The sequence below is a fragment of the Pinus tabuliformis genome, chromosome 3_2 (genome assembly GCF_031772625.1).
Source record: "Pinus tabuliformis cultivar Carrire ecotype Pingquan chromosome 3_2, CPIR1, whole genome shotgun sequence".
Lineage (NCBI taxonomy): Eukaryota > Viridiplantae > Streptophyta > Pinopsida > Pinales > Pinaceae > Pinus > Pinus tabuliformis.
Window position 1 is genome coordinate 79206637 of NC_142302.1, and position 288358 is coordinate 79494994.

Here is a 288358-nt window from a genome sequence, read left to right on the forward strand (position 1 = left end):
CTCCTCATGAAAATTTGCAGAGATTAAAACTAGAACTAGTTCTGTACGGAGTGACTGAGCCCTTTTCTAGTCACGTTGATCCTCTTTTGGCAAGTTTTTAAATATCGAGTCGAAGCTTCCAGGTCTAGAAGCTTCGTAACGGAAGTCTGGTAGATGGTTGGGCTAGATGGATCCGAAGAAGTCAGTTTGGGATCCTTTACCCTATTAGGATAGAACAAACCCAAGAGATAATACCTTCTCCCATGATGAGAGGAACCATCTCCCCTCCATCCAAGCTATATAGACCTCTCTTTTCCCAAGCTAAACTAGTTTTGGAGTGAGATTGAATGATCAGCAAGACATCTAGAGCTTGTAGCTTTCTAGTGTATGTTTTAGGGAGAATAGTGTGTTTTGGTTTGGTTTGAGACTGAAGGGAAGAGGCCTTAAAACTTCCATTGTTGGGACTATCCATGATATGCTAGCAGAAGTGTGGGAATCTAGATACATCGAAGGAGACTAGCAACATCAAGGCATTGGTTGTAATCTCTTTCTGAATTTATATGAATACAACTATTGATTGATTTACTACATGAAGTGTTATCTTACATCTTTATAGCTTAATTTTCCTTGACCTGTTAAGTAGGTTGAATACAATATGGTATGCTATCATGTTTGTTGTTGTTGTTTGTTTGCTTGTTTTAGGTATTCGAAGGAAGGAAATGAAATATAGCTGGAGTAAGGAAGCAGGATCATCACCAAGCGGAATAGCATTCTAAGAGGTAGGCCCTCTTATTTGATTCTAGCTTAGGGAAATTTTCCATAGATTGTTTGTTTGTGGCTACACCCACTCTCTCGGGCTAGAGGAATTGTTTGTGCTCGCACTAAGAATTTACCTGCACCACAATGCTACCTTTTATGCCTTCATGGTGTACACTTTTTTTCCATAAATACTTCTAAGTCACTATCGGCGTTGTCCACTCAATTCATGTGCTCTTGAATTGAGTTTAAACCAAACAATTGTAGATATATTATCTCAACTTTTATATTTTCAATTTGTACTTCTGTAACATGTTCTTATAGGTAGCCAAATCATATCTCAAACAAATCAACAATATCAGAGTTACCAAGTCATGATACTAGATAGCCTTTTTTCAAGATGTAAAGTTCTACTTCTTTCTCTTTCTAAGGACAACATCCCTTTGTATGGCCCATATTCATACTCAAATCCTTTTTCATGTTATTTTCCTTTCAATAATTAATTAATGTGTTCATGAAATGAACCAATCAACAAGCTTCAATATCATAGCCATTAGAGTCTTTACAACTTCCTTTGAAGTTATTTATCTTTTGTTCTTCAAGAGACCATATAAGATGTTGATCAATATCATAATCTTCATATATCATGATTCTTTACAGTGAGAACCAAATGGAAGAGTTTTGTCTTATCCAATTTTATCCAAGACATATCATCCTTATTCTACCAAGCACATTTCTACAACCAGCTCTTTCTACAAAATTTCTTAAGACATGAATTCTACATTTCTAATGAAGGGTCGTTTTCTAAAGATATGCATACCTCTTCCTTTCATATAGCCATCTAGTTGAGTTTCTTTTGAATGAGTTTCTTCTTTCCTTCAAGGCTCCTTCGATGAGAAATGATTCAACTATACCTTCTTCATTCTGCAAGATTCTTTGATGCCTTCTTACATATTATTCTAGTAGAATATATTCTTACCATATTACAGTGATTCTTACACATAGTGAAGAACCTTTTCATAATTTTCTTACTATTATGGATCTTTGTGATCCTTTCCTGCTAGAAGATGTTTTTTATAACAACTTGATGCCAAAAAGTAGTGATATGAACTGTGAAGTGCTAGATGGTCCAAATCCTTATATGTTTTCTTTGCTAGATGACTGCTTTCAATGAAACTGTCTATGTAGACTCTAATCCTTTTAGTGTTATATTCTTATTTTTCATGATGCCATGATTTGCAAAATCCAAAAACTCTTCAAGGATGTAACTGCATATGCTACTCTAACTACCAATTTCAAAAGAAAACAAGTTGTTAGTAAACCTGGTGGAGTTCTTAAATAATAGAGATCTTTGGGATCTTCATTCTTTGGCTTATTTTCAAGTTCTTCATTTTATTTAGCTATGTGAGCTCCACTCCTTTCCTTCCTCTTATCGTTCTTCCTATCTTGAGCATCTTTGCGACAGTCTCTTTTAAAGTGTCCATATTCATTGAAGCATTGTACTTTTAACATATCTTGTCTTCCTCATGGTTGGTTGTTGTTCCTTTGATGAGGTTCAAACCTTCCAAGCTTCCCTTTCTTCTTCTTCAGTCTAGAAGAAAAATCATAATACTTTTCATTGGGTTTAGTGTCATACTTTGACATGAATCTTGTCTCTTCTAGAATACAAAAAGACCACATCTCATCGAAGTTCAAATTGTCCTATATTGAATAGATGCTTGTCACAAAACTAATCCATTCTGAAGGTAAAGCATTGAGTATACAAATATTTAATTCAGAATCAGAAACAACTTCTCCAAACCCTTGTAGTTCATCATTCAATTGTGAGACCTTTATAAGGTATGATGCTAAGTCTTCATCCCTTGATAATATTGTCTAGTAAAGTCGATTCCTCAAAGATATTTTCTGACTTGTTGTACTGATTGAATACAGTTTCACTAAGTCATATATTTCTTTAGATGCACTCAAATCTACAATAAATGGAATAAGATGATATTTGATGTATTCAATGAGAATCCTTTGAGCCCTAAATTCTCCTTTAGTGTACTTGGCCCATTCTTCAGTCTTATCCTTCTCTGGTTATACAAATTTTCCTAGAACGTAGTCCATGACTTCATTTTCTATGAGTACCAAATCTATTCTCTTCTTAAATGCTTGAAATTTTGCTGACCCGTCAAGCTTATTGCATTCCTTAAAAAAATGAAGTCATTTGATTTGAAGATTGAGACATAGAGAATAATAGAGTACTTACTTGTCAAAAGGTTGACCTGCTAGATGATGATATCTTCTTGATGCTTCGAAAGATTTTGATGATTCCAAGAGTATAGATGATAATCCAAGAATCATGATGCTTATTCAAATATGTCTTTCAATATCAAAGAGCTTCCAAGAGATATTGATGCCCTTCTTCAAGATGATGATGTGTAATCAATAGCCTTCAATGATAGAGAGAGAGATAGATATGATAGCTTGATGTAGTATCCTTACTTCAAGATGAATGATGAACTTTGAGTTTTCTTCCTTATGCCCTTCCTTGTGCCCTTCCTTATAACCTCTGTAAATAATGCCCTCCAAAGTAACTTGTATGAGTGTCTTCCCTTATGCCAACAAGTGTAATCTTCAATTTTCCTTGTCCTTCTCCTTAGCTCTAATATCATGTTAAGAAAACAATAAGGTAGCAATTAGGGAGATATCTCTTTACTTGATAATTTCTTGTGAAGTTATGCTGACTTCTTATTACTTTTAGTATGTTTTTTTCATCAAACAATTACCAAAATCATAAACCATGAAGATCACAAAAGATAATGAACATGAGATGTAGGCTCCAATACAGGGAAAAACCCCTCCAAGGGGAAAACCCAATAAATTGTTCTCTTCTTATAGAATCAAATCAAAGTGAGAAATCCAAGACCCAATTTCTTTTTCTTTTTATTATTTTGTTTTTTACATGAAATATACAATAACATAAGTAGAATGATAATTATGAAGACTGAACCTTGTTACATTTTCCAACAGGTTATGGAAATGCAAATGTGGGACATGTACAAGCTCACCTTCTCACCCAAGAGTGAAATCCCCCCCCCATGAAACCTTAATCCATAAATGAGGGATTTATAGCCCATTCCCTTCAGCAACACGAATACGTTGCGGAACTAATTCTATGTTTTCAATCTTGAACAATGATATTTTCTTGCTTCCAGCAACAAGTCCTATGTTTTATATGTAGTCCTAAATGCACTAGTCTATGACACTATTGAGTATTGGTAAGATGAAATGTGCTTTGATGTAACTTGCACGGAAAACATGCTTATAATGTAATTGGAGTTAGGGCTCTCAGTTGAAGTACCTTTGTCTTATGTAGCAAAAAAACATTCAAGAAATGACTATGCCTTCATCCAACAACAGGCCAACAAGAGTGATTTAGTTTGAGAATGGCCCACTGCTATGGTTTGTTACTTGTAATTATATTTATGACAACATTGTTTGCTAACTGGGAGGAAAGGATTTGATGCCAGTCAACCATTGCACTAAGGTTTAACCTTATCATTGTAATTACTTCTATGCTTGAAATGTGCATCCACTTGCCACATCTAAGCAAGGTGTTGCTTCTTTGTTCCCATATTCTTAAGGGAATTCAAATTTAGTATGTCAGTGGTATGGATGTCGGTGTACAACCATGAACACAACCCCTTCTTAAATCACTCTAGGATAAATTTCTCAAGTCTCGATTATGTGGGTACAATTGATTCATAGAGCATATTTAAGCAATATTTCACCTTTAATGTGAAACGTATCTAACATAAATTGTACCAAAAATTCCTAAGACAATCACATTAAGTAGATTCCAATTACGAAGTAGGTCAACCATTAAGTGTGCTAGTCATCACATGAGGCTAATCCTCAATAATAATCATATCAACAACCTCCACGAACCATGGAACACCATCATCAATCTATGCATGTGTAATCCCAAAGAATCATATCACCCAAACATTATCAAGGAAATCCACCAAAGAGATTAGTCAAGAACGTCAAAAGCCATCAGAAATTTCAACATCATAAGAAGACATGTCTCATGCAGTCAAGTTTCATACTAAAAATTTTAGGAATTTAACATAAGGCCCATTACTCATAGAAATAGGGATAGATACTTATCTCAAAACGAGACTAGGCAATTGAGTCAGGAACTACAATTCTTTGCCTAACCATAGATTGGGTTGCACTGTGGCCTTTCTTGCAACCCAATCACCCCCGAGCTAGACTCCAGAGCATGAGGAGGTTTGGGTAAAGGATGAAACCAACATTATGTATAAAATGTTTTTTGGAAGAAATCACATTGAAGATTTTGGTCGACGCGTTTTGAACCAACAAGTGTGGTTCATCTTCAGGGCACAATGAAGAAGCAGATCTAGGAAGAGGGTTAAATAGGGAGCCAGGTCAACCTAACAACTAGAAAAACGGCTATATTTGACTAGGGGAGGTAAAGGGAAAATATTTTTATTATTTAAATAGATTTAATTATTTAATTAAAAGTTTGTTTAATCAATATATATTAAAGTGAACGTATTAACCTAATGGTTATATTTGACTAGGTTTTTGATAATACTAATAAATTTATAAAAGGTTTTATTTATCTTATTAATATATTGTCTTATTATCTAAATGTTTATATTAATAATATTTTATTATTATTATTTTGTTACTGTTTCTCATATTTATTTATTTTTTATTTTTTTTTTTATTTTTTATTTTTTTTTTTATTTTTTATTTTTTATTTTTTTTAATGTAACTTAATGTTAATACTAATATTACTAATAGATATCAACTTTCATATTACTAAATATTAATGATATTAATATGATAATAAGTATTATAATTAGTATTATTAATATTCAAATTAGTATTATTAGTATAATTAATACTAATATTAGTATTTGGTATTAATATTAATATTAATATTAATATAATTATCAAATCTATGACTTATTATTATTAAACTAATATTTACTATTAATATTAATCGTATTATTAATGATACTAATAGTATTAATTATTTATATTAATACTAACAGAAAGCTTGACAAGAATCCCTTGAAAAAGATTTCTAAGACGGTCGCTCTTGCTATTAAATCCAACAGCACTGTCGGCTCCTTTAGCCATAAGTTGATTGAGAGTAGCCCTATCACTCCTAGGATCTATGGGCTTCCCAAAATCCATAAAGAAGGAGTCCCCCTTAGACCCATTGTCAACACCATCGGTGGGCCAACCTTCCTTTTAGCTAAATATTTAGTCATGAAGCTAAAGCCCCTGGTGGGGCGGACGGAGTCCTTTGTCAAAGACTCCTCTTCTTTTGTTAGAGAGTTAAAGGACACGAAATTTGAACCAGATGACATTCTTGTCAGTTTTGATGTTGTTTCCCTGTACACTAGCATCCCCATTAAGGAAGCCCTAGATGTCATCTTTCGTCTTACTGATCCCGACACAGCAAAATTGGTTGAGATCTGCCTCACTTCTACTTTTTTCTATTTCGAAGGTGTGTTCTATGAACAAACCTGTGGGGTGGCCATGGGTTCCCCCCTGTCCCCTATCGTTGCTAACCTATTCATGGAAGATTTTGAATCCAAAGCTTTATCCTCAGCTTTATTTAAACCTAAGCTCTGGAAAAGATTTGTTGATGACACCTGCACCATATGGCAGCACGGGCCTGATAATTTAGATCTCTTTTTCCAACATCTCAATAATCAGTCTAATTCCATTAAGTTTACGATGGAGCATGAAGTCAATGGTTGCCTTCTTTTTCTTGATGTCCTCATTTCTAGAAAAGCTGATGGATCTTTCTCCCATGAGGTGTATCGAAAAAGACTCATACTGAGCAGTATCTTCATGCCAATTCCCACCATTTCCCTGCTCAGGAGATAGGTGTTCTCAGCACATTAGCCACTCGTGCTCTTAAAATTTCTAATGACGACCACTTTTCTAAAGAAAAGTCCCATCTCCTTAATGTTTTTGTCTAGAATGGTTATAGTAGGCAGCAGGGTGTCAAAGCTTTCCTCAAAGAGAGTAGGGGTTCCAAGGTCAAGAAAGTACCCATCGATCGTAGTTCAGGAGTCCACCTCCCCTTCATCCAAGGGATGATAGACAAAATTGTAAGAATCCTGAAAAAAACATAATAGTCCCTCGACCTTTAGACCCCTCAACACCATTAGAAGCTCCCTAAAGTCTGTCAAAGATAAGGTGAACCCTATGGATATGAAAGGTGTTTATATCATCCCATGTTCATGTGGAACCTCATACATCGGTGAAACTGGTCATTCTATTAACCAAAGGATTAAGGAACACGCGGCTGATATCAAGCATAGGAGGACCAAATCTTTGGCTTTGGCCGAACATGCTGAGAAGACCAAGCATCATATATGCATTGAGGAGGCTAAGGTTATCGCTAAGATTCCTCACTTTCATCATCGTAAATTTAGGGAAGCCATTGAAATTGAGAGGTCTTCTAGTAATATTAATAGGGATGACGGCTAGAAAATCAATAGCTGCTAGATTCCCGCCCTCTCTTCTTAGTTGTGCTCTATCTTTGTCCTCTCTCTTTTTTTCAGTATTTTTATTATTAATATAAATAATTACTACTATTAGTAGCATTAATATTAATAAGATGATTAATATTAATAATAAATAATAGTTTAATATTATTAGTATTAATATAAATAATTAATACTATTAGTATCATTAATAATACGATTAATATTAATAGTAAATACTAGTTTAATAATAATAAGTTGTAGATTTGATAATTCTATTAATATTAATATTAATACTAAATACTAATATTAGTATTATACTAATAATACTAATTTGAATATTAATAATACTAATTATAATACTTATTATCATATTAATATCATTAATATTTAGTAATATGAAAGTTGATATCTATTAGTAATATTAGTATTAACATTTAGTAACATTAAAAAAATAATAATAATAATAAATAAATATGAGAAATAGTAACAAAATAATAATAATAAAATATTATTAATATAAACGTTTAGATAATAAGACAATATATTAATAAGATAAATAAAACCCTTTTATAAATTTATTAGTATTATCAAAACCCTAGTCAAATATAACCGTTAGGTTAATAAGTTGACTTTAATATATATTGATTAAATAAACAATTAATTAAATAATTAAATCTATTTAAATAATAAAAATATTTTCCCTTTACCTCCCCTGGTCAAATATAGCCGTTTTTCTAGCTATTAGGTTGACCTGGCTCCTTATTTAACCATCTTCCTAGATCTACTTCTTCATCTTGTCGTGAACATGAACCACACTTGTTGGTTCAAAACGCGTCGACCAAAATCTTCAATGTGATTTCTTCTGGAAAAACATTTTATACATTAGGATATGGATCACAGAAGCTTGAATTCGGAAACCAACATTGTTAGCTGAATTAGGGACTCTAGAAAACCAATCTCCTCCACCCACCAACTTATTTTTAATGTAGTTAATCATCGAGCATGGATTCTAGAGGTTCGCCACCTCCACCCTCAATGAATCCAAGGGGATTCAGAGACCTATGTATCCACCTTTAGCCAACACAATGCATGGTTATAACACCTAACTTTGGGAGTCCATAACTCACTGTAAAACCCAAAATACTAAGCATAGGAGACCTTAGACTTCTCTTACCACGAATCCAAGGAAACAAGCTTCCACCCCACATATCAAGGGAACCTGGAAATCGTCATCTCCACCCAACAACCAATAGGGAATATAGAGCTCCTTATTCCTCACTTGAGATAATATCTTATATTCAGCCTTTTGCTCATATTCAAGAGTTACCAAAAATATAAAGGAGTGAACCCTAAAATACATGGTTTGCTTTAAAAAGTTGTTTACCTCTTACTTCACAGTTCCAAGATAACATATTAAATCAATTGTAGAAATGGAAATAAACTTCGTGTTCCATTTTTTTTGTTATAGTCTCATCCAATTTTTACATCAAATATTTATCTTATCTATTTTATTAATATAAATAAGCTTAATTAGCCAAGGCAAAAAGCTCTAAACAAGCCTGGGAATTTTCCCAAGTATTATTATTCAAAATAGGCAGTAGGAATTTAATAATTGCGTACCACCCTAAAGGCTTGTTTCCATCCTAAGGTATAATGTTGGAAAACTTTCTATGATACCACATGTAACACACCCACTTATTTTTTTCCCAATAAGGAGAGGTGGTTACTATGCTAAACTAATTCCTAATGTATAGTTATTAGAATGGGATCTAAGAGCCTCGATATTTTTTCATTAATTTTTTTTAAACTAGAATTTAACAACTTACTGCAGTTCATCTCTTCTCCTTGAAATGACACATGGAACCCATGTGGTCCCCTTATGGTTCCCACATGGCAAGCTGCTCAAATTCCACTTCACTGTGTTGGTATCTGTAGCAACCCTTTGTGTGTATAGAATAGGTTAGATGTTTGGATTATGAGCCTTAAAACACAGGAGGAATTGTTGATTATCTCTCCTTTATTGAGAATGTTAAGGAAAGTTTTTGAAGACTCTTTGGGCATACCAATTGACTTCCCTTAACTTGTTACCATCCAATAATACCGTATATTACAGCCTCATGTTGCCTACTATATATGATGATACCTATCTAACTGGTTTTTGGTAAGGTTGAGAGTAATATTTACAAGCCCTCAAACCTACACACATTGTGTGTTCTACAAGGGATGTCCTAGGCGCTAAATCTCATCATCATTATATGGGAATTCTCTCCCTTCTTAAGTATAAATATATGATTGTACTTGTAGGCCTTGAATGAGGACACTTCCATACATACCATGGCCAATATGTCCCATTTTCTCATGGTCTATTGACCACAAATACAAGACTAATTATGTGCAATTACATACATTCAACCCCATGCCCCGGAGTTGGATTTTCCTCTTTATCAAGCTTGATTTGGCATCCTAGATAGACATTGTCAAGTTCTTCCAAAACTAGGGTTATGAATGCAGATTTTAAACCACCCAAGGTCCACCTTGCTCAAACTCAAATGACCAAGAAGTGGGATTAATGAAATATTTTTCATCCTGAAATTGCCCTTCACCCATTATGTAACTCGTTTAGAGTCCCCCAAAAAAATTATTTTCAATGGCCAATTTCAATTGAGATTTGAGGGTATCAACTCTGCCCAATTATTATGTTCCCTTCTCAAACCAATCTTGAATACAACTCTATTGTCAATCAAAAACACCCCTAGCACCACAAGGCTCATTATTGATTTGTCCTGCACCATGTAAAGATATTCAGGCTAAAGATTTATCAACAAGGTTTCAGAAGCAAACTAGGCACAATATTCTAGGTAGAGGTTGATCTTGATGCAATCAAGGTGCCTTAAATGGAAATTTACATGCATTGTAAACCCTAGATATTTCCTATTCCATAAAGGAGAGATGGAGCAAACATTTAAATGTTACATTGGGGTTGTGAGTTAAGTTTCTTTTTGTAATTTTTTCCTTTGAGTTAATAAACATATATATGATTTAGTGTTGCAAGTTTTCTTATTTTCCACTATCTCTAGAACTTAGTTTATGGAGGTTAGTACATAATAGCATGTTGATCTAAAACTCCCCATAGCTTGTTATCCATATCTTTAGTATGTCCTTGTATGCAAATCTAGCATTCAGTATTTGTTGTTTTGAGAGGTGTTGACAGTTTCACTTTCCAAATCACTTTGAGGGTCGAATTTGAATATCGAGTTATGTATCATATGCTGAAAAATCAACAGTAGCCTCATGAAGGCTTAATCTTAAATTATTTCTTTATAGGTTAAAATAAATAGGTACACTTATTTCCCTGCTTTGCTCATGATTAATTCCCAAATATTGTTTCTGTATGGTTGTCTCCAGTACTTGCTCAAGAGAAAGTGATGAGAGCATACCTACTATAGATAAATCAAAGCTCTACCTAACATGATCACTTGGTATCTGGATTATAGAATAGTATGTGGTACTAATATGGCTAAGGTAATAAAGTAAAGGGTTTCTTTAATATCTCATTTCTTTCACTTCCCTATTCATTTTATAAATGGATGCCATTTGGTAGATATCCAAGCTATGGAAATGTAAATGTGGGACATGTACAAGCTCACCTTCTCACCAAAGGGTGAAATCCCCCTCCCCCATGAAACCTTGATCCATAAATGAGGGACTTATATCTCATTCCCTTTACAAATGTGAATACTTTGGGGGACTAATTATATGTTTTCAATCTTGTACAATGGTCTTCGCCCACTTCTTTAAAAAAACCCTATGTTTTCTATGTATTTCTAAATCAACTACTCTATGACACTACTGCAGATCTATAATATGACCTGTGCAAAACATGTTTGCAATGCAATAGTAATGAGGGCTCTCAATTGAAGGACCTTTGTCTTATGTACTAGACAAGAATTTAGGAAATAACCGTGCCTTCATCCAACAACAAGCCAAAAAGAGTGATTTAGTTTGAGAATGACCCACATTTAGGGTTTGTTACTTGTAATTGGATTTATAACAACATTTTTTGCTAGCTAGGAGAAATGGATTTGATGTCAGTCAACCATTGCACTAAGGTTTAACAATATCACCATAATTACTTATAGGCTTGAAATGTGCATCCACATTCCACATCTAAGCAAGGTGTTGCTACTTTGTTCCCATATTCTTAAGGGAATTCAGATTTAGTATGTTGGTATTATGGATGTTGGTGTACAACCATGAATACAACCCCTTCTTAAAGTGCTCTAGGATAAATTTCTTAGGTCTTGATTATGTGGGTATAGTATATTCATAGAGTAGAGTTAAGAAATATTTCACCTTTAATGTGAAAGGGATCCAACATAAATTGTATGAAATTTTCCTAGGACAATCACATTAAGAAGCTTCCAATTATAAAGTGTGTTAACCATCAAGTGTGTTAATCATCACATGAGGCTAATCCTCAATAATAATCATAACAACATCCTATAGGAACCATGTAGCACCATCTTCAATCTATACACATGTAATACCAAGAAATCATATCACCCAAACATCATCAAGGAAATCACCAAAGATATTAGTCAAGACCATAAAAAATAATCATCAATTTCAACATCATAACAAGACATGTCTTGCACAATCAATTCGCATACTAAGAATTTTAGGAAGATAACATGAGGTCAATTACTCATAGCAATGGGGATAGATACTTATCTCAAAATGAGACTTGAAAAATGATTCGGGGATTGCAATTCTCTACCCAACCATATATTGGGTTGCACTATGGCCTCTCTTGCCACCCAATCACCCTTGATCCAGACTCTAGAGCATGAGGAGGTTGTGCAAAGGATGATACCAACACTACCAGCAAAATTAGCAACTCCAGAAGACCAATCACCTCCACCCACCAGCTAGTTTTTACTGCAATTAATCCTCAATCAAGGATTCTAGAGGTCTACCACCTCCATCCTCAATGAACCCAAGGGGATCCAAAGACATATGTCTCCACCCTCATCCAACACAATGCATAGTGATACCACCCAAATTTGGGGGTCCAAAATTCACTGTAAAAGCCAGAATACAAATCACAGGAGACCTCAGATTTCTCTTACCAGGGATCCAAGGAAATGAGCCTCCACCTCAATTGTCATGGGAATCTAGAGATGATTATCTCCACCCTCCAGCAAACAAGGAATCTAGAGCTCCTTGTTCTTCACTTGAGAGAAAATAGTATAGTCATCCCTATGCTCATATTCAATAGTTGCCAAAGATATAAAAGAGTGAACCCTAAAATAGTGGCCTACTTTATAAATTTGTCTTCCTCTTACTTCACAATTTGAAGCTTTCTCCCACTTAGGGACCTTTACAACCTCGTAAGTGAAATCAAGATCCTCCCGACCAAAATGGTCATATGCTACTATTTTTTGGAACCTCTTATTGCCTCCCCATTTTAGGTCAAGGTTGATAGAAATCATGCCAAGGTGGAATTCAAAGTTTCCTTTGATCAACTTCATGATTTCAACATCTAGAATTTTTTCCAGTTCCATATGTGTCAACAACATATAAAGTGTCTCAAACACACCAATGGAATATGAAACTTGCACAAGGTAGTGGTGTGCCAGCCCAGTAGCAACAACACTCTTGGAAGCTTGTCTAACGATGTAGGCACCACTATGATCCACTTTAGTGGGATCATTTCTAGAAAAGGATCCTCCACCATGAGCACCCCAACCACCAGATTTATCAATAATAATTTTACTCCCAGTCAGACCAACATCTCCATGAGGCCCTCCAATAAAAAAATGCCCAAATGGATTTAAATGGAATATTATATTTTCATCTAGATATTGATAAGGAACAACCGGCTTAATGACATGTTCCTTGAGATAAACTACAATCTGATCATTAGGAACAGTTTCACCATGTTGAGTAGATATGAGCACAGTGTGAACTCTTAAAGGGACCATTGCCCCTCCCTCATTTTTATCCTCAACAGTAACATGGGTCAGTGAACCTTGATCTAATCTTTGTCGCTATATGAGTAAGAAGCATTAACTCTAGAGTTTCATCTATAGCATACCAAACATGTGGTCCTGATCTCCTCCACCAATCCCTTTAGACTTCTTAGTAAGGTGGTCATGGACACCCTATGTAATTTCGGGGCTTTGTTGTTCAATCTTTATCAAGACCTTGCAATTTTCATGTTTCTCTTCGCAAGTTTCTCATGCAACCTTGATTTTAGGATTTTGCTCCAAGAAAGCATCCAAGGTGGCATCTAAAATATAATTGAAAAGTTTGTCAGGATGTCCCTCATTTATAGACTTGGATGTCTAGATAAAGCTATCCATCTTAATACTAATAATATGAGCCAAGTAGGATTCCCCTGTTTTCCTCTCATCTGAAGCTAATAACTTAATAAAACAAAGTAGATTGTCTATTTAGCTAGCTTCTTGCAAGATAGGCATAAAATACTAGGAGAGAGTCAGATTGGATTCCTATCCCTTCCTAACATGGAAATAAATCAACTGAAAACATAATTAACTAGAACAAAATTAAATAACTAATGTAATTGTAATAACACAAGGAAAAATATGCAACTAATATAGCAAGTAGATAAATAACGTCACTCACACAAGAAAATTCCAGCTCTTCACCAAAATTCCCCTAGATGAGGCCATCCAAGTAGTAAAAGATGTAGCAGATCCCCAGACCGCTAAATTAGCCGAAATCTGTCTCCGCTCAACCTTCTTCTCCTTCCAGGGCGAAATATTTGAACAAACTTCGGGTGTTGCTATGGGCTCACCTCTCTCACCTATCGTGGCAAACCTTTTCATGGAAAAATTTGAGAAAAAGGCACTAGACTCATATCCACTAAAACCCAAATCCTGGGTTAGGTTTGTGGATGACACCAGTGTCAATTGGCCTCATGGCGAGAAAGAGCTAAGCAAGTTCCTGGATCACCTCAATAGCTTGTCTGAAGACATCAAATTCACCATGGAAGTTGAAGAAAATAATTGCATTCCTTTCTTAGACATGCTCCTGATTAGAAGAGAGGATGGTTCCATTGGTCACAAAGTTTTTAGAAAAAAAGCCCATACAGATAACTACCTTCATGCCGACTCTCATCACCACCCCGCCCAAAAAATGGGGGTGCTACAAACCCTCTTCACTAGAGCTTATAGAATCTCTGATATAAACCATACCGATGAAGAAATTTCCTACCTTAAAAGAACCTTTGCCAACCTAGGGTACAGCAATGAAAACATATACAAAGCCATCCAAAAAGCTAAAACTGTTAACAATAAAAACAAATCAAAAGACGACCCAACCTCCAATACCTGCCTTCCTTACATCCAGGGGGTCACTGACAAAATAGCCAAAATCCTCAATAAGAAAAATATAAAAACTGCTTTCAAACCCTTGTCTACCATTAAACAAAGAATGAGATCTGTTAAGGATAACCAAGAGCTATTTCAGCAAAAAGGAGTTTATATCATCAAATGTTCATGTGGGGATCAATACATAGGAGAAACTGGTAGATCGGTTAGGATTAGACTCAAAGAGCATAGTGCAGACATTCGTAACGAAAGAACCAAGTCCTCAGCCCTAGCTGAGCATGTAGGTAAAACTAATCATCACATTTGCTTAGAAGACACCAAAGTCATTGCTAATGTAGAACACCAATTCAAACGTAAAGTTAGGGAAGCTATTGAAATCATTAAGCATCCTAAAAACCTTAATAGGGATGGTGGCATGGAAATTAGCAAAAATTGGAACCCCGTGCTAACCCCCGCTAATAATCTTAATAACAATGTCAGAAATTCCTAACCTGCCATCAGAATAATAATATTAACCTGCTGCTCCTAAGAATCCGAGACAAGATGAAACCTAAAAAAATTTACTATAATATAATTAAAATTAATCATCTAATAAAGGGTATAAAAAGCATTAATGGATGCATATAATAGAAGCATTAATAACTTTAATATCAATTAAATAATAAGGCTAACATTAACCTCATCAAATATAAAAACAATTATAACCTTTAATAGATATAATAAGCATGTATAGAAGAACATTAATAAATATCTTAGTAAATAACATATATAATAATATAGATTAACAACCATAAGTAAAGCATCTATTATAATAGATAATTAATAAATATATTAACAAGTATACATAGTAGAGCATTAATAAATATCATAATAAATAACTATTATAGTAGATAACAATAGGTATATATAGAAGAACTTTAGCTAATTTCATAGTATATAGCATTAATGATAATATAGATTATTAGAGCAAAATAATAACATAGAATTAGAATAACATTAACAATATAAATAATAAATATAATCAAAAAAGCATTAAATATTAAAATACTAATAAGAATAATACTAAAGAATCTAAGGATTACAAAAAGAGATTTTAATAACAAATAAATTAATTTATAAGAAGACATAATAAATAAACTTACATAACAATAATATTAAAATCTCATTTTAATCAATTAAAAAAAGCATCATAAATATACCATAATTAATAAAGCATAAATTTAATTATGAAGCATAATGATAAAATAAAAAAATATAATATGGTAATATTAATATAAAAATTAAAAATAATTACAAGGAGTTATTATATTATTAATTATGAAATCAAAAAACTTAAAAGATAATAATAAATTAATCATCAATGAGGTAAAGAGTCGGCCATTGGTCTTCACAACCTAGGTTTTTCATATTTATACCTTGCATTTCCTTCTTTTCTCCTCACATTTTGTCCTGATGATGAGTCTAGTTTCAGACTCGAAACGTCGACTAAAAAACATGAACACTGTGGAAAATCCAAACTCCATTCAAAAATCACACCACAGTAATCTGCAAACGAAAATTGTGAACTATGTTAGAAAGGAAATTGCATGGAATAAACAACTAAACTAATCTAATGCTCATGTTAAACAATGTAATCATCCTATCCTACTCTAATCAAAATAAATGAAATATGATAGGTAAAATCATATAGCTAATGTGACCAACCAAAAACAATTATCATTACCCTAGGTTTTACCTTTGTGCTTTGTTGTAAGTAAAATAGTCAAACATAGAACCTATGATAAGTGTACTGCATAACTTGCTTCATAGGTCGAAACAAATATGCAACAAGATGATCTTTAAATGAAAAAGGATCAAAGAAATGCCATTGTTCATCCATACTACTACATGCTTCTTCGATCCACAGATTAATTAGGATAATAATTTTCTTTCCAATTGAAAGGGTAAGGCCACTCATCGATGTAATTCACTCTGTTGGTAATCAAGAGAGGTTTTGAGGGAAAATCCTATTGGAGCCTACATAAATAATGTTGTCATCCCTAGCTGCCACTAATCACATGCACACACAAATGAAACTTATAGTTGGTTGTTTTAGAGAAGGATGTTGGAATTTTATGAAGTATGTTTGAATATGAGGATGTTGTGGCTTTCCCACTAATGAAAGGTTTGCATTCATCATGACAAATGGATTTGCACACTTAAGACCCATATATAAAGTATGCCCATTGCCGAAGAGTTTTTGTTGGATCTAGATTGTAGAAGTCCTCTTTATGTACTTGACTCAATATGAGTTGATATGGATACTCCTAATCCATGGAAAAACTTGGTTACTCGTGAGACCAAAACTCTACAATTTCATGTCCCTTAGTATCTATGTCATATGTAGGGTCACCAATGGAGAAAGAATATTTCAAATCACATCTACATCTATTAAACTTGTTGAGTGCATCAATATTTTCCATCCCTCTATGGTCATCATCCTCTTCAAGAGCACTCTTAATTACTTAGTCCTCCTCTTCCAAATTAGTAGGATATGTGTCATTTAGATCATTTTCTTGGACAAGAATGAATGATTTTGAACATGTGCTTTGATATGAAGGAGGGAGGGTGGTTCTTGAATAATACTAATATCAAAACTCTCCACATATTCTTGTTTTTCAATTATTTGTTGAGTAGAAGTATCTCCTGCCAATACCACCATTTTGTCCCCCTTGGTGAGGTGGTATTCTTCAATATTGTTCTCCTCTTGAGTTGATGCACTCAATTTTGTTGTAAGGTCTTCTTCCTTCTTGAGATGTATGCTCACAGTCTCTTGATTTTCTTCCCCAATAAAATCTCATTTACCACTATTTTCAACGTCATACAATAGTGGCTTGGGGAAAGGAGATGAAGGTTGAGCCTCTTTATGGAAATATTATTCTTTGTCATTGATTTCCCCAACTAAAGGTAAAGGGCAAGGGCCTTCTTCTAGAATTTTCTATGCCAAATATAGCCTTTCAATTTCTTGAACGAAGGGAAGCCTCATTTCTAAATGATTATCCCGTTTTGCACAAAATGCTTCTAGAAATTTTGCAAAGGATGCAAACATATCGTCACTAAGGATTTTGTACTAAATCATTCCAGATCCTTCCAAACTTACCATTATTTGACATGTCATGATATCCTCAGGGAGAAAGAAATTTTTATCACAATATTTGATAAACATGTAAAAGTGATTTATGATTGATTCCTCATATCCATAGAAGAAAGATCGGTTAGGTGAACCAATTTTATAAACATGTGTAAAACCCCTCATACCTGAAAAATCATTTGGATCATACCATGGTGCTCTCCAAGGAGGTAGCTCCACCTTTTTATTAGTTGTAAAAATTTGGTAGAAGGCTAGAAGGAAAATATAAGATGAAAAATATAAATGAAGATAACATAATGGAGTCACCAATATATTCCTCACTTACCTTTTTCCTTACCTTGGAAAGTGATTTATTATGTTGTACCTCTTTATTTTTTTTTGAAGTGGATTCACCATGTGAGATCCTGCAAGTTAGTCATTAAACAGTGATCTTGTCAAAGTATAAATACAAATTGCAAATCTTACCAATAATGATGTTGTGTGCAACCGAGTTGATTGACCTTCTCCCCTACAACAATGAAAAAAATGTTAAAGGTCAATATTTAGTAGCATTACTAAGGTATTCTCAACCTACTATGATTAGCACACGCATGATGAGGGCCCAATATCACCTCGGCCAAAATCCCTACTCTTTAAGCCCAACTACTTCCTTAAAGGCTATGGGAGGATTTCGTTTGAATACTTCACCCAAATATATGAGGATCAATGCCTTAAATGATGTTTGTGGATGAAGTGGTGGAGTTAATTGTTTGCTATCCTATTAATAGTGTCAAAAATCTAGAGAAAATACTTGTAACCAGCAATATATGACACTCATATTCAAGAAATATATTAATGTATATAGTCAAAATGAGTGTACTAAAAATTCAAAATCAAACATATAGTTATTTCTACGAATGGAGATTTATTTGGAGGGTTTCTTTCATTATTTTATTTGCTTTCCTATGACTACAAACTATAAAATTTGTAGAAAAACACATGCGAAATAGCAAATCCCCTTGAAAATGACCACACAAATAGTTCCCTAGCACTTTAGATCAAATATTTAGGGGTGGCGAGGCTACGAGATGTTAGATAGGTCCTTTAGAAGCATTTTAAATCCTATCACCAACAACACTGTGCAATTTCCATCAAGTTGGAAATTGATCTGTTAAGGTTAAGGGATTAAATCCCATTGGGTACACTACCTAGAAGATTTCCAACAGAGAAATTATACTTATAACAACTGAAGAACAATATTTTTGGACTCTAAAATATGAGATATAAACAACCATAATTAATATGGAGCCTATCTATGAAGTCCCAATGTAAAATACTTACTTGAAGAGTGCTTGGAACCTTGACAACTCATTAGATCTAATATGTTACAACAAGAAAATAACCCAAATCTACCGTGGAAAAATCAATATACCACGAAATATATATGGAAAGAAAACTCAAAATATGTTATATTAACCCTTGGCTAAAATATAACTTTATTTCTCAAAACGCCAGTGTAGAAAACTAGTTATTAATGTTATAAACTTGAAGTGCAAGCTAGTAAATAAAATTGATCTAAAATATAAAAATAAATGTTTGGGATTTTTATATAAAAGTGATTGTTGAATAATGACTTATCGCTACCACAATACTTTACCTCAAGTTGTCATTTTGTGAACCACACCTCCTCTTAAGTTCATTACATAATTTTGATAGTGAGGTAGGCTTGGTACTGAAAAGAGAATATCACCCTCAACTATGTCTAAAGTATCCACACCTTTATGATTTGGCTATGAGTGACTTCAAGCTGAGAATTTCCAATCTTCGAGTCAATGGTTTGATGAATTCTACTCATCTCCCTATTGAAGTTGCCTCCCCAAAAGATTAGTTCAACCTTCAACCAAGCAATCCACCGAGTAGGCTAGCATCTAGTCGACCCTTTCCATATGGCTATGTAGCTTCTCAATGGATTATCGCTCCAATTGTTGTATAATCTTACATATTATCGAAATATTTTATGTTAAGCCTTGTAGCAACATAAATCAAGAAATAAAATCATAGGAAAAAACAACCCACACAATGTTTTTTCCACAAAGGTTTGCAAAATGAGTTCTTTATCGTGGCATAAATGATCTCGCAAAGAAACAACAACTTCAAAGAGAGAAAAAATTGTTGATTTTTTTAGCTTGGGAGGTAATCCAAGCCTTGAGGATCGAGGATTTGGAGGAAAGAACTCCACAAGTAGCCTTGTGGGCTTGAAACCCAAGCTTATGGCCTCGCACCCATCGATATTTGGGGAAAATACAAGTGCATATTTATATATTTGATGGGTTGAGATGATAAAGGACATCAAGACAAGAAAGATGCAAGTGGAATCACTCAATTCCGAGTTGTAGAACTAGAGTTATGAATTTTTGAAGTTATAAGGGTAATATTGCATGGGCGTAAATGTCAAAGTTGTAGGTTTGCTAGCCTAAAGGTGCCCCCAAAAATGGCTTGAGATTTTACCCATAGAAGTGTATATAAAGGATGATGAGGAGCCTCATTGTATGATCGTAGGAGAGCTTTCTTTCTCTTAACAGAAGTCTGAAATTGAGGCCAAAGTCTACCTCAGAGAGCCGCATCCCCATGAGACCCAGTGAAGAGGAGAATGAGGTCATTTTTGTGACTGTTTGGGATGGTTTTGGGCAGATGCATCCAGTGAGAGAGAGAGAGTCTGAAGGAGACTAGGTCGAGTAGGTGAAGGGTTGTCTTGGGCATAAAATTAGCAAGTATTTTCTATGTTACAGGCAATATTTCTCTGTTGCAAGTGTAGGTGGGTAGAAGGCATGTTTAGTGAGGTCGAGTAAGTATCTGTAAACAAGGTCACAGACATATTCAACAAGAACACGTGGAAAGGAGGCTTTTAGGGTGGATAAAATCTGAGTTTTATGCAGAAATTTTATGCCCTAACCAGGCCAAGACTTGAGGGACAAGTTGAGGATTGTTTATGCATGGATTTGAGAGTAGAATCCTTATTTTGAGGAGTCGATTTCTCCATGTGAAAATTGAAAGAGATATGGGTAATATTGATGGTGTTTCAAGTGTAGAACATACCTCAAAAAGGAAGGTCGCATTTCTAGTTTTCTTGAGCAAAAGGACGACAGTCCTATACCTCCCTAGATCAGGGAACCGTGAGGGCTATTAGGGTGTGGTATAGCTCTAGATGGCAGCAAAGGAAGGTAGGATTATGATTGAGGGAAGCTACAGCTGAGATAAGGGTCTTGAAGATTGGAGGAAGGGTTAACGTAGACTGTTAGATGCCCTAACAAGAAGCAAGAACCTACAACAATTTCATACAAGCCCTAGAGGGATCTATTAATGATGAGTTTGATGTTAGGGATGTAGTGTCAAGGTTGGACACTTGTTGGATGATTGTGGCAGCTAGAAGAAATGGTTTCTTAATGGGTAGATGTTATAGTATGAAACAAAAATCCTTAGGCAAGAGGGTAGCAACAGAAGGAGTTGCAGATAGCCTCTTGGATGATGGTTTGATGGGTTTCCTAGTAGAGGATAATTTGAGGAGTTTGTTGGCAACCAAGAGGAGGGGTTTCCTAGATGTTTGGATGCCTTAACTAGGAGCAGATGCTACAACAGACTTGGTCGCTAGTGGACTGTTGGAGGGCACTATGAGAGTGGACCAAGTGTGGATAGGTATTTGGAATTTATGGTCTATTGGAGGATAGCGTGATAGTGCTCAAGTTGGAGCCCGGTGTGCACCATCTTCATGGACTTAGATGGTTGCTATAGTGCTAGTTGTTGAGATCAAGGGTTGATGATCTAGAGGAGCAGTTGAGAAACCCTGGACATATATGTGGAGAAGGAATTCTATAACAGATGATGGGCAGTCCTCCTAGCCCATGTTCATTGTGGGATATGGACATCTTGTAGTGATAGGTGGCAACCCTTCTTGCCCTATGGTGGTCATCATTGAAGCAACATAGGAAGACCATAGTGGGTTGAAGTCCCTGAGTAGATGAGGAGCAGGAATGGGCAGATTGAGAGTTGTTCACAAATAGAGTGTGAACAAATCGACAAGAATCTCGATGTGTTGAGCCCTTGATGGACTAAGGCACAACTAGTGATCAGATTGATAATCGAGGTTCAGTGGCTAGATGGACTTGTAGCATTGATAGAGGAAGAGTTGTAGATCAGGAGCCGAAGGACCGAGCAGGTATAGGGCACGACCGAGAGGAGTTGAGATAGCATGCGACAACCAGATGGTTCGAGTATCTTATTGACGGTAGATTAGTTGTCGATAGATTGACACCAAGCCCCAATTTTTTATTCTTGTACTAGTAGATGTATGATGTCCATTATCCTTGGTACAGGAGCCCTGGATTGTTGTATTATTCAGTTTTATTAACATAACGAAGTTGTGTTGAAAATTGTAAAAAGTTGTCTATATTTTGTGCACTAGTAGATTTACTATTGTTTATATTCCGCTGTGAAAAGTAGTATCGTTTTGATTCTTGGTTTGGTAGCGTCAGAGATTCTAAGATTCTATCCTAGACCCAAGATCATGGAAAAACAACAGAGACTATCCTTTTATAGTTTTCTTTGTAACGACAAGATAATGGCTAGTTCACCCTCTCTCTCACAAAATAAGTTTTACTTGTTATCCACATATCAATGAATAAGTAAATTCAACAAAATATTTTTTATTACCATGAATTTGTCGACTGAAGGATTTTGAATTACTAAAATGTTCCTTGGTTGTCCAACATTCCACTTGCATTGACCTTGGAAAGGAAAAAGGCTGAAAATAATATTCAAAATATGCTCAAAATTCTAGTTAGATGACCCAACAACAAAGTTGAAGAGCTTGACTTGCTTGATTTTCTCAACTTGGTCCATGAATAACTAGACTTGGCCCTTTGGTGGTTTTCTCTACTCCTTGGATAAACGATTTGACGTTTTAACGGCTACTTTCTTGACCATAATAGATGCAATGGCTAGCTTCACCTTGGAATGACTACTTTTGACTACCAACATTCCTTTTGAATTGACTTTAATGGCTAGTAAGAGGGTTGACTTGGCCACCTTGGCTAGATCTTTAACGACCTTGAGATTTTGAGGGTTTAGACACATGGGTTTTGTCCAAAAAATTTCTTACGTAACTTTTGACATATTGCAAGCCCCTTTACATTGAGTCTTATGACCCATAAGTGGCATATCATTATGCATAGAGAGGAATCTCCAACACCTAGAGAATATGCAGAATCTACCATCTAAGTATTATCCGACCAATTTTGTAGACCACTTTTGACATACTTCATGTCATATTTTGTCAAGATATTTCCTTGTTATGCCATATAAAAGCCCCACATATTGTTGGACCTCATTTATCTGCCATTTTCTTGATGATTCCTTCACATTTTGAAAAAATTTCATTGCCGCATGTCGTCTAAATTTTTTGTTGATCATTATGAGTCTAAGTTGACATTTTTACTTTTCAGTCCACATGTATCGGGAAACATGAACTGCCTTAGGAAATGTGAAAATGTTGATTTTGTGAGACTACCATTTTCAAAACTAGCTGAGAATATTATAGTAAGGTTAAGGCCACATACTGACTATATTACTCATAACCATGTGGTGGGACATAGGTGCATCTTGATGTAGGTTGGACTAGCCCATGCATTGGTGATAACCCCCTACATAAGTAAGGCTCCTATAAACCATGAGTCCTCTCAACATCCATCCAACCCCTCTTAATGCTATCTAGGAAAAAGAGATCAAGGACTTAACCCAAAAGGATAAGCCATGGCTGACCATTATAAGGCTAATGACAACTAAATACAAAGACTCACATGGTTTTTACAAGGCTTTTAAATTGTATTCTTGGGCCTACAATGATGATAAATGAAAGTGAAAATAGGAGGTTTAGACCTGTCGATGATGGCTCGAGGTGGTAGAGTATCTCATGGTAGCAATGGCTCTTGCTATTCCATTGTGACTCTACAAACAACGCAACCTTGCCGCAAATAGTGACAATAAAAATGAGAAATGGGTGGCTAAGGTGTGTAAGGTAGAAATGGTGACAGTTACAACTGATACATTTGGCAGTGATTCTCCCCACAATGATATGGTTTGGACAAATGGTGACTCTCCTCAATGATCTCTTCAAAACCTGATGCTTTGATATGCTTAGTTCATGTGGCTTTGATACCAAACTAATGGAGAAACGAGGAAAAGTACAAATTGGTACAATAACTAAACACGCATAAACCTCACAAGAAGCTCATAAAATATTATACAATAGAGTCATAGATCAGGAATTCAAATTGATTGAATTGCCTGAGAAGAGGAATAAATAGACACAAAATATTATGGAGATGTCCTTTAGAAGGATATTTAGTATGCTAATAATAACCATGTTGATTTTAGCTCTTACATGCACACATAACTCTTTCCTAAATTTAAACTCTACAAGTAAATGAAAACTACATGAAAATTGTGAGTAATTGACACATCCAAACACATTGGGTTGTCCCAAGAAAGTGAAAACTTGAGCATATTTATGAAATATGCTTCCATAATTGGTTATAAAACTTTATAGTGGAGTTTCCTTCATTGAACTTGCTTCTTACCAAACAACAATACAAAGAGGGTCAACTGAGAGTGAACTATGAAAGGAACCTCTACAAATTGAACTTTTAAAGAGAAACCATACAAAGTAAAACTTGAAAATGAAATATGATGCAAGCCCTGGAAAAAATAGATAGGATGATTGTGAGTCAACTAGGAGGCCAAAGACTTTAGGGGAAACCCTAATTACCAACACCTAGACAGGATGACCAACAATTACCAAAGTGCTAGCGGAATTAAGAAGACTTGACTATAGATAATTTCGAGTCACCACCTAGTTAGTTAGAAATGAGGAATACTAGAAGGGAAAATGGTTGGAAAAATAAATAGATTAAGAGACTAATCTTGTTTTAATGCACCTAGGGATGTAGGTAAGAAATTTTAATTGATCGATCATATGTGTAACAACAAAAAAATAAACTAAATAGAGTTTATATAAAGTAAACAAAAGTGTTGTAAGTGAACTAGGGTGTCTTACCATTTGTTCCTTTATGTGATCTACTTAACTTATTAAATGATGAGTAAATTTGAAAGAAAAATGAAAATGAATAGAATTAAGTCTCCTCCTTTTCCCTTTTAACCTAGTGACAATCAACAAAGAATAGCATTTAAATCAATCACCCTTTTACTCTTGATTGCCAAGCAAAAGGTGGAATAGAGAATTGATTTTCCTACTAGGTGGGAGAAAAGCCTTATTCAAGTTTTTTATAATTTAAGTTAGAATACTTTTATTTGGAAGATTAACAACCATGAAGCAAACAAAAAGGGGAATGAACTCCTTTCATATTCATAGTCATAAGCCTCTTTTAGTTGCAAATAAAGCTTTCTCAATCTCTTTGTGAACATGTGAAGTCAAAAGAAAACAAGGCAACCAAATGAATCTAGGTTAAAATTAAATGCAATTAAATATGAAGTGATATTATGTTGCCTTAGTAAGAAGGTATATCTTCTACTCACAAGTTGTATTGAAGACTCTTTTGAGATAACGAAGGATGAATATTCCATTGAAGTGGGAAATGAATAGATTGAAGCCATTGAGACATTAATCCATTCATTCCAAAAGCAAAGAAAAAGACCAAAGTCAATAAAGAGAGAGATACTAGTAGTAGGAGAGATTTCTATAAATTAATCAACGTTGGAGAGAAAGAATGAGAGTAAATTCAAGAGTGCTTTGATAATTCACAAGAGCTAAGAAGTCAATCTAAAAGCACATAGATAGATAGAATTATTTTCTAAATGTGAGGATATGTGCAACCGATATATATGCTTGAAAGGATTGGAGGGGTAAATAGCCATAATACAAAAATAAGGGAACATAATTGTTGGAAATATTGAGAGGGGGGGTGAATCAGTATTTCTTTTTCCCACTATTGTTTTACCAGTTAAAACATATATATTCAGAACTCAAGATGAACAGCAAGAATAAATACTTTTATTAATATAAACTGTGCAGTAAAATAGATACAATATATAGATGGTCACAATCAGTTGCCAAGCTCCAACTTGGACTTTGGTGAGGCTCCAACCTCCAGAGAACCAACTCTATTTTACCAAGACACTAATCTTGGACTTAGGAGCACCAACTCCCAAGGACTTCAATCCTTCCTGCTTCTGAGGCATCAACCCCAAGGACTTCAATCCTTCCTGCTTCTAAGGCATCAACCCTAAGGACTCCAATCCTTCTTTCTTCTGAGGCACCAGCCCAAAGGACTCCTATCCTTCTTGCTTTCAAGATTCACCAGCAACTTCATACAATGTTGAACCACCTCTGTTGCTTCTACTACCTCATATTCTGATTTTTTCGCAACAACAACAGCTCCAACAGTTCTCTGTTTTTACTTTTTTATACATTCTCATGCCATTGTCCATTCGTTTCCGCTTACTCACTGGCTCTTTGGCTTCCTCAACGCTCACTGTTATTTCCTCTGTGCTCACTTGCTTCTTCAACTTCCCGTCTTGTTTCCTCTGTCTATTCATGCTCACAGGACATGTTGAATCAATGGCAAGAACTGAGTCATAAGCAGAGGACACATATAGCACAATTGTAACAACGCTCATGTTTTTCTCATGATTGTAGGCATACACAGGGGCCACTTCATTTAACAGATAGCCACATCCTTTCGACAATGATAGCAGGCATACACGAAGCTTTACGGTGTAACGGACATGCCACGTCCTATCGCAATTGCAACCGGCGTAGTTCAGCCTCCTGAACTATTGGGGCCATTCCTTAATGTATTTTTGCCTTAGAACCCAGCGCACAACAAATATCAAATACATAGGGAAGTATATGAAAAACAGGCGAGAGACACTAACGGCGGATTTCAAATTTAGTTTACCCACTTCTATTCCTGTATCGGGTCCATAGCTCCATCGCAATCGGTGAGATGAGGCTTCCGGGGGCCCTTTATAAATCAAACTCATGATATCGCCGATGGCTGATGGTCGATCCTTCACTGCTCCAATGAACCGGATGCAACGTAGCATTTAACCATGTTATAATGTCACATCAGGTCCACAACGTTCATCGCAATCGGTGCTTGGGTGTGGCAAGGCTTCATAACATATGCGATTGTGACGGATGCGATAGCATATTAAATTATATTGCACTGGTGTAGTCGGGTCCGTATGCATATCGCTATCGACGCTTCTAGTTGGACAACCCTCTGTGTAGCATTGCGATGGGCGGATGTGATATGGTATTAACCATGGTTTATATTCCTGTCACATCTGACAAAGCCGCACGGTTTAAGCCCTGCCGTCCGATCATCCACCAAGCGATCCAACGACATTCGCATCTCCCACGCCCACAAGCTACCCGTGCATTAACGCGCGATCAAAGCGGTTTCTGCCCTGTCCCATCTGCCACGCGTCGCCTGGTGATTGTGATCGCTCGCCCGTGTACGATTACCGCGCACCCTCCAAAGGCGGTGCGATCAATACCGTTTACCACCGTCCCCGCTCGCTATCTCTTGTGCATCTTTATCGCCCGTTAGCCGTCGGATCTATTCGCAGGAAATCTGACGGCTCATGTTTGTTTACTGTTAAACGCATCCATTGCTCCTCCGATGGCTCCTGATAACTCCGTCTACTCCATTTCTCCTCTTCTTTGGCATATATGTATGGTCTATAAATATGGCTCCAATAGCTCTATTTTGGCATATATTACAAGCAGCGTTCCTCTTGCTCTGATATGGCTCTATGATGACTCTGATGGCTCTGTTTGCATCCTCCACGGCTCTATTTGCTTTGTTTCCACATATATAAGCTTTGCCTTTCCGCTCCCGATAGGCTCCCGACAGTTATGTATGCTCCTTTCAGCTCTGTCTGCTCCTCTGGCCTCTCGTCTCCATCTGCTCCTCTAGTGGTGCTTCGTACTCTGTTAGCTCCTCTCGTCTCCATCTGCTCCTCTGGTGGTGCTTCGTGCTCTGTTAGCTCCTCTCGTCTCCATCTGCTCCTTGCATATATGTCTATTTCCGCATATATATATGATATATATATATATATAGCTCCTCCTGTAGCTCCTCTTAGACCAATGTGGCTCCTCTGGCTTGGCAGTGTCTTTCAAAGACCTCCTTGCATATACGAATGCCTCTCTTGCTCTGATATCCTGTAATATGCTTTGATATGCCTCCTTAGGTAGCTCCTCTTTGCTTATGGCTTGGCTATCCTGATGGCCTTGCTCCTGTCTCTTCATGAATCTGCTCTACATCCCCTTGGCTTCATGTCATCCTCTAGTATCCAAAATATTGCCACATTGACATTAATGACAACCTAGGTCAACAATCTCCCCCTTTGTTATTGATGGAAATATTCTTCTTCTCTCCCCCTTTGACATCAATGGCAAAGGAGTGCTCTGGGACTCCCCCTGTCATAGTGTTCTTCTTCTTTTTACTCAAGATAGAAGGATTGATGCTTTATCATCAATTTGCACATTATTCCCTCTTCATGTCTCAGAACTGCTTTATCATGGCTTCAACAATGCTTAAGGATACTCTACTTCAATGCTTACAGTCAGATTTCAAATAGCTATACACCAAGTGTCCAAGTCCAGGCTTTTATGCTTCAATTCATATTGTTGTCTCCACAGGCAGAATTGAGAGACCTTGATAGTCCGAATCTAGAGAGACTGCCACTGAGATTGTCTTTCTTGTTGTCTTTCTTCAAATCTGAGTTTCTTGTGTCATTGTGCTTCTCCTTAAGTTACTACCATCTAGTATTCAATCATCCTTGCATTTGGAAAAAAATGTGAGGGGTTGTGCCTTACTATTGCTATATTTCTTAAGTGATCTGTATCAGCTTAACTTATGCTTGACTGCACAACATTCTCCTTCCTATGAGCCATCTTTTCCTTGTGTTCTTGTACATATCTCTGCAGATTCAGATATCCAATTTGTGACTGTCCTTTAAATTTATTCTGCTGATCTGCATCTTCATGCAATGCTTTAGTTTTGTTATATGCTGCCAGCTACTCTTACTTCAAATTCCATTCCAGATGTATCTGTTTGTTTGAAGACTGCCTCTATTAGTGTCTAGAATTTATCTGTTCTCACATTAAATTCCTGAGTTAAGACATAACCTTCTGTGGTAATAGCACCATGGTTGTTTGCCATATTTCTTTAACAACAGTCCAAAGAATGGTTACAGGATCATATGCCTCAATGGAGTGCTCTTGAGACATGATAGGCTCCCCCTAACTGTATGCATCATCTCTTTTGGGCAGAGTCTGCCCATCTAATGCTTAGATTGTCAAAAATTCAGGCCAATGACATATGTTGTTGGCTGAAAAACTCAAGGGACTTTCAGACTATATTTCCTTCCTTCTCCATACTTGTGTAACTTTCTTCTTTTGCATGGTTCTAGCTTGTGTAAGAGCCCATGTTAAGTTACAATCATGTGCCATATGACCAATGTTATGACACTTGAAGCATTCTACATTGTTCATGAATAAGAATTCATGATTTCTTCATGCAAAATTGTTTCTTGGAGGTTGTCGGAGACTATAACATCTATCTCTATGAGATGGTTGGGGACCATAACATCTATCTTTATGATATGCTTTACAATCTTTTGCCATGTGACCAAAGTTTGTACAAGAATAACAATAACCAAAAAATGAACTTTGGTACCTGGGAAATGTAGATTTCCTTGATGTACTTTTGAATCCTTTCTGCCTTGAGATCCTTTGATAATAACCATTGCCTCTCGCATCTTTGACATCATCTACCTTTCTTCTTGGAGCCGGTTTTCTTCTTGGAGCAGGATTTCTTCTTGGAATAGGATTTGTTCTATTGTAGCCTTGATTTTTCTCCTTGCCTTTGCTGGAGCTGGGAGCACCACCATTTCTTTCTGGCTTCTTCACATCCCTTTTGTTTAAATCATTTTCATTCTTGTTTGAGGGTTCACCTGCATACCCAAGACCTGATTTATCAGATGGACATCTGTGATAGCTAAGCACGTCATCCAAGGCTTGAGAGCTCTTCAATATTTTGTTCATCCCTTCAACCTTTTTTCTGAGGAGGACAATCTCTTCTTCCAATATTTCACACTCACTATTCTTCTTTGCAAGTTGTTCCTCAGTTTCTTCCCTGCTACGAGTAGCTTCAGCTGCTACTATTTTAAGGGAGATGATATCTGACTTCATTTTGAAGATTTCTTCATTCTTTGCTTGACTGCTCTCCATTCTCTTCTCAGCTCCTTGTGCCTATTTCCTGGCATCTTGTAATTGAGACTTAAGGGAGGATACCTCTACCTTGTACTGACCAATCTCTTCTTCAAGTTTGTTCAAGCTCTTTTGCCTTTGTTCAAGTTGGCTTGACAAGATATCTTCCTGCTTCTTTGCTTTATCTAATTGATTTGTCATGAATATGACTTCTTCATGATGCTTTCTTTTGCTTTGATGATATTCCTTCTTAAGCTTGGCAAGCTCTTCATCCCTTTCTTGTACTTGAAGCTTCATGAGGTCAACTTTCTTTCTTGTTTGATCTTGGTCACCAACTGGAGCTATCTTCTTAAGTGCCTCATTTTCCTTTTTCAAATTGTTAATCTCTTCCATGGCAGTCATAAGTTGAGTGAGGAGTTCTTCTACGAAATCATTTTCATTCTCTTCATCTTCTAAGTTTGCTTTAACCTTGACATCATCATTCTTATGTTCAGTTTCTATGGTGGGTTCTGGATTTCCATCATCTTCTTGACTGATGGTCATGGTCAATGCTCCTTTTGAGTGAAGGTCATGAAGTTTGTCCCATATACCCTTTGCTGATGAATCTTTTCCTAGACTTTCTTTACAGAATTAGGGAGCCCATTCAAGATTGCCTTTATTTCTTTTGCATTGTACTCCTTGGATTCCTCATCCATCCTGCTATCAGCAATCATTGATTTCCATATTTCAATGCCTTGAGTCTGTAGGAAATTCCTCATTGTTGCTTCCCATATATTAAATTTCCCATTGAGCCTTGGAGCCTCCTTAAATTGGTTGTCTTCTATTTTAGTAGTAGAGGGAGACACATCCTTAGGAGGATTAGGGACTTTCTTCCTTGACTTCGCCATTTGTGTTCTAAGGTTCAACCTTCAAGCTGTTAATATTTGAATGAAAATACCTGCTCTGATACCAATTGTTGGAAATACTGAGGGGGGGGGTGAATCAGTATTTCTTTTTCCCACTATTGTTTTACCAGTTAAAACATATATATTCAGAACACAAGATGAACAACAAGAATAAATACTTTTATTAATATAAATTGTGCAGTAAAATAGATACAATATATAGATGGTCACAGTCAGTTGCCAAGCTCCAACTTGGACTTTGGTGAGGCTCCAACCTCCAGAGCACCAACTCTATTTTGCCAAGACACCAATCTTGGACTTAGGAGCACCAACTCCCAAGGACTTCAATCCTTCCTGCTTCTGAGGCATCAACCCCAAGGACTTCAATCCTTCCTGCTTCTGAGGCATCAACCCCAAGGACTCCAATCCTTCTTGCTTCTGAGGCACTAGCCCCAAGGACTCTTATCCTTCTTACTTTTCAAGATTCACCAGCAACTTCATACAATGCTTAACCACCTATGTTGCTTCTGCTACCTCATATTCTGATTTTTTCGCAACAACAACAGCTCCAACAGTTCTTTGTTTTTACTGTTTTATACATTCTCATGCCATTTTCCATTCATTTCCGCTTACTTGCTGGCTCTTTGGCTTCCTCGACGCTCGTTGTTATTTCCTCTGTGCTCGCTTGCTTCTTCAACTTCCCGTCTTTCGGTTTCCTCTATCTATTCATGCTCATAGGACACGTTGAATCAATGGCAAGAACTAAGTCATAAGCAAAGGACACATATAGCACAATTGTAACAACGCTCCTGTTTTTCTCATGATCACAGGCATACACAGGGGCCACTTCATTTAACGGACAGCCACATCCTTTCGACAATGATAGCAGGCATACACGGAGCTTTATAGTGTAACGGACATGCCACGTCCTATTGCAATTGCAACCGGCGTAGTTCAGCCTCCTGAACTATCGAGACCGTTCCTTAATGTATTTTTGCCTCAAAACCCAGCGCACGACAAATATCAAATACACAGGGAAATATATGAAAAACAGGCGAGAGACACTAATGGGCGGATTCAAATTTAGTTTACCCACTTCTATTCCTGTATCAGCTCCATAATCCATTGCAATCGGCAGTCACAATCGCAATCGGTGAGATGAGGCTTCCGAGGGCCCTTTATACATCAACCCATGACTTCGTCGATGGTCGATGGCCGATCCTCCACTGCTCCGATGAACCGGATGCGACGTAGCATTTAACCATGTTATAATGTCACATCGGGTCTGCAACGTTCATCGCAATCGGCGCTTGGGTGTGGCAAGGCTTCATAACATATGCGATTGTGACGGATGCGATAGCATATTAAATTATATTGCACTAGTGTAGTCGGGTCCATATGTATATCGCTATCGGCGCTTCTAGTTGGACAACCCTCTGTGTAGCATTGTGATGGGCAAATGCGATATGGTATTAACCATGGTTTATATTCCTGTCACATTCGATGAAGCTGCACGGTTTAAGCCCTGTCGTTCGATCATCCACCAAGCAATCCAACGGCATTCGCATCTCCCGCGCTCACAAGCTGCCTGTGCATTAACGTGCGATCAAAGCGGTTTCTGCCCTGTCCCACTGCCACGTGTCGCCCGGTTGTGATCGCTCACCTGCGTACGATTACCGTGCACCCTCCAAAGGCAGAGAGATCAATATCGTTTACCGCCTTCCACGCTCACTATCTCCCGTGCATCTTTATCGCTCGGTAGCCGTCGGATCTGTTCGCTGGAAATCTAACGATTCATGTTTGTCTGCTGTTAAACGCATCCATTGCTCCTCCGATGGCTCCTGATAACTCTGTCTGCTCCATTGTTCCTCTTCTTTGGCATATATGTATGGTCTATAAATATGGCTCCGATAGCTCTGTTTTGGCATATATTACAAGTAGCGTTCCTCTTGCTCTGATATGGCTCTTCGATGACTCTGATGGCTCTGTTTGCATCCTCCATGGCTCTATTTGCTTTGTTTCCACATATATAAGCTTTGCCTTTCCGCTCCCGATAGACTCCAGCTATAGGCTCCCGATAGCTGTGTATGCTCCTTTCGGCTCCGTCTGCTCCTTTGGCCTCTCATCTCCATCTGCTCCTCTGGTGGTGCTTCGTGCTCTGTTAGCTCCTCTCGTCTCCATCTGCTCCTTGCATATATGTCTGTTTCTGCATATATATATGATATATATATATATATATAGCTCCTCCTGCAACTCCTCTTAGTCCAATGTGGCTCCTCTGGCTTGGCAGTGTCTTTCAAAGACCTCCTTGCATATACGAATGCCTTTCTTGCTCTGATATCCTGTAATATGCTTTGATATGCCTCCTTAGGTAGCTCCTCTTTGCTTATGGCTTGGATATCCTGATGGCCTTGCTCTTGTCTCTTCATGAATCTGCTCTGCATCCCCTTGGCTTCATGTCATCCTCTAGTATCCAGAATATTGCCACATTGACATCAATGACAACCTAGGTCAACAATAATCAATTGTTTTTGTCCAACTGTGGGATTTGACTTCCCAATTGCAAGTCTTGGGAGAGAACCACATGTAAAAACTAAAAAGAGGGTCCACTATACCAAATATATATACGGGAAATGTGTTAAAGGGTGTGGTTCAATTGGGGAAAATTGTAGTTTGCAAGGTTTGCCCAAATTAATCGAACTTAAGGATATATTGATTAAGTACACATATAAATAAACATGCCACATGAGTTTGGGGAGTACTCATGTACCCAAAAGGAGCTTCTCTCATAAAGGGTTTTATTTGGTATATGATGCCAAAAATTGATTTTGGTCAGAGAAAAGTCCAATGAGGGTGGATAAGTGTTATTCCATAACTAATAAAGCAGCTAATGGGTAAAGAGTTGAAAGTGTAGGTGAGGGAATCCTTTGTTGAAAATGCAGCAAGAAAGTCTCAATTTTGATTTTGCCTTGATCAATTTGAGGAAATTTGAAATTCCATATCAGTAAACAACTTGGGGGAAGTTAATTGAGGTGACATGGCTCTTGTCACTCAGATAAGAACACTCAATTAGAGTTAATGAGTTGAAGTTCATTTTACTTGTGTTAATTCCTAAAAATTAGGAGTCTAGCTCAGTTAATTTGAGTTATGGGCTTGAATTTCAGTTGTGTGTAGTGATTCCTAAATTTTAGGATCCTAAGTTGAGTTAATTTCAGTTGTAGCAATTTAATTCAGTTAAATTGAGTTATGGTCAATTAAACTAGTTCTAACTGTTGGAGGAACTTGCGGAAGGTCAAGTTGTGGAAGTGTAACTTCAACCACATTCAGCGATCATCCAGATAACTAATCAATCAACCTAAATTAGCTCATGCATGCAGATAATTATAGTTACCCAGTTGAGATGGCATTTCCAAGGCAGTGTATTATCAGTTGTAGGCTATTCCAATGTGTACAAGCGGTGCATGCAGTCAGAGGAAGGACCTAAAGGAATTGTGCAATCCAGATGAGGAAATTTCCTAATTAATAGCGGCCTAATTCTTCAAGGAACAACACAAGGAAATAAGAGCTTAGAGGGCTTGAAAATTGGCCAAGTTTTGGCTAGAGTCAGTCAGGCAGGCAGAGGAAAAGACTATACACTTCAGGGTGTGCTCAGGCTTAAGCAAGCATGTGTATTTCATCTCTATTCTCTTATTAATGCAATACAAATAGGAAGGGGTTTTGAGTAGTTGCTTTCCTCTAGATAAATATTTGTGCATGTGTGATGTTTCCTTTTGTGTTTCTATGATTTATGTTCTAGATGGTGAATTAACTTCCGCAGTTCAGTAGAGTCATAATCATCTACTGGAAACTTGAAAGGGGCACTCAAAAGAGGGGACTTCAACACATGTTATTTCACAATGTAGGTGGAATTCATCGTGTCTTCTTAGGGCAAGCCTCATGCCTGGATATTGAAGAGATGTAAAAATATATGTTGTATCATTATGTAGGTAAGTGTATGGCAGTAAGAAATGCAAAATCCATACACTATAATTTTATGTTGGAGATGCCTTATGCAATTCCTTTTAATGCATTTGATATGAACAACTTAAAGGTTATTTTATGACGAATGTCTCTTATAAAGGCTATACATAATTGTTATATACCTATTAAGCCTTATTGGCCACTTTATTAACTCGTGGACATAATACACTTGTATTTAATTCTTATGCTCATTTATTCTTAAATGGTCTTTTTTTGTTTCATGCTTGCATTTTGTTTTCAAGGTTTCCTACCATCTAGAAGATTGTTATTTGTATGTTATTACTTCTTTTGTTCCAAAGTTTTGGTTTGATATTGCTTTCATCTCATTTACCTCATTGTTGGCCCATTGTGTTATATTCTTTCCACGTAGTTAACAGGGGGTTTGAGGGGCACCCGTAACCCCACTTTAGAAAATTTTGGTTTTGGACCCTATGTTAGGTTGGGCGGACCCACCTATGGTTTTGTGCATGATTTTCGCACATGTTTTTTGGATGCGATGGTTTTCAGTCCATGGTATTGGACGCGATGGTTTTTCGGTCCATGGTATTGGATGCTTCGGCATGTATAAATATGTATTATAACATTGAAAGGGACATAATGAAAAATCAAGCTGGTAGTCCCAGTTTTGGGATCCAGGGGAAATCTTTGTGTATATGTGTTTTATGTGTTATGCTCTCGCATTGTTTATTTTCAGTGTTTTAGAATTCGTATGCAAGTAATTTCTGTATGGGGTTAAAACCTACATTTGGTATCAAAGCAGATTTGGCTTCAAGGGGACGCCTTTGTTGCTGAGGGGTTTCGCTCAGGCTTGTGGTAGACCCTGTTCAGTGGGAGATCTGCGAGATCGATTATGGTGGTGAAAGAAGATGGTGAGCAGTGGAAAGATAGAGATCGATAAATTTAATGGTCAGATTTTTGAGTTGTGGAAACTCAAGATGGAGGATCTATTGGTGGATAAAGATCAGTGGATCACGGTAGATCCGGGTACTAAACCAACGGGAGTGTCCGATGAAGAATGGAAGAAGTTGGATCGAAAGGCAAAGAGCACAATACGATTGTGTGTCTCAGATTCAGTATTGCTGAATGTATCAAGGGAAGCAACAACAAAGGCTTTGTGGACAAGTTAGGGACTTTGTACCAATCTAAGTCTCTGGTGAATAAACTGTTCCTGCGGAAAAAGCTGTATATCCTAAGGATGAAAGATGGAGACCCGGTGACAGAGCATCTGAACGCATTTAATACTGTGGTAAGTCAGTTAGCATCTGTTGATATTAAAATTTCAGATGAAGATAAGTGCATCAGTTTGTTGTGTTCTCTACCAGTTTCGTGGGATAGTCTGGTTATTGCAATAGGTAGCAATGCAACTACCTTGCAGTTTGATGAAATAGTCTCAGCCTTGCTGACAGAGGAGATGAAACGAAAAAATATGGAGAGCCAAAATGGTGATGCCTTGTCTGTACGAGGACGGTCCCAGAACATAAACAAAAATAAGTCATCGAGTGGGAGATCTAAATCTCCAGGAAAACCTGTAAAGGTGGTGTGATGGAAATGCGGAAAGGAAGGCCACTTCAAAAGGGACTGTAAATCTAAAGCTCCTTTTGTAGAGGTAAAAACCACCTCAGATGAAGGTGGGGATGTGTACTAAGCTTCTTCAAGTACACATGTAGATCATGAGGCATGGTTGATTGACTCAGGTGCATCCTTTCACTTCACTCCCCATAGGGAGTGGTTCTGTGAGTATGAGAAATATGATGGTGGTGATGTATTCTTGGGGGATGACAGGAAGGCTAGAATCATTGGTCGTGGAAAAGTAAAGTTGAAGCTGCAAGGTGGAAGGCTTAGAACACTTCTGGGTGTTTCGCATATTCCTGCATTAGCCAGAAATCTGATTTTTGTTAGTAAGCTGGATGATGCAGGTGTAAAAACAGTGTTCGAGAAGGATACCTGCAAGATGGTTGGGGGAGCATTGGTATTGATGCGGGGAGTTCAAATTGGAACTCTGTACAAGCTGCAAGGTAGCACTATTGTTGATGGGTGGAACAATTTCGTGGTTCCTGAAAGTGGAGCAGAAAATCTAGTGGTCTCTAGAGAAAAGACCATGTTGTGGCATCAAAGGCTTGGACATATTGGAGAGAAGGGTCTTCGAATACTTCATGGTAAAGGTATGGTAGAAGGTATGAGTAATATCTCTCTGGATTTTGATTTCTGTGAAAATTGTGTATACGGGAAGCAGAATCGGGTGAGTTTCCCCTTTGGTGGTAAGAGGGCGAAACATATATTAGAGCTAGTGTACGATGATGTGTTTGGACCTGTGAAGGTTCCATCACTGGGTAAGTCTATGTACTATGTATCATTTATAGATGACTGCTCAAGGAATACATGGATATATTTCCTTAAGAAGAAATCTGAAGTCTTTGATAGGTTTAAAGAATTTAAGGCTCTAGTGGAAAACTAGATAGAGAAGAAGATAAAGGTGCTGAAGATAGATAATGGTGGAGAGTTTTGCAGTAAGGAATTTGAAGAATTCTGCAAGAAGTGTGGTATAGCATGGCAGAAGACTACTCCATATACACCTCAGCAAAATGGAGTTGCAAAAAGAATGAACAAGACGTTGATGGAAAGGGCAAGAAGCATGCTCAGTGGTGCCGAGTTAGGACAGGAATTCTGGGCAGAGGCGGTGGATACTGCATGTTACCTAGTCAACAAGTCACCTTCATCAGCGTTGGAGGATAAGACTCCACAAGAGGTATGGACTGGTAAGAAACCCTCTCTTTCACATCTGAGGGTATTTGGATGTGATGAATATGTACATGTTCCAAAGGAGAAAAGAACAAAGTTGGATAGTAAATCTGAAAAGTGCATCTTTATTGGGTATAAGGATGGTTTAAATGGTTATAAGCTTTGGAACCCAGTAACAAGAAGGTTATGTACAGCCGAGATGTGATGTTCAGAGAGGTGAAAGATTTTATTAAACATGAAGTCCAACCAAAGGAACTTGAGAAGACAGAGTTTGAGCTAAAGGAGGAAGAATCAGACTCTACAGCAGAGGAGGAATCAGAAGATGAAGAGCCACAAACTCCGGCTGTGAGAAGATCAATTCGAGAAAGAAGGCAGCTAGAAAGGTATAGTCCATCTGCTTTTTGTTCAAATTTTGCTTTGTCTATTACTGATGATGATCCCAGAACTGTGAAGGAAGCAGTGGATTCAAAGGATGGAAAACTCTGGAAAGAGGAGATGGTTGATGAAATGACATCTTTGCACAAAAATGAGGCTTGGGATCTGGTGGAGTTGCCGGCTGGAAGGAATCCCATTGGCAGCAAATGGGTGTTCAGAAAGAAGACAAATGCAGAAGGAAAAGTGGAGAAAAACAAAGCTCGGTTGGTAGCAAAGGGTTATTCCAGGTGCCAGGAATTGATTTGGGTGATATTTTTTCTCCTGTTGCCAAGGTAACTTCTACTAGATTACTTTTATGTGTTGTTGCTGCTTTTGATTTTGAGGTAGAACAGATGGATGTGAAGACAACATTTCTTCACGGGGATCTGGAAGAGGAGATCTACATGAAGCAACCTGAAGGCTTTGTGATGAAGGGTAAGAAAGAACTGGTATGTAAGTTAAAGAAGTCTCTATATGGGTTAAAACAGTCACCAAGGATGTGGTATCAATAATTTGATACATTTATATGGGGACTTGGCTTCACCAGAAACAAAGCAGATCATTGTGTGTATTTTAAATTAATTGGTGACTGTGTTATTTATCTGGTCTTGTATGTGGATGATATGTTGTTAGTTGGAAATGACAAAGAAGTTATCTAGGATTTGAAGACCCAATTGTCCTCCAAATTCGACATGAAAGATCTTGGTGCTGCAAACTATATTTTGGGCATGGAAATTAAAAGAGATCGGGCAAATAGGAAGCTCTGGTTAAACCAAAGGAAGTATGTCGAGACAATATTGCAGAGGTTTAATATGCAGGATAGTAAACCGGTGAAGGTTCCTATTCCTGTAGGTGTGAGGTTATCTGCTGAACAGCGTCCCAAGACACAAGAAGAGGAAGAGGACATGTCCCGTGTTCCATATGCAAGTGCAGTGGGTAGCCTGATGTATGCAATGGTCTTTACTAGACCAGACATTGCGCATGCAGTGGGAGTATTGAGCAGGTTTATGTCAAAACCAGGGAAGGAGCACTGGACAACAGTGAAGCGGGTTTTCAGGTATTTGCGTGGCACTAGTGATTATGGTTTGTGCTACCAAGGAAGACCAGGATTGGACAGAGTGTTGGATATTCATGGCTTTGTTGATGCATACTGGGCTGGAGATCTGGATCAGAGAAGATCTACAAGTGGGTATGTGTTTAACCTATTTGGAGGTGCAGTCAGTTGGATGAGTAAGAAACAATCTGTAGTGGCATTGTCAACTACAGAGGCAGAATACATGGCAGCTACTCATGCAAGCAAGGGAGCAGTTTGGTTACAGATATTGTGTTCAAGTATGGGGTTAGTACAGGAAGCTATAAGGATAGACTGTGACAGCCAAAGTGCAATTTTCTTGGCAAAGAACCCCGCATATCATTCAAGGACAAAGCACATTGATGTTCAGTATCACTTTGTGAGGGATATGATAGAAGACAAAAAGGTGTTGCTGGTAAAGGTGGACACTTTGAAGAATACTGCAGATGCATTAACAAAATCTGTGAGCTATGAGAAGTTCTCTTGGTGTAGAGAGACAATGGGCATTTCAGGGCTGGAAAAATGACTAAGCTCTCTTGTGGCCCCCTATGGAAAGAAAAAAACAAGTGGGAGAATGTTGGGTTGTGTTATATTCTTTCCACGTAGTTAACAGGGGTTTTGAGGGGCACTCATAACCCCACTTTATGGGGTCCGGGGCAGCGCCCCGAAAAATTTTGGTTTTGGATCTTATGTTAGGTTGGGAAAACCTACTTATGGTTTTGTGCATGATTTTCGCACATGTTTGTTTGGACGCGATGGTTTTCGGTCCATGCTATTGGACGCGATGGTTTTTCAGTCCATGGTATTAGATGCTTCGGCATGTATAAATATGTATTATAACATTGAAAGGAACATAATGAAAAATCAAGTTGGTAGTCCTGGTTTTGGGATCCAGTGGAAAATCTCTGTGTATATGTGTTTTATGTGTTATGCTCTCGCGTTGTTTATTTTCGGTGTTTTAGAATTTGTATGCAGGTAATTTCTGTGCGGGGTTAAAACCTACACTCATGTCAATTGTAAGGTGTGGATGGAAATTTCATAATTTCTTTTATTCTTTTTATCCTCTACGATAATCAAATTTTCATTCAAGCAACATAAAATTAAGTGGGAAGCTTAAGAGACGATTTGGACTAATTTGGTCATGACACATAATGTGCCATTGATTTTTTACATGCCAAAACTCAGCTAGTCAAGGTTTAGCAACCAATCATGGAGATGGTACTAGCATTACTTTCTTGTTAATAGAGGGGACTTGCACAATTTCACCCATACCTGAAGGTATGAATGCAACTTTGGATATTTTTTCCTTTTATTCTTTGTGAGGCACACATTTTTACTCTAGCAATGGATAATCAAGTGGGAAAGAAAGGTGAAGATTTGAACTATTTTGGTTAGCTACATAAGAGATACTCTTGCCTCTCACTATGATTTTGATTTGTAAATGTTTGCTACCACTTATATTGCATGGAGATTTCACATGTGATTTGGATTTTTACAAGCTTGTATGATGATTTTAACCTTAAAAATGGTTTGAATATTTGTAGGAGGTTCCTTAACTTGTGTATCATGGAGACTATTTTGTCATGTTCTTGGCACTTTCACTTTGTATTGCATGGTTTTTTCATGTCCTCTAACATGGTGGTGTACTTAGATAGTGTTTATCTAGTTTCATTTCCATTTCATCAAATCTGATGTTTTCACCTAGGTAATTCATATATCACATCATATTTCCACCTTTTTCTTAGGTAATTTCAACATCACCTTTCATTTACATCATATTCCATTTCCTAGAAGGCACATGGCACACTTTTACCTAAGTCTTGCATTTCAATAACCCCTCATTTATCATAGATTTACCTTTTCATCTTTTCCTTGTGTGAACACACCTAATTGGTCTATGATACTTTAATTAAATTCTAAGACATTGGGCTGAGCATTGAATTATTAGCCTGGAGATACTCCAAATGTTATAATTCTTTGTTGAGGCTAATTCCCTAGGTTTTATTACTAATTAATCACCAGGGAACACAATTTATGTATACATGGCGCACAAATTATTTTAGCACTCACTCTTTAGCACACATGTTGAGGTAGCTCACTTAAAAACCCAGTTCACCCTAACCTCAATTTATCCTTATTCACACATTCTAGCTCATTGATGTCACATCTTCATTTATTTGCCTGTATAATGAGGAAGTCGTTTGATCCTTGGGTTGACTAGGGGCTAGCTATGCATGTTCCCAAGGGTTTCTCAGCGCATCAATGCACAATTTACAAATGTATACTTGCCTCCCTATGACACTAGTTGTTATGCTCCATTGTGGGGATTCCCATGCAATTTTCATGACCCTTTTTAGACCTTGCATACAACTTGAAGTGACTTGCAACTTATTTGTCCATTTTTGAGGTCCATTGGCACAAGTTTTGAGTAGGTCAAGTTTTGATTTGACCGAGGGACTTAGCTATGCATGAGCCCTAGGTTTTTGACCATCCAACTTATCAATTCACCTTATCCACTCGTCCATTCACTTATGAGCACCAATTAGGCAGCTATATGGTACACTCTTCCAGAAGGTTCTATTTGCACTGTACATGAGGTTGTTCATGCCTTTTATAAATTTTGAAGTGACATGTAACTATCTTGACTTAGTGAAAGGAGGTTCACTAGCAAACACTTTAAAGAGATAAGATGATTTTGACATGGACCATGTGCACCAATATCTAGGGCACACTTTCTATGACGATTTCTTTGTGGTTGACTTGGTCAAAGGTGATTGAACATGCATAGATATCAAGGGGGCATCATTATTTCTCTTCAAGGACATATGCATGAAATGTTTATGTGTACACAAGGCTCTCATTCATAGGCACACTTGTTGAAGGGTTAGTTTATCATTATTATTTGGTCAATTTGGTAAGGCGCAAGTACTAAGGGTGCACTTGATGGAGAATATTTCATGGATTATCTTCTAGTAAAAGGGATCAAAGAAGCATATGTTCCAAGGGTGCACTTGTTAAGGAAAACACATTTTCTCTGTTATTCGTTAAAAGGATTTTTGAAGCACTCTAACCATGATACTTGGCACTTGCATGCAATATTAGAGAGTGTCCTCATCATGGGATTTTTACACATGGAAATTGGTCACTTATTTTGGAAATTCACCCTACCTCTTTGACTTGGAATTTTATTTATATATATTATTTTGAGCTTGTTATTTCTTGATGGGTGCCTTTTCTCGTGAGTAGCATAGGTGGCTCTTTATATGCACTTTTCATGATAGAGGAGGTCGAGGAAGATGACATGTGGCATCACATTCATCTACAAGTTCTTATTTAGCATTTTTCATGGGAAATTTAATCCCAATTTTCCCGCTTAGGCATTATTATAAATATTTTATAGTATTTTTTCCCTTGGAACTAAAACCAGGAAAATACCATTTTATTGTAAAAGAAAGTGTACCTAAATCTATATAAAGATTTTGTCTTCCGTATATTTGGTAATTGTTGGATTTGGGAGAACTATTTTGGATGTGCTTGGAGTATCTAGATATTTATGTTATGGGTGAGACTAGCTTCTATGTTCTTATTGCTATTTTCTTTCCCACTAAAATTGCCTTTGACATATATTCATAGATTGGGAACTTGGTATCCATATTCCATTTCTTTTATTGATAATCAATAGAATATTGTATATGTATCACATCACTCTCTACTTTAGGATAATTGTATCTATACACTACTCTTAATAACAATAATCTTCGTGGATTTTAGATGTTATTTGTATATGTGAAATCCTTAGGTTTATTTCTACAATTTGGGACAACAAAGAGAGAGGCAACAGAACTTATGCTTTTTAGCCATAGTGTTCTCTTTCCAACATGAGGATTCCCTCCCACTTGAGTCTTGTTGTGACTCCATCACCCAATGGATAAAATACTAATATTAAATCCACCAGCTACTTCATTTTCTTAAGTTTTCACAAACCTATTTTGCTCGAAATTACTCTTCACATCACTTTGCACTCCATAGCTTAAAAATCTAGCAATCTTATCCTAAGGAAGCTCCATTTGAGATAGAGAGGAGCCAACCTAAAGTGAATAAGAACATTGACGAGGTGATAGTACCCCCTATTAGTTACACAAATCTTACATCTTAGTGCTTTGAACTTTAAACTATGACGGGTGACATATTTTGTGGTAACAATGCCAAAACTTAGTTTGTTAAGGCTTCATTAGTTGCTAGCCAATAATGAATCTAGGACTAGCATGAACTAATTTATTGCAATAAAGGAGACCCACATAATTTTCTAAACTCGTTTATGCCACAACATTGACACACAATGGTCTTATTAGGTGGAATGACACAAGAAGATGTGCCTCTTTTTAGACTACTTAGCATAAGCATTCAACGAGCATATAATTGGAAGCTTGGGAGAGTTAAGTGTTTCCACTTAAACGGAAAATCAACCTGGGAATGTTACAAAGGTTACACAAGACAACTTGGAATGACTTGGATGATTGGTGTGTTTCAAGGAAAATGTGATCTCAAGTGGGTTGGAGTTTCCTTGGTTCATGTGTGGAAAGTGCCATGATAGACATAGTAGATAGGAGTAGCAAATTTTTGTTGGCATAGTTGTCATTGATAGTAAAGGGTGTCAGTTAATGTATGCATCCCACAGTTGTAGTTGATGTTATGCTTGTTATGCTATGGTTAGTATGCTTGTTATTCTTGTTATGTATGAGTAAGTATGAATTTGTTGATTACTTGTTGATGATGTTTTGATGTTATGGTTGTTGATGTGTTGAGAAACAAGGTATGTTGCAATGTGAATGTAGAAGAAGAGCGATATGATCCAATGAAGAAGTGACAATAACTTGATAGAAAAACAAAGGTGGCATGAAGAATTTATGATGCAAGGCAATGGAAAATGTTGTTGACAATACTATGTTGCAGCCACAGAGGTAAAGTTGAAGAACAAATTTATCTTGTTGATCATAAGGCATGTTGCAAAGTTCACTCATGTATGTTGAAAATGTTAATTTTTCATAGGGCTACATTGTTTTGTGCTTTGATAATTGCATTAAGTTCACCCCATAACATTATAACATTATTCAGATTTACATTAGTATTCATCAGCATATGCAACTATGTAGAAACAAAAATATCATCATCATCTATGCAACGAAATATAAAGGAACAATAGAAGAAAATCATGCACACATAGAGAAACCAAGATTGGTCGGAGACCGGGAAAAAACCCACTACAAGGAAAACCCTTACAAATTATTCTTCTTCTTAGATCGTCATCAAATGATTCAGCAAAAGAGAGTCCACTGATCCATATATTTATCTATGCAACAAAACAACTAGAACATCCATAACATCACCTTAAACATGCTTGTACTCAAAGACCCTGATTCTAAGGACTGTAATCCATTGTCACTTACTGTAGTCAACTGTTAGATATTGTTGTCACTATGTTGAACACTATTTCATAATAAAAACTCATCTTTTGGTCGTGGACGCATGCAAAGATATTATGTTCAATCATCTAAGACATATATGGACGCTCTCTTGAGAACTAGATGAGATTGTTTGGGATTAAACTGGATGCTCCTAGGAGAACTACATGCAGGCATCTGAGGTCCAACTACACTGCGAAAACCCTAGCCTCCCAGATGTTGCCTTAGACACCCTAGGTGAGCGTCTGAGACTTCCCAAATGCTCCCTTAACCATACTGTGCCAGCGTCTAGGGACAAAAAACCTGCGAGCTTTGACCCTGTATTTTCAGACCCTTTACACAAGCTTTCCTCCGTCAGACTTGTGCGAACCAAATAATAGAAGAGAGAAGAGAGTGCTTGATGCTTGTGTCCAAATGAGCCTGAGTTATATTCTATATATATATAATTCCATGAGGGTCCACTTGATGTTGAGGCCGACCTGTTCAATTGTACATGTGCTTAGGGCCAACCTAATTCAATATACATGAGTAAATAAATAAATTCAAAAACTAACTTTTGCTTGTCCAAATAAGGTGATATTTAGGTCGATTTTGGTTCTCTTGAAAACAGGAATCTACTGAAATTATTATCTTCATCATATGAGTTTTCCATAGTGGAATTTGATCACATTTGCATAATTTTAACAACAGAGGTCGTTAAGGTGTATGTTGCACAATAGAGAGGTGTGGTCTTCCAAGCAGAAAGAGGTGTTGATGGCAAAACAAAGGTTTGGCCTAGATGTGTTGCTAGGAAAATAGGGATTGAATATTGGCTAATGGTGATGTTTGAAGAATTTGTGATGCAAAGGTGTTATTTTATATGGATAAATAAAACTTTGGAGTTTGGCTTTTGTAACCATTAATATTGGCCTATGTTACTTCAGTCTCTCAAATAATTTAATCTCAATTTATTTTTGTTTTAACATTCAAATGTTGAAAGAATTTGGAAACGAATGAGTGGAATGTAAAGAGACAAGACTGTTCACTTCATATTCTTGTGGGGAATATTGGCAACCAACAAATTTTGTTTATAAAATGTGTTTGTGGAAGGCAAAAGAGGTTAGAAAGTATGTGGGAGAGTTGAGTTGTTATGAGTCCTTGTTTGTGAGTTACCTGGCACAAAGAGATAGAGATGGAAGAGCACGTGTGAATCATATTTGAATAGTAGGAGAGGTAGAGATAGAGATGAAGGTATGCAGAACTAAAGATCAAGTAAACCAACACATTGTTTCTTTTATGTGTCAGTGGATTGTAGTCTCCTTTCAAGTTATAGCTTGAAATAGAGCAAGTTGAAGTATGTTGAAGTGGAAGTAGGAGCTTCTAAGAAAGTTGTAGCTTGCGAAAAAAACTGAGGTAGGAGCCTCCTATTGGTTATAGCCTGCAGAAAATTTATGTAGGTGGGAGTAGGAGCTTCCCAATAAGTTGTATCTTACAAAATAACAAAGAGATTAGAGCCTCTAAAATCTGATGTAATAGAGGAAATAAGAGCTCACATTTGTATCAGAACAACAACAAAATTCATGGTTTTCTCACTTTATGGGTTTCCACTTATATCTGGTGTCCACATGTGTTGATTTTGTGTGTCGGTTTTTATTCTTTGGTTTACATGTTACATTTTGTTTATACATTAAATAGGTTATTCATATGATGTGCTATTGGTCATTTAATAGTTTTGTTAACCATTAAAAAGTAAAGTAAAAAAATTCCACAAATGCACTAAATTGATTCACCCCCCTCCCCCCCCCCACCCCCCGCCCCCTCTCAATTTAGTTAAGTTTCCAACAATTTTAAGGGTTAGTTGGATGCAAACCACAAAGCAATAAAGGATATTTGGAGTGGCATGATCATTGAAGAGGAAGTCACAAGCTAGAGCACCTTGGGAATTGTTCAAAGAGTTGGTTTCCATTCCTAATAGTTGATTGGGTAGCATTAGGGCCGCAAGTCTACTTTCCCTTGGAGATGGTGGTAAGACATCTTTATTTGGGGAAAATAATTGAAAACCTCTCCTATATAAAGTGGAGTCTATGAAATTCTAGGGTATTCATTAGATTCGTTGTTGGATGGGTTGTTCATAATTTGGGAGTATGTTAGAAAATAAAATCATTATGTGAAGAAGGTAGAGTGGAGGGTTTTTAAACTGGATTGGTATGACTTGAGTCTGGTAGAGTTATTGGGTACTTTACAAGGTGGCCTTAGAAGAGTCAAGGGTATGGAAGATTTCACAAATCTATAAGGTGTAGTAGAATTGTTTCGAGAATGTTGTTGAAGAATGAGATTTATAGGAGACATACATCCAGGTACTTTAGATGTTGGTTGGTGTAAGTAGGGTGACACTAATTTAGGAGTGTCTTAGTCTATTTGTGCTTTCACAAAGGGTTGTAGTTTCTAGTCAAACACCCATGTGTGTTCTTGTTTCTATAGCATTCTTCATTATAAAGGTTTTGGCCCTTACCTTAGGCGGTGTGCTAAAATTGCAGTGTTGTGGTGTCTTTATATGGGATGTTTCTATTCTTCTAAAAAAATTATTTTTCCAGGTGTTGTATTTCTTAGGATTTTTTAAGGCTATGGTTAGATGCTAGATATTTCTCTCAATGAACTTGTTGAAGTGCTAACAATTGTAGCTTAGAAAGAAGGTATGAACTTTGTTTAAGTGAAGAGACATACTTTGCATTCAAGTCAGCTTAGTGTTTGAGCCACTAAGTTTAAATCAAGGTAGCACTATGTACCTTAGAGCCCATAAAGTGAAAAATTGGGTGGAAATCTCTAGGGTTGACAGAGACCCTCTCCACTTCCAAGCTTGGATACCATGAGTATCCCAAACTTAACAATGACTCCAAATGTATAACCTCATCATCTTAGTGTTTTTAATGTTAAAATTTCAAAATGATCTTTGTTTATTTATAAAAAATGGTTTAAAACTTATAACAATTATATATATATATATATATATATATATATATATATATATATATATATATATATATATATATATATATATATAACACTTATCCCCAATAAAAGAGAACAACAACAATATGAAATAATTATTATTTTTATCTTGAATATATTAATACTAGTATAGATCCATCTAAACTTCGGGTCTACTAAGCTCTTAGAGGGATCAAATCTCTCAAGATGCAATCATCTTTCTCAGTGCAAAATTTTGAGGAAAGGTTTGCACCTTAAGAGATTGGATTCCTCTCACTGCTATTAAATTTGAAGTTAAAATGCATCTAAGTTGGTTACTAGTAATATTATTTATATTTATATAAATTTCTTGCCTCTATGTATAGAAATATTCTTATTTTTAATTTTATTAGAACCTAATCATATGTATAGTTTCATATAGATTTTTTATTTTGATGTGTGTGTAAACATTAAAATTTTATATGCTTATTAATGAAATTTAAATATAAAGTTTTGAAATATGATAATTACATTAATCATTATTTTAATTTATATGGTCAAATGGATCTTGATTTATAACTAATACACATATATATTTTATATTCTATATTTAAAAATATTTTTTATTTTAATTGCATGTTTAATAATTAAATTTTATAAGTTTTGATTGAGCCAAGAGGTGCTCTCTAGCTCAGTACGGAAGAGATGTTGCGATGTCATGTACTCTTATTTAAACATTTTGACTTGGTCAAATTACATTATATATATATATATATATATATATATATATAACAATTAAATAAAACTAAGGTAAAATAGTCAATTTATTGTTTGTAGTTTTTGGACTCCATGTTTTGACAACCCATGGTTTTTTCGATGGTATTATGTTGTCGCTACGACAATGACCCTCAAATTTTTTTCCTAAGTTAATTTCGGAGCCTACATCAATTGTTTTTTTAATCCCCTTATTGGCGTCATGTTGTTTGATTTGTTACTTATGTGTTTTCTCCTAGTGTCACATCCTTCTAAGTCAATGTTTCCTATGTGTCGCCACTTAACCATTAGAAGCGTTTGAGTTATTTAGTATATGGTTAGGTGATCTCGTGACCTATCTTAGCTTAGAAACATTCCTTTTTTCCATGCACACACTCAAAAAAGCACTCAAAATCATAGAAAAAGCAAACAAAAGCAAGAAAACCACTCACAAAGGCAAAAGTGTACTCCAAGTTGATGAAGACATGCACTAGAGTTGAGTGCACTCCTTCAAGCTGAAGAAGTGTGCCCTAGTTGAGTTCACTCCTTCATGCTGATCAAGTTCGCCTAACTTGAGTGCACTCCTTCGTGTTGAAGACATGCGCTCTTCCTGGTTGCATGCATGAGATTCTCGGTTGTATGTGGGTGCATTCCTAGAAAATAGGAGCCCACTTAACTTCCCTTAACTAATCCTTTCAGTTGTCAACAAGTTGTGATCATGCATGAAACAATTTTGCATGTAAACTATTTAAATTAACCTAGTTTAATCATTCATTTGCATAATCATTCTCATCTAGGTTGGGTGCACAACTGTGGATCAAGAAACTCTTCATTAACCTGCATCACAAGTAATTTTTGTATGTCGAATCTATTCATTGCCTTTCATGATTTCATTGTCGAACTTGCTTTATTTTTTAATTTATTTGTTGTCATTTCTGTTTAATCTTCATTCTACAAGTGTTAATTTGTTGTCGCATGCAGAAACTATTCACATTATCCAACCTTCCATATTCCACTGTGATTATGACAGGGTCCATATAAGCTTGCATATCCTTCTTCTTCTCATTCTTACCATAAAATCCTACTGGTATACTTGTTCTTGAGCTTTCAATCAGCAAAACATACTTCTAGAACCCAAAGCCGGATTAGCCTTGAAAATTATGCCCATAATCATCAAGATTCCCTCTTGAATTCACTTCTTTGCCACAAAGAACTATGCCCTCCCTTAAACACATGAGTGCACCACAAAGACTCAAAGCACTTTCCTTTGTCCCTTTGGCATTCGCTAGTGCGCCCTCCTCGCCTTTGAGCACATGAGCTCACCCTAAATGCCTAAAGACCTGGAAACATGTTCCTTCGTCCCTTCAAAATGCGCCAGAGCACCCTCTTTCTCTCCTTGATCGCATGAGCACACTGTGAAGGCCTTAAGGCCCAACAAATCACCTTTTTAGCCCTTCGGAGTGCACCAGTGCACCCTTAATGGTTTTCTTTGTTGAAAAATGCAACAAGAAATTCTCAATTTGATTTTGCCTTGATTAAATTGAGAAATTTTGAATTTCCACAACAATAGATAACTTGGATGCAGTTAACTTGTGTGATATGGCTTGCATCACCCAGTTTACTCAGTAAATTCGAGTTGGAGGAGTTAGAGTTTAGTTAAGCATGTGTGATTGCTAATTTGTTGCAATCAAAGTCAGTTATTTCAAGTTGTTTTTAGTTAAACTAGTTCCAACTATTGGAGGAACTAACGTAAGGTCGGTTGTGCAATGAGACTTCAATATAACTCAATGATCATCTAGTTAACTGATCAATCAACGAAAAATAGCTAGTGCATGCAGAGAATTCAAGTTCCCCAACTATGGTGGAGATTCCAAGGCAGTGAGACATCAATTGTAAACTCGTCTTGAGTGTACAGGTGTTGCATGCAGTCAGATGATCAACCTTTGGAATTGTGCTATCAATTTGAGAAACTTCCTAAATAATAGGGGCTTAATTTCTCAAAGAATTGCACAAGGAAATAGGGGCTCAAGAAGAGGCAGAAATTGGCCAACTTTGAGTCATAGCTTCTCAGTGAGTAGAGAGATAGGTTATTCACTTGCAGGTTGTGCTTAGTTGAGTAAAGCAATTGTAATACATCTCTATTCATCAGATTAATGCAAGAAGGCAAAGTGGTTTTTAGCAAATTACTTTCCCCTGGAAAAATATTGTGTGCATGTGTGTTATTTCTAATTGAATGTTTGTGATTGATGTTGTAAATTACGAATTAATTTCCGTAGAGCAGTAGAGTAGGTTTGTGTCTTGTGATTTTTATTAAAATTTCATGAGCAGTTGCAAATCTAGATCATAATTCCTACATAATATCAGAGCAGGATTCACATTAGAGTAGAAATTTTGAAGTTGTTTATCAAGAGGTTCGAATTTTCACTTCAATGTAGTGGGATCTCTTTAGAGTTGGTAAAATGACCTTCAATTAGTCGATATTAGAGTATGCCTTGGAAGGCAGCTCAAATTTCATTGAATGGAAGGATCACATGGAGGAAATGTTGGATTACAACGGATTGCTAGAATACATCAAGAGAGATGTTGCAAAACCATCAGAATCTGATGCCTAGAACCTAGCCCAATGGAAGAAAGACGTAGCTAAGGCGAGGAGAATAATATTGGAGGGAGTGTGAGACCACATTGCCACAAATATCCATGGGAAAGAAAATCCTTATGCAATGTGGTAGGCACTAAAAGGTTTGTTCCAGAATAGTAGTGACCATAGGAAACTGACGCTCAAGGAAAAATTTTGAAATATCAAGATAAAGAAGAACGACGCCATTCAACAGTATATGAGCATGTTCACACAAGTTCATGATGAGCTTGCGGAATTTGGTGTTACTTTTTCAGATGATGACTTTATAAGCCTAACCCTTCTAGGCCTTCCCAAGCGCTGGCATAACTACCAAGATTCGGTGAACAAGAGGGAGAAACTACTGAATTGGGAATGCTTATGGTCTGATTTGGTACGGGAGGAAATAAAGCGAAATACCAGAGATGGAACTTCATCCAAGGGCGAGGATGAAGAAAATATTGCATTGGTTGGAAAGGGAAGGAAGGGAAAATAGAAGAAATCTCAAACCAAACTAGAATCCATCCAATTCCAGGCATGAATGTGGGACTCATATAACACATCATAAACACCAATAAATATGGATGCCACTGGAGTTCTCCGCCTACAACGGGAGGAATTTGAGTGCCTCCTAGTCTCTCAGGCTTTACCGCGCATCTGCAGTCTGATCCAGGGATCACTAGGCCCTACACCGAGACATACTCTCTAGGATTTACCATGCATTCCATCCCGGAATCACTAGGCCCAATGGAGAGAAAATCCACCTCTTGGCTTTATCATATATCCCACCATTCATCGGTAAGGATTCCTAGGCCCACTGAGGCAAACAATCTGGCTTTACCGTAACCCACAATCTGGTTCAAGGGCTACTAGGCCAATGGCTTCATGCATCCTTAGTCTGGTTCAAGGACCACTACCACCATGTGTTTGTCAATTCAGAAATCCACCCCACTCAACTTCGAATCCAATTCGGCCATCCCCCATAAACCGCATGAGAGAACCCATCTCATCAAAGCTATCAGGAAATGGCAAGGCTAAGCTGAAAATACTGTCACACCTGGAAAAACCCATGCCATGGTAGAAAACAAACACATGCGATCCCATGCATGCCAAATCTAGCAAGGAAAACACACATGCAAGTTGATACCTACAATGAAACTTGTTGTAGCTGCTTGATCCTGCCTTTCCATGCTTGATCTTTGCTTCCTCTTGCCATATTTTCCTTTCTTGCTCCAATGCCAAAGTTCTCCAAGAAAGCTCTAAGTGTCCAAGAGTATGAGAGAGAGAGAATAATGAGAGAGCTCCAAAAATGAACTGACCAAGTCTTTCCAACTGATCCTCAGAAACCTTTTTATTAATGAGGCCCCTATTTTCTTCATTTTCTTTCAATTTCCTCCTCACATGCAACCTGTGACATTTCACCTTCCTTTTCTCCCAATTTCCATTATTTTGATAAATAAATGTGCCAAAATACCTTTTTGCCTCTTTAATGCCTTAGCCATTACCTTTGCCAATTTCTTTAGCCATAAACAACCAAATGAACACCCCCTAGGATGTCTTGCCCACCATTCAGCTTGGAATACGTGTCCCATCATCCATGGTATTTATATATTTTTACATGGAATTTTCACCACGATCATTACATTGCTAAGAGGGAACATTGAAAAATGCAACAAAAAATTCTCAATTTGATTTTGCTTTGATTAAATTGAGAAAATTCGAATTTCCACATCAGCGGACAACTTGGATGCAGTTAACTTGTGTGACATGGCTTGTGTCACACAATTTACTCAGTAAATTCAAGTTGGAGGAGTTAGAGTTCAATTAAGTATGTGTGATTGCTAATTTGTAGTAATCAAGGTCATTTATTTCAAGTTGTTTTCAGTTAAACTATTTCCAACTATTGGAGGAACTAGTGTAAGTTCAGTTGTGCAATAAGATGTCGGTCTAACTCAGTGATCATCTAATTAACTGATCAATCAACCCAAAATAACTAGTGCATGCAGAGAATTCAAGTTCCCCAACTGTGGTGGAGATTCCAAGGCAGGGTAACATCACTTGTATACTAGTATTGAGTGTACAGGGGTTGCATGCAGTCAGATGATCAACCTTGGGAATTGCGCAATCAATTTGAGGAATTTCTTAAATAATATGGGCCTAATTTCTCAAGGAATTACGCAAGGAAATAAGGGCTCAAGCAGAGGCAGAAATTGACTAAGTCTGGGTTAGAGCTTCTTAGTGAGAAGAGAGATAGGTTATTCACTTGAAAGTTGTGCTCAGTTGAGCAAAGAAATTACAATACATATTTATTCATCAAATTATCGCAAGCAGACAACGGGGTTTTTAGTAGATTTATTTTCCGTCGAAAATACTATGTGCATGTGTGTTTTTTCTCATTGCATGTTTGTGATTGATGTTATAAGTTGTGAACTAATTTTCATAGAGTAGTAGAGCTGGTTTGTGTCTTGTGATTTTGGTTAAAATTTCATGAGCAATTGCAAATCTACATCATAATTTCTACATTCTTCTCTTTCTTGAGCGCACTGCAAAGCCCCAAATGACCCTTGACCTTCCTTCATGCTTTGAAAGTGCACCCTCCTAGTTTTCATGCTTACTTTCTTATGCGTGCAAGTGATTTTGTGTCGTCGTCAATAGATTTGCATGATCAATTGCATTTGATGACTCTTTGTACATGATTTATGAATTATTGTTGCGTAGTTAGGTTTCATTAAGTTAATTTTGTCATTAGGAGTGTGTTGCCACAAATAGGTGCTCAAGCTACAAGTTTTGTCTCCCTTTCATCATCTGTTGGAGCCATGCCTCCCCGTAAAGTAGCCTCTAAAGAAGTCTCATAAGAAAACATTGAGGAACTTGTTGAAGTTACCAAGCCAACCATTCCCATTTATGCAAACAGATGGTGCTTCATTGAAATTCTACTAAGGTCACATGGAGTGGTATATACAACACATTCATGCAGAAAAGTTTTGTTGAGGACTTGGAAGATGTGCAAGCATACATCAACATCAAGCGGTCTAGCATGCATAAGCTTGCATGTAGATTCCCAACCATCCCCTGTGCAGAAGTAATTGAGTTGATCATTACACATATGGATGACTCTCATATTGTGCTTCATAGTGAGATTGGAAGTTATTTCATCACTTATTATGGAGAAGACATGAACATATGCTACAATATTTTTACGACCACGGAATATGCAAATGATGACTTTTACATTAGATGGGCCAACCTCTACATGAGTGACATTATCAAATCATGGTGTTGAGAGCCTACTAAGTTTTACTATCTCCCATCTGTAGTCTATCTGACTAATATCCTCAGAGAATTACATTAGTATATGGTAACCATGTCTTGTCGGTTGCAGGGGTGCAAGAATGTTGAGGTGTTTGAGGATAACTAGATATATATGCTCAATATCGTGGTAACTCGTGGAAGAGTTTTCAATTGGGCAGATATATTGTCATTCAAGTTGCAGTGTCATGTGGGGCAGGAAAAAGCATCTTTGAGGGCAAGCCAGGCCCCAAAATTCTACATGTCTACATTTATTTTAGATGGAATCTATGCACAATATGCATTCCTAGGAATGTACTAGAACTGGACCCCTAAGAACAAGTTCCTAGTTTACTTTTCACTGCAGAGTGTTACCAAAATTAATATTTAGAGTCACATATGATAGATTGGTCGAGCACGTATTTGCAGTTATCTTCCATATGATATTCAAGATTGATCCTCCTTGTATGACCGATCAGGTGAAGGATTCACTACCAGATATCACAAATTGGTTTGCAGCTCCCGAGGTTACATACATTAAATGATTTGGTTGTCAAATATCTCCTCATCTCATGCCGTGATATGTGATCAATAAGGTGGTCATGCAAGAAGTAGAAAATTAGTTGGACAAGGGATTATCAAGAGTTCTTCACAGGAGGAAGAAAACCCCTTGGCTCACCTTCCCATTGAGGATTGGATTATATGAGTTGAAGAGCTACAATGCAGCAACAACATAAATACAAGAGCTAGATCACTTGCACTTCACCACTAAAGACTTTCATGGATATGATCCCAAGAGAGCATGTCGGCAACATTGTGAAAGTATCAGTTATAGTATGGGGTACTCATCAATGTCCACAACAAAAGATGAGAAAGTGAAGAACTGGTATAATGCAATTAGAAATACAAATCAAGCAGCAGAGACCATTCCACCCCAATATCCACTAGCTCAAGACTTGTAGGTGCAGGAGGCATAACATATAACCCCTCATGCAAGGAGAGTAGCTCCTAAGAAGAGGATTAGACATGATTAGATAGGCAAGAGCATCAGGAAGTGGAAAGTTGATCCTCTAAACATAGGAGCTATTTAAGTAGAACAAGAGAGGAGAGAAGCAAAAGAAGAAGAGGAGAAGAGGAAGCAGGATGAGTTGCTTCAAAAGAAACAAACAGAAGAGGAGGAGAGGAGAAGGATGGAAGAGGAACAACAAAGACAGTCCCGGGAGGAAGAAGGAACACAAATATTAGAATAAGGACTATTGACTCAAGAGAACAAAGCAAACGAGTTGGAGGAAGAAGTTACTATTAAACCAATGGATGATGAGCCAGGTTCTCCAGAGGAACCTCTCCTAATAGGTGGTTATCATCCATTTGGAGAGATGGGGATCACACCTCCACAGACAGACAGAGTCCACACAGAGTCATGGATGTATGCAGTCTAATATTCGATCATCTTAAGAAGAGGATCGTGTAGTAGAGGCATAGATATTTTCCTAAGGATCCTCAGAATCCAATCTCAGTTGCTACAAAGAAGGTGATAATTACCAACACCAAAAGGAATCATAGGGCAATCGTGGTGAAAAATGTTTCTTTTTCAACAACAATTCATGACAACTCTGAATATCTATTGAGTGAGAATGCTAGATTAAGGAAAGAACTTGCTAAAGTGAAGCAATAAGTGGAACATATTGCGGCGAAGAATCAACAATTATCATCACAGAGTTTCAACACTGTAGAATAGTAGTCAGCCATGCAGGAAGAAATGGGGCCAATGGAGGACACCATGGCATGGTTATATGATGAGATGATACTTATACAATAAGTGGTGGCTCCTCTTGTTGGCATTCAGAAGAAAGCATAGGAAGTGGTAAAACTCCTGAAAGTAGCAAATAAAGTGGTTGATCATCTTCAAGAGTGGGTTGCCAAGTATCTAGATGCTCCGTAACATTTGGAAAAGAAAGACAAGATTGCCGCAGAGATAGAAAAAGTTTAGTTGAGACTCCACCATCAGAACTACATGCATCTTGGAGAACAGTCAATTAGTACTATTTCTGCCTATAATCAACTGCATAATGGTTTCAAGTCTCTAACACAGAAACATAGGATGCCCATGATAGGAAGGCTTGAAGCAATAGGAGGCAGAGAGTCATCTTCCAGGAGATCAGGAAATACATCAAGAAGATCAAGCAAGCAAAATAACATGAAGGCTTGGAGGTCACTAAGGACATTATTCTACACCACTCAAAGCTCATATGAATCTTTCATGGCTATGAAATAATGTACAGTCAAGCTCCAAGACCATATGGACGGAGCCACTGGAGGTGAAGATGCAGTGTGTAGGGGACTTGCCAGTGCAGGTCAAAGGCATCTCAACGGAGTTCAGAGCATGGCACACTTACATTACAAATGAGCTCCATGATGAAGCAAATGATTTATCAGTTTGATGAGCATTTGTCCCATTAATAGTTTTGTCTTATATAGACATTGTCTCATATGTAATTTGTCTTATGTAATAAATGGTATGTAATTAAGTCCATTGTCGAATGTGAATAATCACATATGGAATGTAATAAGTCATGAATATAATATGAATAGTCATAGGAGTTGAAGAGTCATGAGTAATCTTAAAGGTCATTGTCATTTTCTATAAATAGCTCCTCATAACTCAAGCTAAGGGCTTGGATTCTTGGAGTCTTGCCTTGGATTATCTTGTAGTGCATAAAAGATAGATCATTCCTTGGAGAAGTAAGTTGTGGCCTCATGTTCCACTACTGGATATAGTGTTTCATTCATGTAGCAATGTACTTGGGACCTTTCACTCTTAATCAGAAGCTCTATGAAATGACACTTCTTCATACATGTATCATAGATATAGTAGGACTATTTTTGTTATGTTTATGATATATGTTGCTTTGATTACATACTAAGTGAATGAACTAATTCGTTGTAATCAGAAGCTCTATGAGCTTACACTTCTTCATACATGCATCGTAGATATAGTAGGACTATTATTGTTATGTTTATTATATATGTTGCTTTAATTACATACTAAGTGAATGAACTAATTCATTTCATAGCTATGATTGTCATTGAATAAGTGTTGTTATGCTTTAATGATTGTTGCTTATTATGTGGACTAATATGTAGGTAACCAAAAAGTAGTTCTCTTCCTTCCCAGGTCCCCCTTTAATATAGTACTATTACTTTTCTAACCAGAGGTTCATTTTCCTTTACCAGTCGTGGATGTTCTACTTGTTGCCCCAAAGAGGTGTTGCGTTCTCTTGTGCATAACCATAACCAAGGCATATCTTTGAAACCTTTCCAACGGTGGTCGAACCATATGATTGGATGTGACTCCTACATCAAACAGTGTGAGGTCTAATTGGGGTTTCACATCGAGGAGATCCCCTTACAATGCTGGCGACATCCAACACCATCAACATATTCTTATGTCAGAACAAATAATATATTATTTTAAACCAACCTATATCCATCTTAACTATGGATCTACCAAGCCGGGAGAGATCAAATTACACCTCAATATATTTGATCCCTCTCCATGCTTCGTAGACCTTGAGTTAACATGGATCTAGGTTGGTATTGTAGATAGACTTTCAGAGCTGAACTGTGTAAATAGGTTGAAACAACCTAAGTTATAGACACTATGCTCATCCTAAGGGACAAAAAAAGATTTTTGAACAATGATGTGAGAGTGCTAAGGAAAATATAAAGAAAAGGGACAAAAAAAGATTTTTGAACAATGATGTGAGAGTGCTAAGGAAAATATAAAGAAAAGGGACAAAATTAAGGAGAGAGAAAAAATCTTGAATTAAAGTCAAAATTAGCCGTAGGTGATAATAATAATAATATTTGTTAAAATTAACCATTAGTATTATTGAAATATTTTAAAGTTTTGACAATGTAATATGAAGGGAATAAAGGGGGGGAACACAAATAATAATACCAAAAAAATAAAATCAATAAAATGGTTTAAATGAAAAGAAAAATATTTATAGGGTATTGATCCCTTCTTTCATGTTTGACTTCGCTCTTTTTGACGTTGAAATTTTTTTGATTAGCTTGTTCCTAATAATTATTTTTAATAATTTACACATACCTATCCTGGAAACTGGTCCGCGCTACGCTGAGCCGACTCTGCGCCGAGCATTGACTCTCAGCCCTACGGCCGCCTGAGGATTTCCGAGCAGCGATCCTCAGCTCTCTCGTTGGACTGGCAGGCTAACGATCTGCAAGCTGATCCAAGCGAATATGCCCGGTGAGACCTGGAGGAGCTCGATCCGTCCGAGCTGAGTCTTCCTTCATGGAGTCCTCTTCTCCCTCTCCCACCGAAGCAGAGGCCTTCTCAAATCTTCTGAAATCTCTGCCAAAAAAGAAAGCCCCTGAGGTTTCGAAATTCGTGAAACTTCTTGATGACATCCCGGAGATCTCACTCCCGCCTAAGAAACTAATCCAAGTTGCCCTTTCTTTGTATGAACGTGCCTTGGTGGGACAGTTCACTGGTCTCTGGCCCTCGCCCAGATCCACTGAAAGCTGGGTCTCAAGGAACTGGGCGCCCCTTATATCGGGCAAAGTCTCTTCTTACTTTCTGGGGAAGGGTTTCTTCCTATTCGAATTCTCAGAAAAGGAAGACAAGGATCTGATCTTCCGAAATGGACCCTATTTCATGGGCCCCCAAGGACTGTATCTCAATAAGTGGATGCCAGACTTCGATCCAGCAGTCGACATGCCCACTGCCGTGCCTATATGGGTTAGATTGACTAATCTGCCAATGCATTGTTGGAACTGGGAATCCCTCAAGCATATCGGAAATACCCTGGGTAAATTCATAGATCGAGCTAACAGCAAAGATCAATATGACTGCGTGATAATTTGTGTTGAAGTCGATCTTGAGGTTGGGCTCCCTGAGGCAATAAAGATCAGAGTTGGCAGTTGGACGCATCTCCAAAAGCTGGATTATGAGCAGTTGCCGTTCAAATGTAGGAAGTGCCAGGTCTATGGCCACTTCGCCAGAGGATGTCCAAAAAACGCAGAACCAGAGAAAGGCAAAGAGGACGGGTGGATGCAGGTCAAAAGGACAAAAAACAAAGCCCCAAAAACAGGAAATGCCAACGGGAAATCTCTTCAAATGGGATCTCAAAACCCACACAAGGAAGAGCAAGGAAACAGATTTATTCAACTCAGCTCAGCATCAGAGGAAGTCCACGAACTAGAGACACAAAAGAAGGAATCGGCCCAAAAAGAACCCCCTCAGGAACCAGAGAGAACAGATAGCAAAACAGACAGAATGGAGGACTCACCCTCAGAAGAGGCTGAGGAAGTACAAACCTCAGAAGATTCAGAAGAAGAAGGTGAGATAGGAGAAACACAAACTTCGGCCAGAAGATCTTTAAGGGGCCGAAAATCAACCCGTGAAAAAAGAGAGCAGGAGACATACAAAGACAAACTGCAAGGAAGTCAACCCACTATTGAGAAACTCCTAGTTAAGACTCCAAAGATGAATAGAAACCTGCCCCAGAGCTCTAAAGGAGCTCCCCACTCCAAAAATAAGTAATGAGAATCATCTCCTGGAATTGTAGGGGTATGGGGAGCAAAATCAAGGAAGAAGCAGTAAAAAAATTGATACGATCGGAATATCCTGACATACTCCTCATCCAGGAGACTAAAATGGAGGACAAGGTCTTCCTCCAAATAGGCAAAAATCTCTGGAAAAAAAGTGAAGGGCAAGTTGTCTCAGCAAGAGGTGCCTCAGGAGGCCTGGGTACCCTTTGGAATCCAAGCAAGATCACAAAGGTGAAAGAGATCGCCAACACCCATTGGTTATTCACAAAACTAAAGCACGTTGATACAGATGAGATCCTTTGTCTCTTTAATGTGTACATCCCGGTCAGCGCAGGAGAAAAAAAGAATTGTTGGGATTCTATCAGAGAGCTGGCAGACTCTGAAGATCTAGCAAATATTATCATCGCTGGAGATCTTAACCTCACGCTATCTGCGGCTGAAAAACGTGGTGGAAGCATAGTAAGGGATCCAGCGAGAGAGTGGGTTGAAGACCTACTCCAGGATTGGGACATGATCGACATCAAACCCTCGTCGGGCAAATATACCTGGTCCAGTAAAAGGCTTGGCCCAGGCCACATCGCTGCAAGGTTAGATCGATTTCTTGTTCAACGTTCTTTTTTACTTCTTGGTCTAGATACTAGAATGCATATTCTTCCATGCAGTGTCTCTGATCACAGGCCCATTAAGCTAGAACTCTCGGCTCACTGGGATAAAGGCCCCACTCCTTTCAAATTCAATTCTCTCTGGATCAAGGAGCAATCCTTCTTGCAACTAGTAAAGGACATGTGGAAGCAACCTGTTAATGGCTCTCCGTTCTTTGTGTGGGAGGAAAAACTCAGGAAAGTGAAGGCAACCCTTAAAGTCTGGGCAAAATCTCTCCCAAATCCTACAATGGAAAGAAAGAAGTTACAAGAGCAGCTAGAGATCCACCAGCATAATTCAGAAAATGAGGAGATCACAAAAGAAATTCTCGAAAAAGAAGCAGATCTCCAGCAAAAGCTGCTCAAAGCAAGCCTGGCCGAGGAAGAATATTGGAGGACCAAATCTCGCAGACTCTGGCTCAAGGCAGGTGACAGAAACACATCCTTCTTCCATAAACAAGCCCAAGCTCGGAAAAACTCCAACAGCATCATCGAAATCAGGGAAGAGAACGCTATTCACAGAGACACTCAAAGCATAAAAAATGTGGCCTTTCAGCATTTTAAAAAGCTGTATAATGAAAAAGAGGGACAGGCTCAAATTCCATTGACTGTAAATGAGGTTCCCAAGCGGATTTCTAATAGAAAGAATCAGTTCTTGGAAGCAGAAGTCACAAATAACGAGATCAAAACAGCTCTCTTCTCTATGGAGCCGGACAAGGCTCCAGGGCCTGATGGCTTTACAGCAAGATTCTTACAGCACTGTTGGCAGATTATCGAAAAAGATTTGTGCAGGATGGTCCGGAAGTCTCAAAATTGTCAGAAGATAGGGGGAAGCACTAACTCGGCTTTCTTGGCCCTCATCCCCAAGGAAAGAGGTGCAAACTCCTTCTCCAGATTCCGCCCTATCTCCCTCTGTAATATAGGCTATAAGCTGATAACAAAAGTGATAGCGAACAGGTTGAAAACAATCCTCCCGGACATTATCCCTGAGAATCAGGGGGGTTTCATTCAGGGAAGGCAAATAGCAGACAACTACACACTGGTTCAAGAAGCAATCCACTCAAGTTTAGCCCGGAAGGAGCAAGGAATGGTTATCAAACTTGATCTTGAAAGTGCCTTTGATAGGGTTAGACACAGATTCTTGCTGGAGGTCCTTCATAAATTTGGATTCGGGCATAAGTTCATCAATTGGATCAAGGCTTGCATTAGTGAGCCATGGATTGCCCCACTGGTGAATGGGAGAGCCACGGACTTCTTCAAAGCCTCAAGAGGGCTGAGGCAAGGGTGTCCCCTCTCCCCCTTGCTCTTTGTCATCCAAGCATCAGTGTTAAGCTTCCTTTTGAATAGAAAACAGACAGAGCAAGAAATAATGGGAATAAACATTGCAAGAGGAGTAAAAAGCATAAACCATGCGTTGTTTGCAGATGACACTCTGTTGCTGGGAGCTGCTTCAGTGGTCTTGGCAAACCGATTTAAAGAGGTAGTGGATGACTACTGTGCAGACTCAGGAAGTAAGCTTAACAAAGGCAAATGTCAAGTTTATTATTGGAACACCTCTGCCAGATTGACTCAAGCAATTTATATTTGTCTTGGCTTCACAGCCTCCTCTACTTGGACTTCTTTCAAATACCTGGGGCTTCCTGTCTTCCAAAAGAAGATCCTCAGCAGAGAATGGATGCCACTACTGGATAAATTCAAGCTCAAAATCCAGTCCTGGGGATATAACTGGCTCAACCTAGCAGGCAAGACAGTTCTGATAAAGTCTGTATTGAATAGTGTGCCTATCTTTCAGGCAACAGTTATGATGGCGCCCATGGGTATAATGAGGAAGATGGATGAGTACATAAAAAAAAAAATCTGGAAAGGGGGCAAAGGTAACGAGAGAAAAATCCCATTACTAAACTGGAAAACGATCTCTCTGCCCAAGTTAGAAGGTGGCCTAAATTTTAAAAATTTCAGTATCCAAAACACAGCGATGGGTGCCAAATTGGCTTGGAGAATCATCGCTCCAAATCCGGGTTGGGCACAACGGGTTTTGTGGAAAAAATATTTCGGAGGGCAAAGATTGCGCTGTCTGAGTAATCCAAAGGGAAGAACAAGTACGTTGATCCACAAACTATGTCAAAATTCCGCAGCTCTGATCAGACAGCACGCCCACTGGATCCCAGGGAACGGACAGCGAATATTCATTTGGGACAATAACATTATGGGAAGTGATCCGTTGGCAGAAGACCATTCCTTAGCAGCTTTGAGAGAATGGATGAATACAGAAAATATCAAAACTCTGTGGGATCTGTCCCTTTGGGATAAGGACGAATGGTGGCGGTGGAAACATCTAGAGGTGCCTGCGAATCTTGCTCAGGATTATGTTGTTCTCCTATCCCATTTAAAAGGCAAAGCTCCGTTAAACAGAAGAATAGCCGACAGCAGAGGTTGGGGATCGATCCCAGGCAATTACACTGTGTCGAAGGGATATGCCCAGCTCACCCGAATCCCCAGCGCACCGCCTGATCCGAGACCATGGCAGGGGGTATGGTCTTCTGCTACGTTGCCCAAAGTGGATACGTTTTGCTGGCTTCTATGTCATCATAGAATTCTGACAGAAGACAGGCTTAAAAAAATAGGGCATTCAGGGCCATCCCGTTGCTCTCTGTGTGAAAATCATGAGGAAAACGCAGCACACATGATGTTAACCTGTAACTTCGCTTCAGAATTATGGAAGGAGGCTTTAGATGCATGGAACATGAAATTTGGTCCATTCAATCACTGCTCAGAGCTCTTTTCCAATTGGAAACGAATATATCCAGGTGGAGCCGCCCAGGACTCACAAATCAGAGATGCTTGGCTCGCCCTGCCCAAGCTAATTTGCTGGCATATCTGGCTAGAAAGAAACCAAAGGATTTTCAAGAGTAAGAAGAGAGCTTCTAAGTTAATCTGGGTTAAAATTAAAAGCCATCTTAAAGAATGTATGGGAGATCAGTTAAGCATAAAGGGCCTCACTGAACAAGATATAGCCTGGGGTGCCTCCCTGGATCTTCACTTCTCAGATATTGAAAAGAACCCCCCTCCCCCCTTAAAGTCCTGGCAAATTCGCTTAAATGATACAGAGTTTGCCGAATTCTGCAACAAAAAGGCGAGGAAAGCCCTCTTTTTTGATGGTGCAGCTAAAGGAAATCCTGGCAGTTCTGGAGCTAGTGGGGTCATTAAAAGTGAAGAAGGTATAACATAAGCTAGATATGCTTGGGGAGTAGGTGTCAACACCAGTATTCAAGCTGAAGCTCTAGCTCTCCTACAAGGTCTCAAGGTGATCAAGAATTTGGGAATCAAAGAGGCAGTAGTGTTTGGAGATTCTCATATCATCATAAATGCCATGGTGAACAAATCCTCTCCCTCTGATTTGAGACTTTCCAGATTGCTGAGCAGAATCAACATCCTCTCATCCTCCTTCCAGAAGTTGGAATTTCTTCACATAAAGAGGGAAAACAACAAAGAAGCAGATGCTGAAGCCAATATAGCAGTCCATCTCCCTCTCGGAAAATGTATAAGAGACGGAGAAGAAAGTTGGGATCCCATCCCCTAGCAGATCAATAAGAATGTATTATTGTGTATTGCTTAAGCAATTTGTTTGTATTTTTAAATTAGGACAGATTGGAAATTCTGCAAGACGAACAGCATGTAAAATCAGCAAAATCTTTAAGAAGACAGCTATATGGATTCTGGATGAGGCAAAAGCTGAGCCTCTCCCCCCATTTTGTAATTTGAATTGAGGCATTTCAGCCAAGAAGGAATATATCAGTCTAACCGTTTCTTTAAAAAAAAAAAAAAAAAATTAATAATTTAATATTATTATTTACAAACTGGTCATTTTTTATTAAATTATAAAAAATTATTATTTATTAACTAGCCGTTTTTTTGAAATTATAAAAATAAATATTTTTTATGAACTAACTGTTTATTGGAGCCATTCATTGAACCTCGAGTCTCTGCATTGCTTTATTTATACTCATGCAATGATCTGCCTCTTCATCATGTCTTGACGATGAACCACACTGGATGGTTTGAAACACGTCGACAAATAGATTTTGATGTTAAAATTCGTAAAACTTATCTCAAAATATATTTTTTGGTCATATGTAATTGTTAGTATTATTAAAAATTTTAAATGATAATTGCACAAAGGATGTCCCAATATGAAGAGATGTTGTAAGGTTATGTTATGTTATATAAATATTTTGACTCGGTCAAATTATATAAAAATGAAATAAAATGACATAAAAAATTAACAATTATAATGATTAATTAGTATTTATTAATGATTATTAACAATTAAACTAGCCTATATCTATCTTAAATCTGGATCTATCAAGAGACCAGAGGAATCAAATTTCTCGAGTTGCAAACCTTTCCTCAAGTTTTGTACTAAAAAAAAGGTTTGTGCGTTGAGACATTTGATTCCTTTGGACCCTTGATAGATCCAAAGTTAAGATGGATCTAGCCTAATGTAATATAAAAAAATGTAAAAGATGGAAAAAGTGAATAATAAAAGTTAAATTGATAAAATTGGTTTAAATGAAAAGAAAAATACTATTTTTTTGTCAAAATTAGTCGTTAGTATTATTACTTGGCAAAAAAAAAACAAAATGCTACTCCTTTTTTCTCTTCTTTTTTAATTTCTCTCCTTATTCTCCCTTCTAATTTATAATTTTTCCTTCATTTTTTTATTATTATTATTCCTTTTACCTTCTCTCTTTTCTTTTCTTTTTTCATCAAAGAAAAAATGGTAATTTTATTCAACAAATTACATTTTCTAGATGCCCGAGAGCATTCAAGTATGTTAGCCAAAAATCCTACAAAAAAACTAAGCATAAAGATCTAATAAACACTCCTCCAAGAATTAGAGGTCCCCATAAAGAAGATAAACCATGTAACAATCCACAATTTAAATATACAACTAATTAGATCAATTATGCGGTTTATAATCAACACTCAACTATTCAACTAATTTGCATAGAATTTCGAAAAATATGAGCAGAGACAACTTACCTGTAGTGATGATATTCCTTATTCGTGATTTCAGAGTTGAACATTATTTGAATCATGTTAACCACAACAAAGTATTGGGGACGACTCTCCACCCAACCGTAGGCTTAGCTGCACATAATCTTTGTACAGTTGACCACCCCTGAACCCTCCATCAACGTACTACTGTCAGAGAATCATTTTTCTCACAACACTTTTCTCCCAAGAAAATGGATGAATCTCATCCTCCTCATCATCCAATAAATAGACCAAAAAATGGAAAGGGGTCTGCATGCACACATTCCATGTGTCAACATGCAACTTTTATTTATTTATTTTAAATTTTACTTAGTTTAATATTTCTCTTAATTCAATTGTTTCTTATTTTATTCCCTTTTACATTTTTTCAACTTTACTTATTCTCAATATTTTTATAGTTTGCTTTTATATATATTTAGAACTTCAATTTATTATTATTATTATTATTATTATATTTTCTTCATTATTTATTATTTATTTACTACTATTATCTTTTCTTTATTATTTATTATTTATTTACTTATATTTTAAAATTATATTATATTATTTATTATTTATTATTTATTATTTATTATTATTATTATTATTAGGGGCATTACATACTCCCCCCCCCCTCTTTAAGGAACTTCGTCCTGAAGTTAAGTTGTATCATTTAACATTTGATTGTATTTAGTTATTTATTACTTAATGTTTTCCCCACACCCTCTGCTAAACTAGTATAACTAGTAGGCATCAAAAGTTTCCACAACACCCGGGAAATACCAAGGAATCTTTGTCCTTTTTCCCACTATCAGAACCAGGCATAAGCCTCATCAGTTTATACCATAGCCTATGGTTGGCCACAAGGCTCATGCTAAGGTTTAGACCTCATCTCCCCCAATGCAGACATCTAGCCCAGTACTTAATAACTTCGGGCATCTCACAAGGCTGGCCCACTCCCTCCGCAATCACTAAGGCACATAGCCCCAGGCATCGAAGTCCTTACACCCCCACCAGACTTCAACAACTCAATCCAATATCAGGCACTTGGCCTATAATATCAAGCACTTGGCCTACAATATCAGACACTTGGCCTACAATATCAGACACTTGGTATATTCAAGATGGTCTAATAGCCCCTCAAGAATTATACAAGACAATGGAACCACCGACATATGTAGTGTTGATTAAGTATGCCCCCAGCCCATATGGTGTTTCATATTCTTCCTCGCAGGTATGGGCTCCCACGAGATCATCAAATAAGTCAGCCCTCTCGACCCATTTGTGGAGTTCCTGTCAGTCACCGCATCTCAATATGCAACCAATGCATTAGTTATAATCATAGTATCATAGAAAAAATACACATGTCAAATCTTGCATACGATCATGAGAACATAACATCATCATTATCACAATATTCTGAATAGTAAAAACTACATGCTCATTCATATCATAAAATTTGCATGCAATAACCACGTGCTTTGCATCCTAAAATACCATCATAAGTTACATGGACTTATATGTATCAAAGATATAGAATGCCATCATATAATAAATGAAACCAAATGTCAATATATGCTTGTTGTTTCATTTGATTTTGTGCCAAAGTGAGGTTATCCTTTAAGAGTTGGAGAACTTGTTGTTGTTGAGGGTATACCTTAACACCTTCATGAGATACAATATGACCTAAGTATTCCACCTCTTGTACTCCAAAGAAACATTTGAAGGTTTTTGCATATAATTATTTCTTGTCCAATAGTCTAAGCACTCTATCAACATGTTGAACATGATCCTTCCAAGACTTGTTGTAGATTAGTATATCATCAAAAAATACTAACACAAATTTTCTAAGGGTTTGAAAATGGAATTCATCAAACCTTGGAATGTAGAAGGTGCATTGGTAAGGCCAAAAGGTATGACCAAAAATTCATAATGACCCTCATGAGTTATAAATGTTGTTTTTGGAATGTCTTCAGTCTTCATTATGATTTGATGATATGCTGCATGAAGGTCCAACTTCTTGAAGTAAATTTCTCCATGCAATTCATCCAATAATTCATCAATGAGAGGAATGGGAAATCTATCTTTAATAGAGAGCTTATTGAGCTCTCTATAATCCCAACACATGCGCCATGATCCATCTTTCTTGTGCACCAATACTACTGAAGTAGAGAAATAACTTTGACTAGGTTGAATTATACTAGCCTCTAGCATTTTTGCAACCATACGTTCAATTTCACTCTTTTGTGCAAAGGGATATCTGTAAGGCCTGATGTTTAGAGGAACACTTCCTGGAAAATGAATAGCGTGATCATGATCACAAATAGATGGGAGGCCTTTGGGAGTCTCAAATACCTTGGAATGATTGTCCAAGACTTTTTGGAGATCTAGAGAAATAGATGATTTAGACGTGGGAACCTCTAGCGAACATAATTGTGCAATTACGCCACGTTGTTCTTCCTTTAGAAGCTTTGTCATGACGTTAGAGATGATTATCTTTCCTTGTTTCCCCAAAGAGTCTCTTCTACTGGCTTTTCTAACGGATGGAAAGATAGGTTCTACTGGATGGGTCTCTTATACTGGCCTAATGAGTGGGGCGCTGGCCTAATCAGCCCTATCAGTCCCAATCATCAGTCAGTCCCATTCTCAGTCAATCAGTCTAAGCCCCAGGTGCAGGTCAGTCCCAGGTGCAGGTCAGTCCCAGTCAGTCCCATTATGGCACTTTCTAGAGCAATTGATAGTTCTTCCATTTGCAACCATCACTTGACACTCTGGTGCTGGATATAGGAAGAAATTCAATTACTTTGCTATCTTACAATGAATAAAATTATGGGTACTATACGAATCAATCAACACTATTACATTTTTCTTCATGATATGTCCTTCTATATTGATAGTTTGACGAGTGGTAATAACTGCCAATGCATTACAATATATGGTTAGATTCATTCTTGATGCTCGATGTGATCTTTCACTTCTTGAACCTTTTTCTTCTTGATATGTCCTTCTATCTTGAGAGTTAAAAACCAGCTCTGATACCAAATGCTATGAAACTAGCTCACAAAATATAGAAAAGATAGATCAACGACTTAAAAATCAACCTCTTCGAGGGGACAACCTCCTTTACATTACACAAATGAACAATTCTTGGATGATACAAATGACAAGACCTCCTTTCTATATATAGGATTCTAAGGGGTCATAATGTAATAAAAGCCGACATAACAATAATAATGTAAGGGCACAACAATAACTATAGTGGGCTTCTATGGGGCACGATCATAACAATATGAGGACTACATGGGCACAACAATATAATATGGGGGTTTCACTAATAACAATAAGAGGTTACACTAGTAGTATAGGGACCTAACACAATATAACGTCATTCATAACATCCTAAATATAAGAATCATTTCAATATATATCAAATATAAATCAATAATCCACCTTAAGCATTCTTATCATTATTTATTAGCAAAAATCAATGAAATAAGATTTTTCAACATCCATTTAGGATCTAGGCTATCTCATTAGTATCATTAGTGTCATGTTTTCATTGAGATACCACTTAGTTTCCAATAATCATTTCCATTGTTTTCAACTAGGAGAACAATTTACATAGTAGGTATATTCATTTATGTACCTCGTTAAATTTCAAATGAATCCCATTATCTTGATCCTTAATCTCTAGCCATGTATTCCTCTTTCCCCAAGGAAATTTAGTGAAATTAATATATTATTGGCCATAATATCATTCCTTAACTCATCAATATCAAAATTAAAAATTCATGATAAATATATATATATATATGCTTATCGAAACACGCACACTAAGTCATCCTTGTTTAAGTTAGTTTTCATGCTTAATCCACTCACACAAGGGCTTGTTAATCCCTGGCGATTTATACATAACTTGGTAATTATCCTTTTTCCTCCTCAAAAGATTTTCTCATCTCATCAGGTTCCCATCTCAATATCACTTGATCTCTTTTATTGTAGATTCATTGTCCTTCAAGTTGGGTTAGAGATTATTCTCTTCCACTTTTGGTTTGGAATTTGAAGTACTTTAACCACTACTACCATTATCATCCTCCAGAAGTTATAAGTTATATACTTCTTTCAACGCTAGTGGCACAAACTTAGTAGTTGTTTTATATGAAGTGTCAATATATCATCAATCTAGTCATAAAACAAATTATGAGTGCAATTTAGTCACATAAAACTTCTATTAGTTGATTCTTACTTCCTTTGTAATTCTTCTTAAAGTATCAGTAAAGAATTTCCAACGACATTCATTCTTATACTTCAATTGTTGTTTTTGACCATTTAAATGGACACTGGGTAGCCAGACCATTTAAACATTTGAACATTTTCTCAATTCATCACTTGTCATTCTTGACAAATTATGAGCGTCCAAAACTTCAAATCTCAACATTTTTTAATTTTTATAGGTCATCCCTATGCCTCTTACCAATCATGTTGTAACAATCCACTCATCAATATCCTTAAGAGGACTTGCTACTTGAGGGAGAGAGACCCCTTAGCCTTATCCCATGATTTGTTCTGTAATATCCCTCCCCTTAATAATAAATAATAATATAATAATAAATAATAAATAATGCACAAATAATCATTAATAATAATAAATAAATCACTTAATAATAAATAATACAAATAATAAAGATAATAAATAATAAATGATATTAAAAAAATATATACAAGAAAATAAATAAAAATAATAAAAATAAAAAAATAAAAATAGTAATAACCATACAAAAACTCTAAATAAGAATAAATAGAAATAAGACAAGAAAAGGAAACTATCAAAAAGAAGGAAATAAAACAAAAAAAGGAAACTATCAAAAAGAAAGAAATCAAAAGAAAGTTGCATGAGACACATGGAGTGTGTGCATGTGGTTCCTCTTCCAATGTTTGTTCTATTTAATAGATGGCGAGGAAGATGAGAGGCATTCTTGCATTCCATCTTTCCGAGATTCTGTCTTCATTCTCTTGGGAGAATGGTATACTAAGACCTAGGAGTCACTGGCAGTAGTACGTTGATTGAGGGCTCGGGGGTGGCCAGTTGTAGCAAGACGTTGCACAATTGAGCCTACGGTTGGGTGGAGAGTCGTTCCCAAAACCTTGTTGCGGTAAGCCTACTTCAACCACAGGTAAGCACTATTCATTCAATTTGAATTTAGTTAATGTTGATAAGTTAATTAGATATTTATTTTGGGCTGTTACATATGGTATCAGAGCCTAGGTTCAACTCTTAGGACCTATAGGCATTTTAATGTACAAAACTTCGATCTAAATGAATTTTTTTATTTTAGTTTTATTACAGTCACATCCTAATGATTCTATCCATAGAGGATTATTGAAATAAAAATGTTTTGTATAGAATGAGGATTTATTTCTTCTGTAAGTGTGTCAAGAAACGCGCATCCAAGAAATTACGATTCTATTCAAATAGCAAACTTGTGCCAACTTTCCCCAAACTTGCCTTGGACATCAGCCCTTTCAAAATTCATGCCATTCGAATCGAAAATTATAGCGAACATCACTCGGATTTGCACCTAGCATCATCCCTTTGAAGTTCATTCCATTTTGGTAAAATCAGATTTGCATATGGCGTCATCTCTTTGAAACTGAAACTCATTCTATTTAAAAAGTAGACGTTTGACAAAACTATGAGAGCCTTGCACGCTGTCATTCAACACAATCCCTTGAAAAATTACGCCAGTTAAGAGTATACTTATGCCAAAATCACCCCAGGTTTGCTCTAGACATTTTTATTTCAAACTCACGACATTCAAAGACCAAACTTCCACCGAAATTGCCCTGATCTGATTCTTCATTAGGCTTGGAGAGGTTTGTACAGGAGGAGGTTAGACCGTACACAAATCAGGTTCGACTTACAAATCATCAAATTTTCTCTTACTGCTATAGCCCTTCCTTCGTTCGGATCATTTTTGTCATTTTTCACATTTGCGTCCCCAAGGTCTTAATTTTTCTGTTATTTTTCACATTTGTCTCTTTGAGCTTCATAGCTTAAGGCTTCTGACCTCTTTTAAACTGTAAATTTTATTTGCCTAAAAGTGGAGTTTGCACCTGTACCGTTACCAATTTCTGAATATTCCAATTTCAGAAGTACTAAGGCACACCAAGCGTTGAGAATTACCCACTTTTAGGGGACCAGATTGGGAAATAGTGACCATAACTAGTGCACTTTATACATAAACAAAAAAAAAAAATATCTTTTAATTTTCTATTTTATCATTAAAACTAGTTTATTTACCTTGAGGTTATGGGAAATAAAATTATATCATAGCCAAGGGCTAATACATTAAGTTTGAGCTCTATATATATATATATATATATATATATATATATATATTTCACTGTGTATGAGGTTTCTTTTTGTGAACCAATTATGGGACAAGACGATGAAATTCAGTGAATCTGTCATGAGTAAAGCAATTGCCAAGGAGAAACAATTCCAGAATTTTTTCAAGATTGTCAAAAATGTTCTGAGGAGGACCGTATGAAATTTTTGTTTTGTCAGTGGTAGTTTTTTTAACATATTACATAATTTCCAGCCAGTGTTTTTAAAGTTAAAATTACTTTCAATAGATGCAAATATTGTTCCTTATAGCAGAGCTTTTGTTTCATATCAGTAATTAGAATGGCCTAATGAAGATAGTGTTTCTACAGAATAATGGCATGAAAGTAAATAGCCAGGCTGAGTTGATTCCAGTCACAGAAGGTATTAAAATGTGCCTCTAAAACAACAATCCATTGATTTTGAATGAGACTCTGAACACATTGTTGATGTCATCTCTTGGAATGCAAACACTTTTAACTGGTTCATCAATAGCAAAACAGAATAGATTAGGAAAACATTTCTCAGAAAAGTCAAGATTATGTTGGCAGACTGGCTAGCTGACTGAGTTCTTTGTCAAAACAAACCTACCAACCTGCTAAAATCTAACACACTAAAGCCATACGATGGCCTATGCAGGTCTCGAACCTGCGACCTTCGCGTTATTAGCACGACGCTCTAACCAACTGAGCTAATAGGCCACCTGCCAGCCTCCGTTTTCTGCTATCCTCCCATTCGGTTTTGTTTGGACTGAATTACCCAAAAGTGTAATTCTTTAATTATGTGTTGTTATTTCCATGACTAAGGCTGGAAATTCTCTCCTCTGGTTTCCTCTAGAAACCCAGGCCTACAAAGGATGCTCACTGTTTGCCTGGAGCACAAACCCGTTGCTAAATCTAGCTAACGAAAAATATAAGGCCTACACTGATAACAGATACAAATATGATATGATGCAAATCAAAGATATATCAAACAGTGTTATGTTTGTAATTAGTTGGTTATAAAGGAATGCATCAATGTGCACCTTACCAAACCTACTCTACTCTACAAGAACCAATCACAACAATGGCTTCTATGATATCGGCCACCCAAGAATCAACAGATCCCAAGTTAAAGTTAGAACAAGTAGGGTAATCAAAGATTAAAGATGCAGGACGTACCTCTGCTGCAGCAACAATTTCATAGAAATCACGCAGAATCATGTTTTTTTAAAAGCTTGGTGTTCACAACAATAGGTTTTCCAACAAGTTAGTGTCCCTGTCTTATCAAATATAATGCAGTTCACCTGTGGACAGCAAAATCTCTATTCATAAATGAACATTTTCTTTAAACGACCAGCATAACAAGATTTAGAGAAGTATTTCTCTAATTCTTGATAACTGCTTCAAGTTCAAAGTTCAAACCACAAAAAAAAACAAATTTAATAATAATCAGCTGCTAATATATCGCTTACTTTATGTGCACTCTCAAGTGCCTTTCCCCCTTTAATGAGAACACCTTGTGTGGCACCAACTCCAGTACCCACCATGACTGCAGTGGGTGTTGCAAGCCCCAAAGCACAGGGACAAGCTATAACCATGACAGATATGCCAAACTGAAGAGCAAGCTCAAACTCATCCATGGAAGAAGGAATCCAAGACTTGGGGTACGAACCAAACTTGCCTGCTACAAACCATGCCATCCAGGTAGTAAAGGAGATCACAATAACCTACAAACCAGGGAATTGAGGTAACCATGATTAACTTCAAAAACAGAATTCCACATGAGCAAGGTTCAGCCTGTGAATGCTTATTGCTGTTGAGCAATCATAAAACTGCCAAAGACTCATTTTTACTTAACTGTGGAATAAGACGTTTGAACTTTGAAATCTAATAATGCATGACAAAACAGGACATATATATACTCAATGAGATTTGAACCCTCATCTCATGGGTTTCACCCAGTGAAACTTACCATTAAACCCCATGTCACTGTTATCAGGAAAATACTAATGAGAATTTTGCTAATTACCAATGGAACAAAGAATTTTGAAATTTTGTCTGCAAACTTCTGCACTGGTGCTTTAGCCATTTGTGCTGCTTCAACAAGCCGAACTATTTGTGAAAGAGCACTTTCTGAGCCAACATGTGTAGCTCTTATATGCAGTACTCCATTTTCATTTACCGTGCCACCAATGACTTCATCACCAATTCACTTTGCAACAGGCCTGGCTTCACCTGTTACCATACTTTCATTGACATGACTTTGTCCCCAATCAACCAAACCATCTGAAGAGACCTTCTCACCTGGTAAAAATTTTATTGTATCATTGCGTTGTTGCTAATTGTACGTTCAGATACAACATTTCCATGGGTATCAAGAGTCAATAAAGTGGTCGTATCTGGTGTCAAATCCATCAGCTTGGAAATAGCTTCTGAAGTTTTCCCTTTGGCCAGAACTCCCAAATATTTTCCAAGAAGAATAAAGGAGATAAGCATGGCACTAGTCTCAAAAAAATCAATACCCCTGAAAGTATTATCAGTTGCAGCCCTCAACACTCTGTAGACTGAATAGAAATAAGCTGCATTTGTTCCCAACGCAATTAATACATCCATGTTAGCTGAGCCATGACGTAAAGCTTTATATGCACCAGTATAAAAGCGCCATCCAATGATAAATTGTACAGGAGTTGATAGGATCCACCTTAAAAGTTCTCCAAGCTTTAGCATATTCACCAATTTTAAGTCTAAACCTCTTCTAATTCCTGGAGTATACATAAAAACCATGGCTAAGAGAAATACTGGTACAGTGAAAACTAAACTCCATAGGAAAGACTTATAGTACTGCTTAATCTCTTCACTTCTGTCAGGCCCTCCTCGTCCTCCAGGCTGAAATAAAGTTGCCTTGCAGCATCCAGGATATGTCTCCTCAATCACATCGATGAATGTTCTAGGTCCAGTCAAATCTGGATTGTATGACAAAGTTATTTTCTCTAGTTGCAGATCCACTTCTGTATCCTCTATTCCCGGCAATGCTTGCAGTGAATTCAGAATTACTCCAATTTCTCCACCAGAAAGGATGCTCTCTAGTTTAAGATCAACCTTATTCCTATCTCCCCCAGTACTAATCAACATAGCTTCAAAACCAGTGTCATCAATGGCATCAATCAACGTACTACTACTGGCAACTAATCGTTTAAATCTAAGCTGGAAATGATTTTATTTTTCTTCATTACAAGAGCTCAAAACTATGTCATCTTTTCTATTCCCATCCATCCTAAAAGAAACATCAAACCATAGTCTTTTGTCTTCAAAAATAGGGTACCAAAAAGTTCTTCTAGACTAAACAAGAATTTTCAGCAACATGATCATAGTTGGCTTGTTCTTCAAAATCTGGAAAAATATTTTCCTCATCAGGATTGCAAAACTTTTCTACCTTTATAATGAAAATCCGTAATCTCAACTAAATTATAATAGCTAACGATTATGAAACTTAAAACAATTTAAGAGAAATAAATAAATTGGAAAATGAAATTTTCATTTAGCATTCTGAAGTGAAAATGGAGAAATATTAAGAATTATCCTTATACGTATATGTATAGTATAAAGGTTTGTATTAAAAAGTTTGAAGTATAACTAAAATTCAAAATATCATTTTTGAAAATACCCATTTTTATAATGATTTACAATGACAGTGACATTGGTTTTTCTTAAATTCCACATATTTCAGTGTTGAAATTAAAATATGCAATATACAAATAGTCAATATCATAGAAGTCAAAATAAATTTTATATGGAGATAGACTTTACATGGATATTTTCAAAATCAATCATGAAGGATGATTATGGATTAGGAAAAATGAAATTGGTGAAATGTTACAGTTGTATGTTTAGTATTTGTATGTAAATTGTATAATCTATTAAAGCAATAGAAGTTGTTAATGAATTTATATAAGCGACATTTCATTATATTAAAAGGGAATTTAGATATGAAAATGGAAAATTATAGAACATGAAATAGTAATGGGTAATAACATGTCTACTCTTTTCTTCTTTTATTTTGGTGATTAATTGTAAGAAAATATTCATGGTATAATTATTTTGAAATATTGACCCTGTTTTAATTTTATTTCTATTAGAATGTTTTTTTTTTTCCCTTTTTCCTTGTAGTCATGTTTTAACATAGAATTATGTTGGCTATTAGGTGGCCTTTGAAATTAATGTGAATCTTCACTTAGTGAAGATTATTTTTCTTGTCCAATTTTGTGCATGTTTATAGTTATGGTTGCATCTCCTTTTCCATGCATTAATCAAAAGTGGAATCAATTCTTTTGATTTTTTTTTTTTATATCTCATAAACTATAGCCTGAAGGAAATTTTGTGGTTAGGTAAAGAAGATATAACAAGCAATTCATAACATTAAGAAATTTCATATGAGGATGACACCTCTTTATATGCTCCTTGCAACACACCTATTTTCACAAAGATGATAATAAAATTATGGTGGTATTGATGAGTCCACAAAGAAATCAATATGCATCTTATCTACTTGATAATGTAAAATTAAAAGCTTGGAATGAACTTGTAAAAGAGACCATTAAATATGAAGTGGCATACATGCAAAACTAGTTTAGTTAATATGTAAATTAAAGAGACACTAGCTATTTGGCGAAGGTGTGAGAAAATAGTGGTGTAATTTCAGGGAACTAATAAATATAAACCTAAGATAACAAGATACTAGCCTTGGGAGAACAACAAACCTATTATTAGAATAAGGTGATGGAAAAATATATAGACAACAACCTTAAAAAGTGGAAGCAACATTAATGATCAACTAACACAGTTGAATAATAAAAAAGGTCATTGTCAAGGGCCTGAAGGGTATGATAACATTGAATTAAAGAAGTGAATACATAATAAAATTCATCAATTTGAGAAGATAAGTTATGTGATTGGAGAAATAGTAACAATATTTCCTAATGTAACAATTTTATACATTTCAGAGAGAGGAGGAAAATAAACTAGTATGACTAAAGGTGAGAAAACAAGGCCAATTTAATAATATTTCTATCTTTGAAGCTAGTAGACACGAAGTGGATTGGTCAACATGATTGGTAAGGTCAAAGTGATGGCCTATATAAGTGTCATTATAGGAAGTTCTAAGCACTTGTAATCGTGAGAAATGAAAAATGATAAACTGGGAAAATGTTCCAAGGATAATAATTGTTTAACTTTTTGAAAAAGAAATACATGATGTAGACTAATGAGAAAACATTGAGCATGAAGTGTAGGAAGAAATATTGTTGGAAATATAGTTGGAAATTCTATAATGAGACTTTGATAAGGATTACATATAAATTGGCAAAAGAAGTGAGATTCAACTAATAAAGGGTGCAATTGAATAAATTTCACTCACGAGTGGATTGATCATATATTGTTACCTCATACAAAACAACTTACTAGTGCGCGTCATTAGTATTGAAAGAAGTTATTGCCAAAATACAATGGGCATACCAAATCATTCATAGATGATAATGGTGGTAGTGGTTCCAATCATTTCAAAGTCTAAACTGAATATTTAATGAGTGAAAAAGTGGAAGAATCCCTATTCCAACTTGAACATGGGTGAATCTATGATAATAGAGATCAAGTGGAAACTTGATGAGAAAAGCAAATCTTTTTAGGATGAACAATGAAAATTATGCAATTAATGAATAAATCATGAGGGGGCAACAAGCCCTCATGCAGGTAGATTAAGCATAAAATAAGACTTAAATAAGGATGACCTCTTGTATGTGTGCTATTTGGATAAGAAAAATATGTATAGTGATCATGGAATTTTAACTTGATATTGATGATTTAAATGATTATACAAATGGTAACATATTAGCAATGAATTTCATTGGGGAAGGAAGAATAAGTGATGAGAGATTAAGAATAATGTTAGTTCATACTTGGTATTCAATGTTTGTACAAGTAAATGAAATTGATGAATCATGATAAGAATGCTTATAGAATATTATTCTATATTTGATAAGTATTGAAATGTTTCTCAGATTAACGATGTTTCATGATATGATGGTATGAGGGTGATGATGCTCATGTGATTCATATTTATATAGTTGTTACAATAGTGATGATGTATACTTATGATGATGATGATATGCATAGGCATTATGATGTTATGTCTAGGTATATTGACATATTCATTTACTACGTGATGATAAGTATTTAATGTTGAATACTCATGATGGATATGATATGCATAACGTGGCATAGGAATTATGATGCTATCATATGAGGTTTAGTGACATGTGGTTCATTTATTATGTGAAGTCATGATATGTCTTTGATGTAAATATGTTGATGTCATAACTTATGATGGAATTTCATGAGGTGAAGCATGTGATAGTTTCATACAAATTTATGACATGCATAAGCATGCAGTTTGTTATTAATCATGATGATGAATGTTCTCATGATGACATGCAAGACTTGGCATGTCGATTATTTTCTATGATACTATGATGGTATAGCTAATGCATTGGTTGCATGTTGAGGTGTGATGATTGACAGGACTCCACAAATGGGCCGAGAGGGCCGGTTTATTTGATGATCTCGTGCGAACCCATACGCACGAGGGAGAATAAGTAACACCATATGGGCTAGGGACAAACTCAATCAACACTACATATGCCAGTGGTTCCTTTGTCTCGTGTATAGCTCTTGATGAATAGCTCTAGAAGAGCTATGGGACCATCTTGAGGAGGCCAAGTGCCTGATGTTCTAGGCTAGGTGCCTAGTATTGGATTGGGATGCCGGAGTCTAGAAGGGATGTAAAGGACTTCGATGCCTGGGGTTGTGCGCCTTAGTAGTTGTGGAGGGAGTGGGCCAGCCTTGCGAGATGCCTGAGGTCATTGAGTACCGGACCGGATGCCTGCCTTGGGGCAGATGAGATCTGAGTCAGGCGCGAGCCTTGGGGCCAGCCTTGGACTAGGATACAGACTGGGTCAGGCTTATGCCTGGTGTCGAAAGTGGGAAAAAGAATAGAGATTCCTTGAGATTTCCCGGGGTGTTGGGGACTTTCGATGCCTGCTGGTTATACTAGTTCAGCAAAGGGTGTTCGCAACATGAAGTTAATAAATAATAAATAATAAATAATAAATAATAAATAATAAAAAATAAATAATTCAACTCAACTTCGGGACGAAGTTCCTTAAAGTGGGAGAGTATGTAATATCCCTCCCCTTAATAATAAATAATAAATAATAAAAATAATAATATAATAATAAATAATAAATAATGCACAAATAATAATTAATAATAATAAATAAATCACTTAATAATAACTAATAAAAATAATAAAGATAATAAATCATAAATGTTAAATAATAAATGATATTAAAAAAATATATACAAGAAAATAAATAAAAATAATAAAAATAAAAATAGTAATAACCATACAAAAACTCTAAATAAGAATAAATAGAAATAAAACAAGAAAAGGAAACTATCAAAAAGAAAGAAATAAAGCAAAAAAAGGAAACTATCAAAAAGAAAGAAATCAAAAGAAAGTTGCATGAGACACATGGAGTGTGTGCATGTGGTTCCTCTTCCAATGTTTGTTCTATTTAATAGATGGTGAGGAAGATGAGAGGCATTCTTGCATTCCATATTTCCGAGATTCTATCTTCATTCTCTTGGGAGAATGGTATACTAAGACCTAGGAGTCACTGGCAGTAGTACGTTGATTGAGGGCTCGGGGGTGGCCAGTTGTAGCAAGACGTTGCACAATTGAGCCTACGGTTGGGTGGAGAGTCGTCCCCAAAACCTTGTTGCGGTAAGCCTACTTCGACCACAGGTAAACAGGTAAGCACTATTCATTCAATTTGAATTTAGTTAATGTTAATAAGTTAATTAGATATTTATTTTGGGCTGTTACGTGTTCCCAAACATTATTACCTTTCATAGTTGAACTCATCACAATTCAACGTCATACACCTAAAAGGATTCATATGAGCTTTGATTAACTACTCAAATCTTAAAAATTCGTATTGTTCTTACTCACATTGGCAGCCTACTCAACTATCACTAACCTTGGACTTACCATGAAAATACTACCTTAATTCTAAGACATTTTCATTTTTTAGCTCTTGAAATATCCTTGATTTCTCTTTTTATCTTTTTCATTCTCATCATACATGCATTCATGGTTTTACTATTTCTATAATTTAATGTCACCAATGATCTTCATCATTATGCACTTAATTACTTTCAATGGTCGATTGATAATATATATCTATATATATATAGACATCCTCTTTATAATTGTCATTCTCATGTTCTATTATGGAAACACTACGATGATCTCACATACATTGTCCTAAACTTATTCATTCACATGATACCTCAAGATAGTTAAGTTACTTAACTATGAATATTCTATAATATAAAATTTTCTAAAATATGCTATTGCTACTTGTTAATTTATTTTTTATATTGACTTATAAAACTTCTACTAACTCATCTTAAATATTTATTAATACTCCTTTATGTTAAGCTCATCATTAAATTTAAAAATTATATATATATATATATATACTTTATATTTATCTATTATTAATATATATTTCTCTAAATTATTAAATGATATAATGATACACTTAAATATAATTAAATTATATATTAATGCAAGTGGACAGAACATTTCCTCTTCCCTTTTTTTTCACCTTCTTCTTCAACCCAAACGCCCTCTTTTTTTAATTAAAAAAAAACACTCCCCACATTAATATGTTATACTCTCATTCTTATAGTGGGAAAAATGTTCACTTACTAGTTTTGATATTCCAAGCAAAGCGTGGTATATGTTCGTCAATGGCAAACACTTCAAAATAAAACATATAATGAATTAGTTTAAAACATGTGCATATTCATTAACTTATTGTTGTATCATGATGTAGGTATTTCTCTCATTAATATATACTACTTCACTTTTATGCAATTTATAAATTGGCTATATAAGTTTTTTTTTTTATTTGCTATTATTATTATTATTCGTCATACTTGGATTTATCACTTTTCTTTTTATTTGTTACTCTCATAACCACAATATTTATACAACTCTTTTATAAAGAGCCAATTTCATGTACGAGAAAATGAGTGAGTCAATTTATTGAAGGAAAGGAAAAAGGACAGAAACCATAAAGGACAAAAGCAATCATTACTTTAAGACACTAAGTTTTGTTCTCTAACCATGGAATACAAATTTTATTTTCTTATAATGGCGGTAACAACGTTAGGGTTGCCTAGGTGCTTTTGGGCTTGTTATGGTTGTCGGTATGCACTTGGGCTTTTAGCAAGAGATAATTGTGCCAGTTAAATCATATGATATTTCTATTAAACTATTTAAGAAAGACCAATTGTTATTGTTATTTTTTTTGTATTTTTGTCTCAATGATTTCAAACCGTTAGGTTATGACGCAGAGCATCTCAGGTTTAATTATGCAATTTTCTAATTAAAAAATTTAAAATAGTGATTTATTTTAGAATTAATTAAGAGATAGAATAATTGAGATAGAATTTTAAAGTGGAAAGAATAGCTTTCAACTTCCTCCAAATATCTAGGAGGAAGTTTCTCTGGAGGAAGTTTCTCTGGAAGAGATACGAAAGCTTCTCTCCCCTAAATAAATAGTCATGTAATTGTTGTAATGCTCATGCTGGGAAGTGGTTTGATTCTTAATAAAGTATATGGTGTTTTTAATTATTTGTGTGCTACACCGGTTTTTGGTATCAGAGCAAGGTTTGGACTATGTGAGTTGAGTGAGCGCATCTGCGTTGGAGTCTACATTGGAGAACAAACCTGCGTTGAAATTTCATTGGACCCCTACTTTAAAATCCATATTGAGCCTGTGTTGGCGATCTTGTCGAGTTTGCATTGAGTAGAAATCAGGAGGCGGTCGACAAAAGACGTGATAGAGCCGAATTGAAAGAGTGTGGAGATACGTGTGGGGACTGCGTGATCAAAGTCAAGGCGTGTTGCAGGGATTAGTGTGAAATCGTGATAACGTGAAATTTTAGCTTGTCCAATATACGTCAAGAAATGGAACTGATTAACTGAGCGTGGAACTCTCTATGGTGAGTTACGAGCAACTGCTGTGCACATTTTCCTTATTTTTACTAATGGTTTGCAACAACTGTGTGATGCGGTGATAGCGAATACCATCAAGCATGTAATTTATGGTGGCTAAAATCTTATATTTCATGTTAAGACGTACACTCCATACGTATGAGTGTTTCCATGAGAGAAAATGAGTGGATTCAGGTTATGAATTAATTAATATAAGGTGAAAGAAAATAATTTTGATTGAGTACATATGTTAAATAATTCATATGCAAGTGTAAGTGGATGCATAATATTGTGGTCAATATTTAAGGGTTTTAATAATTAAGATTAGTTATTAGTAAAGATGGCACAGAGTTAGAGAGGAGTTGGAATTGGTCGAGGAAGACCAGCTATAAATCAAGTTTTACTTGATGAAGTAAGACATATTAGAACCAGATTGGATGCATTGGAGACAACACGTCAAAGAGATGTCGACATCAGTGATATCAATGAAGCGGAAGAAAGCTAAGAAGAAACTCTAGAAGAGAAGATGGTCAAGATGATCGCGGGAATAAGTACCAAGCCAAGATTGGACGTGCCTATGTATGAAGGCAGTTTAAATCCTGAAGAATTGATCGATTGGATCAACACCATCGACAAATATTTTGATTATGAAAGTGTAGCGGACGAGAAGAAGGTTAAGTTCGCAGTGACCAGATTAAAGGGACATGTTGCATTATGGTGGGACAACGTGCAAGCTGAAAGGAGAAATTGAAACAAAGGAAAGATCAATAGTTGGGATCGAATGGTGGCTAAACTCAAAGGTAAATTTCTTCCTCGAGATTATCAATTAAATCTCTTTCGCCAAATGCAAAATCTTAAGCATAAATTTATGTCTGTAAAAGAATATACAAAGGAGTTTTATAGATTGAGTATAAGATCTGGTCATCTGGAAACCGATGAAGAAAAATTAGCTAGATACATTAATGGGTTGAAATTTGAAATACAAGATGAATTGAATATTTTGTCTCTAAAAATGGTTGAAGAAGCTTACCAGATAGCTCTTAAGGTTGAAGAAAAATTGGCACGGAAGCAGAGTCAAAGAGGAAGAGCACGAAGCACAGTAAGAAGTAGAGGACAATTCAACAGAGGATCATCAAGCCAAGGACAATCAAGCAGAGGAAGTTTTAGTGGAAGATTTCAAAGAGAAGAAGGCAACAGTTCACAACAAGAAGAATCATCAAGAGGAGATTATAGAGGACGAAGACCATATCAAAGAGGTAGAGGCCGATCTTTTGTGATAAGATGCTATATATGTAACAAAGTTGGTCATACAACTAATAAGTGTCCAAAAATATTTTCTAGTCAAAGAAGCACACATATAACAAAAATTGATACAGAAAGTGTACAATCCTCCACACATGAAAATGCACCTGAAACTGGTGAATCTTTGATGATGAAAAGAACTTTATATGAGTTTGATGAAAAAGCAAAGGAACCCACAAAAAGAAAAACATTGTTCAGAACTATCTGTAAGTCAGGAGGAAAGTGTTGTAAAATTATCATTGATAGTGGGAGTATTGATAATTTAGTATCTACATAAATGGTAGAAAAGTTAAATTCAAGGAAAACTAAACATTCTACTCCCTACAAAGTTTCATGGTTGCAAAAAGGACACCATATACTAGTTAATGAACAATGTGAAGTGGAGTTTCAAATAGGAAGTTATAAGGATAAATTTCTTTGTGATGTTATGCCTATGGATGTATGTCATATCTTGCTTGGAAGGCCATGGCAATATGACAAGAAAGCAATGCATGATGGAAGGAGCAATACCTACACTTTTGAAAAGGATGGTGAAAATCATGTACTTTTGCCTTTGAAGAATGACAAAGCACCAGAAGAAGACCAATCCAAGGTAATGTTACTTAGTGGGAAAGAATTTCTTCAAGAAATCAAGCATGAGGAGATAAATTTTGCTTTGATCAGTAAGCCAAAGGTAGTCCTCACAAGTACAAATTTGAATGATCTTCTAGAAGAAATTAAAAACATGTTGAATGAATTTATTGATATTGTAGTGGATGACTTGCGTGATGCATTGCCTCCCATTAGAAGTATTAGCCATCATATTGAACTCATTCTAAGTGCTAGTTTTCCAAACAAAGCAGCTTACAGAATGACTCCAAAAGAGAATGAAGAAATTAAAAACCAAGTGTAGGATTTGTTGGATAAAGGTCTCATCAGAGAAAGTCTAAGCCCATGTGTTGTTCTAACAGTGTTAACTCCAAAGAAGGATGGTGGATGGAAAATGTGCATAGATTCTCAAGCAATCAACAAAATTACAATCAGGCACAAGTTTTTGTTACCCCGTATTGATGATCTTATAGAGTGTCTAAGTGGTGCTACATATTTTTCTAAAATATATTTAAAAAGTGGATATCATCAAATCAGAATCAGAGAAGGTGATGAATGGAAAACAACATTTAAAACTAATAATGGCTTATATGAATGATTGGTAATGCCCTTCGGACTTACCAATGATCCCAGTACTTTTATGAGGCTAATGAATGAAGTTTTAAAAGAATTCATTGGAAAATTTATTATAGTTTACCTTAATGATATCTCAATCTACAACCAATCAAAAGAAGAGCACTTAAGACATCTTAAGATGGTTTTAATGAAGCTACAATAGGAGAAATTGTTAATCAATCTAAAGAAGTGTAGTTTCATGAAGACAAAACTATTGTACTTAGGCTTTGTGATTTCAAGGAAAGGCCTAAAGATGGACCAAGAGAAAGTGAAGGCCATAATCAATTGGCCAACTCCAAGAAGCATTTTAGAGGTAAGAAGTTTTCATGGATTGGCAAGTTTTTACAGGAAATTTATCAAAAATTTCAGTGGCATATGTGCTCCAATTGTAGAAACTATTAAAGAGAAAAATCAACCATTCCATTGGACTGAAGCAGCTAATAAAAGTTTCCAATTATTAAAGAAAAATATCATAGAACAACCTATTTTAGCATTTCCAGATTTTAATAAGTTGTTTCAGGTTGAGACTGATGGCAGTGGAACTGCAATAGGAGTTGTCTTAAGTCAAGAAGGAAAAGCAGTTGCCTACTTCAGTGAAAAACTTAATGAGGCCAAGAAAAAATATTCTTCTTATGATAAAGAATTTTATGCCATCATACAAACTTTAAAGAAATGGAGACATTATCTTATGCCAAAAGAGTTCATCCTCTACACATCTAATCATGCTTTACAATATATCAACAATCAAACAAAATTGAGTCAAAGACATGTTAAATGGATTGAATTCTTGCAAAATTTCTTATTTGTCATCAAGCATAAAAGTGGGCAATCAAACAAAGTGGCTAATTCATTAAGCAAAATCAATTTAATTTTGCAATAATTTCAAGTAAATGTCTTGGGACTTGATGAATTGAAAGATATGTATCAAGATGATCTAGATTTTAAGGAATCTTATGCAGTTTGTCAAAATCTTGTCAATAGAGACAGAACTCCATGGCTAGATTATATGATACATGATGGACTTCTATTTAAAGGAAAGAAATTGTGCATTCCTAGATGCTCCATGAGAGAAAATTTGTTGAAAGAAAAACATAGCGGAGGATTAGGAGGTCATTTCGGGCAAGATAAAACTTTAGCACAATTACAAGCATTCTATTATTGGCCTCACATGTCAACAAATGTAAGAAAATTTGTGGAAAGATGCAGGAGATGTCAACATGCAAAAGGAAGAAGTCAAAATAATGGATTATATCAACCTCTACCTATACCAAATCGACCATGGGACTCCATCATCATGGATTTTGTATTAGGCCTGCTCAAAACACAAAAGGGAAATGGTTCAATATTTGTTGTGGTTAATAGATTCTCAAAGATGACACATTTTATAGCTTGTAAAAAGAAAAATGAAGTAACTAACATAGAAAACTTCTTCAAAGAGATAGTTAGATTGCATGGATTGCCTACAAGTATTGTTTCTGACAGAGACACCAAGTTTGTGGATCATTTTTGGAGAACTCTATGGAAAAAGTTAGGAATCAATCTCAGTTTCAACTCAGCAGACAGAGGTGGTAAATAGAAGTCTTGGAAATATCTTAAGGTGTTTGGTAAGTGAGCAACCAAAACAATGGGATCACATACTTACTCAGGCAGAATTTGCATATAATGGTTCACCTAACAAAAGCACAAGATTAAGCCCATTCCATATTATTTATGGAATGCATCCAAGAGGATTTACGAATTGAGGAATCTGGGAAAACAATAATTCAGAAGTGTAGATGGTGAAGATTTTACAGCCAGTATGCAGGAAATAAATGACAGAGTCAAGCATCAGCTACAAGAAAGAAACAACAAGTATAAACAAAGGGCGGAATCCAAAAGAAGACATTTGGACTGTTGGAGATCTAGTTATGACACACCTTCGGAAAGAAATATTTCCTAAAGGGGAATATAATAAATTAAAATTGAAAAAGATTGGACCATGCAAAGTTTTGAGGAAATTTTCCTCGAATGCTTATGAAATAGAACTACCCAAAGACTTTGGTATTTCACCAATATTTAATGTTTAAGATCTATACTCCTTTAAGGAACCAATGGATGACTCTACAAATGCACCTGTTCATGACAAAGTTCAGTGAGAGAAGCAGCTACCTTTAGCACCAACAAAGCAAATTGAATCCATCATCGATCAAAGAGTAGCTAAAAGGAATAGAAACAAAGAGTATTTTCAATACTTGGTTAAATGGAGAAATCAACCAGTTGAAGACACTACTTGGATGACAACAACAAAGATTTCAAAATATAATATCAATATTGAGGAACTCCATAAACAAAGCATATGAATGTATTTTTTCTTCCCTGGTAGTATGATGCAGGAGCATCTCATGTTTAATTTTTATGTAATTATTTAATTAAAAAATCTAGGCTTTTCTAGAATTAGTGAGTCATTCTAGAATTAATTAGGAGATATGGAAGCTAGGATAGATTCCTAATGTTGAGAGGATAGCTCTCAACTTCCTCCAAATATCTAGGAGGAAGTTTCTCTAGAAGAGACATGAGAGACTTCTCTCCTCTAAATAAATAGCCATGTAATTGTTGTAATGCTCATGTTTGGAAGTGGTTTGATTCTTAATAAACTATATGGTGTTTTTAATTATTTGTGTGTTGCACCAGGTTATCAATTAAGTTAAATTATACTGTCAACACTCTAAATAATTCAATAAAATAAACCTAAAAGTTTCATAACAACATTCACATAGTTAGATTGGTGAAATATGAAAATGGTGAAGAGTCAGGATGCTATAGTTTAGCAAAAGAATATTTTAGCGCAAAAATATAAAGATTAATAGAGATTCTAGAGTGTAGGAATTTTTCGAATTTAGATTGCAAAAGAGTGCAAAGTCTAGAGAAATGATTCAAGTGTAACTGAAGAAGATTTCTCCTATCCTTATTTTAAATAAAACTATGAGTGTGTTAAGTATCTTCCCGGGATTATTCTCTATCTAGGAAAAAGACCTTCATGTGCATACAATCTTTTGTTTTCCCACCTTAAATCTATGCATATTTTACAAAATCGATATGGCTAAGTAAATTCCTAATTTTTTAATGAGAAATCAAATAAGTATTGGGAAGAATTGCAATCCTTATTTTAGTGAAGAGTGTGTTACAAAGTAACATTACGATTGCATAGGGTCAAAGATATGGATCTTGGGTGTAAAGGATCATCGCACAACTACTTTATAAGTATAAAAGTCTTGATTAAAAGAGATAGTTGAGGGTTTTTCTATTTATTTTTTTTTAATTATCCAAATACCAAATAGTCCAAGCTCCAAGGAAATGTTATATACAAAGATCCACTGAAGAGTTAGACTTGGCCATTCATATTGGGAAATTTGTATCTGGGATCTTTATTGTGATATCAATATTCGCTAGTACTCAATAGACTGAGGAACGACTTCATAGACTTAACAAAAACTCATAGAATTAAATAATCAATCAGTGCACATAAGGTCCTCTTAAAAATCAATCATTGGATGTATCAAGATCCATTCACACCAATACAAGATCTGAAACTCCATATCGCTTGTAAAAATTTTCCTTGCTTCCATTCATTATCATAGCATATCCCGCACACTTAAGTGCCACGGAGAGGCAATAATCTACAATGCATAGGGATTTGTAGATCTTGCGATCAATATTTGACTGAAAGTGGAAAGCCACAGAAATCACAGAAACATAAAAACCCAGTTAATTTTAAATCAAAAAACTTCAAAAACCTTGGAAACCCTATAAAAAAAACCAGATAATTTTAAGTCTAGAAACTTAGAAACCCCCAAAAATCCTTAACTAGACAACATAATATACATAGATAGATGACAACAATTCGAATTCTCAGCAAAATGAATAAAACTAATTTTATTACGTTTGGGGTTTCCTAGTCTAATAAGCATAATCAATTGAATTGTGTGATTGAAGAGTAGAAATTTTTGACAATGGTACCAATTTCTATATCTTAAACTTAGGTTTCTGGGCTACATTCTTATTGTCAATGCAAAGCAGGGGAAGATTATAACCAACTTATGATATGGGCCCACAACATATGGTTGTATTAGTTGGCCCATTTTACCCTCAACTTCATTCCTTCTACGTCCTAAGAGACTTCACTGGAATGATAGTTTGAGGAACCTCCTAATCAACTAGTCGAAATAGTAATGTTAAAAATCCTAGAGTTTTGCAGCAATGCCTGGTCCTTCCTTCTTTGCGTGCGATAAAGCCACTAAAAATCCTACATTTTTTGTTTTGTTTGTTTAATCTCTTTACTCTTTCGAATAACATACAATAATGGAATAATATTTCTATATTTTAGAATATAAGTAATACACAATTCTAATGGTATAGTTTTAATAATTTGCATGTAAATAATTCAATGATAATATTTGGATTTCCAAAGCCTATCAAATATATCATCTATTATGATATATATATTTTTTCCTTTTTAGAAATTATAAAGAAAAGACTATTTATTTTCTCTCATTGATAAAAATATATAAGCCCAAAGGTCCAATAAAATTAGAACCTTTCTCTGATACCATATGTAACAACCCACAATTTAAATATACAACTAATTAGATCAATTGTGCAATTTATAATCAACACTAAACTATTCAACTAATTAGCATGGAATTTCAAAAAATATGAGCAGAGACAACTTACATGTAGCTATGATATTCCTTACTTGTGATTTCAGAGTTGAACGTTATTTGAATCCCGCTAACCGTAACAAAGTTTTGGGTATGACTCTCCACCCAACTGTAGGCTCAGTTGCACATAATCTTTTTACAGTTGGCCAACCCCTAGCCCTCAATCAACATACTACTGCCAGAGAATCTTTTGTCTCACAACACTTTTTTCCCAAGAGAATGAATGAAGAAATGGATGAATCTCATCCTCCTCATCGTCCATTAAATAAATCAAAAAATGGAAAGGGGTCTACATGCAAACATTCCATGTGTCAACATGCAACTTTTTTTTCTTTTTCTTTTTTTTAAGTTTTACTTAATTTAATATTTCTCTTAATTTGAGTTTTGTGCTCTGAAGTGGGGCCGCAGGTCCTAGGTCATGGTTGTAGGTGGGAGGACTGCGACCAATGGGGTCGAGAGCCTAGGGCTTCTTCGCAAAAGTAAAGCTTGTTTTGGAAGGCGGTCAATCGCAGCGAGGGTTAAGCGGAAGGAGCAGCTGGAGAAGACAACAGAGGAAGACATCTGGCGAGGATCTGAAGGCCCGGGTTGAAACGTGGACGGTCAGTCTTCGAAGCGTGGACGCAACTGGAGGCTTCACGTTCTCGGCAACAGGAAACTGCTTGAGACTCTGTCCGCCGGAAAACATAGCTGTCGTTCTCTCCATTTTACCCTGTCACTGAAGCCCGAAACGGTTTGTTTTGGCGGTATTAGGGTCTAAGCAGGCACACTAATCATGGTCAACCCTAATGAGGCCGTCGAGCTCGAACCAGAACCAGAAGATATACTGTCGGTGTGGGGAAAAGACCTAACGGCTCAAAACATTGAACAATTTTTCGGGTCAAGCGGTTACCATGGGAATTCGAAGCCGAGTCCAGATCTGCAAGAGCCATGGAACAAAAGGACCTCGATCGAATTTCTGGAAGACAGTTTGGGGCTGGTAGGGTAGGGAAATCAGGAGGCCCCTGTTCAACTCAATCTCCAAGAACCGAATGCTCAGAAGAAGGGTTTCCCTCAGGCGGAAGCACTCAGCTTCTCCCAAGTAAGTAATCCAAAACCCCTCTTTCCTGCTCATCATTATTCTGGAGGTCTTGAAGATGTGGTCTTCGGTCACGGCCCAAAAAACTGGTATTGGAATAGCCCGATTGATGGGCTCAAATCGGATCTAGGGCTGGTCAAAGAAGGAAAATCACCGGCTGTAACGAGATCATCTATATCAAGGGTTTTGGTAAACCCTAGCGTGATATCTGAGCCAGAGATAGTGGGATCTGAAGCGGATGAGGGTCGTAGGAAGGATGGCTTGGGAGGTAAAGCAGGAATCCAGCCAGAAGAGGAGGGTTTAGAAAAGGGAGTGGACAAAGGAGCAGGGGCCAGGGGTTTTGAAGGAATTATTGATTCAGAGATACCATCAGGAATAGCACCAGTAGGCAAAAAAGATTTCTCGCAGCAAACAGAAGCGGCAGATGGGGAGGCTGTCGCTCAAGGAAGGGAAGAGGGTACAGGCAATAGGCAGGTTGGGGAGAAGAGGAAGAAACAGAAATTAATCAAGAAAAAGACAGAAGCAAATCTTGTGCTGGGAGTGGACGTCCAAATAGAGGAAGCTCTGGAGGTGGCGGAATGCACATTGGTAGGACGAGCCCAGGGGAAAAATATTCAGCCAAATTCATACAAAATTGGGCAGATCAGCAATGGCAGGCGGCCCCAGAAAAATCCTACAAAGTCTCAGTTCTAGCAAAAGGATGGTTTATGATTCAGTTCGAAAAGAAGGAAATGGCGGACTGGGTGATGGCAAAGAATTGGGCGTTTGGGAACCATCCCGTTCTTTTCAGGCGATGGATGCCTCTGTTCGATGCACAGCGCGAAAAGGTAGATTCTTTCCCGGTATGGGTCCGCGCCCCTGGTCTACCTCCCTTTCTATGGGTAGAATCAGTTTTCAGGTCCATTGGTAACACGTTGGGCACTTATCTGGAAACGGATATGTCTTTCATAGAAACAAGGAATAAAGCCATGGCCCGGATATTGGTCAATCTTAACCCAGGAGAAGGCCTAGCAGAAAATATAAAAATTCAGTACAAAGACCTCATTTTCGATCAGCCATTGGACTACGAACACCTACCTTTTAGGTGTCACAGATGCCATGAGTATGGACATCTTGCAAGGGATTTCCCTCTTGGTTTCCGCTGTAGGAGGAGGCAAAAGAAAACCGAAACAGAGGTGGTATCAACAGGAAAGGAGATTGACCCCAGAAATGAGGCAGTCCAAGTGGAGGATGCTATGGAAGTGGATAGAAACGAGAAGAAGAAGGATCCGATGCAGGCAATTCAGGCCCTGCGACCGGATTTTGGAGAAGGATCTCCTATTGGATCAGGGAATGGAGCACCGGAAGTCACAAAAGAAGTATCTGAAGGCATTCATGAAGTCACGATGGGTACACTGGACTCTTGTTTTCTTTCTATACCTCCTCTTTTTGAAGAAAAAGATGCATGCTTAAATTCAAATTCGCATAGTCTTTCATCTGTTGAACACTCGCGGGTTGAAAACATCATTGCATCTATACCCAAGATCAATCTGAACTGTGAAGAGGCTCCATATGATACCGGCGATATAAAAATCTCTCCTTCCAAACCTGTATGCCATTATAACCTGCGATCCCTTGACAAAAGACCAGCTTCTGGAGACCCAATCGGAGGTTTAGGTATGGAGGTGCCTCAGATCTCTATGAAGAAGTCGAGGGGACGGAAGTCTTTCTTGTCTAAGGCGCAGGTAAAAGCAAAATTTGACGTGGCGGATGGTAAACAACTGTCGATTCCTGGGGTGCTTAGAGCGGTGAAACCCTGTGGAGATGGGTCAAAATGATTGTTCTTTCATGGAATTGTAGGGGTTTAGCCAGTAAACCCAAAAAACTGGCTCTGAAGGAGTTGGTACAGCGTTATAATCCAGAAGTAATCATGCTGCAAGAGACCTTAGGCATAAGCTCAGAAGTGGTGTCATCTCTGTGCTCCACTCTCCCGGGGTGGCATTTTCAAGCACTGGACTCCAATGGTCACTCGGGAGGCTTGGCTATAGGCTTCAGGGAAGGAAGAATGAAACTCATCAATACATGGGGGATGAATAATGTTCTGGGGATGGAAGCCGTGACACCTGAATTTGACATCCCTCTGTTAATCTTAAATATATACGGGCCATGCCAGGAGAGAGTCTCTTTTTGGAACAACCTCCTGGCTAAAGCAGTGATGAGAAATCAGAATCTGGTGTTAGGAGGAGACCTTAATTTCTCCATTGGGAATGCCGAGGCTTGGGGTCCTTCAGCCAGAGAAGACCCTCTATCAGATTTCTTCTTGAATGCTTTGTCTACGCATAATCTGATCGATGCAAACATGCTAAAACTGAAACCTACATGGAGAAATCGTAGAACAGGTGAAGCCAGAATAGCAAAAAGACTTGACAGGTTTCTTCTGAGTGAAGATCTAGCCTCCAGAATCCCGGTTTTCAAACAGTGGGTAGGAGAGGGGGGAAACTCGGATCATTTCCCAGTCCTGCTCGAGCTGTCTAAGCCTCCACTTAAGCCGGCAACACCCTTCAAATTCAACGCCTCATGGATGCAGGAGGAATCCTTCAGAAACCTCTTCATCGAAACTTGGCAACACCCGAGTAGGGACGCCATGGAAGATAAGAGTTTCCTTTTCATGGAAAATTTGAAAAGGCTGAAAAAGGCCACGATGGATTGGGCAAAAAAGAGGAAGCAGAAACAAAATGAAGTCTTAAACAATATCAATCTGGAGCTTGGGGAATTGGAAAATCCTGAATCGAATGGTTACGAATCTCAGGAGTCGAAGGATAGAATACTGTTTTTAGAAAAGCAGAGAAGAGGAATGGAGGATGAAAAGCAGGGAAATTTGGCTATCAGCTGGAGATGAAAATACAAAAATTTTTCACAATTACGCAAAAGGGAGGAAGATAATGAATACCATATGGAAGTTAAAGGACGAGGATGGTAGAGAAGCCAATACTTTTGAATCTCTCTCGTTCATGGGGAGGAACCATTTTCAAAATTTATTCTCTGAGCAAGGAGAGATTACATTAGCAGAGGTTATCAAAACAGCCCAATGTTTTCCTCGTTATGTGGAGGAGGATGAAGCTGAGGGCTTGCAAGGTGAAGTCACATCTGAAGAAGTGGAGAGTATCATAAAAACTATGGCCAAAGATAAAAGTCCTGGGCCTGACGGGTGGCCTATAGAATTGTTCCAGCATTTCTTTGACCAGATTGGCTCAGAATTAACAGAGGTGGTTGAGGAATCCAGAAGAAAAGGTATGGTTTATGCGCCTTTTAACTCAACCTTTATAGCCCTTATTCCTAAGAAAGAAAACCCTGAATCGTTTGAAGATTTCAGGCCCATTTCGTTATGCAACAACATCTATAAAATTATAGCAAAAGTGATTGTTGTCCGTTTAAAGCCAATCCTGTCCAGATGCATCTCAAACGAACAGTTTGGTTTTCTGGAAGGGCGCCAAATTCATGAAGCCATAGGGGTGGCTCAAGAGACAATTCATAGTGTGAAATTGATGAAAAGGAATGGGGCAGTGGTAAAAATCGACCTGTCAAAAGCCTACGACAGAATCAGTTGGACCTACCTCCGAATGCTGTTAACACACCTGGGTTTTAAAATTGAATTTATCAATTGGATTATGGGATGTATCAACAGTGTCAGTTATGCGGTTCTTATAAACGGAGCTGCCTCTCCGTTCTTCAAAGGGCAAAGAGGACTTAGACAAGGCTGCCCCTTGTCTCCACTGCTTTTCCTTCTGGTAGCAGAAGGACTGAGCCAGCTGATCCTAAAAGCCAAAAGGGAAGGATTAATTAAAGGTCTGGAGGTTGCAGTCAATTTATACATCACGCATCTTCTTTTTGTTGACGATATTTTACTCTTCAGTAATGGGAACCAGTCAGAAATAAAAGAGATTAAGAAGATTCTTGAGCTCTTCATGAAAGCAACTGGGATGCAAGTAAATTATAGAAAATCGCAGCTCATTCTGGAAGGTTTTAATAGACAGGAGGAAAGCCAAATTACCTCAGTTCTTCCCTTTGATGTTTATAAGCTTGGGGACCCTTTCAAATATCTGGGGTTTTGGATGAAACCAGACAATTATAGGAAATAGGACTGGAATTGGTTGGTAGCAAAGATTGAGGCCATAATTTCTCATTAGAGCTTTAAGTGGCTTTCCAGAGCAGGAAGGCTAACTCTAATTAAATCAGTCCTTCTAACAATCCCAGTGTATTGGGTTGCGCTGACCTGGGTTCCCAAAGACATTTTGGAAAAGATAAGAAGAATGTGTAGCAGATTTCTATGGGCTGGAGCAAAGGAAGACTTAGTGCTCCCCTGGATTGCCTGGGAAAAAGTGGCAAGACCAAAAGAATGGGGAGGGTGGGGAATAAAAGACATCAAAGGTTTTGGATCCTCCCTGGCAGCAAAATCAGGGTGGAGAATTATCAACATGGATAACCTCTGGACGAAAGTGGTGAAACGGAAATACATTGACCCCACTCCTCTTGAGAATTGGATAAGGAACCCAGAAAAAAAGGAGGAAATGTGTCGATAGTCTGGAGGGCAACCATAGATGCCTTCAACATTATTGAACAAGGATTGTCCTGGCAGGTTGGAAATGGTGAAAATATTCGAATTGGAAGGGATCCCTGGGTGGGGTGTAATGAGAACTTTGCACTGCCTCCGGGCCTGATTAGGCATCTCGAGTCCAAAGGAATCCTTTTCCTAAATCAGGCAGAAAAAATCGGTCACTCAACCATATGGGGACAAGCTTGGAAATCAGGAGAGGAATTGGACCTTCATCCCCATTGGTGGAATAATTGGAAGGTTTACATTCAAGAACTCTCCAGATCAAATGTAAGGTTTAAAGACAAACCAGACCAGCTGGTATGGGCTCACGCTGATTCTGGAATCTACTCTCCAAAATTTGGATACAAGTTCCTCATGACAAAAAAAGGCTGGGGTGATCCCGAATGGTGGGCAAAGTCAATATGGAAGTTAAAGTGCCCTACCAAAGCAAAACTATTCTTCTGGTGTATCTTAAAAGGGAAAGTCCCTACATGGGACATTCTGCAATCCAGATTTAAATCAGGGCCAGGAAGATGCGCTATGTGCAAAAATGACTCTGAAACCATAACGCACCTTTTTATTGGTTGTCCTGTAGTTAACAAAGTATGGAGGGAGGTTGAGAAGGTAATTCATTTACCGATAGCCTGGGAAGGGGATAATATATCTGCAGCTTGGCACAAATGGTGGCACTCAAATCAAACTTGGAAATTAAGAAATCTGTCGCCTATTATCTGTTGGGGCATTTGGATTGCAAGAAACAGAGTCATCTTTCAGGACAAGGAAACTTTGGTGGAATCAATTGCCATTCAGAGTAATTCAATTTACTCAAATATACCAGATTCAGAGGAAGAAAGGATGCCCAGGCAGATTAGAGAAGAACAAATCAAGGAAGGAGTGCCATGGGCTTACTTTGATGGAGCCTCTCAAAATAACAAAGCTGGAGCAGGTCTAATCATCCATATAACCGAAAGACATTCTCTAAAAGCTTCTGTAGGATTAGGCAGTGGCTCGAATAACTATGCAGAATTATATGCTCTTAAGCTTCTCCTATGTTGGCTGATTCACAGGAACATCTTCACAGTTCAGATTTTTGGGGATTCATCAAATGTTATCAAATGGGCAAATGATCAAAGCAGATGTCAAAATTACATATTGTATCCTTTATTAGAAGATATTCAGCATTTAAAACTATCTTTTAATGCCTTCTCTATTCATCACATCTACAGGGAACGCAACGACGCTGCAGACAAGATTCCTAAAGAAGGTCTACAACAAGATATGGGTAGCTGGAGAATAGTGGAGGAAAACAATGGAGGCACTCACCTCTCGGACCAGCCTCCTTATGTGTAGTTTGCATGCTTATGCACATAGTAGAGCTGGTCATTCTAGGTTCTTTTTGTTTATAGCTGGAAAGTCTGCTTATTGAAATCTGTTCTAGTCTTTTATGATAGTGTTGTGCATTCTTTTTCGTCTTGGGTTGTTTTCCTCGATAGAGGAAACCCGGGGAAAGATGCCAGTAAATGTTTTTGTTACCATAAACATTAAACTGTTGACTCTTTTTGATAACGCTGAGGAAGGGAGCTGTTTTCCTCTCTAGAGGAGGCTCTGCTTACGCTCAGAATGACCCATAACACTCAATTAAAGGAAGGTAGAATAGCCTTCCAGCAGGTATTATGATGCTCTATCATACAACAAAAGGAAGTTGCAGCATGTATATGTAACTTTTTATTATGATTATAAAAAGTTAGTTTTTTTCTTTGGAAAAAAAATATTTCTCTTAATTTAACTCTTTCTTATTATATTCTCTTCATTATTTATTATTTATTTACTATTGTTATATTTTCTTTATTATTTACTATTTATTTACTTATATTTTAATATTATATTATTTATTTATTATTATTAGGGGCATACAAAGACCGAAAGAAAAAAAAATAGCTATATAAAAAAATTACATTTGGGACTAAGTGTAAGGACACTTAAGTACCATTTCCTACCTTTATTTTTCTCTACTTTTTGCCAAACTCGTTGATTGGGAGTGGCATTTACAATTGCCAATTGATTATATTCCATACTTTCTATTTGATTCTCTATTGTCTTTGAAGATGCCTCTTTTTTTTAGTCTAAACTCTCAAATGCATGGGGTCTCTTAACACCTCCCATCTCTTTTTCGAAGGAGGCGCTTCGATATGTTGTGCTGGAAATATAGATGTTTCTGCTTCTGTCATTTATGAGCTTTAAGGCATTGATCCCTTCTGCTCAACCCCTCCATCCACAAGCGCTCCTTGTGGATTATGAGCATCCATAGGATTGTCCATTGATCAACCATCATCTTCATTAGAGATGATATGCTCCTGAAACTGCCAACCCCTTGGTTTTTGGGGTTGTTTCTTTTTTCTTTTTGGGTCTTTCTTTGCTTGTGGACACACATTTTGTAGATTTCCAATTTGAAGACATGTACGACATCGAAAAGTTGTATTTTCAAAATCTAAATGTTGGGTCCACTAAGGACTGTCATGAACCAAGTGGATTTGATCTGGTAAACCCTTGCTAAGGTCTACTTCCACATAGATCCTAACCAAGGTAAAATTCCCTTTGAGGTTTTATCTATTTCTGCCTTTACAAACTTCCCTAAGGAGTTTCCTATTCCTTCTAGAACTTGATGGTGCCAAAAGGGGAGAGGAAGGTTGTGTAATTTGACCCAAACCAACATTTTGGAGATCACCATCATGTTGGCATCAAACCCAAGAAACCATGGGGTTATAAAAAGACCCGTGTTGCCCCAAAACCATAGACCCTCATTTAGGGCATACTGCACATCCTTCTTAGTAGAAAAATGAACAAAAAAAATCCCCTAGAGCACAAATGGAGTTCACAAATTGAGGTGCAAGTGTGCATACCCAATGATGTAGATCCTCTGGTTTTGGCAAAAAAATCATTGAATCTACAAATGACTACTTAGGATTGGAGGGTAGAGAACCATTTTGTAACTTGTGGGATGTTTACTGCCATTTCCGGAGCCTATTTAATTGTTGTACAATGTAAGGTCCAAGGGTATTGATATTTGGATCAACTTTGTTTTGTGACTCACCCTTTTTATGCACTACATCCTTAAACGAAACTAGTCCTTTTTGGGTTGCTGGGACCAAGAAAACATCCCTGTAGCCACAACTTAATTATGATAGAGGATTTTCATTTAATACCATAGTCCTGCAACATAAGGTCATCTTACAAAGATCTACTTGCATAAATCAGATTTTGGAACTCATTTGGGATACCCAGTCTCTGTTGGATTTTTTGCTTCAAATCAGGTACCAGATTTACAGACCGAACCTCAATGAGGATCGATATCCCCTCTGTGGTTTTCACAAAAAATTGAAAAAGGTCCCCTGCTTCTAGAACTGAATGAGAACCCTCACACACAGGCTCCAAACCGAGACCGATCATCTTATCACTCGCCATGAGGGACAAAGGGTACGAGGAACTGCGAGTAAGTCCCTTGTGAGTTTGTGGCATAGATCGCCAATGCACCGACAACTTACAATAAAAAAAAATAGAGACATAAAACCATTGGTCTGCACCTTCCGTAATGATCCCAACTAAAAAATACTTCTTGAGATTTCAAACTTCTCCAATTGGCCACCAAACTTTCCTTTTGGGAATATTGTTCTCCAGATCTGTGTGGGTGTATGGCATAACTCTTTTCAAAACATCTCGCCTGTCAAGACTTCGCTGAAACTTACCAATGTCGATGAGATAATGCTTGCATGCAGAGAACCTATCAAAAAACATCTCTAGACCAAACATATCCAGTTCATAGGCTTGATGAAGGTGCAAATCCTCCTTTTACCTTTTTCTTATATTAACTTATAAAAAAATAAATCTTTTAATAATACTAATGGCTAATTTATTTTTTAAGGAACGACAATTTTATATTAAATCAACTGGTTGGTAGGCCAACACCTTTACATTCATAGTAGGTTCTTAAGCTTATATGTTCTAAAATTGCAAAACAAGACACCCTTTCCTACCTTGCCATCTACCAACTATGACTCTTACTACACTTATTTTATTGAGTCTCCAAAATAATCCTAAATACACTATATAATTGCAAAACATATAATCAAACGCCTAGACAAAACTAACCATAGCGATTATTTTCAGCTTCAGAGTTTCCAACATGTTCAACCTAGACATTTCTACTTGTGGGGGAGAGGCATCATTCATGGATCGCTCCATAAGTCTCGCATTCTCTTGTCGAACCCTCACTTTGCTTGGTGGGTTGGTCGTTAGCCCAAAGACTTCTTTGAGAATTCCAAGGGTCACTGATACAACAATCAATTTGATACTTTCCATTTTGATAATTAAATTGTCCACCACAACCTGCAATTGATCAACGTTAGCCTACAACATTTCAAGCTTCATACTCACTAGAGCAAAGTGAGCTCTCGCCTCAAAGACCACCAATTCTCCTTAATTGGAGATGAGTGAAGATAGATAGGCCATGCTTGTTACCAATTGTGATTGCATCTCATCAACTCTCTTTGGGCTAGTTAATCACTCCATTAATCTACAGAGAACCTCAATGAAATTGCAATTCGATGAGTAACACACCTTTAGGAGTCTCCATTTATAGACACTCAATCCATCGTCACTCCATCCGACAGGTCCCTGTAAACATTCAATATATGAGTCCTGTCTCTGCAAACACTTGAAGAGATACACCATGACTAAATCATCCTCTTTGTTGCAAAACTCATGTGAATTTACAACCTTTGAACCAGTGGGATGCAACCATGCTCATCTGTATGCCTACATACTAATACATTGAGGAACATCTACCACCTATCGAGGAGCATGGTGGTTCTCGCCTTAGATGTCTAACTATTAGATCCGCTAGTGGCATTCACCTTCGACGAGGATCACCATAAACAAATCATTGAGATTTTTTTTATTACAGTGGCCATTAAATGGCCTGACGTGCCTTCCTTCATTATTAATTAGACTCCATATTTTAAGGATCCGGGGTATGAAAATCCAAAGTTCTTTTAATATTTTGTTCGTGGTATGAATGTTAAAGTTGGAGCTCCTTGGTCTTGGATGATCAAACCTTGTTCAAGGGCAACTCCTTGATTTGCCAATGAGTTTGCCACTTGGTTATTTTGTCTTTTGATATGGTAAAATTCCACGCTTTCAGGTTTCTGGATTTGAACACTGGTTTTAGAATCATGAGAGGGAGGTCATTTTCTGGTATCTTTTTTATTTTATGAATTTGTTGAATGACAATTATGGAGTCACCATAGACTACCAAATGTCAAATCCACCTTGATATTTCCATCCCTAAGCCTTGTCATAATGTTAAAAATTTTGCTTGATTATTGGTTGACCTTCCTAAGCCCTATACCAATTGCATCTCTATTTCTTCATCAGGGAAGACGACCCCTTGTGCTCTTGCCTCCCCCAATACCCATGGCTAATTTTGACCAACAATTGTTTATTAATTTTCTTTTCATTTAAACCATTTTATTAATTTTTTTTATTTATGATTAGCTTGTGGCCCATTTATTTTCTTTAGATTAAGTTATAAAAATGGTGTTGTGTGACTATTATATGTTTAGATGCTTTTGGTGGGAATTAGGTGATTTTTTTTTGTCAAAATCTTGATCTTTGTTGTTTAAAATGAGTTTTTGATTACATATATGGATTCAATGCCCTGAGAAACTCTAGAGCACTCAGATTGTGGAGAGTTCACAACTCAAACTTGTGAACTTGTGATTCCAATAAATACCTACCGGATTCTATGCAAATTATATCTGAAAAAATGCCCAAAAAAACCCTCCAAAACATATAACAAAGAGACCACGACATACAAAATTATTAATTTTTAATAATACTCACTGTTAATTTTGACTTATTATTATTATTACCACATAATACTACTCAAGAGTAATTTTAATCATTTTTTTTTATAAATATTATAGTTTTTCTTTCTTATTAAACTAATACTCATTTACAACCACTACAATATCTGATTTAGGTTAAAATTTAACACAATAACAATAATATTTATAATTATTATTGAGCTGAGAGGCTCATTCTACAACCCATTATGATGTGTCCGTCATCAAAGTTAAAATTGAAATTTTGCTTATATCAGCCAATTTAAAAAAAAAATAACTATACAATTTACACACGAAGATATTGGATCCTTCATGACTCATATTAAAATTTTTAAAAAATCTAAAAAAAAAAATTAAATAACTATATAATTTGAACATGAAAAATTTAAATCCCAATAAACTCATATTAAATCTCTATTTAAAATATATCTATGATAATTATTATATACTTTATATAAATAACAACTAAAGCACAAATTAGGCCGATAGGCCTTCCTTTGAAAGGGACTTTCGTCGTCCCTTTGTTCCTCATGCTGACACGTGGCATCGGAATAGAGTGGCACAACCGGGAGTTCTGCAATCTCGTGCTGACACGTGGCGTCGGAATAGAGCGGGCATAATCGCGCAGTTCTGCGAGGGAGCGGCGTCGTGTATTCATGGATATTCATGAAGGCAGTTCTGCGGTTAAATTCGTGCAGTTCTCTTCCGCAGCTTATGCATTCTTAAGCTCCAGTAGTAATGGCGCATTGTGTTATGGTACCTTCTGTCGGTTTGGCAACTACCCAGTTATGTGGTCCCTGTTTTGCGGTGCACAGCTGTTCTACGATGCACAATCAACTGTTATGTGGTTTCCATGCTTCCATGACCGGGAGCCTTCTTGGATCAAACTACCGACAGCCTTCTTTGATCAATCTCACAGAGTATAGCACTGTTCAAACTGACAGAGGAGCCTGGTTTGACAATCTCACGAACGGGTCTCGGAGCTGGAAATCGTGAGCCGGAGCTGTTGTTTAGAAAACATCTGCACAACATCATTTCTTCCAGGTCAGGTCATCGTCTCTCTTTTCATCCACTTTCAGCGTGTATGCATATTCTGAAAAAATAACACAAGAAAAATACTGTATGAGAACTTACATATAAGCATTCGATCCATCAGCAACCTTCATCTAATTGATTCTCTTCAGAGAAACAGAGGGCATGGAAATTTCACATTGAAATAATATTAAAGGCAAGGAGATAAGCTTGATTGTTTACCTGGAGCAATGAAACCATAGGAACTTGCAATGGAAGACATACATTCCAAAGCCCTAGAATCCTGCAAAAACTTTGCAAGGCCGAAATCGGCTACATGGGCCTCAAAATTGGAATCCAAGAGAATGTTGTTGGACTTTACATCATGGTGTATTATAATCGGGCTACAATCATGGTGTAAATAGCAGAGCCCTATAGCTCCCTCAATAGCAATCTTGTATCTGGTAGCCCATTGTAAATGCCCACCTTTCTTCCCATGCAGTAACTCTCCCAGGCTTCCGTTTGGCATGTACTCGTAAACAAGCAGATTGATTTCTTGATTTGAGAAAAACCCCAACAGTCTCACTATATGGCGATGTTGAATCTTGCCCAAAGTCTGAATCTCTACAGCAAAACCATGGTCGTGAGAAGACCCTCTTCCAATCCCAAGCAACCTCTTCACTGCAAATTCCTCACCGCTCCGCATCTAACCCTTGTACACAACCCCTGCTCCTCCCTTTCCAATAATATTTTCCTCTTTCAAACACTCGAAGACATCTTCACAGGTGAAGTCCAACCTCTGGAATGTTGTTAGCTTCCAGGATCTTGAAGCATTGCTTTTCTTCAAAGCCCTAGCTTTGATGATGGCAGCAGAGGCAAAAACCAGTGAGCATAATAGCAAACCTATGACCAGAACCAGCTTTACAGTGGAAGAAATCAAAGAACCCTTAACATGAGCATGCGGCGAATTGGGCTGAACTGTGCAAGGTCCCAGATACAGCCCACACAATCCAGGGTTCCCACTCTGGTACTAGCGATGTTGACAGTTTTGGTGTTATCCCTTATAAACACTTTCAACTTTGTGGCTGCTAAGTGATGCCCTTAATTGTTGGCATATATGAGATAGGATTTTGGCATATATCAATAATCTGTTGTCTCCCTTTTCTTTTTATTGCTTGAAAAATGGCATTCCAGGGAATTCTATTTAAGGCTTCGATTCAGAAATGTTTTACCATATCTTGTAACACAATGTGAATGTTCTCATTTAGAGTCTCTATTCTCCATATTGCTTTTGTTGCAAACTGTAAGTGGTTTTTTCAGATTTATTTATTTCTATTTTGCGCTACTCAGAAATTTCATGGCCTGTTTTGTAATCCAGAAAATTTGTATCCTCGTGTTTCTGTCATTTTAGGTCATGTCGTCTTTCACGTATCTGTGTCTGGCTTTAGCTGCTTTATTTTGCTTTTGAAGTTTTTAAAATTTGTTTTCGAGACTTCCTTGGGAATTTCTGTTTTGGATATTTGAAGTTATGCCTTGTTTTTTTTCTTTATAGTAAATAAGCAGTGGGAATTCTATTCATCATTCAAAACAAAATTACAGTCAGTCATTTTCAGCTGGTTTGCCTGATTAGAAATCCACAAAAGTCAAGCTCTGCATCTGCAGCATGCAGCCATATAACAGAACCTTGTGGAAACAAACTGGATTCCAATAAATATGTAGCTTCACCCAACCAACTTTATGTATACATACACAGACAGCTAGAACAGGTATAAACGAATAGTCACACCTTCCTAGCAATCCTCGGGCATGTTAGATCATGGAACAAATGATGATGGTTGTTAGTTGCAGGAAATGCAAATATGGTCCTTTATCGTTGCCAGCCTTTGGTGACCATAAACCAGATTCTCCTTATTCAAGGAAGGAATGCCTAAAAAAGAAATAAGTCCTTTCTTTTGCCAACCTCACGCGCTTCGCTCCTTTCTAGGGTGTATTACACTTGCGAGGAGTTAAGTATCACCATACCCTTCAACATAAGACCCTGCACCATCTCTCCATCATAGCTGTCACAACATGTGTGTCAGTCACCCTTTTTTATAAATCTACACGCAGGTGGCTTCTTTTAAACAATCAATGTCCCTGTTAAGGGTTGTCACCTCAGCAATAACCACCACCAAATGAGTTGTAACCTTGGCTTCCACAACTGGTAGAGTCAAGACAATCCGTGCTTCATTACTGCCTAGAATCATGTGCTTTTAATATCCAATTCAGACATCATGCAATGTTCATAGAATGGTAAGTGTGTGCATAATTAGTCATAAAAATGCAGCCCAACATTACTTCAGCCATGGTTTCCAGCATGCAGGTATATAGCAGAACCTTGTGGAAACAAAATGGATTCTAATAAATATGTAGCTTCACCCAACCAGCTTTATATATACATACACACACAGCTAGAACAGGTATAATGATGATGGTTGCCTAGCTAGGATCAACTCCACTGCATTACTAACATGTACATAATTAACGTTTAACTCATCATTGCTACCGAATTGTACCTAAATTTATTACTAGGTCAACTCATCCCATGCAAATGCCAATATTATCCCATGTTGGGTAAGCCATGTGCAACACCATTGGCGTATGACTGCTACCCATGGAGTTCATGATTGGGTTCAAAATAGGTATATGATGCCAGCCTCCCTAAAGTGAATATGGTAAAGTGTCAACATACAGAGTTTACCTCTGAAATTTGGAAGGCAGGGACTGTAACACCTGTTGTGTCAGCCCTATTGTTAAGCACTCACCCCTAATTTCCTCTGTGGTGAACATGTCTCCAACATCAACATCTGCTGGTTTCCAAGGAGAACACAGTCTGTAGTAGGGGCAAGTTCTCATGATCTATCTATTTATTGGGCTGAGGCTCCTCCCTATTTCTCTTCAACATATGTCATTCTACTCTGAATTATGCATGTGTGGTGTGTAAGAAACTGACATACTAACAATACCAGTAGACAAAACATGGTGTGAGCACACATTTTTAGAGCAAATTTTGATTGTCCACACCTAAGGATAGGTAGGAGGTGAGGTCATTCAAAGCCCTTCCTTTCAGGTCATGAAATTACATGGGTTGGTAAGGCTAAAATTATATTGAAACTGCCCACATTCTTTCCCCTTTCACATCATACTCCATTTCCCTCTTTTTAACTTTGTACAAAAAGAAAATGGGAATTGAATTACTCCTCTTTTCCGGATCGCTGCATTTAGATGGGTTGGTCAGGTTGCAAATAAATAGAAACTGCCCATGATAGTCCACAATCTGGCCACTGTTGTGTGACTGATGGAATCTGATTGTTGTTATGGTCTGGCCGCTGTTTTCAGGGTCCTATTTCTGACAAGAGGGAGGACCCAGATAGCTCTTATTACAAACATGAGCTTGGCCCCAGATAGTTCTTCTACATGCCTGGACTGAAGGAATGTGTGAACTTTCAGATTCAATAGCTATACATGGTGTTTGAATAGCGTGTTCACTATATGCAATGGCTGCTATTCAACATCCCTAAAATGTGCAGAAATGCACAAGCACAGTGAGTACACCCGAATATAGCATATTAAAGAAAAAAAAATTGTGCCTTGTTCACAGAATACTTAATATATCATAAATTATTACAAAGCCATATGGAGTCCAGTCAGCCTTTTAGAAGGGTCTGCAAAGGGTAAATTAAGTGAGCGAAATACATGGCAAATGCCTCGATTGAACCACATCTCTTAATGTGTAGGATCAGTATTAGGATTGGCTGGGAAATGTTCCTATTTCATTGATGTTTTGACGGTACTATAAGACTATAAGCATCTTTGAGCCGCTTGAGGTGCTTCTGAATTTGAACAATATGTAGCTTGTCCCTGAATCAAATAACAAGCATTTTGTTAACGTGGACTACCTTGGGTGGTTAATATGAGAGGTTATTCTCCTCCCCGTGTAGGTTGTGCCCTTATTATTGTTTCACCATCAACAGTTAGCCTTGTTAGATTAGATTCCGCATTCATGTCACATCTTCTTTGACTAGAATTTTGTATTGTGGTGAAATTGATGAATTGCAGGTACTCCTATCACGGGAAAAAGAAACCTCTTGTTCTATTATGGAGACAACCTTGACACCGAATGCCATTCCTCTATTGCTGAATGGTTGCACTGAGATTCAACCACTACTTCAGATAATCGATGTTGGTTCCGTTACCTCATTGAAAACAACATCCTCGCACTTCCACATTACTCTATCTGATGGAACACATCAACATAAGACTTTGCTACCATCCGCATATGGCCCACAAGTTGTCTCTGGAGACATCCAAATTGGCTCAATAATTCTGCTTAAAAAAGCAGCTTGCACAGTGCTCCAAAACTCCTCGTAAGGCCCACCATTTGAAATCACCCTCTTTTACTTTTTCCTGCCTAAACGTTTTTTGCATCAAAAGAAGGAAAATGGAATCTTTATTAATTCATTTCTTACTTTTTTACATAAGGTCCATCCGAGTCGTTGAGCTTGAAGTTGTGAAGCGCTCAGCCGCGTTGATGAAGGACACATCGATGCTGCAACATGCACAGGCGGGTTCAGCCCAATTTAGCTCTTTGTCAGCTGAAGATACCTTGCCCTCTGTAGTTACTCCACCAACTACGGCAACAACTACAACAATTCCATTCACGGCGCTCAACCCTTACCGAAAATATTGGTCAATCCAAGGTAGGGCATCTGCGAAGACATCATTGAAGGCATACAACAATGTGTGAGGCTCAGGAAAAGTTTTTGGATTTGACCTTATCAACCGTGATAAGGAAGAGATCCACCTTTCTGCATTTGCTGAACTGGCCGAATCTCTTTACAATCTAATTCAGGTTGGGCAACTATACATTGTCTCAAATGGCACAATGAGAGAAGCAAATCCAAACTACAACCACCTCAAGAACAAATGGGAGATTTACTTGTTTGCTGCTTCCACTATCAATCCATGTCCTACAGATGATCCAACGTTTCCTTACCAGAGCTTTCACTTCAAGACTATTGCTGAAGTAAAAAGTGCAACTCCAAATACAAATGTGGATGTCATTGGTGTTGTTACCTCCACGTCACCTGCATCAACAATTCGACGAAAAGATGGAAGTGAAACATTAAGGAAAACACTCATACTAAAGGACAAGTCGGGTTTTAGCATTGATGTAACATTATGGGGAGACCACTGTGACTATATAGGACAGAATCTTTCTGAATTCTACTCTTTCGACAACCCACCAATTCTTGCAATCAAAGGAGGCCGCGTGTCTGAATTTAATGGCACCACAATAGGGACGATACCAACGAGCACTCTCACAATAAATCCACAAGTTGAAGAAACTCACCAATTACATGCATGGTTCCATGAAACCGGCTATAGCTCTTCTTCTCCATCTTTGAGTAGAAACTATGGTGTTGCTTCGAAACGTGCCCTGCCACAAAAGACGTTTCATGAAATTGCTGGCATGCAGCCCTCTGATAAAGCAATCTGGGTTTCAGTTCGAGCAACAATTACTGCTCTTCATATGGACGACTTCTACTTTCTAGCATGTCCACTAGATTTCAATGGAAAACAATGCATGAAGAAGGTTGTGGAGCATTCTAACAATCTTTGGCATTGTACAAAATGTAACAGTGACTTCCCAGAATGTGACTACCGTTACAAACTTAAAATTGAGCTACATGACCACACCGGGAATCTACAGAACGTCACAGTTTTCAATGATGCAGGGAACGAGCTCATGGGCATCACGGGAAAAGACCTGTTTCTAATTTCTAACGAACCAACTGATCTACAGGAAATTTGTGGCCGGATTTCAGGGCACCGCTTCAAGCTAACACTTTCCATTAAAACAGATTACTTCAATGGTGTTCAACGCTTGCAACCAATACTGATCAATTTAGAAGAAATTCAATATGCCTATGCATGCAAGGAAGCACTCACTGACATTCAAGCAATGTCCGCTTCAAAACAACCTATTGTTCGCCGCCTTTGAACTTTTTCTTAGGGCTTCATCTACCACGCCTATTTGTACATAAACAAACATTTCCACACAACTAATTGTCTCATCTTTGTAAATTACACACCCATGTTATTATGATGAAACCTGTAGTTTTCAGTGCAAATACTCTCTTCCAGTCATTCCAACATATGTATGTTTGCCATTTACATTTTACATAATATAGATATCAACATTTGTAAAGAGTCACTACATATGTTTCTCGTTCGTTGTCTACATGCTATACATTGATCCCTTGCTTGCTAAGCTATTCATTTTATCGCTCAAACATGTCAAACAAAAAAAATTTGAAGAAGAAGGGAACGAAATATTTTTAATCTTGTTTCTCTCCTCTCAATGATAGATGCTGAAATAACATATGATTTCATAGCATTCCTAATTGCATGTTTTCCCTTCTACCTAATCTACCTACCTTCACCGATGTTGAAATAAAAAAAAATTAAATCTATGTTCAAAATATAATGTTTTAATTTCACAATGGATGTGCACCCAATAAAATGAGATACCAAACATGCACTACTTGTTTATGAAAACTAACAACTATTACTTGTACTTGTTTAGATATGCCACCAAACAATCAAATTGCGGCCAAAAACAAGCGGCGGCGTATTCTTTATGCACAACAAAAGGATCGAATAAATGCACGACGTCAACTACTTTATGAACACCACAACAACCCTACTACTTCCTCTACATCCCTTCCCACCTCAAATGCTCTCCCACCTATACAAACCAACCCACCACATGTTCATCATATCCAATATAACCCTCCCCTTAACGAAGAACACCGTCGCTTTCGAGAAAGGATTGATGGACTTTCTACCTTGCATGTTTGCACAACATGCAAGGAAGCATACCCAGGAATGAAAACAAAGCTCTTCCACGGTAGACTCTCTTGTTTTCGTTGTGCATCATCTAAATCTACCAATCGTTTTTCTGAACTAAACAACATGGACCCTAGAGAACAACCCTGTGTCCTTCACCAATTAACACAAGTTGAAGAAATGCTCATCGCACGTGTCAACCCCATTCTACAAGTCACTCATTCCCATGGTGGTCAATACAAATATAGTGGCCATACAATTAGCTTCCCTTAAGATGTCACCAGTATTGCCAAATACTTACCCCAGATGCTCTCTGACTTAGAAATCCTCATTGTGAAAAGGCAAAATCCATCTGAAAAGGCTTACGAATTCTACGTTTGCAAATCACGTGTCCTTGCAGCCCTTGAATACAAAATAAAATATGACCCTTACTACCGTGATGTTCAATTGAATTCATCTGCAATTTCTACGCTGCCAGATCTCCCTACAGACATTTCTTCTCTTCTCCACAGTGTAACCACCTCCTCTTTTGAACCCCATCAAACCACTACTGATTCCACTTATAATCCTGATGTCATGCTACCTCCATTAGAAATCCAACCCTCTTCTTTCGTTCCAGTCCTCCCAAATTCATGTACTGAGCGTGACCACATTTGTAACTATTTGCACTCGACCCATTCAAGTTCAACAAGCTCTATCGATTGGCCTCCAATATCTTTAACTGCTATAAATGAATACAACACCATCGACCTCCTTGCCATGGCATTCCCCACACTCTTCCCTACAGGCATCGCAATGATCATGCAACCAAGACTTACAAAAGTTGAAATGCATGAATATGCTTTGCACTTGCTGCACTACCATGATAACCGCTTTGGCCAACACCCAAGATTCCGCTACTATCTTTATAACATTCTAATGCGCCACCGTAGCCAAGCAACAGCCAGTGTTTTCGTGAAGAAGTACATTGAGAAAAACTTGCCAACAACGATATCAGACCTATGCCAGTGTCTTCATGACTCTCCAGATTCAAGATTGCCAGAGCAAATAATGAGGTTCGGGTCAGCTCTACGAGGAACACAGTCTTTTTGGAACAAACGCCGATCTGAGCTGACTGACATGATCACGCAAATAGGAAGCCCAACATTCTTCTTCACTCTTAGTGCAGCTGATACTAAATGGCATGACTTGCACACGATCATGCCCACCAGTGTTCCTTCCACTTCAGTCAACCCCTTCCAATGGAAAATCCAAAACATAATTAAAAACCCACATCTAACAGCCCAATATATGCATTGCAGATTTACAATTTTCCTTGAAGAAATCCTTCAAAAAGGCCTCCATGCAACCGACTACTGGTGCAGGTATTATTTAATATCCATTTCCCTCTACATTAATTTTATACATTGCATATACATGTATTAACTAAATGTACCCTTCATGTTATATTCAGATACGAATGGCAACATAGAGGATCCACACACATTCATGGCTTCCTCTGGCTACAAAATGCACCAGACATGGACACACTTGATTGGGACAATGCATTAGAAGTTGCTAATGCACAAAAATATTTCGACCACTACGTAACTGCTTGGAATCCACGTCAGGCAGAACACCGAACTATTCTGCTTCACCAGTCAACAATTCATAACCCGTGTCTCCTTGACACAGCAACAATATTTGCGTCCAATCAGTTTGAAGACTACACAGAGCTCGTCAACTGCGTTCAACGTCATACAAAGTGTCATGAATCTTCTTGTCTTCGTAAGAAAGACAATGTGCTTAGCTGCCGATATGGAGTACCGTGGGAATTGAAGTCCACTTCTTCACTTTTCATTGATGGTAAGGGTCATAAAACCTACGTCCCTGCTCGCAATGATGAAAGATTGAATATTCACAATGCCGATCTACTCTCTCTTTGGAGAGCAAATGTTGATTGCCAACCAGTCCTTTCTCGCCATGCTGTATTGAAATATATTTCAAAGTATGCAACAAAAGTGGAGACAAGATCTGAGAGCTACCGTCAAATGCTATCGCGGCTATCACAAAGTGCCCTTCCAGAAGCACCTACTGGTGGTGTCATCCGAAAACTCCTTACAGAAACCATTGCAGATAGAGACATTGGTGCACAAGAAATATGCCATATGTTACAAAAGCTACCTCTCTCTCTTTGCAGCCGTACATTCCATTCTTTGAATGTCAACAGGGCAGTTTTCAAACGTGTTTCGCAAGATACTAAAAATCCTGGTTCGACACCAAACTTTATCGTTGCATATATGAACAGGCCTGCCTCACTAGAACCACTTCCCCTCCTTGAAGCTGCTCGCTCGTGGTCATATTCTGCCCAGCGGAGAAGAAACCATTGGAAACACATATTCCCCCCAATGATTGTACATGTCTTGCCCCATTACAATGTCATTCCTTCCTCTACTAATCCTTCTTATGCCACCTTCTGCTGGAGTGAATTACTCTTGTATTTCCCCTTCCGAACACTCCCTGATGATATCGGTTCAACTGATGCAGAAATTATTGCACACTGGGAACAAAAAAAGGGTGCATATACACCATGGCATGTCCATCGAGAACCCGAAAACCCACAAAGCCCACCTACTGAAGATCAACCTACCCCACACACCCCCCCTGATTCCATGCAGATGAATGAATGGCAAATCCTCTCTCAACTACACCCAGGTTACAATATTGCAATTGATGACCTCGACATGATTGGCTACCGCGACTTCAATGTCAACCACAATTGGTCACAAAATATTGTCCCTCCCCCCTTGCAAGAAACTGCCATCAATTTCATTGAATTCAACTGCTCAACCATTCAAAACCAACATCATTCATTTTCCAACCTTCCCCATGATCATACATTATCCCCTACCCAAAGCATAGCTTTCACCACTGTTTTTTCACACTTCAAAACCCCTTCGCCAAAATCCCCACGCAAAATCATCGTACAAGGAACAGCTGGCACAGGAAAATCCCATTTGATTAAATGTCTGCACCAAGCATTTGTGGAAAACTCGCCAGCCAACAAAAACCCTTTATTGTTACTTGCACCAACCGGCGTTGCAGCTTTCAACATAAATGCCCTCACAATTCACTCTGCCCTTCATATCCCTATCCAGACAATGCATCCTCTCGAAGGCCAGCCGCTCCTACACCTGCAAGAGCAACTCCGTCATGTAGAATACATCCTCATTGATGAAATGAGCTTTATTGGTCCAAAAATGCTTTCTCGCATTGACGATCGTCTAAGAGAGGCATTCCCTCTTCATCGGAATACACCATTTGGTAATCGCTCAATTATCCTTGTCGGAGATTTAGGCCAACTACCACCTGTAAAAGACATTCCTTTATACGTTGGGACATCGCGTGGCACTGCACTTTGGCGCAGCTTCGACATATTCATAACACTTTCAACCGTTTTCCGTCAACAAGGAGCTAGCCCGTCCCAGGTTGCTTTCCGGCAAATACTTGCAAATCTTAGGAATGGAATATCTACACTTGAAGATTGGCAACACCTAATGTCAAGAACAAGTTCATCTCTTACACATGAAGAGAAATGCACATTCGACGAGTCCATGCACCTATTCGCAACAAACAACGCAGTTGTCTTGCATAATAAGAAAATGCTCAAAAAATTGAACATCCCAGTAGCACTTTGCTCTGCGGAACAACAAAGGCAGAAAACTCCTACTACAACAGAAGATGAGCACCTACCTGCAAAGGTGCTCTTATGCAGTGAACAAAAAGTTATGCTCACTAGCAACTTATGGGTACATGCAGGCCTTGTCAATGGCGCGCTTGGGAAGGTCATCTCAATATTTTATTCAATTGACTCAAAGCCCCCAACATTACCATTCTTTGCGGTTGTTGACTTTCGACAATACAGAGGAACACCGTGGGACATTTCACACCCAACATATGTACCCATTCCTCCCATCACAAGGGGTGCACGTCGTCAGATACCACTTCAAATGGCATGGGCTTTAACGATACACAAGTCACAAGGAATGACATTAGACAAAGCAACAGTGGACATCGGCACCAGAGAACGCCAAGGGCTAACATTCACTGCAATTTCAAGAGTGCGGTCACTAGCAGACATACACATCAATCCAGCATTCCCATTCTCCCGCATTGCACAAATGCACAAGAATCCATATCTTAAGCGTAGACAGCAAGAGGAATCATTCCTTGCATCAAAATCTATTCAGGATAATACACTTTAGCCAATCGTACAACCTGTCTTCCAGAATTACCCACATGGTAAACACCACTCACTACATAACGAAGTTTCACATAGATTTGCTTGCTATTACATTTAGTTTCATATGGTTTTATACTCGTTTGGAATCGTTTAATTTATTTTGAATATTCAAACAAAATCACCAAACATATTCATTGTCACTTACAATGTTTCCTTTTTGGATGGCAACAGGTATGAATACATGCTACCTACGAAGGTTGTATGAGTGTTGCGAAGAAATCAGCAACAAGAACTTAAGTTACAAGATATGCAGACGAGGATCCTGCCACAACAATTAATGCCACTTTACCGTTTGCGCCCAGCCATTAAGTTGTTAAAGAAAATAAGGAAAATACTTAAGATAACAATTCACATCCACGAAAGGGATGCACACGGGCAACTACGCCATCAATTGCAGGAACAGCTCGCACAATATGGCACCACAATAAACACTAACTGGTGTTGCCGATGCCATGGCCCATCATGCATATATGATTAGCTGCTCATTCTCAATTACATCTCTACATAATAGAATGCTTTTCTTGTACATATGTTTAGAAGCCAACGAATATTTTCATTGTATATATGTTTAGTTATATCTTACCAAACACATCTCCATGTCTAGAGTGACTTGTCCCTGTCGACTTTAGGGTCTTCAGATTATTATGGATGTTGAGCATTTTAGCTCTGGACCAAACTCCGTTGTTTTGTTCTCGTTTTGTTAAGATCTATTTATGCAATTCATGGAATTACAGTGTTTAAATTTCTCTTCATAATTTACAGTGGTTATATTCTCCACAGAGTTTTGTATGGCTGTGAATGTAATCAGTAAATAGGTTGGGCGTTTTCCTTTTCCTTGTAGTATACATATATGCATTTTGGTATTTTAAATCACAAAGGAATCTTGTCTGTGCAACGAATATGCATACAGTTTTTAGACTAGATCAAGAGCCTACTACAGACCAATACCCTACTTTTACGTTCTACCATTTTAGTTTACACACACATTAATCAAATCAGCTGAAGTATTCCCTCTGGCATTGGACAATTGTGGACTCTCAACAAGTTTCTGACCAGTCACAACAATATATCAGGGACTATCCTAGTGGAACTTACTAACTTATCCTCACTGTCGTGGCTTTCTCTTTATCACAATATGTTGCATGGGGAGCTTCCAAGAACGATAATATCATGGAAAGGTCTTTCTCAGCTTAACCTTGCCAACAACAAAATCACATGATCAATTACTGCGTCACTTGGGCTGTTGCCTATTCTTAACAGCCTTAACCTCTCAAACAATTTGCTTTCAGGGGAAATACCCCTTCAAATAGATAACCTCAAGTTGAGCTTTCTTAATGTGTCTGGCAACCACTTGTCTGGCTCTGTCCCTATTGGTTACAATAATCTGGCATATAGACATAGGGTATTGATTTCGGTTATTGTTGTGGCCATAGTAGTCTGCTTGATTGCTATAGGTTTCCTCCATAAGAGACACAAGATTTTCGTGCAGGTTAACACAAGTACAGAGTCTTGGACACTCACATCCTTTCACATGGTTGACTTTGAAGTGTCAGATATTCTGAATGGATTGACAGAGTATCATGTTATTGGAAGTGCACATGCTGGCAAAGTCTACAAGGTGGCACTGGAAAATGGTAATATTGTTGCTGTGAAAAGGATCTGGAATAACGAGAACCCACGATCTGTCCAAGAAAAGAGATTTCAAATAGAGATAGAGCTTCTAGGAAAGATTAGGCATACCAACGTTGTAAAGCTACTTTGCTGCATCTCTGGTTCGGATTCTAAGTTGTCAGGCAAGAAATTGATTGTGGTGGACAGGTAAAAAAGAATAAACAGAGGGTTTTTATTTCCCTTTTTGAGGCTAGACCTTCAAGGTAGAGATGTTCAGTGCTGGGCTTCTCATGTCCATTTATACTTACTGCTCCTCTGTTCTAAAGAGATGATCAACTATTTGGTGAGTGATACTTCGGGCATCTGTAACTTTGTAATGTCTATCAAACTGCTTGAGGCGAACCTGGGACCTCTCTATGGTAGATCTCTGCACTATTGATGTGGACTAAGAGGAGAATATATGCAGGAAAACCCCATCGTTTGCTTGACTGGCTGTAACTGTCAAAATGTGATATGATGGGTATCTACAATTTGTACAGTAAATAATGTTCTCAACGTGCATGCATGTAGGCCTAATCTGGAAAATGTCAGAGATCTATTACGTTCCAGCCATTTAAATAAATAGAAAGGATCTTTTATAGATTGAAGGATCAGTTCTCTGGTTTGAGTTTGACATGTTTTGGCCTTCGTGTCTGTGAAATGCATCTGGTGCTTTTACGTTCAGTGGGGGATGAAAGGATATGTGTAGCATTGTAAATAGGTAGATCATATAGCAAATTATGTACAAAATAATCAATTTTCTTGCTGAATTTAACATGCTTTTAGCCATTTTGTTTCTGAAACCAGAATGATTATTGCATTAAGGGCACTGTTTTTGTTACTGGTAAGCTCAGTATTGTTATCCCAGCATGGGATTAACAATACTGAGCTGAATTGACCAATTGTTTCTCTTGGTTTTCAGAACAAAAATATGCCAATCAATCTTATCACCTTTCACCCACTACTATTTGTCAACTCATTCATTTGATCCCCAAAAAAAAACATTTTCCTATGTGAAGGAGAGAAAAAGACACCCCTGTACTATGCGGCAATCCAGACCCAAAATGTTTTGGCAAGTTTGCAAATCCACATAACATGCCTAACCATTATGCATCTCCCAGCAAACTACACAACGTGCATTTGTAAGGTCAGTGCTACATAGTCTATCTTTTGCTGCTGAACCCATACGAAGATTGAACCGCCTAAACATTCTAATCTCAAAATACTTGGATGGCTAGATACCTTGAGGCTTCAGGCCTCCTCAACCACCTTGTTTCGGTATCCTGAATGTTCCATTCTTGTCAAGGTGATCTGCATATTCTCTATCCAATAATGAAGGGAAATATTTACTGCCAAGAACACAGTTTTGCTATGCAGATAGACTCTAGATTCACTAAAAAGTTTAGGTAGAAGAAGTGAGGTGACGAGATGGGATTTGTACTCAGTTCAAATCTAATTTCATTAAAAAATTTAGGGACAGTAAATAGGGTGATGGGACTTATATTAATTTACAAATTGAGGTTTCTCAATGGCCATGCCTTAGAGTAAACTTGTAACCCATGTATGGAACTGAGCTGTGTTTACATTGCCTGCAGTATACCCCAGAACAAGGGTTTGCATACTTAATAGAACTGTTCTCTGTTGTATGAACAGAAAGTATTCAAGTACGTGGTCCACTGCTCTTTGTTTTGGGTTTTATGAATCAACCAAAAACTTTTTTATAAAGAAAAATGTTTCTCACTTTAGATAGGTCGATGTTTACAACAACCTATTGAAAAAGTAGTAAGGGCATTTATCCAAATGCAGTAAGAATGAATGGAATATAAATTCATTCATTACAGCCACCATAATAAAGAAATAATCTAAACCTTGGTGTCCAAAATCACAATCCTAAAATAATCTGATAGCCAGCAAAGCCATACTTCATAACATAGTATGGCCAAGGTCTACTAAATTTAAGGCATCAACAACACGGTGCATTTTCTATTCTCTGAATGGTTAAGCAGGTAGTTGAGATGAGTTGTTTTTCCATTGAATGCAGTATACCCCAGAACAGGGGTTCACGTACTTGATAGAACAGTTCTCTGTGGTATGAACAAAAAATAATCGAGTACATGGTCCACTGCTCTGTGTTTTTCGTTGGTTAAATGCTCTGTGTTTTGCAATAAGAGAGAGCAGGTTGGGCTCTAGAGCCCAAATGGCAAGATTCCTTCTACATTAAACAACAAAAACATGTCAGCATTTTAGCCTTTCGTCACATTCACATACTTGAGTTTTATATCATTTGGATGTTCAGCTTTGGAAGATGCTCCAGACACTCACAATGGGTTGCACACTGCTATTAATCTGTATTCTAATACTCTCAATTGCTTAGAAATTTGCAGATATGGACAAAAATCCAATTCCAATATCAATTTACCATGTCCAATAATGTCAAGATTACAAATGATAAGAAGCCATATTTTGGTTTTTTTATCCAAGTTGAAAGATATTGTATGAAATCATGACACACATGGTTCTTTTTGTCTTCGGCTCGTCCACATAGTTAACCAGGTATCCCATGGAGTTGCAAATTTGTATTTTCCAGATTCATTTGTCCTTTGCAAATTTCTCTTATCCATCGCTATTTACAATTTTCTAAAAAAACCTCTTGGGAGTTGAAAGTAAGGGCTTCTGTATTTCCAAATATTGAAGTTTTCAATTTCAAATTGTTAATGGTTTCCTTCTATATAAAATTATAATGATAGTGATCTCTGAACATCCTTCTTGATCAAGTCATGTTAAGGTTACCTTTATGATATTTATTAAGTTCAGTTTGATAGATCCTTGTAATGTGTTCGGAACTCTATCCTTGGGAATGGAACATGAACTCTGTAAGGGCCATTTCAACTTTAGTGGGTTACTCTCAAATTTCTGTATCTTATTTGCTCTTCAACTAAAAATATGATTCCAATATATGAAGTTGAAGCTCCTGGATTTAAATTTTCAAAATATGTTTCCAACTTCCAAGAAATGAAATTGAAGCTCCTAGAATACAATTTTCTTTGGAGCACATAATTTTTTTCCAACATGTTGTATTTGCCTTTTTGCATAAGAAAATGGAAGGAAATATATGCGTGTATTTTTAAGTCAAAATTAAAATAACCATAAACAACACCATGAAACTTCTTGTAAATTACAAATACAACTGTTCAATAGATAACATATCTCAGTAGAAAAAACCAATTGTAGAGGGATATTGTTTCCACCCAGATGTAGAAATCCCAAAGACTCACCCCAAGTTCAAGGCGAAGATGTGATAAGGGAAAACTCTCCCCAAAAAAACAACAATGTGAAACCAATTGTCTCTGTAATCACGCACACATGTAGTAATAGGTCACATTTTTGGAGTTGATTAGGTTTATCTTTTATGTTTTTGGTTATGTTTTTTTGTTGGGATTTTGGAATCAACTGAGTGGACTTTTTGTCCCTTATTTCGCTCTCTTTTAATAGACTTCTATGGACCCTTTCTGAGGCTACATGCACAGGTCCTAGAGGTCATATTTACCCTACTTCCTTGCAAGGGTTTGGACTTCAAAGAATACAATCTAAGGTCCGAATTCATCCTTCTACACAAAGATATCCATTTGCACAAGACTATTTTTTGGTTCATCTATAGACGAGGCAAAGTTTCCTTGCAAATTGTTGAGGTTGATATGAGGCTATCGTGGGTTTATATAAGGCTAAATGAGTAATAAATATGTTAATTTTAAAATCAATTACTTATTAAAAAAAATATCTTATATACAAGTTGGTTATACTAGCAATTGCATTACTTATTTTAAGAAGATTTCCCAAAATACTTTGAAAAATAGAATACATGAATTTAAAATGAGTTTCAAAATTTTAATAATATTAATTTCCATAATTAATTAAATTATTTTTATTAAATGAATTTTATTAAAAATAATAATACTAATGTTTAGTAAAAGCATCTTACAATTAGTTAATGTTTTAGTTGTAGTGTCAACCAGCAATGTAAGTGATTTGTTTTAATATTTGCAAATCACAAATTTCTCCGCTTTTCATTTACCATGTACAACGCTGTAATTTACTTTTTAATTAAAAAAAAAGCGTGTTGCCAATAATCTATTGAGCTTTAAGTATGAACGCGTTCTAGACTTAATATATTGATATGAATGGTTTGGTTTTGGTTTTGTTCTTTTAATATCAAATGCGCTGGGACGGGATGGTCATCGTGGTTATTGCCTTCGTTACTAGTGAGCTATATATATGCTTCACTATCTATAGAGGTTTCTTCCTTTTAATAATCATATCGACCTCTCTTTATACTTTTAAGACAATTGCTAATACTAAAACTATAAGCCAAACAAGAAAATCAGACCAAAACTATACGCCAAACAATAACGCACAGAAAATCAGACCAAAACTGTGAGCCACTTCGTTAGTGCAAAGTGATTGACGTGCCACATCATTAATAATAATTGAGGGGATCATAATAATAATAAATATTCTTCCTTCTGGCGGAGGCAATTCGATGGGCTTGGACTTTGATATAAAGGCGCAAATTTCTACTCTGGGAGTGAGCAACAAAAGTTGAGGACGGACAGCGAAAAGGAACTGCCAGCAGTCAACAGAAGATCCTACACTTTAAGCACCTCTTGCAACTGATTCTCTTTTAAGGTTGATTTCGCTTCTTATTTTTGGTGCCGATAACTACATTTTAATTTGAAAAGTTTAATGGCAGTCGTTCTCGAGTGCAATCGCAGGTGTCACGTTTTCTTTGGAAATCAAGGGGTAACTTACCTTAACTTTTAAGGGTATGTTGACATTAAGTTTTGTTTGGAACTCAGTTATAGTTGTATTTGCAGTGGGCGTCCTGTAATTTGGACCGATGGGGTCGTTGCTCGGAGACTGGCCTTCCTATAATCCACACAATTTCAGTCAGTTGAGACCATCGAATCCCTCACATCCTTCGGTGAGCTTTTGATTCCCCACCTTAAAAACTGCTGCATTTTCATCTAATTTCTACTATTCCTTTCTTCAAGATGCAGTATCTTTATGTTGGGTAAACTTCCATTGTTAGTCAGTCGTCCCGATTGTTTATGATTGAAACAACTTTATCTGCCGTGAGTCCGAGCTCCCCAGGGGGGACTGCAACCCAGTTTCTGCTTCTCTCGTACCCTATTTATCGCTTCAGGTCGCATTTTAATGGAAACACCGGAGACTAATAGCCTGAGGTCTTATTAGTGTATCATTGGCAAGCGGGAAGAAACTTGCAAATTTTTGCACAGAGAAATTAGAGGTGTTCGAGAGGGCTGGGAGAGGTCCTGATCCTAACAAAATAATATGTTTTAAAATAACCGATGGATTATTAATCTTACTTAATACGTTTAAATAACCACAGTATAGATTCGTCTCATCTTCGGATCATAGAAGAAGTTAAAATTTAATGTTTATTAAATATCATTGGAAGTTGCAGAACATTGGTTTGTACCTCAAGATTCTTTTGATCCATATTGGTTAAGAATAGATCCAGGTTATGATGAATCTGTGGGTGTTCGATGATAGAAAAAGTTAAAATTTAATGTTTATTAAATATCATTGGAAGATGCAAAACATTGGTTTGTACCTCAAGATTGTTTTGATCCATATGGGTTAATAATAGATCCAGGTTATGATGAATCTGTGGGTGTTCGATCATAGAAAAAGTTAAAATTTAATGTTTATTATATATCATTGGAAGGTGCAAAACATCGGTTTGTACCTCAAGATTGTTTTGATCCATGTGGGTTAAGAATAGATCCAGGTTATGATGAATCTGTGGGTGTTCAATAGATCCAAATTATGATGAATCTATGCCAGTTAGGTTTCTAGCAAATCCAAATTATGATGATTCTATGCCAGTTAGGTTTCCAGCAAATCCAAGTTATGATGAATCTATTATGCCAGTTAGGTTTCCAGCAACAATTTGCTTACTCCCACCCCCTAAAGCATTTGATTGTCATGAGCTACGAAATTTCTAAGTCCTCACTTTATATCTGCTTTAGGCATCATTTGATTTTCTTGAGCTAGAAAATTTCTGAGTCCTCACTTTATATCTACTTTTGGAATCAGTGATCTCTTCTTTTAACCTCAAGCTTTGAAGTACGTTTGTTAGTCATTTAATAGAGTGGAGGCTGAAGCCTTTGGTCTAATGATGATATTGATAGTTGTGCAATGTGAGAGAGACACACATACAATTTATTGAAAACCGTAATGTAGGGAACCAAGGTTTTAATGCTTGTGATCATGCTCTGTGTTTTTTGAAAGTTAAATGGGCTGAGAAATAGATCTTTTATACTACCTCTCCTCTTTCTAATGCAAGCCGAGGTCCATCGAGCTATCCCATGAAAGTTTCTAAAAAATGCTTTCAGATTTGGTTAGAAAACTATACAACGGAATTGCCTTTACTGAACTTGCTGTTTACCAAACAACAATGCGGAAAGGGTCAATTGAGAGTGACCTGTGAAGGGAACGGGAACCAGATTGAACTTTTCCAGAGAAACCATACACAGCGAAACTTTGAAAGCAAGTTGTTCTTTAGGTGTGAATCTGTGATGGTGCCCTTAAGGAGATAGGATGCAAACCCTACAAAAAAGAGGCAGGATAACTGTGTCACAACTAGGAGGCCGGAGACTTGAGGAGAAACCCTAATTATCAAAACTTAGAGAGGATGACCAACCATCACCAGAAGTTACTAGATGGGTTTGGAAGACTAACCGTGTTTGATTTGAATTCGCCAGCTGGTTTTGGAAAGCGACGAAAACTACAATAGGGAAGGGCTGGCAAATTAGGTAGATTAAAACGACTTGTCTTGTTTTGGTGCACGTCAAGTTATAGGAAATGATTTTAATTGAATGATTCGATGTGTCACATAACAAAATCAACAAAATAGAGTCGGTATAAACAAAATTAATTAAATGGAATCGACATAAAGTAAAGCTATAGGTAACTGACTTTAATCGAATGATAAGGTATGTCACATGAATTAAATAGAGTCGGTATAAACAAAAATGAACTAAATAGAGTCTGTATAAAGTAAAGAGAAGCGTTGTACGTAAACTAGGTTCCTTTATTTGATCTATTTGAGCAAATGTTAAATGAAAATGAACCAAAAAAATAACAACTTAGTATTGTTTTTGATAAAAAATCATTGAGTAAACACAAAGGGTTAGGAATTTTTTTCATATTTATACTTATAATTTGTAGAATTTATTTGAAATTTGTTATGATGAGTAATTTGAATTTTTTTATTTATTAAGGTACATAATTTCTCTTCTAAATAAGTAGCGGAGTAAAAATAGAGATAAAGAACCAGTGACACACAATTTTAAAAATTGGAACCGGTCAAAATGGGACTGGTTAAATCTCAATGAATCAGTCTTTAAAAAAATACATGAAATAATTAGTTTTTAATGAAAAAAAAACTATTTTTAAGATTTAAAACCATGATTCAAAACCAATAGAGATAAAATATGCAAAGTTTGCTCATCTATATACCAGGTAAAGGTGAATATATCAAATTGGCACCGAGTGTAATGCATATCAGCAACATAATACATAATCAATGAGGCTCTAAATGACCTCTAGAGTCCAAAAACAATGTTATAGGCTATGGGGTCATTGACCTACTGCAAGTCTACATATAAGTGATTAGCATGATCACTCCTCATCATGATCAAAGTCATCACCACTACTAGACAAGGGATCGTCAACATGAGCTACATAAATAATATGGCTGAGTGTTTGAGGACTCCTAAAACTTCTTTACAACCTTAGCAGTAGTGGTAGTAGTAGCAGTAGAAATAGACATAAAAACTACAAATCACTGATCAACATGATCACTCATGAAACTCATCATTGATTCAACGCTACTAAAAATGGGATCATCAACAAGAGATACATAAACATCATCTCGCTCAAAGTCTTCAGATTTGGATTGCTCAACCTTATAATACGATAGAAATTGAAAAAGTTTAACATCCCTAACTAGTGATTTTGGTTTGAGTGGATGGTTCATCTCCTCAACCTTATAATGTGGTAGAAAAAGCTTAGCATGCATAACCAAAAATTCCCTTTGAGTGAAGGGTACATTCTTGTTAAGGCCATGGTAGAGGAGTTCAACAATCAATACCACCAACATCAACGAAGTTCAAAAATCAATGCCACCAACATCAAGGTTCTTAAAGGGCTTCATGCTCTTCATTAAACACCAATATCATACCCTCATGCATGATAGAATCAAATGGAAACATTGCAAACCCCCAAACCATGAAATCCTGAAAACCATTAAGTTTGTTGAATTTTGAGTGAACTTTAAAATTCTAGTTTCTCCATATGAAATCCAATGAGGTCGAAACCACTCTCAAGCATCCCGAGTCATTTCATGATAATGTTAAAAATTTAAGTAAAATGATGAAAATGAAAAATAAAGGAAATGTCACTTTTACTTTAAGAATTTAACATTACCATTGATTGCTAGTGTTGCTAGGGTTGATATGTGTGAGACAAATGAGAAGGGATGCATGCTTTTCTTAGAGGGGTTGTTTTTGGAGGGAAACAACCCCAAATTTCCCTCAAAACAACATCAAAACTCACAAAACTCCATTCTGTGGGGTCTGTCGCTAGCCTGGCAATAAACCGACCGTTTTATGAAGGAACCAATTGGATTATGGGAAAACCGACCAATTCCTTTATAAACCAGTTGGTTTATGGCTGGTTAGACCAAAAAATTGGTGGGCCGCTCAGAAAACTGGGTTTTTCAACCAGTTTGATGGCCAAGGCTAATGAACAGGCTGGTTTGACCGATTTCTAGTTTAGACCGACCAGTTTTGAAAACTATGGTCACACATAATAACACAATATTTTCTAGGGAACCTAATTGGTAAAACCCTCTGCTTTGCTGTAGAATTTTATTAATAGAAAATTGAGCAATTTATCTCTTTACAAGGCAACACCGTTCGTTTGGAGAACAAACTTGTTCTCACTGCTAACACTTAGCATGAAATTCCCTGCAAACATACTTGATCTAGCTCCTCTTTCCTTGCACTATTTCTCGTTATTTCCTAGTGTTGAAATCCCTTATTTCTTGGCGCAGGACATGCTCCTATTATGTAAAAATTTTACTCCTAAATCCTAGCACACATTAGAAAGGAAATTCTCTGTTCTAATTTCCGTACCAGCTCCTCCTTGATACACTCTTCCTACGACAAGCTGTCGCACAAACTTGGTGCAACCTCTCACAAACTCCTGAACTATTGTCTTGTTTCACAACCTTGTGCACACAAAATAAATTGATTGAATTATGTGCCTTCATCCTCCTTTTATGCTATTTGATTATGCTATATCTGGCAAATACAAATTTAGAACACAAGTTGAGTTCGACTTGTTATCTAAGTCAACTCTTAGTTCAACACGCCCTTGCTTAACTTGTTCCCTTCTAATTTTGAACTCGCACTTGGATAGCCACATAACTGAGCCTCCAACTAGCGCATGGACAAACTAACTCGTCCTTTTCCATGAACTCGTACTTGACAAAAGAAGAACACATTGAAGTCTTTCTTGACTAAGGCACAAGTCAAGAAGAAGACCTTCTTTGCTACACTTTTCAACACAATTCTGTTTTAGAGCAAACAAAGGTTTCTCAATCTCCATTTGTGCATGTGATGTCAAAAAGAATCAAGCAAACAAAACGAGTCTAGATTGAAATAAATGTTGTTAAATAGGAAGTGATATTTTATGTTTTTAGTAAGGCGATTTATCTCCTGCTCACACATTGTACTAAAGCCTTGTCAATATTGGGAAGGATGAAGAGTTTGTTGAAGTGGGAAAGGAATAGATCTAAGCCATTGAGAGATAATCCCTTCAATCCAAAAGCAAAGAGAGAAAACCAAAGATAATAAAGAGAGATACTAGTAGTAGGAGAGCTTTCCATAAGTTCATCAACGCTGGAGAGAGAGAATTGGAGTAAATCTAGGAGTGCTTTGATAATGTATAGGATCCAAGTACTTAATCTAGAAGCACATAGTTATGGAAATTTTTTGCCCAAATGCAAGAAGAGATGCATTGTGCAACTAATATATAGGCTCGTAAGACTTAAAGTGGGGTAATTAGACATTGGAAAAAATATTAGGACATACTTAATTTGTTTTGACCATCAAGTGTTGGAAGCAAACCATTTGTAGAAATTGAAAAGAGGGTCCACTATACCAAAGGTACCTACAACAAATGTGTTAAAGGGTGTCATTTAGTTGGGGAAAAATGCAAACAAGGTGTGCCCAAACTAATATAACTTAAGGAAATAGTGATTAAGTAACCTTATATATAAGCATGCCCCATGAGTTTGGGGACTGCTCGTGTACCCAAAACAACTTTTCTTACAAGGGTGCTATTTGGTGCTTGAAGCCCAAAATTGATTTTGATTAGAGAAAGGCTCAAAGAGGGTGGATAAGTGATTTTCCATGATTAATCAAGCGACCAATGGCTAAAGAGTTGAAGGTTTAGGCAAGGGAATCCTTTAATGGAGCTAAAATCAAATTAGGAGCCATAATCATCTACTCAAAACATGAAAAGGACACACAAAATAAGGCACTTCAATACATGTGATTTCACCTTTTAGGTGGAGTCCTTTGTGTCGTCCTATGACAGGTCTTGTACATGGTTATTGCATAGATGCAAAATTCCATGTCACATAATTATATAGGTAAGTTTATGGTCAATATGAAATGCAAAATCCATACACTATAGTTTTAGGTGGGAGATGCCTTGTGCACTTCCTTCTAATGTATTTGATGTGATAAACTCGAAGGTTATTTTAGGTTAGTGATGCTTCATGAACGCTATATTTCTTAGAAGGTGCATGGCACACTTTTCTCCAAGTCTTACTTTAAAATAACCCCTTATTTGCTATATATTCACCTTTTTATCTTTTCCTTGTGTGAAGTTTGAACACACCTACCTGGTTTATGGGTTTTAATTAAATCCTAAAACCTTAGGTTGAATATTTAATTATTAGCATATTAACACTCCAATGTTATAATTCTTCATTGAGGCTAATTCCCTAAGTTATGTTGGAACTTTTCCTTTGGCACACATGTTGAGGTAGCTCACTTAAGCAACCTATCCTAGTCTCGATTTAGCCTGATTCACACGTTCTAGGGCACTCATGTTGTATCCTCATCTACTTGCTTGTATATTGAGGAGGTTGTTTGACTCTTGAGTTGATTAGGGGTTAGCCATGCTCGCACCCTAAGGTTTATCCACCCATCCACCTTATCCCCTCACCATTTACACATGTATACATGCCTCCCCAAGCCACTAATTGGTGCATTCCATTATATGGATACTCGTGCATTTTTCATGACCTTGTTCACACCTTGCACATAACTTGAAGTGACTTGTCATTGATTTTCCACTTTTGAGGTCCATTAGCACATGTTTTGAGGAGATTGTTAAGATTAGATTTGACTAAGGGACTTGGCTATGTATGTACCCTAGGGTTTTGACCATCCACCTCATCCATTCGCACATGGGCATACATTCTTAGGCCCCAAAATGGTGCATCTCTCTATAAGGTTCCATTTGCTTTATGCAAGAGCTTTTTGACTCCTTGTACACATTGTGAAGTGATTTGCAATGAGTTTGACTTGGTGAAAGTTGGTCCACTTGCACATTATATGAGGGAATAAGATGATTTTGATGTTTCTTCATGGTTGACTTTGTTAAATGAGGTTGAATGTGCACAAATGTCAAGGGCACACCACTATCTCACTTTAAAAACACATACATGGGATGTTTATGTGGATACAAGACATATTATTATCTGGTCAAATTGGTCCACATGGCACAAGCACCAAGGGTGCACTTGATGGAGAATATTTCATGGATTATCTTCTAGTAAAAGGGTCAAAGGAGCATACATTCCAAGGGCGCACTTAAATGTATTGATTGTTAATGGAGTATTGGCTATGGATTACATCACTCTCTACTTTAGGATAAATGTATATATATACATTACTCTTGTTAACAATAATCTTCAAGAATGTTGGATGTTATCTACATTTGTGACGTCCTTAGATTTATGTCTGCAATCTGGGACGACATTTTTCAAAGGTTAGTTGGTGTAGGTAGGGTGGCACTAAGGTAGACGAGCCTTAACACTTCTATTAGGGAGTTAAAGTTGTTGGCAAAACTCCTATGTGTATTATTGTTGTTTTAACACTCTTCATTAATAAAGTTTTGGTACTTGCCTTAGGTGTTGCGCTAACATCATAGTGTTGTGGTTTCTTTACATGAATGTTGCTATTCCTTGAAATATGTTATGTGGCTAAGTAGTGTGTTGCTTAGGATGTTTTAAACCTAGAATCATATGCTAAATCCTTCTATTAGTGAACTTGTTGAAGTGCTAACATTTGTAGCTTAGGAAGAAGGTATGGACCTTTTTTAAGTGAAGAGGCGTAGTGTGCTTACAAGTAATTTCAAGGTGGTCAAGCCACTGGGACTAAAACAAGGTGGTGTTGCATGCCTTAAAGTGCTTGAAGTGAAAATTGGGTAGAAAGCTGCAGGGTTGTGATGCAGACACTCTCCACCTCCAAGCATGGACACCATGAATGCCCCAAACATAACTACTATTCCAAACCTATAACTTGTTTTTTCTCATCATCTCAGTGACTCAAACACTGAAATTCCAAAATAATCTTTATTTCTTAAAAAAAATGTGATAAAACTTATCATAGTTAAAATACATATATTAAAATATAATAAAACTTATTTCCATATTTTAATTTTTTAATTTTTACCATAACTATGTTGGGCCTAGGTCGGGGCGAACTCCAATGTTGGATGGAAGAATGATCTGCTCACTACTGAGATGCTATCAACAAGATTGTGTCAAGCTTGGATGCTCCTTGAGATAGTTTAATTCTCCCAAAGATGACTCCCATCCTCAATTCCTCTTCATCATGTTTGAAAGTGAAATCTATTTTCATACCTGTAAAGAATTGAATATGCCTTTTGAGATAGTTTAATTCTCCCAAAACTTCCCTCCTCAATTCCTTCATCATATTTGAAAGTAAAACCTATTTCCATACTTAAAGAAAACAAAATTTAAATTTTTATATTAAATATGTTACCCTACCAATAATGTTTTTAAATATTATAAACATTTTATAAATAATCACTATGAATAAAAAAGAAGTCCGTAATATCACAACCACGAGCCCCTAAAAACCCACGGAGCATCGGACCAAAACTGCGAACGATTTTTGTTAGAAAGCGATTGATGTACCTACCAGATTATTAATAATAATCGATGTCATTCATTATAGTAAATTCTTTTCGATGCCAAAGAGTATTCGAGTGCCTCCGGACCTTGGACTTTGATATAAAGGAGTGAGAAACCTAAAAGTAGCGGACATACAGCGAACAGGAAGTAGGCGTGATCGATAGAAGACTCTACACTATAAACACCTCTTTCTACTGATTCTTTGAGGTTGTTTTAGCTTCTTAGTTGTCCCGCGGACCACATCAGCTTATTTTGAAAAGTGTTTTGGCCGTCATCCTTAAATTTCAGTCGCAAGTGTCACTTTTTCTCTGGTAATCAAGGGGTACATAGTCTTAATTTTTAAGGGTATGTTGGCATTTGATTTTGTTTAGAGCTCAGTTATGGTTGTGTTTGCAGTGGGTGTTCTCTAATTTGGGCCGATGGGGTCGTTGCTTGGAGATTGGCCCTCCTATGATCCACACAATTTCAGTGAGTTGAGGCCATCGGATCCCTCGCATCCCTCGGTGAGCTTTTGATACCCCACCTTGAAAACTGCTGCATTTTATGTAATTTCTACTATTCCTCCCTTCAAGATGCAATATCTTTATGTCGGCTAAACTAACATGGTTAACCTGTCGTACGAATTGGTTATGATTGGAACAACTTTATCTGCCGTGAATCCGATCTGATGCAACCCAATTTCTGCTTCTCTCATATCCTATTAATTGCTTCAGGTCGCATTTTACTGACACAAGACTGTATTTCCATGACGATGGAAACACCAGAGACCAAATTTTGGATCTCTTAGACCCATGGCAGTAATAGTGTGAGGTCCTTTCTAGTGTATCATTGGCAAGCGAGAAGAACTCGCAAAATTTTGCACGGAGAAAATAGAAGTGCTCTACAGTGCTGGGAGATCTCGGTGATGCTATTAAAATTATATGTTTTAAAATAAGCCATGGATTATTAATCTTACTTACCATGTTTAAACAACTAGAGTAGATCCATCTCAACATCGGATCATAAAAATTGCCAAAACCTGAATCTTTATTAAATGTCACCTGACGTGCAAAAATATTCGTTAACACCTCAACATTATTTTGATGCCTAGGGTGCTCAGTAGACCCAGTTTATGATAACACTTGTTAGTTAAGTTTCCAGCAGCAATTTCTTCCCAACCAGTAGAGCAATCTGACTTCCATGAACTAGCAGAATGTCTTTCCTCACGTTATAGTTGGCATATACAAAGTTTACCGGAGTAAAATTATCTGGTTGGCTTTATAATGGGCACGCACTGCTAACTCACTCAAAGAAAGGTAGTGGGTCAGAATTTTCTTCCTATTTCGTTTTCGGAATTGCCAAATTTTGGCATCAATGGATTGTCAATGATCTGTTCTTTTAATCTCAAGCTTTGAAGTGCGTTCAATAGTCATTGAATAGAGTGAAGCCTTCGGTCCATGATGATATTGCTGTGCAGTGTGAGAGAAAGAGACACACACAATTACAATGTATTAAAAAACGTAATCTATGTAGCCAAGGTTTTGATGCTTGTGATCATGGTCAGTGTTTTCACAAAGTTGAATGGACTGATAAATATATCTTTTATACCTCCTCTTCTCTTTTTAATCCAAGCCGAGGTTCATGAGGCTGTCCCAGGAAAGTGATAACTGGATCATATTTCTGAAGAATGCTTCCAGAATTGGTTAAGGAACTATAGAACGAAGTTGCCTTACTGAACTCTCTGCTTGCCAATCAACAATGCAAAGAGGGTCAAGTGACATTGAGCTGTGGAAGTAACCTCTAGAGATTGAATTTTTGAAGAGACACCATATGGAGTAAAACTTGAAAGCATGTTATTTTCGTAGGTGTGAACCAGTGATAGTGCCCTTAGGGACGGGGATACGACATATACCCTACAAGAAAGAGGCAGGAAAACATATTTCAAGTTTCAACTAGGAGGCCAAAGACCCTAGGAGAAACCCTACTGATTGATACCTAGAGAGGATGACCAACAATTACCAAAGAGCAAGTGGAGACAGGAAGACTAGAATGTATATGATTTGGAGTCGCCACTGGGTTTTTGGGAAATGAGGAAAAACTAGGAAGGGGAAAGGGTTGACAAACTAAGTAGATTAAAAGGCTAATCTTTTTTTAGTGCACCTAGGGCTGTAGGTAACTGATATTAATTGACTGATCAGATGTTTACCATCAACAAAATGAGCTAAATAAAGTCGGTATAAAGTAAAGAGAAGTGCTGGAAGTAAACTAGGATGTCTTGACCTCTTTTTGCTTTATGTAATCTACTTAACTTATTAAATGATGAGTAAATCGAAAGTAAATGAAAATGAACAGAGATAAGAGTCCTTTTCTACCCTTTTAACCCTGTGAAAATCAACAAACAATAGTCTTCAAGCTAACTACCTTTTTACTCTTGGTTGTCAAGCAAAAGAAGGGGGAGAGAGAGACTTGATTTGCGTCGTAGGTGGGTGAAAAACTTTATATAGGTTTGATATAATTTAAGTTAGGCTACTTGGATTTGGAAGATAAACAACCATAAAGCAACAAAAAGGGGTACGACCTCCTTTCATACCTGTAGTCACAATTCTCTCTTTATTTTTTTTGAACATAACTGGAAGATATTTTACATTAATTGAAAGGCTGCAGCAATGCTTACAGTGGACGTACACCAAAATTGTGGCTTCTTAACAGAAGACCATAATCGAAAATAGAGCTAGAGTCAGTGTATAGCTGCACATTACAAATAGTTTCAGATACAACATTTTCAAAAAGCACCTAACAGTATAGCTTCTACAAAATAAGCATGATGTTCTTAATTTGTTACTACTTTGTAATACATGCAAACTATGCATAAGTTGTGTCTGCTATTGGCTCTTCCGCTGCTTCCTTGTTTGATTCCATCACCTGTATATTCGAATTTTCATTTTCCAGGAGTTGGTGCATAGTTGTGTCTTCCAAAGTGTTTCCTTGATTTGAATTCACTGATTGGGCTTGTTTGGATGTTCTAGTTTGCCTCCCATGGAGAGAATTAGCTATCATGCATCAAAGTCAATGTTCCACCAAGACTTCGAGATGAGGGGATGGTGCGGGGAGACACACATGGGGGACATGTGGGAGTACCCTCAAATTTTAGGGAAATTTAGGGGGGACGGGGAGACATCGGGAGGTGTATATGTATATTCATATTCATATTCAATAATGAAAGCATAAATATATTGATCCATACATAATTGAATTAAATAATGAAATACACTGATCCATATTCATCGTTTGTACTGATACATACATAATTCATACTCATCATTCATCCATACACCACGAGATTTAATAATGAAATACATTGATTCATATTCATCATTCATCATACTAGAATCTTAAAAATTAATTTTATCGTTCATCATTATAGAATGTAAATTGATTTAAAATTTAAATTCATCATTCACCATTCTTGAATCTAATTATTATTAAGCAAAATAGACTATAGTAGAAACCAATGTTATCAGTACTGAACTAGTGATTGAACCGGAAAACCCTCTGAACCGAGAACTGGTTGGAACCAGACTAGAATCGATAAAAAAAGGACCAAAAGATGGATTGATCAAGAACACCTAAAATATTCAACTTTTAAAGAAAAACATATATATTCATGTGCATCTATATGAATCCAAACCATTTATACACAAATAAGCAAAAAATTCTTATTTAGATAGGGTCCACATAACCAAAATAGCACTGAGTGCAATCCATCTTTGAACCAAAAATACATCAATAAACAGGCTGTAGATGGCCTCTAGCATCCAAAAAAAATCATGCTGCAAATACCTACATATCATCAAAATCATTGCCTATATTGGGATCTTCGTCATCAATATCACCCTCTAAGCATTAAAATAAGATATAATAAATGTGGCATGTCAAGTTGAGATTTTGTATGAGTGATGGGTACGTCTTTATTAGGGTCATGATAGAGGAGTTTGACAACTAATGCCACTAACATCAAGGTACATAGAGGGCTTGGTGCTCTTGAATAAATACTAATTCCATGTACATGAAAAAATCCAATGAAAACGTTGAAATCCCCCTGATCCTGAAATGCTAAAAAACTGTTAAGTCTACTGGATTTTGAGTGAGATCTAAAATTCTACTTTCTCCATATGAAATTCAATGAGGTCGGAACGACTCAAACATCTTAAGTCATTTCATGGCAATGTTAAAAAATTAAGTAAAAGGTGTTGAAATTCTAAAGTTTTATGTAGTAACAATTACTCGATCCAATAACTTCTTTAATATGCAATATTAGTTAAGCAATTGTAGATAGAACATAAACCATATACACAATAGAAGACAACCAAGAACTCAATAAGACACAGTGAGTTTAGGTCCAATGACCAGGGCAAAACCCACAAGAGGAAAACCAAACCAGATTCTTCTTCTATTAGAAATCAAATGTTCAACATAGATACAAAATACAATGAGAGAAAGAAGAAGTTCACCCAAATCTGACGAAGATCTCTGATAGCAGTGGCTGATGCGAACACTGAATTACTTTGGCTCACTAAGTTCTGCTCTTACTCTTCAAGACTTTCTCTCAAATTTTCTCTAGTCTCTCTAGTTCTCTCTTTCTCAAATTTGTACTCTCCTTTCGCAATGCACAAGTGAGTAGAAGAGAGGATGAGAGGCACAAATATATAGGAAGAGCAAGGAGGTCGAATTCATGAAGGAGTAATTCCCATGCTTCAAGGAGAAGTTACATATGCCAAAATAGGAGTGTAACCTATGCCATAAAGGAGTTACGCTTGCTTTAGTAACTCATGCCATCAAGAGGGAGTACGCATGCCTTAGTGACTTCTGCCATAAAGAAGGAGAACGCATGCCTTAGTAATTCGAACCATTAAGGAGAAGTGTAACATATGCATTAAAGAGGTGTAAGAGGAATCTTTTTATGATGAGTCATTAAAGTGTGTAAGAGAGTGTAAGAGGTGCGTAAGAGCATTAAAGAGAGGGAGTAATGAATCCTTTAAGAGAGAGAGAGAGAGAGATAGAGAGAGAGTAATGTATCATTGAATGAGGGAGTTCAATTTTCCATCAAGGAGAGAGATGTGAAGTGGCATGATTGAGTGCCAAGTAGAAGAGGTGACATGTAGTTCCTCTTTAGATAAATATTATAGTATCGTTAAGTGCAATAATAATAATAATATTAATCATATGTTGACGGTGTTGGACCCGCCAACATTTAGGTGATCTCCCCGATATGAAGTCCCAATCAGACCCCACACCGTTTGGTGTAGGAGTCCCATTCGGTATAAAGGTCTGGTTGCCAAATCCTTAAAGATTTGCCTTGGCTCTAATTGTCAGCACAAGAGAGTGATGCAATGGTATCTTCGAAAAGCAAGGGGAGTGTGTAGTGCAACTGTGTCGAGGTTCTTCTACTGCAAAGGGGAAGAGAAAAGTGAGCCTCTAAGTGAGAGGTAATAGTACCACCCAGGAAGAGGCACACATGAGCCAGAAGGACTTGTTCAACGTCTAGCAGAATAGTCCACAGCGGATGCGACAATCGTTACAACCAACAAACAAGGGAAGATCCATCTAACATCCAGCCAAATAGTCCACAGTGGATGCGACGATCGTTATAACCAATTGTTGACGGTGCTGGACCCGCCCACATGTCAGGGGATCTCCTCGGTAAGAAGTCCCAACTAGATCTCAGATCGTTTGGTGTAGGAGTCCCAACAGTGGGTCATACTGTATCGCCTTCTCCGCGGTTGCGCGCAAAGGCAAGTAAGATGTCCCTGTTGGTAGCAAGGGCGTGACATGCGCAACAAGCCAAGGAATGTGCATGAACGGTTCTATCACACTAAGGGAGGAATGAGTGCGCCCCTTGGAAACCTGTGTAAACACGCAGCTTGAAAGGGAACACGCGAGCAAAGATGCATCACAAGCTGGAAGGAAGGTGAATCAACAATCCAAAGTGATGGTTAAATCAACATCACGTTTCAGTAAGATTCATACATACATATACAAAAAGAGTCCATACATACATGCGTAAGCAAACAGATACATATATCATTAGAGTAAACAAGTTAACTGAAATACAATAACAACATATGCATGAAACGTGTTGGCTCTATTATATTAAGAAGTGAAACTTCCAATCATACAGTACAACCATGACCAACCACTAGTCCCGATAACAGAACGTTACAGTCACTGCCGCCTGCTCCTCCAAAGAGATATACTAGCTCTACATCGTGGAGAAGCCAAGGCTTGTTACGATACTCTCCAAGCTTTCTCGAAGATACTCCTATTGGAAGCTTGGCTGACCAAAAGCCTCTACAATGAGTTATGAGGTACTATATATAGCAAAGGGTGGGGTGACCTTGACATTCCCCTTTGTTGATTGTTTATCTACCCTCGTGACTCTTCAACTACTCTATGACTGTTAGATTCAGCGATTGACACTTGAACTTCCACTTGACAAGACGTTACATACAATCTGCACATGTACCCATTTGAGACAAAATAGGCTTGAGCAAGCCATGCAAGCTATCACTAACACTCGGACAGTTGTGGTGAGACCAACTCTTTGACATCCTTGCGATGCTCGATGGTGGCGGACTGATGGCAAGCTTGGTCGTCCGTTATGGTGTCCGTGCGCTCAAAGGTGACATCCTGCTGAAAGCGAACTCTTGCCTCCGTTGCATCCGGGTACACTGATATGGCTCCTCTGTCCAACTCATTTGATAATATGCACATCATCGTCTTGAGTGCAACTGGACCAACAACATACTGATGCATAGTGTCTGTGTTGATCTCTAAGTGTGTGCTAGTGACCATGCGCATCAACTTGTCGAAATACATGTTCAACTCTAGTCAGACTTGCTTCTTGTCTTCGCCTCGGTGAGTGTGCCAAATGGGTGGGATCGCATGCGTGCGCATAATGACATCCATGCTCTTGAATACCCTTGCATGCGATCGACAACACTGCTCACCCTGTCTGCTCCATGCCAGCTGTTGGATGGGTCCATAACCTATATGGGCGCAGTTTCATCAGTCTGTGCATGTTGCGCCTCCTGCTGTACATGTTCCCGCTGCAACTTCTTCCCTTGTCGGTGCAGCTCATGTTCTTCTTTGAGTTGTTGCTTCAGCACTTGCAACTCCTTCTCTGTTTCTCTCTCTGCCTTTGCGTGATCCTCTTGTCGTGCCGTCGCCTCATAGCCTCAATCTCCAAAGCTGCTTTCATCACAGGTGGATCTGCTTGAGCTTGCAACTTTGTTCCGCCTCTGCGCTGTCAACAACCTTCCTCTTGCATTTGTCGCATGCAGGTGTGCTACCTTCTGCTGCTGCTGATGGTGCTACTCGCTGTGATGCCACTGCTATTTCATCTTGATATCCTTGTCCATGAACAACTTGATGTCTTCATAGATAAGCAAGTTCATAGACACTTGATCGACTGCATCCCTAGTTGTGCTCTGAACGGTGTCTTCGACTCTGCTCTCCTGGAAGCCATTGTACTTGTGCTGCTGAGAGGCAGATGAACACCTGTGATACCTGGAGACATAGCAACACTCATGACAAGCAATCTGTTAGTTGAAAACCAAAACAAACTGAAGGACTGACATGCAACATACCTGTGTGACTGTCCGTGAAGATTGCGCAATTTTCACCGGGAGGCTGGGAGACTGACTGCCAAAACTGCGCAAGGCACAGTTCGGGCTGTCGGGACTCAGGAGGTTGACTGACTGTTGGAATTGCGCAATGCATAGTCTAGCTTGGCCTGCTAAAGACTGTCAACAGTGACATGCAAACCAGCAAACTGCATTGCGCAGTTTCTGGGGTCAGCGAGGCACCGCTTCTCAGAATTGCGCAATGCAAGCCTGGAGGTCAGTGTTGGGCTAGACTTGCACAATTTCTGGAGGGAAGGCAGAGCCTTCACTTCTAGAAATGCGCAATGCTAGCCGGGCAAAGGCAAGGTCCGGGCCAAGGCAGCCCAGACCAACCGACGGGCGACTGAAATCATGAGAAGTCTAAATGCATGGTGATATTGAGTGTAAACAAGAGTGAATGATCATGCATGCAAATAGTAAGTGCAGGATTCAAAAACTGGAAAACATGCATGTGTGTGAAATGGGTCGGCAGCCGTCGGTGCAAAACAGTGTTATGCATGTGATAGCAGTTAGATGCGAACAAAAATTGAAACGGTGCTTCTACAAGCTAACATACATCAAAACCACAGCAAGCGCTCATTGAAATCAAGTAGACAACACTCACACAAAGTGAAATACAAAAAACGACAGAAACACAATGCAAGACATGAAAATCAGACTTTGAATGAAATAGCTATGCTGAAAGCGCCGAAGACTCCTGGATGCAATGTGGGATGTTAGAGCTGTAAGATCGATGTGAGGAATGAGCTCTGTAGTGTCTGATTCATAAGATTTGATAAGATCGAGGTTATTACGCTCAAGCCACAAATCTAGGAAAAAGCGACACTTGGCGAGAGGTTTCCAAAATGATCTTTGCATGTAACCTCAAGCTACTAAAAATAGATCCCTAGATCTAGGGATGCCTTTTGCATGCTGCCTTTTGCTATTTCAAGAAGAGAAGCCCATGCATGCAAATTAGTTTTGCTCGGTCCTGGAGGGAACCGATCAACTTGAAGCTACATGCAACAACCTGTTTGACTAAGACAGGGATTTGTGTAGTTTCTGAGAGGAACTGGGCTAGGATTCCCAGATGGATTGCGCAATTTTTGGGAGGATCAGGTGACTGCTGCCCGGAACTGCGCAATTTTTGGGAGGAGTTGGGTTGGCTGTCCCAGAGGGATTGTGTAATTTCTGGGAGGAGCAGGTGACTGCTGCCCAGAATTGCGCAATTTCTGGGCTGAGCTGCAGTGCTGGCTAGATTGCGCAGTTTTTCCAAGGAAGCCTGTCTGACTGCTCTGCGCAATTTTGGAGCTCAGCAGTCTGCCCAATTGATTTTCGCAATTTCTGGGCTGAGCTGCAGTGCTGGGCCAGATTGTGCAATTTTCCCAAGGAAGACTGTCTCACTGCATTGCGCAGTTTCTGAGCCCAATAGGTTTGCACAATTTTTGGAGGGAAGGCTGGTTCCCCTCCGGGATTGCGTAATTTTTTGATGGAGCTGCTTAGCCAACAACTAGCCCAAGTTCGGAGTGGCAGCCTGTGAGGGGAGTGAAGCAAACTAACATGCACAGGTTAGCAAGCTGCTGAAAAACCAATGAAGCCTATGTACTTGACAGTGCAAGACATGCTGCGAAGATGGTTGGTAGGGAGGCTCCAAAATGAAGCTAAGGCAAATTTTTGGAGGGTGGTTGTAGCTGCTACAACACTTGGTGACACACTGGTAGAACTCCATCTCTCTGAATGGACCTTGTTCGTGAAAAGCAAGTCTAACACCTCTGGAAGTATTGTTCAATTCTCTGTTCGTCTTGGTTTCCGCACTTGCTTGATTGTAAGATGTAGCATCTGCCAAGCTCTTGGTCGGTCGACACACAATCCAAGCCAAGCCAACACAATTGTTTCGACTATAGGATGAGGGGTATATTGGTGCATAAGCAGTATGGTTGTCAGAGTTTTAGTTTCATCTCTGGTGTTGCTCCGCTGCCTGTAGGCTTGGACAGTACATCAACGGAGTCACGCAGGAACACAAGCATCGCTCCGCTGCCAGCGAGCCTGGTCAATACCCCGGCAGAGTTACTTGCATCACTTCTCTGCGTAGGATGCCTTTCTCTTCTTTCGCCTTATTCATTTTTCATTTTTTCGAATTTTTTTTCACATTCATTTTTGATTTTTCGTAACTGTGCATAGCACTTATTCATTTCAGAGGCGAAAGAGGGATCCCGACTTATTGAGAGCAAAAGAGGTTGTTCCTTCAGAGAAGTAGTTTATATATACCTCTGACGTGCTTGTTAAGGTTTTCCCCCTCACCTTACTCTACTTGACTGAGCTAACAAGGATTAACCCAAAAACAACTGACTAGAGCAGGTGATACTAGTTAGTGCGCAAGTGTTGTGTTTTCACCAAGGTTCACTTCGAACAGTACGTATTTTCCATCGACGTATCATGGATTGAAGATAATAAGTTCTTCATACAGAGGCAAGGCGACAGATAACCAAGTGTTGATAACTGCACAAGTCTTCGTGTACTTTACCTAGCTTGTTTCAATAGTCGCACACGGTTTCATGCAAAACTAACCTACGGGCGTAAACGGACAAGCAAACAAGAAAACAAAGGAAAAGCAGAAGTAAATGCGTAAGTAAAGCGAGTAAGCAAACAAAGATGCAAACAAACAAACATGTAGTAAGAAGCAAACATGCATGCAAGCAAACAAACCAAAAGAAAACACTGCTCCTACTCCTAAGCTAATGGTGCATGGGTCTGCTTATGTAAAGTGATACTTCCAATGCAGCCACCGGTGCATTGGTCGACCCATGTTGGTGAAGGCATGGTTCGCGAACAACGTAGTTGCGCAAACCAACAAGCATGAAAGATATAACGATGAAGACAAACACACCCCGGGTTTAAGTGCGTCCACAGAAAAGAAATGAGTGAAAGTGCATGACATGCACTTTGTGGACTTGCCATGGTGCTGTGCTACACTGCGTGTAGATGTTAAGCATACGCATTCTCTTGACTGTGACATGCAAGCAAACGTGAGAAAGGTAGACCACTTACATTGCGCAAGTGTGCTTGCTGTGTAAGATTCCTCCAATGCAAGAGCAATTGGGTCGTGTAGTTCGAGTGGAGGAAGCGAAATCTGGGTATTTGGTTGATCTTCAATGCAAAGTAAAGAGTGATGAGGAGCCTTACATGTTTCAACAATTTCCTGATCGGAAGTGAAACCAACCTCAGGACAGCGAAAACTTGACATAACCATCAGCTCAGGCTGAAGTGCCTCGATACTCTGCGAGGTTTTGACTTCGTCGATAGATAGATCATCGTAGATCAGTGTCTTAGACAGATTAACAACGATTGAATCAACATCGTGATTAGATGAAGAAGTAGAGAGATCACGACAACCAAGATCAAAAAATTCAGGATGTTTGTTGGCATCCTCATGATTTGATGAATCGTGTAGAGGGGTAGATGAGAAGCAAGGATGTTCACCCTCTGTGTTTTCAGAAATGATAGATGACAGATTGGACGAATTTTCAGAGGAAGATGTGTCCTCTCCGCAATGTAATGACAGATGACAGATTGGACGAATTTTCAGAGGAAGATGTGCCCTCTCCACAATGTATTGACAGACTGAAATCCGACGTGTCCCGTGAACGATCAGAAGTAAAAACATCTGGAAATGAGTTTTCATAGGAGAAATCAACAGTGGTAGACTCACAAGGGATGTCAGGATAGAGCAGGTGAGGCACAGATGGAAGGGAGTCATCCTTCACTGTAGGTTCTTCTTTAGATTCCCGCACACACTCATCATGAATGATGGCGCAGGTTGGTTGCACAACACCAACTCTGTCGACAACTTGATCCTCGTTCACAATAGGTGAGGAGTCTGGAATGGAAGAACACAAGACAGTACAATCTGAAGGATCAACAGAACGTGGGGACGGAGGTTGAGGGAACGAATCCACATGACAACCAACAGGCTTGCAAGCCAAATCTGCGCAGATATCAAGAGTAGGTGGGGTGGGAGGATGTGACAGTTCAACAGATGTGTGTGCATGATCTCCCACATCACTTTGCGGTGGTGGAGCTGTTTGATGAGGTGAAGGCGGATAGTCACTTGTGACAGCAACTGTGCCTGCCTGTGATTGCGCAGCTCCATCACCGAAGTGTGCTGAGCGGGATTCAAGTGATTTCAAGAATTGCGGATTTTCGGATATGTAAAGAAGATACTCAAATCTTCCATCGAGAAATTCCCAATCAATTTCATCTTCGGGAAATCGGTATGCAAGATTACAAAAGCATGTGTGAAACTGTTCAACGGATTCATTGGGTGCTTTTCGTAATTCCAAAATTTCTTTGTCGAGTGCTTTATGGTTAAAGTGATTGAAAGCACGGTCTATCTTTGCGACCAGATGAGAAAGAGAATGAATAGATTTTTCAGGTAGCGTGGCACACTAGTGCATGGGGTGCCCTCGAAGCGTGTAGATGAACAACGCACAGGTCATGTATTCTTCAAAGATTCCATGTCTTTTGCATGAGCCTACAACGACCGTGTGCCTAACCAAGGCTACGTAACCTCCACCATCACATGTTTTATGTGACAAGTTATCCTAGAGCTTGTCCGAGATTTCGAAGTTGTTTCCATAAGACATACACTTCGGAAGAGAAACTCTGTAGTTAGTTATGACAGATATGCAGAGATTCAAAACAGATTGTGAGGGCTTAGCTTGTCATTTGGCCCTCCATCTAGCGCCAAAATGTTGACGCTGCTGGACCCGCCAACATGTCAGGGGATCTCCCCGATAAGAAGTCCCAACTAGACCTCAGACCGTTTGGTGTAGGAGTCCCAGCAGTGGGTCGTACAATATCGCCTTGATAGCGGTTGCGCGCAGAGACAAGTAAGATGTCCCTGTTGGTAGCAAGGGTGTGACATGTGCAGCAAGCCAAGGAATGTGCATGAATGGTTCGGAATGAGTGTGCCCCTTGGAAACTTGTGTAAACACGCAGCTTGAAAGGGAACACACGAGCAAAGATGCATCACAAGCTAGAAGGAAGGTGAACCAACAATCCAAAGTGATGGTTAAACCAACAACACATTTCAGTAAGATTCATACATACATATACAGAAAGAGTCCATACATACATGCGTAAGCAAACAGATACATATATCATTAGAGTAAACAAGTTAACTAAAATACAATAACAACATATGCATGAAATGTGCTGGCTCTGTTATATTAAGAAGTGAAAGTTCCAATCATACAGTACAACCATGACCAACCACTAGTCCCGATAACAGAATGTTACAGTCACTGGCGCCTACTCCTCCAAAGAGATATACTAGTTCTGCATCGCGGAGAAGCCAAGGCTCGTTACAATACTCTCCAAGCTTTCTCTAAGATAATCCTATCAGAAGCTTGGCTGACCAAAAGCCTCTACAATGAGTTATGAGGTACTATATATAGCAAAGGGTGGGGTGACCCTTGACATTCCACTTTGTTGACTGTTTATCTACCCTTATGACTCTTCAACTACTCTATGACTATTACATTCAGCGTTTGACACTTGAACTTTCACTTGACAAGATGTTACATACAATCTGCACATGTACCCATGTGAGACTAAATAGGCTTGAGCAAGCTATCGCTAACACTCAGACAATTGTGGTGAGACCAACTCTTTGACATCCTTGCGATGATCGACGGTGGCAGACTGATGGCAATCTTGGTTGTCCATGATGGTGTCCGTGCGCTCAAAGGTGACATCCTGCTGAAAGCGAACTCTTGCCTCCGTTGCATCCAGGTACACTGATATGGCTCTTCTGTCCAACTCGTTTGATAATATGCGCATCACCGTCTTGAGTGCAGTTGGACCAACAACACACTGATGCATGGTGTCTCTACTGATCTCCAAGAGTGAGTTGGTGACCATGCGCCTCAACTTGTCGAAATACATGTTCAACTCTAGTCGGACTTGCTTCTTGTCTTTGCCTCGGTGAGTGTGCCAAATGGGTGGGATCGCATGCGTGCACATAATGACATCCATGCTCTTGAATACCCTTGCATGCGATCGACAACACTACTCGCCCTGTCTGCTCCGTGCCAGTTGTTGGATGGGTCCATAACCTGTATGGGCGCAGTTTCATCAGTCTGTGCATGTTGCGCCTCCTGCTATACATGTTCCTGCTGCAACTTCTTCTCTTGTTGGTGCAGCTCTTGTTCTTCTTTGAGTTGTTGCTTCAGCACCTGCAACTCCTTTGTTTTTCTCTCTGCCTTCACGCGATCCTCTTGTTGCGTCGTCGCCTCATAGCCTCAATCTCCAAAGTTGCTTTCATCACAGGTGGATCTGCTTGAGCTTGCAACTTTGTTCCGCCTCTGCGCTGTCAACAACCTTCCTCTTGCATTTGTCACATGCAGGTGTGCTACCTTCTGCTGCTGCTGATGGTGCTGCTCGCTATGACGCCACCGCTATTTCATCTTGATATCCTTGTCCATGAACAACTTGATGTCTTCATAGATAGGCAAGTTCATAGACACTTGATCAACTGCATCCCTAGTTGCGCTTTGAACAGTGTCTTTGACTCTACTCTCTTGGAAGCCATTGTACTTGTGCTGCTGAGAGGTAGACGAACACCTGTGATACTTGGAGACATATCAACACTCATGGCAAGCAATATGTCAGTTGAAAACCAAAACAAACTGAAGGACTGACATGCAACATACCTGTGTGACTGTCCATGAAGATTGTGCAATTTTCACCGGGAGGCTAGGAGACTGACTGCCAAAATTGTGCAAGGCACAGTTTGAGCTGTCGGGAGGCTGACTGACTGCTGGAACTGCGCAATGCATAGTCTAGCCTGGCCTGTTGAAGACTGAAACTGCGCAATGCGCAATTTTAGTTGGTAGTGACATGCAAACTAGCAAACTGCATTGTGCAGTTTCTGGGGCGAGCAAGGCACTGCCTCCCAGAATTGTGCAATGCAAGCCTGGAGGTTAGTGCTGGGCCAAACTTGCACAATTTTTGGAGGGAGGGCAGAGTCTTCACTTCTAGAAATGCGTAATGTTAGCCGGGCACGGCAAGGTCCGGGCCAAGGCTAGCCTAGACCCGCCGACGGGCGATTGTAAACATGAGAAGTCTGAATGCATGGTGATACTGAGTGTAAATAAGAGTGAATGATCATGCATGCAAATAGTAAGTGCAGGATTCAGAAACGGGAAAACATGCATGTGTGTGAAGTGTGCAGTTCAGGGAACACTAGGAGGCACAACTGCACAATTCTGGAGGTCAAGGGAGGCTGTTGGACTCTGGAATTGTGCAGAACCACAACCCTGGATGTATGGACATGCGGTTTGGGTCACCTTCACTGTGCGAAGGACAGGCGAGGAGCTCGTGCGAAATGCGAATTGAACGAGCCAAGGGCGAGTTTATACGATGTTGGGCGAGTTGAGAGGGCGGTCCCACGAGTTGGGCGGGCCCACCCTCCACTAGGGTGAAGGCAACATGTTGAACGAGTCGGCTTAAGCGTTGGGCGTGGGTTGGTCGGGTGACATAACCCGCCACCCGCCATATATACTAGTGGACGGTTTGTGGAGGCAAATCATCATTTGATCAACATGAGTTCGATCAAGGAGTTCTGCAGTGGGTGGATGAGCTCGCACGACGGTTGGAACTCGGGTGAAAAACTCGTGTAGAAAAGTCGGGTCAAAAACTTGGGTGAGAAACTCGTGCAGAAAACTCGAGCGAAAAACTCGTGCAGAAAACTCGGGTGAGGTCGTCGGGCAGAACTCGGGCGAGGTCATTTAGGCAGGACTCGGGCGAGGTCGTTCAGGCAGGACTCGGGCGAGGTCGTTCAGGCAGAACTCGAGCAAGGTTGTCGAGCAGGGAACTCGGGCGAGCCGGGTGAGGTCGTTCGGGCGAGCCGCGTGAGGTCGTCGGGCGACCCGGGTGAAGTCGTGTGGCGACCCAGGTGAGGTCGTTCGGGCGAACCGGGTGAAGTCGTGTGGCGACCCGGGTGAAGTCGTGTGGCGACTCGGGTGAAGTTGTTCGGGTGAACGAGTTTGGGTGAACGGGTGGACGTGTGGACGGGCGGCCGGGTGAGGGCGCGCCGTGCACAACGAAATGAAGAATCGTGCGGACGGGCGACTTGGGTAGGGCGCGTCGTGCATGATGAAACAGTGGAAACGGTGAAGTGTTGAGGTTGTGAACGGAGGTGTGACTCCCGTGTGTGGCGACTTGGTTACGACGAGGCGCGGCCAAGTTGGGCAAACAACACGATCGTGCGACGAGGTGAACGAAGGGTTGGTGAGTCGTGCAGTGACCGTGCGGAGGTGCCGACGAGCTGGGCAACCGAGTTTGCCGAAGTTGGAAATTTGGCTAAGTGTAAATTTGGGGTTTCCCAAGATTTAACTTGTACTTATAAAAGAAGATTATATATATTGATTCAGGCAGACTCATATTTCAGGGAGTTGCCCCTTCCTTTATACTGTTGTGCATTTCTATTGTATAATGCTGTTTATGTGAATGTTATGGGCTTTCACTGTATAAAGGACAAAGATAATACTTGGTAATGAAAAATAAACTAAGTATGGAATGTTAGGTGTAGTCTACAACCGTAAGTATTGGTGAAAAGAAAATGGTTGGTAGTGCCGCACCTCGCTATAGTGCGGTTGGAAGAGTACCGCCAGTGTAGGGGCATGATAGGTGGTATCAGAGCTGGTGAACTGAATCAAGGAGCTGATTCTACGAAGACCGAAGACTTGAAAGGGAGTTCAAGTTTTGCAGGTGACAGGTGGAATATCAGGGTGATTCAGGTGAATGGTGAAACAGGTTTAGCAGAGGAGAAGCTTAGTGCTTGGGCCAAGCTGAACGACAAGGCATGGCAAGTTTGGAAGAATGCGAAGGGAAGCTCTTGCTTACCTTATACAGGTTGAAGCGGTTGAAAGAAGAGAACCCCCAGATTCGAAAGGAACTTGAAGTCTTGGAAAGGAATGTTGAAGACGAACTTCTTCAACTTGGTTGGACAATGGAGCAGGATGAAGTTGCAGATTGTGCTAACAAGGAAGAGGAAGCCGTGATTGAGGATGTTGTAGATGTGACAACGATGGAGGATGAACTTGAGGTTGATCAAGTTGGACTAGGATCGTGCGGTTTGCAGACATGGATGGATGGGGATACTCACATGGAGGAGCCTCATGATCATGATGATGATGTAAATACTGTTGATACTTGTGTTTCATTTGAGCATTTGGTAGATGGATCGTATGCAGGGAAGGGCAAAATCAGTTTGCCGATGCTAGGGAGGATCTTACCATGGATGTCTACAATGAGACCTTGTATGGAGAAGCAAGGATTGTTGACTGTTGCAGGACTTGTTGGGGTTGTTTGTGACCTTATGGTAGAAGGTACAAAGGTCGGTGACAAGGGAGGAACATGATGATCATTGCGGAAGATTGGGTCATGCTTTAGCCATATGGACAATTGGCTAAGTGCCCGACATGACTCATAGACAGATTGAAGGGCACACAGTTGGGTATGATGATGCTTGGGTGGACTTCTCATGGCCGAGACCAAGAGCAAGTCTTGGTGGAACGTTCAGTGGGGGAGCTATGATGGAAGGGACTCGTGATGGTGATGATATGGTTGGGTGACCGAGTTCACTAGACCAAATATGCAGACTTGGATGGAATGACCGATTGTTGTGATGGGTCTACTTGGTTGGACTACATGGGCAACTTAGTCATGGACATCAGGTTGGAGACATGGAGCATGGCAGTCTTATGCAGGGACATTATGCAGGAGCACTTGTAGAGGTGTCACTTATGGGCATCCAATGAGGAGTGCCAAGGCAGGGATGTTGTGCAGGTGGATTTGCTGGTGTGACATGGAGATGTTTTGTTTATGAGCCGATGGAGAGGTTGTGCACTCTTGTACAACAAGGCCATGGACTTGGATGGAGTTGTGAGCAGACTATGGAGCATTCCTACTACATGGAGAGTTGAGGCATCTTGCAGAGACCTTTGGGCCGAGACTTGCATGCTTGCTAGAATGTTGGTTGGAGATGACTCATAGAGCTCATGATGACATGAGGTTGTGACTTTCGGAGACTTCATATATGGTGGACTTGGAGGATTTGATGCATTGAGGAGCTGAGGTCAGAGACTTTGATGTAGAATGGGATGCATACTTCCGAGTGGCTTGGAAGAGTGACTTGATGAGGAGGATCAATATGAGACACTTTGGAGTGATGGAGTTACAACGATGATGATACCTTGGTGGCAGCACTTGGGCATGGGTTGAGTCGAGACTTAACCACTTTTGACACATGGGAGCTGATTGATCTATGATCATGGGCAGCACATGGAGAGATGAGACAGGTGTATACTTGTTTCTTTGGCAGACTTGAGGGATGGCACATTACAGATATGATGGAGGTTGCTTCATGGACCTGGATGTGGCACATTGAGAGTCGGAATTTGATGAGATGATCTCTTCACTTTGAGGTGATGGATGTTTTCAGATGGATGATGATGTTGGATAGAAAACATCATGGACAGCATGTTGCAGATGAGATGGAGACTACTTCATGGACCTGAGCATGGCTTACACTTATATGGAGATGGGATCTTGATCGAGTTGATGATGTGACGGAATGTTTTGAGAAATGACTGATGATGGCATGTGGATGGACATTCTCATGGTTTGGGCGTGACAGTTGGATTAGCTACCCAACTAGTTCAAACATGGGGGCATGCAGTGTGCAGAGATGTGTTAGCATTTGTTGGAGTATCATGGCAGCAGTTCACATGAGGACGACACATGATGAGGTCGATACGATATGTTGTAGGAAGCATGTAGCTTGAGATGGAGGGGCCAACCTTCCACGATGGGGAGCAGCGTGTGGAAATTGTGACAGGATGGTTGATGATCATGGATTGAGATGATTCTCCGGTGTATGACATACCGATGGGGTGTATGCCTTGGTATGGTGATCTTGGTGACAGGTGGTTGCCGGGATGAGATATTGTCGAGGACAACAATGACTTCAAGTGGAGGAGGATGTATGGACTTCCGGTCCGGGTCACCTTCACCGTGCGAAGGACGGGCGAGGAGCTCGTGCGAAATGCGAATTGAACGAGCCAAGGGCGAGTTTATACAATGTTGGGCGAGTTGAGAGGGCGGTCCCACAAGTTGGGCGGGCCGACCCTCCACTCGGGCAAAGGTAACATGTTGAACGAGTTGGCTTAGGCGTTGGGCGTGGGTCGGCCTGGTGACATAACCCGCCACCCGCTCGTATATATTAGTGGACGGTTTGTGGAGGCAAATCATCATTCGATCAACACGAGTTCGATCAAGGAGTTCTGTAGTGCGTGGATGAGCCTGCACGATGGGCGGAACTTGGGTGAAGAACTCGTGTAGAAAAGTCGGGTGAAAAACTCGGGCGAGAAACTCGGTGAAAAACTCGTGCAGAAAACTCGGGCGAGGTCGTCGGGCAGAACTCGGGCGAAAAACTCGTGCAGAAAACTCGGGCGAGGTCGTCGGGCAGAACTCGGGCGAGATCGTTCAGGCAGGACTCGGGCGAGTTCGTTCAGGCAGAACTCGGGCGAGGTTGTTCAGGCAGAACTCGGGCAAGGTCGTCGGGCAGGGAACTCGGGCGAGGTCGTTCGGGGGAATCAGGTGAGGTCGTTCGGGCGAGCCGGGTGAGGTCGTCGGGCGAGCCGGGTGAGGTCGTCGGGCGAGCCGGGTGAGGTCGTGTGGCGACTCGGGTGAGGTCGTTCGGGCAAACTGGGTGAAGTCGTGTGGCGACCCGGGTGAAGTCGTGTGGCGACTCGGGTGAAGTTGTTCGGGTGAATGAGTTTGGGTAAACGGGTGGACGGGCGACCGGGTGAGGGCGTGCCGTGCACGACGAAATGAAGAATCGTGTGGACGAGCGACATGGGTAGGGCGCGCCGTGCACGACGAAACGGTGAAGTGTTGAGGTTGTGAACGGAGGTGTGACTCGTGCGCAGGCACCCGTGTGTGGCTACTTGGTTACGACGAGGCGTGCCTAAATTGGGCAAACAACACGATCGTGTGATGAGGTGAATGAAGGGTTGGTGAGTCGTGTGGCGACCGTGTGGAGGTGCCGACGAGCTGGGCAACCGAGTTTGCCGAGGTTGGAAATTTGGCTAAGTGTAAATTTGGGGTTTCCCAAGATTTAACTTGTACTTATAAAAGAAGATTATATATATTGATTTGGGTAGACTCATATTGCAGGGAATTGCCACTCCCTTTATACTGTTGTGCATTTCTATTGTATAATGTTGTTTATGTGAATGTTATGGGCTTTCACTGTATAAAGGACAAAGATAATACTTGGTAATGAAAAATAAACTAAGTATGGAATGTTAGGTGTAGTCTACAATCGTAAGTATTGGTGAAAAGAAAACGGTTGGTAGTGCGGCACCTCCCTATAATGCGGTTGGAAGAGTACCGCCAGTGTAGGGGTGTGACACTGGAGGTTAGTGACTGCGCAGTTCTAGGCAGCAAGGTCACATCAATGAGGGCTGAGATTGTGCAGTGCGTAGCTCAGTCAGGGCCCGGTGAATCTAAGTTGCCCGGTCGGGAAGATTTTCCGAAAATGGCTAAGTGCGAGAGGGAGATGGACTTGTGATGAACTTGAACTATGATCACACACTTAACATATTTTGACGACACGACAACATAGATCATCGGAACAAACAAACAAAGCATTCCCCTCTGTGTGACTGTCTCATGACAAGATGCGACAAGTGCGACACTTAAGATAGACTTTGGGATGACTGTGACGACACTTATGCGACAACGTTCAAGACTTTGTGTATGAGTGCGACAAATGTTTACATGGTTAGGACAACTCATTTACACAAAGGCCGACCTTCTAAACCACTAGAAGAGGCTCACAAACATTACATAACAATCAAACATGCCCCAAGGCGACAGTTAATCCAACAAGCAAAAGGGGTCGAAGAACTTCAAGAAAGCTCTTGGAATGAGCTTGAGTGTTTGCAACAATCAAGGAAAATACCAAGGAAGGTTATGAAATTTGAGTGCAAGCCGAAATTTTGGAGTGTGTTGTAGCAACTACAACATAATATTGGTGATTAAATTTAAAATTAAACAATTTAGATTGATTAAGGATAAGTTAAGTGATTTTCCAACATCTATACATGATTACCAGTTGAAGCAAGGTGACTTACTAATTTTGGAAAGTCATGGTTGCATTGATAAACATGAGACTTTCTAAATATAGAAAGTCACTCTAGAATAGTCAAAAATGAAATTTTATTCAAGGAAATTCATCCCTTCGCTGCCAATTTTCAACACTCCCTCTCAGCCAGGGAAGAATTTCTTTCTGACACAAGGATCTCTGTAATCTCTACTTTGGAACAATAATGTTACAATCTAATAAAGAAGAATCATCATAGGGGAGATTCATCCATCACCTGATATTCACTTGGGGGTATTGGCACTTGCCAACATATGACAAGGATCTCACACAACCAAGTCTCATCTCTGCTTGGGGGGATAACCCACTTGACAAGGATTTCACACAACCAAGTCTCATCTCTGCTTTGGGGGATAACCCACTTGACAAGGATTTCTCACAACCAAGTCTCATCTCTGCTTGGGGGGATAACCCACTTGACAAGGATCTTGCACAACCAAGTCACATCTTTGCTTGGGGGAATAACCCACTAGACAAGGATCACACACAACCAAGTCACATCTTTGCTTGGGGGGGTAACCCACTTGTTAAGGATCTCGCACAACCAAGTCTCATCATCCATGACCACCCTCTCTAGGAAGGGTCACATCCGTCAGTCCAAGCTGTTCTCTGAAAACCAAGAACTTCCCTTTTGGCAAAGGCTTGGTAAGAATGCTGGCGATTTGGTCATCAGTCGCTCTATGATGGAGTCTTACTGCTCCTCTTACACCATATCTTGGATATAGTGATATTTGATCTCAATATGCTTCGAATTGTCATGGAACACACGATTTTCTGCACGTCGAATCCCACTCTTATTATCACAATAAATTATTGTTGTGTCCAAAACATGCTCAAACAACTCTTTAAAGAGTTTCCTCAGCAATACTGCCTCGCAACTAGCCATGCTAGCAACAATGTACCCAGCTTCAGCGGTGCTGAGGGCTACAGACTTTTGCTTCTAGCTTATCTAAGATATCATGGCAGATCCTAAGCTAAAGCAACACCCATATGTGCTTTTTTTGTCAGTAGAGTTACCAGCCCAATCAACATCAGAGTACCCAAGTAGTCTTACATCTTCGACAATATATTTCAATCCAAGATTGATGGTCCCATGCAGGTATCTCAGCACATGCTTTGCAGCAATCTAGTGTGCATGAGATGGTTTAATCATATATTGGCTCAGAGTATTGACCGCAAAACATATGTCCAGTCTAGTGTTCACTAAGAACATTAGTGCCCCAATCAGTTGTCGATACTTAGAAGGATTTGCCAAATTAGGACTTGCAACTTCACCACACAACTTCTTGAATTTCATCTCCATTGGAGTATTCATGGATTTACATTTTGTCATACCAAATCTTTCTAGCAACTTGACAACATATTTTCCTTGAGAAAGGAAAATCTCACTAGGTTTTTGCCATACTTTAAGACCCAGAAGTAGTGCATCAAATGAAGATCTTTCATTTCAAATTCAGAAGCTAAATCCCTCTTACACTGGAGGATAAGAGGTTCATCACTAGTTAGAAATAAATCATCAACATATAATACCAAAATCAAAGGCATACCTTGGACTGTCTTGAAGTAAAGATTTGGATCAACATTACTTCTAGTAAAACCAAGCTTCATCAAGAAGCTATCAATGCGGACATACCAAGCTCTTGGAGCTTGCTTTAAACCGTAGAGGGCTTTCTTCAGTCTACACATATGATTTTTTTGGTCATGTACTTCATAGCCTTGTGGTTGTTCCACAAATACTTCCTCCTTAAGGAAGCCATCCAGAGAACAATCTTCACATCCATTTGGTGAAGGGACCCTCCTTGGCTAGTAGCTAGAGCCATAATAGATCAAATGGTTGTATAATAAACAACAAGTGCAAAGATTTCATCATAGTCTATTCCCTCTTTCCGAGAGAACCCTTTGGCCACAAATCTAGCTTTATTTTTTTCAATACTACCATTAGCACCATGTTTAATTTTATATACTGATTTAGAATGCACAACAGATTTACCTTGGGGTCTTGGAACCACTAACCATACATCATTATGAATGATGGACTCATATTCTTCAGCGATTGCATCTTTCCACACTTGAGCCTTCACAGCTTCTTCAAAAGTGCATGGTTAAGCTTGAATAGTGTTGCTCATGGATTTCTTGCTTTCTCTGAAGGTCCCTATGGGAGCAACATGTTTATCAACATCTTGAAGGGTGTCATGAAGCCATAAAGGTCTTGGTAATTTTAGATAACAATGGTATGTTATATGCTTTAGAGCAATTTACTTCAATTTTTCTTATTTGCCCAATATCAATTTCCAGATTACCAATCACATAAACATTGTAGTAAATGCAAATAGAACATAAACAATAAGCAGAAGACAAGCCAAGACAAGAGGACACAATATTTGGCGGATTCCAGGGAAAAACCCCAATGTGGGGAAAAACCTTTGATCAAATCTTCTTATTATTCTTCAAAAGTTTAGTAGAGAGAGTACATCATACGAAGTTTACTTGCCCAATCACTGTCAAAACAGTCCAGTCAAATAACAGTTAACATGATGCCCTAACCAGAAAGTCAACGTTGGTCAAACCAACAGAGAAAGTCTCCCAAATGAGCTCGGTCAAACTCAGTCAACTCGACCTCCAAAGACAGTCTGAATCAGCCCAAAACAATCCTGAAATATTCAGTCAAACTCAGTCAACACAGGTCAACGCTGCGGTCAACATAGGTCAAACTGCTGTAATTTTCTCGATTTTTGTGCCAAGAGATGTGGCCTCAAGAGATAAGATTTTCTTCCTGAAAAATGCAGTCAAAGGAGAATGTTTGACCCTTGGTGAACGTTGGTCAACATCCCTGCAATTTGCCCAAAATAGATCTGTGATTTTCTGCTTGTAATTTCAATCAACCCAAGTCAACGCATGAAGAAGAGAGTTGCTCCTGCTAGTTGTATGAACCAATGAGAAGAAGAGAGAGAAAGATGTGTTGATGGTGTGTCCAAATGAGGAAAAGGCCTCTTCTATTTATACACAACGTTGAGGGTGAAGAGACACATCTATTGGGCTTCATGAGCCTACATTTCACTGGAGCCGACCTTGACAATTTGTCCATAGAAGAAATAAATTCATAATTCCATTTCTGCTTGTCAGAATGAGATGACCTTTAGATCAATCTTGCACCTCTCGGAAAGAGAAATCCAATAAAAATATCATCTCCATCATATGAGCTGTCTAAGGTGGAGTTTGGTCCTAGTTGCCAATTTTAACAGGTCTCCTTTAGCAAGAGGATCACATGGAGGAGGATCCATGGAGGAGGAACCATGGGCTCCATGGGTTCATCAACAGGATCAATTTCAAGCTTAGGGTTTTGTTGTATCTCAAAAGCATCATATTAACTATCAACATTTGCAGGAGGAAGAGGAGTGTCTCTTGCCTTTCCAAGAGTTGCATCTTTCATCAAATGTTACATCCCTGCTAAACTCTATATTTCTTTGTCCAAGTACATATATTCTGTAAGCTTTAGAATTTTCATAATAACCAATAAACATGCCTTTCTTACCTAAATCTTCCAGCTTGTTCCTATTTTCTTTTGGAACGTGGAAGTAGACAGGGTAGCCCAACCTCGGGTTTTTCACCAGAGAAGACTTCTTCCAGAGTCTTGTTGTTTAGGGCACATTGAGGAGATCTATTTTGAACGTAGACAACTATGTTAGCAGCTTCTCCCCATGGAAACTTTGATAGTTTTTGATCGTGCAACATAGCTTTGACTGCTTCCATGATAGTTCTATTCTTTTTCTCAGCCACACCATTTTGTTCTGGGTTATACGGTACTGTGGTCTCTTTTTTGGTTCCAACTTCTTTGCAGAAGTCAATGAAATCGTTTGAAGTGAACTCTCCTCCATTGTCGGATCTAAATATTTTTATTTGTTTTCCAATTTGTTTTTTCTATCAAAACTTTGTAATCTTTAAACATGTTAAATGCTTGACTTTATTTTTCAAAAAATAGATCCATGTCTTGTGAGAAAAATCATCAACAAAGATTATATAATACAAGTAGCCACCAAGAGAATTTATTGGCATTGGTCCACATAAATCAGAATGTACAAGATGAAGTACCTGACTGGTTCTACTTTTGCTTGAAGGGAACGGTCCCTTTACTTGCTTCCCAATAGCACACCCTTGCCAAACTCTATCATGATTAGATCTAATCTTCGACATTCCAGATACCATCTTTCTCACATGAGGTAGTGCTTTATTATGCAAATGGGCGAAACTTTGGTGCCAAAGTTCACTTTGATGATTGTTGTCATGGATCAATGCATCGATAGGTATTCCATTGGCTTTATACATACCTTCACTTCTTGATCCCAGCGTGAAGGCATCTCTCATGTTGGATCTCATCAATCAAGAGAGAAATTTATGTTGAAATTTGGTACTGGAGGACAGGTGGTTCCCTTAGGCTTTGATCTTTGGCCTAGGGAAAAGTGTTCAAAAGAATTTAATTTTTCTCCTAAAGTAACTTTATAATTTTTATAAAGTTAAATCTAATTTAAAAGTGAATTTAAGTGATAAAGTTACTAAGTCTAATTTTAAAGTGACTTTTATAAAGTCAATGAAAAATTAGAAAGGAAAAGTGACTTTGGAAATAAATGACTAAGTGGGTCTTTATTAAAGTGGGGTGAATTAAAAAATAAAAAGTGAGATTTAAATGAGCATTTAATCTCAGCGTTAGATCTCAATCTATTTCAGCCATTGGATTTAGGGATCACCCAAAAGTCACTTAGATCACCCAAAAGTCACTTGGGGTTAGATTAAAGGAGGAAAATGAGGAAAAGGTCATTCATTCTTTCATGAGCAGATTGGAAGGAGAGTAAGAGAGAAAGAGAGATTTCTGAGCAGGGAGGAGAAGGAGACAGCATCTTGGCACACATTCCAAGGCAGCAGTTGAGCAGATTTGTACCGCTGATTCAACACACAGTGAAAGGCAGATTTTGGCACGATTTTCGAGGAGTGGTTTGCACAAAAATCGAGGAGCAGTTTGCTGGTTTTTTTGCACGCAAAACGAGGGCCGTACAATGCATTTATTGTAGGCTGTACAACGCATTTAATGCTGAAAGTGGGCACGAAAATCGAGGAGGCCGTACAACATTTATTGCTGTCCTGTTTGCTGTAATTTCCAGATTGCTGTGAGGCACGGGAAAAGAGATAAGTTGTAAATTTGCTTGCTGATTTTTTGCTGAATATTTCTCACTGTAAAAAGGCAATTTTCAGAAATAAAGAAGAGCTCTCGAACTGGTTTTCCCCTAGAGTTGTAGGGGGTTTTTCCAGGGTCAAGTTGACCAAAAATCTCAGTGTTTAAATGTGTTTTAATGGCTGTTTGTTATTGCTGATTTTTATTTCTGCAATTTCCAGCATTTTGTAAAATTTCCAGAATTTGTGTTTTCAGCAATATTTATTTTTTCAACTTGTTAAATGTATGGTTATGGGAAAGGGCATTTAACTACAAGGGAGAAATAAGGTGAAACTGAAAACCGGGGTGGGAAATGAGAAATTTCTACACTTTACCATTTATGAAAGCAACTTTCATTCCTTTACCTTCTAAAGTAGAAATAGGAATAAGATTCTTTTTTAGATTAGGTACATACAAAACTTCTTGAAGAGATAGGGTTTTACCATGATCCAGATGGAAGGAAATAGAACCAGATCCCTTTATAGGATATGTAAGTTGTCTCCAAGAATGTTTTTCAAATTGGTCTTCCTCTCAACCAGAGTAGAGAGCACTTCTTTGTAGCTAGTAAAGTTCCCTGAGGCACCACTATCAACCAACTAGCTGTCACAAGAATCCGCAGGAGAGGAACTAGAAAGAGCAAAAACAAGAAAGTATTCTGATTGTGTTTTAGCTGCATTGTTATCATACCTTGGGTTCCTTGAAGAATGAATGCTCTCTTTACAGGTAGAAGGAATTTTTCATCTTCTGTAATTAGATATGTTGGAATGATTGTTGAAGTTGGATCTTGGTGCTCTTCGCTTTTCTGAACAATCACGGGCGTAGTGGCCATTCTTATGGTAGTTGTAGCATTGTACTTTTGATAAGTCTTTGTTCTATCTAGAGGAACTGTTGGGAGTTGGCTTTTTCAAATAGCGATGGCCTCTTTTTCCTTTCTTCTTCTTGCCTTGGACAACAAAGACAATAGGTTCTCCCTCATGCTTGGGAATTCTCCCTTTGGAAATCATTCTGGTCTCTTCTTGATTGCATTTTCCCAGGAGCTCATCAAATGTAGGAAACTTGTCACTGTTATTGATGGTGGAAATAAAAGTTTCCCAAGAAGAAGGAAGACCTCCAAGCGTAATCAACGCCGACTCTTTATTAGAAACAACTTTACGAGAAGTTGACAACTGATCTTTGATTTTTGATATCCTCATGAAGTATGCTTGAATGGTCTCTCCTCTGTTCATCTTTAATATCTTTGAGCTGATTCTTAAGGGCAAGAATTTGCCTCAAGTTGTTCACTTGATACATTCCAATCAATTGGTCATACATTTATTTGACTTTCTTCGAGTTGGAGACATAAGTGATGAGGTGGTCTCCAAGAGAATCAAAGATAATCTTTTAGCCTTGACTTCTCCTTTCTTGTATCTGGCCTTGATAACAGCATTGGAGTTTTCAACTGGTTTTGCTACCTCTCCTTCAACATACACCAAAACATCATGTTCCTCAAGAGTAATATCCAATTTGGCCTTCCAAGGGAAGAAGTTTGAAGCACCAACCAATTTCTCTTCATTCTTAAAGTAAGAAGAAGACATCTTGATTTGCTCAAAATTTCAGCTACAAATAGAAAGGGACATCAAGAGATATTTCAACATTAAATAAGATATTTCTGCAGCAAAAAAGAAGAGATATTTCAATAGAAAATGAGCAGCAAGTAGAAGGAGCAACAAGTGACATTTTAGCAGAAAATGGGATGCAAATAGAGTGGACAACACTTGATATTTCAGCAGAAAATGGATTGTAAATAGAATGGACAACAAAATATATTTTAGCGGAAAATGGACTGCAAATAGAGTGGTTAGCAAGAAATATTTTAGCAGAAAATGGGCTGGAACAACACTTGTCTTCACCAAAGCTTTGATACCATCTTGAAATTCTGAAGTTCTATGCTGTAAAAATTACTTGATCTAATAAATTCTTTAATCTGCAATATTAGTTAAGCAATTGTAGGTTGAACATAACCCATATACACAATAGAAGACAACCAAAAACTCAATAAGGCATAGTGAGTTTAGGTCCAATGACCAGGGCAAAACCCACAATGGGAAAACCCAACCAGATTCTTCTTCTATTAGAATTCAAATGTTTAACAAAGATACAAAATACAATGAAAAAAAAGAAGTTCACCCAAATCTGAAGGTCTCTGATAGCAGTAGCTAATGCAAACATTGAATTACTTTGGTTCACCAACTTCTGCTCTTACTCTTTAAGACTCTCTCTCTCTCTCTCTCTCTCTCTCTCAATTGTTCTCTATTCTCTCTTTCTCAAGTTCAAACTCTCCTTTCACAATGCACAAGTGAGTGGAAGAGAGGATGAGAGGCACAAATATATAGGAAGAGCAAGGAGGTCGAATTCATGAAGGAGTAACTCCCATGCCTTGAAAAGAAGTTACATATGCCAAAATAGGAGTGTAACTTATGTCATAGAGGAGTTATGCTTGCTTTAGTAACTCATGCCATCAAGAGGGAGTATGCATGCCTTAGTGACTTGTGCCAAAAAGAAGGAGAACCCATGCCTCAGTAATTCGAGCCATTAAGGAAAAGTGTAACATATGCATTAAAGAGGTGTAAGAGGAATCTTTTTATGATGAGTCATTAAAGTGTGCAAGAGAGTGTAAGAGGTGCATAAGAGCATTAAAGAGAGAGATGAATGAATCCTTTAAGAGAGAGAGAGAGTAATGTATCATTGAATGAGATAGTTCGATTTGCCATCAAAGGAAGAAATGTAAAGTGGCATAATTGAGTGCCAAGTAGGAGAGGTGACATGTAATTCCTGTTTAGATAATATTATAGTATCATAAGTGTAATAACAATATTAATAATATTGATGATTAAATTTAAAATTAAACAATTTAGATTGATTAAGGATAAGTTAAGTGATTTTCCATCATCTATACATGATTACCAATTGAAGCAAGGTGACTTACTAATTTTGTAAAGTCATGGTTGCAATGATAGACATGATTTTCTATATTTAGAAAATCACTCTAGCATAGTCAGAAATGAAATTTTATTCAAGGAAATTCATCCCTTAGTTGTCAATTTTCAACAAAAGGATGAAAATGAAAGATAAAGGAGAATTTCACTTTTACTTTAAGAATTTAACATTACCATGAATTGCATATCAATAGTAGGGCCATAAGCTTGAATATTAGGCTTCCCCTCACAAACACTCTTGAAACCCAAAAAGGGAGCTTCTGGGAGTCCCCCATCCAAAGGGGTGCTTCTGGGTGTCCCCCTTTTGAGGGGGTGCACCCAAAAGCACCCCTTTTGGGGAGATGCATGCCCCCACACTGGGGAAACGTTCCCCCCTACGTCTCTCTGCATTTGCCCAAAAGGGGGACGTGCGTCCCCCCATTCCAGGTGCGTGGGAAGCGTGGGGTGTGTGCACCCCACCCTGGGGGATGTGTTCTCGTGGAACATTGATCAAAGTGACATACACTCTGCTTCCACTGCATTCATTTGGCATTTTTGCTGCACCAAAATCCCCATTACGATTTCAATTTGAGAGACTACTCTAATGTCCTGTTCCTGGCTTTTCTTTGTTACTGATTTAAGCAGGCTTCAATTTCCTTTGATTTTGCCCTTATGCCTTCTCAAAGTTTGTCGAGTCTCTTGAAGTTCTTGATAGTCCATTAACAAAAAGCAAAGATCCAAACCACACTGCTGAGCGCAATCCAAAAGAGTAAAACTGTCAGAGCAGCAAGGTGATTCCAATATTCGCTCTCCCTGGGATTGGTACAACGTCCCTCTTTCATGTTTAAATGGTTGAATTTTCTTTTGTATAACTACTTAATGATATTGAAAGAATGCTATGTGGAATTGATGCTAACCTAAGTCACCTGACACAGGGATTCAGGACACGTAGGATTCAAGATTCGTGGTGTCAGATTCGGACACGCTGACCCCCCAGAACAGGACATGTTAGGACACGTTATATATTATTTTATTAAAAATATATATATATATATATATATATATATATATTTATATATTTAAAAATATATTAAAAATTAGATATTATCATATTTCTTACACAAATTTTAATTAATGATACAAATTTATTGATTTCAAACATAGATCTTCATCTATAGCTATTAGCATGCATAGTACATACAAAATTCAAATAAATGTCAGTGGTACTGGTCACATAAATGATAAATCTATTAAAAATTTAAATCATGATTCATAATTCATAACTGAAAGACAACTTACAACTACAAGATAGTAAGATAAACACACTGACAACTGTAGTTTTCTCATTAAGTCATCAAATCAAAATGTGTTACATAGGTAGTGTTGGTGCAATGCCAATGGCAAATAGAAATAGAAAATATAAAACAACTACAGGTATACAAGCTTCAAGGCATCAATCAACATCAGAATCAGCATCACTGTCCCCATCATCATGGTCCCCACTGCTCTCCTCTACATCCTCCTACTCCGCTGTATCCATAGTTGCCTCTGCATCTGCTGGTATGGAGGTTGACCTCTCTAAGTCATCAAATCTAACAGGCTCTAGCACTGGATCATTGAGATCCATGTTGGCCAATGCCAACTCAACAGTGGTGTCCAGACCCATATCATCAGGAACAGTGTTACTTGGGAGCGGGAGCGAAAACGGGAGCGGGAGCGACATATTCAGAAGCTCTTGGTTTGGTGCTCTTGATTAAATACGAGTTCCATACCCTAATACATGACAAAATTCAATGGAAACATTGTAATCCTCCAATCCTAAAATCCTGAAAAACTGATAAGTCTGCTGGATTTTGAATGAAATCTAAAATTCTACTTTCTCCATATGAAGTCCAATGAGGCTGGAACCACTCTCAAACATCCTGAGTCATTTCATGGTAATGTTAAAAATTTAAGTAAAAGTGACAATGAATGTCACTTTTACTTTAAGAATTTAACATTACCATGAATAGCATATCAATACTAGGGCCTAGACTTGATCATGAAGCTGCCAAAATGCTTTACTCCTTGCTCCAACAGCACAAATCACTTGCCAAATGACAATTTTAATGAGCAAACACGCCCTTTTCATTCCCGCGCTGAGCTTAGCGAGTCCTGGAAACCGGACACGTGTCCTAAAATCGCGACAGGCTTCGAAAATCGCGACACGCCCTCGGACACGACGTGTCCTGTGATTTGGACACGAATCCGGACCGAATCGTGTCGGATTCGCTGGATTCGGGATTCGCATGAGGTTTAGGACGAATCCGGTGACTTAGATGCTAACTAATCATTGGAAGTAGTTACCTGTTGAAGAAAATTGATTCTAACTTGTTTGCCCTAGAAATTTCAACAAATATATTGTTTTGTCCAATTTTTGATAGTGATGTATTTCATGCCAAATTAGAAAACAAATGGAAAAATAATTTACAATTTTGGGAAACTTGCAGGAATGGTACATGCTAAGAATGGTTGTGCTGGATGAACAATGTAGTAGTGAATAGAAACCAAATATGTTAAGAAAATATGATTGGCTTGAAAAGGGATGGAGTAAAGTAGCAGACAATATATAACGAAATTGAGTGAGAATAGAAGGGTTCGTAGTGAAACACAACTAAACAAGCAAAGGAAGCCTTACATTGAGACTTTATACAATCAAAGATTTGCTCCAATATCATGTGAAATGATGTAAATAGATCAATGAATGCTTGGACACTGCGAGACTCAGACTCAAATAAATTATTTTCTAATTGATTTTGAATGATGAAATGGTGGATGATGACAATCATAACAAGGTTACTACAGAATCCAGATATTCCTGACTGGCATACCTTTTACATTACTTTGTGCGCATGCTTTTTTGTTACCAGAACTGCTTCCTGCCCACTAATTATATTTTGCAACTTATTAATTATCCTTGACCTAATTGGTTAACATGATTCAAAGTTTTTTATCTAGAAGGGATTCTTACAAATTTGTAACATAGGGAAAGAAATCATCTGTTGATGAAAATGTTAAAAACCTACCATCAAGCACAAGCCCTGATATTTTCACTTGAAAATTACAAATCTGAAGCTCACTGAGAGCATATTTAACACCTACCTTGTCATGTTGAGGGGATTGTATGATTTGATAATTGGATTGAGTGCCATGGTGGTGAGTGAAGTGTGGTAGTTTTGGATGTAAATGAACTCAACAAAGGGAGTTTAGGTTCGGACAACCATTCTTGATGGGGTGTGCACTGGGGACAAAGTGAATTTTTTCTTCTTACATTCTTTGATTGCGTAGTGGATATGCTTCAACTTTGTTGCAGAAATGTGCCTTGTCTGGGAGGTGCTTATGAGTCATGGGAGGTTATTGATTCTAATTCTTCTGGCAGAATCCTTGAGATTATTATTAGAACTTATTTTCTTACTTCGACATAAGCACTGACTCTTGAATATTATATTGAGCTACGTGCTTCAATTTTTGAAGAAGCGGAAGTCTTGAAACAATGATAAAGAGCTGATCATTCAATGCAGACCATTTTTGCGAAAATTTATCCAATTAAAGGGAGGCCTTGACAATATGTAACTAGTCTTCTATCTTTCCCTCTGGAAGTGGCCGAATTTCAAAGAATGGTGGACTTGTTTTGAAACTCCTGAGTTGCAGTCCATTGGCATTCATATTTTTAATCGGTGTCAAACTCTTTAACCATCATATTGTCTCAATATATTATTGGAAACTTGCATTTTGTTGGATCGGGATTCGGGAATCTTAAATTTGGAAAATCTGCTCCAAATGCCCCCATGCTTATTCTGTTTATATCATCTTTTATTTCATGTGAATATTTTGTTTTAAATTTAGGTGAGAAGTTATGAATAGGTGTTGTCTTCCACCCTATGGATTTTACTGATGACTTGTTCAAACTTCAAACTGACTGTTGTCGGAAGAAGACCATGGGATGTTGTCAGATGGTTGTTGGAATAGAAGAGTACGATGTATGATTTATGGAGACTTACATGTCAAGGCTGAAGCTATAAGGATAATTGACTGTATTACGAATAGCATAGATGTTATCTTCCTTGACCAAAGACAATCAATGGTTATTATCATATCTTGTTTTCATCAATAGGCCTTACTGAAGTAACAAGGCTCCATACTTGCTTAAATGGAAGGATGCGGTGCAATTGTGATGCTTTGCTGGAAATCAGATGATGGATAGTAGCCGTAAAAGGGAGAAATTGCACAACCTATTGCAGATCAAACACCTTGCCACCATGTGGGCAATTTTTTTGCCTTGTCAGCAAGCAATCCTTCTGAGAATTGAGTTATAGCCTCTTGGAAAACTGTTGGGCAACTGTCTTGCCTGTTTTGATTGTCTAAATACTAAATAGTATTCAGTTGTTTGCTTCTAAGTAATGACAATATAGCTTTTATTTCTGTGTTTTTATTTGCATTAGAAATTCCAAAGTCCAGATTAGACGAGCCAACAGATATTTGGTTGCAGACAGACAAAGCTTTCATAATTGAATTGCCTTTAACTAAGACTATGTTCTTATGATATATACAGATAGAGATGGGCTTGTCTCACCTTGATTTATACATTTTCATTTTTTTTTTTGTAAATCTGAAATCATGGTTCCTTCTAATTTTGCAGCAATTGACACCAGTCACGTACTATCCTACTCATAATAGAACAGCACCCCCGGCACACCAAGGTGAGAATTTTAAAGAGTTCATGATTCAGAAGATTTGGTATTGCATCTTTTCATTCATAGATCTGCACTATCCTCTCTACTTTTTTGACGATGCTTTGTTATGTTGTCTTCTGTATGTCCAGGTCATCATGGTTTTGTTTTACATATAAATATTTTATAAATTTGTTTACTTTTTCTTTTTTAAGTTCGGCTGGTGAGACATGTCCAGGGGGATTGAACTTCCAATCACTTGGATACACAAGGGCTTGCCAACATGTTTTTTTGCCAATTGTGCTACCAGCCGTGGACATAAATTTGTTTACTTACTTTTTGTTTGTTTGTGTTATATGTTGCTTTCTTCTAGGTGCCTATTCTGTACTTGAATCCTTATAAAAGGATTAAAAATACTGGACAATAAAAATGTCCAGAATGTTTATCTAAGCATATGATGTCATCTACCACATGTTTATAAGAACATGAACACCGAAAAATTGATCAAACTAGTAATTCAGAAGTGACTATTGCTAACATGTACAGTATAAAAAATGATTGATCAGCTGTCCATATGGTTTACACACATGCTTACCATGTCGTCATTTGATCAGTTGGTCGGCAGGAAACTGCCACATTATCTTGGACATCTCACCAGTCAAATAATCTCTTTTCATATAAACATCATGGATTTCCTGCTCATCATACAGAATGTCTTAGTACACTTAAAATCCGTAAGTGCATCAAGCAGGCATTGTTCTGTTTTATTCCTACGCTTAGAGATCTATAAGTACATCAAGTTGGTGTTGTTCTGTTTTATTCCTACGCTTAGAGATCTATAAGTACATCAAGCTGGTGTTGTTCTGTTTTATTCCCCTTGCGTTTCACCGAGTTTCCCCAGAAGGGGGATGTGGGGAAATGTTTCTCCAGGCATCCCCCCATCCCGGGAATGTGGAAAATGTGGGGATCATACCCCCACCTTGGGGGATGCATCCCCGTGGAACACTGCGAAATTCCTATAAAGTATATGGTGTCATATCCCTAAGGATGGATGAGACAGAAGACCAAGATCGACTGATTCAATAGCAAGGAAAGAAGAGACCGGACAATAACATGACTCAAGACACCTCTTGTAGCCTTTTCAACACTACCCATGCCTAATGGACTCAATGGTGGATTGAGAGTCGAGACATTGGAATACAAAGAACAATAATCTCATCTAGGATTGACTATAGATGATGTTGGAGAAAAAGGAGTAGTAGTCATGTAATAACATTTTTGATGATCTTGACTTTGGGCAACATTAGTACATTACTAGCTGAAAATGAAAAGAAAGCAAGGGAAAACAGACCTATGGGTACTCCAAAATCAACAGGGCACCCAACTACGACAACTGATGAAAATGAATGAATGCAAGGCTGGAATAACACAGAAGATGGCAAATAACAATTTGTAAATAAGGACAAGTAGTTGAAAATTAAAAAAGTGAAAGTAAATAAGAAAAGTGACTCTAACTACCCTATAGAAAATTCCAAAAACTCATTTTTTTTAATACGAACCTTAAAATTGTCATTAGAAGTACAACTTTTGTCGTTGCTCATTACAAATAACTTCTCTCTCTTCCCATCCAAGTTAAAGAGATGAAAAGTGTTGGTAGTTGCTGTTGCATCAATAAGGTACAATCTTAATCACAAACTCTCAAACTTGTTGTGGTCTCCAGATTTCTTATTCTTTTTGTCCCAAAACAAGATCAAGTCCCTTACTCGTAAAGATTGGTATCTAACTCTATGATAAAAACTTCTTCACTTGACTCTACTCTGATAATCTACAAAATGATTATAGGTAACTTGATGGCCCTCATCAAGTTGTGCAAGTTGGTGAGTATGAGCCTAAAGGGCTTCCTGGTTGGTCATGATCTATCAATTCACAATATTAGGATGATTGGCAAGACCACATCTTAGCCATAGGCTAGCTCAAATGGACTCTTACTTGTTGCACACTTCTTGGTGATACAATTAGCCCATAATGCAAATTTGAGGCAACCGTTTGAAGCTCTTTCATTAACTCCAACTGTATTTTTGATGATGTAGATGAGGTTCTTGTTACTGGATTGTGCTAGACTATTCCTTTGAGGATAGTAATTCATTGAATGAGCCAAAATAATGTTTTACTGAGAACAAGGTCATCAACTTTGCTAAGTACTAGCATTGTTAGTAGTGATCAATGTGGAAAAAGTCGAAGTCGGGATTAAATCGGCAAGGGTCCAGAAATTGAGAAATTCATTAAAGTTGAGATTAATTCGGCAAGGGTATAGAAATTGAAAAAGTCATTAAAGTTGGGAGGTTTTTGAAAAAGTCGGCAAAATTAAAAAAATACAAAAATATTCATATTTTTATTTGTATTTGTATTTTTTATTTTATTATTATTATTATTATTTTTTTTTATATAAGTTAAATAAACTACATCACTCACGATTCTATGGAAAAACTCCTAATTTTATCGATAAAATTCCGATTTTTTCAAAAAAAAATAATAAGTCATTAAAGAAACTCTACCTCACTCACGATTTTTTGGAAAAACTCTCGATTTAATCCCGACTTTTTCGATTGGGAAAAAATTGCCAAAAGGTCGGCCGATAAAATCGGCTAGTCCAAAATATCGGGCTTTGCTGATTTTATCGTGACTTTTTCCACACTGGTAGTTATATTACTAGGTACTTCAAACCATGTGATGATGTTATCCTCAACGAATTTGACTATAGCTACATTCAAAGAGGTCTTCCAAGGCACTGCCTACACCCATCTGGTAAAATAGTTTGTGGCTGTGAGTATTCAACTGGATCTATTGCTAGAATTCTAATGGAAATGATCAATAAAATCAAGCCCCCATTGCTAAAGTGGGGCCTATACTATGAGGGTATATAGAGATAGTGTTGGCAATCTCTGTTTTTCTTCAAAGCCCTAGTTAGGGTTGCATGCATGCACATATACATGAGTGTTTGCAAATAAGTTGGGCCAATAGTGTCCATCTCACATCATCTTATGTGTGGTGTTTCTAGTTGAAAAGTATTGCATGTAATTCTTGCAAAAGCTCATTAGACTCAGGTTGGTCAACACATTTGAGGATAACCAGATCTAAGTTTCTTCACTTAAGTCCTCCCTGCAACAAATAAAAGTTAGCCACATGAAGCTTTAGGGGCTGCTTCTGCATCTTGTCAAAGGTAGCACTAAGCAGGACATGATAAGTTTTACAAATAATAAAAATGTCAAAATGCCAATAATACTGTTCTAATGAAGTTATTGATGCATTTACCTCAGTGGTTGTGGATGCTCTGTGATAGCCCTTTCCACTATATCAGTGCTGCTCTTAACCATCAATTTTGCTAGTCGTTGGCCACAAATCAACTTAGTTGATCTCAACTCTAAGTAAAACTCCTGGATCTTGGTGATCCACCTACGCCTTATCTCATTGCACTCACTCTACAAGAGTGCTTTTAACCATCGGATGTGGTATGTAGGCCACAATCTTGGTGTTGTGGAAATAGTCTTAGAAGTACTTGAGTTGTTTCACCAAGGTGTAGGCTTGTTTTTCCATGGAGTAGGAAAACTCTGCCCCCTGCAATGCCTTGCTCATGAAAGCAACTAGCTGCTCACTTTCTTCTTGATTTTTCTTAAGTGAAACAACAAACATAGAAAAGTCATAAATAAAAGAAAAATACCTGAAAATCCTTAACATATTTAGGGCTACCCAAAACAAGAGCCTGACATAAACTTTGTTTAATATCTTCAAAGGCCTTCTTTGCTTCTTGACTCCATTTTATATCACGGTCGTTCTTCATCATCTTAGGTATAGGCTTCACAATCTTTGCAAAGTTAGGAATGAAATGCCTAACAAAGTTAATGCAACCAAAGAAAGATTAAAGAATGTGTTTAGTTTTGGGTAAACAGATTTCTTGGATACCATTCATTCTTTAGGGTTCAATCCTCTCTCATTTTTAGACAATGTTGTTAAATATTGTAGCCAAGATAGGTGTTCTAACCTCAATAGGTGTCATTGAGGCTAGGAACACAGAGGAATTAATTATCTCTAAGCCCATGTAATTTTTCCTAAGTTTCACCTCGGGAAAATATCTTAATTATGTCAATTAGTGTTTTTTTAAATATTTCCGGAGTCTAAACTTAGGGAAAGTGGTTAATTAATTGAAATTAGTTGGAATAAGATCGATTTACCTCTAGAAGCTTGTGGAAAGTTTTTAAGATGATCCTAGCCATCGATTGGATGAAGTGAATTTCTAATCATGGCCATTCATTTGTGAATGAGAGATTATACAAGGAATTTATGGGCAACTTTGGAGACACATCGAGTGGGTGATTTTAAGTGAGACAACAGGAGGTTTTCAACAATGATAATTGAGGGAAGATTTTACAGAGGTTTTTGCTATCAATTATTTTCCACAAGAGGCCGAGTTTTTCCAGTGAGGCCGCGAGCTTCAAGAGGAGGCAGAGTTACTCAATAAATTCGCAAGAGTCAAGGCCGAGTTTATTTCTAGAAGACATCGTGAGTCTTCCAGAGGCTAGAGCGAGTTTGCTAGTGGAGGTGTGAATTGCTAGGAGGGAAAATTGAGAGGCAGATAGAGTTTTTGGAGGGTAGTGTGAATCGTTGGGAGAAAGTGCGAATTGCCAGAAAGAGCTAGTACGAATTGCCAAAATGCTAGTGCGAGTTGATGGAGGCAATGCGAATTGCAAAAAGGGAAGCCATGGGGTTTTCCAAGTTGATTTGATTAGCAAAAGTGAAGATAAAATATTGTTGGAGCTTTGCCAGTGTCAGGCAAGCAGTTGTAATTTCTCAATAGCAGTTTTTGCTGAAGATAATAATATAAACCCTCAGAGCTGAAAACTGGTTTCCCCACATTGGGGTTTTTCTAGTGACATTTGTCCAAAAATACTTGTGTAAATTGTGTGATTGGTTTCTTGTGTATTTTCTTGCAATTTTATTTTTGTGAATGGTGCTGTTTATGTTAATATTCATTTTTTTTTTTCTCCGTAAAAGACTAGCTAAGCATTATATTATATGTACAAGAAAAATTTACAAACAGCAAGACATGCCTTCCAGGGCCTGCAGTAGCACCCTGGGAATCCTGACCATAGACCTAAAAGCTCCCTCGCAGGGGCAGCTTCGCCAAAACCATCCAGAACTTTCCATGACAACAAAAGCTCCCACACAGGGGCAGCACCGGACCGAATTCTCAAAACAGTAGCAGAAAATATCAGACTCCCTGAGGAGCAACATTGTATAGACCAGACACATGACTGCCCACGCAGGGGCTTACTGCTAAGATAGACTGACCCGTAGACCAGACAGATGTGAGCATGACAGAGTCACTAGTGTCAGCTATCAGCTTAGACCACCCAGAATTGAGACTTGACCAGAGACTCGACAGAATTAAACAAGGCAGAGATACAAGTATCAACTGCCAGCAAACATTACCAAATAACAAGAGCAAAATACCCGCGGCTGCGCTAGTCCTGGAGACGAGCTGAAGATGGAAGGAGGGCCGCGAGATGTGCATCCGCCTTTTCACCGAGGCTCTTGTCTTCGACCACGTATGCCCAACCATCACCCTCTGCTCGTCCTTCCCACATTTTCCTCCATATCTCTTCGTCGACGCCTGGAGGGGCTGGCCCCACTGGAGGAAAGAGGTCTTGCGAGCTTTTTTCCCCCATGCTTCCAGCTTCAGACGCTGGAGGCACCATAGCTGTGTCCTTTTCCTCAGCCGCTTGTTCTCCAGTATCAATTTCCTTGCCCGGGCCTTCCAATTGCTTCTCCAGCAAGCCCTGAGGGATGTCATCCCCATTGCCTTCCGGAATTTTGGTAAACAGGACTGATATGTGGGCATTAACGCCTGCGTTGTCCTCAGAGCTTTGCAGGGTGAATACCACAGAGCCAAAGGAAGGAAGCTCCGGTTTCCCTTCACTGGAACTCCCGACCTCCACGAAATGTCTAATGGGTAGCGGGGTTGCCCGGGCTCGCCTATGACAATAACAGCAGCAGCAGTGGTGATGCTCATCTGCTGCAGGGGTTCGTGAGGAGGACCCTCTCGATGGACCCCTTCTGCTGGGCTGTCGTTCTCGAATTTTAACCATGATGAATCTGATGCTTCCTCTGTATGCTTGAGTGTGAGCTTGAAATCGGTTGCAGAACCAATTCCTTTCCAAATCGCTCTCTGGTGCCCAACCCTCACCTTGAATTCCTCCCCTTGGTAGCAGACTATTCCATTTCCAGAACTGTCGCTGCAAATTTGCCAATTGCCTTCTCCTTCCAATCCAGCGACAAGGATGGCAATAGAGACAGGTTTCCAAGCCGCAGGGTGATGAAAACTTCCGCGGCCGAAGCCCTCTGTGCTTCCGCACCCACCAACTCTCCTCAGACCAGAATTCCTTGCCCGACCCATCAAGCTTGTAATATGCTGCTTCATTCCCTCGTCGCAGGCGCTCATTAACTTCGCCCTGCTCCTCCATCTACCTCGCCTCTCCGCCATTAATTGCATTAACAGTGTAAGGGGCTCATTTACCATATGACGGCCTTCTCCGGGTAGCCGTGGGGTTAACACGGGGCAGCCCATGCGTAGCATGTGGCTCGCCCGTCCTTTTCAATCCAACACCCGCATCCGGGGCTTCATTGTCCCTGTGGATGAGACTCTCACATTCCTGTTTGCGATGATTGCTGGGAATGATGTCCAGGTGTCCCTCAAGGAAGGGCTGGTCTGAGTCTACCCCTATATTAGCAAGAAGATCAGCTATCTTATTACCCTCTCTTTTAGTGTGATGAAAAGAGATGGCATTGTAGTTGCATATTTCCTCAGCCATGCAGCTGAGCCTGGCCTCGAGTCTCCAGCTATTGGCTATCTTCCTGGCGTGCGACCCATTCTGAATGCGAGTGGCCATGTTTATAAGAATTTGAGAGTCTCCTTCCACAATTAACGGTTGAAGATTATGTCGCCTTGCTGTAAGTAATCCCTGCCACATACCCTCCAGCTCTGCTGAGTTGTTGGTGTCCCAGCCTAAGTTGCCAAAGTAGATCTGTTGCAGGGTTCCTTGGTGATCCCTGATGATTCCTCCAAATCCTGCAGGACCAGGATTACCTTTAGATGCTCCATCAAAGTTGAGCTTGTATGAGTGTATAGGTGGAGCTTCCCAGCTTCCATTCTCCTTGCCTTTGCAATTTGCTGTCTGCTGTGTAGTTGGCTCTTGTGGCATTTGCAGTCCCCAGTTGTTTAGGATATTTTTCTCATTATCTGCAGTGGGGAGATCCTGTTGAGTCCAAGTCTTCAATAGCATGGTTTCTTGGATATTAGCGTGTATTCTGTTCCATATGTCCTCCTTATTCGAGCTGAGGTTTTTGAATATGCGCCTATTCCTTTCCTTCCATATATTCCATAGAAGAATACCTGGGATTATGTTCCACAGGTGGTTGAGCAACCCACTGTTGTAAGGGCTTTTCGGCCATTGTCGTATGGTGTCTATTATGCCTCCCACCTCTCTGCATCGCCTTTGACTTCTGAATTCTACCTTCTCCCACATCTGAGTAGCAAGCGGGCATGTACCCAGAAGATGCTGCAAGGTTTCTTCACTCTGAAAGCAGTTGTGGCATAACGAGGGTCCATGGAAGTTGCGTTTCTGCAGTTTGTCCCATGTAAGAATCTTTTTATGCCCCACCATCCAAAGAAAGTGAGTGATTTTGGGCCAGGTTTTGAAGCTCCATATTCTAGCCCAAAGAGGATCCGGAATGGTAGGGGCGTCTTCTAAAAGATTATAAGCTTCAGAAGTGGAGTAAGAACCTTTGGGAAGATAGCCCCATCTGAGAATGTCCTCATTGTTGTTGTACCTGATGCTCCTTTTTTTCAATTCGCTTTCAAGGGCTGCTGCTTCCTGGGTACTGTTGGTGTTGGATATTTGATTGCTTGGTAGCCATTTCCTGAAGCCCGTTCCCGATTCCGGACTCCAGAATTGATGAACTTTGGCTTGCTGCTGCTCCTGTCTGCCTGGGATAATGGCTGCCGGTAGAACATTTGAGAGTTTAGGTAGCTGGTTCCATGCATCGTTCCAAAATCTAGCACTATGACCATTTCTTATTTCCCAGAAGCTGTGTTTCTGTACCAGCTGGTGATGATGTTTGGCCGCATTCCAGATGAGTGAACCTGTGCTTGTGGGCGTGAATCTAATAAGCTCTGCTTGAGGCATGTTGTTGGTGTATTTGGCTATCCATATTTTGGCCCATAGCTTGTCCGGATTTGTCAGCCATTGCCACCAGATTTTGGCGGTCATGATGATGTTACTGTGCTCAGGATCTCGGAGACCAATACCGCCTTTGTGCTTGGGCTTGCAGGTGGTGTCCCATTTTACTAGCGCCCATTTGCGGTTGGTAGCGGAACTTCCCCAAAGAAAGTTGCGCTGCAGATTTCTCAGTCTTTTTAAAACCCATTTTGGAGCGGCTAGGATGGAAAACAGATAGAGGGGCATGGCTTGAAGGATGGATTTTAGGAGCACAGCCCTACTTGCCAGATTAAGGGAGCGGTGCGTCCATAGGTTAAGTTTGAATTCCAGTTTCTCAATGAGTCCTCGCCAAGCTGGTTGCCTTATGGCGGATGCAGTAAGAGGCGCACCCAGGTAAGTGGAGGGGAGAGAAGCGGTTTGAAAACCCAGTATGCGGGAGACAGCACGTTTTACAGAGGGCGGGGTGTGGAAGAAAAAAATGTGGGATTTGGTGTTATTGATCTGGGTTCCTGAGGCTCTAGAGAAATCGTTGAGCAAGGATTTCAGACAAGAGGCTTCCTGAGCAGAGGGATAGCCATAAAGCATGGTGTCATCCACAAATTGCTGATGGGAGGAGGCAAGGGAATTATGAATGGAGATTCCCCGAAGTTGATTGGATTGCAGAGCCTGCTTGATGTGCCGTCCTAAACCTTCCGCCATGATCACAAATAAGAAGGGGGATAAGGGATCCCCTTGCCTAATGCCCCTGGAGGGTTTGAAGGGACGAGAGGGCAGCCCATTGACAAGGATGGAGAAGTGGGAGGAGGAAATGAGGCTCATTATCCATCTTACCCAGGTGGCACTAAAGCCAAAGGCTCTCAGCATGTTCTGAATATAGGCCCAGCTGAGTTTGTCGAAAGCCTTGGAGAGGTCGAGCTTGAGTAACATGCCCGCTTGTTTGGAAAGCTTAAGCGAGTGAATGATCTCATGGGAGAGTATTATACCATCCATAATCTGCCTGCCCTCCACATAGCCAGACTGCTCCGGAGAGATGATCTGAGGAAGAAGGGGCTTGAGTCTGTTGGCTATGACTTTGGAAATGACTTTGTAAAGAACATTACAGAGAGCGATGGGCCTGAATTTGTCAGGGGTGGTGGAGTTCTCTTCTTTGGGAATGAGAGTGATGAAGGTGGAGTTAAGAGAGGGTAGCAGCCAGCGAAGGGCCCTAGATTCCTCTACTATTTGCCAAATCTCTACCTTAATCATATCCCAGAAAGCATGGAAAAAATTAGTGGTAAAGCCATCAGGGCCAGGAGCCTTACCTTCTTTAAGCTGCGCCATTGCTTCATCCACCTCTTGGCTGAGAATTGGGCTCATGAGCAAATCGTTTTGCTCATCTGTTATTATCCTGGGAATGTTGCTGGTGATTTTCTCAATAGCTGCCTTCCGATCCATTATCTGCTCTTGGTGAACCTGTTGGAAGTGATTGAGGAGGATTTCCTCTATTTTCTCATGCTCCTCCTCTTTCACTCCTTCCTGATTTTGGATGAAGGAGATCTTGTTGTGCATTCTTCGTTGCACTGTTGTGTTATGAAAGAATTTGGTGTTGCGTTCCCCTTCTCTGAGCCACCTGATCCGCGATTTCTGTCTCCAATAAATTTCTTCTTGCTTCCTTCTTTCTTCAAGCTGATTATAAATATGCTTTTCTTTTTCCAAGGTTGCCTCTGTGTGCCCCGAGTTGATGACTGTCTGGTGGAGTAGTTTGAGCTCCTGATTGAGTTGCTGTTGGGCTTCAAAAATATTCCCAAAGGTCTCCCTATTCCAGCGTTTGAGGTGGCCTTTTAGGTATCTTAATTTCTGTTGAAGTTGGAACATTTTGGTGCCTTCTGGAGGAACAAAGGAGGCCCAAATAGATTTGACGAAGTCCTTGAATGCCGGGTGTGTTAGCCAAAAACTTTCAAATCGAAATGGCTTCCTGGTGCTGTTCCCTGGTCGTTGCCATTGCAGGGCTATTGGCCAGTGATCCGACCCTGAGTGAGCCAGGATCTCCGCATTGAAATCCCCCCCAATGTGCACTGCGTTGTCCGAAATCAAAAATCGGTCCAGCTTGGAGGCAATCTGATGTTTCCCCTTTCTGTGATTGCTCCATGTGTAGGTTCCATTGCAGAAGGGCATGTCGATGAGTGAGGCGTTTAGGATGAAATCCTTGAAGTGTTCCACTTCAGGTTCCAATCTAGTTCTTCCTCCTGTTTTGTCCTCGATCTTGGTGATCATATTGAAATCCCCCGCAGCAATCCAGAGTGGGTACTGTCTGTTGATACTAAGCGCCTCGATGGTGTCGAGGAGCGCTTTTTTACTGCCTCCATCCTGTGGGAAATAGACATTGGATAGGTTTCCATGTACCTTTGTGCCTAAAATGTGAAAGGCGGCTTGTATGAGATGATGGGAAGCGTGGAAGTCAGTGAGTGCTATTGCCTGAGTGTTCCAGGCTATGGCGAGCCCTCCCGAAGCTCCGGTAGCATCCACAGCCACTGAGTGGCAGCCTGGCCAGGCCTTTGAGAGTATTCGACCCAGAGTGGCGCTATTGCATTTAGTTTCTTGGAAGAAGCATATTTGCGGTTTCTCCATCTTGATCATGTTTTTGAGCATTCTATATTTTGCGGGGCTGTTGAGCCCTCTAAGGTTCCAAGAGATGAGCTTCATTGATAACTGAGTTGAGAGGGGCTGAAGTACTTCGTAAGCTTCGCATAGTGGCCTGAATCCACTAGGACTTTGCCAACCTCTATTGTTCGTTGAAGAACTGTTTTCCTTCCTCTTTTTTTGAAATCTTTTGGACGCAGTCTACCATCCCAGGTGCTTCCCGCTTGAATTCCTAGCTGATGTTGTTGGTAGGCTTTGGAGATGACCATTTCCAACTTTTCTAAATCAGTTTCAGCGATGGATTCATACGCTTCTTTCCTGCATGCCAACTCTAGCTCGTTGATATCCAGACCATGAAGGTCTACATTTTCAGTTTCTTCCTCCATTATTTCAACAACATTGGTGTCTTCCTGTGTGGTCTCTGAATTCTGAGTGGGCTTCAATCTCCCATCTATCTCCATGTTCTTAGGGGTATTCACAGGGTCCTCCTGGTTCCTGGTTAGAATGGTCGGGATTATAATGGGGGATTTCGAGTTGGGAGGGGGGCTGGAAGGGGGGGGGCGGCTTGAGGAGGATGGGTGATCGGATTTGCTGGTGTTGTCCAGGGGCTGGTCTTCCGGAATGTCATTGAGGGTTTCAAAGCTGTTCTTGGACACTTGATCTTTGAAGTTATTCTGCTGAGACTTTTGCCCGCTGGTGTTTTTCCTGTGCGAGCGCCTTCTGCTGGTTACTTTGGTGAACCCGTCTTGATTGGGCTTGGCTGAGGGGTTCTGAGACAGATCTGGGACATTTAGAGGACAATCCCTAAATAAGTGCCCAAGAGCATGGCATCTCCTACACCGGAAGGGCACATGCTCATAGTCCAAGGGCTGGATCCATTCTTCATCCCAATGGGAGAGCGTTATCGACTCTGGTAGCGCTTCATTCAGCCTTATGAAGACACATATGCGGGCATATGATATGAATCTGCGTGTTTTGGTTTCTTCAGCCGTTCTGATGTATTCTCCCACGCCATTTCCAATTCTCCGGAGGGAGTCTTCGTCCCAATATTCATCGGGGAGTCCGTACAGTCGAATCCATACTGGTGCCCAGGTTAGGTCTTCCTTGTCTGGGTTGAACCTGGGTATCCAGTCTCGCATGTACAGACCCGCTGCATTGAAGAAGTGAGGGCCTGTTCCTAGTACTCTGAGTTTGTCTTCAACGCAGTAGAAAATGACTGTAAAAAAACCTTTCGGTCCTAGTTGCAGCAGGACGTCCCCTTTCGGTTTCCATTTGGCAGCTATCCATCCATATAGGGCTCTTTCCGTAGGCCAGAAGCCTATAAATTTCCCTATTATGGCGTGTTCTTTCATGAACTCAATTCTGGCGTTTATCAGGTGACCTTGAAGTTCGATTCTTGGCCTTTCTGCAGCTACAGGTTTGCAGGTGGCTGAGGTGACTTTTGGCACCTCCTCCTTGTCTTTTTTCCCTTTGTCCTGCGGTCCGATGTTCTGGCCGTGCGGATCTTCCGATTTTTTGTTCTCTTGCTGTGTTGAATCTTCTCTGTTCAGGATCTCCCTATTGATCGAGCCGAAAAGGAGGTCGTTATCCTGCTCCTGCTGCATTGGGGAGGGCCCTGTCGCCCCCCCTGCGTTGTCTCCATGGCGCCTGACTGGCGCAGTGCTGGTGCTCTGTTCTCTCAGAGCTTAGATTAGGTATGGTTGCAGGGTCTTTGGTCGGCTGTTTGCGCCGTCACGGGTTGCAGAGAAACCCTAATCGTCTCTTGCAGAGCGTCCCTCCATCGACCTTAAAAGTTGGCTGTGAATAGATCGTTTATGTTAATATTCATTACTTCCAGCAGAATAATTAATTTGCCGCGAACAAGTAATATAAAATAATTAACTGGGTTAGTAGCACCCTCTGGGTAGCCAGAAATTTCACAAATGTGTCCTAAAGATTTGCCTCCAAAAACCTCGAAGATGGACTTTTTCGGGTTCACTGATATATCTAAGGACTTGCATCTGCTAAATCTTTTGTAAGGGAATAATATGATCATTTCTATTTTTAGAAAATATAGTAATGTCATTTTGGTATATTACTATGAATGTATATAAATAACCAGAAAAATGCAAAGTTCATAGCGCATTGGAAGGTACCTCCAACGTTCATTAGTTCAAAAGGCATGCATACATAAGCATAAGTCCCCCAAGGGGTAGTAAAAGCATTCTTATACCTGTTATTTTTAGATATTGATAGTTGGTTGCAACTAGAGAATCCATCTAACACAGACACGCTCCCTGATTTTGTTACCATTTGAGAGTCAGTGCAAATTTGGATCTCCCAATTCTTCTTCCTAACTAGGACAACATTTGCCACCCAGTTTGAATACTTGATAGGAGTGATAGTCTGAGCTTCTAGGAGCTTCTGCGATTCTCTTTGTATGACTGGGGCCACCTTTGGGTTCATGTGGTGGTGGCATTGTCCAAATGGTTTGGACTCTTTCTTCAGTGGGATTGCATGGTTGATTATCTTAGGATCAAAGGTTTTCAGCAGCTCATCATACGACTATGCAAACACATCATTTTATTCAGGCACCAACATCTCTAATCTTTATCACTCTTCTCAGGTGCAACCTTTGGCAATCTTGATGGTTCTAGAGGATTCCTTGGAGCCATCGTTCACCTCAACCCTTTTCCTCTAACATTCATATTTATCTATATATATTGCCAATTTCCTCCATAGCGCCACCATGAAATCTTTAACCTTGGGTGCTTTGGCTGAATGTGACCCTTTTACCTGCCAATTTCACACCATTGCAACCATTAAACCTCTGGATCTTCTTCAATTTTGGATTTTTTTTTTTCAATTTTTGAAATTTTGCCCCAAATTTTAGACAGAACAGAAATTTGTCAAATTTTCAGTTTTCTCTACAAGCTTCCATATTAGCATATAAACTGTCACACACCATCTGGGCAATTTCAAACCCATGAATTTCTCAATTATAACCTTTACAGTGTTTTCTAAACAAACATTTATCAAACGGTTAGGCAACAAATTGCATTTCTATCCAATTTAGTGCTAACTTTAAAATTCAGGAATTCGCTTCAGGTACATACCCCATAACTTGCCCTTAATCTCTAATAGCATTCCAATTAGATAATTGGAGCACTCAATTTAACAACTGTAGGTTTCACATACTTTTTTTTCCCAATTATTCTCCATGAGGTGTTTCGTCAAACACTTTATATGTATACTGTAATTTCTTAATATATAAGTTGACTTCTAACCCATACAACTCTAGTGCTGTAACAAGTACCTCTCATACCACTTTGTAACTTGCCCATTAAGTTGTTATCAATATTCTTACATATAATTTATGGACAATAACAATTTTTCAGTGGAAAATACATTGCCCATAAAAAATTACTCCACAACCCATGAGCACATTCAATGATCTTGGTTCTCAGCACATAAAACATATTTCTGTCATAGATGGAATAATAATAGCTGGTACATGAACAATTACAGCAACATTTATGTGCATTTACAATAGAATTCATATACAGTTCTTTCACATGCATATATTACATTCTCTTCATGGTTATGGTCCCTTCTGGCATGCCCACGAGGCTATTTACATCAAACTGACATGGTTGGAAATTAATTTACATGACAGAGGTAGAATTATCATTCTGCAATACAATATATGGCTCTAACAACCTCAAAATCCACTTGTAAATAATCACTAGAGAGCCTAACATGCACTCTTGAGCTCAGTGTCAATTTCCAAACTTTCATCTTCAGAAAAAAGCACACAAACTGTTGTAAATAATACTGAGAGGGGGGTGAATCAGTATTATCAGACCAATCATTTAATTTTCAAAACTGATTTGTATACGCTACTTCAGCTTAGTGAACTAGCGTGTATACGCAATTGTACTTAATGCAGCCAACGTACATGAAGAGATCTTTTGATTTACCCAAATTATCATGCATTGAACTTTAACCAGTGTATCAGGAATTCATTACACAGTGTAGTAAAAGCAGAATAAAGCATCACACATGAGTAGCACACATGAACACCAAGATATAAGGTTGAAACCCAATGTGGGTGAAAACCACCTGCTGCAATCGTCTCTGTCTTCTTTTAATAATAAGAGAATTCTGTTTACAATTTTTGTACTGGTGCAGTCTTATACCAGTACGTAGGCTTCTACTTGTAGAAGGATACAACTTTCTCTCATTCTCCAGCTACAACCCCCGAGCTCTTGTACTAGCTGATATGATTACTAGAACATAGGTGCCGGCCTACAGAAGGCTACAACCTTCTCTTTTCTTCCAAGGACCATGTTTCATAAATTTTCAGACTGGATCCATCAATCTTCAAATATATCTGCATCAACCAATCTCCTTTTGAACCAACCACAACCGAATCAATCAATCACTCCATCAATCTGATCATTCAGAATGCTGTCACCAGAATACAGTAACCAGAACCCAAGCCAGAATTTAGAACACTGCAATAGCAAACAGAAGCAACTAGAACATATTTTATAAGGTATACACTACTTGCATGTGTCGATCCTGCGTGCATATGTGCTTTTCTCAAGGCGAACCAGCGTACAGATCTGCAAATCAAATTTATGATGTATATGCTGCTTTGATATGCAGAACCAGCGTGTATATGCTCTTTTCCTAAAGTGAACTTGCGTACAGATCTGTAAATGATGATTTAAACATTACAACTATTCCAGAATTCAGTCATACCCAGATCACTAAGTCACAGGACACGTCCTCCAAGGTCTCGTGTCCCGTATTTTACGCGTCAGACACGAAAAGGCCCTAAAACGTGTCGAAAACGTTTTTCATCGTGTCCTGTAAAATGTAAAACGTATTCGCCCGTTTTCGTCGTGTCCTGCATCTGGAAAACACGTATTCCGTTGATAGAAAACGTTGTTTGCATAAGCTGCAATTTTTTTTGAAAGAAACAAATAATTTTTGAGTGGGGCAGCTTAATGATCAAGTCTAGGCCCTAGTATTGATATGCTATTCATGGTAATGTTAAATTCTTAATCTTCATTTTCATCCTTTTACTTAAATTTTTAACATTACCATGAAATGACTCAGGATGTTTGAGAGTGGTTCCGGCCTCATTAGATTTCATATGGAGAAAGTAGAATTTTAGATTTCATTCAAAATGCAGCAGACTTATCAGTTTTTCATGATTTCAGGATTGGGAGATTGTAATGTTTCCAGGTGACACCACCTGCCTGGGCTACCCCTGCCACCAGTAGAGGACGTGGTCTACTTCCTATAGCTCCTACTTCTAGTTCTTCAGCTTCTAGAGCATAGAAAACTCTACTGCCAACTCCACTAGCATCAGCATCTACATCTAGAGGGAAAGGGAAAGCTGTGGAATTTTCTCGCAAGAGGAGGGGCAGAGGAAATCAATAGGATTAGACTTTAGTTATTTTCTTATGTGCTTGTAAGTTGTACATGAACAATGAACATTGAATATTCAAGAATCAAGATCAAGCATATCACATTCTAATTTCTAAATAGTAAATTTTGATTCTATTTATTTTTTTAAAGTGAACTATGAACTTTGAGAAGTAATTATATTTTAATTTGATTAGCTAAGCTGCAACCTGCAATTTAATATGGATAAAAAACTATATTTCGGTATATATGTATATATATATATCTTTTATTAAATATATATAAAACGTGTCCCCCGTGTCCTGTTTCTAGGTCGCTGCGTTTCGTATTGAATACTCGTATTTACGTGTCCTCTGTGTCTCGTGTCCTCGTGTCATGTGACTTAGTCGTTCGACTATGTAGGAGGAGACTCCCAATCAAGCACGAGACAAGAAATTAGAAATTTCTCGTGGCTGATTTTGGATATTTCTATTTTCATTATGTGATCATTCATGAGTAAATGTGATGTACATTTAGAGACTTATAGTTTATGCATTGACAATTGACAATTTAATCATAATGTAATAAATTAGAATGTATCAGTATCATATATGCTTTATGATTGCACATATTTCTTAAATGTCCTAATATATATATATATATATAGATTGCGTTTCCCCGTTTCCAAAATTTGGGGGGGTCACGTTTCGTACCCATGCCCGTTTCGGAAACTCGTACCCGTTTCCCTGTTTCGTGCAACTTAGCCGTGTCCCTTACTGAGTCCCTTGAAATCCGTGTCTCTTATTGAGCCCATTTTAATTTTCAGAATTCAAAATACATGAGGTAATTACATGGCAAGATCAACCCACTTACGAACTGGGCTGCTTTATCCTTCTAGACATCAAATTGTTTAGCTCTTATATTGCTTGATGCCTCTAGCTGACCATATTCTTGACAATTTGCATGCGAATGAAACTTTTTAGTAATATAACTTTTTTATTTGAAGAAATTGTTTGAATTCGAGTTCATTATCCCATGGCAAGGTTCATTTAATATAAATTTCTACACATCCTAGCTAGGTTCTTTCTGATTTCTTGGGTGGGTTTTCAACTTTTCACCAGAAAGAGTGTCACTGAAAGCATTGCATATCTTTTAAAGAACTTCTCTGAATTATATATGAAAGGAAAAATTTGGAGGATGCACCCAAAACCAACTGTAGGGGACCATTGTTTTAGTATCAAAATCAAGTTGCAAAAGCTGAAGCAACAGTCGTGTGGCCTGCCATGCCCTGAAAGCCATGATCCCATCTCCACTACCTTTAGAAAATTAATTTTTGTCCTGTCTTCACTTATTTCAGCAGCCCCAAAGGAACCTGAAGAAGGTGTACTGGGATGCCTTGCTGCAACCTACCCATCTGAAGAAAAAGCTGACAAGATTTAATGAATAGATGCAATTCTGTAGGACAGGGATGGTTTCTCATTTGCTGCCTATTGGACAAAATGCATGTGAAAATACAATCCAAATGTGCTGGCCTGGCAGCCCCTCCAGAGAGGAGTGCTTTGCCGACAGTGGACACTATTGCTACCTTTAGAATATCCAGCCAAACCCTCCTTATTCCCCTTCATCCCTACTCTCTTAATACAGTTATAGATTTGGCATCACATAGATAAGCCATTTCCAAGTTTGTAATCTCTTTATTGGAGTTCTCTAAACAAGTCATCTGTGGCTGTAAGAAGAGAGATGTTGTAGTGCTGTGTAACTTTGTTAGAATAGGCATGTTCAGTGTGCTGATTTAGTGCAGAGTACTGCGTGTTGATTAACTGGCAAGTAAAATCTAGGTATTTCATTTTTTGCATTTGGTTCTCTTATCTTTGAAGGGGGGATATAATTAGAACAAGGCTCATATCATATAGAGAGCCTATAGATATTTTTTGATTCCATGTTATGTATAATTTTGTTTAAATTTTCCTATAATAATATGTATTTTTTTATCAATCACCATCTGGTATGTAGAAAAATTGTTTAATCCTTGCTTAATTGCAAACGGATATGCTTATTTTTCCATTGACTTTTAAAATGTTTTCATTTTCCAGTAATTTCAACCGAGGCTACAAATATCCTTTTAAGGCAGTTTTATCAGCGAGCAGAAGAGAAGGTTTATTGTCTTCCACTTTAATCTTCTTGATGAATTTTTCCTGCATTTTTCAAAGCAGAATTTGTGGAAGAATTGATCATGTACATGAAATAATTCATTTCAATAATCTATGAGTTAAGATAGTGTGTTTCAAGTTTGATTCCACTGAATATATTTGCCAGCATATGCATGCATGGTATAGTTAGAACCTATGCTAGTGAGCTTTGTGCAAATTATAATGGACATCTATGTTGTCATACAAAGCAATGGTACAGAAATTCATTTGCCATTACTTCCAAAGTACCTGCCTGGTATTTGTGACAATGTAGGATCATATTTTAGATATTTAATTGACTGATATTATTGTTTTACAAACTATTTTGAAGGACCAACTCAGTTTCATTCTTCAAGTTTCTTTCTACTTCTTCTATAAAGTATCATAATTTTCACTTTCATCTAAGGAGCAAGAACTAATTGATCTTAAATATGCATCCTGACATTTGAGTCAGCTTGTTACTGCTGGCTGCTGCTGGAATCTTTGAAATCTTCCTTCAAGTGACTATGTAGTATCACTGTCTTTTTCTTCTGTGACTAGCCTGGAGCTTCTGAATGTTGAAGAGGGAGCCAAATTCTGAGAGGTTGTCTCCTTCCTTGATCTGCTTTACCTTCTCCAGATGCTTTAGCTTCTCTTCTAGCTCTTTTATTCTCTGCTAACCTCTTTTCTGCTTCCACTTCATCCATGCAAAATCATCTGTCAATTTCCTTCTCTTTTTCTGTTTGCTTTTTGTTGGTGTCACAGTTATTGGTTACTCAGTTTAAGTCTTCCAGGTGGACTCTGTGATTCTGCAGCCCCTTTGTGATAAGTTTCTTTGGACACTTCTTTTCAGCATCTTGCTTGTTGCAAATTGGTTTTGTGAGATCAATTTCAACAGCTGTTGAATTGGAAAGCATTTTCAAAGTCCATACTGCATACCTCTCATACTGTTTATGTTAGTTGTGATTAATTTTAAATGTGCTTATAAAATTACATATAGCTTTGCCAACAGGACCTTGGTTCATTGGTGAGGCTGATGAATTGTTAAGCAGCCACCAGGGTTCTATTCCTCTGCTCTGGTCTGCCCCACTTGAATGGCATGTCAAAAGGGGATGAGGCTGGGTGCATCTCCCTAGCGATTTTGGTGCAACCCCCAGCCTCGGGGTGTGTTTATTGAAGCAACTGCCGAGTATGTGAGTGACCTCTTCTTCATGCATGATTACTCTACAATCCCTTTGTATTTTTAAGCTCCTAACTAGAAACAAAATTTCAAAAGTTTGTTAGCTTGATAAGCCCTAGTGAGTATAATTTTATGAGTTTTTGGTAAAGATTTTGTCTTCTATACATTTATAAAATAAATAAATCTGTGATTTCATCTTTTAGGAAATTTCCATACGGATTTTTTTGATTAAAACTGAAAGCTGCCAAAAGTAGAATATTTGGTCCCCAGTAATGATAAAGAAGCTCATATCTATTTAGTATTGACATGGTTAGGTTAAATATATTGGAAAATTGGGCATCTATCTAACTTTTCATGCATATATCATATTATTATGATGATTAAATAAATGGAGTGTTGTATTTTGTTAATTGTATGACATAGTTTTATACTATTTGAGAGGAGCGGTTTTGATGAGCATTTCTAGACATTGTGGGCAACATTTACTGAACTTTTATGGGTAGTAAGCATATTACATCAAAAGGAAAAGAGCTCTAGAAAACGAGCAAACGAGATGGAGGACCAATTGATCAAGTTAATGCATAAATTTTAAAATTGACAAAAATATTAAATACAACATTCCGCAAAACCAAAGCAGATATCTTGTATGTCAAAAAATAAAGTTCAACCAATTTGACATTTGAACCAATCACACTTTGTGATAGGCAGGGAATGTAAGTTTATGAGACTACACACTCATTCAGGATAAAGAAGAGAGAGGAGAGAATTATAAAATGTTTATATTATGTGATATAAAAAATATTACAGGGCATGACTTGGGTGAGCTACCTGTTGACACAAACACACGTACCACTCTCTCAAAGACCTCATTGCTTGGATTCTTTTTTAGTGTGAGATTGTTACGGTGGTTTAGCCACCTATTACTAGCTTGAACTGTACATATTTGTTGCATGTCAGTTCACTACCATTAAAGTCACTAACGTAATATGATTGATGATGATAAAACATAGACATGTTCCTAGTGAAGCTTGGAGCTTGCTATTTGCTTCTCCAACAAACCCCTGAAATGAGAGCTCCAAAAAGCTGATAAAGTTCTCAACCTCAAGAACATTGGATGTGGAAGAACTTAGAAAGGACCACAACTCCTCTCCTCCTCCCATTCTGGAACTCTTGCATGGTGTCCCCTCTACTGCCATGTCAACACTCTCACATTGAAAGCAGAGTTCATAGGTGGATGCCAAAATCATCCAGGTAACCATGATCTGCCATCACTCTAAAATTGAGTGTAGAATTAATTTCTTGATGCTGAATTCACCCAGCCAGTCAGTATCAGACACCCCCTAAATGTTCTCTCTGTTACGAGGCCTGCTGGAGTTTCTTTCAAGCAACTCGCATTATTTAGCTGGTATTAGAACTAATACATAAATCAAACCTTTATCAGCCAGATTCTCTTTGTTTTTTAAGAACCCATTAATAAACTTTCGGAATATAGCATACCTCTTCAAAAATACAAGCTTTCATCTGATAAAACAGTTTTCAAATTTCTAATTATCACAGTTCTGAGTTCATTATGTAAGGATCATGCATTCTTGGAAATATTCCTATTATTATAAATTTGTCGATATCTTTGACTATATTTTTACTCAATGTATTGTTCTAATCTATGGTTTTACAAAAATGTATGAAAACTGCCTTTTAAAATTTCAGAAAAATAAATCAAAATACCTACAGAGCACTGTTTGTGCCTCTCCCAAATGTGAAACTCTTTATATAGTCCAACAGTGGTACGTAACTGTTCAACTGAAGCTGGCTGATCTGCCACACAATCGTCAATTTCTTTGCACTACAAAGTAGATGCCTCACACTGATGATGGGCAAAAAGCAACTTAACTGGTTAGGGAGCTCATGCTGGACATTCATTTTCTGTAGAATAATTCTTCAGGGATATAGTAATATACTGGGTAATGCTGTCAAACCGTGTTCTGGTGTATTTATTATTGCTAGCCATCTATCTTAATTTTCTTGTCATTTTCTTTCCTTTAGAAAAATTCGTACTTTCTATTCATTAAAGAAAGAAGCTTACGTATTGTAGGTCCTTCCAGTATTCACAAAGTCCAGACGACAGAACCTCTTTACAGAAAACTTCCAACAAAAAGAGGAATGTAAGTTTGTAACCACTCTTGTCCACATATAAAAAGTTTTCAAAGTCGGGAACTGTACTGTAACGAAAGTTGAAACTGTATATCTCTTAGTTAATTCATTTACAACAAAATATTGGTTACTACTAAAAAACCTACAGGTCCTTTATCAGAGAAACTGAAAATAAGTCACTTCAGTATTGGGAATCCAGTGATGATTCCATGAGAGATACCAGTAACCAGAGAACTTCAATCATCATGAATGGTAATCCAATCTTGTTTTTTTTTGTTTGCCAGGGAATGTGAGTCCTGAGATGAATGGCATGCCTAATCTGTGGCTTGAGTGGCCATGACCCAGGGGCATCTACACTGTCAAAATCACCCGGGGATCGCACCTGGCATGGGACACACCAGCCTTTAGCATGGCTGGATTTTTGCCCACGGAGTTTCGAATTGGTGATCTTTACACAATGGATTACGCTAACAGAATACCTTGTCACCATCTGCCCTACGCCCCGTGGGCGCAAATCCAATCTTGTTATCTATCTTCACATTCATAATTTTTATACCAATGCAACCTTAAAAACAGTACAAATTAATGGCTGGTGCTATAGCTGTGTAAACTGATCACCGTTGTCTTCTGTAATCACAATTCTTGCTAGTTGGTTTTCAGACTGCCTTCAGGTGACTTCAACTCTCATTAGATGTTCACAAAGGTTTGCACTTGCAGGTCATCTTTATCTATGACCAGAGGTATCTTCGACTACAACATTATATTGTGGCATTGGAGATGTTGAAATCTGTGCAAAACTTAATTTTGAGTCGTTGCTTGTCAACCTTGTACTTTCTTGTTTGACCTTGTTCTCCAATTATGCCTCCACAAATCATTCAGTCACAAATTCCAGTGCATACAAGGAGGTTTAGTATTTTTTTTGAAAGAAAACACCTCAACCAGTCTTCACAAACCAATTTAAATATCCACGAGGGAGTAATGCACAGTCAATCCAGTATAACTTATTTTGGGTTTGAGCTCTGTGAATAACATTCACATTCTTTGCACTACATTTTGTTGTGCAATTTAATTGAAACGCTCGTAAATTTTGTTGTGAAATTTAAGTGTGTTCTTGGAAAAATATTCATGGTTGAGATTAGATGTCAACATCAGTTGAGATTAACTATTGACATTCATCTAATTCAGCAAAGCAAATAACCTTTGCCTTTCATTAAATTAACTCAAATTTTATTATAAAAGTCGGTTATTTTAATAATTATGTAAATTAAAGTAATTGCTAAGGTTAAGGGTCATTTGGATGACTTTCACATGTCTAGACACTTAGACCTATGGGAAAGTACCTGTCCAATGCCACTATCATCAACACTCCCTCTTAGAGAGGAACATACTTCCTAAAGAGCCAACTGGAACTCCTAGTGATGGTACTGGTAGATACACAGGAGATCAATGAGAAATCCTTCTTGAAATTCTCTACTCCAAGAAGAGGCCTTCACCTATCAAGATAAGCCTCTCAATTGGCTCCCACAGGCTGCAAGTGCCCACACAAGGACACCACCTAAACTAGCAACAAATTCAACACTGAAACAAAATCAACATACCTTGAAATCTGGTGCAGTTCTGCTGTAGGTGACGTTGACTGGTTAGGGCAACAATTAGCTCACTCTTGACCCTAAATTCTACCTCCTAACAATCTCCTACAGCTGCGGTTGCCTTCTCTTGTGTCTTTGTTGGTCTGTGCTGATACCTGGGCTAATTTCTAGCCCTTTGATTAGGCTTGTGGACCCTCACAAACTGTGATTTAGGCCTGTGGCCTACCTCAATCTCCAGAACAGCCCTGCAGCTCCCTTTCACAAGAGATTACAACCTCAAAACCACTCCCTGAAGCTGCGGTTGCCTAGCCTTGAATCTCGGCCCTGCAAATAGTCCCTCAACTTCAGCCCAGTCTCCTTTAAACTTTGGCCATGTCTCCCTTCTTGGCTGCAGCTATGCTTCTGTAGTTGTTTCTCTATGAAATGTGCCCTTGGATGGATGATCAAATGACTCCATTTCACCTCCTATTTATACACTTGAAGGAGGGCTTCATAAACATCATCATGGGCTTGTACAACTGTCACATGCCTTCTTAACACCAAGCCGACCTAGACTCTTCTTGTGCAAACTCACACGTAGACTTCAAAAATTCATATCTCCATTTCTACAACTTGGAATCGGATGATCTTCGTTGTGTCAGATTCGTCTCGACAAGAGCTATCAACCTCATCCATCATATGTCGAAATGTGCTCATGGTTTTGGCCCAAATCACGATGGGTGCAAAACCCCAACCTTGGGTTCCAAGCACACAAGTGACTCTTGTAGCGCTTTTCCCTCCAAACACTAAACCTTAGGGCTTGGAGTACCTCCTAAGCTACTAAAAAAATCAACACTCCATCTTAGCGAGTGAGTTACTTCCAAGACTAGGAAGTAACTCCTCATCATCATCACTACTCGCAACACTTGCCCAACTCTTGGCGCTCATCACTGCAACAATTCCTGAAGCATGAACTACGCCTCTCTCGGAAGTGTCACTATCACTGGAAGATTCTTGCTTCTTCCTCTTCTCCTGTATCACTTTCCAATCCCTCCATGATTCCTTCTTGTCAGATGTGGAAGCACCTTTGCTTCCCATTGACTACGCGCTCTTCTTGGGTTGCAAATTCTCCCTTTGAATTTGCAAGCTCCCGCTAGAACTCGACTCCCTCTGAGCCTCTAGAATCTAGACCTTCTTCTCGGGAACCTGTATCTGTACCTCTGAAGCCTGCACCTCCTCCACCTGCTTCTTCCCATGATCCATAGGCTTGCCCGTCAGTCTGTCTAGACCATGCACACTAACTCCAAGCACAATCCCATCAGAGCTAGAGCCTCTAGGTCTAAGTCTTGCCTTCCCATCCTGGAACAAGACCTCAAACACCATCAAGGATGATCAATCTCACCCTCGTATCCAAATCCTCATACACTTCCAGCTTCTTTGGGTCAGTTGGCTTTTTTATCGCTTTCTTGGCGACTCCCAGATCTTGTTGACCTGCAAGACCAACTTGATCCTTTCCTTCCATGGACTATAGTTGGAAAACCCCTCCAACCTGTCCTCATATCGGATACCTAGCTACAACTTCAACATTGTCACCTATAATTTGACCAACTCCCTCTTAAGCTATACTTCAGTGTGCACAACTCTGATTCACTGACTTCCAAAGTAGATCAGACATGCTCTGCTCCCATGTTGAATTTCCACGATCTTGGGTCTAGGATAGAATCTTAGAATCTTTGATGCTACCAAACCAAGAATCTCAACAAGAACTACTTTGCACAGCGGAAATTATTAAGCAGTAAATCACATATGCACAAGTATACACAATTTTTAACAAATATTGTACAATAATGTACAACCCAATCTTCGTTATATTAAACCAATCTGAATAATACAACAGTCTATGGAATACAAGATACAATGACAATAACACTACAAACTCTATGTCGTATCTCATCCTGCCGGTCCTTTGCTTCTATTCTGCTCTCTAGTTGCCCCATAGTCCATCAAAGGACAACACATAGAGTCTCCTAGGAGGGCTGCCACCTAACATTGCTGCAAGTCACTTCTGCTACATGTACACTGGCTGATCCAATCTGCTCTCTAGGCTGCCAACACCTGAGCTCTAATCTGCCTTCTAGTAGCCTCTTTCATCCATCAAAGAGCTACTCATAAGGTTACAAAGGTCACCCAATCTTCAAATATCTTCGTCACTTCAAGACTGCTTGTCTAGGGCTACTTTGGGTAGCCGACACACCGCCCTCCACCAGATCAATGGCTCCTAATACCACACTGTGAGATCTGCTCCAAGAAGAGGCCTTCACTCATCAAGATAAGCCACTCAATTGGCTCTCACAGGCTGGAAGTGTCCACACAAGGACAACACCCAAACTAGCAACAAATTCAACACTGAAACAACAACATACCTTGAAATCTGGTGCACTTCTGCTGTAGGTGACGTTGACTGGTTAGGGCAATAGTTAGCTCACTGTTGACCCTCAATTCTACCTCCTAATAGCCTCTTACAATTGCCTCTGCCTTCTCTTGTGTCCTTGTTGGTCTGCGCTCGCCGCTGATACCTGGGCTAATTTCCAGCCCTTTGATTAGGCTTGCAGACCCTCACAAACTGTTATTTAGGCCTGCGGCCTACCTCAATTTCCAGAACAGGCCTGCGGCTCCCTTTCACAAGAGATTACAACCTCAAACCCACGCTAACCACACAGATTTCTTCCCTGAAGCTGTAGTTACCTAGCCCTGAACCTCGGCCCTGCAAACAGTACCTAAACTTTGGCCCTGTCTCCCTTAAACTTCGGCCCTGTCTCCCTTCTTCTGCTGTGGCTATGCTTCTGTAGTTGTTTTTCTATGAAATGTGCCCTTGGATGGATGATCAAATGACTCCATTTCACCTCGTATTTATACACTTGAAGGAGGACTTCATAAAGCATCATCATGGGGCTTTTACAATTGTCACATGCCTTCTTAACACCAAGCCGAGCTAGACTCTTCTTGTGCAAACCCACAAACAGACCTCAAAAATTCATATCTCCATTTCTACAACTCGGAATCGGATAATCTTCGTTGCGTCTGATTCGTCTCGACGAGAGCTATCATCCTCATCCATCATATGTCGAAATGTGCTCATGGTTTTGGCCCAAATCACGATGGGTGCAAAACCCCAACCTTGGGTTCCAAGCCCACAAGTGATTCTTGTGGCGCTTTGCCCTCCAAACCTTGAACCCTAGGGCTTGGAGTACCTCCCAAGCTACTTAAAAAATCAACATCTGACAACTTCTCTTGATGTCTCCAAACTAATGATGTTGCTTCTTTTCTTCATCAGATTAATATCTTCAACGAAATCTTCTCGTGATGCTCTCAACAACCTTCTCAGCATTATCAATCTGTCAAACTAAATTACTTAATGACATAACCCTCTGGCCTCTGGCCCTAAATAATTGATCAACTTGTAACTTCAATCAACATACATTATGTAATTGATGCATACATATCGGAATCTTCAAGCATCAACGTACATTACAATTTCAACACATTGCCACAAATTACCTGCTATACTTTTTCAATACATAACATTTGTTGAAGCACATTGAAGGTGACATACATCATTTCTTCATCAATTACAACAAACCATACCATTGCAGTTCTATTTGCAGGCAGTCACAACATTATACTTTGATTACTTGATCCTTACTATAGTATGCACCAGACCTTGAATTAAACAGCGTCCCAAATATGCGAGCTGCTTAGGCTTGAAAGGCTTCATGGATGCTGCTTCTGATCTTTAGATTGGTGAACATGTAGATAATGCTGACAAGAGCTAGGTTTGTAGCTATATCATTCTTTTGGAGGCCAAAATTAATCAACATAGGTCATTGAAACCCGTGACCTTCTTGCAAAATTACATAGGACTAAATATGAAGTATAGTGCATTCAGAGTGAGGTCACTATGAATGCCCATCAGGAGTCTGCAATCAAATGATTTTTTAAAGAATCAACAGGTAAATAATGAGTGTTCACAGTTGGGCTGCTTCTACTCTATCTCAACAAAAATTATATTGCAATTAAGGGCTCTTCTCCTAGCTTAGATAAGGATAAAACTAGCAGAAGCAAGGTCGAATGACCAGTCACAAGGTTTCTTACTTTCTGATAGATGAAGACTTTAGACATTAACAAAAATAGTCTATGAATTTGTTCAGTGCACAGGAACCATCAACGTGCCACTTCAGAGATGAAGAATAAATGAACCCACAGGCCCAAAAAACCTTCCAAATTGGCCTTCACGTCTGCATTAACACTGCGCCACAAGGCCGAGCAAATCCAGAGATAAACTACTTTGATTGCTCAAAAGATCTGCACTTGATTCATGTCCTAGGAATGCCTCAACGAGTCTCATCTTAATGTGCAAAAGGTCTTGTCTCAAATCTAGGTCTATGAATCGATTACACCAAGCCGCAGAAGGTATGTTACATGGTTAACAAGGCCGATGTCATAGGCATCATTAGAAGGCTATGGTCCACTTGCAAAACACAAAAAGAGCCCAACAAACCCTATGCCAAGCAAAAAAAAATGAACCAAAACTCTTTTCCCCGAAAGAATGATAATTCATTAAGGTGTTGCTCCACAAGAGAAATAGAATAGGACTGCGAGCCTCTGATTTGCACCAGAGATCTTCGTTGGATACACTGGACGTAGACTTATTTAAGAGAAACTTCGCTCTTCTTCGTTGTATCTTTGAGAGTAAAAATGCCACCTTTATATAGAAGAGGAGGCCGCTTTTGGAAGGAGGGCAAACTAGCTTTTGGAACCTTATTTGATTATGACCTCAATAAAATATGTAGCCAAAAATATTTAATGAAAGGTCCTCTTGGCTTGAAGCTGTTAGAAAATCAGAAAGGCAGAAATGTTTTCTTATATAAATAATTACTTGTGATTCCTTTATCTTTATGTTGTTCTTTTAGTTTTTAGTTCATCAAGCAATTACCAAAACAATGACACAAGGACAACAGGTGTATGTGGACAGCTAGGGCAAAACCCCTATCTAGGGGAAAACTTAGTCAACAATTCTTCCTTCAATAGTTTCTCGAGATAATCCAAGACTCTAGACCTAGACAGGGACTTCCTCTAGACCAGGTCAGCCCTCAATCCTTCTTGCAGATGATAACCCTTCAAAAGCAACTTCGACCTAGCAACATTAGTAGCAGCGTTGACCCAGTAGCAGTAGTATCAACAACTTCGACCGGACTAGAAAAACTTTGATCTCCCTTGATACACAACAGGTGTATGTGGACAGCTAGGGCAAAACCCCTATCTAGGGGAAAACTTAGTCAACAATTCTTCCTTCAATAGTTTCTCGAGATAATCCAAGACTCTAGACCTAGACAGGGACTTCCTCTAGACCAGGTCAGCCCTCAATCCTTCTTGCAGATGAAAACCCGTCAAAAGTAACTTCGACCTAGCAACATTAGTAGCAGCTTTGACCCAGTAGCATTAGTATCAACAACTTCGACCGGACTAGAAAAACTTTGATCTCCCTTGATACACCTCTGAAGTGAGTGAGAGTTGTCCTAAAATTTTGATCTTGAGGTCTTCTATCTTCCTCTAGAAACTCGCATTCCTTTCTAGCTCTTCTTCTAGCCCTTTACCAACTTTGCACTTCCAGTTTCCAGCTTCAGATATCAAACTATGTGTGTGAGATGCTCAAATGAATTCAAACTGCCTTGTATATATTGCCTTCCAGTGAGGTCGAATCACCTATCTTGAGGCTGACTTGGTGTGAAGGGGACTAAATTCATTTTTGACACAAAAATAATTCTTTTTACATGATCCAAAAGCCCAAGAAGGGTTTCTTTAAATGTACAATGACTCTAATGACTCAGAATAAATCCTGGAAGTCCTTAATGGGGACTTTGACCTAAAACATGATGACCCAAGCATGAAACCCATGCAGTAATAAGTCATAATAATAATAATAACAACAATATTTTCTTCATTCTTTTGATAAGTACATATCATTGTGACTCAAATACATTTATGAAGACCGAACCTAGTTACAAATTTCAACAAAAGGTAAATTACCACATCATCACTCATTTGGAGCTTTCAATCACAATAAGACATTCTTCTTTGCCACATCATTTAACTAATAATGTGATGCTATATCACGACCCTTTTGGTATATCACGACCCTTTTGGGGCCTTTGACCACAAGATGGGGTTAACATCTTTGACTGGGCCTATCTCTTGATCTAGGAGGACCCACAAGATGCTCCACATACCAACAGAATCGTCACGATTAGGAAAATCCAATGGCGATGGTCTCCAAAGCAACACCATTGATTTGCTTCTTCAAAATCTCTAGGGAATCCAAACACTAGAGCTATGGTTTCATCAATGCATCATCTCATCCGTGCATACCAGTACACCGAGGACATCAATGACGATATCTTGCAAACGCTTTGAAATCAATTTCAACATACTCAACAATCTCCCCTTTGTCATTGATGTCAACACACCGAACATCCCCTGGCGTGCTGCATAAGCTCCCCTTGACTTGATGCTTCTTTTCCTTGTTGCTTTCCAAGATTCTCTCCCCATTTGACATCAATGACAAAGGGTGGTTGATGCATCCTTTTCATTGATGATATCTTCATTTGATATGGCTCCCTTGACAATGTGCTTTCTTTCTGTATCATCTCTTCCATTGATTAGGCTCTCCTTGACAATGTGCTTTCTTGCTGCATCATCTCTTCCATTTCACAAACTCCCCTTGACAATATGCTTTCTTGTTGCATTGTTTCTTCCATTACACAGGCTCCTCCTGACAATACGCTCTCCTGCTGCGACATGTCTTCCAATTGTGCGGGAATTCATTGTGAAGCTTGTTTTCTCTGCCAAACCCTGGTGGTCTTGTCTTCTAGTTTGGTGAATATCTTTGCTTCTTGGTTTTGCGAGGTCCACTTCAAGCTGCTTCTACAATCTCGTGCAAAATGGCCAAAGTTGTGACATAGGTAGCAATCTACATCTGGTCTGAATAGCGGAGAAAATGTGTTGTAACATCCGTTGTCATAGGCATATGGGACTCTATCTTGTCTTCCAGCAAATCTGCCTCTAGGGTTTTGGTAAAACCCTCTTATCATTATCCTTGCTATATTCTCTGCAATCATTATGTCCATAGTGCTATCATTATGTCCATAGTTAGAACATTCATAACAATAACCATATAATGTGCCCACATACGTGGGTGTATAGGGTTATGATCCCCTAAAGGTGTCTCGCCCATGAGAATATCCAAGGCTTTGCTTCTGTCCACTTCTGAATGCTCTTCTATGATTTGGTGTCTTGAATGCATCATCTTGATTTCTTGAGGCATTGGTCTTCCAGCTTTTAGAGTTGGTTGACTTGGGCAAAACTTTGACTTTGGGCTTCTCTTTATCTTTGGCATGTGGCTTCTTTTCACGAGGCTTATTGTAATGACCCTGGTCACCCTGCAAAGCATGTAGATATTGTACTAATGATAGTGGTTGCGGTACATGCATATGTAGTCTTAGTCACCTTCGTGGTACATGCATATGTAGTCATAGTCACCTTGCATTTTATGGACATTGTAAATGCTTTTGTAGTTATCCTGGTATCTCCCTCGAAGTTGCATTTGCAAGGTTATGGTAAACACTATTCTTTGTTATCCTTGTGGAAGATAATAAACTTGATCAAAACCCTAACCATGGACCAAACCTCCATAATGGTCCCTCCTTAAGGTGGCCACTTATATCTATTGATTAGCACACTCTCCTAACTCGTAGCGCTGTAATTATGAGAAGATGACTTTAAATACAAAGGCAACAATCTATCCTACTAACTAGGGGGAGTTAGGTGGAACCTCAACAACATCTAGGTAATCCTAATAACATAAATAATAATACTTAAGACTCAAATAAACATAACTTCTTGTGCATGATTACAAGAGCATAAACCAATTTAGTCCAAATACATTCAAGCCTTAGAATTCCTTGCATGGTGCACAATCATGAGGGCATAAATGGTTTTGGGTGATGGCGCATAGGATTGGAATTTTATTAATCAAATGAACAAGAGTGTATATAGTTCAATTGTAATTCAAGGTGCATAGAATTCAACCTAAGACTCTAGAGGAGGGAGGTGCTCTTAGACATTGGAGGGATAGGACTGAACGTAGCCAACAATGATTGGCAGATATTTTGCAAACTGTGAACAAGATTTTTTCCCTCCCACACACCTTGCCGACTTGGGAAGAGGGCAAATGGCAGGGAGAGGGAGAAAGAGGGGAGGCCAATTGGCAAGAAAGGAAAAAGGCCAAATTGGCAGGCCCTAACTAACCAGGAGCATGTAGCGAACAATAGAAAAGGAAGGAGAGGACAATCAAAGAGAGAGGTCAATGTTGTTGCAAGGGAGGAGGCGCACTTGAACATAATGGGGTCTGCACCACGAGGACAACAAATCGAATTGCAGTACCAAAGGTAATCTTCCATCATGCTATTGAAAAGCACAGTTTCAATATCCTAAATAATACGAGTATAGGCACTGTGGTAAATCAGTATTGCTAAACAGAACCAAATGTGGAAAATTATTAATGGTGTATGTTAGGCATGGTATACCTGTCTTAGCTAGATGTTCAGTAGACCTCGTTTATATTGGCAACCTCAAAAGACCTTATGTATTTACTGGTAACCTGGTGGCATACTGTGAGTGGAAGTAAAACTTATTGACCACTAGAATAATTGGGTGATCCTCTTAGCACTGATGTGTGCCTCATGGTGGTGTATACATCTACTGATGATAACACGAGTTTTCATTAGTGCATGAAACAACAGTGGTCTAAGTATGTTTCATCTCACCAAGCGAGGTTTAAATGTTCCATATATCTATGAGCTATCCTACAGTCTTTCGACCTCCTGTAATACAAATTTTAACTGCTCAAAAGATATTATACAGGTCTCATGCATGGCAATTTGTATGATGTCTACAGGGGTACTAAAATTCTTTGCTACTTGAGGGCCTATTGTACCTCTGCCCCTTTGTTCTTAGCACTTTCATTAGATGCTGCTAGGATGAATGACTATTAGGCTCTCCTATACAAAAATGTGTGTATACAGCAGCAACGCTGATTCTGGAAGATTTCTGTTCAAAGTGAAGTGAGTTTCACATGTTAACTAATGTGTTAACATTGATATTAATACATTATGCCAAACACTAAGCAATAAACTTAACCTTGGTCTCTTAGGGAAGAACAAGCAATGGCCTAGCCCGCTAGGGGTTTTGGAATGACTAGGTGGAGGAAGAAGACCTCCTCTGGAATCCCTCATGACTGTTGGGTGGAGGAGGATCTCCTCTGGAATCCCTCATGACAGTCGAGTGGAGGAGGATCTCCTCTGGAATCCCTCATGACTGTTGAGTGGAGGAGGATCTCCTCTGGAATCCCTCATGACAGTTGGGTGGAGGAGGATCTCCTCTGGAATCCCTCATGATTGTAGGGTGGAGGAAGAAGATCTCCTCTGGAATCCCTCACGACTGTTGGGTGGAGGAAGATCTCCTCTGGAATCCCTCATTACTGTTGGGTGGAGGAAGACCTCCTCTGGAATCCCTCATGATAGCTGGGTGGAGGAAGATCTCCTCTGGAATCCCTCATGATTGCTGGGTGGAGGAAGACCTCCTCTGGAATCCCTCATGACAGCTGGGTGGAGGAAGATCTCCTCTGGAATCCTTCATGATTGCTTGGTGGAGGAAGACCTCCTCTGGAATCCCTCATGACAGCTGGGTGGAGGAAGATCTCCTCTAGAGCCCTCATGACTCCTGGGTGGAGTAAGACCTCCTTTGGAATCCCAGAATATGCCTGTAAATTGAACATCCTTAATGTAGAAGGGTGGAGGTGTGGAAGGAACCTATGGAATCCCAAGTACATCTGGAGGTCTAGTCAATGGGATGGGTTCCACATGCTAGGGGGTGACAATGACATTACTAGCAGTTTGTCAGTGATTGGGAGGAGAGTAGTGAGCTTGGTCCCATTGTCCACCCCAGGTCATACAATATTAAGTATCTTAAAGTCTTGGTTTTCCCTATACATCTAAAAAAGGCTACAAGATTACATTGCCATGTTTTTAGGCAGGGTTAAAGAAGTGAACTCAAGAATGACTACATACAACTCCCTTAATGTTGACCTAAAATTCAAGAGCCTCAAGGTCAGAATAGTACTTGGACACATCCCTATTAACAAAGGAAAGCTATGTGCCCTATTTCATACATTGGTTTAACTATAGGGCATTTCAGTTTCTAATTTTTGCATCATGAGAGGGTACCCAATGCCCAATCTATATTACACATTGTTGATTGTTATATTGATTATGGAATACCTCTCTTTGCAAGGGTTCTACTATGTATTGATTGTTGGGTATTTTATTGATTGCAATATACCCATCTATGTAAGGGTACAAACTCACAATACTTGTGTCTTGGCATTGGAGTTAATTAAAGAGGTGGACTAGTGGATGACAATTAGGAGTGTCTTGTCAACTCAGATAGGATAAGTCAGGAACTGACCCTCGCAGATAGAGGTTCATTCAGAACCTATTGTAATGAAAACATATAATCTCGGTGCTTAAAGGCTAATGGTATAAAATAGATTGCACAGACATTACATATTATATTAGGCTGTCACATAGAAAACCCATGGCACAAACATGACACATTTGCTGCGAGGTGTAACTGAAGAGCCCTTACTGGTTAGGTAGCTGGGCATAGGTTCCTCTGGTGACTTATGCATACATTTACACACCCAAGTTATCCACTTAACACCCGCGTTGAGGCTGATTATGTGTGTACAAAGTATTTATATGAATAGGTTAGAGGATATTGTGGAGAGCAACTCACTTCTCTTACTTGCTGAAGTTTTACATAGGTGAAAACACATTATAGGGTTGTTTTGCCCAGTATAGAAGGTGCACTTGCTAGCTGTACCCATACTTCCATCCTCTCACTCAATGGTTGGGGCTGTTGCTATTATTTTCTACGAAGCTGAGTTAGTCATTGTGCTGGATAGGTATTGGTGTTGGACTGATAAAAATTGGAAGGGAATCAAGGGTCAACATCCTAGCATAACTCTAGGTACATGTGGAAGTTGATTATTGCATCTTCAGCCACTGAAAATTAGTTCAGACTTAGATAAAAGGTCAGAATGCTCTCTTGCTATCCAATGAATGAAAAGTTTCTTATTTGATGTGTTCAATCTATTTAGATTGGTGTCGTTTGCTGCCAGTAGCATTAGACTGTAATTCACTCTTATTATTTGAACTGTAAGTTCATGAATCACATAGACAAATTCAGTTAAGTGAAAAATTTGGAGGAATAAGTTGTCAAGATACATGGATGAATTCTGGGCATGCTTAGTATTCATAGATCAAGGCCACCCTTGCAAACTATGTCATTGAAGGTGAGCTCGAGCATTTGCCATGTGATGTGAAGTTAAGACATGGTCTGCTTGTAGTTTAGTCAATGTTGCTTAATGCTGACCATATAGATGCATGACTGCCTAGAATTATTATGCTGCCAGAACTTAATATTCAGACCAGGTTTCATATTTTATACCATATTTTATATCAGCCAAGTATGCTTTTCATTGTCTACCTTTACTGCAACGAAACCACTGCCTATAACTCACAGGAAGTCAGAGGACGTGTGGGTTTAGGTAAACAATTGCCTGAGCTGTTACTGAGGGCAATTCTGTGACAGGTAGCATGTTAGAAAGACAAATCACTTGGCATCACCAGCGGTTAGAAAAGAACAAAAAAAAAACTACTTAGTAACCTCTTCTGGCTAGACAAGGGGAGGTTGTTATACTTATTTTCTTTGACATGTGGCTTCTCTTCATCTTTCAAGTTTTTATCCTTGCAACATGAGGACTCACCAACATATCCAAGACCTGTCTTGATAAGTGGTGATCTTTGGCAATTGAGAATGTCATCCAAGACCTGCAAAATGAATCTTTGGTTGAGCTTGTGTACTTCTACTCTCAAGGTGATGATTTCCTGTTCACATTTCATGCAATCTTCTTCCTTCTGCTTCATTTGATTTCTTAAGACTTCCTCAATCCTTTTGGCTTCTTCAAGTTCCCTCTTCAAGGAAGTGATTTGCTTGCCAAGTTCTTTATCATGCTTGTTCCATTTATTTGACCTTTCCTTTTCCTTGAGCTGGCTTGTCAAGGTGCTTTCTCTATTGTTTGCCTCTTGTAGCATGCTTTTGATATGATCCACTTCCTTCTTTGCTTCATCAAGTTCATGATCCTTTTCTAGCGTTTGTTGGTTATCAATTTGATTTTGAAGAAGGCTAATTTTAACTATGGTTAATCTAAAGTCATCTAACATCTTCATATTCCTGGTCTTCAACTCTTCATGTTCCGAATAAAGACTATTATACAAAACATTGAGCCTATCCTTGTCCCATTTCAATTGATCAATTTTTCCTTCGAGGGAGTTAACATCTTATTCGGGATCAACAACCATCTTATCTTCAACTGCATTCTCCACCAATCAACTTTGAATGTTACAAATTTGCCTTCAAGTGGTTAAGATTCCAAAGAAGGACCCACTCTGATACCAAATTGTTGGAAATACTGAGATGGGGGCGAATCAATATTTCCCTTATTTTCACACAATTGGTTAGATTCGTTTTACTTATTTAGAGCATTAAAACAAAACATGAAGGATCATCACATCATAAAACATTGCACACAGGATTTGTCTTAATAAATTATATAAGCTCTTCATTATGTATGGTTACATACAACTTTATGAGTTGAACTGTGAAAGGAAGTAGAATACTCCCCAAGTTTGAAGATATTTGCAGACTAAGTCTGCAGGAGTCCTCAGTACCCTTTACAATCAACCAATTACCCAGTCACTACTGCTGCTGTTGACACTCCACAAAACCAACTGCAACTACTGTTCCAATCCTTTTCACTCCTCAATCCTTGCTGCCACTATTGCTACTGTCCACTGCGGCCACTGCTGCTACTGTTTACTACTGCCACTGCTGCTATTGCTGCACTACTATTGCTAACCAATGCCACTGCACTTTACAGCTACCTTTGTAGATGTTGCTTCAATCAAATCACAAGATGACCCTGTTACAAGAGGGCATCCATACTGCTGTAACACTGCCTAAGACCACTCAGATTGCTTATGTACATTGGCCAAAATCATATCACTGTCAAACAAGTGTCATACTGCCAAAACCTTATCTCTGATGCTCTACTTAATGACAAATCTTAAGTGTCCACTGTCTAGTGTGGAAAAAGTTAGGAAAAAATCGGGATTAAATCCCCAAAATGCGATTTTTTTGGCTGGCCGATTAAATCAGCCGATTTTTTCCTAGTTGAAAAGTTGGGATGAAATCGGGAGTTTTTCCAAAAAATCGTGAATGAGGTAGTTTCTTTAATGATTTTTATTTTTATTTTTGAAAAAATCGGGATTTTATTGAAAAAGTCTGGATTTTTTAAAAAATGACTATTTTTGTATTTTTTTAATTTTGCCGACTTTTTCAAAAAACTCCAGACTTTAACGACTTTTTCAACTTCTGGACCCTTGCCGATTTAATCATGACTTCGACTTTTTCCACATTCTACATACATTCATCAATAACAAGTCTGGATTCACACACAGTGATATGCCACTGTCCTCCTTTGCAAGTAGTCATAGGTCCACTGCCTTGAGCATTATATTGTCTTACTAATCGAATGCATGACCCATAGCCCTTAAGTCTGCCTTTTCATTTTCTGCTGCCCTTTAACTGCATGAAACTCTTACTGCTGCACCCGAGCTCTTCTTCTTTAATTGCTACTGAGCAATGAAACCTTGGCAAAACCACCAGACTCTTCAACTGTTGCACTGTGTGACCCTGATGTCACTCCCCACTGCTAATTTTGTCCTCTTCTGAAAACCTCATAAGCTGATGTCTTGTGACATGCACAAAACTATTTAGCCATACCTTAGCTGTTCATCCTTCAAATTTTACAGAATGCTGTGATACTGAAATCGTTACTACTGAACATTTTCAGCTGGAAATGACTGATATCCTTGCCTTCTATGCTGGAATAGTCTCACAAACAATCTTAGCTTCACTACATATGTTGATGACTAATCACAGTGAATACTCACAAACAATCTTGGCTTTATTACTTGCATTAAGATATAACCCCTGTATTTAACTTAAGGTTCTGTGATGAATCTTTACTCAACCGCTACAAAATATCTGGCAACTTCTCTTGATGCCTCCAAACTACTGATGCTGCTTCTCTGCTTCAGCACATTATTATCTTCACTGAGATCTAAACACAAAATTTTTGACAAGGCTTCAAGATGCTTTCAACAACCTTCTCAACATTATCAATCTGTCAAACTAAAGTATGACATAACCTTCTGGCCTCTGGCCTTAGATAATATGATCAACCTGTAACTTCAATCAACATACATTATGTAATGGATGCAGACCTATAGGAATCTTCAAGCATTAACATACAATACCACTTCAACATGCTACCACAAATGACCTTCTATACTTTTTCAAAACATAACATTTGTTGAAGTGCATTCAGGGTGACATACATCATTACTTCGTCAATTACAACAAGCCATACCATTGCACTTCTATTTATAGGCAGTTACAACATTATACTTTAATCACTTGATCCTCACTATAGTATGCACCAGACCTTGAATTAAGCTGCATTACAGATATGCGAGCTGCTTAGGGTTGAAAGACTTCATGGATGCTTCTGATCTTCAGATTGGTGAACATGTAGACAGTGCTGACAAGAACTAGGTATGTAGCTATATAACTGTTTTGGAGGCCGAAATTAATTAACGTAGGTCACTAAAACCCTTGACCTTCTTGCACAATTACACAGGACTAAATATGAAGTATAGTGCATTCTAAGTGAGGTCACTATGAATGCCCATCAAGTGACTGCAATCAAATGATTTTCTTCAAAGAATCAACAGGGAAATAATGAGTGTTCACAGTTGGGCTTTTTCTACTCTGTCTCAACGAAAATTATACTGCAATTTAGGGTTGTTTTCCTAGCCCAGATGAAGGATAAAACAAGCATAAACATTTTGTATGAATTTGTGCAACTGTATGCTATGTGACCGTGTGGATGTATAGTTGTGTTGTTGTACAACCACACTGTTGCTCTACGATTCTTTACCTTTGTACATCCGCACGATTGTCACTGTGTGATATGTGAGGATGTTGTTGTATGACTTGTAACTCGCTGTTGAGTTACCCAAAAATCTATCCTTTGATTTTCTGCATGCTGTGTTTCCTCCCCTTTTTTACCTACTTGCACTCTCCTCCCTTGTCTTGATCTTAAGATGAAAGTCCTTCTTCACCCTTGTTGAAATCACCTTGAGTCACGGTCCTTTGTGCCTCGATCACTCTCTTTTGTGCTCACTAGATGAGCCTTCTCCCTTAGCCTAGCCTTACTTTTAATATGTTGTTATAGACTAAATCCACTACCCTAATCTCTAAAGTGATCGACAATTGAGATATGATCTCAACATCACTTGAAATCAACGGTTGAGATTCATCTAATTCACTAATGCAAGTAAGCTTTGCATTTCATTAGATTAACTCACTTTTCTTATAAAAGTCAATTACTTTAATAATTCCATTAGTTTACATAATTACTAAGGTTAAGGGCCTTGTTGCCACACAATCTAGCAGGGCCCTAGGAGGGGAACCTATGGGACAACTACTAGACCAAGCGACAACAATGAGACAAAGGCACACTATCACCCTAGTCAATATTTCCAGCTCTTTACAGACTTCTGCCGATGGGAGGAGGCCTGGTAGTAAGGAAATCATTTGTAATGGTAATGTTAATGGCAAGGTATGAAGTGATTCCCAAGGCCCATTCAAAGAGAGGCACAATGATGGCTCAATGCTTCAAAGGAGCTAAAGGTTCTTCAAGAAAGACCTAGGATGGAAATCAAAACTTAGGGCTTGAGATTTGCAATGATGATGAGTATGTCTAAGGTCAAGACTTCCAAGACAAGATAGGACCTCTCAAGAAGCTTTGTAGGATGATTTGTTACTTCAAATAGGCTCTTTGATTTTTCGAGAGACCTAGTGAGGACTTACGCTAGATCTAGGGTTTTTGGAATAATCATGGGAGGAGTTCCTCCAAGGTAATCACTAGGTCAAGGTAAGAGGGAGCAAAGGGTCTCTTGTGATTTATTCTATTAAATACAAGGCTCATATGACCCTCAAGAAGGCCAACTTATCGAAGGAAAACAAACTAGGTTTCCCTTCTAGGGCACACAAATTTATGGGGAAATAACTGTGGGAATTTCACCAAATTTGAGATCCTTTAGAGGAGACACAAAGGAAGATCTCTATCCAAACAGAATTCGAAAATTCCTCCTCTAAAGAATTTCACTGGATGCCCTACATAGACGTCCAAGGAAGGAGGGAGACAAAATTTTGGAAGAGAGAAAAGGAGGAGAAAAGAAGAAATGATCATCAAACTTCTAAGAAGATGATTCAAAATTTGCCAAAACTGTCTATAAGGAGTCTAAAGATTGATGTTCTTCCTACCAACTTTCAACATTTACCCACTCAAGATTTATGGATTTTCATGAAAAGAAAACAAAATTTCGTCCACTAGGAACATTTATCTATTGTCCTGCAGTGAGTGACATATGTAATTGCAAACCAAACAACCATTTACAATGATACTCAATAATTAGGGCACAATTCCATACATTAAACATTTTTCAAGAGAAAATTTTCAACAAGAAGTACTTATAAGATGACAATAAGATACATCCAACCATAAACCAAGAAGTAGCTCCAAAGAAGATCAAAATTCTGGCTTCCAAAGATATCGAAATGCATCAAAGAGTCTCCACTAGCGTCAAAGAGAAAAAGTGCGATGTCTTTTACAAGGGAAAGATCCAAGTGATGATGATGAGTTCTCACAAATGAGGCCCATCTCTATTTATAATTTTATACAAGTCTCTCCTAATTCGATTTAGCCAAATTAGCCCCAAAAATTATAAAATAATGTTCTAGATAAATGTCTTGGTGACAAGCCCACCAATCAGCTAACAATTGTTAAGAAGAAGCCATCCATAAGTGAGCCAAAATGATGACATCATGATGAAGAAGGGCTATTGGAGGGCCTCGTTGAGTCCTCTAGGTGCCATGATGAGAGAGAGGGCTCCATGAATGATGGACAAGGGGATGGCCCCTTAATCTCTATGTAGGTCATCATGTGGTGCTCCAAGGTGGTCTTTGGGCACAACTACTGGTCTCATGGGTTTCCTGATCCTGTAGACTGCTCCAAATGAGGGCTTTGAAGATGGTGCCTTCCCTCCCATGTCTTAAGAGTGAGACAAACCTCCTTTGGGCCTTGGATCAACTGCCCTGATCATGCTGGTCCAAGTACATCATCTTGCGTATAATGTGGGGCAATGAACAAGCTGTTGAAGGTGCTGAGAGTGCCCATGCCATGGAATGATGCTGATACACAAGATGGAGTCCCATGGCTCTCAATGCATACCCTACAAATGTCAATATGATCCTTTGGTGGGCTTGGCCCCAGTTAAGTTGCCTAACCCATGATGAAACCATTTGCCAATTACATATAAGATCCAATGCGTCTCTTCAACATTTGGTACAATAATTCATTAGTGCATCTAAGTGGATCAAACTTGTTAATCAAGGGCACAAATGAGACTTCATAATGGGCTTCCCTTCCAAATTTTGGGCTTTGAGCATGTAATAGTGTTACCTCCCTTGGTAGGAGTGGCTAATAAACAAACCTGTTAGGTGTTCCCAACCATTAAAGGGAAAAATAGGTCCAAGGTAACTCCTTAAAGTGATAGGGGTCTTGTGAATATTGATGAGGTGGATTGGGACACATGGGTCTCAAGGCCAAATGCCATGGCTTCAAGGGTGGTAATGATGAGGGATGTCCACATATTTGAGCGTATAGATGTAGGAGGGAGCAATCGTGGTACATGAGTTACCTTGACATTTGTTTTTCCAACCTTCATTTTTCTTTTTCTTTTTCTTGATTTTTCTTTGTTATTACTACTTGGGGCTCCAGGATACGAGAGCATGCTGTGTATGATATAAGTAATTATTGGCCCCTTAAGGTGGGGCAATTCATTTCCCACCAGGGGTTGGGATGTGCATGGATTCCTTAATGATGTGGGGGCACTCATGCAGCCTTGGGAACCAGGGTGATGGCTATAATGGAGGGGGTAGAGCTCATGTTTGGCTTTTGCCCACGTGTTATTTTAATTTCTCAGCCATTTTTTGCATTTTATAATATTCTTTTTCTTTCTTTCATTTGTGGCCATGATATGCTTTTATGTTTTTTTTTTTTAAGTTGCATCAACCTTGGAGGCAACATTTCCATGCCCAACCCAAATATGTGGACAAGGGGAGGGGGTGTACTATAGCCTTGTGGACCTAGAGAGGGAAGATGATGAAATAGGGCTTGTAATGTGCGGAGGGGAGTGTAAAATGTGAAATGGGAAAATGGGATTGCGCTTCCAAAATTAGGGTTTCCCAAGTAGTGCCCTTCCTGAAGCTATAACCCAATAGGGGAGATCCCATAGGTCTAGGATTGAGGATTAACCCCCCATTTAAGGTGGGGGAACAAAACCACAGTCAAAATCTTTCCTCCTTCCAATAACATCTGGCTCCAATTGGGACACGGGCTCTCTGAAGAGTGCACAAACCATGACACGGGCTCTTTGAAGAGTGCACAAACCATGTATTTGAATGGGAGTTCATGAGAACACCAACAATCCTTTAGTGATGCAGACTTGAGTGCTGCACATCACAGACAATTGTTGGAAGCATTTGTCCCGGGCTTACTGTTATTGCCCAGGTTTTCATAAAATAATAAAACATATAAAAAATTAAATCTATTCTAAGATGCAAGTCTAATATGAATGCATCTATTTTAGCATGAGAACATGATATGATTATGTTAGCTATGCAAAAATCAATATGTGCATCATACTATACCGTGTATAAAATACAATGTCAAGTACCTTCAGGGAAATATTCTTTGAAGAGTTGCCTATTTACAAGGAGGAGAATGGGTTCTCCAGTAAGAGTTTCTAGATGAGGATAATGGGTTCTCCACTAAGAGTATCTAGATGATAAGAATGTATATCGGCAATATTAGATATCTTATAGGGAACTACCCATAAGTTGTCCAATTTCTTATGCGTGCGAGGCTTCTCTCTTCTCTTATCCCACTAGAGGACTAATGTTCCAGGTTCGAAGGTTTTATTCTTGACATATATATCAAAAGTGTTTTTTATCTTTTCATGACCCCGAGCAAGTTGATAAAGGGCTTTCCTTCTTACTTCATCAGCCTCTATTTTGACATAACAGTTAACTAAAACCATAACTGAAATCATAGGGTATGATTTAGATGTATCAATAAAATATAAACAATAAGACATGATCTAGATGCTCCATAAAAGTATCTACCTTAGCTAAGTTATGCACTCCTATCTAGTTCACCACACAATTTAATCAAATAGATAAAGAAAGTCATTAAAAATAGCATCTACATCTTTCCAGGTAGCTGATCATGGGCTATATTGGATCCATTGGACCTTGACTTGCTCAAACTCATAGGGGAGATCCCATAGGTCTAGGATTGAGGATTAACCCCCCATTTAAGGTGGGGGAACAAAACCACAGTCAAAACCTTTCCTCCTTCCAATAACATCTGGCTCCAATTGGGACACGGGCTCTCTGAAGCTATAGTGCCCTTCCTGAAGCTATAACCCAATAGGGGAGATCCCATAGGTCTAGGATTGAGGATTAACCCCCCATTTAAGGTGGGGGAACAAAACCACAGTCAAAACCTTTCCTCCTTCCAATAACATCTGGCTCCAATTGGGACACAGGCTCTCTGAAGAGTTTACGAACCATGACACGGGCTCTTTGAAGAGTGCACGAACCATGTATTTGAATGGGAGTTCATGAGAACACCAACTATCCTTTAGTGATGCAGACTTGAGTGCTGCACATCACAGACAATTGTTGGAAGCATTTGTCCCGGGCTTACTGTTATTGCCCAGGTTTTCATAAAATAATAAAACATACAAAAAATTAAATCTATTCTAAAATGCAAGTCTAATATGAATGCATCTATTTTCGCATGAGAACATGATATGATTATGTTAGCTATGCAAAAATCAATATGTGCATCATACTATACCGTGTATAAAATACAATGTCAAGTACCTTCAGGGAAATATTCTTTGAAGAGTTGCCTACTTACAAGGAGGAGAATGGGTTCTCCAGTAAGAGTTTCTAGATGAGGATAATGGGTTCTCCACTAAGAGTATCTAGATGATAAGAATGTATATCGGCAATATTAGATATCTTATAGGGAACTACCCATAAGTTGTCCAATTTCTTATGCGTGCGAGGCTTCTCTCTTCTCTTATCCCACTAGAGGACTAATGTTCCAGGTTCGAAGGTTTTATTCTTGACATATATATCAAAAGTGGTTTTTATCTTTTCATGACCCCGAGCAAGTTGATAAAGGGCTTTCCTTCTTACTTCATCAGCCTCTATTTTGACATAACAGTTAACTAAAACCATAACTGAAATCATAGGGTATGATTTAGATGTATCAATAAAATATAAACAATAAGACATGATCTAGATGCTCCATAAAAGTATCTACCTTAGCTAAGTTATGCACTCCTATCTAGTTCACCACACAATTTAATCAAATAGATAAAGAAAGTCATTAAAAATAACATCTACATCTTTCCAGGTAGCTGATCATGGGCTATATTGGATCCATTGGACCTTGACTTGCTCAAACTCATGATTCTTGAGTCGACGAACCCGGCGGTCCAGTATATAGAATGGTTCGACCTGAAGGAGTCCCTCATCGAAAACCTGTAATTTCTCAAATTTCAACACATGGGATGCGTTGGTTACATATAGAAACATGAAACACATTATGCATCCTTCTTAGATGGAATGGTAGCTTGAGCTTATAAGCAACTGGTCCGATCCTCTCTAGGATCTTAAATGGCTGACAAATCTAGGGGATAACTTTGTTCCCTTGCCAAATTTGAAGGAACTCTTAGAGGGTTTGACTCTAATAAAAACTTGGCTTCCTTCCTCAAAGATTCTATCAATTCTCTTTGCATCTGCATAAATTTTCTGGCGATCCCTGGCTTCTTTTAGCCTTTACTTAATTGTATCCATTTGTTCTTCCATTTCTTGGAGCATTTCAGGTCCCAACATGACTTGATCCTCTAATTGATCCCAACTCAATGGAGTACGACAGGGTCTTCCATATAAGACTTCGAAGGGAGTTGCCTGAATTGAACTGTGATAACTATTGTTGTATGCAAATTCCACTAAGGGAAGGTATTTCTCCCATTGATTTTGTTGATCCATGACATACATTCTTAGTATGTCCTCTAATACTTGGTTTACTCTCTCTGTTTTCCCATCTGTCTCTGGATGATATGCAGTACTGAAGTTGAGTTGTGTTCCCATAGATTGTAAAAGGCTTTGCCAAAATCTGGAAGTAAAACATGCATCTCTGTCGGATATTATTTTCCGGGGCACTCCATGAAGGCGAATTATTTCTTTTAGGAAAACTTGAGCAATAACTGGTGCCTCAAAGGTGCTCTTAATTGGAATGAAGTGAGCACTCTTAGTTAATTTATCAACAATGACCATAATGCAGTCATGTCTTTGGGAAGTCATAGGTAAGCCTCCAACAAAATCCATCAAAACAACTTCCCACTTAGTTTCTGGTATATCATGGGGTTGTAAAAGACCTGTAGGGTGACGATGTTCAACTTTAACCTGTTGACATTCTAAAGATCGTGCCACAAATTGCATTATAGTTTTTTTCATTCGTGTCTAGAAAAATAGTTGTTTTAAATCTGCATACATTTTCTGATCCTGGATGTGCAACATATGGAGCTTGGTGGGCTTCCTTCATTATTAATTTCCGAATTTCATCATCAGCCAGTACGTACATCTTACCCTTATATCGTAGCAATCCATCATTATCTAAGGTGTATCCTTCCCACTTGGATGCCATTGGTACTCCTCCTTGTAAGGCAAATTTTATTTGTTGGTATTTTTGGTCCCCTATTAGGTGGTTTAGAACCCGACTTCTTAGGCCTATCTTTCAATGATATTATTGGATGAACTCTAGGTATGTTGTTTAAAGCATCCACAAACTTATTTTCCTTCCCCTCGATGTAGGATATCTTGAAATCATATTCACTAAATAGCTCACTCCAACGTCGTTGTCGAGCATTAAGGTCCTTTTGGGTGAAGATATGCTCAAGACTTTTATGATCTGTTCTTAATTCAAATTGATGCCCCATTAGATAATGTCTCCATAGTTTCAAGGCCATTACAACTGCAATTAATTCTAGATCATGTGTGGCATAATTGATTTCATGGGTCTTGAGTTTACGTGAAGCATAAGTGATAACCCCTCCATCCTGCATCAAGACTGCACCTAATCCTTCTCCTGATGCATCCATGCATACACGAAAGTCCTTGTCCATGTCGGGCACCTTTAATATTGGGGCAATTGTTAATCGTTGTTTTAGCTCATTGAATGCTCTCTCACACTCACTTGTCCATTCAAACTTAACCCCTTTCCTTTGGAGGTTTGTGATGGGACTGGATATCCGTGAGAATCCTTCTACAAATCTTCTATAATAGCTTGCCAACCCCATAAAGATGTGTACTTCTTTGACATTCTTAGGAGTAGGCCAATCCATTATAGTTTCAATCTTGCTGCGATCCACTGCAATGCCTTTCCCACTAATGGTATGGCCTAGATATTGAATTTCCTTCTCAAAGAAAGAACACTTAGTAAGTTTCCCGTATAGCTTATGTTCTCTAAGGTATTGAAGTACCAATCTCAAGTGCTCTTGATGCTCCTTCTCATTGTGGGAATAAACAAGGATGTCATCCAAGAACACTTGAACAAAACGGTCCAGTTATTTGCGGAAAACACTATTCATCAAGTTCATGAATGCTGCTGGAGCATTAGTCAAACCAAATGGCACCACAATAAACTCATAGTGTCCATATCGTGTTCTGAATGTTGTCTTAGGTATGTCCTCCTCTTTGATTCTTAGCTGGCAGTAACCTGACCATAAGTCTATGTTGGAAAATATTGAAGCTCCTTTTAGTTGGTCAAAGAGGTCATCTCTGTGAGGCACGGGGTACCCGTTTTGAATGGTGGCTTTTTAGATCTCTGTAATCATTACATAACCTAAGAGTTCCATCCTTTTTCTTCACAAAGATCACTCGTGCAGCCCAAGGTGATACTTCGGGTCAGATGAATCCTTGATCAAGCAGTTCTTTAAGTTGTATACTCAACTCATTAAGCTTTGGGACAGTCATTCGATAAGGTGTTTTGGATATGGGTTCTATTCTCGGTTTCAAGGAAATGGAAAAATCAATTTCTTGAACAAGAGGCAAGCCTGGTAGCTCTGGAGGAAATACATCTGCAAATTCAGAAAGTAGCGGGTGCAACTTATCAGAGGACTTCCTGTCAGCATGAACCATCTCTACTACATAAATCTTGCATCCTTTCCTCATACACTTATTGACCTTCTTGGTTGATATGAGGCACAACGTAACATCACGTTTAATTCCCTCAATTACTGTGGGTTCTCCTTGGTCATTTTTGAAGAGAATTGTCTTATTATAGCAATCCACTATAGCTTGATGAGATTCAAGCCAATCCATTCCTACAATTAAGTCATAAGTCCCCAGAGCCGTGTTATACAGGTTCATCTTGGTGTCACATCCCCCAATGTTAACAATGCAATCCTTTACCAGTGATCCTACTGATTGCTGAGAGCTTGATGCCATTTCTACCATCTTAAAGTTACTTTGCTCACGAGCTGTCAATCCACATCTAAGCAGTGTTGAAGGATAAATAAAACTATCAGTGGCACCTGGATCAATTAACACAGATAAAGGAATGTTATTTATCATACCTGCGGACTCCACAACTGTGGCTTGGTGCTCGGCCTGGCAATGGTTTATGGCGACATGAATTCGATGTGGGTTCTGTGGTCTTCCTCCTTTTGCTGTATGTCCATGTTGTTTAATCTCTGTTTGATACCTCAGACAATCCCTTCTATGATGTGGACCTTTGCATTCCCAACATTCTGTTTGAGTTCAATTTTCACTTTTTTGCCGTCCTTGGCCACCAAATCCTCTACCTCCACCATTAGTTCTTCTCAAGTAGGGCTGACCCCTACATCCTCTTGGAGGCAACCCAAAAGTTGCACTGGAAATCTAGGCAACATTGTTTCGTCTTCCTTGGAATCCATATGGGTGCCCCCTTGTACTGTTTACCCTTGCCTTGGGGGGTTCCTTCCCTGTGCTTCCATCATCCACCATTTTCGTTTTCATATTTATCGTCCTCAGGACTTGTTTGGCTAAACTAGTAGCTGCTGCGATAGTGGTGGGTTTCCACATGGCAACCTCCGCTCGAACCAAAGGATCGATGCCATGCAAGAGTCTTTCAGCTTGATGTTTATCATCTGCCATATAGTCCACATGATGGACCAACACATAGAATTCGGCGTCATAGTCTTTGATAGATCTACCATTCTGTCATATTGCATGGAAAGCCCCTATTTGTTGGTGTTTGTATTCCTCTGATAGGTACCTAGTTCTAAAGGCTTCCTCAAACATATCCCAAGTAACTTGCAATGGGGTGACTTGTATCTTCGTTTCTTCATTTACCCACCATAATAAAGCTTCTCCTTTTAGTAGGCTCATTGCTATTTGGGCCTTTTCCCTTGAAGTATATGCCTTAAAGCTAAGTGCTCTCTTGACACCAATTACCCAAGCTTCTGCTATTGAACCCCCATCTTGACCTGTGAACTTTGGTAATTTGGATTTTTGGACTTCTTTCATAATATCGAGGTTTGTTTGTCTATCTTCGGAATTGAACTGAGAATTTAAGTCTTGTCTTCGTTTTTGTTTCAACTCCCCTCCTTGACCTTAATCATTTTTTTGACCTTGACAGTGGCTTGTGACCCAATCCTTAAAGATATTTGTCATTTCCGCAAGGGAACATAATATAGCTTGCTCAACTAGGGTTCCAATCTCTGTAGTGGCGGGAGGTGGGGTTTCCACCTTAGGGGTGACTTGGGTTTGTCTTCGATGCTTAGGAGCCATGATCTCCCCTGTATCGAACCAAGTTTGAATTCCACATCACTTCCAATGTTACATTTATCCGATACAACATTGCATAGCAAATTCACACTTACACAAATAACACATCGCGACCATATAATAAGACAATCAATAAGCATTCAAAATTTTTATAGGAAGAAAATTATAAAATAATCATTCAATGATAATTTCATAATCATTCACTATTCTCTAAATATAATTCATTTTTACATAAACGTCAAAAGAAATCCTAATTATTAATTTTCACCAGATTCCAATAAATTTTTTTACATTTCCAATTTCTTATTAGCTCAACATTAGATATTTTCATATATTAAGAATATAACAAGTATTTAATAAATAGAAGTTGACATCTAATTAATGCGATAGATACATGTACTCTCTCATGATGTGATTTTTTAAATATCACTCAATAACCTTCATTAAATCTAATTAGTTTGATTACTAAGCCAACCTATTTTTTTTTTTTCATTTAATAGGAATAAGAAATCCATCCTATCAACTTAAGCTATACTCTATTCTGACATAAATAAGCATAATAATTGTATAATTTATGATTTAGAATATTCTCTCAAAATAAAATATAAAATCACTTTTATAATTTCTCCCATATATAATGGCTTAGACATAAAACATAATTAAATTCATAAAAAAGCACTTACAAAATTTAATTATAATTAATATTTAATATTCACCTCTATCACCATTACCTTTATCTTATTTATAATCATTGTCATTTAAAATATTTTATTTTTATACTTTATTAACCAAAATAAAACACGTGCCGATTTTATTTTGATTCAAATATATATATTGGGTAAAGCATGAAAAAATCTCCAATACTAAGATCTCACTCAGATTATTAAAGCTATTGAGTCGAATTAAAATATCAAATAAATACTAAAAAAGTGATGTGTGAGATCTTAGAAAAACATACTAGTGGTGGCCTGAGATGGGTATGGCCCACTATAGTGTATCAGTATACGCAAACTCTTGTTTATCTAAAAATAGGAACAATATTAATTTCAACGTATTTTTAGATCTCTATTTTTACTAATACATAATAGGAAAGAGTTAAAAAATATTGTTACAAAGAAGATCCGTAAGCATATATGGGGAAAAGAGTTGGGTAGAAAGAATAAGTACTATGTTAAGGAATTCAACCCCACTTATGATTTCCAACAAAAAGAGTACACTGGAGCCAACCTTCCGTGGAGAGAAAAAATTCATATTGCTCAATTAAGAACTAACTCACATCAACTTGGTGTGAAACGGGACGATGGAAGAGATCGAAAGAAGCTTGGGAAGAACGAGTGTGTATTTTTTGCACTTATGGGGCAGTGGAATCAAAAAAGCATTTCATTTTGGAATGTGATGCTTTCAAAGACATCAGGAACAATTATGGCAGTATGTTAGCCTCAATTCCTTGGAATTTCAGTGAGGGCATTATTAGAAGGCTGGGTTAGGTCATCATCAGTTTGAGTAAGAAAATCACTGAATTGCAAAAGACAACGAACAAGGAGGTTGGTAGTCCCATAGACTATTTTTAGTCACCTGGACGTTAAAATATCATTCATTCATTAATTCATAACTTGTATATTATTAATAATTATGTATGTCATCCCCGGATGCGGGTGTTCGCACGGCAGAAAGTGTGAGGCCACATGGCCAACATGTGACGCCTCGCGTGGATATATGGGAGGACACTCTGATCGCCGCCGAGGAATTAAACTCCGAGGCATTAACTCAGGGCCTTTAATGAGATCTGAGACGAATTGGGGAAGTTGCAGAGCGCATTTATGGCGCCCAAGGTTCAAGAGAATGTTGAGAGGGTTAAAGCGGAGGTTTGTATGGGGAAGAACCATATTCAGAGTGAGAGGCACGCTGCGCAGGCTGGTGTGGGCAATTTCTTCCTTCTGGCAGACGCTGCGGCTGGTTCAGACAGTGAACAAGAGGCCACGGAATATCTCGTGCTGTTTCTCCCTGTTGAAAGAATTGCGGGCATCACTGTGCTACTGCCAAGAGCCGAGGAGAGAGTCCTTAGCTTCGTTGGGAAGAGACTCGAGCAGGGGCTGCCAGCAATTGAAGCTCTGTTCTGCACCACCAGCTCCACTGTCAAAATGGTCAAGCCAAGGGAAAGAATGCCATGTAGACGCGGCTCTGGTCGAGGGAGCTCCTCACGCCATCCAGCAGCGGATGCCCACCACCATTGCTGCTGTTGCTACTGTCATAGAAGAGCCGGGGCTACCCACATGCAGGCTGCCCAATTCATGGACGCGGGCAGCCCCACAGCAGAACCACCCTCCCTTCCAGCATTTGGCACAACAGTTTTTACTATTGGAAGCATTAGTGCACACCTCTCCGTCTTATTCATCAAGGATTCCAAGGAAAATGAAGACGGTGAGGGCAGCAGGGCGATGCTATACGCTGAACAACCGACAATTGCTGAGGAAAAGGCAGAGGGAACTACGGAGCTGGCTCCCACCCAATCTCAGAAGCAGGAGGCGTCGTCCTCGAAGAACGCTGCAGGGGAAGAAGGGGATGGCCTCCCTGAGTACTATGGATGGGTTCCGATTGTTGAGGAGAAGCCTGAGGAGTAGCACTCAGCGGCAGGCTCCGTCGACCGTCTTTTTGTTCAGGTTCTGTTTAAGTTTTCTGTCACGGTTGCCACCTGTGTCTGGGTATGGGATAAGCTATATGTTTATGTCTGGGTCTTTAAAGTTTATGTCTAGTTTTTTATATGCTATGGTTCAGCTAGTTGGTCGCCTCTGCGCGGGCAGTTTTTGCTTAAAAGCCCCTGCGTGGGTGATTATGGTCTGGAATGAAAACTATGATGTGTTTTGTTGTACTGGTCACAACTCCGGATGGAAATGTCGCCCCTGTAAGGGCTGTTATGGAGTTGCAAGACGCCAACCCACAGTGCCACAGTAGGCCTTGGGCATCCTGCTTTTCTGTCTGTAATGTTTTTATGTACATAATATAATAGATTAGAATAGTTTTACTGAGAAAAAAAAAATAATTATGTATGTCATATCAAATTAACTAGAACTTCTCTTTAAGTTTTGGGTTTTGGTTTCCAGTTTGAGATATAATTTTAGTTATTTATAATGAGTTTACAATTTAGAATATAAATTTTAATTATTTATAATTAGCTATTTCTAAAATAAATTTTTAATTCAAAAATAAATCATAAAGTTCAAGATAACAATCAAATAAGTTTTAGTTATTGATGACCAGTTATATATATATATATATATATATATATATATATATATACTTTTAATTTAAATAAATAAGAATAATAAAATTTAAAATACTTTTTACTTTTGAGTAAGACAACTAATTTAATTATTTATATATTGTTATTGTTTTTAAGAGTCATATTTATTTTTATAGTTTGCAACTTTGCACCAAAAGTAATAAACAATATATTTAAGCATAAGAGTCAATACTGATTTATTAAAAAAAATCTCTTATTACAATTAGTGTAAGATTTCGAAGTCTATTATCATTATCATGGCTGACATGCAACTTCTCAGTAAATTTATATGGACACTATTTAATCCAAAATCTAAATTTAATAATCCATTTTTTTTTGTTTATCTATTTTCCTAAAGAAGAGGTATGAAATGGTATTTATTTAGTGTCTTATATAACAATTATTTTATTTTAAAATTATTTATTTTACAAAATCTATATACATATGATTATATATTATTTTGAATGCATCTATTGAAAAAAGGTTTTAAAAATTGTATCTATTTTTCAATCAATTTTGACCAATATTGCATGATATGGGGAAATGCAATATATATATTTTAAGACATTTAAGAAATATGTGCAATCACAAAGCATACATGATACATTATAAATTTATAATTTATTACATTATGATTAAATTGTTCAATGTCAATGCATAAACCACAAGTCTTTAAATTTACGTCACATTTACCATGAATGATCACGTAATGAAAATAGTAATATCTAAAATCAGCGACAAGAAATTTCTAATTTCTTGTCTCGTGCTTGATTGAGAGTCTCCTCTAGCATATTCAAATGACCTTAGTGCTCTTGATTAAATACAAGTTCTATACCCTAGTACCCTAGGTGCTCTTGATTATTGGGGGTCTCCCCTGCATAGAGGGCTTGGTTCTCTTGATTAAATACAAGTTCCATACCCTAGTACATGACAAAATCAAATGGGAACATTGCAATCCCCCCAATCCTGAAATACTAAAAAACAAATAAGTTTTTTGGATTTTGAGTGAGATCTAAAATTATATTTTCTCCATATGAGATCCAATGAGAGTGAAACCACTCTCAAACATCTCGAGTCATTTCATGGTAATGTTAAAAATTTAAGTACCATTTCTGCCTAGAAATGGGCTTAGGCCCAATGTTTCTTGCAACATAGCTTTTGACTAAATTGCTCTTTGTCATCAGAAGCAAAATATTGAACTCAAGTTCAAATATATATGTTTTTTCAAACTTGTACCTAGAGGTCACATTGAAATTTTTAAGCAGTTGAAGAATTTTGAAACCGACGATGGACAATAAAACTTCGGGGAGTATTCTCCTATGGAAGCAGTAATTGGAAATTCTGGAAATAATCGAAGTTTTCTACATTAAAATGCCCATAGGCCCTAAGGGTTGAGCTTAGGCTCTGATACCATATGTAACAACCCCGATTTAAAATATACAAATAATTACATCAATTTATATGATTAATAATCAACACCCAATTATTCAACTATTTAACATAGAATTTTCAAAAACACAAGTATAACTGATATTCCTTACTTGTGCTTTTGGATTTGAATGCTCTTTGAATTTTGTTAACTGCAACAAAGATTTTGAGGACAACTCTCCACCCAACCGTAGGGTCAGCTGCACATAATCTTTCTACAATTGGCCACCCTCGAGCCCTCAATCAACGTACTACTGCCAGAGCAGCCTTTGTCTCACAACACTTTTCTCCCAAGAGAATGAACGAATCTCATCTTCCTCATCGTCCATTAAATAGACCAAAAAATGGAAAGGGATCCACATGTACACATTCCTTGTGTCAACATGCCAACTTTTATTTCTTTATTTCAAGTTTTATTTAATACAATATTTCTCTTAATTTAACTCTTTCTTATTTTATTCTTTTTTACTTTTTGTTAACTCTACTTATTCTTATTATTTTTATAGTTTACTTATATATATATATATATTTATTTAAAACTCCAGTTTATTATTTTCTATTTTATTTATTTATTATTATTATATTTTCTTCATTATTTATTATTTGTTTACTATCTTTTTTTTATTATTTGTTTACTATCATTATCTTTTCTTTATTATTTATTATTTACTATTATTATCTTCTTTTTATTGTTTACTATTTATTTACTAATATTATCTTTATTATTTGTTTATTGTTTATTTACTTATATTTTAATATTATATTATTTTATTTATTTATTATTATTTTTATTATTATTAGAAGGTATTACAATAAAGTGAGTTCAATTTAATAAAGTGCTTAAATTTGGATATTAGTGATTTATGTTGAATTTTGGATCATTGATCTCAAGTCAAGATTAAATTTAATGTTGATTGTTGAGATTAGGGTTTTTCCCAACTAAAAGTTATCAAAGGAAGCCAAGTGAAAGAGATGACACAGTCAATTATTTTTCTCAAGAATGATTTTGAAGAAGAGAAAATCAAAAGGACTTTTTGATTTTCTGGGCAAGGAGAAGAATTGGAGCAATAGTGAAGGCGAGGGCAGCCATAAATTTGCAGGCTGTATGGACCATACGGTCCATCATAGAGGTGATCCGGGGCAAATTTTCAAGAGTTGGAAATTCACATAGAAGGGGTGTCATTTGTATTTTTTCTCAGAGCCATTTCCCCAGTATGAGAGCCCTTGTAAATTCAAAAGTTATTGGAATGATGAACTGATGTTGAAGAGCAGAAAAATTGTGCATGCATGAGGTTTGCTTTTTTTTTTTCCTGTTTTTTCTTGCTTTTCCAAGTTTTTTCGTTGTTTGATTTGGTTAAATAATTTTCGTAGTGAATCTAGATTTGATCTATTTACTTGGGCATTGTTTTTTAGAAATCAACATAGACCCTAACCCACTTGAGATCAATGGTTGAGATAAAAACAAATTCGCTAAAGTAAATAACGTGCATTTCCTTAGTTTCTTTAGCTCAATAACGGACATAATTAATTATGTGTTTTTCCTAAATTAGACTTAAGCTAAATTACACAAGTGTAGTTTTTTTAGCTCAATAACAGACATAATTAATTATGTGTTTTTCCTAAGTTAGATTTAAGCTAAATTACACAAGCGAATTACTCAGTAAGTTGAGCAAGTATGCTAATGAGACTTTGGATGACTCCCACATGCTTGACACCTAGCCAACGCAGAAGTACCTATCCACTACTAAAATCATCAACATGCCTCTTCTTTTATGATTTTTATAAATAGCTTGGTAGGTAGCTTGCATAAATTCAGGGGATGCTAGAGAGGTGGTACTTCCATTGGCTAAACCCTCCTTGTCATGAACTGTCTAGAAATTACAATTCACTCTTTGCTGATTTGTACCATCAAGTTCACCATATTGCCAAAATGGGTCCAAAACCTTTGGCATATTGGCAAAGCAACATTCAACTTTGAATTTGAAACCGAGGGATAAAAATGAAAAAAAATGAACTTCAAAGAATGCATGTATAGAAACCAGTCATTGGTAAAAAAATAGACCTATAAATTCTTAGATTTTACACGAACCCAACACCTAGTATTCAATTCCAAGCAATTAATCACTGAACAAATACTTGGGCAAGTTTCTAACACACAAAATTCAAAAGAAGCAAATTACTCTCTTTGAATAACAACGAAACACATATTTTTGCCCAACAAATCAATTCATCATTAATAAAACTCAGAACCTACTTGGGTTCTTGTCCTGGGATAATGACCCAACTAAGGAATTACATATACAACAATAAACTTAGAGTTATCCAGCTGATCAAGTCCTAGATCTGTCCTTCGATCTTTCTTGGCTGATTTAGATCTGTCTCCCTCATTTCTCCTTGCACATTCCTCGAACCCGACACACTGGAGTATCACACTCCTCCTCCTCTTGAGGCCATTGCTGCTGTTGTGTATTTGCCTCAACTCAATTTATAACTTTTCTAAGCTAAGATTAACAACCAAAATTAGTGCATGAAGTTAACTAAAGATAAGTTACTTTAGTTAACTTTCTTATCTTTAGCTTTCTTTACTTTAACTTAAGTGCCAGTCATAAATTCAACTTGCATTACATGCATGTTTCATGCAACTCATCTAGATGCATGCAACTCCCCTGCACACTTCACATGTCACATGCAACTCACATGCATGCCTTGCATGTCGCATGCAATCAACATGTAAACTCTGCGTGTCGCATGTAACTCACATGCATGCCTTGCATGTCACATGAAATCAACATGCAAACTCTGCATGTCGCTTGCAACTCACATGCATGCCTTGCATGTCACATGCACGCTTCTAGAGAGGGAAAACAAGGTCCTTTCAGTCAAGACACAAGGCTAAAGTACCGCCCGAGCTACATAAATCAACACCTTCTCTTAGCAAGGGAGGTACTTTTGGAAGAACCTCCTCCACCTAGATCTGTCTCCAATCTCACCACGTCGTCCATCGCTGTAACCTTTCCCTTTGAACGAAAAGACTTCCCTGCTACCTTCTTTGGAATCTGATCTGAAGTCTTATTTCTCCCAATCATGCTCCTAGGATCTTTCTCTTGAGCATCCATCAATGTTAGCTCATACCAACTGGTCCTGCTAGATTTGGAAGATGCTGCATGCCCATCTTCTAGATTAGAATGCTGGGTCCCCAATATCAACTTATTCTTCAGAGCCTCCTGCTAAATCTCTGTCAGTAACATCAATTTATGCTAAGTTCTTCTAGCACTACTATGGGTCTGTCTCAGTTCTTTGAGACACCCACAAACTTTGTTGCCAATCCCTCGACTAGTAAGGTCTCCCCGCCTCCCTCTGAGCTTTGACCTCTACCAATCTTGCTAGTTGCTGGTATTGTTCTTCATACTTGCTCTTAGCTACTACCAACTCTGCTAACAATTGTTGGACCATGCCTTCTATGGAAGATCCTCTGCTCAACGACTCTGCACCCTCTTGCAATTGCTTTGTCATGCCCAACATGGCGCTTTGCCCCGCGGCACAATCTTCCTTACTGTTTTGATACCATGTTAGATTTTACACAAACCCAACACCGGATATTTAATTCCAAGCAATTAATTATTGAACAAATACACGACTAAGTTCCTAACACAAAATTTAGTGGAAGCAAATTACTCGATTTGAATCACAACTAGACAAATTTTCGCCCAACAAATCAGTTCATCATTAATAAAACTCAAAGTCTACTTGGGTTCTCGTCCTGGGATAATGGCTCAACTGAGGAATTACATACACAACAATAAACCTGGAGTTATCCAACTAATCAAGCCTTAGATCTGTCCTTTGATCTTCCTTGGCTGAGCTGGATCTGTCTCTCTTGCTGCGCCTTGCATCTTCCTTGAACTTGGCACACTGGAGTATCACATTACTCCAACTCCTAAGGCTAGTGCCGCTGTTGTGTCTTTGCCTCAACCCATTAGCTCAATTTATAACTTTTCTAACCTAAGATTGACAACCAAAAGTAGCTTGTCAAGTTAACTTGAATATAAGTTACTTTAGGTAACTTTCTTATCTTTTTCACTTACTCAAGTACCAATCATAAATTTAGATTGCATTACATGCATGTTTCATGCAACTCACTTGCACACTCCGCATGTTTGCATGCAGCTCACATGCATGTCTTGCATGTCACATGCAAGCACCTAAAGAGGCAAAACAAGGTCCTTCTAGTTAAGACACAAGGCTACAAAAGTGAACATAATATTCTATGACCCTTGAAAAAAAATGATAATAAGAGGCAAGTAACATGCACTTTGAAAATCCATTCATAAATCTGGAAAAATAATGAGTTAGAGGGTGGAATTTTAAGATATACCTAGGAATATGAAAACTGTAGGTAGATAGAAATCAATCCCATCTCCAAGAAAAAAACTTTGATGGCAATGAGAAGGATCATTTGACCCTCCCAAGATTGATTATTGATGATGATGAATTCCTTCCCTCACAATTCCCAACTGCTGCAAAAACAAATAACCCTCAAAAAATCGGAATTTGCCATTTTATGGGGGTTTTTCCATTGTTGTTTGATTTTTGAGGGTTGTGGCATGATTTTTAGTGGCAATTTCTCATTTGCTGGTTGGAATTGTCATGATTTTGTTGATTTTTGGGGATTTTTTCTCTGTGAATAGAACATTTTGGTCGACCGAGTTAGAATTTTTGAATTGTGTGATTGGTTGAAATGCTCTCAATGTTGCAAGTGGATGCCGTTGAAGGGCTAATGTTTTGGCAGTCAGATTTTTGTTATGTCAAGTACATGACAAGGCTCTTTGTCTTGAATTTGAAATTGATAGTGATGCTGCTAAGATTATTTTTCTCACCATCTTGCCCAACATGAGTCAACCATTGGCAGTCAGATTTTTGTTATGTCAAGTACATGACAAGGCTCTTTGTCTTGAATTTGAAATTGATAGTGATGCTGCTAAGATTATTTTTCTCGCCAGCTTACTCAACATGAGAACATTTTAGAGGTCAGTGCCTTAAGAGAAAAATAATGGGTTTGATTGGATCAAAATTGTAGGTAAAGCTTTCACTTTGGAACAACTATTGATATAGTTTTTGATGTTGCGCTGAAGTGGACAGCTAAAGCTTATTTCCTATTGCATTCTATATAAGGAAATGCTCCAAAACACCAAGCTCGAACCCCTTTGAGCTCTGTTCATTGTTACCAAAAAATGAGACTGAATATTTCTGGGCCCGATTTTTGACAAACAAGCTCAATTGTACATTGCATATTGTTATAAACATAAATAGTCCTATATTTGTCTCAACTTTTGATTTTCCCACCATGCAACTGCTTCCACTAGTTGATTTGTTGGAAAGGAGTCTAGAACAACCCGATGCCTAGAAATTCTTGTGTTTTAGCAGGTATCAGATATTGATTAATTGAGCTGAATACTAGGAATGTTTTTCCAGGTAGTTCGACACAGTGCAACAACTGTCAAGAGTAAACCCCTTGAATTTCCAAGGGATTAGTTGAAAAATATTGAGATCAAGTCAAACAGAACCTCCTCCCTATTAGTATTAGTCTTTTATATACATACACTCTCTTAAATTATTGGGCTTTAATGTTACAGATTGAAATTCTAGAATTGTTGGGCAAGTAAGTAGCTGGTGAATCCTTGATATCAAAATCTCTCAACCACATGCAAGAAGAGTGAAACTGACAAAAAGATAGAAAACTGAAGCCAAAGAAGTCACCTCACGATTGAGCATCAACAACAAGGAGAATATGTTGCCCCAATTCTTTTGACGAAAGGAAAAGTGAAGGGCATGATTAAAGTAATGGAGGAAGGTAGAAAATATGAAGACCAACTTTCAGGGAAAACTACTTTCTATGGCTAATCTAGGTAGGAAAGACTCAGAAAGTTGAAGACATGACATAATCTAAAGAGGTTTTTGACGTAGATGAGGTTGATTAAAAGTTAAAACCACATTGAAAACTGAATAACTATCCAGATCTTATTCAATGAATTCAACTAAAACATTACAATAGAAGTTGAACAGTCACTCACTCTATTGTCAAGCAACCTCCCTTCTCCCACCAAACTACTGCCAAGACTGCCCCTTCAAACACCACCATAAACTCAATGGACTCCACCACCAAAGCAACTTCTACATTTTGAGACACAAGTTCCAGGCTGAGAGGCCCCTTTAATCAATCCTAAGGTTATGGCTCGTGTCCTTCAAGACATCATTAGAATGTTCCTATGATGCAACCATCCACCCTACCATCGAGCCAACCACTCACTCAACATATTCTACTATTGAACCAAGTTCCACCTCCCTTGCTGCACTCAAGTTCTCCATACCAAGGAAAAGAACAAATCCTCCGCAAGACACAATCTACATATACTGCACAAAGCAAGCTACAAGAATCAACATTTGAGCTTCAGTGAACGGGAATTCTAAAGACTAAAACACATCAGAATAGATACTATCCTGCTCGATAACAAAGAAATGGTTTAGAGGGCATCCTAATTACTTGAGCTACTATTAAAATCACTAATCAAGGTCAAATGCTGCAGTTGTTAGGTTCCATTGTAACACTGTTTCGATCAACATTGTTTGTTGAGCATCAATTAATGATTGTTTTGAAAAGAACCAATGGAAAAGTTCCAGAGTTACACATCTAAGCAGCAGGCAATCTTAGAGTAATTAAGCGTGGAAAAGTTACTAATGTCTGAATAAGACGATCCCTCAGTCCACCTGCTATGTCAGAGTGATCAGTTGGTCGATAGTATATTATGATTTATCATATGGTGATGAAACTGTGGCTCAATTGAGCATAGCTCATTCAATCCTCTTCTAAATATAATAATTCTCTAGAAAAACTAAATTTACTTAAATCAACCTCGACCATAACACATTAGATGGGTAGATAATGCACTTTACTACTGGAAATAGATCTGCCATTCAATGCAAATCAAGATGTCAACTGTCCTCAAGAAGTTTATTTCAATAATGTACAATGCCTCAATTATGTCATTGTAGCAAAATTGGGGGCCAGTTTTCTTCCCCTATAGATTTTTGTTTAGAATATAGGGCTAAAACGGTGGTGGGATAGAGAGATATCCATCTTATGCTTTGACATGCTAATTCAGCTCTACTTTCAACTAAAAGTGATAAAATTTTAATTTTTAGTTGTAGTGTTATCCTCTTCAACAAACCCTGCCCTCCTCGGTGTTGGAAATTTCCAATAAGTGCCATAAGTGCTTTAGATATAATGCATGAACCTGTAATGTTGTAGTCTATGGACCCTCCTCATCATCGATTTAGTTATGCCCTGCTGCACCTCAGCCTCTAGATGATCCTTGAAACAAAATATGCCACAGTAAGTTCACACTTTTGTCTAAGGCCGCAGAAATTGAATAAAAGGCTGCAAAATAATTCAATAAACTATAAAACTTGCTCTTATACAGGAATTTGCGGAAGTTTACTAAGGTGCAGGCCACCACATTATTTAAGACTGCAGTACAAGTTGCTATCCCTGTAAAGGACGCGCTGCCCTTGAAAAGCAGATCACTCTATATGTATTAAGATTTTGCTCAATATGCAAGTCTGCAAGGTGTTGACTTATACTTGAAGTGAACAGTTTCTTGTTTTTGTTTATATTTTTGTTATTTATTTAGTTTTTAAATATGTCAGCTGTGATACTTTTGATATGTTTCATTGAGAGGATAGAGAAATAGGATCTTGCAAATTTTGCATTGATTGTGCTTACTCTAAAAGGCTTATGAATGTCATATAACCTGGTGATTATTATCAATTTGTTAGTAATTATTTCTATCGTCCATTTGAAGGCTTTCCTCAATCCTGGTAAAATATGTCTTCGAACCAGTAAAGGGTAAAGTTATATAGACATGATTGGATCATTTGTAAATTAAGATTTAACGACATTATTTGAAACGAAGATCAGTACTGAGGATTCGTGTGTGCTTTCCCTGGGAATATGAAGTTTGATCCAGTATTCTTTTGTTATTGCAGCTGAAGACAAAGAGGCCGGCCTCTGATGCTCTTGTACCAGAACACATGAACAAGCACCTGAAGAGCTCACGGGGGGATGATTCAAAATACATAGAGGAGTAACTAATCAACACAGGAAACTGATGATTTTTTCCAGGACGAAGGCTATTATTCAGCGTGGAAGACCTTGTTATGTATCATGAATTTTCTCAGTAATCCATTCTATGCATGTGGGTATTAATGACTTCTCTAGCCTTAAATGAGGCTGTATGGTATCTTTCGTTTGTGGGGATTGTCAAATTAATTTATTTACCATAGATGATTCTTTTGTAATGAATGAGATGGTTCATTCACTGGAAATCTGTCCAAACAGAATTCAAGGACTCGTAGATAGAATGTCAAAAGACAATATATGAAGGAATAAAATATGATTGATAATGAAGAGTGATGATACAAGTATTATATATGCGTGATATTTCTAGTGGTGTAAGTTATGCTGAATAGTTCTCTTGAATAGCTGTGGCACTTCATAACTAAGGTAAATTAGGTTATTTATGTTCATTGCATGTCAGCCCTCCTTGCGATGCTTCCTCTATAAGGTAGGAATAAGGATTGATGCTAGAGATCTACTTAAGTAAAAAATTGACAACGGAACGTATTCTTGGTCTTGTACATGAACCTTTGTTTGTCATGGAGATAGGCCACTAAATTCTTCGAGCAATGTCTTGCATATGACGTGGATCTCAGAAATATGGAGTAGAAGATGTGCAACAAGAGTAATGTGACATTGATCTCCATCCCATAAGTCAGTGGACGAGATTGCATGGATGAAGGTTGTCTTCAATTTTTGAGAATCGTGGATGAGATTGCGTGAATGAAGGTTGTCTTGATTTTTTGAGAATTGTCATGGACATAAGATGGAGTGGCCAACACTTCATGCATGTGGTGCTTCCCATTTCTTTTTTTCAATTGGTCTCACCTATCATGATGTTAGCATGCCTTATACCACCTAAGAGTGAGTGCAACCAACAACATTCAAATTGGATTCCTTTAATGAAGAGGCCTAAAGTTGGCGGTATCTATTATGCCAAAGATGCCAAAATCTTTCACCTAGCCCTAACCATTGTTGTGTGCATTGGAACAAACACAAGTGTGTCATTAGTGAGACTTGAACCTTAAGTTGGCAATATCAGCTCCCCACTTTCATTCACAGGATAAGCCAACATTGACATGTATCGCTTGTTGACTTATTGCATTTTTTTAAATGTTAATTTTCTTATCACTTTTGTCCTCGAGGAAAGTTTGTTTTATCATTTTAGGAATCCAAAATCGTCATTGATTGAGATGTAGAGACTATGCCCTTGTGCCATGTTCATGTTTTTGGTATTTGTGTATTGTAACAACCATTATACTATCTCCATTCTACTAGTGTGCTTTAGTTGGTCATGATCCCTGTTGCGGTCAACATATCCTCATGTCAGTCAAGCCTCTAGAAAAATTATGGTTTACACAACCTTGCTCCATGATCTTACCAATGGTAGGAGATAATCTTAAGACCTTTTCTTGATAATGGCCACAACACAAATTCATCTCCACCTTCGTCGTCATCATCCTTCACAATGTTGGTTGTATTTTTTTGGAATTTTATTGATGCTTTATCACTATCTTTCAACCAAGTTTCTTATTAATTATTAGTTTTGACAACCCTTTTTGACAGTATTTACCATGTGCCACCAGTGTGAAACCCATGAAACTTAATCTATTTGCTGCCTTATCAATACAATGATTTAGACCAATAGATGTGCCCTCATGTTTTCTTATTCCTTGTTTAGATTGCAATGTTTAGTTCAAGATACCAACATGTGCATTAACTTCAATATGTTCCAATACCCATGTCCTTGAGAATGACCTTTGCCTTCATTGACATTTTGGTTCTTGTACCGATGTTTCCTTAGTGCTTTCAATTTTTTAATTAGATGCATTCTTGTTGATTTTCTACTTATAATATTGTCCAAATTGTCACATATTTTTTGCCCTTTGATTTCTTTATTTGGTTCAGTTTGTCTTTAGCCTATATTGCATGCCACTTTGGCTTCCATCGTGTTAATTCAATGGCTCTCATACATAGTCTTCCATGACCCATGATCTAGTACTTTGGCAACTTTGCATCTAGATATAGTACTTTCTTTTTAGCGTATGTAGCCTACCCAACATTTACAATGCTAACTTTCCGATGACAGAAAATTTTCAACATTCTTTGGATTTTACATGCCAATTTTATTTTTTATTTTTTTAAAACCCTTGGAAGTAGCTTATCCAATGTTTATCATGGCAACAATCCAATGTTACAAAATTTGACAAATATTTTTTGTTTTGTTTCCTTAATCTCTTCTTGAACCCTTGGAAGTAGCACATCCAACATTGATGATGCCAACATTCTAATGTTGCAAAATTTTTAACATTCATTGGTGTTTCCATGTTGATCTTTGATTTCTTGAACCCTTGGAAATCTTTGCGCCTTTTGACACTCACTTTTATTGGATACAACATTGAACATCTAATAGGCATAAACTATATGCTATATTCATATAAAATTTTGGGTTAAAAAATTCTTTATAGAATTAGGAGGTAAAGTTGGGAAAGAAAACATAAACTTGGAAGACAAAAAGTTGTTTACCAAAATATCCTAAATCACATTTCATTCACTATTTGTTTTGATTCATTGTGGTGGTAAATTGTAACTTAATTTACCTTGTGTTATTGACCATTTACATTTTTGGAATGATTCAAGTTCATGTTGTCAACATTCCTTTAATATAATTAAACTAGGAATATATTTAGAAAAATACTATGAGGAGTCATTTTTGGAATGATTTGAGTTAACAATGTCAGCATTCCTCTAATATTATTGAAGTAGGTGAAATGTAGAAACAAGACTATGAAGACCATGAGTAATGTTTAAGAAGTTTATGATAGAATTTTGATCTAATAGAAGCAACACTATTGTAGTGCAAGTGACATCCTATTATGTGTTCTTGGATTTTGTTTTTTTCCTTTAATTCTTCAAGACATAAAATGGGATGCTATAGGTGGCATCTTTTTCCATGTCTCATTTGTGTCCATTTTTTGCATTAATCATGCGTTTTGTATTATTTTTGTTTTTAAAAATTAAAATTTCATTTTGGTACCTTGTTTATGTCTGTTTTTCTTGGTTTGTTTTTCATGTCATGTTCGACATTACACTTGTGTTGCTTTGCACATTCTTTGTGAGGAGAATGCAAAAGGATCCAAGAGTGACAATGATGCAAAATGTAGAAATTTCTGCAATCAAGTAATACCAAAATTTCCAGCTTTATGGTTATGAAATATAAATAATATGACATCAACATTATACACTTTCACTTTTTAATAACTCCAACCCACTAGGCAATTCTTAGAGAAAAGATGCCAAATTGTCCCAATAAGCTTCAATGCTTTAAGGCAATTTTATAATGCATAAAACATATATGAAAATTTCTTATAACCATTGTACATATAACAACGATTTGCCCTATTTACTTCAATGTTGATGTTAAATCATTTAAAAATAACAACTTTAATGTGTGTCATAGGAGCAAGACATACAAGTGATGGAAATTACAAAACCATGAAGAAACAAATGGTTGAAAATGAAATATGAAGCCACACAAGTTTTATACAGTGGAAAATTTCATTAATATACATTAATGTGAAGTTTATAATCTATATACATACCCTTATCACAAGGTTATTAAAATCCTTTAGCTCCTCAAAACCAAAGGTAAGGAAAACAATGAAAACACTTAATTCAAACCAAGGAGCATCAACATGTTAGCATCACATAAGCATGTCATCCAAAGCAAGATGTTGCCTCTTCTTCTTCACTTCAATAAGTACAACTTAGGTTTTATCTCAAAACCCTAGTCTTGAAGCCAAGAGGAATACAATACAAAAAAATTCGAGAGCAAGAAGAAGCCATGTTCATTTTTCTTAGTCACAAGAAATAAAATGTACACTGATAATGTCTAATGTCTTCTTCACAAGAGTAAACCCTAGTATCACACAAAAATCTTGCATTAAAGAGGTCCCCTTATGAACCCTGGTGCCTTACTCTAAGAAGATGTACAAAAAAATGAGTACAATTTTGATAATGATAAGATGAATCTCCTTTCTTTCTATATATGATAGGTAAGGGAGACCAGCAATACATGTGGATCAATGCCCTTGCAAGCAACCTACAAATACACATGTAGACTTACACATGTGGAGTGTTACACTTGAAGGGTACATATGTCAAGCTCCAAGGTAATGCCATCCATAATCAAGGCTCCAAATGCAAGGGCAATTCACGAAACACATTCAACGTTCCTCCTAGAAGCCTAAAATGACTCCAAGAACCTTCTAAGCCATGCACTCCATTGGGTCCGCTCCTCGTACATGAACACTATTGCAACTCAAATGTCCCCAAGTCAACTCCATGCCTCCACATAAACATCCATGGTATCCCATGTTGTCTAGGGCTTATCATTGTCCTAAGTGCCAAATGCTTCTCCTCTAAAATGAGGTGTTCTTCACGTAAACAACCTCCTCCATGTGGCCAACATGTAGAATGTCACCAAGATGTTAAAATATCTCTAACACCCTAAGGAAGAATTCCATGTAAAGCACCTAACATAAATTAAACAACCATTGTCATCTCTAATGTGTGAATTCATCATAGACATCCATTGATTGTTCATACTCCATATACCCCAAATCTTTTGAACACCCCCAAACATGGTGTAAACACTTTTGGATTGACCTCAAAGGCTAACCCAAAATAATATAAAAGTATGCAACAAAAATCACAAAATTAGGTTATGTCCCATTTTGTATAATTTGCATCCCTTTGTGTCGATTATGCACAATTGATGTAATAACATATGTAGCATACACTGACACATTCATTCATTTTCACACACCTAACATAAGCTATGCATTCACACATGTAAGTGACACATTCATGCTTATAAGATATATAGTGAAGTTGCTCACTCATATATATAAATGACCCAATCATAAGCAATGTAGTCATGTATATAAGAGACACGCCTAACATGAGCAACACACTCATGTGACGTTGCACACACAATTGATGCAATCACATATGTAGCATAAGTTGATACATTCATTCATTTTCATACACCTAACATAAACAATGCATTCACACATGTAAGTGACACATTCATGCTTATAAGACATATAGTGAAGTGACTTAGTCATGTATATAAATGACCCAATCAACACACAAAATATGTATTCATGTACGACAATGTTGTACTCATGTACATAAGTGATGCTCCTAACATAAGTGAAACACTCACACACATAAATAGTGCACTCATGCACAGAAGCGAGACAAATGACATAAACCTAACACATAAGTAATTCACTAACCACACAAGCAAAGAACTCACACATATAAGTGATGAATTCATACACAACACATTCACAAACATAAACAATTCATTCATGCACATAACATCTCATATATGTGGTGCACTCATTTACTTAGGCAACATTGATTATGCACTTGAGAAAAACACACACACACATGGTAGGTGATGCACTCATGGATGAAAATGATAGTGAGTGAAAATGACACACTTATGCACAAAAACGATGAAAGAATGCACATAAACAACACACCTAACATAAGTGATCTGTTAGTTCATATAAGTGGCACAATTAATATAAATGATACATCAACAAACATAAGTGGCTCAATGAGACACAAAGGACATAGTCATAAGCAACATGTACATTCACACATGAGAGAACACCCACATAGATAAGGTACATACTCACACAAATAAGCAACACATGCACTCACACCCAAAAATGATGCCTCAAACAAATGATGTACGAACACACATAGGTGGCACCAATATACCCAAGCGACACTATTGCACATAGGTGCCATATGCATTCACAAAAAAGTGAATCACCCACCCACACAAACAATACACATACACAACCCACATAGGCATTAACACACTCACACATGATAATGTAACATAATTGTCCATTTATGTATCTTGGAACAAGGTGTGTAGGTTCTTCACACCTTTAGATCTTGTAGAGACAATCAATTGAGAGTCAACAATTGGCTAAGAGAGTTCACTCAAAGTTCCACTTAGTTGTTCGAAAAGAGGTTGATTGAGAGTCCCACTAGATAGTCAACTAAGCATTTGATTGGTTGTATAATTAAAACATAACAATAGACTATTGTGTGGAACAAGACAAAAATTAAGGGGTTTGTCATGCACCCTAACCAATATATGTAGACCTCATCTGCTTCACTTCAAGTGGGTTTGTCATGCACCCTAACCAATATATGTAGACCAATATATGTATGCACTCTTGACAAATCATATTTATTTGATAGATTGTTTTATAGTTTAGATTTGAACACTAAATCTGGGATTAGAGTTATATATCGACACTATATGTTCTAAGCTAGAGCTTGTGGTTCTGAACTACCACAATTATGGGATTTGGGCACAATATATCGAAAAATTATTGAATAGTAAATCATTGTCACATTTTACAAAAGTTGTGGTTCTAGATCCAAAAAATGAAATATATAAGTTTTCGATCAATGGGAAGAAGGATGAGGTTGTAGGAGACATAACAACTTACATCTTTAGGGAGATTCACTTTCATACAAATGGGATCAACTACCACAAGAGGTATTCCTTACCAAGGGAGTTTTGAAAGGTACTTTTTGCAAAATGAAATCGTTTGGTATAGATCTATACCTTACACATCATAGCAAAATGGCATTACTAAAAGAACGAATTAGACTTTGGGCAAAATGACACATTGTTTGCTTTAGGACAAATATTTATCAACTAAGTTTTGGGTAGAAGCTATTTACTACTCAATCTATTTGTTAAAACTAATTTCAACTAATTCGATATGGGTTGTGAGTTCAACGAAAATATGGAGTGGAAGGAAACGATTAAACAAGCACCTCAAAACATTTGTATGCTTAGCTTGTGCTCATATTTTAGCTAACAAAAGGAAGGAATTAGATGCAAAAAATAATTCTTGTATCATGTTGGGATACTCTAAAAATTCAAAGGCCTACGAATTGTTTGATATTGTCAAACAAGAAATTTTCTATAGAAGAGATGTTGTCTTTGATGAGAAGATCTTAGGAGTCTCTATTAATTTCTTCTTTTTTCTTGTTGAGCAGTGACACTTTGGAAATTCTAGGGAATTTTGGACTCATTGACTACTTTATTAAACCGTCGATTGACCAATTGGCTTCTCTCTTTAATTTGAGTTTTAGCCAACCTTCCACAACATAATCAACGAAAAGGTTTGGGAACACTCCATAAATGATGATCTTGGTACAAGAACTCCAATAATTGGAGTTTGTCTTCCTAGATGTGGTACCAAGACAATTGAAGCTACCAGAGTTGATTTAAGAGACACAAATGACTCAAGGAGAATCAAAAGTAAGAAAAACCATGGTAGTGTTTCTCTAATATCACATGTGCTAGAGACGTGTGTCTATACACATGCAAAATTAAGGATGTTATTACAAATATCATTCCTTCATGAAGAATGACACATGGGATTTAGTTCCTTTATCACAAGGAAATAATGTAGTGAAATGTTGATGCATATATAAGACCGAATTCACATTTGAAGACATTTTTGAAATACATAAGGCTTATTTAGTGGCTAAGGGATTTTCTTACTAAGAAGGCATTGACTACACTAAGGCTTTTGCATCAACTACATAGATGAACTCTATTGCACCAAGTCTTTCACTCGCTACTGACTTTGGATGGGACATAAATTAGATGGATGTCAGAAGTTCTTTTTTACTTGGTGGTGTCACTACGAATATTTATATGGAGCAAACCCTTGGTTTTGAGAAGGATGGTAATCTGGTGTGGCAATTGAACAAATCATTTTATGTTTTGAAAAAGTTGATTGATTGCTTTTTTCTTAATCTTGGTTTCAAACATTGTAAATCAAATCCTAGTATCTATGGATTGCATGTAAAAGATGAAACATTAATTGCTGCATCATATGTGGATGATTGTCATTTCTAGAAGGCACATTAACTTAATTTTAGGTTTGAAGAAATAGTTAGTAGATACATTTGAGATAATTGACCTTGATCTGTTGCATTTATTTTTGGGCATCCAAGTCTTATAAATGGACGATGGTCTCTTTATTTCTCAACTAAAATATGTGTTGAATCTTTATTAGAAGTTCAAAATGGAAGGTTCTAAGCCCTATGTTATGCCTTATTAGTTGGATTGAAGTTAACCTTGAAGTGTGATTATTTAAAATTTGATTATACAGTCTATCAACAACTTGTCAACAACCTTATTCATTTAAGTTGTAGTCAACTTGAATTTCCTTTGCTATCAATGTGGTTTATTGGTGGGTAAAATTTTAAGGATGGAAATTTATTTTTAAGTGTATAAAAATTGGTGAATATTGCTAGTCCTTAATATGAAAAATATTCAAATTTATAAAGATTCTATATAATTTCTATCAAAACTTTGGCGATTTTAGGGAGAAATATTTTTTTCTTATAAATTTTGGGTGAACCATTTAAAAAAAATTGGAAAATAGCCACTGGGGGAATTTTGATGCATAAAATGGACATATAAAATAATATTTAAAATAATAAAATAAGAGTTATGAATTTTCAACATAAAAGAAATGAAACTACTTTTTTAAATTGTATTTTCACCTTATCTCCTTATAGGTTTACTCAAATGTCAAGTGTAAGCACTTGTTTGATGTTGAGTTTAATTCCACACCTGACTAATACCCACTCTACATAAAATTGAGTAGACCCACAAAGACAAAAATGAGAAAACATGAAAACACATGTTTCTTTCAAGAAACACATATTTTTCATATTTTTTTTTGGAAACCTAATCCTTAGGGATTATGTCAATTTGGATTATTAACATGTGAAGAAGGTGAAAACCTACAAGTGAATGTGAAGAGTCATAAGAATTCCAAAAGACCTCTTGGAAGATGAAACTAAGGATCATGAGAAATCAAATTTATCAGTATCATATGAATGAGAAATGTATCTTATGCTTATCAATCTCTCTTATATTTATATGTGGGTTCAATCACTGGTATCAAAGCTCAGTTTATGCATTAATTTTTTATTCCCATGTTACACCTTTTTGCCATCCTTTTTTGTTATGTTTGTACCATGCAAGAACACTAGAAACCTGAGCAGTTTCATTTGCCTCCTCTTTGGATGTAACATCACACTCGTTCATTGAGCATTCATGTGCTTGCATGATATGGATGTTCACTATTGTTTCTTTTTCCATTGCTACTTCTAAATCCCTTGTCGGACCTTCAATTTAGTGAAGTTTGTGTGGGTTTTGGAATTAAACTACTTCTCTCACCTTTTGTCTGTAATTACCTCTATAACTTGAGTATTACCGCAATCCTATCTAGTGTGGCTACTGGGATATGAACCTAGGTATCCCTGAGGAAAACATGGAATTATCACCACTAAAATCATACCCATCTACATGAGTATTGGTGAAGTCCAATAATCTTGCACTCACTTAACAACAACTTGAATTGTAGGCACAAAGGGCATGCTTTCGATTTGGGTGGTGTCCTCTTGAGTGGAAGTTATTGTGCTCACATTAATTTGCTGCACTACCTATACTATCTGACATTCACCTCTACCAAGTCTATTATGTTCTTGTAGGATGTAACCAAATTTTGAGAGCTTACATGATGACTCTGAACACATTGATTCATCTTGCATTATTGAATGACATGAGTTTGAAATTGTAAAACTTGAACACTTTGAGGAACATTATAGACTTCTTTTATTTGTATGATTCATGGTCCATTATCTAAGCTTGGGTGATTAAAGGATCATTTTGCACAACCAACGTTTTGTATGGAGATGATCGGGGTTCCATCAATTTACACATAAAAAATAATCCAAATGTAGAGTCCCAACAATAATTAAATGATGACTTTGATATTGCCATGTTGGCTAAGGCCTCCAACCTTTCCCGTTGTGGGAAAATGCTTTTGAAAAGCTACATTGAGTTGCATAAAATGAAATTCCATTGAGGAAAACTAAGGTGTTATATACCTCTACAATAAGAAGTAAATGGATCCTTTCCTGAAAGTGTCAACCTTTTGAATACATGCCTGAGACTTGTTTTGAGAGCCATTATCATTAAATATATCAGTATCCTTAAACAAAATATAACTCATCCATTTTCTAGCAGGTCATGGTGGTATGTTGCGTTTATTCATTTAAAGGTTTGCACACTTGAACAAGAAAAAAATTAAGTTGCACTCAAAGATCACAAGGGGAGGAAGAAGTATTGCAAGGAGCAACTACTGGTGGTGATTATATTTGATCTACTTGCAAAATAAGGTTTACAGGGAGGTGTATGTAAAGTGGTGACAAAGTTTAGTTTCTTTGAGTTTTGTACTTGTACTCGTGATATTAGACACTTGTGAGAGTAATTGAATAACATCAAGAATGCATTCTTCTTAGCAGAAAAATATTTCTCTACAAGCACAACCTTTTCTATCATCTCTAGTGCATCAACCAATAGTTACTCTCCTTGTGATAACATGTATATGGCCATCATAACCATAATAACATTTTACTTAATGTAAGGAAGGTGATGCTCTAAATTAGCCAAAATCGAGGGTATCAAGGGCTCAATCATCTCGCTTTGTAGATCTGAAATCTTCACACATTACTATGTGGTGGCACAAAGCCATTACTTCATTAGAGAAATTTTGAGGTAAAAAATTGGTCTCAAAACAAAAATGTACAATCAAAATGCACTTTATAAGAACCAACCACACTTTAGGGAATGAAAACATCCCCTGTGTTTGAAGTGGCATTGCTCAAGTGAAAGGTATTTGCTTGTCACATTCTCAATGGTGGATAAAAACTCATGATTAACCATGGTAGTGCTCTAAGTACTTTTAAAGTCATGATGTAAAGTATTCATTATAAAGTACACAAGTGGCATTGCTCAAGTGAAAGGTATTTGCTTGTCACATTCTCAATGGTGGATAAAAACTCATGATTAACCATGGTAGTGCTCTAAGTACTTTTAAAGTCATGATGTAAAGTATTCATTATAAAGGTCCTTTCACACTTTTTGAATAAAATATTATTATTGTATTTTCATATTTTCTGAAAGAAACAATGCATATTCCTACACAATCTTCATGTCTTTACACACTTTTCAATAAATATTATATTTGTATATTTTCATATATTTATTTTTAAATTATACATTCATCTTATTTTATTTTATATTATAATTTTAAATATTATATATATATATATATATATATATATATATATACACCTTTTCTTTAATTTTAATATGTTTGTATTGTTATTAATATTATAATAATATTATTCATAAATTTGATCTATCCTAAAATTATAATGTTACATTTTTATTTATTCTGATCTCATATATATATATATATATATATAAACCTATTAAAATTAAAGAAAAGGTATATTAGTTTTGTATGATTTATGTTTTTTTATAATAAATTGATCTTACAAATTCGACTTAATTTCAAGTTATTGAATAATATGTAAAATTATGTTATTATAACATTTTTAAACAAATGAATGTGATAAGAATTATTATTATTTTTTAAATGTTTTTCAAAGTAGGAAATAATAATTTTTTTATTATGCTAATTACAATATTAATTTTATTAAAATATTTAATGATTAAAAAGTAAATATAATTTTTGATCCTACAAAATTTCTTATATTTAACTTGAAATTATAAAATAATATGCAAATTATGTTGTGATGTTTATCTTAATAAATCAATAATATTGCATTTTTACATATATATATTTTGCATTTTTTTTTTAAATTTTCACCAGTGAAACAAATTTTTAAATAATTATTTATGTTATAAAATAACTTCAAAATGTGTCATGTACTTGGATACTTTCTCCATCTATGACTCATGCTAAAGTCTCATCATCCATATAGAAGTCATGCATCCCTTATTTATGTTATTGTATTTCTTCTTCAATTTCTTTAATGTCCCACTTGATTAATGGTGAGTTATTCCTTTTGTATGGACTAGCAACTTCCATAGCTTTGTGTATTACCCTAGTATGTTTTTTTCTTTTCTTGGATCGTCCTTCTTGCTTCCCCTTTCCAAGCTAGTGATTCCCCTTTTCATCCTATTTTACCTCCCTTAAAGTGATTTCCTATAAACTCTAGGACTAGACAACACACTTTATACACATGTATCGATTAAGAGTTTGCAATACTCAAATGAAGAATAGGAAAAAGGATATTGCATAACTCTCCCTCCTCAAAATACGAAAATTGGAGTAAAAGTGTGGTTGTATCAATCATAAATTTCATTAGGAGTACGATGTCATATCATGAACAAAGGGAGGACTAATGGCTCGTATGTCACTCTACCTCCACCTGTGACCTCCATTACCTTTTCATTATGCTCATGCATTGGAACCACATGGGGTGGTACGTTGGTGTTAAACCAACTCTTCCCTGTGGATGTATGTGGCTATTTGGAACTCCTCAAATATAGGTTATAGAGTGGAACGATAAAGTCATTACAAATCCTAGGATAGTAGGTTATATAGTGGAGCAATAAAGTCATTACAAATCTTAGGATAGTAGTGAATATGCTTCATATTCTAAATATTTTGGCAAAATACATTGCTTGCAAGATACATTCTAGATCCAACCCAAAGGACATGTTAGGGAATGGGTTAAAAGAACATACTTAACAATCCAATAGTTAGGAGGCCATAAATAATTTGAAACATTAACCAAGGAAAGGATTCTTGAACTTATCTATTGCATGGACCAAGTTGTTGGAGATGATCTCCACCTCATTGAAGATGGTTTTGTTTTCATAAAGCCCTAGAGCACAAGGATCCAATTCTTGTAGAAATGGGTTATGTCTTCCTCTCTATATGATATGCTCATTAGGACCATGGAATCTTACTAACTAACAACTTGAAACTCTAAGCAGAGTACCACCCTTAACAAAATTCCTCGAATGATTTGGCGTTATCCCATCACTTCACTAGTGTTTTAGGGGTCATTGGCTTTTATATGTGCTTCCAACCACTCTAATATTAATTTATAAGTGTGAGTGAGAATATTATACAACCATTGTATGCTAGCAACATAAAAAACCATTAAGTCTCCCTAATTTGGAGTAGATTTATGTAGCATACATATGTACGATATATCAATTATTCCATTTATATGGGCAAGGGAAAATGTATACTTTGGTTGTTCATTAGTGAATGCGTAATCGTCAAACCATGTCACCATGATCCCTTTCTCCTTCAGGCATGGGTTCCTCCAATACAATTTTGGGTTTAATAAGAGGAGTGACCACTTTATACATCTAGTAGAGTTGCATAAATGAACCGCAAGTGGAAATTTCTCATGTGAACTTAATATATCAATACACTATAATATTTGTTCAATTAACCTCGTTATAGATGGCCTCTAATATATGATGGGTTCTACACTTTCACTTTTTTTTCTTTCTTTCTAGACGCCATTATGCACCCAATATTACAAAATTTGGATTTTACCTAATAATAAAATTAAAATATTTTCACTAGAAACATGAATCATAAGAATTAACCAATACAATGAGGATAATGAAACACTAAAACATGGGTGTGTTTCTCTATGAAAGGCTCTTCAACGCTTTTGATATTTGTGCAAAACAATTATAATAATTTAACAACTACAAATTTTAAACAAGCCACTATCAATGAAGATTGAATATGACGAACCTGTTCATAAACCTCATAAAAAACATCCTCTATCTAATCTTTGATTTAAGATCAAATTATGAATACAAGGCTATGATCCCCAATCCTGCACCTTTTCTTCATGTTCTACTAAAATCTTAATTCTAGCATTACCAAAATGCACCATTGGTATCAAAAACTCTTTTCTGGGATGGTTACATGCCACAATGCTTTAGCGATTCTGTATTGATGTGATTTCCTTTTCTTGGAATGCTGCAACCCCCAAACATTCTAATCCCATGTCTTTGCCATGCATTTTCTATATATGTTGACCTTGTTCAACATTCAAGGCATATCTAAAACCAAAATACTCACAATCAATCATCAATCACCATGAAATTAACAATTTGCATATCAATTATTAACTATAAATTTGAAAATTCAACTTTTCAAAGTAGACTCCACAATAGACATTTTTAGTTTGATGTTTAAAATCTTTTAACTAGATTCAACATCAAGATTAAAAAATCAAGAAGAAGAAGGAAGGAAAGATAATATATTAATCCAAGATGGAGAGGGGGGTTGAGAAAAGAAGGAAGAGAATGGACAACTTAGAGAAAAACCTAAAAGATAACAAAATATTGCATTAACGATACACTATTAAAGAACATCATTATTTGAATGAACCATTCTTTGTGTTGTGTTTCATGGATAGTATAGGAAAGTTTGTTGATCAAATTTTGTAATTTTTCTTCATACTCCCAAGAACATTCTCCAAGCATTTTTTTAGTCTCCTTGAGCTTAGTCATAATTTGTTATTCAATGTTTATCGAGTCTAAAAATTAGTTTTAAATCACACCTTTAATTCATCTAGGGCCCTAGCTACACCTTAGGGATCAATCTATATGAACTTAATGCACCATTATAGAAGCTTCCACCACATCGTGTTTAGAAACTTTATCGACTTAGGTTCTAACACTATAATCATTTTTACCCTCTAGATGAATCCACATAAGAACCAATATGGTTTTTCATAACCATAACTTGTCATAAAGATCTTGGAATTACTATAACCATATGATTAGTTGGAGTGTTCACTAAGATAAAACCTTATGGCCTGGTTTGAATAATCAGGCCTACTCCCCCACTTAAACTAAAATTTAAACATAACATATGCCACTTCTTTTACTTGTATTGCCACCTTAATTTTGTTTTTCACTACTACTATACCCCAAAATACTAAGAAAAGCATGTCCTTTCAAGTCAAAAGTAGAATAAAAATTTGGGACTACATATAGGCTTTTAAGATTCATAAGGGGATTGATTTGGATTGGATCCAATTTTCTTAGAGTGTAGCATGCCTACTAATGATCTTCCTCTAGCTCAAATAATTATAACACATTACCAAGTTTTTCTTCCTCTTCTTCCTTTGTGATGATTTCTCTCTCCATAGGCTAATCAATACCTTACAAATCGAGTCCTTTTGGAAAATCATGATCCATCTAACAAAATATGCTCACCTTCTTGTTCCACCACTTCTCTTTTCTCTTCCAACTTTTTGGACATATTCTCCTCGCTTATTATTCTCTCTGGGTTCTTTCTAGTTATTAAATCCCCTTCTTTGAACAAATGTTTGGTATTCTCTCAACACCTTTGAAACCTTTTAAACTCTTTTACTCATGCCTCTATGTTTCCATCCTCACTAATAATCCTCTTAATTACATTAGTATCATGATGAATCTCCTTCATTCTATTCATCCACCATTTCTTAATTATTGCATTTTGTTTCAAATCCTATTTCCCCTCTTTAGAGCATGTGCTTCTTCCATGGCACCTTATTCCCTTAGTTATTCAATACCAGTCAATCCATTCTAGGTCACCCCCAAGAATTGGTGCCTACACTTCCATGGCTAGAGAAATAAAAGACATGTAATCCTCTTCCACCTCAAAATTATTTATCCATGTCACAATCTCCTTAACCAAGCTTTCATGAGCTCCTTTCTTGAACTACTCCTCTTCTCTTGATTTTAAATAACTAGTTCAACTCTACTACAAACTCAATATTCTAACTCTATATGGTAATTAACCTAAAAATATATTGCTCTTGAGACTTGGTGATTGAACTACTGCAACAAAACCAAATTATGGGCATTCCATTAGATCTCTCTTCTTCGATTCCTTGTAAGTTGTGATTTCTCTCCTAATCAACTCAATTGTTCAAATAAATCCATGAGAACACTACATGGAATACCTCATAGGAGTCATGGTTATCATGCAATAAGTAATACTATTGATTAGTATGATTCTTATTTCAAAAGAGATATGTATCTGAAGCACCAATCCTAAACATAACTCTCATTCAACTTATTAATCAAGATATCAAATTGTCATACACTTTGGCAAAAAGAGTCCCAATAGCACAACTAGTTTTCATCTCAATTTCAAACCAATGTTTGCATCAATTTTCAACAAATAGGATCTATTGTAGTCTATGCACTAACATTTTCAATCCCTAAGAAGAGGAAAGTATCACCCAAAGCACTTTGCAAGACTTGAGATCATATGAGGCTTAATCAATATGATTTTTATCATCAATATTCATTCTACAACTCATATATAATTAATAACCAACATGCATATTCATCACCATTAATCCATACACACCTAAAATTAATTTAATAATTACACATCATCAAATTATTTATCTATATAGTAACATAGGGGCACAACAATTATACTATAAAATCACTACCATTTTTTTCCAGAAAAGAGAAATCATCCTTTCATTAAAAAATGAGTACATATGCATAGATATATGACTCAAATAACCTCAGTGTTAGATAATACCAATGTTAGCAGAGGCATCTAGACAAAAAATGTTGACCAAGATCATTACATACATAATATCATCCGCTGAAAAGCTTGGAATATACACAAAAATGCAAAAAGTCCAAACCTTGGTATTCTAATACAATAAAACCATGGATATATATAACTAAAGTGATGTCGACCAAAATATATACTATTTGTATGCGAAAAAGAAGGACAAAATTCATGCATTATCAAGAAAAGTGTGCCAACTGGGCCAGTTGAAGATTACTAGTGATATGGAAATTTCTCCTCCTCAGCAGTTGTAAGCCTTTTCGATCTACAAAAGGTATATATACAAGGGTATATATATAGTGCAGTTTGATTCATTTGTAGACACACTCACACAAGTTCAATATCCAAGAAGAGGAAGCAGAAAAAATGTGAAGTTACATAAGGAGATTTGCTAGAAAAGGAAAAAAACAAAGTTTCTGGGTTGTCTCTCTCACACATGTGTGGATTTACTTGGATGTTTACTGGCTTGAAGTTCTGCTGTTGGGAAGGTCAAAATTTTGGATTCTACTGGGTCGAAGTTGCTGCAAGTTACTGCTGGGTCTAAGTTCTATTGGGTTGAAGTTTCTGTTGGATCGAAGTTCTGTTGTTGGGGAAGTTGAAAGTCTGCTACTGCTAGATCGAAGTCATTACTGAAAGGTTATCATATGCAGAGAAAAGGAAGGGACCAATTGGTAATTGGAGGAATTCTGTGTCCAGGTCAAGAAGTCTTGGATCATCTCGTGAAACTATTAAAGGAAGAGTTGTTGACTGGGTTTTCCCCTAGATAGGGGTTTTTCCCTGGCTGTCCACATACATATGGTGTCTTTCATCTTCGTGTTATGGTCTTGGTAATTTCTTGATGAACTAGGCTAAAAGAAAAAACAATAAAGTTAATAAGAACATAAGAATATCACAAGTAATTATCAACATAAACAAAATCTTTCTACCTTTCTTATTTCCCAACAATAATGACAGATAGTGATTGTCATTATTTCATATGAACAACAATGCTTTATTGTGATGAAACTTTCATGGTTGTCACTATTGATGCGTAAATATGTCAACATTCATTGACCGTCACCATTTCATATGTTAGCGAGAGTTGGAAAATGTCACCATAAGCTCATTGGCGATGGTCAAAAGAGCCTCCACCAAAAAAAAAATGAACATCACCAAAGGATGCATCACTAAGAGTATAGGTGTTGTGGTGAAATTCAAGGTCTGTTACGAATAATTATTATAATGAAAGATAGTGACCATCACCATTTCATATGAATAAAATTTATTTATAGTGATGGACCTTTCATGGCATCATTACTGATGCATATATATGGTGGTGTTTGTTTACCGTCACCATTTTTTGGTGGGTCAAAAAATGTCACCATAAGCTCATTGGTGATGGTCAAAAGTGCCTTTGTCACAACAAATTGATTGTTACCATTCCATATGAATATCAGGGTGTGATGGAATCAAACCACCAACCTCCTGCTTGTAAAGCAGGTGCTCTTCCATTGAGCTAACACCCTTTAAAGAATTAGACTTTAAAAAATTGGACCGTGAAACTTTGTAAATGTAAATTCTACAACTTTCAATAAATTATAAAACTTTCTAAAGTCTTAACAAATCTTTTACTAAACAAGCAAAATAACAATGAAGTTGAAGGTCCCTATCTAATGTTTATGGAAGTTATGAAAAGTGGGTGAAGGGAAAAATAATTACGAATAAGGTACTCAATATGTTCATTTGAACACTCAATTAGAAGTGAAACTTTGAAGACATTTATAGTCTATAAATGACCTATAATTATCAATCCTAAAATATACAATTACACCAAAGATTAATTTATCACCTTGTGAATCATGAAAATATGTTGTGACAACATAAAAATCTACCTCTAAAACACTGATTTTCATGCCAAAAAGTAAAAAATAGTGAGTATATATGATACAATTATGAATAATGAGCTACATACTTGAATCCTACTAGCTATGTGGTCTAGAAAACTAATTGGGAGTTCTTCTCGTTATTAACTAATTCAAGATCTCAAAATACAACAATTAATAACAATGATCTTGAAATGTAACCAGTAAACATATGTTAAAATTGTAAGCACAAAGTTTGGCTAATATCCGTTACACCAACAAAATATCCAAGGGGCATTCAAACACTTCCAAATCCACACCAAGCATGAGTATCCAAAAATGCAATTGCATGGATACAAGGAAAACACTCTCTACCTCTCAATGATAACTATGTCCTCCCACAAGTACTTTAACTAACAAAGGGGTGTGAGGACAAGAACCTCAAAGAAAAAATAATTACACAATACCAAAATACACTTCTTCCCCCCTCTTTGTTTATAGAATAAATCTAGAGGAATAACAAAAATGTCCATACAAAATAGAATTATAGTGGGAAAAATAAATATTATAAGCAAAAAAATAACGAACAACAAAATCTACTAATTTGAACATGTGTCCACATGTACTCAAATATTAAAGGAAACAAAAGAACCCAACATGATTGATTATAAAATCGATAAAACGAAATTTACTTCTTTAGTAAAAAGGAAGAAAATCCCAATCTCTTTTATATTTTCCTCTGGAATAAACCCTCTATGTAAGGCATTGGGTTGTGTGCTACACTCTATTCTTACTCTCCAACATTAAAATAATATTTCCCAATTTTGTTTCTAAATATGTCTGATTTGTTTGAGTTTGGACCAAACCTAGTCAAATCTTATCAAGTTTGGCCAAAATGCGATGAACTTAATTATGTTTTCCTAAGCTAGTCAACAAGCTTGACCCAATATTTTGAAAAGGATGTTTGATAGAGATGACTGCTCTGACATATTTTGATAAATTTTCCTGAGAGAATATGAAATAGCTCAGTTTAGATCTATGTTCTTTCACGAATCTATACTCCAAAGACACCATAATAGTAGGATAGTCTCCCTCAAAAGTTCATCAGGAATAAAACTCCATGAGCATAAGGAAATGGAGGAGGAACTTATGCGTTATTATAGAAACATTCTACTAGATCCAAAACCTCCCAGAGAAGAAAAAAATAGAAAAAGTCACACAAAATATCCCATAGTTGATAACCAAGGAACAAAATGAGGTCCTTCTCAGAAGAATCTCCCACGAAGAGGTCAAAGAAACAATAAAAGGAATGCCTAAACATAAAGTGTTTATGTAATCTCTAAAATAATTTCCACCAGATTGAAATTGATGTTATGTCAGCTCATCTCACTGGAAAAATAATCAATATACATAGAAGGAAGAAAAATCTTGGATAGAATCCTATTATAAAAAAGTACCACTCCTATTATATATCTTATTATTATTCCAATTTAGATCCGTATTTTTCAATACTAAAGTACAAAATATATTCATTACTATTCTCTAATGAACTTGACAATTTGTTATTTACTGGTAATATTTTGTTTGTGCTAGTGAATTCAAGGTCATAAAATGCTTAAATCTAGATCCTTGTACATAGATCCAACTCACCATCCATGATTACTAAGAGACTCTTACCTAGAAGCTTTAACGATCTCCATTTTAACAATTCAATCTTATACACACACACACACAGACACACACAGACACACACACACAATTATGTTCATCTTCATTTTCGTAGAACTCATTGAAACATTTTAGAATATGTCATAAAAAATATAATTTATTTGGAAGCGTGCAAATTCACTTTATTGGTTGTATATCATTATAATACCTAGAAATTATTATCGCTAGATTTTAGCTTCAAGTCTACCATTTGGCATAACCAACTTTTTCCATGTTGCTTATGTTAAATACTTTTGCTGGTTGTCTAAGGATTTACCTATTTGTCAATTTCTAAGTTTATCCTTTGCTTTTAAGCAACAAACTACCCAATTAATCAATAAACACATTTCCACAGATAATTTACTTTGGGCATAAGCATTTTAAAAACAATCACCAACTCATCACTTGTTTATTGATTACATTGCAAAAAATTACTAGGGTTGGATCTGTTCAATGTAATGTCATTGTATTGACTCCTTAATTAGCACATATAACTGTGATTATTAAGGGGTCATTCATCTTATTAATATGCTTGCTCTATATCTATGGGTATAGAATAGAAAAAACAGTTCTGGAATCAGAATATGCTATTATATCCTTTACAACTAATAAAGTAATTTCCCAACTTCATAATTTATACCATGTATTTTACATTCAATTCAAAAGAAGATGAAACTTATATTTTCAAGAGAAATGGCAAGCAATGCGCCCAACTCTTCAAAGCTGCATGTGCAAATATGCAATTCACATATTAGATAAATAACAATTATAGAATAAACCTAGCAATTAAAAAAGATCCTCACTAGGACTTGTGAAGGTATAAAGCACCAAAGTTATATTTGTATAAAGCTTTCTTGCACTCATAAGATTATGGTCAATCATATATCCAAAACAATTGAGTTGTTTGATATGAGCGTTTTCTGTAAATATTCAACTTCAAGATTCAAGTATCTAATTTTGAATTGTAAGGAATTTTTTCATGGTCATACTCGAGAAAAATAGAAAATAATACAAAGTCACTGTGAACATCATAAAGGTTATTGTTTACATCATGTATGTAAATACTACAATTTGTAAACATCAAACAAATAGTTGTCATACTTGATGGGGTTTGAGTTCTTCATCAAATGCATCAATTTCTAGCTTCCTAAGAATTATTTCTAGATAAACCTGAGCACTCATATCAGTATAAATAAAAAGGGCAGTAAAATGTTAAAACAAAAATTAAATTGAAAAGGTTTACATCTAATACCCTACTTAACTAAGCAATACAAAATAGATTACACTGACACATTGATATGGGATAGATGTTTAAGCAAGATATACCTTCTACAAAATTGGGTAGATCTTTAATTTGGAACATATTTCATCTTGAAATGGAAAACAAGGGCTTCAAGGCACATCCAAATTTGCATCCATTTTTGAAGTTCATATAAAAACAAATCTTATATTGAAAATCAATTGAAATATATCGTTAGATGGAACAGATGGATAACTTTTATCAATATTTAGTAGTGGCCAAAACCAACCAATTTTATTGAAAGAGAAACAAAAGGCAAACATCTTTTAAGGCACAAGGGGAACAAGGGGAATTCCCATCAATGTGCTGATCCACAACCTTATTAATGCACAAGACAAGAAAGGTAAATTATCCTAATATAGAGACATCTAAATGTCAAGATACCCAATTCAGAAAACCTGATGTATAGTTTGAAGAAGATAAGTTTGCGATTATTGTTCAACATATATTAATATCACAAATTGTGTATGTAAGCCAATACTTAATACGTTCTAAGATAATAGTAAACACAATTGATTTTTTCAATAAGATAATGTGTAGTCCATAATAGACTTTCCAAAAAGAGGGGAAACATGTATTCATTAATTAACTGTTTAAAAAAAAATAACAAATATACAAGTATTGATCTCAAGAAACTGAATCTTGCAGCTTTTGGTGACAACCACAAAATAGTATCTAAATAAAACAATATACATAATGAAGTGACAACACAAGCCTTATCACCTTGTAAATTGTAGCAATCACTCTGGAGCATTGGGGCCCAACAACAAAAAGGATAGTGCATGTCACAGTAATACTAAGTGCTTGTTGGAGTGCATCCTCATATATCCACCTAGAATATTCAATCGAGATGCAATCAAAGAAAATCTGTCAACTATAAATATTAAAAACATTTATGTAAGAAGAAAAAATATGTTGTTGGCTCAATCTCAGACAATGTGTAATAATCATTATAACAAAGAAAGATATATCAAATACAAATGAGAACATCAATCATGAATATTCATTTTTATCAAATGACAAATTGAATGAACTAGTAGTACAACTTTTATTTATTTGTCAAATTTAGATGCAATTTTTGAACTCTAGATTCCGAACTAGCGAATCAATCTCTGTTAGGTCCCTATACTACTAGTGTAACCCGTTATTGTTAATAGTAAAACCTCCTTATTATATTTTTGTGCCTATGTAGTCCCCATATTGTTATTATTGTACCCCATAGAAGCCCACTATTGTTATTATTGTGCCCTTACATTATTATTGTTATGTCGGCTCTGATTATATTATGACCCATTAGACTCCTATATATAGAAAGGAGGTCTTGTCATTTGTATCATCTAAGAATTGTTCATTTGTGTAATGTAAAGGAGGTTGCCTCCTCGAAGAGGCTTATTTTGAAGGCGTTTATCTATCTCTTCTATCTTTTTGTGAGCTGGTTTCATAACATTTGGTATCAGAGCTTTGGATTCTAGGGTTTCGCTGCTCCAAATAGGTCATCGTGGAATTTTCGCTATAATTGTTTCGCTACGAAGTTTTAGAAGCTTAAAAAAAACCCATTTGAGAAGACATCGGTCTGAACCTCGAGTCCAAATTTTAGATCTTCTCTCGCTATATTTTTAGAGATATTATCTGAGGAAGTTAGGGTTATTGAAAACTCCAGAATTCCATCTCAAATAGGTCATCGTGGAATTTTCGCTATACTTGTTTTTTCTGCAAAGTTTAAGACTCTAAAAATAAAACCCATTTGAGCTGCAATTTTGATGAATCTCGGACCTGAATTTCAGATATTTGTTCGCTATATTTTCGGAGATACAGTCCAAGACATTTAGGGTTTCTGCAGGCTCCCGAATTACATCCTAAAAAGACGACCTTGGGAAATTCGTCATAACTTTCTCTCTCAGCATTAAATTGAAATTTCGTAAGAATTTTTAGAAAGAGGACAAACTTTAGTTTTCTGTGTATCGGTTTCCGATCCTAAGGTTGAAATATTGACACGTGGCACTTCCTACAAGTTTGATCTATTGAACTAGTCTATAATCAGGTCATAGTGGGAGATTTGACATAACTATTCCTTGTAGAATCCAATATTGATCAGATTTGTGGGGTTAGAAAGAGGACTCAAAGGGCTACTGCAGGATGTGATTTCAGAATATGGAGATATGAAATTACAGAGTTACAATCGTTTCAAGATCGAGCTCCTAAAATCAAGAAAAGGCGATATGAGGAAGTTTGATGACAAGGATTCAGTAAATTGGATACTACAGATGGAGCAATATTTTGATCTACATGAGGTGAAACTATTACAAAAGGTACGTATTGCATCTTCATATTTAGAACCGGATAAATTTTTATGGAATAAAGGGCTTTGTTCTCGTAAACCACTCGTTACGTGGTCAATTTTCACGGAGGAAATGATAGCACATTACGAGGATACAAAGAAAAATACCTTCTTTAGCCAATTGATAAATCTCAAACAATAGTGCTCAATGGTAGACCCTATTGAGGACTTTCAAAAATTGAATATAAGAGAAAATGATATTCTAGAGAAGTAGAGGATTGATGTCTCCATAGGGACTTTAAAGGATAAAATTCAACATGAGGTTCGTCTTTGGGAACCTAATTCATTGGAGAAGGAATTCAGGTTGGCAAGAAAAGTGGAAAGAAAAATTATGGCAACAAGGAAGTCTACCCCTCACAACTATAAAGATGGAAGCATTGTTTCTCCTAGACTTCCACAACCTACAAGGTTGACACCACAACAATTGGAAGAAAAAAGAGCAAAAGGGATTTGTTACAATTGTGATAACAAATACATTAAAGGTCATAAGTGTGCTAAGAAGAAATTATTTTACATTGGTTGTGGAGAGGAGGAAGAAAAGGATCAAGAAACATCAAAAGAAGAGGAAATACACCAGGAGCCAACCCCAGAGAAAGAAGAAATGAATCCGACCATATCTTGTAAAGCATTGGCAATAATTACCACTCCACAAACTCTCAAGATAGAAGGACATATCAAGAAGAAAAAGGTTCAAGAAGTGAAATATCACATCGAGAAAGAAGAAATGAATCCGACCAGATCTTGTAATGCATTGGTCGGAAGTACCACTCCTCAAACTATCAAGATAGAAGGACATATCAAGAAGAAAAATGTTCAAGAAGTGAAAGATCACATCGAGCATCAAGAAATGAATCTGACCATATCTTGTAATGCATTGAAAGAAATTACCACTCCTCAAACTCTCAAGATAGAAGGACATATCAAGAAGAAAAAGATTCAAACAGTGAAAGATCACATCGAACATCAACAACAAGTTCTCCAACTTTTAAAGGATAACGCCACTTTCGTGCATAATCCAATGAAACAACAGACATATGAACATCGCAGTGAAAGAAGTTTTGATGTAGGCGACTGGGTATTTTTACGGCTACATCTCAGGCAAGCTATTTATGAGAAGGAAATGTTGGAAATACTACACGAACTTAAGAAATGGCGACCTTACCTAATGGGAAGACACTTCAAGGTAAAAATGGATCATGATAGTCTTAAATACTTTTTAGAACAAACATTATCTTTAGAAGAACAAAAAAAGTGGGTCACAAATATGTTGGGTTATGACTTTGAAATCATCTACAAAAAAGGGAAGAAAAATGTTGTCGCAGATGCACTCTCAAGAAAGGACGAGAATGTGGAAGCATTGTTTTGTGTTATTTTCTATTATCCAACAAGATTGGATAAATGAAGCAAGGGATGAATGGAAGACGGATGAAGAAGTATGATCACTCATTCAAAAGTTGCAGAAGATCCCAGTTCAAACAATATTGTCAGAACTTGATGAGGAAGGAAAAATCATATTGGAACATGGAGCAGTCATCGAAACAAGAATCCGATAGCTGCGAAATCGATCAATTTCAGAGTATCTCATCAAGTGGAAGAACTTACTCGCTGAAGATTCAACATGGGAAGACAAGAATTTTATACAGAAGCATCAAGAACTACTCAAGCGTTGAGGACAACACCTTTTGAAGGAGAGGGGCATGTTAGATCCCTATACTACTAGTGTAACCCCTTATTTTTATTAGCACAATCCCCTTATTATATTTTTGTGCCCATGTAGTCCCCATATTGTTATTATTGTACCCCATAGAAGCCCACTATTGTTATTATTGTGCCCTTACATTATTATTATTATGTCGGCTCTGATTATATTATGACCCCTTAGACTCCTATATATAGAAATGAGGTCTTGTCATTTGTATCATCCAAGAATTGTTCATTTGTGTAATGTAAAGGAGGTTGCCCCCTCAAAGAGGCTTATTTTGAAGGCGTTTATCTATCTTTTCTATATTTTTGTGAGCTAGTTTCATAACAATGTCTTAACCATAGTCACAACTTTTGTACAATATGCTCAAAACTCTTAACCTCAAATATGGGAAATAATGGTCCACTCAACAAATATAATAGCTACAAAATAAGATTACATTATAAAATTTTATAATAATTTCATATATAATTTGTGAGAGTAACTCCCAAATAAATTAAAATAATGTTAGCCATGAAGATACAAGTAAATGTCACATGATGAAGATAAGATACCAATGATAAAAAATGCATAATATGAAAATTTTGGGTTAGACTTAAGCAAAAAAACAAATCATTTTAACCATATCTTGAAGCCCAACTTCAAAATTGGAACTGTTCACTCAATTGGGTTTTCTTTGTGTTACTATGGTTTGAATATTGGAAAACTAAATTCCACGAATAATCAAAGTTATAAATTCTGAAAGAATTATATAAAGTCAATGAAAAAATGGCATCAAATGGATCATGTCATTCAACCTTATAAGCTAGAATGAGAGATCCAACTTCATCATGTTAACCTGTCCCATGAAAGCTTTAGGAGCCTACAAGGAGGTCCTAAAGGACTATTGTGCTAAAGCTTCTCTGGTAAGTGCATCGAGTATCTTTAATCAACAGATGAGATAAAAGGAACCACTATTCCACAAAGTAGGCAATCATCTAGGATTCCCCCTCTAGGTGGTCCAATCCTCAACCATCCTAATGACATGCTAGTTTAGATGGAAGGAATGTTTGCCATTTTTATTGCTTGTTCAGACTGTAATGACACATCATGTTCCCCTCCAAGTATGCTCAATAATGTCCTTGTAATCAATGACAATATTTTTTTCACTGAGACCCATGTAAGCTCAAAATGGACTCGATCTACAATCTAGAGTTATCATTGGTTATTGGATTTCAGAGAGAAGAACTTCCCTTCCAGTAGTGTGAGAGGTTCAAAAGCGGTTGCATGCCTTATCCATGACTCACTTCATGATATGTCTTCTATGGTCACCCTTGATGAGCACACTAGGTTCTTGTAGATCCTGTTAACACTCCTTAGTTTCCCAAGGCTGAGAAAAGAAACCAAAGAGGTAACCACAGACCAAAATTTTGACTTGACAGCTAGCCCTACCAAATCAAAGAGGTCTCTCTATAAAATAAACCAAAATATAATTGGAATTATCGTGGTTTTAGGCTAGGTATTTTGCACAATAGGGTTTTGATTTAGGTTTTGTTGGATATGAAGCAATAGGTTTAGGAACTAGGCCAAAATAGGCCAAAAGATCAGTTGCAGTCATTAATTGAGGCAAGATAGATGTAATCAAAGACACAAATGGATTGAACATTGTAGTATGGTAATGAAGAAATCAGATGAAAGAGAGTAAGTGAGCATAGATGCATGAATTCACTATCTCGAAGGAAAATACTTAAATGCTAATCTCAAACAAAACAGAGCATTTCTGGCAATGAATTTTGTTTAAAAATTAAGAGTTTAACATGAGAAGAAATATGGATAGCTACTAGAAACATCTAACAATCAGTTACATAAGAAAACATGAGGAAAACAGTGCCACTGACTACAACACATGAATCCCAGAAAAATAGTTGCAACTGTATATTATTTCTCTGCAAAAATGGAGTACACTAGTTCCAAAATGTATTAACTTCAAAAAATCCAACCCCTGATTACATTACATTTCAGCCTAATATAGGAGATGAGGTCGAATTCCTCCTAAGGAGGTCGAATTCCACTCTAAACAGTCAAATACATGCATCTATCCTATCTTTGCCAAATCTTAGGGGAGTTAGAACAACTTTCCCCCTTTTGCTAAACTACTTGAGATTATCTCTCAAAGCATTGAATACAAGATATTTGACCTTATCATACCAAAACCACATTTACCATGACTACTTTTACCATTTACATTCACCAAAATTACCATTGGAATATTTACATGGGTTAAAAACATTTCATCCATAAAAGCGTAACAAATTTTCCAGAAGCGCAACAACATTTTGTAAGCTGATTTTAGAGGCCTTCCTTTATGATTTTCCTACTCTTGAACACTTGATTTGATATCCCTTGATGTGTACTTGATGACTGCATAGTTAATTATGACCAAAACTGATGAAAACTGCTTTAAAAATGTAAATTCTTGCAAGGTATTCCAGAAGCGCAACAGGAGGGAAGAAAGGGTAAAAAAGGAGTCTTTTTAGCTAATTTTCTTTCCCTGCAAGATAGTTTTGGCTTCCTAAACATCTTATATCACCTGTATATATCTTTTTTCATCCAAAACAACTTGATAGAGCTCCTAAAACTACTCAAAGCAAAAGCGCAACAAATTTTTGTTGCGTTTCTGTACATTCAAATTTCTGCATTTTGAAAAAATAGGGGTCAAAGATGAACTAATATATCTTTAACCATAATACTTATTACAAAACTGGGAGAGGTTTTTGTAGATAAGGCTGTTTTTGAGAAAAACCTCTCTCAAGTTTTTGGAATACGTTCCCCTATTCTCGTAATCGGTGCCAACAAATAATGACTAAAACACGCAATTAAATATTTATGAAAAATAAGCCTAAAATCTCGTTGCATATCTCCCAAATAATAACACCTGTGCATAAAATGAAGGATTTTTTTGTTTTTTGGTCTGTGATTGACAAAAACCTCTTTCAATTTTGTAAAATTCATGTCCATTACTTCGGAAACTGATTTTGAATTAAAACTGTCCATGTGTGCAACAAATGACCTCAAAACCCTAAAAATCATGCCAATCACCTCCTTCTTCTGACTTCTTTTTGGTCTCTGATGTTTCTATGGTGTAGGAGATGTAGACTTACCCTTTGAATTGACATGGAATGCAAACAAAGGTATGAGGAAGTGCTACTCACGGGAAAGGAGTTGTGAAGGGGAAATGATAGGACTATGTGAAAAGATGACCATGATAACTGACAGGACTGACATGACCCCATGGAAGACTTGGAAAATCATAACTATGACATAAATACTCTCTAACCCATGAATTTCGAATTATGACACTTTAATAGGGAAATAATGACTTGATGACTCAAAAGACCCATGAGATTTTGTGATGATACTTTTGATGATGACCATGACCTTAGGCTTGTGATGAGAGTAGCATATACATTATACATTTAGACATTGACTCAAGACCCTTTTCCAGATGACTTGGCAAATTTTTCTAGCATAGACCAAAATTTGACTTTTGATTTTGACTAACTTTGGAAGATTAACAACTCTTGATTACTATGGAACATAGGACCCTAACATTGGCTCCAATGGGGATGGCAGCTCCCAATGAGGTGTCAAGAACACCATAGACCAAATCGCCTTGTTCATAGGGAAATTAAGTCACAAATAGAAGCAATCCTCAAACTGACTCAAATCAAATTGAAAGCTAAATTGTACACCGTCAACTGCAAACTCTACTGGAAATTGACATTGAAAAGGATGCTCAAAATGTTGAGCTTATTCATCACACCTTACCTACTCTAACTGATCCATAAATCACCTGATCAAGTAAAATGGAACAACCAATGCAACCATGCAAGCATTTTATCCATTGATTGAGTTCTTTGCATATGCTTGTTTACGAGCAAAATAGAAATTCTGCATGATGACAACTCCAATAAAAACTTGCAAACAAATCCAAATTTGGTAGGATTGAAAAATTTGGATCCCCTTGTTGACTCCAAAAATGGTGCAAAAGGATCTTCAAACAAATGTGCACTGAGGTTTAGCTCATCCAACATATTGTAATTCTTCTCTAGAACACATATTTCATTAAAATTGGAAATTTTTTATTACAAGGACATCACTAGAATTGAGTTTTTTGGTTATTTTAAAATTCTAGATCCATTATTTAATGAAATATGTGTTTAGGTGGTATTTATACCATGAATATAAACTTTCATTTTCATCCTTACTCTCGTATAATTCTAACTTGTAATTGTCTTGATATGACTGCAAATTTTCGTATGAGATTTGTAATGAGACTCCTACTGAACAAGACAATGAAGTCGGTTGTCTGATCAAGCTTTTATCATATCTGTTTTTAGGCTCATAGATAGCTAATGGAGAAAGAATTTGACTACAGAAATAATCCAAAACATTTTCTATTGGATCATGGAGAACTTGAGAAGACTGCTGCAACTTGTTATACATTGGTTCCAATGAGACTACATGATTTTCTATAGGCTTGTCATTCTTTGCTTCAAAGATATTATCAAATTTTTTCTTCAAAAACTGAAATGAATCAAAACTTAATGGTACAGAATTATCCTGCATCAATTCATAATATGTTTTAGGTTCTAAGCTTTCATCTGTGGTTTGAAACTCAATGTAACTCAGTGGCTATGATTCTGGAGTGAAAGAAGCTTCCATATCACAAGTGACATCCTCAACCGATTCATGAGAAGGTTTCCCATTTATACTGTTGACAACTCACTTATCTGCTTGCTTATAGTTTTCTCTTATTTTTGAAAATGAGGAGAAACACAAGGGTAAGGAGTCCCGATCAAGAAGTTCATTGTCTTCTTCGTGCTCAATATCAAAATTGAAAGACTATTGATTTCTAATCTTGGGAAAGTTTTCTCTTAGAAATTGAAATGAAGCGAAACATAAGGGAAAAGACCTTTCACTTGCTTTGAAATTTTATGCATTTTCTTCATTTCTATCATGATTGATATGCATAGGTTGATTTCTATATTTGAGTTGCTGTAACTGAGCTTCCTCCTCCCAAAAACATGTTGCTGATTGCTTTGAAGAGTTAGCCTCGATTTTGACAACATAGTCATCATCATACTGATCATACTTGGGTAAATCATCCATATAAGTAATGTCATCAAGCATACACATTGGATCAACTGATTTCTTCTCCACAAGCTGATTTTTCATTTCATCTTCATACGTGGCTTGGAGTGAATACATAAAACAATCATTTTCTGATCTATGGGAACAAGGATTAGCAACAAAATGATTAGGCCCAGTAACCCTTTCTTATTTTGTAATAAGTGGCACATGGTGTTTTTGAATAGCCAATTCATCTCTCATTATGATCTTTTGCATCATTTCTTCCATTGTGCTTACCAAAATGTCAAGTTTCACTTCTAAAGATGTCAGGTGCTCCTTCTCTATGTTTTCCCTCTCTTCTGCCTTCAAATTTGACCTTTTGACCAACAGATTAACTTCCACACCTATTGTAGTATCCTGCATTTCTTCGAAAGTTGTAGTGTTCCTTTCTCTCAATTGAAATGCCATTTTTGAATCGAAGGCATCTGGGTAGTGTAAGAGAGATAAACCAGGAGGCAGTTTTATATCAACAAGCATTGAATAATATACTTGATTGAACCTGGCAGAAAAGTGTTGCATTGTTTCTCTTGGATGTATTTTCAAATGATTATATTCTTCTAAAATCAGAAAAGGATTCCTCTTGATCACCCATTTATCAAGGAAGACTTTCACAAACTGATGGAAATAAAAAATGCTTGCAGCTAACAAGTTTTTGAACCATTTCTTGGCTTTGCCTTGCAAAGATAGAGCAAAAATCCTAATATTGACATCATCTTCTTCAACCTCAAAAAGGTCGAGAAAATGTTCAAAACTTTGAATGTGTTTTTCAGCAGTGATGTTACCATATTCTCCATCAAACCTGGGAATATATTTGTAATAATTTTCAGGGAAATCATGGAGTATAGGAGGTAAGATGAGAGGTTTGTATCTATCTAGAATTTTAAAAGGTGTAGGAGTATGTACAAAAGCTGTAAAATTAGTCTTGATCTCTTGAGGCTCATCAAGTTGAATATGATCAACATAAGTTTCAGAAGAAGGGTCTTGACCAAGATCAAAAGCGTAAGGAGAATTTGTATTCACAATCTTCAAAGGAAAGGAATCAAATGCAGGTCTGTGATCTTTTCTCAAATACAATATACATTGGAAAACCTTCTTGACATTCTTAGGAAAAGAGAAGAAATAATTAACAATAAATCATATTATGTCTTGGATGAAATTCCAACTTGAATACCTGATCTTTCCATATTGCCTTTTCATGTTTATGTTGGTAAGGTTAATCTTCCAGTGCAGTGTTTGAATTAAATTTGAAACTGATTTGGAGTTGCCAGGTGAATGATTTCACCCTTGCTGTGACTAATCACTGTCCACCATTAGCAATCACATCTAATCCTTATTTTCACACCCATGGAAAATGTGACCTTTCGCACCCTGACAACGTCGCCAAAATGTTAACGCTCCTTAGTTTCCCAAGGCTGAAAAAAGAAACCAAAGAGGTAACCACAGACCAAACTTTTGACTTGGAAGCTAGCCCTACCAAATCAGAGAGGGCTCTCTCTAAAATAAACCAAAATATGATTGGAATTATCGTGGGTTTAGGCTAGGTATTTTTCACAGTAGGGTTTTGATTTAGGTTCTGTTAGATATGAAGCATTAGGTTTAGGAACTATGCCAAAATCGGTCAAAAGATTAGTTGCAGTCATCAATTGAGGAAAGATAGATGTAATCAAAGGCACAAATGGATTAGTTGTTGTAGTATGGTAATGAGGAAATTAGATGAAAGAGAGTACGTGAGCATAGATGCATGAATTCACTTATCTAGAAGGAAAACACTTAAATGCTAATCTCAAATGAAACAAAGCATTTATGGCAATGAATTCTATTTAAAAATTAATAGATTAACAGGAGAAGAAATATGGAAAGCTGCTAGAAACATCTAACAACCAATTACATAAGAAAACATGAGAAAAACAATGTCATTGACCACAACACATGAATCCTAGAAAAATAGTTGCAACTGCATATTGTTTCTCTGCAAAAATTGGAGTACACTAGTTCCAAAATGTATTAACTTCAGAACATCCAACCCCTGATTACATTACATTTCAGCCTAATATAGGAGATGAGGTCAAATTCCACTCTAAATAGTCAAATACATGCATCTATCCTATCTTTGCCAAATCTTAGGGGAGTTAGAACAACTTTCCCCTTTTTGCTAAACTACTTGAGTTTATCTCTAAAAGCATTGAATACAATATATTTGACCTTATCAAAACAAAATTACATTTACCATGACTACTTTTACCATTTACATTCACCAAAATTACCATTGGAATATTTACATGGGGTAAAAACATTTCATCCACAAAAGTGCAACAACTTTGCCAGAAGTGCAACAATATTTTGTAAGCTAATTTTGGAGGCCTTCCTTTATGATTTTCCTTCTCTTGAACACTTGATTTGATAGCCCTAGATGTGTACTTGATGACTGCATAGTTAATTCTGACCAAAACTGATGAAAACTGCTTCAAAAATGCAAATTCCTGCAAGGTGTCCCAGAAGCGCAACAGGAGGGCAGAAAGGGTAAAAAAGGAGGCTTTTTGGCTATTTTTCCTTCCTTGCAAGATGGTTTTGGCTTCCTGAACATCTTACATCACCTGCATATATCTTTTTGCATCCAAAACAACTTGAGATAGCTCCTAAAACTGCTCCAAGCAAAAGCGCAACAAACTTTTGCTGCGTTTCTATACATTCAAATTTATGCATTTTTGTAAAAATAGGGGTCAAAGATGAATTGATATCTATTTAACCATAATACCTGTTACAAAATGGGGAGAGGTTTTTTTAGATAAGGTTATTTTTGAGAAAAACCTCTCTCAAGATTTTGAAATTCGTTCCCATATTCTCGAAATCCGCACCACAAAATAATGACTAAAACATGTAATTTTTTTTGAAAAATCAGCCTCAAATCTCACTGCATATCTCCTAAATCATAACACCTATGCATAAAATGAAGGAGGTTTTTGTTCTTTGGTCTGTGTTTGACAAAAACCTCCTTGAATTTTGTAAAATTTCATGTCCATTACTTCATAAACTGATTTTGAAGTAAAATTGTCCCTATGTGTAACAAACGACCTCAAACCCTAAAAAGCATGCCAATCACCTCCTTCTTCTGACTTCTTTTTGGTCTTTGATGTTTCTATGGTGCAGGAGAAGTAGGCTTACCCTTTTAATTGACATGGAATGAAAACAAAGGTATGAGGAAGTGCTACCCACGGGAAAGGAGTTGTGAAGGGAAAATGATAGGACTATGTGAAAAGATGACCATGATAACTGACAGCACTGACATGACCCCATGGAAGACTTGGACAATCATAACTATGTCATAAATACTCTCTAACCCGTGACTTTCAAATTATGACACTTTAATAGGGAAATAATGACTTGGTCATTCAAAAGACCCATGAGATTTTGTGATGATACTTTTGATGGTGACCATGACCTTAGGCTTGTGATGAGAGTAGCATATACATTATATATTTAAACATTGAATCAAGACCCTTTGCGAGATGGCTTGGAAATTTTTTCTAGCATAGACCAAAATTTGACTTTTGATTTTGACTAACTTTGGAAGATTAACAACTCTTGATTACTATGAAACATAGGACCCTAACAGATCCAACTCCAACATAGTACCCCACACCTCAAAATTGACATCCCAATATGCTACTTCCCCCTAGCTTCTTCACACTTCACAACAAGTTTAATGACGACCCTTTCCTTGACTTATATGCAAAAATCTCTCATTATTATACCTCTTAGCAAGGTCATTTTTCTGGGAAAGTTCAGCACTTGTAAAGACTTCAAAGATACCACTTCATGGAAAATCCGTTAAAATTTCTATTTCAGCAACCCAGGTAAATTAATTCCTTATAATTTTTTTAGTGAGAAAATAATTTAGATTAAAATCTTTAGCTCCTAGAATAAAATACACTTAGTAGAAATTAAAATCAATGGAAGCTACTAGAAATCAATCTCCAAAATACACACAAAAATCTCTGCCCTTCAAATATAATCTTTTTATTTAAATTATTTGAGGCATACAATGACTCATAAACTGTGAATATATCCCACTAAGAAAACAATAAAAAACTACAACAAAACTTAAAAACCCTCTTGCTATTGAAAATTTCCCCATAAATTTGTACGACCACTCTTCTCTTTTGCAGCTCTCACTTTTTCCTCTTTTCTCCTTTGGACCCACACATTGAGTGAAAATCCTTTATTACGCTCTCACTGGTGTTTTTTCTAACACACTCTATGTGTTTTCCTTTCACTTTGTCTTTCTTTTATAACATTAAGTTGATGATCTCCATAACCCTAATCTCTCAATAAGGTTGATAGTTGAGATTGAATCCCAATCAATGCTGGAGATTACATCTAAATCATATATATAAATACTTTAAATTTTATTAGAAATTAATCAACTTACTAATAAAAGACTTCACATTAATAATTAATTTTAATTAAAGTGAATTACAAAATAGAAAAGATCTTTTTTAACAACTTCCACATGCCCAACATCAAATTCAATGTGTACTGAATTTTCTATCCAATGCTACAAACATCAACACTCCCTCTTAGAACTCCCTCTTAGAGAGAAATTAAATTCTTCAAAATCACTTAGGACTATCTTTCCTATTAAATTCTTCCAAGCCACTTAGACTATCTTTCCTTATCCTCCACCATGGCATTCCTCCACCTATTAATCGATTGTTCTTCAATGGTGCTACTTATTATTGTCCTAATATTTGAAAATAGAGTCATCTAACGAGGCGAGGAATTGCCCGACGACCAAAAGTGGCCGGAATCCGGACAAAAAAATTTCAAAAAATCTTGTAGAGGCAGTGTTTGAATCGTGTTTTTGATGGTGGAAATGAATTCAGCGCCATAAAAAACGTTTAGGACACCTAAAATTTTGAAGTTTAACAACTATAACTTGGATTTACAAAAATCTTTGCCGGATTTTCTCTAAATATGACCGGAATTTCTATATCCGGGCAACTCCTCCTCCTGGTTAGACTAGACGTTTGAAAACTTCTTCCAAAACTTGCTCTCCCCTGACTACTACGCTCCTAGAACCCTCCACATGCTCACGAGCATCTCTCAATATCCACTATTTCCCTAATTTACCCAGGGTTTTAACAAATTTGTAAATAGTATGCAATTAAAGAGAAAAATCAATATTACACTTTTTCCCCAACAGTGCAATGATTCAATTAACCTATTGCAATTGTAAAAAGAGCTAAACAATGTCCCACTGAATAATTTAATAGTTCATCAAAGAATTCCATCCACAAATTCATTCATACTTAATACTACGACAACTTAACCGTGTCTAGAGACAGTCCACAATAACTTTTTTTATAGTGCTATATAATATTCAGGACCTATATAACCTTGATCTCTACTGCTCTAAATTCAGATTCTATAGTAGGTGCTTCTATAATGAGGGGCGAACCCCACTAACTGCAGGCAGAAGTCCCTGTTGAGCTGTATAAATCCTTTTTACCGAGTGGTACTAACCTGGAAGCTTCCAACGACCTGGCTACACGCAATGAAGGCGTCCGCTCGTCCATATGAAAATTTCCGATGGTTACTTCAGAATTCGGTTTCAAGCTATTGTGAACGTTTCAGTTACCAAGCTATCCTTGATCTCCGTGACACGCCTCAGGTGCGGCCTTTGTATATTGAGGGCATCCACGTAACACGTCTCGATTACGATGGTAATTGGGTGTGACCTTCCTTGTATATTGAGCGTATTCACTATAATCTAGATTACGTGACTAGCCTTTCGCTGTTCCTTCAATGCTTTTCCTCCCCTGCTCAGTAATGTTCGAAAGATATGCAAGTTCATCTCATTGACCACCCAGGTTCGTTTTACCATTCTTTGATGTCCTACGTTAATACCAAAAGTGTCCCGCCCTCTTGCGTTCAACCCCAAATTTTAGAGCTTTTCAGAATAAATTATGTTGGAGTCAATTATGTTGGAGTTACGATTGCTGTTACACCAAAATCAGCGGGTGTTAGTAAACAGACATATTGCTAGTGTTAAGCACATGCCACAAAATACATTTGACTGTTGACCTTCTACACCAGCTGGTGTTAGTAAACAGACATATTGATAGTGTTAAGCACATGCCACTAAACACACACAGGGAGCGTTGACCTTCTACACGGCCATTAACGGGGAGCCAACAATCTCCCCCCAACGCGAGCCCAATGTGTTTCGAACTTGAGACCTCTGGCTTTGATACCACTTGTTGGAGACAGGATTGCTGTTACACCAAAACCCACAAGGGTAAGTAAACATACATATTGCTAGTGTTAAGCACATGCCATGAAACACACAAGGAGCGTTGACCTTCTACACAGCCATTAACGGAGAGCCAACAAATTACAGAGGGGACCAACTCAGATTGAGGGTGTGTTCATTTTTCCACTAAGAGAGGACCGAGATAAAGAAACTCAACAAGGGATCAATCTCTCTACTAACTGAACCACAAAGAATTCGTCCAACTTGAGACTGGGTTAGTTGTTGCTTTGCCACAGAGCTTTTTTCTCAAAGTGAGTTTGATGCTTCCCAAATAGAGAGAAATCCGTGTGCCATAACAAAGTCAAGAAAGACAAAAAAAAAAAAAAAAAAATTGTATCAAGTAGAGTGAAATTTTTCACCACCAAAATTAACAGAAGAAAAAGGTTCTTAAAATCCTAAAATTCTTATGTTAAAAAAAAATAGAGAAAAAATCCAATCCAATGATGATGAAAATGAATTTATTCGTCTTATATTTATAGATTTTCTAGTCCTTAATTGATTGAAGAAATTTTACTTCAAACTTCAGTTTTGGGTTTCTTTGCCCAACTGCTCCAAAAATCGCCCAAAATTAGAAATTTTTGGGTTTTTCTTTTATTTTGTGAGGACTGTAGTCTACAGGTAAGAATAGGCTATTTCATCTCTTAGGTCAATCAATCCCTTGGGAACATTACAACCCCTTTTTGACATTGCTTGTCCTCAAACAATTGAAAATGAGGATGCACAACTTCTTCAAACTTGGAATCTACAACCTTGTTGAAGTAAGGCTTTGAATTTAGTACGAGACCTTGAAGTGAAACAAGAACTTGAAAGATGTTTGAATTCACGGGTCCGAAATTGTTGGAAGTAATGCTTCCATGTGTCATTGTGTGTCCTAAATGTCTATTTAGAAGTACTTATTTCCTGTGTGTGAGTTGTCTATGAGTTATAGATCTACCTTCTTCGGATCTTATCATCTAAAAATCGGTGATCTAATTTTTGTATATGTAACTACTTTGTGTGATCAACAAACACAGTGTGATTTCTATCATGGTATCAGAGTTCATCTAAACCTAACTCTATCACAAAAGTGCTGCACAGAAATGGAAAGATCTGAAGGTTGATCCATAGGATTAGGATTAGTGTGTAGATAGGAAAATTAGATTACTACATTCTATTCTGGTGTGTTTTGTGTCAAATTTTTGTGTTGTGACATCAAATAACACCATACCTAGACATTTCTCTTATGCGGAGAATTGGGTGGCCCCTTCATTCTCAACATTGTGTATTTAGAAGTGCTTTTTGCAGCGGTCCTCATCAGTTGACAGTTGATCTCGTGGAAGTGGAGAAGGGCTCGTTGTTTGTGTTTTAAGCTCTCTTTTAGCTTGCATGTGGTTTGTTGTAGGATGGAGATGCTCAATGAAAGAAAATTTCTGTAAACTTTGTGGAAGCAGAGACAACAATAACTGTGGTATCAGGATTCAGATCCTTTTTTTTGTTAGAGGCAGATCGATGGGAAGCAACGGTGCAAGGGTATTGAGAAATTTATACTCATATCTGCATCTAAAAGGAAACACAATTGGATGACACCGAGATGCCATTTTTGCAGACCCGTGGCAAGTGATCCTCGAGGAGAGGTTTGTGTAAACAATGCCAGCGAAATGTAGTTCCCTAACCGGCTACAAACACTTCAAGATCTGATGGAATCGTGACAAAGGGATTTTTCGTTTCCCTGATCTAGTGTCAGAAGTCGAGTCCAACTTCCTGGAAATCGATATCAACGACAATTGCAGCAACTGCTTCAGTGGGAGCAGGTGGTTACAATTTAATGGACAACGAGTTGGAGATACATGTAGTTACAACATATCCGATTCAAATGGTTCTCTGCTGGGCAGCAGCGGATCATTTTACAGAGACCGTCAAGTGAGGATTGTTTGCTCTGCATATTCAGCCCATAGCTATCCGAAACAAGTGCCCAAAGAGCCGTGGATCTGTGCTTTGCGGGTCCCCTTCGAGCAGTCAAAGCTTCAAACAAGAAGTTGTGATGGTGTGCTTGAATTTACGGTCTTGGAATAGCTCCTGCAACATTTGTTGAATACACTCTAAGGGGTATATCGATCAAGACGGTTAAGTCATCTCCCTCGTTAATGGATTCAATGTGAGCAGGCATAGTGGCAGCAGAATATTGTATTTTTTATGGTCATGTGTAGAAGATTCTTGTTTGTTGGGTTTCTTTTCTTTTGTTCAATTACATTGGTGTGCAAAGCTATTATCATTTTATTTCTAAAATTGAAATACCAGTGAAATAAAATTTACTAGACAAGCATTTTTCAAGTTAATGGTTCTCAACATTTTTTCCGTGTTGAGAGAACACATCATTGATTTGGTTATGTTGAGTCTATTATATACTAATGTGTCTTGTCATTCTTCGGTGCTTCAAGAACATTAGTTACATATTTCCTTCATATGTATGAAAGTGTACATGTCAAAAAAGGTCAGTGGTATGATGGAGTGTTGGATAAGTTCAGTACATAGACAACTTACCTATATAACTAGAAGTATGTATTTTGATGCATACTACTAGGATGGAAGCATGTCCATAGAGATATTCAATATCTAAGTTATTCTTCGGGGTAGTCATGAAGCATCAATTGTACAAATTTCATAAAAAATGGTTAGAGGCAGTTATGTTTTAAATAGAGGTCAAGTGACAACTTGAAGATGTGGTGGTAAAGAAAGAGCGATGCTTGCGAGATTCCAAAGTGGATGGGAGTGTTGACGAAGACTAGTCAAACAAATATCATATTATTGTTGTAATATGTGTTTTCATTGTTTTCGTGTAAGCATTAAGGGAGGGTGTTGGAAGTAATGCTTCCATGTGTCATTGTGTGTCCCTAGGTGTCTATCTAGAAGTACTTATTTCTTATGTGTGTGAGTTGTGTATGAGTCATAGATCCACCTTCTTCGGATCTTATCATATGGAAGTCGGTGATCTAATTCTTATATATGTAACTACTTTGTGTGATCAATAAAGATAGTGTGATTTGTGTTGTGTTACACAATCTCTCTCTACTCTCTTCAGATTTCTATCATAAATTTCATTCCTTTTGCCTGTACATGTGTTTAAAAGACTGAGACATATCTTCCCATTCACACAGATTGGGATTTAATCGAATACCTCCAGAATTATAGCGTATAGATGGTGGAGTGCAAGGATAATTTGTTGGAAGATGTATATCTGACACAGGGTTACCCCTGCTTTACACCCACAGTATGCATATAAATTCATCCACTCATTAGTCTCAGGTATTTAACTCTCAAAGGAGTCAAATCATCAACCACAAATGGTTAAGGCTCTCTTTTATCAGTTCCTTTATATCGGAACTCAATCACTCCGCCAAAACCTCTTATCGGGACTATTTAACCCTTCGTAACCTTCATATAAGACTTTATTAAAGCCTTCTTTTTAATTCCTCCTATTGGGAATTAAAACCCTCTTCAATCCTTTATAAAACCCATAAGCCCGCATATATATCAACCTTTCCCTCTTAAACATTGGTTAATATATATATATATATATATATATATATATTTACACATAAAACCTTTATTCGGCGCTATTTCCTTATAAAACCATTTACAACGGAAACCCTCGCAAAGCATACCTTTTCTCGGCTTGGTACAGTCTCTGCACACTTCCCGAGGATATCCTTTATCGCAATCAGCTATCGGCTCCTCCGCAGGTCTTTAACACATATATCTCATCACCCCTCCGATTCCGATATGCGATTATCGGAATTGTTAATATATGTTTTAGCCTTAAAAAGGCTCTACAACACATCTATTGCCAATATATGAAAATACATTGAAACCCCGCTCCAAACACATATCAGCGGATCTCAAATACTTTCCAACCGGATCTATAACTTCATCGGGTCTGCACCTTTAGTCGCTCCACAACATTGCTTCTCCGAAATCCAATAAGCCCGATCTCCGATCGCCGATCAGTGTAGCCTCTGATCAAATCTCGACCGTCTGTTGTATTCTCGATCCAATGATTGAGATTGTTCCCAACTATTTAAACGTGTGCGCCTATTCTCCACCATCAATTTGTACCCAACAGATTCGACGACTGTTGTTGCTATCGGGTAGACAACGAGTGCGAGGTTTAACCACCCAATAAAGTGGTTTCCTCTCACCTCTGCTGCCACGCGTCGTTTGATGAGTGGAATCGGCGCTCGTCCTTCAATACCGCTTATGGTTTTGAGGTTGCCTGAAATCCAATTTCACTATTACAAAACCGCCTTCCTTCGTTAAAGTTCCCCGATGCGATCTTTCAACTCTATCTCATGCGACATGATCATGGCTGTTGATCTTAATGATCCAACGGCAGTTGAGAAACCATCCTTTACTTCTCCGCTTGACTCTTTTTACTTGGTTTTTTCCATGTTTTCTTCAATTTTCTCTTTGTGGTTCGGGTTTCTTCAAAGGTTCTGGGTCTTCTGCTTCCGCTGCTCAACTTCTCTTCTGAACTTAACTTCACATACCCCTTTGATCATTGTCCTCTTGGATCCTTTGAATGGATTCAATAATCCATTACAAATCTCTATATCATTCCTCCCTCTGCGTGTTCTGCAGAACTCTGTCTGCAACCCCTGTTACAGAACCTACGAATTCATATACGATTCAACACTCGAAACACACATTCCAATTTGAAATTGAGTTGATTGTATTAATAAATATCAACAATGATTACAGAATGAGACTTCTCTGTCTCGCGCAGGCCTGTTCTTCAATATCGTGGCCTCTTTTCTTTGACACTGCCCATGGGCTTACATAATGCCAGTGAGTTATGTTGAACTCATCCTGGTTTGACTCCTAGATACATTGAACTGACTCCTAGATGTAATCTATCTTCTATGTCCACTTCTAATTCATTAAATTCCTAAAATCTCTCCCTCTAGTTCCTCGAATCATGTAACTGTTTAAGAGTTGTAATTGACTTTGAACTCTTTTGTCATTACTGCGCACTCATGTCCCTCTTATTTGAGAGTATTTACAAGATATCTCACACATCTAATTAATTCACTTAAAATCCTAATATTACATTAATTTATCACTTAGGAATCCAACTTCCTAAAAATACATGACCTCCTATGTCTACTTAATTAAAATGATTTTCTCTTGGGTTGAATGCTCCTACATCAATATCAAAGAAGAAAATGCCATCTTAATATGGTGTGCCCACTGCTCCAATAACTATCGCCCTAAGTAAATCTATCCGGTCCTCATAGATTCTAACATAAATCGCATCCATAAAATTATTTTCTAATTCTTTTCTAGGATAGTCCACTCTTGTTGTACCTTTTTTGTCCATTGAGGCTGATTGATAGACTGGTTGGTTTTGTTCAAGAAGAAATGGTCCATGGGGTCCTTTAGAATATGACGATGCTCTAAGTATCCAGATTCATCGTTGTGAGAAATAGCCAAATCAGATGAAGGATCCTCTTTTTTCTGTTTCTTAACAATACTACATGTACATTCCCCTGAATCATCTACACACCTTTTGAAACAATGTACTTGATCATGAACCCTACAAACACTGTATTTTTATTTCTCTTTTGGGTTACATAACTTTGCTTCCTCTTTCCCTTCTAACATAGATGAGACATCTATAGTGTACAGTGCATCCATTTATTTCAGTAGATGATACCGTGAACCTCTCATGAATTATTTTTCCTTGAAAACGTTTAAATCAATCCTATCAAGAATATGTTTCTGGGCACACTGTCCATGATTACTCAAATTTGATGCATCTGACAAAATTTTGGACTCTTGAAATCCAAGCAAACCCCTGGAAAGTTGTGCAACAAATTTAAAAGCAACTTGATAAATTAAAAGAGTCCCACTATTCCCTTGGTTCAATCTTTCTTGTGCATGAATAGCACTTTTCCCATGTGTTGTAGTATGATCAATGTATGCATCAACCTGACACAATGATCATGTATACGCATTCCAACAGAATCAACAATCTCCCAACTAGCAACATCATACCTATTATCTGGATTTTCATTGTGAGAGACACTCTAGGTTGAATCATCTTCATAATCATCTTTGGGAACAACAACAATATCTTATGGTACAACATCTAAGACACCATCCTCCTTGTCATTTAAACAATAGGCCATGCAATGTGCTAGTTGGATATACACATAAATGACTTTTTGGAGTGTAACACAACCACAAATTGGAATGATATCAATTTTTTTGTAGACTCCTACATTGCTGCCATTATAATTCCAACAAATGTAGGAATTTCTCCAATGCCATCATGAAGGTTATTGGTGAAATTCCCTCCACTCAACACAGAAAAGTCATTTTTGGCAGTTTGTTGTCCTGAAGGAATAGTTCATGTAAAGACCTTGAGCTTGAAACCACATGCATATGTCCCATAACTTTGAATAGATACTAATATTTTGAAAGCCTTCATTGCTCCTACCACTGCCTCTAGGGCTACCCATTAGTCATCAATATTTGTTGGTGCTTTCATTTCATTATGTTGCACACCGACTCTTTTATTGTCATTGTAAACATTTTGACCATTCACAATACCACATTTACTCACAACTTCATTTGTAGTAGTAGTAACAACCAACATAGGCCTGCTTGTATGGTCAAACTTGAAACCATTTTCAGCCAATGTCTTGGCCATAATCGCAAGCACATTGCATCCTTTATGTTGTAAAAATAAGTGTATGTGTACTAGCCTCCCTATCTGAGTCTTTGGAAGCCCTTAGTAGCCGTTTTCTGTTACTCAATTTTGAATATGTCCCTAATTCTATTACATATTTGGCATCATTACCAAGCTCCATATGTACTCCTAAATCCTGCTCCATCAAACCAATAAAAATCCGATGCTAATTTCATATGGAGAGATGCATCACTATCCACGTACAATATACTTCTGGAAATTGTGGCAGTAGAAATATAGGAAAGAAATGAGAAATACTTCTCTAATTTCACAACAAACTCACTCATTTGAGTTTTTATGAGGTTACAAATCCCCTCCACCCTTCTTCCTCTCTGGAGCATAGTGACCATGCCTATGACATACAAACACTTGATTTTACTCAAGTATTTATTCTTCCCCAACTGTGACGCTGACTCCTCACTCTTTCCTTTATAAGAATCTGTCCCTTTGCCTTCCTTGTCTGAGTGACGAGAGCCAAGTTCTTGTCACATTCCTACCCATTGGCTTTAGACTCCTCCCATGTATATTCCTAAACGCAATATTCCCAAAGCTTCTAAAAAGTGGGAAGGTTCTCTTGTATATAGATACCCTTGACAAATAGTGATCGAGGCTTTGAGAATCCATTTAGTATTGTATTTACCAATTCTACATTGATCACCTTCTCCCAATTGTTGCAAGATGATCGGAAATATGAGTGGTCTTCATGAGATAACAAATAACTAAATATGATTTGAACATATGCATAGATATGAGCTTATTCCTTGATGCCATCTTCTAGTTTATGTTCTCACTATAGTAGATACTTACTAGCATATTGAAAAATCTCATTGGCCATCTTTTTCTCAGATAAGTGACGAATCAAATGATTATGTACTACAATCAAGATTACCCACATGGCTCTTATCTCCTTCTTCACATGAGCTACCAATTGTTGTGAATATGTCGGTGAAGGAAATACTTTCTCAGCAATCTCCCAAGTATCATTTTCCTTCAAAAGCAAAGTAACACTCTTACTTTCCGGGGCAAGAATTTTGAAGCTCCATCCAATCTATCTCCAAATTTGAGACTAGTTGTTGCCATTTTCCAGATCTAAAGTCAACAAATATGTCTTACAAATGTTCTTAGTCCTTCAAGATACTAGTAATAAATAATTGTTGGTCCCCATATCCACTAATTCTACCTATTTAATTGTATACCAATATTTTCACTATTTATCCGTCGATCACTCAGTTCTGCAAGATTTGCTTGTTTTATACCCAAATCTACAATAAATATGTTTGTTGGAATTGTAGCCTTCATATATGTTGTTGTAACCTTTATATCGTTGTTCTAGATTTTATATATGTTGTTGTTACTACTAGTAAATTGACTTATCTCAAATATTAGGCTTCGATACTTTGTTAAAAGCTTTATTCCAACAACCTAGGTAAATGAATTCCTTATGATTTCCTTAGTAAAAAATTAATTTAGTTTGAAATCTTCATCTCATAAAATAAAATACACTTGCTAAAAATTCGATTGGAAATAAAAATTCAATGGAAGCTATAAGAAACCATTATACGAAATACATATGAAATATTTCCTTTCAAATATCAACTTTTCATTAAAATTACTCCAAGCATGCAAGGGATCCCAAACTGGAGATTGTCTAGAGTTTCTATGTGCTAGTGATTATTAGAGGGTTTTTTTTGGAATCTTAGCAATGGTATTGCTTGCATTAATCATCATAGAATTTGTATGAAAATCACATGACTGAATATTTATACTAACTCTCCTCATTGAATTTACTCTGTGACAAAAATGATAGCTAGGGTTTAATACCTAGGGGTTCATGTTCCCTTACTCCTTTCTAGGGTTTAGTATTTTTTCCTATGTAGGTATCCCTTAGACTCCATCACCGAAGGTCGAGGCACTGACCTTGTTCCCATTGTTGATCACACCATAAGTATCTTGAAATCACACTTTTCTTCCCCAAACCTGAATTTTGGTCTCTTAAGGAAAGCTGCTAGCTAGGGCTAGGGCATTTACTTCAACTAGGGTTAACCATGTCACCTAGTAGGTGGATTGAACACTTGGTTGTGAGGTAGTTTCCTCAAAATAAACCTTTTCTCGTGGTTAATTTCTCCATTTTAAGGCCGAAGTCCTGTGCCCTAGTGAAGCCCTAGTTTTTCCCTAGGCTTCAACTTGAGGCTTGTTGAAATCTTGTTGTGCAAATAGTTGATCATACCTATCTATTTCAAGCCTTTTATTGGCCTTATGATCTTATATAAACTTGTTTAACTTGCTTACTCATAAACCCTAGGTCACATTGTGCCATAATTAGGCCTCTTGGAGAATGTGCGTTGCCTTATTTTGCTAGCTAAGCCTTGTTGTTGGAACTGTCACCTCAAATTTTAGATCATCCATGTATCTTCACACATTTTGGCACCTAAAAACACCTTGAAATGGAATTTATAACCCTATTTGGGCATGACATTTGTCAGGTCAATATTAACTCCAAATGAAATTGTTGTATTTGCATGAAGATGAAATATAGATATATACAAGGAGAGGGAGACTATTAGGTTTCATCTCCCAATGTCTCTTCATCTTCCAACTTCCTTTATTTCTCTATTTACAATATTTACGTAGGATTTCCTTATCCAAAATATTAGGTGTCAACATTCCCCCCTGACCCCCTTAATCTTAAGGGATGTTTGTGATTCCAAGCATCATTCTGAATCTTTCAAACTTTCCTCTTCCAAGCGTTTTGGTGAAGATTTCTGCAATCTTCTCATTTGTGGAACAATGCCATAGGTGCATTATTTTGGCCTCAACATGATATCGAATTGTATGGTATTTTGTATTGATGCATTTTGTACAATAATGGAACTTTGGGTTCTTGGCCAACTGTAGTTCAAAATTTTTGTCAATCAAGAGAGGAGTTGAATGTACTTGTTTCTCCTGCAAATATTCCATAATTTTCCTGAGCCACACAATTTCCTTTTTTGCTTCAGCTGCTACCACATATTCTGCCTCAGTTGTGGAATCTTCTGGAACTGATTATTTGGGTGACCTCTAGGAGACATCTTCTAATCCAAGACTCATAACATAACATGAAGTAGATAACCCAATTTCTTTATCTCCATCGAAATCTGAATCAGAGTATATAATCAAGCTGAAGTCATCCACCTGTGTATATTTTAGTCCAAAGTCTTGAGTTCCATTCAAGTACTATAGAACTTTTTGCAGCAAACCAATGACCCTCACAAGGATTTTACAAAAACCTGGAGAGGATTCCAACAACAAATGAAATTGATGGTCTGGTAGCAGTTAGGTAATTGAAACTTCCTACGAGCCATCTATACTTTGTTGCATCCTCAACTTCTTTTCCTTCAATGGATGTGATAAATTATGTTCCGTTGGAGTAGTTAAAGGATTCATTCAACCATGCCAAACCTATTCAACTGATATCTAGTGTACTTCTGGGAGATGAATATAAACTTTGGATGTTTAGTTACTTCAATAGCAAAATAGTAGTGAACATAGCCCAAATATGTCATTTCAAAACCTTTCCTCAATTCCTTATTTATCGATGCAATGTAGTTCTCATTGTTCCCTATCATCAAAAGATCATCTACATACACCACAAGATATACAACTATATTTCCAACTTTATTGACAAACAAAGTTACATCATTAAGATCATAATGTTTGAAATTGAGTTTAAGAAGATTCTCAATCAACTTCTCATACCAGGCTTGCGTTGCTTGCTTGAGGCCATAAAAGAATTTTACAAGCTCGCATACTTTATGTTCCTAACCCTTCACAACAAATCCTTCTGGTTGGGATATAAAAACATTCTCATTCAAATCTCCATTCAAGAAAGCAGTTTTTACATCCATTTGATGGTTGTTCCAACCATTCTGAGTTTCCAAGGTAAAGATTGTCCAAATGGTAGCCCATTTTGCTGCGGGGGAAAAAGTATCCTCATAATCGAGCCCTTATTTTTGTGCAAAACCTTTTTCCACAAGGCCGACTTTGTGCTTGTCAAGTGATCCATTTTCTTTATACTCGTTCTTGAAGACCCACTTTCAACCTATTGATTTGGTTCCCAAAGGAGGATCAACTAGCTTCCAAGTGCCATTGTTTATCAAAGCATCATATTCTTTCTACATCGATTCTTTCCATTCATCATGAGAAGCAACTTCTTCGAAGGAATTTGGTTCGAAATGTGGAGGCAAATTCAGTTCACAATCATAAGAAACATCCATATCAACAGGTGAATCAAGATTGTCTACATCACCTTTATGAGATGGCCCAAGTTTCTCAGTTGACTGAGATGGGGCTGAATCAAGATTTAGTCTCCCAATTTTGTCAATCACATCACTCAAAATGTCATCAATGGCGGGGGCTTCATGCGAGGGAGAGAGTGCTTCAAAAGGAGATTCCATAGATTGATCCAGTATAGGGATCGCCCCTTAAGATATGGAATCTCATTATCAAACTCTCAAAAATAATTTTCATGTCCGAATCTATCCAAGCGATCAAGCTGCCGCTCAACAACATTTTTAGTCTTGGAGGATTCAAGAAAGATCAAATCTCTAGATATTATATAATTCTTATTAATTTCATCATAGAGACAATACGTTTTGGAGGTATTTGAGTACCCTAAGAAGATACATTTGCGACTCCTTGCACTGAGTTTTTTTCTCTATTCCTTACATATCAAGGCATAACAGGTGGAACCAAAAACCTTGAGATGCCTTACTGAGGGAATGTGGCCATACCACATTTCATAGGGAGTCTTTTTTTTGGTAGCATAATATGCACACCTATTCTTTTATATACACATCACAGAGAACTGCATCAACCCAAAATATCAGCTTAACATTCTTGAAAAACATCATCGAACGCACCATATTTAAGATTGTCCTATTCATTCTTTCACATACAACGTCATGTTGGGGATTATAAGGTACAATTGTTTGAAGTTTGATCCCATACTGGTGAAGATAGTTTTAAAATTAATTTGAAGTATATTCTTTTCCATTATCAGTACAAATAGAGCCACTATGAGATATTACACCATTTTCAATCCATGCATGAAAGTTCTTAAATGTTTCAAATGCTTCATATTTGTTCTTCAGTAAATAAACCCAACACATTTTGGTGTAGTCATCAATAAATGTCATCATATATTTATTACCATTTGTAGAAAGAACATGCATTAGGCCACATAAATTAGAATGAATGAGTTCAAGTTTTCTATGTGCCTTGGAATGAGAATCGTGAAAATACTGTTTTCTGTGCTTTCCTAAGATACAAGCATCACATTGCTTAAGTTTCCTAGGAATAGTCGGAAAACCAGTAACATCATTTTTCTTTAACAAACAAAGGTTATCATAGTTCAAGTGTCCAAATCTAGCTAGCCATAAAATACTTGATGGAAGTGTTCCTTCATCATAGTGAGAAGTGTATGAAAATTTCTGTGCATGAGAAAAGGTTCCTTGCAACTTCAGAAGTCTTTCTTCTTCTATCCCAGTCATGGCAAGTGAGTGATACGATGCTTTTCTGACCTCAACCTTACCATCAAATATATGAATGGAGTGTCCTTGCTAGAGAATGTCGACCAAAGACAACATGTTTCTCCTCAAATCTGGGAGGTATAGAATATCATGTAAAAGAAAGTTTGGAAGTCCATGCAATTTGAGCCTGATGGTGCCAAGTCCTGATGACTTGAATTTTGACTTGTTTGCAAAGTATACCGCTCCATCAACATTGTCAGTGATTTCTTCAAAGAAATATCTTCTGAAAGACATGTGGAAATTTTCTCCTGAATCAAGCAACCAAGCATATTTCCATGAAACAAGTGAAGCATTAAATAAGTCTTAGTTACTCCAATGTTGCAATGCGCCACAACATAATGAGCAGAATCAAGTTCTTTTCCTTTCCCTTTACTAGGTGTTTTATCCTTTTCTTCATTTATTTCCTGCTTGATTTTGTCCCAAGGAAGCTTACATGTGGAAGCATCATGTCCATCTCTATTTCATCATATGCAATGAAGATCAAACCCTTCTTCTTGGAAATTTCTGCCCCCCACCTCTAAAATTGTTCCTTCCTCTTCCTCTTTGGCCACCTCTTCCTGTAGAGGAATCTTGTTCATGATTATTCTCTTTCTGTGCAAGGCACATAACTTCTTCAGAAGATTGAGGAGCTATCATCTTCCCAAAATCCTTCTCTCTTTCAACAAACTTCGTCTCAAGAGAGTAAAAGGAAATCTCCTTAAGTTTGCCACTTGCTTGGAATGACTCAAGATAATGTGAATAGTGGGGATATAATTCCTTGACATAGGCTGTGAGAAGAACATATATTTCAGCATCTGTTTCCTTTATGTCATGCATAATGGATCTTATTTCTGATCCTCAGGAAAGAGGGTCATCATTTTTCAACTCAATATTGAAAAATTTAATCATCAATTGAACAACTTCAAGTTCAAAGTGTGAGTCATACAATTCCTTCAACTTATTTAATGCTTCAAAGGAATTTGAAGGAAAAATATGTCAACTCACTTCTTCATTTACGAACACTACAATTAAGGAATAGACCTTGCTATTCTTGTTTTCCCAGATGGAAAACTCCTTATCTGAAGTAGGATTTTCAGGTATATCCTTCTCCTTCACACACCCCTTTCTACAACTCATTAAAAATCAAGGTTTGTTTTATCTTTCGGGACCACTCATGATAGTTCTCTTTGCCAGAGAGAACTACTCCCACAAGGGAGATGAGCGAATGCATCATATAGTCTAATCTAGCCTCAAAATTATTATAATACTTGCAGCAATAGATTATTTTCTTTGTAATAAAAATGATTGTCTATGTCTTCAAAAATATTCAACTAAAAAGTAGGCTCCAACATATACATTATGGTCTTCAAAAAAAGAACGCCGCATTTGATCCATGGGTGCACATGTAAAATATTTACCAACCATGCCATCACATTTAATTCACCATACTTTCATATTCCAATATACAATACATATGAAAAACACCAACGAACTATGCCTATTGGTTTTTAAAACAACACATCTGATTTTCTTTGAATTTCCAATGCACACATATATGCATCACTCAAGTCATGTCAGGATTCATGGTATTCAAGAACAGTCAACGCGGTCCTTAAAAACTTCAATACACATAAATTTATATCATAAGAGCTCAACATAGATAACACGACAACATGGAAAAAGGCATAACACTCATGGCCATCAACGCAAAACACTCATGGCCATTAGTGTAGAGCCATTACATAATCTTTTTAGTCAATGGATTGGTGTAACTTTCAATCTTCAAAAAAATTGTTCAACGCACAACAACAAGTGAATCGGTGAACATAACATTCAAATGTATAGACTTGCTCCTCCAAATGCATTGATTTCCAGGTTTGATGAAGTTTAACTCGTAGTCCTTGAGAAAAAGCAATAGCTCGTTATTCAACAAAAGAATATGACCCCTTCTTCAATAGAGTTTTTTCTCTTGATCTGAGTTTGGTTACCATACACTTTTTTCAAGAAAAAAGGCTCACTCATAGTCATTTTAACACTTCATTTTACAAGCCAATCTCCCATACGATTTCAATGCATAGCATAACCAAAAAACTAACGCTCATAATGGATGTTCAATGTAGCTCCAAGTAATTTTAATGCACAAAATATTGCAAAGAATATGGCAGAGAATAGAGGGAAAAAATATGGCAGAAAACTGACAGGATTTATAACAAAAAATACTAATTTGGGAGCTGGATCTGATACTATGTCAAGCCAGGACTAACTCTAAATGAAATTATTGCATTTTCATTAAGATAGAACATCGATATATACAAGGAGAGGGAGACTATTGGTTTCATCTCCCAATGTCTCTTCGTCTTCTAGCTTCCTTTATTTCTCTATTTATAATATTTACATAGGATTTCATAATCCCAAAGATTAGGTGTCAACAACATTAGCATTTAGAGAGGTTACGACTCACATGAGCGAGGTAATTTGGTTCATTTTGTCATTACCTAATGGGTTTGCTTATAACACAAATTCATTTCATATCAAACTTATTTTTAGGGGCTTCAATGGGCTAAATTAGTTGAGATAAAAATGATATAAATAGAGGTTATTTTCATTTCATTTGGATCATGACTTGTGGAGAAATTTGACCCTCTTAGATATTTCAATCTAGCTAAAATTTGTCTTTTATATTGTGGAGATGATATCTATTGAGGATTTTTGCTTATGGATCTATTCTTTGGTATTGGAGATGTCATTTTGGAGGAATAAAGGATTTATTCATGCATCTTTCTTGTATTGGAATTTATTTGATGACAATTGCATGGAATGGTTATTGTCTAAGGTTTATATGTGCTAGTAATTATTGAATATTTTTTTATGGAATCTTAGAATTGGTATTGTATGAATTACTCATCTTAGAATTTGTATGAAAATTCCATTAGTGAATCCTTATACTAGATCTCCTCATCGATTTTGCCCCCCCACAAAAATGATAACCAGGGTTTGAAAACTATGGTTTCATGTTCCCTTACTCCTTGATATGGTTTAGTATTTTCTCCTAAGTAGGTATCCCATAGACTCCGTCACCCAATCTCAAGGCACTAGTCTTTTTCCCATTGCTGATCACATAAAAAACTATCATGAAATTAAAATTTTCTCCCCAAACCTCAATTTAAGCCTCTTAAGGAAAGCCGATAGCTAATATTAGGGAATTTATTTCAACTAGAGTTAACCATGTTTCCTAGTGGAGTGATCCAACACTTGGTTGTGAGGTAGTTGCATCAAAATCAACCTTTTCCTGTGGCTAATTTCTCCATTTTATGGTTGATGTCCTTTTCCCTAGGTAAATTTTACCTTAGTGAAGCCCTAGTTTTTCCCTAGGCTTCAACTTGAGGCTTTTTGAAAGCTTGTTGTTCCATAAATTGATCATATATATCTATTTCAAGCCTTTTCTTGGCCTTGTGATATTATATATGCTTGTTGACCTTGCTTACTCATAAATCCTAGGTCACATTGTACCCTAATTAGGGCTTTTGGAGAATGTGCATTACCTTATTATGCTAGGTAAGCATTTTCCTTAAGTGGAATATCTCTCCTAGGCCTGTTCTACTCACCTTTGTCGCTTGAAATTGATATGTACTTTAGGTGATCCTATATACGGAAGCCACCCTTGTGGTGAAATTCCACCAAAAGAGCATGGAGTAGTGGTTGTGTTGACAGTACACCACACCTCATAGTGTTTTCACTTAGTCTAGCACTTTCCTTGTGAGATCCCCTCACAAGACTTGCTAGGTTTTGAGGAAAAAATATTCATGAAGTAAGGCTACACCCAAATGAGATGTTTCCCACAATTTTTTTATCATAACATAAAAGAATCCAATTATATGAAGAGTTGTGCTTTGTTGATTTGATTATCAATAATTCTTCTAGTATTATCTTGCTCTAGACAAACGTCGACCACTGTGGATGACAAACTCTCAGTGCAATCCAAAATTATTCTAGTATTATTAGCAAACACCAAACATAGTTAAAGGATGAGCACTATAACAATCTGTTTCCAACAAGTTTTGATCATTACTAGAAGATTATTTCAGTGGGTTTTCTATGCATTTTAAAAATGCATACAAGCGTACTATCTATGCTAAATAAGGTTGGACAATGAATCACATGTGCATGTGGAGAATTTGAACTAAAATCATTAATATTCATTTTGGAAATGCATGCCAATAAGATGTTACAATTTGTTTGTTGGTCAAAATAGTAAATGTAGAAAGATTTCTTGAGACAACATTGTAGAAAGAGTTTCGAACAGGTTTTGGGTGACAAAGTTAGTAAGAAACAATTATATTTAGGTTTTGGTAGTCAATAATAGTAAATATTTATGCTGTTAGCACATTTTACATCACAATTACATCCCTATTTCTCCACTGCTTTAGTCCCAAAATGGTCTCAAAACTGAGAGAATGCTGAGTTGACTTGGTTAGGGGAAAAATCAAGTCAACTTGGCCAAGTCCAAGTCGCATACTAAATTTGAAAAACTTCTCCTTTCTTTGCTTTGGAAACTGTAAAACAATGTTAAAGATCAATGTTAGAGAGATTCAATTCTTTTTGACGTACTAAAATAACACTTATTCACCATCATTGTTCCATCCTTCTAGACGTGGTGATAAGGCAACATCTAATTTATTTTGTATGTATGGTTGATTCCAATCTCTATGCTAATTTATTAGATAAGTTCTTCTATGTTTTTTTCTAGCTTTTTGAACTTTGTGGTTGTTTCTGAGCGCACTCATGCAACAAGAATTTTGGTGTTAGTTTAATGCACTAGTTTTGGATTTTTCTTTAATTCAATATGATTTTTGGGTACTGTTGAGGCCTCGAAAATCGCTGCCACAACAAAGGGGATAACCACCCGGTCCGGACCTTAAAAGCAGCTCCTTTTCCGTTTGGTGTGGTGGCTCCGACTGTTCATCTAGGTCCAGTTACCTTCTCCCTATTGCTATTGGTTTATAATGTATCTTTAACTACCAATAGACAGGGACATCAGATCACTTCTCCTTGCTGATCAGGTAAGAGAATGACCCTTAAGCTGATTTAGGCTCAGCCAAGCCATAACTAAAGTTTTGCCTCTTCGAGGAGAGGACTTAAAAGAATGCAAAATTACTCTAAATGCAAGCTTATTCTATGATGCAAGCAAAAGAAACTAATCTAAATCCTATCTTAATTAGGCAGATATAGATCTAACCCAACTAAGAGCAAGATAATTAAAATATTAGGATTTAAACATGTCTTGTTTATAATGAATATCAAGTTAATGAAGTAGTTCAATTAACTGATATTATGGTTACCAAAACACATTCTATTGAGACCTTAAAACTGAAATAATAAATCAACAACATTCAGGAAGTAGTTCTCAAAATGATATTGATTATTAAATCAATAAATCTAATAATTAAACAGTAATATGTGGAAATAGTTCACAACATATTACCACTCAATAAATCAGTTTTAATAAGGCAGATTTCTGAGTAAATAGTTACTCGAAATCAGAAATTAATCCATAAGAACAGAGATACATAATAACAAGATTGAGACAAATTACCCATATTGACAATAGTGCACAAACATGAATAAAATGACACATTCATATCACCATAAAATTAAAACTGATATTTGAAACAGTAGTATTAGAAATACCAATTTATTGCATCCATTTCTCTGTCCTTGGTCTCCAACAGCCCTTTACATTGCTTGAACTTCTGCTTTCAAAACTAGAGCCACAATAGTGCAAGCTTTGTTCTTCATGCATAATTCAATATACAAAGGGAAAATCCTCAATAATCCCCAGATCTGAGATTTTTCACTCCTCCCTCCTACAACTCTAAATTCCAATTACAATAGTGTTTTCAGCAGTCTAAAATTGCAGAGGAGAGCAGCCCTTTTTACATTCTGCAATTTGTTATTTATAATGTTGGCCAAGGAATTGTTGGAGAGGAGAGTTTGTTGAAGAGAAATCTGCCAAATATAATTTTAATTGCTCCTAATTCTGATCTTCAATTGCTGGAGCATTCTCATTGCTTGAAATCCTTTTCTCCATATCTTTTCCACTGTTTTCTTGCAAAAGAAATCAAAATAAATTAAAATGCAATCAAAATATCATTTCTGGCAATTAAATCCAATCCAATCAAATTCTATTTAAATAAATAATAAAAAATAAAATATAAGCTCTGTATTGATGCTTGGAATGATTTGATTGGCAAAGGATATTATTGACCAATGGATCTGCTATTAGAAGAGGCTTTGGACAAATGAAATTGAAGAAAATAACTCAGAAAATTGATTTTGTTTTTCAAAATTCGGAGCATGATCTTCTGCCTGATTTTTGACCCAATAAATGAGTAAATCTGTTGGTGAAACCTCGTCCAAAATGTTTTCCTTGATTTTCTCTTTCCAATGAGCCGTCCTGGGCCTCATTTGGCCAAGTATAACTCAATTTATGAGCTTCCAAAGTTGATGGGTCAAATCTGGAATGAATCTGAAAATTCTGTTGCTGGGCTAAAAAAATGTAATTAAAAACTAATCCTAAATTAGTCTCTAATAAATTCTAATTTAATTGCTAATTATAAACTAAACTAATTATTAATTAACATTAATCTAATTAACTAATATATAATTAGCTATTTATAAACAAATTTAATAAAACTAATTAATATTAATCTAAATAATAATTAAATTTTAATTTAATTAAATTCTACATATTAATTAATTTATTTAATTTAAAATCTAATATATATAATATTTAAACTAACTATTATTCCATATCTAATATATATATAAAATATTTAAACTAACTATTATGCCTATACGTATGAGTTAAAGAGAAAAAGTCATTTGAAACAAATTTATACCAAGCTTTATGTAATTGTTTTTTATGTCTTTTCGCTATTCGGCAATCGGGAGGATGGACGAGTTAATAAATATGTTTCGCATACATATAAGTTCCGATGCGATGGACGAGTTAATAAACTCATTTCGCATACATATAAGTTCCGATGCGATGGACGTTTTAATAAGACTTGGTCAATTGCCTTATTGCCTTTTGCTTATCGGCAATTCGCGTCGAGGGTAGCTCAAGGGGTATATCGGGGTTTTGAAAATGTTTCACATAAAACTTCCGATGCGAAGTCCCGACGCGATCAAAATAATTTTATTATATGTTTTTTTTTTTTTTTTTTTTTCTAAATTTTAATTTAATTAAATTAATTATATTTAATATATTAATTAATTTAATTAATTTAAAATTTAATTTTAAACATAAATTTTTTTATTTTTGTTTTATTTTTATGAATATAAGTTTCTAAACTACAACCACTTATAAAATAAATAAAAATAAAATAAAAATAAACTGCAGCCACTTGAATGTTTGGATTTTTTAAGATTAGGATTCGATTTGAAAATTGGAGTGAATTTCTTAACAATCCTGATAATTAATAATTTGGCTGCATGACTAAAAAATGAAAAATGTTAGTAAAAACTTGCTACGGGTTAATATTTAAAATGAATGCCTTATTGAACTAATTTATTTGCAAAATGCAATATTGTACATTTTATACATTTTAACCCAGGCTAGATAAATAATGAGACTTCAAAGGAATGCCATTTTCAAACCAGTTGACCAAACGAGGCGAAACAAGCGTCAATGGGAAGCTTATAAAAAATCGATTCTAACAAAGCAATCAAAACAAGAATCCAAAGAAAACTAAAAATTAACGAAAGCGTAGGGTAATTAACTAAAATAAAAATCAAAAAGGTGCTTAGCCAAAATTTTATAGAAAGGGTCTCCATTATTCGAAGTGGACGCATCAATAATGGGGGGTGTTGTGTTTTTACCACAACAATTGGTGACACACGGGAGAAGAACCAGTTATCTCTTTTTGACATGAATAAGATTTTCCAAAAATTAAAGTAAAATAATTTAAAGAAGAGAGAATTATGCTTGAAATGCTTGACATAGGTTCATTAGTCTGAATAAAAACCAGAATCATCTAACTGTAATTTTTCTTAAAATTCGTCATAAATTAAAATATTTCAAAACTCTATATCAGTCATTAATTAGCTGAAGGGATAAAGCAGGGGTAACTTTACAGCTTAGCTTTTAAGGTATACTCATTTGTCACAGGTAGAGCCACTGTTGCCAGCAAACATCCATAGTTTCGACAGGGTTACCTTTTAATCATCAATGATTCAGAATCCCATCTTTTCAAGAATTATTGACCTAGAGATAAATCCATTTATATATGTATTACTTTTTATTTTTTATTATTTTTTTATTTATTTTTTATTAAATCTTAAAAGCCATTGTCCTAGTATGGTAGCCAGATAGTTGACAATGCCATTCACTGGTTAAAATTGGACTGAACAAGCTGGCTCGTGATGAGACCCCTCGTCTTATAATTGTTTGCAATCATAAGCCATTACCCTGGTTTGTTTAGCAGTGTTGGTAATGTCAGCCTATTTTCCCCTATGATCATGGTAAGCAGGCTCACGATGAGACCTCTTATCTTTTAAGTTTAAATATATTTCTGGATTATTCTCTAGAAAAATAAGATTTTTTGGGACAGGGAGAATCATTGACTCTTTAAGAGTTAAGAATGACAATTTCAGAGTTAAAGGTGCTTTGCTGTAAAGTATCTTTACTTGGTTAAAAATAACTTTTCTTGACTGATAATAGAACTTTGAAAGATCCTAATAAAATTTTGAAATCTCAAAATGATTACAATTTTGATGAAAAAGAAATTTTCAGATTTTATGATACTTTGCCAACTTCTCTTGATTGGTAATCTCTTCCTTAAGTATGTCTACCTTTATAATAAGAAAATCAAACTTCACTAAGAGATTTAAGAAAAAGCTAATAGGTGACTATTAACAATTTTTTCCATGTATCCTGACCATTGTTAGGTAACAAGAAGACCTTCCATATAAATCACGGCAAAGTCACCAAAATCAAAACTGAAAATCAAAAGAAAAGAAGTCTTATGCTAAAGTGCGAAAAGAAATCAGCAATAAAAATAAAAACAAAGAAATCTCTAAAAATGGGAAGGAAAATCCAAGTTTCGCATGATAAACTCAAACAAGAATGTTTATACCAATGTCTCCAACAATATGAAGAAAAAGAAAATAAGCATGTAATCATTCATTCTTATGTTGAGATTTAGAAAAACATACCTTGCAGAGTTGTGAATGCTTTAGGCTTTTAGATAACAGTGATCGTAAAATTCAGCCACAATGAATAATTTCTGTTTGATATGAGTCTTCTTGTTCCCAAGCATTATCTTAATCATTTTTTAAAAGAAAAGGAATGCTTAAAGAAACAGATTAAAGGTTCAGAAACTTCCTGGTGTAGCTGTTTCGATGAAGATTATCGCTGCTTATTGAAATAAAGCCAGAAGAAGAGTATGGACTTTGAAAATATGATTCGGCAGAAGATTGAAAAATTTTGTGAAGAGCTGCAAAACAGAGTTTTATATCAGCATAATTTAAAAACAAAAATTGAAACTAGAGTGATGAAATGGGAATTAATGAAAGTGGGCACATGAATCTTACCATTGGATAATTGCTTTTGATCTTACCTGAAAGGTATCAATTTCTCCAAACTAACTGACTTCTTATTTTAATTAACATTAAAAACATGAAGAAGTCACACTAACCAAAATCTTGTAACCCAAAATCATTATTCATTTTATTTACACTAAAGCAAGCAGTAAAACGTAAAAATGAAATGCCTAGTGTTCAAGGGAGTTGAAATTAAAGCAAATGCATCAAAAATGAGAATGAGAATTTGCAACAATGACTGTTTCTCAAAATATCACAAGTTTCATATAAATTCCATGATTTTATAAATAGTTCGGAATCAAGACCAAATCTACGATAATAAAATTTAAATATGAATATAGAGAGGTCTTGAATTCCATTTTTAATTATGGAATTATATATTTAAACAAAAATGTATGAGAAATTGAAATAATTTGAATATGCTGCAAATTGGTCATTAACTGCTTTCTTACCATAGTGGTTACCCAAGCTCGCTTTTAAAATAACACATTGCCGTATTGGATGATTCACATAACATGTTTCTTCACCATGCTTCAAATTTAATCTGCAGAACTTCACCTTTATTGCTATGCCATATATCGATTAATGTTAATGGCTCAAAGGCATGCATTGGAAGCTATTGCATCGGAGATTGCAATGGCAAATGGCCGATGAGAACATGTGCAATGAAATGAAGCGATCGCATCATTAAAGAAATATTATATCGGGGATCAGAGAATAAATTGCATCGTGCTTCCCATATTGCAAAATACACATTGTAGATTCAGAGAAGTGATGTGAGCGTAAGAATGTGATGAAATGATTGCAATATCGGCGATGCGATGGAAGTCGTAGCTAATCAGAAATCGGCAAACTTTGGGTACCCGATATAACACAATATATTTTTTGCGATGCCGATATGCGATGAAGAGCGGACCCAATAACTTTTTATGATGGGATTTTAATAACATATCGGATCCGAGATATCGGTCATAAATAAAACTGCAAGGAAGCGATTGCGATATTGGCGATGCGATGGATGACGTAAATCGGCGATCGACAATCTTCAGCACCCGATGTAACACAATATGATTGTTGCGATGCCGATATGCGATGAATGATGTGGCTAATCGGCGATCGCGATCGGCAATGTTATGCGCATGATTTAACAATTCTCAATATGTCGATATGTGATGAAGAGTGGACCCGATAATTTTATGTTGAAAATTTGATAACATATCGGATCCGAAACATCGGCCTCCTTTAAAGTTATACTCCTACCATTATTGCGATTGAACGGACGCGATATTTTATGATGAATTTTCTTTGAATTTCATATCGGGTCCGGAATTATGTGTTTATCGCAATATCAGTAAACTCGATTATCGGCGATTCATGTTCATAGAAGTACACTTCGCTTGGAAAGCTCCGATATGCGAAATGCGATATGGCATATGAGTAAGATAATACATCGGAGGTCTTTGATGAACAATTCTTTATCAAAAGAAATACTAAGAACTACTTCCGATGAAATCTTATGATGCGAATGGGTTTTCTAATGAATGAAAGCAAAGCTAAAAAAATGCTTAAATTCTAATGAATCAGAATTGAATTTCCCTGAACCTGTTTGCAAATTTGGAATGATTTTGCTGCTTACTTCAATTTTTTTTGAAAACAAATGAAAACCTGTAAATAAAAAATAACACGAATGAAAAATAAACTAAGGAAAAGATAAACTAATAAGAGATGAGAACAAACTTGCAAATGCGTACCTGGAAGGAAATTGTTTGCAAATTTTACCTTATGAATTTTCAAATTCCTCCTTTGATTTATCAAAATTTTGACTTTGTTCAAAATCATCTCATCATTTATTCTAAATCTAAGTGCGCAATCAGCCTGAATGAAATCTTTTTATTCATGTTCAGGAAATGTAAAATTTATCAGAAATAAATATGAAACTATGCTTCCCTTTCGAAGTGCTACAACAATTTATTACCTCTGCTTATTTGAATAACTTAAGAAAAATCTGTATTGTTATAGTGACTATTCAATAATGCCTTTAGTAAATAAAGATGATGCATTTTACAGCATCAGATCATAAACTAAAGATTAGAATGAGATTAAGCCACTAATTGTAGAAAAATGTCAAAACAGATTTAAATGTGTGCACTTGGCAAAATGGGCATCCTTAAGATCAGCTTTTGGCAAATTCCGAGGAATATAATATGAACTTCATATGATTACCGTGACAGGTTAGATTGACTAATAATGATTGAATTATAATTAGGCTTATCATAGTCAATCAGACATCTCATGGGATAATGGGATCGTGAAGCTTTTATATCCTCAAATCCTTACCATAAAAATTTCAAAAGAAAATCTTAGAAGGAAATTTTGAAATAAAGAAAAGTGGCTTTGAGCCAATCGATGCCAAGTGCAACTTCAATTTAATCAAGAGATTATTCAGAATAGGCAGAGTAGAGGTATTGTTGTAAGAAATTAGAAAAAGGAAAACAATAATTAAAATTTTCTGATAGGGAAAAATGTTTCAGTGAACATGCATGAGAATGGCTGATTGCTTTGTTTTATTTCTAATCTACAGAACTATTGCAAATAAATTAACTTCATAAAACAAGCTAACTAAATTAATTCTACTCCTATTCTAACCATATATATGAAAATGACTAGGTATAGTCATATTTCCAGTGTAACCATTCTCTCATTTTTATTCCCGCGTTTATGTACAGTTCAAATGTTAGCAATAAGAATAAAAATCTAACTAAACTAAGGAAAATAAATAAGAATGTACAGTTATTGTTAGCAACTTAATTAAAATCTCTTTCTCATGAAATTTCCTTTCCAATTCGATACCAATTGGATCGCAAAAATCTGGATGGATTTCCATTAAGGATGGGGAAATGTTCAAGGAAAGAGATAACAGGCCGAATTGTGAATATGAGTTTTGAAATTCAAAGGCCTGGAAAGAATTGTTAGTATTATGTACAAATGTTAAATCATTGACAATTTTCCTTGAAGGAAAAACTTCCAAATAATCTTCAAATGAGTCAATGAAAAATGAATGGAAGTTTGTCAAATGACATGGAAAATTATTAATTAAATTGAATAGCTGGCCAGATTGCAAAAATACACTCTCTTGTTGATATTGCCTTTGAAAAAATAGAAGCTTCAGATGAAACATTAGCATTGATTTAAATTGGAATATTAATATCTTTTGATGCTGATGATTATAATATGAAACTTGAATTTCCCAATTGGGCAATGCATCGATTGAGTGTTTGATAGTAAGGCGCTCAATATGCCAGCGAAGAGTGTGAAAATTTCGCAAAATAAAATCAGAAAATAAATCGAAGTTTAAACAAAATAGCTGTGAAAGAAAAACTAAAATGAAATCACTATTTGTACAACTAATGTTACAGCACATTTGGGATCGTTTTGAAATGATTTCATTTTCACAAGGAATGGCCAGAATTATGGAATTTGAAAAATTTTGAATTCCAACTTGTGAATTAGAAAACGAATTATGATTATGAATAGGAATGAGAGTTTGATCCTCATATGAATCATAAATTGGAATGTTTTCTTGAATGGTGAAATCATGAAAATAATTTGCTACTCTAAAATGAGGATTAGTTGGGATAATTCCAAAATTGAAGCGTTCCTCATTTTCAGATGTTATTTGAATTTTCTCATGAGGATTCTCTTGAGAGGAATAGAAATCAACATCCTCAATGTCAGAGTAATTATCATAAATGACTTCACAAGATTTTCTACAATTCCCTTCTATCTCATCCAATATATCAAAACAAGAAGGAACAAAAATCTCATGTTCATTAATGGCAAAAGAATGATCAATTATTGTTTCTTTATCTTGATAAAAATTTAATGGTAATTCATTTAAACCATCCTCTTTAATTTCTGAAATATCATTGATATTAAGAGGAGAAAAATTACTATCATTAAAAATATCAGGATAAAGGGAAAAATGTGAACCTGAAACAATGCATTTAAAACTATCTCTGTTTGAGAGCTCTTGTGCATTATGCTCATTGTAAATTTCAGATTGCAGATCATTCCTTTGCGTGCATATGCTTTCTTGAAGAACGCTGCTTTGCTTCTCTGATTTTTGCATTTGCTCATCATGGAGAAATTCAGAAATTTGTACAGCAGTTTGCATTTTATTTACTTTGATTGCTGCTTGTACTTGCTGATTTGCGATTTGATTTTCCGAATTTACTTCGAAGTAGCTTTCAGATTTCAAGGCGGTTTTTTCTCCAAAATTGCTATTGTTGTCTTCTTGCATTTGATTAGAAATACTTTCCAAGCTTTGTAAAACCACTTCATCACCATTTATTTGCACATCCAAATTGGGATTCTCATTTGTATTGGAAGGGGATGGAACAAAGCTTGAATCAATTTCATATGGATTGGGAATGGTTGGAAGAGAACAAATATATTTAAACCAATCTAATGATTTTTCTTCCGTAGGCTTATCTTCATCTTTAAATCTTAAGCAATTCAAGTGAAATCGAATATTAAAATCATTAACAGACTCATTTTCAAACCTACGTAGATATTCAATTTCTTCACATACCTGTTCATAATTATAGCCGTCAAATTTACAAATGAAAATTGTAACAAATTGATCCCAGCTATGGATTGAGGCAACTGGAAGAGTTTTGCACCAGTTTCTGGCTTTTGCCGCAAATGTGAGAGTAAAAATTCTGCATAAAATGCCTTCATCAATTCCTTGAAAATCGTAATTTGACACATTTTGAATAAATTGAAAGACATGGTTAAAAGCAGAAGAATCTCTCTTACCATTAAACTTTACCTGAGACAAGAGTCTTACCACTTCGGGTGGAGTATTGGAGGATGCACGTCCATCGATACAACTCCAAATTGGAAGTTTAAGAGGAGCCATCACAATAAATAATTTATTAAAATTGAAAAGACTCCAATAGACAAAAATCTCAGGCCCTCCTTCTAGCGCCAAAAATGTTGAGGCCTCGAAAATCGCTGCCACAACAAAGGGGATAACCACCCGGTCCGGACCTTAAAAGCAGCTCCTTTTCCGTTTGGTGTGGTGGCTCGACTGTTCATCTAGGTCCAGTTACCTTCTCCCTATTGCTATTGGTTTATAATGTATCTTTAACTACCAATAGACAGGGACATCAGATCACTTCTCCTTGCTGATCAGGCAAGAGAATGACCCTTAAGCTGATTTAGGCTCAGCCAAGCCATAACTAAAGTTTTGCCTCTTCGAGGAGAGGACTTAAAAGAATGCAAAATTACTCTAAATGCAAGCTTATTCTATGATGCAAGCAAAAGAAACTAATCTAAATCCTATCTTAATTAGGCAGATATAGATCTAACCCAACTAAGAGCAAGATAATTAAAATATTAGGATTTAAACATGTCTTGTTTATAATGAATATCAAGTTAATGAAGTAGTTCAATTAACTGATATTATGGTTACCAAAACACATTCTATTGAGACCTTAAAACTGAAATAATAAATCAACAACATTCAGGAAGTAGTTCTCAAAATGATATTGATTATTAAATCAATAAATCTAATAATTAAACAGTAATATGTGGAAATAGTTCACAACATATTACCACTCAATAAATCAGTTTTAATAAGGCAGATTTCTGAGTAAATAGTTACTCAGAAATCAGAAATTAATCCATAAGAACAGAGATACATAATAACAAGATTGAGACAAATTACCCATATTGACAATAGTGCACAAACATGAATAAAATGACACATTCATATCACCATAAAATTAAAACTGATATTTGAAAAAGTAGTATTAGAAATACCAATTTATTGCATCCATTTCTCTGTCCTTGGTCTCCAACAGCCCTTTACATTGCTTGAACTTCTGCTTTCAAAACTAGAGCCACAATAGTGCAAGCTTTGTTCTTCATGCATAATTCAATATACAAAGGGAAAATCCTCAATAATCCCCAGATCTGAGATTTTTCACTCCTCCCTCCTACAACTCTAAATTCCAATTACAATAGTGTTTTCAGCAGTCTAAAATTGCAGAAGAGAGCAGCCCTTTTTACATTCTGCAATTTGTTATTTATAATGTTGGCCAAGGAATTGTTGGAGAGGAGAGTTTGTTGAAGAGAAATCTGCCAAATATAATTTTAATTGCTCCTAATTCTGATCTTCAATTGCTGGAGCATTCTCATTGCTTGAAATCCTTTTCTCCATATCTTTTCCACTGTTTTCCTGCAAAAGAAATCAAAATAAATTAAAATGCAATCAAAATATCATTTCTGGCAATTAAATCCAATCCAATCAAATTCTATTTAAATAAATAATAAAAAATAAAATATAAGCTCTGTATTGATGCTTGGAATGATTTGATTGGCAAAGGATATTATTGACCAATGGATCTGC

The 288358-nt window shown here is 37.4% G+C and overlaps 3 protein-coding genes, 1 non-coding gene and 2 pseudogenes across 11 annotated transcripts; 2 read left to right on the forward strand and 4 right to left on the reverse strand.

The window, feature by feature from the left end:
• Positions 1–12475: 12475 nt before the first annotated feature.
• On the reverse strand, positions 12476–13246 carry LOC149179940 (S-adenosylmethionine synthase 1-like). Its single transcript, XM_089413701.1, has one exon. The coding sequence runs from the start codon at positions 13244–13246 to the stop codon at positions 12476–12478; it is 771 nt and encodes a 256-aa protein (XP_089269827.1).
• A 59231-nt stretch (positions 13247–72477) lies between these two features.
• On the reverse strand, positions 72478–72551 carry TRNAI-AAU (transfer RNA isoleucine (anticodon AAU)). The gene has a single exon. It is a non-coding gene; the product is annotated as a tRNA-Ile (tRNA).
• A 146-nt stretch (positions 72552–72697) lies between these two features.
• On the reverse strand, positions 72698–89859 carry LOC149179942 (putative copper-transporting ATPase HMA5; annotated as a pseudogene).
• An 11876-nt stretch (positions 89860–101735) lies between these two features.
• LOC149179943 (leucine-rich repeat receptor-like serine/threonine-protein kinase BAM1 pseudogene) lies at positions 101736–102421 on the reverse strand (annotated as a pseudogene).
• Positions 102422–110126: 7705 nt separating this feature from the next.
• On the forward strand, positions 110127–114710 carry LOC149179944 (uncharacterized). Its single transcript, XM_089413702.1, has 2 exons — positions 110127–111909; positions 114178–114710. Exons 1-2 carry the CDS (start codon positions 110127–110129, stop codon positions 114708–114710), a joined length of 2316 nt encoding a protein of 771 aa, XP_089269828.1.
• A 4357-nt stretch (positions 114711–119067) lies between these two features.
• On the forward strand, positions 119068–223408 carry LOC149179945 (DET1 complexing ubiquitin ligase). 8 transcript variants are annotated; one of them, XR_016256889.1, is made up of 6 exons: positions 119068–119221; positions 119410–119516; positions 161572–161632; positions 179985–180046; positions 181072–181252; positions 222988–223408. XR_016256889.1 is itself a non-coding variant. In XM_089415860.1 (6 exons), the coding sequence occupies exons 2-6, from the start codon at positions 128282–128284 to the stop codon at positions 223011–223013; spliced, it is 303 nt and encodes a 100-aa protein (XP_089271986.1). In that variant the 5' UTR covers positions 127914–128173; positions 128259–128281; the 3' UTR covers positions 223014–223408. The 8 variants fall into 8 exon arrangements, 6 of the variants coding, with proteins under 6 accessions (XP_089271982.1, XP_089271983.1, XP_089271985.1 ...); XM_089415860.1 differs by lacking the exons at positions 119068–119221; positions 119410–119516; positions 181072–181252 and adding exons at positions 127914–128173; positions 128259–128365; positions 183332–183401; XR_016256888.1 differs by lacking the exons at positions 119068–119221; positions 119410–119516 and adding exons at positions 127917–128173; positions 128259–128365.
• Positions 223409–288358: the final 64950 nt, after the last annotated feature.

Bases quoted from the DNA above. Each gene is read 5' to 3' on its own strand.
- LOC149179944 (XM_089413702.1), top strand. From the start codon at position 110,127: ATGGACACACTTGATTGGGACAATGCATTAGAAGTTGCTAATGCACAA. The intron at 111,910-114,177 runs GTAATCGCTCAA...ATTTGCTTTCAG, and splicing joins TCATCGGAATACACCATTTG to GGGAAATACCCCTTCAAATA.
- LOC149179945 (XM_089415856.1), top strand. From the start codon at position 119,433: ATGGGGTCGTTGCTCGGAGACTGGCCTTCCTATAATCCACACAATTTC. The intron at 119,517-161,571 runs GTGAGCTTTTGA...CTAATTTTGCAG, and splicing joins CGAATCCCTCACATCCTTCG to CAATTGACACCAGTCACGTA. The intron at 161,633-179,984 runs GTGAGAATTTTA...TTCATTTTCCAG, and splicing joins AGCACCCCCGGCACACCAAG to TAATTTCAACCGAGGCTACA.
- LOC149179940 (XM_089413701.1), bottom strand. From the start codon at position 13,246: ATGGTCCCTTTAAGAGTTCACACTGTGCTCATATCTACTCAACATGGT.